Genomic DNA, 284,145 nt, shown 5'->3' with positions numbered 1-284,145 from the left:
CCGTCCTGGGTGTGTCCCCTCCGGCCTTAAGCCCTGAGTTGCCGGGTTGGCTCTGGTTCCCCGCGACCCCGTATGGGACAAGCGGTTCTGAAAATGTGTGTGTGTTTATACTGATTTACCCACTGATACAGCAAGGTAATTTTTACTACCTCAATTCAGGATTAGTACCTTTCTTCAGGTTCCTACAACTGGTATGAAGGTCAGACATTTTTTAGTTATGCTATGCGGCATAGCAAAGTTATTTTTTACCTGCCTATGTTTTTTCATTTAAGACTACTTTTAAGATTTTTTTCTTTATTATTTATTCATTCATCGACACTTGTACTATTATGGATAAACACTAAACTGCCTATAGCGATTTACCCAGTTATACAGCAGGGCAGATGAATCAAGGGCGCAACAGCAGGAAGTGGAGTTCAAACCTAAGTCTGCCAAAGACAAGGTAATAATTTCAACCACTATGTCACTTGCTGCCTCATAAACCATCCACCACATCCTTGGCCCAGATGGGACTTGACCCCACAATCCCCAGCTCTGAAACTAATCTTTTATCCATTAGGCCACTGGGTCATGACACAGGTCTTCCTGGGGGAGCTGAAAAGGCAGAGCAGGGATGTCACACATTATTAGCTATTCCCTAAACAATAGCAATCGATGAGTGCCAAGAACCAGTAGGCACCCCTGGATGGCCTCTAGTCACCTGATGACACACATCCTCATCTGCCACATGACCCCTAGGTTTGACACCACACACACGTGGCCTACCTCTCCGCTGCAGACATGATAGGGTGCTCGCACCTGGGGTCTGCAGCTAGCAATCAGGCCCAATGGAACTAACAGGGTGCTGGTGAGCCACACAGCCAGCTGTGCCCCCTGCAGACATGATATTTGGGGTCCCTCTGTGCTCTAGGCTCATCTCCAGCCACCGTGGTGCGGGCAGCTTGGGACTTCTCCTTTCTGCAAATACGTGGTTGTGGTGCGGTCACCATCACCTCAAAGGTGAGTTATCTTTGTAAAACGGCGACACTGCACACAATGGCACTGCACACGACGGTCGGTGAATGTCAGGAAACTAAGGAAATCGTTTTCAAATGAAGGAATTCCATAAATAAATTGTGACGGAGAACTTTCGCCCTCAACCTTGACTGATACGGCGGTCTAGAACGAGCAGCGTTATCTGTCACATAAAAAATATTTTCGGAATAACATCCTCTTCTTTTGGACGAAAACAGAACTTCCAAGGACAAACTTCACAATAAAGTATGACAGGAAGAGAAAGCAAAAATGTGGCTGCTCCTTTTGAAGCTCTTCTTCTCACCGTATTGTTGTACTGCAGAGGAACATTTGAGAAGCACAGCCCTCCTCAAAACAGTCATAAGTCACTGATTTTACAGCCTGATGTTTGTTTTCACTTTCAGGGGTTTAAACCAGTACATTTAAAAGCGTGTAGTGAATGTCAGACACATAAACTGTTCAATAACTAATGTCTAAATTGCTTGCACGCTCGCAGACAGAGGGTGGGGCTCTTAAGACTTAACGTAAGGAGCTATTATGGAAAATATTCAAATATTAACCCGACAATTGAACATCGAAAGTAAATACGACGTCACGGTCGTGGAGAAACTTGGAAACGGAGATCATTTCGTTCATATTCTTTAATAATTCATCAGGGAATTCTATAAAAGACTGACCGACGTGTGTGAGTCGAGTTCGGCTATTTTTCTACAGTTTCTATGGGGCACATCGCGTGGTAGTCGATCTGTTCATCGATCGATCGGCCGATGGGCTTCTGAACGATTGTGGGGGGGGGCGAACGGAGGCCGGTTGTCATGGTTACTGCAGGGGGCGTGGCCGGCTTCCCCCTCTTCCGCCGCCTCTACTGTATATATTCCTCCGTACGGCGCCGGGATGAGGAAACGCGGATGGAGGGGGCGCGTCTGCGCGCACGAGCCGAAGCCGTCCGCTCACGTTCGCGTGGGAACTCGCGCGCGTGTGGCATGCGCTCCGCGCGCGCCGCGCTCTGCGTCGCGGCTGCGCTCGCAGCCCTCGCGCAGCCGGTGCTCGCCGCCGGGCCGGTCGTGCGCTGCGGGCCGTGCGACGCGGGCGCTCTGGAGTTGTGCGCGCCGCTGCCCGAGGGCTGCGCCGAGCGCGTGCGCGAGCCGGGTTGCGGCTGCTGCGTGACTTGCGCGCTGCTCGAGGGCGAGCCCTGCGGGGTGTACACGCGACGCTGCGGCGCGGGACTGAAGTGCGGCATGCGCCCGGGGGAGACGAAGCCCCTGCGCGCCCTGTTGGAGGGACGGGGGGTGTGCACCGGCACCGGCACCGGCGCCGGGGCTCTCGGGACACCGTCGCCGGGTGAGCGAGGTGGGCACGTGCGCAGCGCCGGCAAAACCTCGCCGACACCGTTACGATCGATCATGTATGTTCGTGTGTAAAGAAACGAGTTTCCCTCTCTGTCTGGCCGCCGGGCATCATCACTCGCAGGACGAGTAAGACTGTAGCGGAGGGCTGCGTGCACTTTTTGCGGACTCTTTGTTTGTTGCGCTTCCTTCGTGGTAACGCCGGTAACTAAGTGTTTGGGCCGACAGGCGGCGTGGTGGTTGGCGCGGCTGTCACCTTGCTTGCGGTGTGGTGGCTGATTGAGTCCAGTCACCAGTGCCGCTGAACATACAGCAGAAATGACCTTGCTGTAGGCTACTGTAAAGTTTATCTTTGTAATATAGTAAGTTAACTTAGAGGACAGAGTCAGATCATAAAAGACAGTTATTGTGTTGTTGTTGTTGTTGTTGTTGTTGTTGTTATCAATAATGGTAGTAGTTGTATGTAACCTCAAAAGCAATACTACTACACACTGATGATATCCTACTTGGACTGACCTGCTGCCCGCTTTGATAGGTTTCACTCAGCGCCAATGACCATTTCCCTCTAATGGCCTGGTTGCCAGAAATCTTATTTTACAGCATCTTGGGAAATTCTGTTGCTTTAAATCTTTTTAAAGAATTAAGATCCTATACTGCACAGACCATTTCTGTTTCATGCAGTGCTGTCAAGGATATGCAAAGAGGAGAAGAACATGTATAGTATTAACAAATTCTTTTGAGAAGCTTGTTTTAAGACAAAGTCTTGTGAAAGAGCACAATTAAGCAATAACAATAATTACGTAGCATTGGTGGTTTGAGGAGATGTCGTGCGGTAAAGGCATAATTACATACCTTTTGCCTTTGAGTTCTTCCTGCAGTGAGTCTTTTTAATGAAATCACATACACACATTGAGTATTTTTTGATTCCTTTATTAAAGCAACAAACAAATCAATCAGCCCACCTGAGGAATGACACATTACTGGAGATGTGCACCACCTGTATACATCCATGGTGTATGTGTGTGTGTGTGTGTGTGTGTATAAGAGTAGAATAGGGTGGAGATGCGATATGGGGGCATTTCTCACCCCACCCTCTATGTTTCCCGGAAGCCATAATTTGCTCTGTGAGCTGTTTCACTCCAGTTCTCATATGGCAGCTGAATTATCAACTGTGTAAGACCAAAAACATAGGGCAGGCGGCCAAAAATGAACTTTTCCTGATGACAGAATGACACGTGCAGGCAACCTGGGTGGAGCGGTAAATATCTCCACTTGTGTTTGGGCCTTGTGCGTGACATCGGGAAACCTGATGGCAAGGCGTGTCTTTGTTTAAGTGGACGTTCGGCTTCGAGGAGCTCTGCCTGTAGTCGGAGGAAACGGCGAGCAGATAGACTCATGTTTACATTGTGAATAAATATTGATGTTACGCAAGTTTCCAAAAATGTTTTTGCTTGTATGTCCGATATTTTTAAGTAAAATCAACAGTTATTTTGAGCGACTTTTGGAGGTCTCTTGACCTCAGGGGCGCTGGTGGCTAATTGACCCAGCGTGGTGGTGGTCTTGGAGGTACTGGGCCAGGGGTGGAGCTGTTTCGGCTGTGTCGTGTGTTTCCTCACGCTCCACACGGTCCCTTTCATGCCAGCACTGCTGTGTGGCCTCCTTGGCTGCTGCCCTCACTGCACATCTGGCTCAGGCAACAGAAAAAAAATTTTGCATTCTTGGTTAATATATCGGGACTATATGTGTCATCTGCTGACTAAGACCAGCAGAGACTTTTCTCCAATCTGGTGCCCCATACGGTATAGTTTCATTGACCTGTCAGGCTCCTTTGTGTCACTGGTTGCCGGGATACCTGGTGTGTGGCCACTGTCATCGGTACCCTGGTCTTCTGTGCAGCGCAATTATAAGTGATAAATGGGCTGGGGCAGCATGGTTTTGTGGTTTGATTTATCTGCTGCAATGGTAGGATCTGGGTTTAAATCCCACCACTCGCTGGTGTACTCTTGGTGAAGGTACTTACCGACATCTGGTACAGTATAAAGGACCCAGCTGAGTACGTTCATACGTTCATAGGTAAATTTTAAGTAGCTTAATATACAGACCTCATCTTGGCATAAAGTGTCAGCTAAATGAATAATTATAATAATCTGACAGAACTGGAGATGGCTAATATGAGGGTTAAAAAGAAGAAGTAAAAATAAGTTCTTGTGGCTTGAGTTTAAAACTTTTTTGGGGGGGAGACTTCCCCTTAATTATAACTCAGCATCTGCTAGGAAGCAATAGTCATGGTATGAATAATAAGGGCAATAGCAACATGGTTGGGTATGTTTACTGTTTTGAGCTAGGTTTCCAGAACTCATTTATGCAAGCTATTTTTTCCCCCTTGTTCTTAAAGTGAAACATTTGTGTTTGGAGCCCGCACTCATCCGTAAACATGCATTTATGTCTTTCTGAGAACCCGCGTCAGGCCCAGTCGATTCATTCACCTTGACATGAAATCGGTACTTTGTAATCTGCCCTTGTGAATGACGTTTTAAGTTTGACCACCATGGCCCGATTGAAGGCTTCGGTACGCAAACAGAGCCAAGGGTTCGGCCGTCTCCTATATTTGGCCGCTGTGTTTTTCGCTGTGTTTGCTCGTCCCCGATCGTGCAGCCCATTCCCTGTCTTTAACAATTTGTCAGCAGTCACTGCCACGGGTCTTCAAATACAGTGAGTCTCCCTGTTCCTCTCAGAGCACTTGGACGGGCGCCTGCTGGATGGGCTGGGTTGTTGACGTTGAGCAGCTAGTCGATGTTGGTTAAACTGGCTTGGTGACACCGAGTGTTCTGCCCCCCTCGGTTGCGGTGGGCGCTCCCAGCGGCACTGTAGGCCTTGCACACCTCTGGATGGGGGTCCGCTGCTCTCGGGAACTCTAGGAGATTGGGCCACATGTACGCGGCTATCCCGTGGTCCTTGGTAACGGCGCTTCTCTTCCTTCTCTTATAAAGGGAATACGGAGACCACCACAGACGTGGTGGAGGAGGCGAGCGCCAGCAGCACGGGCACCGGGGAGCTGAGGGTCACACCAGGAGCGCAGGAGCCGTGGATGGCCCCTCCGCATGCCAAAGCGGAGGTCATCAGGAAGGAGCAGATCCGCCAAACCCAGAGCTTCAAAGTGGAGCAGCTGCCTGGGAGCGCTCGCACAGAAGGGCATGGACAGGGCGTCCCATCAATGACACAACCCGAGTATGTAAGTGCTGCCCCCCCGTACCCCTGGCTGCCGGGGGCCACCCACCTTTGTTATTCACTCCTGAATTCCTTTGCATTTGGTCTCTGGGAGATGGAGAACTGAGGGCGAATATTGATGATGCCAGCATGAGCTGCCCGGAATTCCCGTCATATTTCAGCTGTGGCGCCGTTGTTCACCGGTGGTTGTCTGCAGAGGGGGCCCACCCGTGTCAATGTTTTTTTTTTTTTTTTTTAAATTTTTAATTTTTTTTTTTTTAAGACAGATTTCCTCACCCTCACTTTTTTCTGTTTTGGTTTTTTATTTAGTTAAAGCTCGTGGGACGAGGTTTGCTTGTTGGGGTTCACGTGGCTTATACTCTTATATCTCGGAACGACGTATTTCTTTGCATTATTAATCTTTATTTTACGAGTTTCTCCGAGGTGACTTGCAGCGTGAGGTTTGTACAAGAGCACGATACTTATACTGGTTTACCCATCTATGCAGCCAACTAACATTTACTGTATCAATTCAGGGTGAGTACCTTGGTCGAGGGCGCTGCGGCAGGAGGGCTGCGAAAGTCCCTGCATCAGTTACAGGTGGTCCCCGACTTACGATGAGGTTACGTTCCGCGAAACCCATCGTAAGTCGAAAATGCCTTTAATACACGTGACCTATTGAACATTGTAGCCTAGCTTCATGCTGGGTAATCATCTTGAGTTTCTCCGTAGGAGTAATTGTCCTCCTCTTTTTCTTCCCACCAGTAGGAGGAGACACAGATGGGTGTTTCTGTCACATTATGGATGCACAAAACACGACGTGGATACAGGGGGGTATCTGTATAGCCACCGCATGGCGGACCGGGAGATGCGGATTCGACTTTACGATCGTAAAGTCGAAAAATCATAAGTCGAGCATCTGTAATCTTAGAGAAGCGTACAACTTATGTTGTTTGGACACTAGATGGCAGATCTTGGACTCAGACTGTTGTCTAGGATTTGGCTGTTCCTCTGCGGTCGGAATGAACGTCAGGTTAAGCTCTTCAGCAGCCCAAAAAACCAAGGTCTCCATCTACTTTGAACACCAGCAGAGCATCACCGTGCCTCCACGGAACGGCAACAAATGATATTGTTATTGAACGACTACATTAGCAAAGCTGGGTCGTCCTCCTCATCAGATAAGCCTGCTAGTATATGATAGAGGTATTATAATTATGTGGCATTTAGTGATGGATTTCATTTAACACGGTTGACAAGTGTCAGCTTCGGACCGAAGGTTTATATAGGGTTTATAGCCATGGATAATTGCCTGTTACCATCTGAAGCATTCTGGGAAGTAGCGTGGGGTGTAACCTCAAGCTTTGTGCTGTCAGGTGGAAAACCAAAGAAGTACAGCGCCGGACAATTGTTTCCGTGTGTCCTTGAACACTCCGGCCTGTTGCATTCGCTCCATGTTCGTCGTAACGTTCCTTCGGGGGGGACAAAGCTGTTTGTCTTGTGCACGCAGATCGCTCTCAACGTGGTTTCATGTCTCTGCGCTTCCAGTCTTGCTAATGAGATCCACGTCTGTCCTCCGAGTAAACAGGGCTTTTTTGGGGGTGTTCAGGGCTGCAAGGCTGGAACAGAGTTATGGAAACCGCGGCGTTTTCGGGTTCGCTCTAATGAGCCCGACATATGCCCTTTTAGTACCAAATAAAGCTCCGCTTGGATCATTCTGAGTCTCCCCTCCTGGTGGGCGTGCAATTGCTGATGGGCTGTTGAACCGTATGGGGTTTCAATACTACATTAGTATGGGTAATTTAAGCGCAGAGCATAGTTTTGCTCTGAGGTCCGTGTTATAGGGTTGTCGCCCAGCAGGCAGGACAAAAACCAGAGAAGGCAGCAGAGAAGCATAGCGGGAGCACCAGGTGGCGTAGGGATCAGGGCCGTCGCCTTGCGGCCTGAACGTTTTAGGTTCGAATCACCTTGCTCCAGCTGAAGTACCCTTCATCAAGGTACTAACCCCGAACTGACACTGAAAAAAAACTGGTAAACTGCATCTCATATATCATGCGGCATAAATGGACAAATCGCTTTATGTTGACTAACACTGTAAGTTACCTTGATCTACTTATGTATCTGATCGTTTTCTGCAACGGTTCAGCTACGTGGTTATTTACCCATTTAATAGCAGGGTAACTTTTACTGTATCAAATCAGATCAAGTACCTTGATCAAAGGTACCGCAACAGGACTTGGGACTCAAACCGGGTCCGTTCAAGGACAAGACAACAGCTCTAAGCGCTGCACTACCTGGTGGTTAATAACGATAACTTGAGATCAAACGGCGAATTCCTGATGTTGAATCGATTCGATTTGTGTTTCAGACAGAACGGCGCCGGTGTCTTCCTTCCCATTCCACGTCTCACTGTGACTTCTTCCTCCCCTGCAGGGTCCGTGTCGGAGGGAGATGGACAGCATAATGAACAACCTGAAAGGTAGCAACACGCTGAACCCCAAAAGTTTCCGCATTCCCAACTGTGACAAAAGGGGCTTCTACAAGAAAAAACAGGTAAGGGGACACTCAAACAGGTCTCCCAGTACGCGCACAATCATTCTAGCGTGTCATTTGAGCTAGTAATTTAGTACTAGAACTGGATTTTGGGCCCCTCCCCTTAGATTGATGGGTTGCTGTGTGGTCTTTCTCATGTATGACCCAGTCCATATTTCACTATTGAAATTAAGGGGGTAACTGAGCACACAACTGGCCAGCCAGATAACTGACATGTCCCCTAATCGCTCCTTTGATTGAAACTGGGGCTGTGGCCAAACCCACAGTCCAACTCACACAGAGCCACCAGGTACAATATCGGGTGATCTCGGTCCGGCTGATGAAAGCAGGGCTTATTCACTATTAGAGAGGTGAGGATTAGGATGTCAAGCAGGAATAAATTGGTTTTACAGGAGTTGTTGCCTCTGAAATGGCTGGCCAAAGCGAAACACTAACGGGTTATGTGATGGGCTGCAAAAGGCTTCTCAACAGAGCACCGAACAGCCGTTTCGTCGGCATCTCTGGTCATGCCTGCGCCCTTGGCATCGCTGTAGCTCACGTGGCTGGCTCGGTTGTATGTTTGTGAGCTGACGGGTCGTTCTGGCATATGGGGGTTGAGTTCAGAGCCCCTGAACTGTCCAGAGTGCTGAATGCATTGCAGCAGTGGCTCACTTTGCCCACCGTCCCCTGCTGAACTAAAGCTCGCTGCCGTCATTTTGATACGTTACATCATCGTGCAAAGCCAAAACAGAATCGGGCAACATGTTATAGGAGCTGCGTTACCGATCCCTGGATTGGAAGAGGTACATTGTGCTCGTTCACTTGGAGGCATTTCGTGTTTTAGCTGCATTACTCTTTCCAAAGCATTAAGGTAGTGGACAGAACTATTTAAGGATCAAATCACGAGGCGAATATAACATTTCCATAAAGGCCGTTCCATCTTGGTATAACGCTACAATTTATTGCTCAGTCCAAAGAGAAAGTTTACCTCCAGACATTCACGTTTATTCAGTTTTTGCTGAAGCTGGTCCACATCGCTAACCTTCCTTTCATATAAATACAACACACATCCTTACGTCTAATCCAAAACCATGACTTGCTTTGCAAATCTGTGTAGTAATGATGGGTTTGCTTAAGCACTGGGAGAGATGTTACATGGGGGTGCTACAGAAGCTGCAATTAAATTTTATGTATATGCTAAAAAGGCAGCCCATCTTCTTTCTTGATGAACCTCCTACTTAATATAATTCTCTCTCATATATATTATATATATAATATCCCAAAAAATCTAACATTTTCCAAAATTTGGGCATTGCTTAGTTACAAAAATAAGCTAGAGGATCCACTCCAGTAAAGCGACAGCTCAGCTGTCATCTGTCAGCAGAGGAGGAGTGAGAGGCACTGTTGGACTGAGAGACGGGACCCTGGGGCCTGATCATTGGGGGCTGGAAGGCGAACGCTAAGGTGGCCACCAACTCTGCAGCGCTCCACCCATAATTGCCTCACTCTTTTGAAAATGCGGTATGAAAATAAACCCCAGGGCATTTGGAGATCGCGTGTAGCCCGCAACTGGTTTATAATAAATGACTATCCCAAAAAGCAGTCATATGGATACAGTTACTTTTGTGAGCCATCAAATTACCAAAGTAATATTTATATTACCCTTGTGCGTGGTGTTTAATGTATATTTTCTCTTTTACTGTTTTCTCAATCATTTTAAACCATGGCAAGGAGAGTCCTCATATCTATTTTAAGTCATTTTTAGAAAGTCAATATCCCCATAATTAAGAATAACGGCTCGTATAGGTCAATTTAAGAACTAGTATTTACTTTGGAGTTCATTTATTTTTTTAAGCCAGGCACTCTTATTTTATTAACTCTATGGAAAAGTTATATCTTTATATGAAAATCAGATTTATATGGCAGGATGTTAACGTTTGATCACAATGAGGTAAATGTTTCATTTCTAAACAGAAGTGTTTTAACATGAGTGGTGCATTGCATCAAAAATATCAATTTTTTGACACGTGTTTGTAGACAGATAGACGTCATCATACACACAAATGAACACATTCGTGGTCCAATCAAAGATTCTTCTCTCCCTTAGCCAAAAGCAGAAATGAAAATGCAAGCCTAGAACTTAAGCAGAAATAATGAAAGTGGAGGAGAAAACTACAGTTTCTGTGGCAAAATATCTGGATGTACAAGGCTCATTTTACTTTAAATTTTTTTTTTCCCCCCCCCCTACACCATTCCTGCATCCTCAACATTTTGCCCTGTGTACCACATTCTCAGATGGTGCGTCCCACACTCTTCAGGTCTCGTGCAGTTTAGATTTGTAATACTTGTACCCGTGTCTATTTTGTCTGCTTTAAAGGGTATTCTGAGAAACTATTATTTATTCTCATTTACAAAAGAAAGAAAAAAACAAAATGGCATCTCTCAGTAACCCTGTAAATCATTTGCTCTGCCCATAATTTTGAGCTATACAGTAAAATCAGCAATAGATTATTTTTACTGTCAGACAGAACATTAAAATAGATCCCTGGGCAAATATTTTATTTACTTTTACTCTTTCATAAAAATAAATTACTCTGCAAGGGACATGACTTTGGATGGAAAAAAAGCAAACTGGGAGCTCATGTTGGAACTAACTCGACCTCTGTCGTTCACCTAGAGAAACCCAAAACTGGGATGATGGGTCAAACGTGAGATTTTGCTGACGTGAAGGAGAAAAATGCAGTTGCATTAATTTATCAGACTCTTCTCCAAAGCAACTTACAACTCAAAGTAAATAGTAGTGCATCAGCAACAGACAAAGACCTTTAGATGCAGAACTACTGAACTCCGGCTTGTCTGCCCGATACCACCACATTGCTGGTTCACATCCCTCAGGTAGCTGCCTACAGAAGGCAATCAGAGCCTAAGTTTCTGTCCGGAATGGGAGGTCTTGATGAAAGGATTTGAAAGGAAACGCTCAATTTCACAGCCTCTCTGAACCATACTTCAAAAGTAATTTGGAGACAGCACGTTTCCATATGTTCGTAGAAGCACGTGGAAGGACAAATGCCAGTAATGGTATTTCCAGTGTTTTCCCCTCCACAAGAATTGAAGAATCTTATTTGTTGCACAACAGTTTTATAATACTGGATACAATGAACTAATACAGTCATTTTGTTCCATAAACATCCAGTTTGCTCAATTTTTACTGGCAGTTAGAATGATTCAGTTGGTGAACGTGTTGCTGACCCTCATTCCACAAGGTTTTCTGCCTTGTGATATAAAGGGTGTACCTACACTGGTAAATGCAGCTTTGTCAGAAGACAGAAGCAAGAAGGTTGAGTGTTTGAGTACCTTGTGCAACACTGTCTCCATGCAGCATTACTGGAGGCTTGATTGTGTGCTTTCCCCTCTCCAGTGCCGCCCATCGAAAGGCCGGAGGCGAGGCATCTGCTGGTGCGTTGACAAGTACGGCCAGCCGATTCCAGGCTTCGTCAGGTGGGAGAAGGGGGTGACCCAGTGCCCTGGCCTTGATAACAAGTGAGCACCAGCCTTAGGTGACACAGGATTATGGACAAAGACTTTGAAGGCCGATCAACCACGCCTCTCCTGCCATTACACCCAGCAGTGTAGGGAGGTGATATACAGAATGCTTGGGAACAGGACCAGAGCTTCCCGTTTTTTTTTTTTTTTTTTGAGCAAGCCGTCCAATCTTCACAGCTTTCTGTGCTGCACACGCTGGAACCTTGGGCTCACAGAAGGTACAAGCAGGAGTCATGGTGAAAGCGATCTGTCCTTTGGACAGAAATGATGATTGACTTTGGTTAGGAAAGGAGGTGGATCACTCACTCACTTTATCTGAAATTGCATGATGGTGCCAGCAGAGACACAAGACTTTTGACACTGACCTTCATATAGGGCTTGGAAAAGTGCACGCCCTTGGAGTCTGATGGATTTACATGTATGCCTGTGCACGCTTTTGCGTCTATGTACAATTTTGCCTGTATAAAAGGTTTATGGCCTACACTTGTCACAGAATGAAGATTTGCTTGAGGGTTTTGTTGTGTTGTCAGGAGACCAGAGGAGGTCTGGAACCTGCGTCGTCTTTGCACATGAGCCACAGGGCTAGGTGGCTTCTGTAAGGGATTTGGCACCCTGCCCCCTCTACCAAGCCATCTCCACTACCATCTACACTGTGGTCATATGTTTTGCTTTTTGAAGAAATTACAGTTCTGATTGATAGCCAGTGATCCAGAGGAATGGAATGAATGGAAAAAATGCTCTTGGGAGGCATATCAGTACACTTTTTTTTTTTATGGGTTTCAAATTTTTTTTTCCCCACCTTCCCATTAGCCTACAGTGGTGCTGTGCTGCAAAGACCCACTAGGCCTGTGCTTGTATAAATTTATGCTGAGATGGCACAAGAACATGCTGAATCACATGGACTTTTTGAAGACGAGGTTTGTTCCAGTTGTCCTCCTCTACAGCCCCTGGGATGACTAATAGGGGGAACATCAGGACACATGTTCCTTCCAGGGCAGCAACACACAGCCATCTATGAACTTTGTGTAGATATCTACCATTTGAATTTGCCCTTGGTGCAACAGAGTTGGGGAAAGTCTCACCTCTCTAGCTCCACTTTACATTGTGGTCCCCTATGCTGTTGTTCCTGGCCAACTGTCATTGCAGGTATACAATACACACTAGTTAAATCATATTTATATTAAAAGCAGTTATTAATGCTGCATAGCTGTAAATTACCAGCATCATGCAATGACAACATTGGGGGAATGAAAGCACCTGCCCCGATCAGCTTCTTGCAGGGAGAAGCTGTGTTCATACTTCTGTATGCCTGCTCAAGCTCTCTTTTCCACTGTATATGAAGTTCAGATCTATGCACCTGTTTGAGCTACTGTTGCTTTTGTTTCATTTTAATAAAACTTGAGACAATTACTTTGCCCTATTTCAGCTACCTCAAAAGGATAGAGCTGGCTGGGTGAGACGCATCTTACGACAATGGAAAGAATGTTTAGAAGCACTCCATAAGACTCGGCATGTCATTTTCCCTTACATAGGGATTTAAGGCTTTTTGTTCACAAGGTGTGTGTGTTCACAAGGCAAGGACAAGATTGAGGTTAAAATGTTCATTTTAATAGAGTATCACAGTGGCAAGAATGAACAACTGACTTGCCATTTAGGCAAAAATAGCAGCAACTGAACAATCCTGAAGTTTTAGCTTTGAACTAAAGAGGTCCTCGCTAAGTAGCTAGGTTCATACAGGCATTTAACCCATGAAAGAAGTCAGCTGAAACGCTGGTCAGAGGTAGATAAAAGGTCATACCTGTTTGACAAAGTCAGAGTGAGGTATGTTATATGGCAACATTTCCCCAGCAACACTGCTAGCATGGATTGACAATAAACGCCAGTGAGGTCATCTGTGACCTGTGTGTGGTCAAGGGCCAGGCCCTATGGTGGAGTTGCTTGGTCAGAACAGACACCAAGTTACAATAAGCTATAATACATTTCACCAACATTTAAAATATGGAACTGTGAAAGTGTGCATTGTAAATAAATAAAAACCATATGATTAGCTTACATTTCAGAAAAAGTCCACATTAAGAAATCAACTTGTGCACTGATTTAAGAGTTAAATAAATAAAACTGAAGCCCTGGGCGTGGGTACGAGTGCATGTGTTCACATCAATTTGGCCTCAGGACAGATCCAGCTGGCAGTCGGTGTCCTCCAGCAGGTCTTTGGTCCCTGCAATCCTCTGGCCATTCCAGGAGGACACGCACCAGCACCGTGCTTCCCGGCCCTCCAGGGAGGACTCGCACTGAGAGACAGGAGGATGGTGTAAGACAAGGGAGACCACTGGATCAGCAGAACCATCATGGTGGGGGTGACATGCAGGTACCTGTTTTGCCTTGTAGAAGCCATGCTTATCGCAGTTGGGAAGGTAGAAGGTAGCGAACTCCTCGCCTAGTTTGTTCTGGGAAGCAGCAATTGTGTCCAGCGCCTGGTGCAGCGCCTTGTGGCAAGGACCCTATGGCAAGAAAATGCTTTTAGGTGCATCAAAACCCTGGTGTGGCATAGTGGAGCACCCTAGGCCGATTTTCACCTAGTTCCCAAAGCCATTAGTACAATCTACTCCAGTAGTGTTCTCAGCAACTAAAAGGCAACTTACACACACAACCAGCTTGTTCTGGATGGCATTGATCTTGGCCCTAATGCTCTCCTGGCCATCTGCCGTGTCCTTCGGATCCCCAGGTTTGTTCTGTTGCAGCATGTAGAGAACGGAGCCCTGGTCTGGAGTAGTTTCCAGATCACCTGGAAAAGAGGTTGTGAGGAAGTGATGCAGCAACAGTGGAGCAGATTCATTACAATGCAGATAACACAGGTTTGTATATGAAGCAAAAGCCTTTGTTCCAATTGACTTACCATGTTAGGCAATTTACAGCATCACTTCTGGGTAAGTACTTTGCTCAAGGAAATTATAGCAAGAGGTCAAATTTCAACCAGATTTTTTAAATGCAAAGTGAAGGCTCATTTATGGCAAACATGATGATTTTCAGGAAAAAAAAAAAAAAAAAAACTCTATGGAAGTATATAGGGCTTTGAGTGTCAGCCCCCCCCCCCCCTTTTTTTTTTTTTTTTTTTTTTTTTTTTTTTTTAAAGCGTTTCCTTAGTCAAGCTTTCACCCGCATAGACGGCTGCTCCTACCGGGCCTCTGGGAAGCCGCTGGACCGCTCGACTCCGTGCATATGGCCTGTCCGTGGATGAGCGTGTGGATAGGCCGCGGGTCGTTGGGCTCCGGGGTGCAGCGTAGCCCGATCCCGCAGTGCGCCGTGTACACGCCGCAGCGCTCGCCTTTGCTTAGCGCGCACACGCTGCAGCAGCCGCAGCCCGGCTCGCGCTGCACGTCCGCACACTCGGGAGCCACCGGCGGGCACTCGCGCAGCCTCTCGGGCGTGCAGGGCGCGCAGCGGATCGGCTTTGGCGCCAAGTCGGACGAGGCGCGCACCACTCGCGCTAACGGGCCGCTCGCGAGGAGGGCCGCGAATAGGCAGTAGCTTAGGCGCGCGAAGCCGCTCATTGTTCCTCAGGAAGGGGGGAAAACAAGTTCGAAGACAAACTATGTAAGTGACTAAAATCCGCCTGGTAACCACTTCTTTTCACGGGAAAAATTAACTGAATTTCGCTGGAGCCGTCGACGTATTTATACAGAGCCGTGACCTCCGACGACGTTAATGTTTGATTGTCAAGTGACTTTAATTTTCCTGTTGAGGAGGAGGCCTGAGATTCGATTGGGTGCCCTGTGCTGTGGCGGCTTTTTTTGCGTACATCCCCTCAGCAGATTATTTGGATTTATCGTCAATATTTACCGTGGAACAGTTGATAGTGGTTCGACTTGGAAAACAACCTTCTGATTGCTTTGTTCAGGTGTTCAACGACGGTGGACAACAGTTTGGCCCCGTTTTCTTTCACAGTTACCTCAAAAAGTCAGTTTCAGTCGTAAATAGCTTGGGTGATTCTGCTGTTCGTGACTCACATTGGGTACAAAGATCCTTAGGCCTTATTTTTAAGCACAGCTATTGAAGCAAATACTGTGGTGCTGCTCTGTTTTTTTGAAACTCCAGTTTGGTGTTTTGGAATCTTCCACACTGATAACCAGGTTTTCCCGGAAGTTATAATTTCCCCATCTCCTGGTGTAGTAATAGTTTATCTAGTGTAAACAGTTGACTTAATAAATCCTTAGTCTTCATTGTGCAGTTTCCTCCTCCACAGTGATAGTAAGTATGGTAATTAGGCCAATTCTGAGGCTTTGGTCAACCCAAAAGACATGATTTGGTGCCTAGTTTCCTTGTTTGCAGTTGTCTTTTGCTAGAGTTTAACTGGTGTGTCTGTTTTAAATTGTGTCCTGTGACTTTGACAATAAATGCAAAACAGGGGGGGGACCTGAACATTTCACCGCTTTTTTATTTTTTTGACCTGAAGTGAAAATACATTCAGCAACATGTCATTCATTTGAACTGCCCTCTGGGCTTCACAAACAGTGTTCTTCTGTATTACACAGCAATGTATTCTGCTGGCAGTCATTTTATTCTCATTATGTCACACTTACAGCTGTGTGTGCTACAGAGATGTAGCTTAATATTGAAGTCTTGCTTTTCTTCTGTGCCACCTTATTTTGTAAGGTATAAGTGAATTATTAACATTAAACATCACACCACCACGTGCTAATGGGTTAAGTTGTGCAAGATGACAGAAAAATAGTTTTTCAAGGTCAGGTTATTTCAAAAACAAGGGGCCCTTCCAAAGTAAGGGGGGTTAGCCAACAGTGCCAGTCAACTCCCATCTGCCACTGGATTGCCTGCATTTACACAAAGAGCCTATCTCCTAACAAACTGAAAAAAAACTAACTTTGAAAAAGGTCAGTGCCCAAAAGCTTGCTTGTTCCTGCAGAGAAGGGAGATGTCTGAGATGTAGCAGGTGTTAGATAACCTTATTCGATGACCAGTTCATGTTTTGTTGCCTCTTCTATGTTCTTCATAAGGTTAACCAACCACAGTGGTACAAGACATTGCTGAAAAAGTTTAAAAAGAAAAAACATCTGTCATCTGTTTTGTTCATCTTAGTATTGTAACAATTATAGTATTTTGCAGGTAATTCTAATCCCTGGCACTTCTCCTGGAGTGATACAGAGTATATTTTACCTTTGTGGATTGACTTGGATGTCTCTTCATCCTTTTCTTTTTCCGAGATACAGGTGGTTGGACAATATCTGGAGAAATTTTCAAAGACTTTCTGCTCTTTTTATTCCCTGTGAACTTCATGTGAGAAAGTGTTATTGAGTCAATCATAAACAAATCACAAGCATTCTGCCAAGTACACCTGCCATTTTTTTTTTTTAAAACCTTGAAAGACATGAAGCAGCTTCCTTATTGGGGACATTTTTGCAGTCTTAAGTTGAAATGTGTACCTCTGTCTGACAGTCAGCTGGCTTCTCCAGGACACTATGTTGTGTTTGTGGGGGACTGATGCATGGAGGTGAGTCACCTTCAGCCAATGTCGCAGTGCGGTGCACTAGTGTCCTGTCTTCTCTGTCGTTGCTGTCTTTTGATTCTAATGGAAGGAGCTTTGGAGAATCAAAAGGAGAAGATCCACGGTGGTTACTTGTAGAATTGCCTATCTTTTCCAGAGAGGGCAGCTGCTCACAGGTCTCCTGTCCAAGAGATGTCCACTTTGACCTGAAAGGTTGTGAGAAGTCGCTGGAGACAGTGAAGTGTGACTCATCTGGCACAGCAGGTGTACTTTGTTTCACCAGAGAATGAGAACTCCTGTGTGGCCGGCGCACCACAAGGAGAAAAGACTCATCTTCTAGCTCCTCACACTCCTCAATGGTATCCAGGTACTCCATTTTTTTGTTGCGTCAGGACTTGTTTCTGGGGAAAGAAAAAAAGAGCATGCTGGCATGGGATGACTGCTTAGACACAGCGCTTAAGGTCACTGCACAGCAATTTCTCTCGGATTTGTTCATTCAGAATTAGAAGTTATATGTTTATAGAAGATTACTTAATTTAGAATATTGCTTATATTTCTGTCCTCCAGGGCCATAGCATGTGTTTTGTTAAACAAGTGTTCAATGGTCTACTTGAAAAAGGCACTCAGTAACTGTCAACACATGACCTCTAAGGTAGAAATACTAAGATGTGGCCTTCATGGATTGCAATTCCTCCTCTTCTGCTATTGCTGTCCAGGCTAGGCTCTTTCTATAATTGTGATTGGCTGTGTCTATAATCTAGTAATTGTACCAGATTTTGAGCACTAAAGTTTATGCAGGTTTTCATTCAACTATAGGATTGATTCATTAATGGAATTAGTTGTAACTTTACATTTTCTTTTATTTAGCTAGAGTGAGGAAAAAAATAACCAAAACATTGCAAATGTACTGATCAACTAACTTTGCTTTTGTGGAAAAACACACCTTTTACTATAGTTAACAGATTATTACTATAGTATAATACAGTTTAGGATTAAACCTTTACTTGAGAACAGACAAGGTGTGAAAATCTATTTTTGGTAATGCATGATTACTGCAGTAGTTTGCATTACTAGAGAGGCCAGTTTAACATCCACCTGAAACTACTTTGGTTAATGTCATATTCTTACCACTAATTTGGATTTTTGCTTGCAACATGTGTTGACCCTGCAATTACTGTTTTACAGCATGTTTCTATAATGCCAGTAATTAGTCAGGCAGCATATTGGGTGGTGCTTCTAAAAGTGCAACATTTTTTCCTTTGATTTATAGAGAGCTCAATTTAGGAATATTACAACAGCTGAGTGGGGATTATTACCATAACCAAATTTTAAGGGCTCTCTGTGCATTTATGAAAAAAAAAAAAAAAAAACTTGGTAAACCAGTTACAGCTGATGACATCTTGCCCATTCCTTGTGTTACTACAGCACAGGAATTGTCAATTGCTTTGCTCAGATCTTCTTTCACCAAAAAAACTCAATTCAGTCAACTCATAATTTTCACATCATAAACAAGTTTTAAACATCATAAACCAGTAAGAAGTTTCATTACATTTGGTCAACAAACTGAACAGGAGAATAAAAGGAAAGCATCTCTGGGAACTGCTGGAGAAAAGCTGGGAGACATGTTGACTGATTTTCTGCTTAAATGTGTTAACAAAATGCTGACTGTGAAGAAAAACTATTTTGCAGCAAGTGTACTCACTTTTCACAGGTACTGTAGTACAAATTTCCCTTTGAGTTTATTAGATATACATCTGTTTGTTTAGGTTGTTTGCCTCAGTTGGAATGTTTGAAATGTCTGAATATATGATGTTTTGGCAAATTTTTTTTAAAGAAAACATATTTAGCTTAAAGCCGTACACTTCACCCATAATATATTGAGATATTTTACTGACCTGATAAAGCTGACTTTGAGATTTGTGTTGCTGAAATACTGTGGAAAAAGGAGCTTTGAAGTTTTTTGTTCTTTACATAGTAATGTTGGCAATTACATGGCTAAATTAACCCACAGCTAATTGGCTTGAGGCTGTATAGCATTTGTCAGTAATTGCAGACTTTGTCTTTCTGTTGAGGAATGACATCCTCGCCTGTATCCAGTCATTCTTGATCAGATTACAATGCGTTTCATGCTTGACTGGGCAACACTGCCATTTGTTTATCATGCTGCTGTGCAGGGAAACTCACAAGTAGATGTTTTAAAAACTTTGGCTTCCTTCCAAAGGAATTGGCAAATTCCTGCATTGTGTTTACAATTTACACAAAAGCAGAGTGATAAGGTTTTTTTTTTTTTTTGCTTTCTCTTCCAACAACTGTTCTGGAATTAGATTTGGGGAAAACAGCCACAAAGTTGTGTCTAAAAATGCACAGTGTTCACAGGACTGACCGGCTTCATTCTGTAACTGTCATTCCAGGACTGAGTTCTGGTACAAATTACTTGTACTGCTAGAGCTTAAACATTTTAAAGCTTTTATACAGAGTCAGTGGAGGTGCAGTAGGTTGAACCAGGTCCTGCTCTCTGGTGGGTCTGGGTTTCGAGTCCCGCTTGGGGTGCCTTGCGATGGAGTGGTGTCCCGTCCTGGGTGTGTCCCCTCCAGCCTTGCGCCCTGTGTTGCCGGGTTAAGGCTGTGGCTCACCGCGACCCCGTATGGGACAAGCAGTTCAGACAGTGTACAGAGTCAGTGAGTTTGTCGACAGATTGAAGCTTTGTTGTTTTATAAGGGACTCATTCTACCCTGCACCTTTCTCTGAAGGGTACACACATCTTCAGAGTTGGTGATGTTATTTGTGGGAAATAACACTGTACTCTTTTATCATTTTTTCAGTTGAAGTATGATTTTCTCCTGATGCAGGGGGGTTTTAAATGTGAATTTCTTTGCAGGGTTTAGAATTTTTTTTTTTTTTAAGGGAATGCACACAAATGGTTTGTATGATGGTCTAAAAGATCCCAAAACCAGACAAAGTTACTGATCTACCTGTATTATTAAATTAGTCTTGCATTTTACATTAGCACATGATCACTCAGCACACCTTTGTGATAGATAAGAGATTTATTGATTGAGTATAACAATAACAAATACAAAAAGTTTATGTACAGGAATGCAGTTTTTCCTCTCTGGGGATGTGGTTCTAAACTTTTTATATATCTTATCTTACTATATCTTTTGGCTGCTTTGCTGGGACTTTGTAGTGCAGTACATTTTGTAATGGATCCTGATATGGAACTTATGGAAAGTAAGCTACGTTCCCCTTTACTAACCAATATACTTTTTTAGGAATTACATATCCAGCTTTAACTTTGGCAGCGATGTCATCCTTGTAGCTAAACATCTGTGTTGTTTACTAAAGGCCTGTACCCAGAGACCTGAGCAGCCCGTAACAAGTCCTATGAAGGTTTTGCTCTGTTAACGGCCTTGTTGTAACTAGTTTTTCCAAATTTGAAAACAGTGCAGGTTGTTTTAAGACTGACTGAAAATAGCAGGAGCAGTGCTACACTGCTGTGTTAACTGCACTGTTGCACAGTCACCAACTGAAATTAGTTCAGGGTGTAGTGGAGGTGACTGAGGTGAGCGGATTAACTTAAACTGAAATGAGCAATAGTAGACCTCTCTGGCACAAAAACACAGACAGGAGGTTTTTGCATGCCATAATGTTATAAAGAATTTATTATGATATTTCTTACAGGACAATATAACATTAGCTCATGTGTCAGTAACCCAATGCCCTACTATCGCACCAGGTACAGTTCTTCTAGATAGCTTATTGCTACTCATTTTAAACAAAGGAAATACCTCTGACTGTGAGTTGTATTGTGTTGGCAACATTTTATTATACTTCTAAAATTTTATCTAAAAACAAAATATAAACATTAAAAGGCAGTTAAATGACTATGGCTATTTTGAATGTTAATTCAATTTAAATTCCTGTATAAATGATCAGATCTAACAAGGATCCATTATTAATAATTTTTCAGCAATGATGTCATATTTTAATTCCTGAACATAACAGATAAAAAAATCATTCGGTATCAAGGCCTTAGAGCTGCAAAAACTGGGTGAATCAAACCATATCTGTATATATTTACTGTTTTACAACAATAATATATTGATTACAAAACCTTGTATTACTTTAATCAACTTCATCTTTACAATTTAAATAATCCATCATATATAGCTTAATGTATTTACAAAATTAATTCTGCATAATAAAATGATATCTAAAAGGCAATTTTTTAAATCACTTTACATTTAAAATAAGGCAATATATACTGTACTTAATTCCTTATCTATACAGATTGTTTCAAAATGATGTAATTCATTATCAGAGCAATTAAATAAGCCAGGCAACAAGTGGGGGAACACTTTGTCTGACAAACCAGATTTTACTTACTATCTGAAGGACTGCTACACTTATAAGCAGATCTGTCGGGTCACTTAGTGTCATAATGAGAGGTTCTAGCCACTAGATGAGTACGGTTTACTGTGGATATCCTCGAGTATTGGCGGATGTTTGACTATTGGCCTGCCAATGAATTCTCCTCCCTCTTCAGCGTTCACATGTCTAGTAAACAGGACTGGTAAAGATCACGGAAGCAAGCAGCATGCACCAAGCACACATTGCATCATAAGAAAATAACATACGAAACAAAAAACACAGCCCGGACCACCTTACCCCTTAGACATAGCAGATGTGGTCAGTTACTTCATGTGTTATGTTTATATAGTTTTGTAACAGTGCATGGTTGAGCATTAATCAGGGTCCTCATAAAGCCCATCTGACCTATTGAGGGCATCGTGCTTTAGGTTAACAAATGTTCCCTTTCTGTTGTGCCTACTTTTTTGCTTCTTCCAACCCCCTTTTGGTCTGACCTTCACTTCAAAGCCCTGGCTGCAGACCATGGTGTTTCTGTCAGCATGGCCGCCCACACACAGCCATCCTCTATGTGGAAGGGGGTGGAAAACAACAGAACATTTCCAGGATCTGACTGCCTTCAAGGTCATGGGTTCAACACTTATGAGATTTGATTACTGTCTTGCCTATAACCTGTGTGCAACGTCCACATTATGCAGCAAAGCAACTGTGTTAAAATATTAGATGATTAGGTTTAAAGGTCAGAAAAAAACATCTTAAACTTCTAAGAAAAATATTGAGCTAAAGAATAAGAAACACCAGCTTCTATATGTCACCTAATAAGATGATTCCCCTCCTTAAGATAAACATGTCTTGTTGGCATACTGCCTGTATATCTGCTGTAACTTAAATTTTCTCAGATCTAAAGCAAGTACAAGTAAAGCTTTGCAGGAAAATTTGTTGCTACAATGAGCAGTTTCCTTTTTTTAGCTGTTACATTATGCAAATTTTAGTTTGCCTGGTAATGATTTATCAGTTTACAAATATTATGACAAGCAAGTAAATTCATTCCTTTTATTTGTGATGATGTGATACTTTCTCAAGAGTATATTCTAAGGCATGACTGTGGGTTAAGTGCTGTTAAGCTGACTTTTGACCCTTAAATGCCTAAGACATACCGTTGCAATGGGTCCAAAGCAGGGACAGTATTAAACATTTCTCTCCTCATAGCATTCAAGTTTTCCACACCCCTCTTCATAAGAGCAGAGAACCAGTAAGGTCAAAGCCAATTTAACCACCCAAAGGACTATGTGCTACCAAAGACAGTTGTGCTATTACATTATAATTCAGCATTAAACATGCACACACTTGTACAAAAAAGATATCTGACACAACCATAATATCTTCATCTGTATCAAAAACACTTTGTAGACCTGAAAATATAAAGTCTTGGCATAAATGGGAAAAGATTAAAAAGCAAAACCACTGGAATGGGATGACTGATGAATATTAATAGCGTATTTACTTGTAAAGAATTTTGCATTTTCTTTGAAGCATTGTGAGATTGATTACTCTCTTCCGAAGAAAAAATATAACCAAATTCATGAAATATGTTCCATAAGTCGACCAAAACATTTGACCAAACTTAAAAACTTGCAAAATGCAGCATAGAGCTTTCATATAGAATTTCAACATTTTGGGTCATATCAAAAATGCAAGATCTGTTGAACATCATTGCTTAAACGGAAGACATGTTTCTACCTTCGGCAGTGAAAGTTATGTCAACGGCATTGCTTAGTTCTGTAAATATAATGTTTCATTCCCTGGACGAAGCGTTAATATGCATGCTGGCTGTCGACACAGATATTCAAAAAAGTGCGTCTTTGCCATCCAGTATTGTTGTGTCAAAGTGGAAGATGTTTACAAAAATGCTTTTCCCTTTTCTGTTAGGGCAGTCTTCCAGCCAAAGGCTGTAAGCCCTTGTAACCCCTTTCACGTGTAGCAGTTTTGTATTACATTAATAAAAGAACCCAACATTCTCTTTGGTTGGAGTGTAGGGATCCTTGGTTGTGCGGTAGCCTAAGACCTTCTGGTGAGTTTACAGGCAGAGTTGGAGATGCCATTCCTCTTACTGGGCTCAGTCCTTGTCAGCAGTTGGCCTTGCAGCGGAGGGAAGGTAGAGCCCCGGGGTGGTGCTGTTTACTGGGCCGGTCTGTATGGTCCCAATGCCGGCTCGCACTGTGAAGCTGGCTACAGATGACACAGAAGGGCAGCTGGCCCCCAGTCGAGCCTGTGCATTGGCCCGGCCACAGGGGTGAAGACTGTGGCTCAGGCTGGCCGACCGTCCAAGCGTGTCAGAGCCCTGTGACTTCCCCTCCAGGAAGTATGTCAGCATCTCACCTTTGCCCTTAACGCTGACCTTGCCCCGGCACACCAGGTCGTAGCTGACCTTGAGTGTGCGGTACACATCCTCTGTGACCTGTAGGAGACACAAAGAAAAATGAATATTTCAAACAACCTTTCTGTTACCCTCATATGTTTGTTGTTCTACAGTCCCTTGAACCACCATGTGACTAATGAAGGTGCATATCACTTAAATGAGCTCCACTTCATTTGGAGCTCAGAAAATTAAAGCTGCGGCTGTAAGGACAGCAATTTTGAGGAAGTAAAGGTTAAATTAAAGACTGGTTTTAAATTTTTTCACATTCTCTAAATTCTCCCACCATAAATGTCCGTGCCACAGATGACTGTTGTAGGATTGTAACCTTGGCCACTAATGAACCACTGGTTATATCCCTTTGTATATCAGCTTTTTAAATTTTCATGTAGTAATAGTTCTTCCTTTTAACTACTAACATTCTAAATAATTATAAATTTGTCAGCTAAATGAATACATGTAAATGGAAATGCAGGCATTCCTTGATTTACAAACACTTTGTCCTAAGTTTCAGATAAACGACTCTTGGCTTTTGCTTTGTAGTTGATATGTCTGCAGCAAGATCTCTGTGTTGGTGTGTTAGGAATGTGAGTGTTGCTTTGAGTTGAGCATTATGGGAAATGTATGAAATTCCACTGTTGGTCATATTGGATGTGTTACGTAATTGAATGATTGCAGAGCAATTAGTAAAAAAGGTTTAGCTGACAGTTTTTCAGGTTGTGTATACACATTTTTGCAGCGCTGTGCAGTTTCATAAAGTTGTTCACAATAAATGTAACATGTTTAGTGGATCCCTGCTTGGTATATTGCTTGTCCTGCAGAGAACTGATCAGTTAAAAAGAAAAGTGGAAATTACTCTGGAGCAGCAAGTGTTTAAATGTAGGTGTTTTTTATTGTGCTGAAATCATGGGTTGATAGTTATACAGGTGTTTTTACAGTGTTCCACTGATGTTTGGGGTTTTTGTATGGGCTGGGAAAATATTATTTTGCCTCGTTCAAAATAATGGGACATTTTCCTTGAGTGTCTGAAATTTTAATATCTGCAGCATTTTCATGAACAGATTAATTTCTTTAAATTGAGGGATGCCTGTAATGTAGTAATGATGGGAAACATGCTGGAGCTTATAGCACTGATTTCTTTGTGGTATAACAGTAAACTTAAAAATAAATCCGGGTGTTACTTTCTGATGTTCAGGGTATACCGATGAAGCAATGCTGAAGCTGCCATATTTCATAGTCAAAACTCTCAAAGCTTTTGTCAGGAATACATGTCTGACATAATAAAGACCTGTATTTTCCCTGGTACGCCTGTGCTGTCCATCCGGCTGGCTACGTTGACTGTGTTTCCCCAGATGTCATACTGGGGCCTCCGGGCTCCAATGACACCTGCCACCACTGGACCGACATTAATGCCTGTAAGAGAAGCAAAACTATAGATTCTGATTTGATGTAAGGGAGGTTGGATGTGATTTGTTTTTTGTCAGGAAAACTGCTTTTTGAATTCAGTAAAGAATTGGCATGCAGCTGAAATTGTAAATATGGTACTGAGACATGTCACCTCTAGATATAAATTTACATATCAACAGCTTCTCTAATTACAGTACTGGAAATGGAATGGAAGAGATCACAGCTTGCAACAAGGCACTGAAAGCTAGATATGTTATAAAGACTATTTATTATATAAAACTGAAAAAACTGCAAAGCATATTATGATGTATGTCTCTTTCAGCTGCAAGCAGGTGATTGGATAGAAGGCACATGGCACTGGCTGGCAAGACAAACACTTACCCACTCTCAAGACAAAGTCATTGTATGACTGGTAGTTAATTTCATCCAGGACATCAAACATCTCAATGGCAAAATCAGCCACTGTGCTTAAGTGAGACGAAATAGACTTTTTGGTCTGAAATTTTTTTAAAGGAAAGAGAAGAAAAAATTTACAGTTTAAAAGACGTGACTATAAACAATAAGAGTTAGTTTGTGCGGAATGTCTTATCTGATGCTAGAAATAGCTTTGGTTGTGGATACTAATTAGAGATATGCAGAATTAACATACTGCATTCACTAACTGTAGTAACCACTAGCCCAAGACTGGTTTGCAGCAGTCTAGAGAATTATCAGGGTCCTAGGAAAAATGGGGAGAACATGCAGACTACACCCAGACTGAACAGGCATCAAACCTTCTCTTGATTGCACAGCCCATGTGCTCTGAGGCACCAGCACTACCCAATGCACCATCCGTTAATATGATAATGAAAATGATAAAAACTCAAGACACTTCTGGGGCTGGATAAATATTAGCTTCATATAGGGGCAGATATTTTTGCCATGCCTGCTGGTCTTTTACTTTATGCTTTTTAAGAGAAAAAATGCCATACACCACTGCATGCCAGCATTTTGGCACACACACGAAAAATGTGTTTTTCCCTGGAACCCACCTTCTTTCCAATGGTGGGCACCAGACCCACAGCTGCCATGTAGGTGCTCCCAATCGTCTTTATCTTCTCAATGTCCTTGTAACATTCTTTGTCCATGAGCTGAAGGAGTTAAAAAAACACCGTTTATCACAATCTAATGTCTTGTGGCAGAAGTGCAGCCCACACACTACAAAGTTCACTAGAGTGGATTGGACTGGAGCATGTTTCAACTTGAGGGCAGTATCTTGTCTCCAAAAATAGCTGAGACATGACAATACCGTAGTCTTACTCTAACATTTGTAACACATTTTTTTACAGATTTGATATAAGTGCTCGGTGATCAGGCAGACAAACCAGTGAATGAACAGGAAGACCCTGTGCTAAACCAACTTTTCCACTTTTTCCTGAAAACCACAAGCTGTGCTTTTACAAACCTTTGAGCAAATAAAAAATTTGTATTCCTTATAAACCTCTTATTCACATGCATTTATACAGAAATCACAGCTTGCAGACATTGTATAATTTGAATTATAACTGTAATTTTGTTGCTTCTGCATCAGCTTCTTCTGATATGTGAAGAGCTCACCTCATCAAAGTCTGCAATGATCTCATTCAGAAGACGGAGGCACTCCACACCCATGTTGTTGCCATCCAGCTCAATGTAAAAGTCATTGAAATTTGGAATGGAGGCAAAAAGCACCCCCACTTGAGCATATGACTGGTAGTACAGGTCCTGGAAAAGAAGAAGTCACATTTTATAGTTTCACCTGATGAGGTTTGACAATTTGATATGTGGAGCAAAAGAAAGCTGGAAGCTGCAGCTGAATATAGTCACAGGACAGGGCCTTTAAGGGTGAAGGCACAGTGCTGGTTGTTACACACAATATTACTTATTCTAAGCATTATGAAGAATGCTTCTCTGATTCTGTAGCCATATAGCGGGTTTTACTGAATATGTGTCAGTATGAACTCAACCAAAGTGTTGTATTGACACTTCAGAGCTGTCTGTTTTTTGTTTGCAAGCTCTAGTTTACTAACATCAGAAGCAAGTTTCATAAAGCTGTCACAGCTTATTCGGACATCCAAAATGTCCTATGGGCTTTAAAAATTTTTTTATATATATATATATATAATTCATTCATTCCCATTCCCAGGGTGAGCATTTCCCATTAAGTGATTCAGTGTGGCACAAGCCCAAAGACATTGTGGAACGCTTGTTAAATGTCAGTTCCCTTGCCATACAGAAATGGAGAACAGTTGTCACTGAAGTCCAGGTCCAAACAGTCAGTGTCACCAAGCCACAACTGTGGATAAACCCTGGGGTCATGTTAACACCATCATTTCAAAACAAGGTAAAGCTGAAACAACTGTCTAGGATCACACTCTTGCTGGCCTCACCATATTCCTGGGGTTGGACAGAAGAAAGTGCTGTGCAACGTGAGCGGGCAAGAGGTTAAACAGGATTCTTTTATTATCAAGTTTAACTTTTTCCATGCCGTCTCTCTCTTCTTCTGCCTGGAAAAAAAAAAAAAAATCAGTGCATTTTATTGAGAAGTTATCACTTGGGAAGCATTTGGTTTAACCTGCAAATACAAGAAAGAGGAACTGTTGCTACTATGTGAAAGTCTAGATTATGTGTTCCTCCCTGCATCTTGTCAGGGGTGCAAACCTCATTAAGAAACATTGATAATAACTATTCTGTTGCATAGAGTTGGAAGCACATTTTAATAAGTTTATTTTTACAATGTGAGGTGAATACACTGAATCTAAGCATCCTGCAGTGTGCCCAGATGATGTTCAAAACCGTCACATATTGCCCAGTTTTGGTAAATGCTTTCAGAGGTTCTCATAAGTTTTTTCCATAACCATTCTTTTGGGGCACTCACTGGAATTCCCTGAAATATACTCAGGAAAATATAAACAAGTCAAAAGGCTTTAAATTGTGTGTGTGTGTGTGTGTGTGTGTGTGTGTGTGTGTGTGTGTGTGTTGGGGGGGGTACACTGAGATGCACATGGGAATTGCAGTTGCAGTTTTGAGCTTTAGGGGCTTAACTTTCAACTCCATAATATAACTAGGACTGATAGGCAATTTCAAACTTGTGAAGTTTGAAAACCACAAACAAAAGAAAAAAAAAGTGACATTCTAGTGTCTTTTCTTTGTTACCACCAGATGGCAGTAAAATAGAAGGGGATATTGTATATAGGGGGCACGGTCCTGCTCTCTGGTGGGTCTGGGGTTCGAGTCCCGCTTGGGGTGCCTTGCGACGGACTGGCGTCCCGTCCTGGGTGTGTCCCCTCCCCCTCCGGCCTTACGCCCTGTATGGGACAAGCGGTTCTGAAAATGTGTGTGTGTGTGATATTGTATATGGGAGTAGATTTGAGAAACTCACACACACTTTCTGAACCGTTTGTCCCATACGGGGTCGCGGGGAACCGGAGCCTAACCCGGCAACTCAGGGCGTAAGGCTGGAGGGGACACACCCAGGACGGGACGCCAGTCTGTCGCCAGGCACCCCAAGCGGGACTCGAACCCCAGACCCACCGGAGAGCAGGACCCGGTCCAACCCACTGCACCACCACGCCCCCATTTGAGAAATTTATTTTGAATTTCATTTCTGAATACTATAGTATGGTTAAAATTAAGGCTTCACAAAAACATGACAGTTTGTGCATCAAGAAATATAGTGCATGGGAATTTTTAAACCTCTTTTGACTAAATGCTTAGAAAGTTGTTTTAGGCCAGTGTGAAAAGGATTGTATAATGTACTCAGGATGATCTCTGACACCTTTCAGGAAATGTCAACAACAGAAAAAAGTTATCTCTGGTCCAGGTTTTCTAGTGAGACTCCTCGGGGAAGGTGCATTTCAGCAGTCACGGAGCTGACTGTTTTGGCAGCTCTTTCATACACCCTGAGAAGGCCGGACTTCCACTCTCGAAGCAGGCTTTCATCTTCACAGGCCTTTCGTGGCACTCTGCCACCTTTGGTGTGGGGCAGACTGTGACACCTTGTAATCAGGAGGAACATGCAAACATCTCCACTTCGCCTCTGTGCAGTACTTTGAAAAATCTTCAGTGCAGTAAGAGAGTTACAGTGGAGACTCCCCAAGATAAACCAAAGGCAAACACATCCTAGCAAGGATACTTTTAAACTTTTGGGTGTAATTGTCATATTAAAAATTTTCTGGGATAGATATTGTATGGGAATTACCTATTTTAAAAAAATGTGGGCCCAAAAAGCATTTTTTTCTGAAAGTAGAGATTATGCACCCTCACCCACATTCCCCCTTATGTTAAGCCCCTCTTAGAGCCAATGATCTTCCTGCCAGCAAAAGTGTATAAAAGAGGTAAAAAGGGCATGCAGCATTCACAGCCTAACGTTTGATGTAACAGGGTCACACAGAAACATAACAAACCCCCTATAAAGTCAATACAGACTGCAGGGGAACATCAAAAGAGTTACTCCATTGCACAACTACAATATACTGTACTGTCTACTTCCTGGAACCTTGGGATCAAGGTTCGCTAGTTGCTAACTGGACAAAGTGAGAAATTTCCATGGCTGTTAGAGTCCAATGCCTGTGACTTCACAGCTCTCCAAATATAGAAGTGGCACAGTTGCAGAGGGAGCAGGGTGGCTGCCGCAGCTGGATTCGGCATGCTCCTCATCACAATGATTGCTTCGAACAGCAGTGCAACCCACAAGTAACAACTTTGACCAACAGCAGTTGGGATTACTAAATAGGGATTTAACTCAAAACTAAAGTTAATGTTCACCACAGATGCCAAAGGATAACCCAGTACATTACTTTATTCCCAGACTGCTGGCTTAATATTTTGAAGCAGCAGCTCATGCTACCAGTGCCTAACATACTCGTTCTATACATGTATAAATGTCCTTACACAGGCAATAGGAGTTGATATGTTGGCTGATGGTGTATGATTAATCCAGAATTCTCACCTGTGCAGCCCAGAGGTAGTCCAGCCGCAGCTTCAGGTCCAGCTGGCGGGAGTGGAGTGCCAAGGCGCTGACAAACAGCAGGATGGCCAAGATGGGCTCGTATCCGCGGATATAGAATGTACCGCCCCTGTAAGCAGACGGACACTCCTGCACACCAGGTCTGTGAAAGCTCTTTGCTCACATATTTCGTTTGCACCTGTGCTGACACCCCAGACTTCGGTCAAATTCTCACGAAATTCGGAAGCTGAACATTACAGTCTAAATTTACTTATAAACAAATCGCTTTGGCTTTTAAGAACATATATATTATGTATTGTTTGTATTTCAAGAAAACCGGGCCTTTGTCCAGTGAAAAGCCTTTGCTGTTGCATATGAGTTTCAGTTGTATTTACTATGGGGGGCAGCAGGTAGCGTAGTGGTTAGAGCCTTCACCTTGCAGACGGAAGGTCCCAGGTTTCAATCTCCCTGTCGATGTAGTAGTATTCTTGATCAAGGTACTTACCCTGAATTGATACAGTAAATACCCTAATATTACATATAAACACACCCTGAACTGATACAATAAAAATTATCCTGCTGTCTAAGTGGGCAAATAATTTTGAGTACAAACCTCACATTGTAAGTAGCCTCAGTGAATGACACCAGATGAATAAAGAATAACAATATTATGAAAGTACTTTGAAACTGAGTGCTTAAAGAAATGTTTCAGGCAGTTTTACCCCACTGATTTCCGGAAGCCACTGATCTCAAAAATCGTGATGTACAAGACACAGAGGATGAGGAGCAGGAGGATTTTTGGCAACCAAGAGACCCGCAGGAAAAGGGCAACAGTGAGTGTGCCCACCACACAAAAGAGGAAGGCATAGTGAGCACTTTCGCACGGCAACTCCTCCATGGTCCTGTTGACCCCGTCTGAGTCGATGATGAGGATGGAGCTGGAGAATCTCCCACCCCACAGCCCTGGCATACAGCCCACCTGTGCGTGAGGGGGAAATGCAAATGCGCTGTCAACATGAATAGGTGCTCACAGACATATGCACGCTGGAGAGTCATTTCATTTTCACAATGATTTTTCATACAGCTGAACATGAACATTGAAGCAACCAAAATTTTAAAGAAGAAAACTGCATTCATGTAGTTTGAAGTAATAAACTAACAGAGTAGTATATCACAAAATAAGCACGTGATAGTTTTTGTATTTTATCCTAAAAGAATAAAAGCAATAAGCACACACAAGCTTTACAAGTTTGCATGTGGACTCTAAGGGGTTTGCTCATACATTATTATTATTGTTTTGCTTCAACAAATTTGATCCTAGGTGCAAATCTAAGCTGAGGTTTTTAAAACCTGTGAAAGTTGCCTAACCATATGTAAACTTCAGGTCTTCTGAAGAAACTGCCGCTGCAGATTTATCGGTGTACTGCTTGCTCAAATGTTTTCTGGAGTCTCAAGTTGCATGTGTTTTTGGGATGTTACTGTACGTTCAGACTTAGCATACACTCTAAACATTTTATACATGAGGAATTGGCAGGTCAGGCTGTACTGAAGAATAATTTGGTTAACGGGCATGAGTGCAGCATTGACACAGCCATAAAAGAAATGGCAAAATATTGATCTCAGTGTAGGCGTTGTATGTGGTATATTTGCCTTGGCTACAGCTTGCCTTTTTGATTATAAATTACTTAAACCTGACACATGTATATATTTTTAAACTTCCTTTTGCACATTTTGGAGCTGCAGCAAGAGGCTTGTGTCATGTGAGGGGTGGACTTACCACGCATGCCTGGGCCACGGAGTAGATTAAGAGCACTATGAACACGCACAGAGCAGTTCTGATCTGAATGGTGAGGCATCCTGGGAAACACTGTGGGAGAGTGGATGGGGACAGAAGATATCGAAGTTGTTTGTTATTGTAGTAATTTAATGTATAGCCACTTATTGGTATTATGCCTCTAATCCTTTGTTCAGAACTCTGTGTGATTGTGTTAGAAGAGCGCTCTATGAAAATGAATTGAATTAAAAGCAGAAGGAAAATTCAAGCCTTTCAGGCAAAGAAAAAGTGAACATAATTGGCGAAACCACCACTTGGTCAGAATAAACCCATGAATGTGTAAAATACACTAAAGTATGAGCAATACTTTATATGTTGCTTTGGCAAACAAGCAGTAGTCATTGTCTTTTGAGTCATGTGCCGCTTTGTTTAGCTGCATAACACTGGAACGATGAAAAACATGACACAGAAGTAGAAGTACAAAGGCTCTGTACACCCTGGTGGTCTGAAAAGTGTCTTAAAGCTCATTAGGCTATTATCGTTTACATCAGCAAATCAACAGATTACTTGTGGAAAGTGTTAGTTGGGAAGCCGGCAAAGGAATGTAATGAAGATGAGAGAGAGACAGACATTACCTGTGCTCTAGTGATGTGCAGGTACATGACAGAAGCAGCAAGAAAGCAAATGCAGAACACCAGGAGGACCAGTACTACAGTGCCCCTGAGGAGAAGCAGAGAGGGTCAGGGTTAGTGGGGGCCACAGACAATGCAGTGCTCTGAGCATCGCCATGAGAAAGAAACAGAGAGGGCTGTACGCACTGTGGAATCATCAGAAGGTATACCAGTCCAAATAGAGCAGCGAGGACCAGCGAGAGGACCACAGCACCGGTGAAATACTCGTCGTGAACCTGATGATACTGCAAAAGGTGGAATGGGAGTTGGGAGTGACATTGGAGAGAATCAGTTAGGATACCACTGCAAATTAAGCAAAGCAGCACTCACCCCCTCGAAGAATGAACCAGGATGAGGCCTGGCATCACTACAGTGGGTAATTGCTGCAGGGAAACTTAAGATGATATAATTGATTAATGTGTGCTAAAGTGACCTCGTAGGCACATAGTCTACCCAGGCCCAGATGGGGCAGAAAAGTTTAAACGAGATCAAGTGACTCATCTCGGAGGTCCTTACTCTCTGCTCTCTCTCAGCCTGCTTGTACATCAGCGTGAGGAAGTACAGGTCAGCCATCTCCGACTCGGTCTGGCGTGCTTCAATGAGGCGGCCGATGTAGCGGTTGACACGTGTGCCAGGCGTACTTTGGGTGAGGTTAGCAGAGAAGGAAGTGCGATTTCGCAGTTTCTCTGGAGCGGTGCGGAGCGCTCTTCTCTGTAGGGAGAAGGCAGCACTAAGTAAGGCATCACCCAGCAGAGGGAACTTGACCAGATCAGCGAACAATGCTTCACAAGCTCATAAATGGAATGGGTCATTTACAATGAAAACATTTAAACTGCCAGTTTTATTTATTTTTTTCTTTTTTGAAAACTGAAAAGGGTTTTCGGCTTTCTTCAGGATTGGTTTTCTGGCAGTAACTTGCAGAGAATGAGACTAATGACTTTCTTGGAAGTGAGACTTCAGACTGTTGTGCCATAGTTCAGAAGCTGAAAAAGCACAAGGTTTCCCGTGTATTGGGCAGGCGTTCCTGGAAAAGCTCTTCATTGAAAGGAGCATGTTGTGCAGTGAATCCCACCAACAAAGCAAAGTGATGAAAGGGGGGATGACATGGACAGGCCTTTACTGCTGTAATAGAACAGCGGTGTGAATCACCAACTTCTAAAGAACAAGCAACAGCAGACTAAATTACGCTGACATCCCACAAATATATTTTACCCCACAACCCCCAGCTTGAGAAATGAAGTGACAAATAAGTAGTCAGTGGCAATTTCTAGCGCTTTTTCCTTATTGAACTCCTGAATTTTTCACTGAGGAGGGAAATGGGTACAAAAGTACAAATAAACTCAGATTTAATCCTGGAGGGATGCAAGTGTTTTTTAAACCGCAGCAAACCTGTCAGTTATTCTTAAATTAATATAGCCTTTTCCAGATTACAAGATGTTTACGGAGAATTATAAAAGTAGCACATCAACCAGTCTGTCGGGATTTTGCATTTGCACCTTATTTCTGAAGGATCACGTAGGGGTTGCTCAAAATAGAAAGAGAGCTTGTACTTCTTCAACAGACCAGCGAGCCATTTGCCTTATAGCAGTGCTCAGTGGACTGACAGAAAACTCATACATACAGGGCACTGTAAGTGTCTCTCATGGCACATTTCTGGCCACTTTGACGCTGCTCGCTCCTCAGTTTTTCTATCTCACAGTTCAAGTTTTGTGTAGCTGCAAAGCTGTGAACCATCAGTTTTAACGGGGTTTTGTTTGCCCTACTTCCCTGCCAGAAACAGCTTCAGAAATAATTTGAGTATTGGAAACTAAGCTTCATTAACATTATTTATCATTTATCTGTCACTTTTCTCCAAAGAGACTTACAATGTTAAGTTACCTACAATTATTCACTAATTTATAAAGCTAGTTTTTTATTATTGGAGTAGTTTTGGGGAAATATCTTGTAATATTCAGCAATGACATATTCAGCTCATTTTGCTGAATTATTTCAACCTAAAAATGAAGTCATAATACATACACATCAGTATTTTAACACCTGTAGAGATGCTTACAGTAAATTGAGCTAATTTAAAATTGATTTTTTTTTTTTTTTTTCTTTTTTGGCTCATCACCACTCTGACACCTCTTGGTGTACAGTGATTTACATTGTTTTGTTGTCCTTTTGACTAAGCTTGAAGAAGACAGCAGCTGGCTGATGATATCACTTCTCCTCCTTCCAGCCTGCTGACAGCAAAGTTCTTACAAGGCTGCCAGCGATGAGAAGGAGGGGTCAGATTTAAATCTACAAGTGAAATTAGGCCATTTCAAGTCATTGCTTATATGATTATTCCTATTGTGCATGCTTATTCAAAAGAGGTCAGGATGTATGATAAAACGTACATTCTGCAAGTTTATGACAGCAGCACCCCCTGTAGATGGGCAGCTTACCTTATCACCGTCCTCACAGGTCATGACGTTGGAGAAGGGGATCTCTGCTTTGAACATCTTCCGGCAGTGCATGAGCTGCACCAGTAAGTAGCACACGGTTTTGAATTTCATTTTTTTGGCAGGTTTGATATCAGAGAGTATTAATCCTGGAAATATCTGTCAATGACAAAACAACAACAGAAATATTAAAAACAAAATGTGCCTCATGGGGTGACCAGATTATTTTCTGCAAATAACGTGGAGAAATAGGCACTGGGTACATATGATACCAAACTCTTAGAATTAAGCGTGCTGCTGCTTGGAGCCTGGCTATACTGAAAAATAATTGCAATTATTATTATTATTATTATTATTATTATTATTATGCATTTGTTTCTTAACTTAGATTTTTATGCAAACCATCTTAAAGATTTTGACCCATTCATACAGCTGAAGCAATTTAAGGTGAGTACTTCTTTCAAGGGAATTATAACAGGAGCTGGCAGTCAGGACTGAACTGCCGACTGGCTGCAAATCCATGATCCTGCTGACCCCTAAGGAACTGACCATGTGACCATTTGCCAGTTAAGGCCCCAGGTTCTAAACTGCTTAACAGCTGTTGTACTATGGATAAATACATTTGAGTTGGATCTATTAAATACACACACACACACACACACACACACACACACATTTTCAGAACCGCTTGTCCCATACGGGGTCGCGGGGAACCGGAGCCTACCCGGTAACACAGGGCGTAAGGCCGGAGGGGGAGGGGACACACCCAGGACAGGACGCCAGTCCGTCGCAAGGCACCCCAAGCGGGACTCAAACCCCAGACCCACCGGAGAGCAGGACTGTGGTCCAACCCACTGCACCCCCCATATCTATTAAATACACACACACACACACACACATTTTCAGAACCGCTTGTCCCATACGGGGTCACGGGGAACCGGAGCCTACCCGGGAACACAGGGGCGTAAGGCCAGAGGGGGAGGGGACACACCCAGGACAGGACGCCAGTCCGTCGCAAGGCACCCCAAGCGGGACTTGAACCCCAGACCCACTGGACAGCAGGACTGTGGTCCAACCCACTGCGCCACCGCACCCCCTATCTATTAAATATTCTGTTATAAATAGGTGAAATGTTTGGGTTAAAGGTACTTCTAACAGAAATGGTAAAAATGCCTTCATTTGAGTGTTTTTTTTTTATAAAGCTGATGATACTACAGCCTTGGAGCACACTTGTAACGCCCACAGTGCAGATTGGAAGCTTTTCGCCAGGAAGTGGGGGGGTGCATCAGAGGAACATTCACACCTCAGCCGTCTCAAACAACACCTCCTCCCCATCTCCAAACTCTGAGACACAGGGGGAGTCTGTAACTTCAGCTCTACTGAAAAACATGCTTACTATAGTCACGTGGAAAGCATGATTAAAAGGCTTGTCATAGTTTCTCACTTATGGCTCCAGTTTTCCAACTTTCACATTTTTCTTAACCACTAAAAGCCGCACTGAATTTTATCAGCTCAATTTACAAAGTTTTAAAAACAATGGAAGAGTAAAATGTGTCATTTTGTATAAATCACCTCTTAAAATATCACTCAGTTTAATGTCCTTATGAGCATTATAAAAAGTAAAGGAAGAGAGCAGTGTCACTGTGTGAATAACATAAGCTATTAACAGCCTTTTGCTGTTCCTTTCCTGTGAACACGTAAGGGGTTAGATGTGTTATCTCACTTGATTGGTATACCTGATGAAATTTATAGCCAAGAACTGAATATGGTGGAATTAAAATAGCCTTCAGATGAAAAAATTGTGTAATTTTCGCATATTACATTTTATTAAGATATGTTAGTATCTGAACATAAAATAAATGGTCTTCTCTGCAACCAGATGTATCAGTGATGTGGGAGCTACGGCTGTGATAAATTGGCAGGGACATGTTCTTCCGCTGCTTCCTCTAATGCATTCACATAAGCTGTAGTGCAACAGAAGGCAAAAGGCCCTCTGATCTTTGAAAGCTGCTACCTGTTTAATGTACAAGCAAGACCCATATAAAACGGTCACAAAGGACGACATTCCACTCTTTCTCTCTCACCTCATAGATACCATATGCTAGAATAATCTCTGGCCATACTTACTTACTCTCCACACCACACAAACTGTCTCACCTTCCGTCGGTGGGATGGCACAATGAAGAATGTTTCAATGTCGTGCTTCTGCAGGAAGGCATTTCTTTCATGGCCGTAGCCTGGTTCTACCTCGTAATCTCCGTTCAGGCACTCCAGAGTGGCTCGGGTAATGTGTACTTTCCTGCAGGGCAGAGACATGAAGAGATGTATGTCTACTGTTAATAGCTGCCAGCTGCGTAAGCATCCTTTGGGGTGCGTGAATACCAAAATGCATAAGCTGGTCATAAGACACGTTTCAGTAGAACATGGCAAGGATGTCAATTCACAAAGCTAGGAATTGATCCTTCTATGGAAGGTGAGGAACTTGGATGGCTGAGACACAGGCTTACCCGGGTAGTCCCCCGGCTTCCATCACATTGGCCAGCGTCACATCATTGGACCAGACATCGTACTGCCACTTGCGAAGACCGAGAACCCCACAGAGGACCCGGCCCGTGTGCAGGCCCACCCGCATGTTGAGATCCACCTCCGTAGCCTCCGCTACAGACCTGGAGCAGACAAACCTCTTATGGCGAGGAAGCCGCCTACAAACCACCTGTAGGAACCACACTGTGCTTGTGTCGCTCTGCAGAAAAGTTCTTGCCAATTCAAGGAATAAACACATCTCTGTAATGGTGGTGTGTATGTCAGAATTCCCTGCTTGTATGAAATCTATACATGACCTTCTTTGAGCTCTCTTCAGTCCATCTCCTCAAAATCAGTCCTTAGTTAAAATTGTCATAGGAGTTCACAACTTTTACTTTGCATTTGAATTTTATTAATTTAGCTAAGGGGAGCGTGGTGGCGCAGAGGGTTTGACTGGGTCCCACTCTCTGGTGGGTCTCGAGTTTGAGTCCTGCTTGGGGTGCTTTGTGATGGACTGGTGTCCCATCCTAGATGTGTCCCCTCCCCCTCCAGCCTTGTGCCCTGTGTTGCTGGGTCGGGCTCCAGCTTGCTGCGACCCAACTTGGGACAAGCAGTTTCTGTGTGTGTGTGTGTGTGTGTGTGTGTGTGTGTGTGTGTGTGTGTGTGTGTCATTCAGCTGATTCTTTTATTCAAAACAGAAAGCTTGGTCAGCAAGTTTTTTTGAAACAATTCACTGGCTTTAATGAGGAGAAGAGGAACAGAGTTGGTGATGTATGGGACTTAAAAGATTTCACTGTGGACTGCCTTTCACTTTCTATATGCAAATTTGTGAGCAAAAGGCAGGCTGTGGTGAAAAAAGTAAGGGATTTTTCTAATAACCCTGTAAAAAAGGATTTTTCCTAGGCAGAGATAAGCGCAGTTTGTACTTAATAACCAGCAGCAGTGATTAGAGGTCAAAAAGTCAACCTACCATCATGAAAAATAAATATAAAAGTAATTATTTTAAAATACAGTCAGATTTCTGCTACGTTTCTGCTGCATTTTCCACGTTGCAGTTTTTTAGTTTATGCAGTTTTCATATTTTATTTTATGCAGTCTTTATATTTTCATAGTAACGATTTGGTGTCCGAATTGCACAGGACTCACCTTCTGCACTCAAACAAGTCATGTTGGACTGTATTCAACAGTGAAGCAGATTAAATGATCCCCAGAGCTTTGCTCTTTATGCCTGCCAAACACTCTGCTCATTTTTCCTTACTCTGATGTTTCGGTTTACTTTCAGGTACTGTCTTGAAAATGTCAACTCAGACTTCACACAGAGGAGTCTAAGGGAGGTGTTTGATTCCGTTCGGCTGCTATCTTAATATAGAGTGATGTTTAGTGGCGTCTAATTCGAGAGAAAGCGAAATGCCCAACGATATGGACATTTTTTAACATTTCCAGCAGCCAAATCATGGGTGGTTTAACAAGACGAACATTTCGTCTGTAAAAATTGTATTTCATGTCATGTTTTCACTACACGCTTTGCATGACAGTCACATATTTTAAGCAAGTTCTGTAGGACTCAAGGTAGTTGACAGGACCAAGGTGAGCAAGGCTACATACGTCAGAGGGCTGGCAGGACATCGACTGCTCCTATGTGCTCCTGAGTCAGTGACACACTTAGGGCTAGTTTTCTGAATGCTGAAAGGATTTTGGATGGAAATTCCCTGTTGAGAGGGCGTTGTAGTTCAACCTTAGTCTGTGCCTTGAAGAGCAGCCTTCTAAAGAAGGCAGTATTTGTCAGAATGCCACAATACTTTTCTTTTGCTCTGTTTACAAATACAAGCAAAAAATTCACAATTATTGATGTTAGTTGTTATCTTGCTGCTTAAGTGAAAACATCCGTCATTCCAGCCTGGTGTAAACTTCCATTTCTGTTGAGTGATTACAACCTCACATAGCTCTTACAGTGAAACTGCAAATATTGCACATGATCAGTCAGCCTGTTATGCATTTATCTACTATAAATAAGTGTACTTATAGGTGCCTGTGGGATAACTATATTGATAATGAGAGCGCTGCACATGTAGCAGACTGTGTGCTAGAACTAAGGACGAATGCCTGCCTTCTGTAGGCTATTTATTTTTGTCATCTCTCTCTTTTGAGGTTTTTTGATTCTTGGTTGTTGTTCATACATCTCCTTGAGACACATTGTCCTTTGCTCAAATACAAATAGGGAATTCTTCCATTGCTTTTACCTTGCCAAATTGGACAAATTCTTACTGATGACTAAGTTGTGTTTTCATAATTAACCTTTTTAGTGTTCCCGAACAAATGTGCTGGATCTGTTGCAATTTGTCAAGCTTGGACACTGTAATAGAAATACAGAAAAAGAAAAATAGCAAGACACTACGTGACAGAGATGGGCAGGCTCCCTCTTCTCCCTCTTTGCTTTGCCACAACAATATTTACACTGTGGGTCTGGATACTGGGAGACTGCAAGAAGAATATTGTTCGGACTCATTCCTTTCTGCTCTGATAGGATCAGTGTAGCAAAATCATGCTTTCAGAGGTCCTACATCTGGCTCTGTCATTGATGGAAATCTAGGTACTGCTCTTTGGAGAAGAGAATGTGTTGACACCTGGATGATAGGCAGCAACATCTGTCCAGTACTTTGTGTTTTTTCTGTAGGATAGGGGCCAGAAGCTCACTCGCCTCATCAGTCCTGCTTTCTGTCACAAACTGAAATCGAGTGGACAATGATACAGGACAACTAACTCTGGCACGCGTTTTGTGCAGTGGCAGCTGAGCCATCAGTATGGTGTCTCGAGACAGTATTATTAAAGGTTATTTAACTCTTTTCTGCAAGGTGACTTCCAATGTTAAGTTTGTATGCTAAGCTACTTATAATGATTTGCTCGTTCATGCAGCAGAGTAATTTTTACTGTATCACTTCAGGTTAAGTACGTAGATTGCTGGCACTCACGTGATGGTGTCAATCATGTCGAGGCCCATCTCTACACAGCAGTGGGCGTGGTCTGTCTTGGGCTGCGTCAGGCCCGACACGCAGTAGTAACAGTCCCCCAGGATCTTGATGCGTCTGCAGTGATTCTCCTGTCAGACAAAAATGTTCCTGAGAATGAACCTCTTGACTCCAATTTGGCAGGTTTTTCTTCTGTGCATTTTCAGTAAATGGGTGAAACGGATTATTCTGATGGGGAGGATTTTACTACAAGATAGTAAGATTCCTAACTCACTGAGTCATTTTATACACACACACACACACACATTTTCAGAACCGCTTGTCCCATACGGGGTCACGGGGAACCGGAGCCTACCCGGCAACACAGGGCGTAAGGCCGGAGGGGGAAGGGAACATACCCAGGACGGGACGCCAGTCCGCCGCAAGGCACCCCAAGCGGGACTTGAACCCCAGACCCACTGGAGAGCAGGACTGTGGGCCAACCCACTGCGCCACCGCACCCCCCGAGTCATTTTATAGTCTTATAATTTTGTACCGCATTTCAATATGTTTACCAACACAAATGTATTTTGTGCATGTTTAGGTATAACCACGTACAATTCAGTGCAGCACCAGGAGCAGCAGTTCAGTACAAGTAAGGTGCGCGATAAAAAAGAATAACAACAGTTTTCAGGTTCCTTGAAAGGTTCTAATGAGTCGAGAGCACTTCAGAAAACAGTTTTTCTGCTTTTCTTCAACTCTCATTCTGTTGGCATTGTCTTAGCCACCCATGCTAGAAGAGCAGGTCAATGTTTCATCGTCTCTCCAACCATCTATTTTAAACAATCGATTTAAATGGCAAAAATTTGTATCCTTCCTAAAGTGTAGAACATCGAGACACCTCTGGACTCAATAGATTACAAGCATACTAGCTAGAGATAGACCTAAATGTTGACGTCTTAAGGTTCAGTACCAGGCCTCCTAAGGAAATGATGATTTACAGATTTAGGTCCACAGCAGCTCCAAAAGTAGCACTTCACATGCTGGCTGTGTTCATGCAAACTCAGGCAACTTCTAGGCAGCCTTCTGACGTCAGTTGTTACTTGAGGGTGCTAAAGATGGTCAGGCTTTGACTGTCTTAACCTGATGTTGTGCGTCCTCCCTATTGGTCAGTGACTGCTCCTTACCTTATTTAATCTAAATAGGGTTAATCTCTCAGGTCACTCAGCTTCCATTCTTACAGGTCCCATTCCAGATCAGGTACTGCATGGACTGTTTCTATATCACGGCAAACATGACTAGCTGATAATTTACCCGCAATGTATTATCCAAACTACGTAACCTTATAGTGTGAGCGAAATGTGCTTTCCTACAAAAACTGACTATTTTTCTAATCACAAGAATTATCATTGATTATTTTTTATCTAACTTAACTTTGCCCAAGGTGACTTACAGTGTGTGGTTTGTATACTAATCTACTAAGTGATTTATCAGTTTATACAGCTGGGTAATTTTTAATGTACCAATTCAGAGTACATTAGTACATTAGTACAAAGTACCTTCCTCAAGGGTACTACAGCAGGAAGTTCATTTGGACCTGGGATCTTTAAGTGGCAGGTAACAGCTCTAACCATTTTGTCACCTGCTGTCTCAAGTTGACTCAACTATGGCTATCATAATTTGTGGTTGTTCTTACATTGTTTTTGCATGTATGCTCCAGATCTTTACCTTATTCTCCTCTATCCACCTATAGCTGTTGCACATATCAGCAATGCTCAGCACTCTTCCTGTTTGTTCAATACCTTTCTGTATAGCGTGCATATTCTTCTGTCATGTTTTGGACTGCATTCTCTTTGTCTCTCCATGCTATGCACGAGTCCAGAGCTGCACTAGGGTCCCTTTGTGCCCTTGACCCTATGGTCCCTCACTCCAGGGAAGGATGGTATTGCCACATGTCTCGACCTTCCCCCTTTCTATGTTGTTGCTGCTGGTTCAGCTTCTAGTCTGCCTGCCCCTCCTTACCCTAGTCCTGTAGAAACCTAAGCACTTATTCCGAAACCTGACGCCTCTTTGTTTGGCTGAGCTAAAGTCACCATCTATGCTGCCAACAGTGAGTCTTTCACTGCTTTCTGAAGGCACACATTGTTGAATGGTTACCAGGAAGATAATATCACTTGGGAACTTTTCTACTTAGCTGAGATTGTATCGGCTGTTTCCTCCATAACTTTCTATTTAGTAGCTTCTGTGAGCACTTAAAGCAGTTTCATCATTCTGCAAAATTGGATTGTGTTGGCAATGTAATAACAACTACTATTTCTTGAATTCTCAGTCTTCAATTTCCTTTTATAATTGTTATATCTCCTCATGGGCCATAATTCAAACTCAGTTAAAAGGGACTGTGATGATAGAAATATTTGTTGATTTGTCACAAAAGCATTGTAGCAAATATAGTTGCACAATTTGTTATTTTTTCCATGAAAATTGGTTTTTGTAGCAAACTATTGCTAATCTGATACTTATCAAGCCCACATTTGGAATAACAATTTATTTTTTTAATTAAATACAGAATTATATGAGCATAGTGGGTGCGGTGGCATGGCAGGCTTGGTTGGATCCCGCTCTATAGTGGGTCTGGAGTTTGAGTCCTGTTTGGGGTGCCCTGCAATGGACTAGCGTCCCATCCTGGGTGTGTTCCCACCCCCTCCAGCCTTGCGCCCTGTGTTGTCGGGTTAAGCTCTGGTTCACTGCGACCCCACTTGGGACAAGTGGTTTCAGACTGTGTGTGTGTGTGTGTGTGTGTGTGTGTGTGTGTGTGTGTGTGTGTGTGTGTGTGTGATTATATGAGCAGCACTCATGGTATATAATTATGAAGCCATGAAAGCTGCCCTTTGTCATGTTACAAAGACCTGGAGCAACATCTAGATATGTTTTACATCAATGAATGAATGACAAGGCATGTTACTAGTCCAGTTCATAGTCACAGTGTATTTCTCTAAATAAAAAGAAGAGTATTTGTCGTAGGAGATACGTAACAGCCACATGGAGAGAAGATGGATTGCAGTGTTTTCAGTGCGGCACACACACTCTTTCAACTCTTTCCATGTGATTAACTAGGAGACACATTTTTTTCACTGCTTTATTTCCATTATTGTTTCAGTTTGGTGCATACTGTGTGATAAATCCACTCCAGAGATAAGCATCAGAAAATGTATTGCTGAAGTGTCTGATTAGCATGGAGATTATAAGTGACGTTGACGTGGTGAGTGCAAGAGTGATATGGAGCATCACACAAAAAGACACATGTCACAGTGGAAATTAAATCGCTTCAACCTGCCACTGTGCTCCTGTTCGCCTAAATGAATTTCTTTTGATGGCTCAAGCTGTTCCAGTGTGACTAACAAACATGACAAGGCATAAATCTCAATTAGACGGTGCTAAATTCCTCTGTTTATGTGGCGGTACTTAGCCGACAGTCACATACTGCTGGAAAAGAGCAGAAAAGCAGGAAGATATCACGATGATGAGAGCACCGTCTGCTGGTTAGGGTATCGATACAGATGTCTGTTGCTTTATTGACATGTTCTCAGACAAATCAACAGTAAGAAAAATGCATTTGTTCTTTTCTCTTGGTGTCTTTTGTCTCCATTTTTCTGTTTTCTCAGGGGCTTCTTCTCACGGGCACAAAGAGGACTTTTCTACCACCAAGGTTTTTCAGAGACTAGACCTTGGTGTGTGCCTTTGAACGTCATAAATTTTCATTTTCCTCATGAAATCACATTTAGAATTAATACATGAGGGCACCGGAAGAAGTAAACACAGCAGGGCTCTCTGTGGCACTCTGTGTGTATATGTTGCCTCGTCTTGCTTTCCCACCACAGAGATCTGGACAGTGTTCCACTCCAGCTGTCCTAAAGACACAAAGCCACATTCTCTTTACAGCCTCTGAGTGCTGGAGCAGCCAAAACCCATTCACTCCAAACCCCCATCTTCAGAAGCCTGTCAGAGTGAGGGGTGAGGGAAGAGAGCACATTCTGCTTCACCATAGTACATTGGCCACTACTCATGTGTCAACTACACTGCAACATGGGCTAATATTCATAACTCCTATGTGTATAATATGAAGCAAAACACAGCTTCTTCAAGTCTCCCTCAGATGCAGAGATGAAGCAGGGCGATAATCAATAATTAAAACGCTGTTCTGCTTGGAAAGCTTGGAAGGAGGAAATGCATAGTCCGTGCTCTTTGTTATGTGGGATCCCTAGTCATAGCATTGTCCCAAAAGGAATTACACTGTGTGGTGTTCTTTCGGACCTTTGCTCACAGGTCTTGGGTTGGATTTAGCATAAAGTAGATTATGAGAGCTTTGCTACTATGTGGCAAGCTTACATAGATGTGTGCACAAACACAAAAACGACAAGATGCAAACATACTGTACTTAAAACAGCCATACAGAAAGCATGGCAGGTGGAAGGAGGGTTTTTTTAATGATTTAACTAAGTGCTGATGCATGACTCCGCTGCAGTTCAATCCAAAAACTTGTTAGGGTCTTTCAGTTATTTTATATATTACTCTAGTAATAATCAGTGAGGAAAACACACACTGTCTGAAATTGCTCCTGAGCAGGGTCACGGTGAACTGGAGCCTAACCTGGCAACACAGGGCATAAGGTTGAAGGGGGAGGGGACACACCCAGGACAGGACACCAGACCGTCGTAAGGCACCCCAAGCAGGGCTCGAACCCCAGACCCACCGGAGAACCAAAACTAGCCAAACCCGCTGCGCCACCGCACCCCTAGCAAGGAAAACACTCCTCTGAAAAGTTTATGTGCAAATACAAATAGGTGAGCAGACCAAGAATGTCTTCCTGTCTCAGTCTCACTTTATCGCATGCACGGAAGACGATAAAAGGATTACTGTGCTTCCTCAGGGTCATCCTGTGTCTAATGTCCTGGATACATGTACACAGAAAGGCTGAAACCACTTGCCCCAAGCAGGGTCGTGGCGAGCTGGAACCTAACCCAGGCAACACAGGGTGCAAGGCTGGAGGGGACACACCCAGGACAGGACGCCAGTCCGTTGCAAGGCACCCCAAGCAGGACTTGAACCCCAGACCCACTAGAGACCAGGCCCTGGCCAAACCTGCCACGCTACCGCACCATCGCACCACCGCAACCCCTTTACCGCCTCCACAACAAGGCCTATCTACCAACTACTTTGGAAGCAGGAGATGAATATTTTTAGTGGAAGTAACTAACAGGGCAGGATGAGAGGTCTAAAAAGCTCACAGAAAATAAAAACAGCTCAATGAGGAGGTGAACATGGCAAACAGTGGCAGGTTAGAAATCAAATACACAAGAGTGTAAGATGTCAGAAAGCAGACCACACTCCACCGCAGAAAGGAGTGAGAAAACAAGCAATGTGTTAGTAGACAAGAGCAGCTCTGAACTAAGGAAGGAAACAAGAGTTCTATTTTTAGTCTTGATAATGGATCAATTTGATATCTGCCAGGCTTTAAGAGCTTTTTCATGAGAACAACACTGAATAAATATGAACATATGCAGTATGGAATCCTTTCCATTGCAAGCTGGAGTCTATTGTGGCCTATATTATTCAAATGTATTCTAAACAGATATGAAAGAATCATTTCTGTGTATGACAGTTTGAGCCAAGAGTTTCCACATTCCTGGGAAAAATCAATACAAATATGTGGTTTTCAAAGATATTGGAGACCAGGCTGTCCATAGAACTGTAACCACAGAGCACTCAGAAGTGGCGCTAAGTTAATAAAGGTAAAAGGGTTAGGAATAAACTGGAGACATTTGGGGTGAGAAGGCCTGAGATACAACAACCTGTTAAAAATATCGGAGAGCCATTTTGATGGATGGCCTTGTCTTATTGAGGATGTGCACACCCAAACAAATACTTTCTGTAGCCATTTAGTGCTCTGAGAGAGAGGCGGCCTCGTGGACGCTGTGGAGCGGTCACAAGAAGGCCGTTGTGAATGGCTGATTGGGAGACGGGGCAAAATGGCGCCTGTGCTAAGGGATGAGGCACAGACACGGAGATGACAGGAGGCAGAGACATTGTGTTCTTGATGCTCTCCTAAACTGTGCCAGCTGGCTGAGTGACATGAAGGACTAATGGTAAGAATGGCAGGGTCCCCCTACAGCCACGGCATTACATCACAAACAGGTGCCCAGTCCACTGCACACTTCCAGAACCAGGGGCAGGAGACCTTCCCTCATGAAAAGCTCTCCCTAAACTATGTCCGCTAATTACATTTTTGCTTTTCTCCAAAGTGACATTAAGGTACCAATAATAATACATTTACTCAGCTGGCTAATTTTTACTGGAACATTTTTGGGGTAAGAACCTTGCTCCAGAGTACTGCAGCAGGAGGTGGGATTTAAACCTGTAACCTTGTGAGCCAAAGACAGCAGCACTCACTGCCACACCATCAGTTACCCCAGTCTAGTGACTGGCAGTCAGTGTGAGCAAAGTCTGTTTAAGACTCAGTGGCTCTGGAAAAAATGAGTCTGTCTAAGTTCTCCGATTGTGGATGAAGAGACTGTAATCACTCTCAGAAAAAGTAATGAAGTAAGAGCAACAATCTAACCAACATAACTAAAATACAAATGCCACACAAACCAAAAAAGGCCTGTATATACACACTCCTCCCTTTTCCTCCGTTTTCATTTTCTGTGAGCTGACCTTGATTGGTAATGAAACGTCTGCACCAAAAATTTTCATGTGAGTTTCCTCCAGGAGCTCTGGTTTCTTGCCACAGTCTAAAGTGAAACTCAGTTGCCTTAGTGCCTGAGTGAATGAGTCCGTGTGATTGCCTTGTGGTTGACATGTGTCCTGTCCACAATGCACCCAGCATCATAACATATACTTTCTGGGACCGGCTCCTTTTGACCACAACCCTGAACTAGGGATTTACTAGGCATTTACTGAAAATGGATGTATGGATGTAAGTAGCAAATGAGTAGTCAATAAGTGAAATATAAAGAGCTGATAAGTGAAACTGAAAGTTAGCGACTGCTCCAGGAAACGGAACAGCCAATTGCAGCGTGAAACACTGAAATCATCAGAGAAAAAATGTACTCTGGCTTGTGCTGTTGGTGCGAAAGTGATGAGCAACAATTTATTTCAAGTGAACGTTAGTGCGTCAGAGGGTAATGGAGGCTATAATGGAGTACATTTTTGTCAAGGAAACATCCTCTAGAGGAGGTCGTCTTTTGCATAGTGGGGGACCTCCCTGGAATTTTTTTTTTTCACCAGCTCACCAGCTGGCAGCTTTATGTAGGTTAGTATTAATGCTAAAAATCACATGACCCCATCCTTCTTCCTGCTATGAATCAGTCGGTGACTCTGTGGTCTTTGAATGCTGGAATTGGCCCACTTCATATATCATTTCACACCCTGACTTATAGATCTCCTGAACTTTCACTGACCGGTTTCACTGAAGCACTAATAATCATTCTCTTGATTCCACTGGGAGAGGGTCAAGTTACTGGATTTTTACAAAGTATCTTGGATCCATTTGGATTTTTTCAACTGTCTCCACAATCCTGCCATCGGTTGTCCGTCTCTCACAAAGTCAATAATTGTGTCTGGAGAATGAATGATATGAAGACATAAGAGATATGTACATAATGATGGCTGTAGCTCCAGAGCACTGTTCCAGAGCACTGTAGCACTGTTCTGACCATCTACAAGCAATGAGGCAGTGTAATGGGTCCAGGAACAGGCCAAAAACCTGAGCTGGAAATCCCACCCAGATGAGACACAGTAATCGTATCCCCCACACACTTGAGCAGCAGGCAAAACCAAAAAGCCCCAGCCTGTCAGTGCCGGTGTAATAAACTCACTCCTGGGTTCAAGGCACAACACGAAAGGAGCAAAGCGGTGACTCACCGTGGCAAGCTCGTCGAATTTCCCGAAGAGTTCGTTTAGCAGCTTGACGAGCTCCTGAGCGGTGCACTGTGATGCCAGGCTCGTGAATCCCACGATGTCCGCAAACAAGATGCTGCAAAGGGAAATGCAGTATTTTTAAAATCGCCAACATTATTTCATTCAAACACAAATATTTGCCGGATATCTTGACGTGTTGCTGCATTCGACATTTTTGGGAACGGTTCCGGCATTCGAAAGTGGAAAAATTACGTCCCTGATGTTTGGATCCGACAGACTTGGGGAAGGATGCGCTAAATGCCATTTTGTCATATCACAGATGTCAAACTAATTAGGTGTCATAAATTCAATTTACTGTGAAGAATTTAATTGAAAGCCATCTGTAACCAGAAAATACTTTATAACTTTTTGCATTATAACTTTTTTCCTGTGTATGTGTGCAGCGTATGAACATTGTGTGCAAAGATGCCTTCCAAGAGATGAAACTACCCAAAAGAGTTTTTTTTTTCTGGGATGTTGGGAGATTAAGCAGTTGAGCGTGAAATCATCTTGACACCTTCCTCATCGGTTCCCATGGAATCAAAGGTATCAACAAATGTGTGACAAAGTGCAATTCACAAGATTTTTCAGGTAGACACGTGATAATTTGACTTGTCTCTGTCTGTGGTCCCCCACATGTCATAAGCAAACGTCCCAGAGAAAGACCTGTTTGTCCATTTGTGATGCTATCTTGCTATTCCTAATTAATTATGGCCTTCATGTTCCATATGTGTTTATCACCACGGTGTCATTATTATTTATGCAGTTGACTTTTTCCCCCAAAGTGACTTGCACTGTTTGGTTTGCCTACTAAGCTATGTACTCTGATTTACCTGTTTATACATCTGAATAATTTGTCCTAAGCAATTCAGGATAAGAGCCTTGATTATGGGTACTGCAGTAGGAGCAGGAATTTAAACCTAGGTCTTTTGAGTGAAAGGTGACAACTAACTAATGCATTGACCACTGGCCAGCATAAGAGATACACTCTTACCATTTACCCTGACCCTTACCATTTGTACTTTTGCTGTCTCTTTACCTCCAGTTGTGTATTATCTACTTAATTTTATCTTTTGAGAATTGTATAAAAATGTCCAGAAAATCCATCACTGCCTGCCATAGGAGTCATTTTGCTGGGAGTTAACCAGCACTGTTTCATTGTTTTCTGTGTAACAGGTCTTCTAAATTTGACCCTGTCACTCACACACCCAGCACTGAGCAACACTGCAGTGGTATCCAGGGGGACTTCATTGCTAATTATGCTTTTAAATATTCTCATTCCAGAACAGGTACTTTCCAGTGAGTATCACTGGAAGAGTAAAGTATACAGCACCGTCTGTCTGTGCCTGAACTTACTGGGTATCAGCACAAGGCAATTACTGTACACTTTTAAAGAGCTGGTCTGACAGGTCCGCATCTACACCGCTTGAAATGACATTTGGAACAACATGATAATTGCTCATTAAAGTGCAGCGGCTCTGATTAAACGAACACTGGAATCATCGTTCCTGAATTTGGGGGAATAATTGCCCTCCGTGCAATTACCAGAATAGTCATTACAATCAAACACAGTGCACAGGGCCTGGGTACGGCAGAAGAGAGCTGGTATCCGAAGGTCGACATGCAGCAGTCGATGGCCATGAGCAGTTTGCTCTTCCACACATGTGCAGTGACCTCCAAAAACCCACAGGCTACTTTCTGATGGGGTTTTATCCACATGGCCCTTTAAGAGCACATTTTACAACTGCTGTCATAAAAATATAATATACAGCTCTATTCATGGGTAAATAATTGTAAGTAGGTTAACATTGTAAGTCACTTTGGAGAAAAGTGTTAGCTAAATGAATGTGTCAATGTAAATTGTGACACCTGGGCCTCCGGCCTCCTATTCCCATGTTAGCCCCTAGTTGGAACACTTAAGGAAAGGGGCCAACCCCAGGTGTATGATGGGTGGGAGAGCCAGTTTATTGATGGGCCTTCTGTTAGATACTTGTTTATGTTGGGAGCAATGTCAAATATCTGGGATGACATTATAAATATGATTCTTGTGCGTTGCTGTAAGGGCATCGATGTAAGATGCGTGGGGCAAAGGTCTGCTCCTGAAGGAATGGTTTTATTTTACTTCTTGAGACGACATCTGTACAAATTTAATTCACAGGAGTTTCCCTAAATTAATCCTAATCCATAACTAATCCTTTGCCTAGGTTCAGATGACTGCCACAGTGGCCTGTCTGAGTACAGAGTGCTGTGAATGGCATCTGTAGTGTGGTAAAACACAGTTACTTGAGAGAACCCAGAGTTAGATGCATACTCTGCAAATGGTTTGACAGGAAACAGGCCAGTTATTGTTGACCTTGAGACCACCGGCATTTACATTTATTTATTTAGCAGACACTTTCCTCCAAAGCGACTTCCAGTGAACTCTATGTTGTGTCATCAGCCTACACACCTTATTCACCGTGGTGACTTACACTGCTAGGTACACTACTTACAATGGGTCACTCATCCATACATCAGTGAAACACACTCTCTCTGTCACTCACACACTATAGGTGAACCTGAACAGCATGTCTTTGGACTGTGGGAGGAAACCGGAGCACCCAGAGGAAACCCACGCGGACACGGAGAGAACATGCAAACTCCACAGAGACTGAGCGGGGACCAAACCCACGACCTCTCGTATCACCCAGGTGCTGTGAGCCAGCAACGCTACTCACTGTGCCACCATGCTGCCCACAATAACTGCCACGACAAGGCGCACAGCAACACGGACATCGCGGACATATCATATGGTCAAACGCACAGTGACACAGCTAAATTGTGCAGGTGCAATGGCAGGCGGCGATGTCCCCTTTACGCTGTCGATGCCACCAGCAGGCAGAGATATATCAGTCTCCCTAATAAACTCTCCTCTAAGTTCCACTGAAATTCACAAGGGTTGTGTGCAAACAACACATGTCAGCAGATGCAGGACCCTGACACCAGATGGGGTAACTTGTTGACCTTTGGGTCCTAGGTCCTGCCTTAAAAACCTGCAGCTCAGCTTCCAAAGCTCAGTAGAGCCCATGTGTTTAATCATCCTGTGCATTGGGAGCCTGCTTGAATATCTTTACAAACGTGACACATCTCTGTATATGTTTTACAGATGTTAATACATGTAGTTATGCAGAGGAGTCTGATGTGGCTTGAAATGATTTGATGGTGGGCATTTTAATGAAGCCTGCATTTTAATCAGTGCTTCAAAAAGAAAAACTCTACAACTGCCCCTTAAAAAGAGCAAATCCATTCATGAGTAAATGAAGGGAAGCAAACATGTGGGAGAGCGTTGAGAACTTCAAACGGCCTCACCGCATTGTCCTACCTCACGTTGTCATGCCTCTGTATGTAGATCTTGTGGAAGATCCTCTCTGGAGGTTTCAGGAAATCCTCCTTCATCTCCATGGCCACGTTCCTGGGGAGCAGGCTCATCAAGAGGCGTTCCTGAGTGAAAAAATACGGGACAGGCAAATCTGTGCTTTTCGTTCCCTCCCTCTCAGCCTTCACACTCAGGTTTTTAGTTGTCAGACGATCTAAGAAGCTGTGTGTGTGTGTGTGTGTGTGTGTGTGTGTTCCTAACCTTGTGAGAAAATGTCAGCATGTGCTATAATGATAAGAGCTGTTCTGTTGCAACCAGTGAACCCGGTTTGAATCTCCCTCTTGTTGTAGTGCTCTTGATCAGGGCACTCACTCTGAATTGAATAGAGTAAAAATGACCCAGGTGTATAATAGGCAAATCAGTGTAAGTAGCTTACTGTGAAAACCTCACATTGTAAGTCACCTTGAAGAAAAGTGTCATCTAAATAATTAGTATTACTCTCAAAAGCAGTGAATTGCTCATGTCACCAAAAAGTAACATTTTATTCTGGAAGTTAGTCTGCTTTATTAAAGAAACTAAAAGTATGAAAATGTAACTATTATGTGTCTAGGGTTTACAGTAGTGTCATTGGAAATATTAACTGAATAAAGGCGCAAATCACTGTAAAGCATGGGCATGCATGTGTATACAAACGTGTGTCACACCTGCTTCTCATTCTCATCCTCCATGCGCAGCCTTTCCTCGATGCAGTTGCGGGCCTGTAGGAAAGCCTTTCTCTGCGCCCTCTCGGTCAGAATCCGAACAAACAGGCCAGACAGGTTAACGCTCGTGAAGAGAACAACGTTGGCCACCAGCTGCAAAAAGAAATATCCTCCTGTCAGCTGTGTCAGGGGAAATCTATATTAAATTGTAATATAAATTATAATTAAATTAAAATAAATCAATATTAAAACAAATATAATGACATTTTCTATATGAGAAGCTCTAGTTCAACTATAGATGTCTGGCTTTACGGCCTATGATAATAGACTGAAAGTCAGGGAAGATCCTGATGTTCTGTGGAAACATAATTATGTTCCCCTACTTGCACAAGTTAACCAAGTGTTTATTCCTACCTCTGGTTGAGGTAAATGCAGAAAAGTAGCATAAAGCAGCTGTAAAAGGCACTGTTTTACCATTAGATGTGCATGGTAGAGGGTCATGATTTAAGAACAAGACATAAAATAGGCAGAAAAAAATTGCCAATCCTTGTTTGCCTATAGATTGACCTGTTGCACAGCTCAGATAATACACATTAATTGTAAGGAAGAAAACATCAATGAAACAGTAAATGGAAAACATGTATTTTTTCACTTGTTCATGATTTATGGATAAACAAGCTGCTCAGCTGCAAAATGATTTTTCTTTCAAACAGATCTGATGATGTACTGAAACATCACTGACAAATATTCAAAGAAATCTTCTGGGTTTCACATATTGATTCATCAGTATTGTTATGTAGTAATTTGTGTGGAAGTTTTTTCCAAGATTACTTGCAATGTTAGCTTTGTACACTAACCAGCTTGTAATGATTTACCCATTTATACAGCTGTGCAATTTTTACAATATCAGTTCTGGGTAAGTAACAGGACCAAAGATTCAAACTCATGAGCTTCAGTTGCAAGGTGATGCCTCTAACCACTATGCCATCTGCTGCTGAGTGGATAATTTTTGTGAGATTATAGTTGGTTGATGTTCAGCTCTGCTGCTAGTCCAGAAACTCTAGGAGAGTTTACTGTTCTATATTCCAAAGGTTCATTAAGTTCATGAACAATAAATTTCTTCTGTGTTTTTACACTAAAGGATACCTAAAGTATTTTTGAAAAACTGTGTGTGGATTTTTTTTTCCAGCACCTCCCTTGAGTTTATCAAATTAGAGTTCTTTGAAGAAACAGAGCAGTGTCCCATCCTGCAACCTAATTCAAGCAGTTTCCAGCATCACATAGGTTGGCAGGTCATTTTCTTGTAGTTTGTCTCATGCGGTACAGGGATGAGGCCTCTGTGTTGGACCAGGTGGAGTGGAGAGTTCATCAGATGTTGGTCTCCAGGTCTTCACTCCTGGTCCTGGGATTTGCTGTGTCTCTCTAGGTTTTCATTGTTATTGAGCCCGGTCATTGAGTGTTATTTCCCTAATTGAGCTTATTTATCAATAGATAAATTCAAAGGTGTTAAAGAGGTGAAAAATGTGGATTCTGTCTGAGCCCTCTGTGGCAGTGACTTTTCTGAAAGGAACAGATCTCAGATGAGCACCATTATCATTCTCCTCTAGGATATGGGGCAGAAGGTGGCATGGAGGTTAGTGGTTGGCGATCAAAGGATCCAGGTTCGAATACCACTGTTCTTCAGTGTAACTTACAACGTGAGGTTTGTACATTAGTGTGCAAACCTCACGTTGTAAGTTACACTGAAGAACAGTGTCAGATAAATGAATAAAAAATAGTATGTTAGACATGCTGAGCATTATACAGCGAATGCTCAGTGAAAACTAGATGTTGGGTAGTTATGTCCCAATGCCGTTGAGCTGAAAGGCCAGACTTCCTTCTTCACATCACTATACAAAGACACCACCGCTCTCCCGAAAAGGCATCTCTCCAGCTGTACTAATAAGATACTCAGGGTCAAATTGCACCAGTGAATGGTCATCTAACCTCATTAGGTCTGAAGATGGTGGATTTTAGGTCACCATGAGTCCGTTGAGCTTGAAGGCTCAGTGATGATCCAGTTAATAGGTTCCCTGACACTGATTTAATCAAACCGCAATCTGCTTTTCCTTAAACTTTAATGAATTTATTTATTCAGAGTCACAGTGCGTTTTGAAAGAATTAAGCACTAAATGTTACATTTACTATTGCTTTATACATATTTCTGCATAGTTTCATGTAAACAATAAAAACATTAAAAATAGTACTATTAGTATAATAATATTTATACTACTACTGAAATATTGGAAGATGGCATACATTTTAAATACACACACACATTTCCTGAACCGCTTGTCCCAGACGGGGTCGCGGGGAACCGGAGCCTACCCGGCAACACAGGGCGTAAGGCCGGAGGGGGAGGGGACACACCCAGGACGGGACGCCAGTCCGTCGCAAGGCACCCCAAGCGGTACTCGAACCCCAGACCCACCAGAGAGCAAGACCCGGTCCAACCCACTGCGCCACTGCACCCCCCTCACATTTTAAATATCACTTTAAATTATGTACTTTCTTAAACAGAACAAACAGAATGCCCCAGGGTTTAAGTGAAAGTATTGAATCGCATTTAATGTGTGAAAAAGAAAGGGATGTGGGTATGTCCAGTGCCGCTAACACCATACTCTTCTCTTTGAGCCCCCAGCCATTGCAGGGGGGCTTTGCTCTCAGAACGTGGGGGAAAACACGGGCACTGTCCTACTGCCCCACTAGTCACACTCTTTACTTACATCACTACACCCTTTTTACACACACTTCTCGGTTTCCAGCGTAGCATTACTGTTATTGCTGGTATCTCGACTTTAGCCACGTACCTATCATGACTCTATTTTACTCACATTTACTTATTGCTAATTATATATAATGTAACTGAAATATTTTAATGACATTATATGAATTTCAGGCTTTGTTTTAGTAACGTGTGTTCAGGTTTTAAATAAAGTTCTATATAATAATATTTGTTTAATTATCAATAACTGATCACAACTCAAGGGAATGGTTCTGTCGCTTCTCTAATAGGCTGATGACAATTTGGATCAGCAAGATTATTAATTCATCCAAATAAAAAGAAAAAATTAAATCGAGTCTTCTGTATGTGATGTAACATATGAATCGTTATTTAATGTTGTGTTGTTTCACAAAGCGAGAGTTTTCCGGGACGCCTAGGAGCTCTCCACGGGGCTGTGGTGCTGAAACAAGGGGCGTGCTCTTCTCGTCACACACACACACACACACACACACACAGAGCTTGTCCCAAGCAGGGTCGCAGGAAGCTGGAGCATAACCCAGCACCACAAGGCATAGAGCTGGATGGGGAGAGACACACTCAAGACGGGACGCCAGTCTATTGCAAGGCACCACAAGTAGGACTCGAACCCCAGACCCACCACATAGAAGAACACGGCCAAACTCGCTGCGCCACCGTGCTTCCCACCTTGATTATTACATTTACATTTACATATATTTAACAGACGCTTTTCTCAAACGCGACTTCCAGTGAAGTGTATGTAAGTGTTATGAGCCCACACACCTTATTCACCAAGGTGACTTACACTGCTAGATACACTACTTACACTGGGTCACTGAACCATACATCAGTGGAACACACTCTTTCTGTCACTCACACACTATGGGTGAACCTGAACAGCATGTCTTTGGACTCTTCTGCATCTGTTTTATTATTATTATTGTTGTTGTTGTTGTTGTTGTTTACGCTGAAGGAAGGGACACAGTGGAGTGCGAAAGTACAAACGCACACGCGCGTACACTCACCGCCCTCCAGAGTCGGGGTCTCCTGGCCGTGCCCGACGCGGCCGTCACGATGAGGTGCGACACAGCCACCATGAGGCCGAAGAGCACGGCCAGCAGTGTCCGCACCGGCAGCAGCGCGTACGCGACGAAGGTGACCAGCATCACCTGCCACACGCCGCGGTCCGGCGTTGCGGGCGCGTCCGTGCCGCGCGCGCTCGCCGAGAACGGGCAGCAGAGCAGCGCGAAGGTGAAGCTGAAGAGCAGTCCGAGGTGCACGATCTGCTGCAGCTGCGTCGCCTGCAGGTACTTCACGTTGGTCACGATGAAGAGCGACGCGAAGAGCACGCAGTGCACCGGGTGCGAGCCCTTGGCCACCGTGAGGCTCGGACCCGACGCCAGCTCGAGCACCGCGAGCGTGGACGCCGCGAGGATGAGCACGCCGAGCGCCTTCAGGGTGGCCGTCTGCTCCAGCTTCAGGTTGTAGCTCTGGAAGAGCGCCTCCAGCTCCTTGCAGTCGAACTCGTCCTCGCACGCGATCGCGCTCACTGGGGCTCCGCCGGGGCAGCGGCCCTTCCTCCGCCGGGTCCGCACCTTCTGGAACGGAACTTCCTCCATGTCAGGGCCATCCACGAAGCGATGTCGGCGCACGTCCGCTCCACTCTGCCGCGCGCGTGTGCGTGTGCGTGTGCGCGTCTGTCTGTGCGCGTCTGTGCTCCTCTAGCGCCTCTGCCTCCTTTTCTGGCGAGAATCCGCCCGCGCGTCGGTGGCTGAGGGTCCGGCGCGTTCCCGCGGCTGCGGGGCGCGCGCACCAGCCACAGGTTGGACGTGCCTCGCGAGGCGAGCCTCCCCTTCCCTCTCCCCAACACAAACGAGTAGAGCTAGATCGCGGTGACGCGGCGGGCGCGCGGAGCGCAGATTCTCGCTCTCTCGGCTCGCTCGCTCGGCTCGGTCCGTGCGAGTGCGGGGTCCGTGGACACGGACGCGGACGCGGACACGGACCGCCGACCTACCGGACGTCCAGAGGCGTTTCGTGGACTCAGAGCGGATCACGCGTGCGCGATGAGAGCTCCGTGCAGCAGGCACGCCTTACAGCAGCTCGCGCGGAACGCACTGAGAACACTGGGGGACACACTGACTGGACATACTGGCCGGGTATGCTGGACACATCGGGGACTGCTAGAACCGCTAAGTGAGCTTGAGCACATTTGGACACGCTGGACAGCAGAAGCACAGCCATGTCCTCGGTGCGCTCAGTACAACAGGCCAGGGCTCGTCGTTTTCATTCATTCATTCATTCATTCATTCATCTTTTGCCACTTATGTTACTAGATATAACTTGTCATCACTGCACTTCATACAATGGGCACATCATTTCTTTATACATTTACATTTATTTTTTTACCAGATGCTTTTCTCCAACGCGACTTCCAATGAACTCTGTGTAGTGTTACCAGCCCACACACCTTATTCACCACGGTGACTTACACTGCTAGATACACTACTTACACTGGGTCACTCATCCATACATCAGTGGAACACACTCTTTCTATCACTCACACACTATGATTAAAATTATTTTATATGTTCCTATATTGCACAACACGTATGTTCCTAGTAACTGGGGCTGAAAAAGTGAAGCCACCTACAATCGGGCACAATCTCCAGCACAAACTAATAGGAAAGGTCATTAATGCGGACCGAGCGTCGCCGATTCCCGCAGTGTCATTGTTATCAATGGGTACTGAAAGATCATAAATATTTAAAAGGCAATACCGCAGTTATTTCAAATACACTGTAATTGTTTACAATAAAACGAATTGATTAATAGTTTTTCAAATCATTATTATATCTGGCTATATTTTTACATTTGACTATAACATATACACCCATTCCTGAACACTGAAGTGGTGAACTGTCCATCGAAATGTCTAGACTATGAATCATATACACGATTTCCATTAATTTCTGTAAAAAAATTTTTTGTAAGTAGCTTTGTCTTGCCCAACCACCCCACCCTGATACACTTTTCTTTATCACTGAAGAGGAAGTCCAACAGGCCAAGGAGAACATACTAAGATATCCCTTTGATGCTTCATAATTCAAACATATATTACACAAATAGGTAGAAATTCATAACTGACAAATAATCAACCAAACAAAACGGTAGGAAAAACAAATGGATTACGGAAATTCTGTAATGTACCTGGGGTCTGATTACCACGTTCAATAAAAATTACTCATACGCAAGTAGAGAATGTTCGGTTGGGCCTGTAATTAACAGGTTGGTGTGTCGTGTATTTGCATATCCGGCTTCATTATTTGCATAAGACTATTTAATGCCATTTAGTCTGCAGCTCAATTGCTGCTATAAATAACAGGGCTGCCGTTCAGCAGGGCTATTTGGGTCTCTCTTCTCCAGGTTCAGTGCTTGCAAGTGACTCCAGATCCTCTGCAGGTGAGCAATGGTGTGAGTGACCAGAGCATAGTAATAAAACAATCCGTTTGTGGGGAAACGTGAGCATTTTCTGAAGGATCACTTTTTATTAACACAAAGCAAAGCAAACACAAGCGAAGCCTTTTCACAGAACCTCATCTGAATGGTGGGATGTCTTCAAAACAAAAATGTGAATTTTCTGACGACCGCAAAAATGATCACCATGGTAAACTAAACCCCTTTTATTCTTCCTTTTTTCTATTAAAAGGAGGAAAGAATTATCTTGTATTAGAATATACTGATATAGACTGATATACATAACTGTGGCAAGTTGCTTATAACGTTAAAAAGTCGCTTTCATTTATTTCCTGTGAAGAGTGCAGTTATGTTTGGGTATTTTCTTGTGTTTGGGAATGTCTTACTCTCTTGTACTGAGAACCACGTACTGAAACTTGTGTAATTTCCTTTGGGAAAAAGGAATGGCACAAGTTTCTATCCATCTATCTATCTATCTATCTGTCTGTCTGTCTGTCTGTCTAAAGTGATACAGTCCACTGTATACAATAACTCTGAGTTGCACAAAGTAAAAATAAATAATAATAAATAGAGATACAGTGAGTCCACCATTGTTTCTGGAGAGTAAGATGTCCTTTATCAGACCGTAGTTCTGTGAAAACTGATTACGTTTTGAACAGATTAAAGAACAGGAACCAAGTGTAACTGTAACCTCAGGACCCTTTCCGAAGGGCTGTGTACCCCGTTTCAAGTGCGTCTTTAGTGGGATTGGGAAGGTTTACTTCCAGCATGATTTGGGTCATTTTGTTTCCCACGGAACGACGCTGAATTCTGCAAGAAAGACATGGACTTTGGGCTGTGAAGGTGGACATGAAACGATAAGAAAACAATCTTGAAGTGCGATGTGCTGGAACGGGTAAATTGAGGTGTGATTCGGAACGTTACACTTCCGTCGTGTGTATTTCTGCTGGCAAGCCTGGGTTGTGTTCATTGTGTAGTGGGAAACACACCTGGAGGAAGTACTTCTCACAGGAAAAGAATCAGTTATGAAATAAGGCCTATGGAATGCGTGGACTTCTTACTGCCCACTCGCCGGGGCTCTAAGTGACCGTCCGTCGATTCGTGGATCAGCTGGTCTTTCTCACTGTGTGGATTTCTTTTGGAAACCTAACACCGCAGTGCACATCTGACTAAGGCAGCTTTGCTCAGGTGTTCAGATATCTGAGGCAGGAGTGCAAACGTGATCTCGACGCTTTTACTACTTGGGTGACTGCTCTGGACAGCTCCTGGGGCGTAAGGACAAAAGGAGGAAACGCAGCACAAAGTTCATAAGGCAGAGTTTTGTGTTAATGGTGTGAAGCAGTGCGTTGCACCTTTTTTCCACCAAATTCATGACAGCTGTTGTGTCTGCGGGCTTGGCTTATACGCTTCGTTTTCGGGCTGCCGCTTTATTAGCATGTGAACTTTGCTGTGAATAACCCACATGACAGCTCTTGTTCCCGATCCCCGGCTGCTTCGGAGATGCACGGCGGATCGCGTTTCTATAGTAACGGGTACAGGAGGCCCACAGCCAGAGCCATCGTGGAGGGATGATCTGTCATATCCGAGATTTGAGATTGGTGGGTTTCCTTAGGCTGGACCCAACCCCCTCCCAGACCTCCGCACAGTAACTGACATGTTTGCTAGATGGATCTCCAGTCAGTCACAGCTTCTTCAGAATGAGAGCAACAATAGATAATACGACCATTTCGTTTAGACAATTTTTGGGCGGCCAAGAAGGTAGCACTGGTGCCTCACAGCTCTTCGGCTGTGGTTTCAGAAGTAGATCTGAATCCTGCTCAGCCTGTGTGGAGTTTACATGTTCTCCCCATGTTCATGAGGGTTTTAGCCAGGTGCTCTGGTTTCCTCCCACAGCACAAAGACATGCGTTTCAGGTGAATCGATGACTCTAAATCGACCATAGTGTCCGCGTTGATTGACTGGCATCCCTTCAGGGTTCAGGGTGTACCCTGCTTTGCGCTCTATGCTTTGAGAATAGGCTCTGAGTCATCCTGCACTAAATAAGTGTTTATTGACAATGGATGACTGAGTGTTTATTGTTTGTTGTGCTAAAAATGTTTCAGGTGTCTGGTATATCCAGTCTGAGAATGGCACTGTGGGAAAAGATGAATTTGGGTGACTTCTCTCTCAAGAGCCATTCCAAGTTGCCAAACAAGTGGGTGATACAATGATGTTATAAAAGATATGAATTGCCCTGGAGGAGGGCAGATGTCAGGCACATGTGAGACAATCATACCAGCTGGTCATGTGCTCCATGTGCTCCATGTGCTCCATGTGCTCTCCCTGCACCAGAAGCATCACTGCCTGCTGCTGTAGAGTCACGAAATAACTGTGCGCCGGCTCCATGTCGCGCAGTGCATAGATGTGCGAAAGGAGGGCTAATCGCACCTCCTTCCTCCAGTCGCCCCCTCAGAGCCCTTAACCACCTTCAGAGCTGAGTACATTGTTCTGAATGCTCTGAAGATCACCACTTTATCTCCTTACCGCTGAAGGAGCAACTGGAGTTAATTGCCACATCTTTTTGCTGCATTGGCGTTTTCGTTCAGCGGTGTTGGTTTCCCTTTGCTTTTTTACCGGAGATGAGCATGAAATGAGTACAGAATGAGAGACAGCGTTCAGACCCAACGGGGGGAATGAGAGGGAACCTGGTTCTTGTCCACACAGGGAAAGGCGTCAGGGTTCCGGTGAGGTATCTCTCTCTCTCTCTCTCTCTCTCTCTCTCTCTCTCTCTGTCTGTGGAAATGTGTCATCCTTCAGGATATGAAGTGATATGTCCCTCCCCCAGCAGCGGGGACAGCAAGGAATCACTCAGTGTGTGTGACACATTAAGCCGGAGTGAATTCAGAACACTCGCTGACGGTGTCTCAACTGTTATTGCTGCTATGCAGGAAAGCATGGGTTTGCTAATGGTGTTTGTTTACTAGCGCTGTAAATCCGTCTGTAGTCAGGTTCAGATCAGAGTGCGAGAGAGCGAGTGAGAGAGAGAGAGAGAGAGAGAGAGCGAGCGAGAGAGCAGACGGGAATGAAGCGAGGAGCAGTGTGAGCTCGGCGTGCCCCGCTTGTGCCACCTGCACCTCTGTGTTTTCTGAAGTGACCTCCTCGCCCAGTGAAATTCATGAGAAAAGACCAGTCCGCTCCGTGATACAGCTCCGTTCTCCGCCCCTGCCGAAGTGCATACGCTGTGTTCCGTAACCCCCGCTCCCTCCCGGCCTCCGTGGCTTCGCTGGGAGACAGCGCACACACCAGCCCCAGCAGAATATATATCTTTTCAGATTATTTTTCTGCATTTTTCAGTTTGCGCTGCTGGCATTGCTCGCTCTGCATGTGTATAAAGAGAAAGTTTTCTTTGTGGACTAATAGGACTTTATTGTGTACTTTTTTGCAGGTAAGGCTCTGCACTTAAAATAGCCCTAAGAAAAAAGGCTCATCTCACAGTGTCAAGCAATATCTTTCCCCTTTGATTGCTTCATGTCCCAGCGAGTGTAAACACTCAACCTGTGCTCATCTCCGTGGTACAAAGCAACACGACGGAAATGGATCTGCACTGGACTACGCTTCAAGGGAACGTGGCAGGCAAAGAGCATCCCGTTTTCATCCGCACCTCCCCCCCGGCAACTGTTGACTCCATCCCAAGGACCAGTTTCTCTCTCAAAACCTTGGTCACTTTAACTGTCACACATACCACACATAATATAAGTCTATATGCATACGTACATACTTGCTCACCACCCGGAGATCTACGTTATGGTGACCTTCTGCTGTACCCTTGAATAGATTTTTGGATCAAACCTCATGCTGAGAAACTGTAAGCAGATAATACAGTATATACAGCACAAGGTCACTGGGAATGCTACCGCTGTGCTTGTCCTTAAATTGCTTTGCTGAAATAATTACTATATGAACCTTCTTATTCAGGTGCCCATGACGCATTTGCATTCTTGGAGAGCCCATACTTTATATACATTATACATAGTGAACATAGATGTGGACACTGTTACATGTTGACAGTGGGGGGCAATAACCAGTGTGACACAGGTCACAAGCGAGATGCAAATGGAAGTGTTTTTGAAATGCTCACCAGCACCAACTTCAGTGAATAAGAAGTCACTGTTATAGAATAATGAAACATTATTAAGGATGGGAGGAGTTCCGCCATTTGCCAGTCGATGTGATTAAGAGTTCTGTGCCAACCATCCCTGCGGAGATGGTGAGGGAGAAGCAAAGGCTGTCGGCGTTCTATTTTGCCGCTGGCACTTGTGACTAGAGGAAAGGCTGATGGGTTATTATTATTATTTCTTTTTTAGCTAGAATCTCTCATTTGCACGTATGAAACTGGTGGAAGGTTGAGTAAGTAATTTTTCGGACGTCGTAGAAGGCCGTGGTCCGTCTTTGACCGAGGCTCTCCAGAATACCTGTTTGTCCTGGTTTCTTCTCATGGACACAGCTGATGGTCTCCTGACATTGAGCCCCAGATCTGCAGATCTTGGGGGTTCAGGGACACTCTTAGTAGCGGCACAACAATTTTAGTGAATGTTAGCTTCTACCTGGACCTGGGGCCCAAAGCCACCGTTTGATCTTCTCTCAGTCTGAGGGGCCCATATCCATCACAGATGGCTATGAGTTCAAAGGCAGAGTGGAGACGGATGCCTCTTTGAGAACATTTCAGTCCTCATCCAAACCCTCATGATGTATATGTGTCTCTTTGCTTATTTCCATATGTTTGCATCTCACAGAAACCGATGTGAAACATTTAACCAAATTTACAAGAATAATGTCTGTAATGCGAGTGTCTTACACGTGTCCAACGTACATTCAATGTGTACGGCAGTGAAAAACGCCCCAAATTCATGGAGAAAAATTTCTACCGTCGAGCTGTTTATTTTCTTTTCAAGAATTTAAAGAAGTACTGCCGGCTTCCTGCACGCTTGTTTAGACGAACTCGTCTTCGACGTGGGCGGCCATCCGTGTGATGCGGTGTTTGGAAAATTGAAGCACATCTTCATCCTTCAGCCACACAGGAACACATTTCTGGACCCATCAGACACACCAAGCACTGCCAAGGTTTTTTGTGGCTACTTGCAACTGGAGAAGGAGTTGTAAGGGTAAGCAAATGGTTTGGGTCGTCAGACTCTCTTGCATCTTAAAGGTTCCCTGCATGACATGACGGTCTCACAGCAGGGGATGCAGTGAGACCTCATGCACGATCAGCCATCGCTCGCAGCTGTCAAATCCATCTTCAGAAAGCATCGTACGCTCGTGCAATTCTGAACACGTAAGGTCTAAGCTCAACACCGTAGCACTGTAATTTCGCTCAGAACTACGTGGTGTCCAGGAGTGCATGTTGCACTGTTGCACGGAGAGCAGCTCTGTTGGAGGGATTGTGGTACTGGAAGTTACGGTGAAGAACAGGCTTAATCTAAGGAATTATAGGATTGGAGAGTGGACTCTGGCCAATCTGCTGTGAGAGGGGAAGTCAAAGACAGAAGTAAAAGTGGAAAATAAAAAAAAAAAAATCCCCTTGAACAACACAAAGGCAATGCACAGGAAACCCTGAAAGATGACGGACCACCCGCCCGCTTCTGCGTTTCCGCTCCTCGACTCAGAAACACGCCAAACCATCTTGGTACTGGCACAGTAGCCTCTTCTGCCCTGATATTCCTCAACTTCCTATTTACAGTATAATGAGCACAGAATCCCAAAACTGGTAGCGTTCATTTTACTGCAGGTAGTTCTCTTCTTAAAAAAAACTTGTATGATTTTTTAATAGACCGCTTTTGATATGCGAGCGGCAACCATACACTTTTGAAGAGATTTACAGTTTGGCACGGACTATAGGTTCCATCAGCATGGTCGCTATTTTTTTTGTTAATCTTTTAGGCCAGACAATGTATATGAGAACGTGTAGTCGTTGTAAACGCTGTACCGTACAGCCTGATTGTCTAATAATAGTTTTAGTCTTTTCGCGTGTCCTGCTCTGCAGCGTGTAAAGGAAAGTCAGCCCTTGCGAACGCGTCTTTGTTGAGCTCCTCTTATTGAGGATGGTCTCAGCAATGTGATTTAGCTCTTAATCCTGAAATGATGACCGCAGTGGATGCAAGGAGGACAGAGAGCAACACATTACCCAGCAGGTTAAAAAAGAAAAAAAGAGCTTCGCTGAGCTGTGCCGTATGTTTGCAGTCTGCTCAATGTCAGCTATTATCAGCATATGATACGCGGCAATTTATATAATAGATATCCAGAAAAAACACCCCTACCCGTGCACAAACACAAGCAACAATGGGCGTAGATGTGTGCAGACAGATTCTATCTACAGCAGCTCATTGAGAGCAGGAAGTGTGACTCTGGGCAGCTGCTGGGATGAAGGAGCATTTGATACCCTGAACACTGAGCACGTCTCTGTTACTCCTTGTTTTTGGGTCCTTTCTAGAGTCTGGTCCTTCTGCTCTCTTCCACATGGTGCTATGCGGATGGGTAGGTGTCACGGTCAGCAGAGGTTCTGAGCTTGCTGATGTTCCGGTAAACCAGCTGGTGGCGTCCCATTTCCGAGTGGTTATTCTTCGCTTGGGAAACAGCTGCGTAATTGTTCGGACATCCGATTCCGAGGCTGAAACACTGCCTCGTCTGGACCCTTCGTCAAGCATCCGAGTGTTTGCGCGCTGCGGAGCGATGTGAAGCTCTAACAATGTTTTCATCCCTCGTGCAGAATCCTCGTTTTTATTCTTCGTGTGGTTCTTTGTTGGGTCAGTTTAAAACCACGCCAAAGAAGCCATTAAATAATAAGGAAAACAGATAATGAAACACTGTGATTCAGAGAAAGCCCCTGAGATGCTTCCATCGCTCGGTACGAGAGAGACCCTGGGCGAGCGCTGGGAGAATAACATAAGGGTGTCGGTGACAAAGTGGCGTGCCTTGTGAGCGCGGACCGCCGCGCGACACGTCCGCTGAGCCGGGCGATGCGAGCCGTCCTTCTGTCCGCAGCGTCTCCCGAGCGGTGCGGAGGAATGATGTAAACATTTGACGGGCGTCTGGAGACTGCACGATGCTCACACCTCCCACCGTTTTTTGGAGATGTTGTTCGGGACAATGAAGGGGGCGGATGTGGCGGAAACCTCCCCGTGCTCAACAATCGAGCTACATTATCATTATCACATGTTCTGCCAAGACCGGGCTGAAGATGGCTTATGCAAGAGGCTGCGGGCGACATTCCTAAATATGCCGACTTGGCCCACGTGTTTCACCGAATGACTTCAAGTGCTCTCAGAAATGTTCTTCCACTCATTATATTAATCCAGAAACTGGCATCTTTTTTCCTAAGGTGACGAAAGGGGTTTATAAAAATGTATCGATTTGCCTTAGCGCTGATGTCGAGATTCGCGATAAAGACAGTGGTGGTGATTTTAGAGGTCAGATGCTTGATGGCTAAAGTGAAGGTCAAAAAGACACACACACACACACACACACACACACACACACACACACACACACACACACTGTCTGAAACTGCTTGTCCCAAGCGGGATCACGGCGAGCCGGGGCCTAACCCGGCAACACAGGGCGCAAGGCTGGAGGTGGAGTGGACGCACCCAGGACAGGACGCCAGTCCATCACAAGGCATCCCAAGCGGGACTCAAACCGCAGACCCCCCAGAGAGCAGGCACAGGCTAAACCCAATGAGTCACCACGCCCCCCTCTGGTCAAAAAGAGATTCATTTTATTAACCACTATTTATATGTCTTTGTCCAGAATGACTTACAGTGTTTGATTTTGGATGCTAATGAAAATCACAACGATTTCACTAACTATACATATAAATGTACAGCAGGGCAATTTTTATTCTACCATTTCAGGATAAATACCTTCATCATGGGTATTACAGCAAGAGCAGGCATTTAAACCCAGGTGGCGACTGAATCCCGGTGAAGGTGAGTCTGTACTGACTTCCTTCTTAGTGCAGTATTGTTATTCGGGGTTTTATGTCACTAACACTGGAAGAGATTCTAGTTTTGGGACATTTTGTGGGTTGAACAAAACCTGACAGAATGTGCGTCCCTGTTATGCCTGTTAGAGCTTATCTGGGGCAGACCTGTTGCCGCCTTTTCTCCATTGACAGCGCAGGAAGAAAAGACAAATTGCCCTCGGCGAGTTTCTCTTTTTTTTCCTCGCAGAGTCCGAGCGGTGGCCGCAAAGCCTGCGAGAGCAGCGGAGCTTTAATTGCTTTTAAATCGTCCACATTCATCTCCGGCAGTCAGAAGCTGGTGAGGAGCGGGAGAAGGACGCGTGGGATTTGCACCGTCGGGCACGGCTTCGGCCTTTGCCGTCACGTCTTAATAAACACGCGGGGTATTTAGCGTACGCCTTAGTAATCGCTGCTGCCGGGTCACCTGTCACGCCGTCGTCCGACCGGCCTGCGGATCGGTGGAGAAGCGTTGATCCCGGTCATAGCGTTGGGCCCCGTGGGGGTTACGTAAACGCCGAGCTGCACATTCCCCTGCCCAAGGTGTATGCGTTACTTTACGTTAAGCAGCTGGGAGGAATGATGAGCAGCTCATAAAGCATCTATAATTGACCCGTCAATACCGTGTTTCGGAGCTGCCTTAGCCGTTACGTTTCCGCTCGTGATACAATGTCAAAATTGGAGGTTCTCAGCCCCCCCACTTTGACCTTCGGCCGTAATTCCTTCACCTTCTTCAAAGCAGCTGTGAATATTCTCAAGCTGAGAGTTACTGACCTGGCGCAGCAATTAATGGCATTTGCTTGAGGTTCGCCGCATCTGTCCGGATGGCCGGAAAACGATGTACGATCGCCCATTTTCACACAGCATGCTCTCGAACCGCTACAACTCGGCTTCCATTAAATACCGCAACGCTTCCGCTTTGATGAGGCCGCTAGTGGGGCCCTTGGAGCCTGAAGGCGAGATAAGAGTAAACGTCGCGCAGAGAAGCGCCGCGGAAAGAGACCCGCGGCACAAATCATCTTTGCGACAAAGATGCGATTCCCGGCCACCTGCGATACGTCTGCGGCGTTTCCGCTCCTCCGCAGCCCGCTGAAAACGGAGGAGTCGGAACGTGCGAAGTGAATGAATTGAGGTCTAGACTCAAACCCACGTCCCAGGCAGCGCTAGGCACCAGCTCTACCTGCTGTGTCGGCATGCCCGGCGCAGGCGAGCCTCTTTCGTGACGTACCGCCGCTCCTTTCGTTCCCTTGATTTTAACCTCGTTTCCAGTCAGCTGCGATATACTTGGACAAAACTTAAATTCGAACCTTTTCATCAAACATGCGACGTTTGGCGTCGGTTTGCGCAAACACCAGATTTGAAATCTTATGTGAGCAGTGTAATATTTCTTTCCAGGAGCTATCGGGGGGGCGTGGTGGCACAGCAGGTTTGACCGGGTCCCGTTCTCCAGTGGGTCTGGGGTTCGAGTCCTGCTGGGGGTGCCTTGCGACGGACCGGCGTCCCGACCGGGGCGTCTCCCCTCTGCCTCCTTCTCTAACCCTGTGTTGCCAGGCCAGGCTCTGGCTTACCGTGACCCTGCTTGGGACAAGTGGTTTCAAGCAATGTGTGTGTGGCAGTTGTCAGCGACCAACCCTGCTGTTTTGGAAGATCAAGACCTTTTCTAAATATATATAGCATGAGAGATCTTTCTTGTAGAAGACGCGGCGTAACAGCGGATGAAACTGGCTTTCCTAAATTCCAGCGAGCAGCAGTTTTGTGGCAGGAGAACCCAGGTGTTCTCATTAGCGACTGCACAATATCTCTGGGAAATAACAAACGCTTTTTGTGTGTTACAAGGAGCGCTAAAGTTAGCTTATTTTAATTGAACATGTAATGTCAGTGAAGAAATGAAACAAGCACTTCTTTTCTTCACTTGCGGTGGCTAATTGTCCTCTGAAATTGCTGCAGGAGGGTGGAGAGGGAAAATGGTTTAAATATTTCCACTCGGGGGCGTGGTGGCACGGTGGGTTGGACCGGGTCCTGCTCTTCCGTGGGTCTGCGGTTCGAGTCCCGCTTGGGGTGCCTTGCGACGGACTGGCGTCCCGTCCTGGGTGTGTCCCCTTCCCCCTCCGGCCTTACACCCTGTGTTACCGGGTAGGCTCCGGTTCCCCATGACCCCGTATGGGACAAGCGGTTCTGAAAATGTGTGTGTGTGTGTGTATTTCCACTCATTGTCATTCAGAGCTATACATTTCCTTTTGCATAATGTCCCAACTTATGAAATGATATATGCGAAAATATAAAGCGTGTCCGCGTGAAATCCGCACGAAAACGACCCGTAAAATATTAATTTTCGCCCCGCGTTTGCACGTATGGCAAAAGAAGCACGGGACTGTGGGGGCACTAAGGTGGAAATTTAGAGGATTTACAGAGACGGCACCGTTTCCAGATTCGCGGAAGGGACTTCGAGCGCTCGCGTATCGGCTGCGGCTGTGAGCCTTCAGCAGGATGTCCGCCGCTGATGGAGCGCCTCGCTCGCCGGACGTTGACTTTTGCGGCGACATATGCAAAGGCCTCCGGGCCTCGTGCTTATTTGAGTTTCACGGAGCCCTCCTCAGTGGGTGACCTATCCTGCTTTAACAAATTCAATATTTATACTGCCTCCAGTGGCACGTTAAAAGATTTATCCCCAAGCCATTTATTTCACAATAAAGCCGAATTACATTATTGCGCTGTTTGAATGAACAAAACAACAGTACGATTCGTACCGCATAATAGCAATGATAATTTAATGGGGCATTTTATGATGCAAAGTATTCATCTCCTCTCGGACTTAACACAGGTATAAAAATACAAATCCGGTCCACGAAGGAGATTGCTCCTTATAACACGCTGGGAAAAAAGGACAAGCGACGTTCAGCTTGGCTGCAGTACGATGTAAAGCTATTGATTTATCTGTTATTTATGTGAATGGTATCCCCCGAAGGAGGTGGGTGGCGGGTGTTCGTTTCTCTTCCTATGGCTCGGCGACGATTTCCTTCAGGGAAAAATACATCAGCCGGGTGAGCTGAGCCGCCGGAGACCCCCCCCCCGCACCCCACCTCAAACTCGCAGCGTGAGCCGGAGCCTCGCTCGCCAGCGAAGCGTTCCAAGAGGCGGCCGCTTGTGAATTTTGACCCTGTTCTGAGGACACTCCCCTTTGGATCGCATCTATTTTCACTCACGCGCTCTCTCTTCCCAAGTGCACACTAGGAGATATACTCAAGGAACCGCTTTATAACACTGCTGTTTGTTATTATTATCAGTCTTTATTAACATTATGATAAAAATATTATTTTCACCGGTTCATTTTTACCCTGCAGTTGAAATTAATACTTTCATCCCCTCTCAGCCGCATTTTCTGCTGGACACTTCACTTGTCATTAAAAACGGAGAAACTACGGCAGATGCTGAAACTGCTCTTTATAGCACGTTATAACCCGTTTCTTACAGTACAACGTAACAGCAACTCCACAGTGGATTTAATGAAGGGGCAGCTGCTAACGTAGCGGTTAAACCTACTGCCTTTAGACCCAAAGGTTGCAGGTTCGATTCCTTCCTCTGGCTGTAACAGGCCAGTAGTGCTGCTGTTTCACAGAGCCTGGGTGGTGCGGGAGGATGTGAGGTTGATCCCTGCTCAGTCTGTCTGGAGTTTGTATGTTCTCTCCATGTTTGTGTGGGTTTCCTCCGGGTGCTCTGGTTTCCGCCCACAGTCCAAAGACGTGCTGTTCAGGTTCACCCATAGTGTGTGAGTGACAGAGACAGAGAGTGTGTTCCACTGATGTATGGATGAGTGACCCAGTGTAAGTAGTGTATCTAGCAGTGTAAGTCACCACAGTGAGTAAGGTGTGTGTGCTGATAACACTATGTAGAGCTCATTGGATGCTGCTTTGGAGAAAAGCATCTGCTAAATAAATGTAAATGTAGTACCCTTGAGAAAGGTACTTACCCTACAATTAGTCCAGTAAAAGTTACCCAACTGCATAAATGGGTAAATAATTGTAACCTACATTACAAGTCACTGGAGAAAAGCATCAGCTAAATGAATAAATATAAATGATCCTTCAATTACTTGACTTGGCATGAAAAATTAAATTTCACTGTGTTTTTTTTTTTTTTTTTTTGCCAGGTACTCATAATTTTAAGTCACTTGCACTTCTGTGCATTTATTTCGGTGAATATTACATTTCGTATGTATTCATATTAACATGCTCCTAGGTACGAGAGTAGCGCCCCATCTGGGAGTCAAGCAGCAAACTTCAAGTTTCTCGTTTGCATCTTTTGTTAACTTTCTAAAAACCGTACGTTATTTTTATAATATACCTTCCTGCCTCTGTTGCCACCATTCATTTTTGCAGATTTATAGAAGGTATAATTCACAAACTGCGTACATGACCTGAAAGAGAGGTACATCCTTTGAATAAATATCCCACGGTTTTTAATGTCACTTATCATAATGACAAAGACACGCGAGCCGAAGGCGAATCCACGTGTGAAATTCATTTAATGTTACTCAAGTTCAGTCGTCACGATGAGAAGGATGCTCGGATGAACGGAGGAGGAACTTCTCGGACAATCAATCACAACAGGAGCGGATCTTGAGGACTTTACTGGCTCTAGGCGAACAAACGCGACTGAGCATTAGGCTGCACCCGCCAGCTTGCTTTTCAAGGTAAGCCTCGTTGTACGAAGGTGGCCGGGTTTGCAAGGAGGCAATCGGCGCTCTGGAGCCGGGGGGTATCTCAGGAGGCTTCCCAGAGTGCGCGATACCGATTTCCCCACGCTCGCCCATTGGTATTCGAGGGGGCCACCCGCACCCTCGATCTAACCTCCAGCTCGAAACATTTCCCTGCTAGAATTTCAGTCGTTTAAAAACAGGAAAGCAAGTCATCCTTAGTTGTTTCTTAGAGAATTAAAGTTGTTTTAGCGATGAATCCTTTGCAGTTTCGTTTTTAGAGCGTTGCGGTTTGCATTTGTTATTTCTGTTGAACGCTGAAGCGTGTGACTTGATTGCGGCTGTAGATCATATGGCCGCAGGTAGTGTTGAATGTTTATGAAAATCACAGTTGGCTAACCGGTATCGTGAGTTTTAACGTTTTGAGGTTTAATGTTGCCAAGTGGTTGTAGTTCGTGTTTCGGAGTTGTTTTAAAAGTGTTCTGTGTTTCGTTGATTCATGCGAGAGGACTGTTTGTAATGCGGAGAATTTTAGAGTTTTTTTAATGATTTGGTTTATGTGGCTTGACACTTTTTTTTTTTTGGTGTTGAGCTGATGATCGTTGTGATTTGCATATATACATATGCTAATCATTTGTTGCTCCAGCCATCCACTGTAACCGCGGAACTGTCTGGTAGACACGGATTTATTCTCGTCAGTTTCTGCTGGTGTTTCCCTCACTAGTTGAGAGGAGAACTGATAGTAAGGGAGTTGCCGTTATTTTTTGTTTCGTGGGGGGTTATCTGGATGTAAACAGTGACACTCTAAAGAGCTTAGGTGGCCTAAAAATAGAAAGAGCTTTGCTTCCGACATAAAAATTTCTCCAGACAAGCCAGGGATTAGTGCTTCCCTGGAGGACTGTCAATCCAAAGGCCCAATCTGTGTGACTGGGCTCCCAACCAACTGGAGCCCTTTTAATTCAGCGTTTCAAATTCGACCCAACAAATCTGTGGTGCGGAGGGAGGGTCTTCGTCACATAGACACGCGCGGAGGCACGGTGGCGTTCGCTCTTCCTTACGGTCGCATATTTTTATTAACATGGCCCGGTTACGTTTTTGCTGAGCCATGAAATTCTTTAACCTATTTTTTTTTTTTTTTTCCTACCAGGCGTATTTTGGGAGAGCACATTCTGCTTCTGAACACTATTTAGCTGATGTTTCAGAATCCACATTCCTGCAGCACTGTAGAGCTGGGACAGGTGTTAAATATGGTGGGGAAAGAAAAAAAAAAAAAAAAAAAAGGGGGGAAAAGCGATGCCCGTTCCTCCAGTGACACGCTTGCCCTCGGCCCAAGGCAATTAAGCGGGCCTCATTCTGGGCTCAAGCGCGGTCCAGAATCCTCTTATTGTACATACGCTCTTTAATCTGGTGAGTCACAAGAGCTGAGGTGGCAGTGGGCTGCCTTGAGCCACCTTCACGCAGCTTTTCTTTCTCAGCACCCCTCGGGGCCTGGGGGTTGCGGAGCACGGGGACAGCAGGGCCGGGCTCACCCGTGGAAATCCCACCGCAACCCACTCCTGCCTAAAAATAACTGGGCCTTTCCATGAAGAGAGGCAGAGAGGATCGGTGGCCTTCGGACCTCCTTTCTTAGTTGCCACTCAGCACTAAGCGTTGTTGGGCTTTTTCTAGATATTAACTAAATGAAAGGGGTCGGACGTGTTGGCGCGGCGGGGCGGCAGCTTTGGGCGGCGCACGCTGCTTGGTGGGTCTACGGTTCGAGCCCTGCTCGGGGTGCCTTGCGATGGACCGGCGTCCCGCTCTGGGTGTGTCCCCTCCCCCTTCGGCCTTGCGCCCCGTGTTGCCGGCTAGTCTCCGGCTTGCCGCGACCCTGCCTGGGACAAGTGGTTGTTGACAGCGGTTGGTTGGCTGTAACTAAATTAACTCAATGATAACTTTTCACCTGAGCTCAGCGATCCATATCCGGCACCCAATGGGGCCGAAGGGGACCCGGCGCGCATGCGTTCACCTGTTCGGGCCTTCTGCTTACACCTGGGGCACGGGGAGATTTCAGGGAAACTCCAACGTAATCAGTGCAGGATGTTATAAAACTAAAACTAATAAAGTTATCATGATGCTTATAAATGCATTTCTTGGTTTTTTTTTTTTTTTTTTTTAATTCCCAGTGGGGAATCTGTAGCAATATGCTTTGCACGCAACAATAGGATCGTGCGTTCGATGATGTGGCAAATAACTATGAGGTAAATTCATGCCAGTGGGGGTCATTCGTGGCACACTCCTTGTACTGACTCTGCTTGGCCAAGTCTGCTCGTTGCTCTCTGTGCTGCGCCAGTGATCCTCTCTGCCAACTCTTTTTAGTTCAAAATCCGAACAACCTTCAGATCTTCGTACCCAGGAGCCGCCCGGGTTCGCTGGGTAAAGGCCGTTGCGTCGTCTGCGTTTTCCCTGACAATTTCCTGTTTATTTGAGGTAGAAAAATGTCACAGAATCCAATTTGGTTAAGAGCTGGTCCATTGAACCTGAGAAGAAAATGTCAAGAGCGGCGCGGTGTGTTTCGTCGTGCCCTCATCAGTTCTCAACGTGAAACGTCCAGTTTTAGCGTCTCCTTAATTCCCATCTGAAACCAATGAATTTTTCCAGTGTAAAATGTACTGTCAGCTCCAAACCTACTTTCTAACAGCTAATAGGCATTTCTGAAATATGTCATTTGTGAATATTCTTTCTTTCTGCTTTAAGTATTTCCTCTCTCAGCCAAGATGAGTTCAGAAATATTTACATTTACATTTATTTATCAGACACTTTTCTCCAAAGCGACTTCCAATGAACTCTATGTAGTGTTACCAGCCCACACACCTTATTCACCGTGGTGACTTACACTGCTAGGTACACTACTTACAATGGGTCACTCATCCAAACATCGGTGGAACACACACACACACACACACACACACTATGGGTGAACCTGAACAGCATGTCTTTGGACTGTGGGAGGAAACCGGAGCACCCGGAGGAAACCCACACGGACATGGGGAGAACGTGCAAGCTCCACGCAGACTGAGCGGGGACGGAGCCCACGTCCTCTCGCACCACCCAGGCGCCGTGCCACTGCGTTGCCCCAAATATGCTTGTTTTTTTCACCATGTTTCCAGATGTGCAAATCTATTCCAACTCAGCTAAGGAGAGCAAAACGCACCGAGAGGAACAGCAGCAACAGACGGAAGTGTGGACCAGCAGAGAAAAGGGAGCAGCAGGAGGTAAAGCCTACCGGTGACCGCTGCTGCACGGGAGCGTTGAAGCCGTGAAACAGTTAAAGGAATATAGAGCAGGGGCACATGGGGTATTTCTGGCAGCGATTCAGCTTTTCAGATGCCGCTTCCTCGATGACCAGAGCCCACATATGGCACAGTCGATGATCAGCCCGAGGGCCAAGGGGCACACGTTGGACACCAGGTCATTTTCCCAGCAGCAACTCCATAAAAGGATTAGTAGCGCGTCTTTTTCCCTCAAGAGGTGCATAATTGATGGATTTAAAAATATTACTCTAAACATCAGATTTTAAAGTGACAGCTGTAAGCTAATATTAGTGTGAACATTTTAAATATTTGCTCAGACCAAACTGATCACGATTGAATCATTTTAATTGCTTGTGAAATGTCATCGCTGCATCCCTTGAGGTATATTTTCTCAAGCCGGACAACAGCGTCTCTGAGCTCTAAATTATGTTATTGACCATAAACTTACGTGAACCCTTAAGACTGGTTAAACTAATAGTGTTAACACAGGCTATGTTTATAGTATACCTTGTTAATGGTTGTCAGACTGCATAGGACTTAACTCCGTATAAGTGGACAGGTAAACAAAACTGAAATAAATATTTCAAAATATGCATCCAATATGGTTGCATTGCTCATATTTAGATGTTAAATATTGTGATTACATTCTAATCTCAGTATCCAGCGGTACAACGAGAAAATTCAATCATCCTTTCTCTTGTTAGACTGATTTGTCTGTAATGGCTTTCCTGCATTGCAACATATTTGTTTGTGTCGATTTGGCAGGAGGAGAGCACTGTTTAGTTAAAAACACAGGAAGAGGCTGCCGTTGTGGATTAGACAAATGACGGCCGTTTACATTTCATTCATTCGTTCGTCAGACACTTTCCTCTAAAGCGACCTAGGACGCTGCGTGAACACAAGTGCACTTCACAACAAAGAGTTTCAGACACAGATGCATGATTGTCAAGGTACAGTCAGTCTGTCCGATTCTTGAATACTGGGAAGGATTCGGTAGTTCCGAGGGAAAGGGGGAGCTCGTTCCACCACCTCGGGGCCAAAACTGTGAACAAACAGCCTATTGATTGTGAAGCGGGACCTTGTGAGTGGGACCACCAAGCAGCCAGAAAATGGAGGAGCACAGCTCTGTTGCTGGGCTGTAGGTAGTGATCAGGCCCCGCAGGTATCAGAGTGCAGATCTGTCTTGTTGGCCATTACCAGTGTTGAACTTCATACAGGCAGCTATGGGAAGCCAGCAGATAGGCAAGGAAGGGAGATACATGGGAGCGCATTGGTAGGTCAAACACAGCTCATACCACTGTTTTCTGGATCAGCTGGAGGCTTGATTGTGGAAAGTATAAGACCAGGCACGAGGGAGTTGCAGACATTCGGGTGGGATACCACAATGGACTGGACCAGGAGCCGTGTAAAGCATGGCGTGAAATAAGGGCGGATCCTGCAGATGTTTTACAGGAGACATCTGCAGGTCTGAGCTGTAGCTTCAGTTTACCGGGAGAAGTACAGACTTAGCTTGAATGTTACGCACAGGCTCTTGAGTGGGGATGAGAAGAGTGAATTGCCCAGTTTTGGCGGTGGCGAACCTGCTGGGAGATGTAAGTCTTAGAAAGGTTGAGTTGTAGATGCTGACTAGGCATCCAAGAGGAGATACCGGAGAGACATGCTGCAATGCATGAAGATACACCGTCTCTGCGTTGACTGGGATTACGGACTGCACGAATGAGGAGAGCACTGTTTAGCGAAAGGATAAGATGAGGTTGGGATTATAGACTGGACAGATGCCAAGATACAAGATGAGACAACGTCAAAGCTATAAATAGCTTTGGAAAGACGTTGTCGACATGAGGCGATCGCCCGGCCCAGACTGCGAAAGGAACAATGGAGGGCGGAGCTACAGGTGAAGAGGTGGAGTCCAGCGGTGGTGAGGATGCAACTGGATAAACCCATGACCGACATTCTGTCCCTTCACAGGAGGGCAAGTCGTGCTGGAAACATTTGAGGGTGCAAAAAACTCACAATATTATGATTATTGTAGGAGTGTCAACACATTGACCAAATTACTACCCGAGACACAGTATTTAATATTACATTCAATAAGAGCATAATTGGCTGGTTACAACTTACATCTTTCTCGCTAAGCTGCAATACACTCCGAGTCCACGCACAAACACACCGGGGCAACCGAAATAAACACCTGTTCTTTGCCTTCCGAGCAGGCAGGGGGCGCTGTCTAGCCAGCAGCACACTCTCAGCCTCCCCAGGTAGACAGCTCTGCCGCCAGGAGACTCTGGCTCAGACAAGGTCGCAGGTTCGATTCCCACCTCCGGCTGTAGTACCCTCGAGCAGGGTATTTATCCTAAATTGCTCTAGTAAAAATGACCCAGCTTCATAAACGGGTAAATAATTGTAAATACCTTAACGCTGTAAGTCGCTTTGGAGAAAAGCATCAGCTACATGAATAAATGTAAATGTACAAGGGCACGACAGCCACCCACACACTGGACATCGCCTTTACGGATCTCCCTCGCATCTCACCAGTCCCTTCATCCATCCATTGCACGATCACTCAGTTCATCGTCCTGCATCTGCAGGACTTTTTCCCACCCTTCAGTCATTTGGAAAGTTTGCGAGCCATGGGCCAAACTACGTACATATTTCATGCTCTGCTTTCGGCGAGCCAGATGTTGCGCCCTGCGCCTCTTCAACAGGACCACCCAAGGTCTAATGAGTCGGAGCCACAGATGTTGCAGTTTCAGTTCACCCTGCAAAGTGCTAATTAATTTTCCAGCAGCATATTGCTCCACGGCAGATTCAATAAAAGTTATTGCAGACCATGCGGCTCGGCCACTCCGCGCCACTGTGGTACACCATGCATTTTCATATCGGAAATCCATTAAACCTTCTCTGTTATGAACCAATGTAAAGATTGGTCAGTACGCTTTGTGACTCTGTGTGTGCGCACTCAGGAAAAGACAGCAGAGCGGGAGAATGATCTAGCTATTTTTGTACCGGCTCGAACGAACAGGGGTCTCACACTCCATAAAGCTTCAATTCAGGAAACAGACACTTTTAAATTTAGCAACAAATTTTAAAATAACCTGATTTCCCCCCCCCCCCCCCCCAATTACAGCAGAACTGTGGATCAAAAGAGCACTTGTAGGAAATGACAAATTAGTTTCCTTCCTCCTGTGAACCGCAGCTTTTTAATCACTTTCACTCCTAATTATTATGTTCCTAAAAGAAAGAGGTGAAAAGCATAACATGGAGCTGCTGGAGCCTGGAACTTTCTAGAAGGGTGCTGTGTATGATCTCCGTTTCAGGCAGTCAAGGTGACTGGCAGACGATGATCATGTGGGCGACCGTGGGCTGGAGTCCCTGGCACCATCCCCAGCAGTCTAATCAGACGCGAAACAGGAGATTTCTGGACACAAACGTGCGGGGAAGAAGCAGTCGGAGAGCGAGAGATGCACCTTTGAGTGCTATGAACCGCTGGTTTGTCCAAGTGACCGTGCCAGGCTGATTTTCTATGCCATATTAGGCTCAGACATGGAGATGTCCATGGGCATCCCCTCAGCTGGGAATAGGTTCGAATGCAGCTCAAAATGTTCGCAATGGAAAAGACACACATAGAAGCATGTATTGTTAAACCGGTTCTGTACTCTCTCTTACCCTGGAAACCATGCAAGTAGATTCTGAGTGGAATTTGACCTGATGGCACTCACCCTACTCGTACCTCACGTTGACCCCTAGCACCGCTCCCCTGGCTGCTCTCACCTCTACAGAACCCAACACCAACGGCAGTTTGCTTTCCTTCATCCATATTCATGGTAACAGTAGTGCACACGTGGATACGGAGGTGGTGCTCATGCTGGGAGATGCGGGACTCCAGGTGTGCGACTAGAAGCAACGTCACACCTCCCACTCCGGTTTTGAGGGGGGGAAAAAAAAAACAGCAAACAGACTTAAGCAAAGACACAGTGCCCCCATCCAGCAAGCGAGAGGCTGGGAATCTATACAACAGCACCAGGACGGCTCTTACAGTTTGATACACACAGTGATGGGGCCTGTCTGGTTTAAAGCTTCAGCTTACAGTGTTCAAGCTGCAACAGGGGCAGGGTGTGCAGTTGTACAGAAATACTGCCATCTAATGGGGGAGGCCAATGCACAGCCTCACATATGTTCTTATTGCAGTAGAATTCCAACAGATATGATACAACAAAAAATAAAACTAAGTCAGAACCTCAGGCAATACTGAAAAAAATTCTGTCAGTCCAGTTATCAATTGCCGTTTACCAGAACTCTCAACTATTTCAGCAAAATCACTGTTGGCAAGAATTTGGAGACATGTATGAAAAGGACATGGCTTCTCCATATGCATTTCTTTTTTATTCTATAATCACAGCAGAAGAAACCTGGGACCAGGTGCTTCTGGAAATGGAGTAGAGCCACAGCACCTGATCCAACCCTCAACCTGCAAAGGACAAGCAGAAGCTCAGGTGAGATGAGTTTCTGCAGCTGTGAAGTGTAACATTTCTGAAATATCTTTCCGGTGGTGGAAAGACCAGCTCTGGTCTGCTGGTGCATGAAGCTCCCAGCCACTCGGTGCAGTTTGGTCCCATCATTTCACTCTAAACTTTATTCCGCATTCAAGGTTTGGCACTTATGTGAAATATTTGTGCAACACTTTATTTTACGACAAAACACTGTGAAACTTTGTAACTTTGCTCCAAAGCATCAGAGTTACACTTTAAGCTCTAGAAAAATTTTAAAGCAACAGTTTGACAAAACTCTTTCTAATGCTACATATAAGAAATAAGCACTACGTGTTACTCCCGCAAACAGCCAGCAAATGATACCAGAAAAAATATAGAATTGTGTCCAAATTGCAGATCTCTGCATGTTTGGTCACTTTAGCTCACTTTCATGCTGAGCATATTTCTAAATGAGTCTTGTTCCCTAGTGCCTGAGACCACCAGCTGAGCATTAAACTTGGCACTAAAGTGTACAGATGAGCCTCAGCGGAGAACTGTGAAAGTCCCAAACTCAGGGTGGGCTCCCACATGCGTTTTCTTCTCCTGTCTCCAGCTGCAGTTGGAAATGTTGGTTAAGACATGATTTGGATCTTCGAAAAAGGGATTTGTCAGATGACTTCAGATTCATGGCGTTCCAGGGCGAGAGGCAGGGTGGTCCCGCAACGACCCGAGAAGTGGAACCTGGGACGTAGAAAATGCTAATCTTGTAACAGACAGCAGAACCAATGCGAGAAGCTCAGAAGCACTAGCGTGTCTCTGGGCTCAACACCATATTCGCGAGGACGTGACACTTTTTCAGTATGGATAACATCTAGAGCACCAGTGATAAGTGTGAGTCCACTGAGACAACACCTGTATGGAAGGAACTGGAAAGAAGTACTGCAGCAAAGCAATACACGGGCATCCTATATCTGTGAAAATGGCTGCAGAGGAGCTAGGAAAACATGGTTTCCCCCCTCATCAGAGTATACTTAACCAAATGCTTTTTTTTTTTTTTTGGTGGGGGGGGGGGGGGGGGACTTTTCCTGTAAGCAGACCCGCACTTTCCACCGGTACTGTATCAGCACCACTCTGCGGCGACATAAACGAGAAAACTCCTGCACTTTGTGCACCCTGGTGCATACAGACTCACCTGAAGCGGCCGGTAGCAGGCGTGGTTCGCAGGTTGAACTCGGCCACCGGGATGCCCCTGGTGGCCACCTGAGGAGCAAACATAGCGGCTGGGTACACTATGGAGGAGGTGCCAACCTGCAGAAGGCAAAGACAGCAGCATCCATGTGTCAAACCATTAGATCTGAGGAATACACTGTTACAGGGGTGTGGCTGCTAACAGCAAGCAGATCAGTCCATATAAGTCTTGCCCTCCAAAGCTTTTATTTGGCAGCAATAAAGGCTGTGTGTAAAAGAGCTTGTTTTTTCAAATATGCATATTAATATGGACAAACTAAATTTACTGTCATCACTAATTGATCATTTTACTGTGGCCTCTGCTTAAGAAAGAAGCAATTTTTACTTCATTATAAAACTATGTCATTTGCTCCTGAGAACCAAGTTCAAGTTTAGTTTGTCATAGGTACAAGTATCATGAAATTCTTACTGAATGCTTCTCCACAGACTATGGACAAAGACAATAGAAATACTGCACAAACAAAACAATGACAATGACAGTGAGTAGTGCAACAGCAATAGCAATAAATAATGGTAACAGTAATAACAATAATACCAGTTGACAGCCAGAGAACTCAGAATGAGAAAATGAGAATGCTTAAAGTGGCAGTGTAATTTACCAATGTGCTTGGGAGGAGCAGTCCAACTCTTAATTACTAAAGGTGGCACACTAGTTAGTGTTGTATACATCACACACCATCTGAAACTGCTTGTCCCATACGGGGGTCGCGGCAAACTGGAGCCTAACCCGGCAACACAGGGCGAAAGGCTGGAGGGGGACTCGAACCCTAGACCCACCGGAGAGCAGGACCCGGTCCAACCCACTGCACCACTGCGTCCCCCCCTCCTGAGAACCATGTGTGATAAATACAAATCCATGTAATGAGAGGCAAGGAAATTAAACTGCATATTTTAAAAGCAGCAAGTGAGAAAAAAATTCCATTTTTGCCCCACTGTTCAAAAACATTTCTTGGGAAGAGGAGGAGACTCACCACCAGACACAGGTCGCAGATGTCCAGCTCTTTCTCCACCTGGGTCAGGATGTCAGAGTTCAGGGTCTCTCCAAACCAGACGACGCTGGGCCGCAGAAGTCCATTGCAGGTGCTCTTCTCACACCTGTGAGCAAACAGGCACACGGCATCGGTCAGGGCATGAAGACAAAATCCACACCTGCATCCTGAACACAATTTACCTTTCACCTGAATGCTGCAAAGTTCCCTCATCGCTTTACAATTTTGCGAAGCAATGACCATAAGCCTAATCTGAGAACTGTATTTAACACATCCGATGCAAACTACAACAGTATCAAAAGTAAAAGGAAAAAAAAAAAAAAAAAAAAATTCTTTGAATACCCTTTGCTGGTTAAAAATCCTGTTTCAGCTCTGCTGTTATTCTGTCCCCACCTTGTGGAACAAATTGCAAACACATCCACATGGTAATAACCATAGTAGAGTGGACATGGGTATGAAAAATCCATAATTTCTGAAATTTCTCATTCATTTTCGGCAATTCCTTGTCCAGTACTGGCTTGCAGTGGAGGGACACAAGGCAATCACACTTGCACACAAAGGGCAATTTAGTCACCTATTCAAGTGAAACATTATGTCTTTGGTCTATAGGAGGAAACAAGAGCACCTAGAGAAAGCCCACACAAAAATGGAAAGAACCTGTAGACTTTACAAAGACTTAGGTGGATTCCAACCTAAATCCAAAAAACAGGAACTGTGAGGCACCACCTCTGCTCCACCACTGTGTCTCCATCATATTGAGTTTCATTTCTTTTTAAATTTTCAAATGAAAAGATTTTAAGGCCACCCACCTAGGGAGAAGTTCGACTGGAATATTTGCATCCTCTGCATTTGGATCTGGAGATCTTGGACAAAGAAAGTCAGAGCTCAGATTAGATACTGCCAGATCTACTTATGAACATAAAGAAGAGACCTTGTGGAAAGCTGAACCAGGAGCTTTCGGATGGATACAGATCACCTCGAGAGGAAAGCCCTACCCCTTCCCTTCCAAGGCGGCACATATGGGACTCTTTTGATTCACAACCACGTCCCCGCAGCTGATGCATCTGGTTTTGAAGAGACTTCCTACGGATGGACACAAAGAAAAAGGGGCGACACGGTGATGCAGCCGGCATTGATAATGAGGACAGCACGCTGAGAACACAGGTGCTCGGAACTTGGGAAAACACTAGAACATGTTTTTGTTACTTGAAACGCGAGCGCACTGAACCGTGTCACTCACCCTCCACACAATCGGCGGCAGCGCTAGATGGCCCTCACCGTGTATCTCCAGCACGTGCTGGGAGCCGGCCCGGCAGTGTAGCTCGTCGATGCTCTGACTGATGACAACGAGGGAGCGTCCCTGCCGGCTGAGGCGCGTCTCGCATTCAGCAAGGGCCACATGCGCTGCGTTTGGGCTCTTGGTAAGCATCAGCTCCCGCCGGTAGTGATAATACTCCCAGACGCGTGAAGGGTTCCGGAAAAAGGCTTCAGGGGTGGCCAGATCCTGAGGCGAAGGACGCAGGGAGAGAGTGAGTTCCGCTGAGGAGTGACTAGGGAGTAATTCATTCCATACATCTCGCTTTTCCTCATCATTCACATCCAGCAGCATTCCCCTACACACAACGACCAGCGATCTGCCCGATCGTGACCTCTATCATCGTATTTATCTCATCTCCCTAAGCCAAGACTACATCACACAGGTAAGTCTGGAACGTATTTGATTATTTGAAAGCGAGTCACTTTGGAGCTGTTCCTTCTGTAAGCTGAGACTTGTTTTGAGTCTATTTGTGGATCGCAGCTGTGGTTATGCAAGTTGTCTTTTTTCACTCCGTTTTGCTGCTGTTGAGAAATCTTTATTTAAAAAAAAAAAGTTGCGTAAAAAGACCCCCCGACCCAAGTCTTAACTCCATACAAATCTGTTCTAAAAACAAAAACAAGTCTTTATATAGCATTGGGAGAAGTGTGAGCTGGATGGCAGAATGCCTGTTTGAGCCGTTTGTCGCAGGTCAAGATTCAAACGCTTGGCCGAGGCCTGGGGGGAGGGTTACCTGGGCCTGCCACTTCCTCCAGTAGCCCGCCGCTCCCCTGAAGGTAGGGACCCCGCTCTCTGCGCTCACACCGGCCCCTGCGATGACCACTATGTGTTTGGCTTTGGAAAAGACCTTTCGAAACTCAGCCATATCTGCACAAGAAAACAAAGCCTTCAGAGTGAATGAGTGCGTGAAAACCAGACAGAAGAACTCGCTAAAAGCCAGCGAGGTCTGAAATACGGCTGCATCGCGTTTTCAAATCAAATCAAGCTTTGTCACATTATCGTCAACATAACATGTAGAGAAGAGTGAAAATCTTTAGTGCAGCTCCAGAAAATGCGGTATTGAGAGTATGATGTCAACAGTATATATACAAATTGTAGTCGCAAAATATAGAACAGAATCATAAATAAATAATAAACTATCTATATGCATGTAGAAAGAATAGAGAAATAAAACAGCGGATTTGTTTTTGGTCTCACTCCTGAAATGTTTAACAGTCTAATGGCCCGAGGAAAGAAACTGTCCCTCATCCGACTTGCGCAGGACCGGATGCTCCGGTACCGTCTACCTGAGGGGAGTAGGTAGAACAACCCGTGACTAGGGTGGCTGGGGTCGTGAATGATCTCACGTGCCTTCCTCACACACCGCCTTTCTGCAATGTTTCCGAGGGGGGAACGGAGCGCGGTGCCGAGCAGGCGGCTACTTGACGCATTATTCAACTCAGGAACATTCGGCTCCGTTTCTCGTGTGTCCCGTGTCGAGATACTTCCGAGCACCGAGTCCACAGTTTCCACGGGCCACCGCCACACCCGCTGCTGCGACAGGAAGAAGGGAGGAAATCCATCCGACGGCGCGAAGCTACCTGAACCGGACCGCGCCATTCCCACGCAGGGCCCGCGCTCGGCCCACTTGGCCCATCTTGCACCGCAGCGGCGAGAGACGAGCCTCCACGAGACGAACGGTCGGAGAACCATCGCGGTTATATTCCACGGCTGCGTGAGGGGAAAACAAAGACGTTAATCTCAGGCAGGCAGGCAGGGACAGATGCACGTGGGAAGGATGCATCCTTCAGCTTTTCAGTCTGTCTCCTGTCCTCCTCAGCTGCCCCTTTCTTCCCCATTTACACTTATTCATTTAACAGGCACTTTTCTCCAAAGCCACCTACATCTCACAGAAAATACAACGGGTACACAAAAAAGAGAGACCAGATGCACGATTCTTAAGTGCAGCTAGTTTGTTGCTTTCCACCATAAGCCCTGGAAGGGGGGAAAACTCTCTAAGCAGCTTAGTGTACAAACCTCACAGCGTAAGTTGCTTTGGAGAGAGGAGTGTGTGATAAATTAATAAATAAATAACACATTACGTCATCATGCAAGTGTCAACTTCCTTATTATCGTTCATTTTGCAGCCAGGAAAAAGCCAAGTTATAGAGCACCAAATAAGTAATGAAGACACACTCTGTCTTCCTAGTTTCTGGCCTGGACAGCAGGCTGGTGGTGGTGTGCGCCTGAGGCAACACTTTTTTGCTGCAGAGCTCTATAAAACTGACACATATGATATTCGTATGAACTCGCAGTAAACTTTAGGATTCAATCAAGCCATTTATGAGTGACCAACTTTACTCCAAAGTCTGCACCCTGACAACTAGCACAGCTCGCGTCTGCCGTGTAGGGCGGAAGAAAAGGCGACCAGATCGCTTCACTCCTTCAAGCTTTATTGCCACCAAACTCCGTCTTACCAGCTCGCCCAGCGCTGCTGCCACTTCCCCTGCTGAGAGGAAGGGAGGGAACGTGCCGCAAAAAAGGCAGCGAGTGTCGTAAAGATGACGTAAAGGTCACACCCAATGTCGTAAAATTCGCGCTGGGCCGATTGCGCTGAAGGCAGACCGAGGATTCGTGCTTTTACTGTAAAATGTCAGCTTTCCGTCGCTATTTCGATGTGGCCATGTCACCCGTCAGCATTTTATCCTCACATTTTTGGCCGAATGCACTTTTAAAGCTTTTTAAATGTGCCGTTACTAGGCTATAGTATAGCCTTCTAAAAATCGTTCTTCTCGTCACTCATCATTGATTATTTCAGCAGTATCATCATGTATGTCGATAAAAATACATGTTTTTAACTTTTTAATTCTGCATTTGTTGCAGAATTTCCAAAAGCGCATTCATAAAAGATGAAGAATTGCTATCCCTGACGTTTGAAGCGTTATTGGGTTCATATTTATTATTATTATTATTATTATTATTATTATTATTATGTGATGATGATGATGATAATAATGACAATTAGTAGTACTTGTTCAACAAGTACTTTTTACCACTACCAGTATAATATAAGTCTTTCACAATGAAGACACCTAGTTTTACTGTTCCCTGCTGAAGTTATATTTATTATTCATTTTGCTGCGGCTTTTCAGTTTTCTCCAAAGCGACTTAAAATGTTACTGTAAGCCACTTAGACTTATTTACCCTTTTATACAGCTGGATCATTTTACTGGAGTAATTTAGGGTAACCACCTTGCTCACGCGCACTACAGTCGAAGGCGAGATTCGAACGTGCGCCCTTTGGGTCCAGGTACCGTAAAAGATGAATTATTTGAAACTGGGGAATAATTTTGGGTTTTTCTTGATAACCCATGTACTTTATCTAATCGTTAATTCCGATCGCGTCATGTTAAAATAATCATGTCTGTGCCGCATCTGTTGAACAAACGCAATACAAAGTTCACTTCAAAGCACGGATTCATTATTGGGGTCATTTGTTATCATCGTATTTGTTTTCTGGATCATAAACATGACCGGCAGAAGCTCAGAGGTACGTGGCTCTGTAATAAGAGAGGGCTCGAAAAACGGCAAATAGACGTTTCCAATGGAGATTTCAAGTAGAAAATGCGGTAAAACACATTTCGTACCTTCTGTTCATTTTTCTTGCAGTGTTTCTGCGGGTCACTTGTGAAACACAGTTCCTTCAGCGACGACGGGTGATCTTCAGAAGTGTTGCATATTATAATAATAATAATAATAATAATAATAATAATGTAACACAATTACTCGCAAGTGGCAAGCAGTGTCCCGTGTGTGTGTGTGTGTGTGTGTGTGTGTGTGTGTGATCATCAGTGATGTGATCTGTGATGATCAGCGATGCGGAGCCGACCGACAGGAGGGGGCGGGGCCGGACCCCCCATCACCCTCACCCCCACCCCCCCCCCCACCCCTCCCTCTCCGGCGCACTCCCGGTCCCTCTCTCCCGGCTCCTCACTCCTCGTTCCCGTGGATCTCGGTTGGACCGCCGTGCACCGCCGTAGCCCTGCGCGCCCCCGCACCGCCGCTGCTCACATTCATGGCGGCTCCTCCGCAGGGGGACGTGGTCGTGGACGCCGACGTGGACGTGGACCGCAGACCCATCCGGAGAGTCCGGTCCAAGAGTGACACGCCGTACCTCGCCGAGGCGAGGATCTCCCTCAACCTGGAGACAGGTGCGAGCGCGCGCGTAACATCATCATGCAACGCGCACGGGAGCGCGCCGCTCCGGCGCAGCGGGATTTCTTGAGGTTCGCGGACGATAAGGTGCGGCAGTCGCGTGCGTGTCCATATGGATGGAGGAGGGATGGAGCACATGGATGGACGCTTTGCACGGGTGGGTCACCGTGGAGTGTGAGTCAGCAGGACGCGCGTTCGTGGGCAGCCGCGCACGTATCGGTGCGCTTGTCATGTTGTGTTCATACGTGATGAGATGCGCTCCCCTTTGCCGCTTTGCTTCTGCCGGGTCTGGGGTCCTATTGATTTCTAAATGACATACCGTTACATGAAATCACTGTTTCGGTCTCCTCGTAATGCCGCAACATACGGCTACAGTACCGCGAATCATGTACAGCAGCAGGCAGCTGGAGGTGTGCGTTCGTAGGATGAGCTTGCAACTCTGCGGTGTAAAAATGAATGTCAGAGAAAGTGGTCAAATGGACCATAGCTCTGGGTTATGCAATCGGACTGTGTTAGAGATGAGGATGATGAATGTGAGGAAGACCCCCCGCAGAGCGTTTTCGTTTTGGGGAGAAGACCATTCTGCCAGTGTAGGTGGTATTAAAATTAAAACAAAAATGAACCCTGCCCGATTGGAATGTGCGTGTGAATAACAATGTAAAATATTTGCAAACAGCCTGGGGTCTGGGAGCCCTTTAGCCATGGGCAACCTAAGTCCCAGATGTGTTGCATCCCTTGTTGCCATGGTGACCCGGCATCATTTTGTTTTATGTGCATTATCACATGTCCTGTTTTTCCTTATGTGTCAGTAGTAGGTGTAGCTCCATTATACGGCCCTGTGGGACATCCAGCCAGGCAAATTAAAATATTAACTGTGATCTTGCAGACATATATATGTGTGTGTGTGTGTGTGTGTGTGTGTGTGTGTATACAAAGCTGCCATATATGCACATGATGAAAAAGTTCATGGGCCAACATGATAGGTGCGGCAGAAGCAGCTGTCTCTGGTTAACCACCCGGGTACTTGGCGCGGGTTCGACTCGGACGGCACTCTCCAGCGGCCCTCGGTGCCGAAACGGTTACAGGCCACCTTACTTCGATGCCTACGTGTCATGACTTAGAATAGCACGAGTGAAAGAGTGCTTCATTTAAGATGCTTCTTTTCTTCTTTTCAACAAAGTTTAGTGCACGTAAAACGGGTCACTCTGTTATACGCAGTGGAAGCGCAATTGTCAGTCCTGAGCAGGGTCGCATTGAATGGCTCTTGCTCCAGAATACATACCGTTCTTACGATCATATTTTTTTCTATTCTAAGTGCTTTCCACGTTTGACGTTGTACCTTTGTACCCAGTAGTTTGGTGCTGCCAATGATTTGAGAAGGCATGCCGACTGCTGCATTGCATTATCTCCCAGGTCCCACTGACATCACACAAACAGTGACTGTCTTCTGTCTGCTGTACTTTTCAATTTAGAAATGGAATTAGGAATAAAGACATGGTCATGTGCAAACAAAGCCACCGTTCTGGAGATGCAGAGCTAGAGAGACATCGATATTCTGTTTCTCGGTACTCGCTATACATCTTCGAGCAAATCTTCCAAATACTGCAGTCAGGAGGTAAAATGTTCAAAAAAGTGATTAAATTTACTTCAAATTCCAGTTAAATTATGTAATTAGAATTTAATTTTTGATCAAACTCTTGGGAAAGGAAACGAGCCTCGCGGAGAAGACCAAAGGAGACACACACACACACACACACACACACACACACACGTTTAGGGATTTGGTCCTTGTTTGCTTTTCAGTGGCTTTCTTCACATCACCTCCGCTTGACATATGCGCCTCTGAGATATAGCCGTTTGGTAAAGAGGGCCGGCGACTGAGTTCAACGGGGGGCTGCAGAGAGCGCCTTTCTGCCGGGAAACAAAGCTGTAGGTTCATTTGTTCGGGCGGAATGAGCCGCCGCGTGTATCCGGACAACGCAGCAGCTTCGCTTAATGAGAAACCTTTGACAGAGAAGATGCGAGTGCAGAGAAGGCCGAGGAAACGGCTCCATTTTGTACCGTGGCTGCATGCAGGCGGAGCCGCCGGTGCAGGTCGCTCGACGCCCATCGCAACGCGGTAACGTCGCGGTGCTCGTTCAGATGATTTATACAACGGTGAACACTTCATCATGTGCGCCACAGATTCATTCTTCGTTGGCTGTCGTCAAATATGGCAGAACTCGTATGTGACGGATAATCTCGCTGTCCGGGTCTTTCGGAAATTTCGCACGGGCACGTTGACGTGCGTTTATAAGCACGGAAGCATTACCATGGCACCGTTAAGCAGATCACAGTAAGTGATTGATTTTATTGACGACTCCAGTTTACATTTGGTGCAATAGCTGAATATCATCAACCAGCAGTGACTCCTGCTTCATGTCCAGTGCCTTTGGATCCTTCATATTAACTCCAGGACTGAGAGCTGAAACCTTAGTTCTTGAGTGGAGATCCTTGGTTACATTTACTCGTTTAGCTGACGCTTTTCTCCAAAGCGACTTAGAATGTTAAGGTCACAATTATTACACGCTTAGTCATTTACCCATTTATACAGCTGGGTAATTGTACTGGAGCAATTTAGAGTAAGTACCTTGCTCAAGGGTACTACAGGCAGAGGTGGGGATCGAACCTGTGACCTTTGGGTCCAAAGGCAGTAGCTCTAACCACTAAGTGGTCTACCTTTTCTCTACCTCTTCTGCACTGTACATCTTGATGCAAGTTTTACACACTAATCCAACAGGGCCATGTTAGAAACCAAGGTTCAGAGTTGTTCTTAAGTGTCATTAAGTCAGCGTCAGCTCTTGTTGATCACATACATGAGGTTTTTCTGGAACGTTCAGTCCCACACGTGTGTCTTTAGACCTGAAGGTTGCTGCTCGTCCTCTTGTTTTCCTTACAACTTCTCCCATCGCCGCTGTCTTTCCAGGAGAATCTGATCTTCTCACGACAGGTGCAAAGTGTCATCATTTGTACTTCCGGTCAGAGCTCCGGTTTTATTTGATACAACATCCATCTAGTGTCCAGGGTGTCCTTAAAAAGTCTCCTCCGGCACCACAGTTCAAAGATGTCCATCTTTTTCCTGTCTGTCTTCCTCGGCGTCTACCTTTCACAACCATGCAGTATCATTGACGGTACCGCTGGCTGAATGATTTCGATCGTCCTTCTTGTGGATACGTCGACACATATTTGGGTTCAGCGCTCCGTCCCTACGTCCCATTAGCTGAAGAGCCTTACGTGATGATCACTTTTCTGTTATCTCAGAAGATTTGGTTGTCAGCGTGTCTCCTCGGTAGGGTGTTGCGGATTCTCCCGGCGTAGAGGGTGAACCTCAGCAGCTCCATGACAGTGTGAACATGTGGCCTGGTGCTTTCTGTGAGGAACGTGCCACACGCGGTAAACCGCGTAATATTACACAACTGTTTTATGATCTTATTATGGCTGGTATTCGGAGGAGATTGACTTCTCACGAAAGTCGAGCGCCCGGAAGCGATGCCCATCTGAACAGGACCGGAGGTGATGCTGTTTGCTAAACAAACAAAGTGCTTCTTGTACCGCAGCGCCCAGCTGCAGCCCTGCACTCGATTAATATTTACCACTTCGGCAAATGATTCAGCCCAGAGATACGATTCAGGCCGGTTCAGCTGAACCTCCTTAATTTTTGAGATCGCCGACTACGTTATGGGCTTCTGGGCGTTCGGCGAAAAACCACCCATCTCAGCAAGGTTAATGGGCGAGCTGTTGGGCCCCGGCTGTTGCCGTCGAGCTCAACTGGACAAGAGGTTAATCTAATTTACATGTTCGCGGGTCTGCAGAAGAAGAACTCTATCGTCCGCTTATAACAATAGCCGGAGCACCTCAGAAAGGTCGGAAGCATAATTCCGCTCGACACGGTGTTTTAAATGTTGCGTGTGGTTTGACGTCAACCTTTACTGCCGCCTCTCTCTGATTCTGTTTGTAAGTGCCATTTCAGTGGTGCGCATGTGACAGACAATGTCAGGAAGTCACGTGTTTCATCTTCAGAAGTGGGTGCACTCTCCCGCAGATGCTGTCTGCGTGTCGGCCGTCCATCACGACTCCTGCTGCCGGGGGACGGCGGCAGCGGCGCAGGCAGCTCTGCTCTACTCTGCTGTGAACCGTGTGGTTTGCGGTTGCCAGGCGATCACCCTGTCCTGCTGCGACTCCAGCAACTCAGCCATGTCGCTAAGGGGTATGTCAGGGAGGTGCCATGGGGGGTGTGGCTGCAGGGCGGACAGGGCTACGCAGCAGATATGGAACAGTCCGGAAAGGAGGTTTTGTTGCTTTCAGAGGAGGGACTCAAAGACCATCCACCTCACTGGTTTTTCTCATTCCTACTCCGGTCCATCAACACACACACACACATGGTCCGAACCGCTTGTCCCATACAGGGTCGTGGGGAGCCGGAGCCTAACCCAGCAACTCAGGGCATAGGGCCGGAGGGGGAGGGGACACACCCGGGATGGGACGCCAGTCCATCGCAAGGCACCCCAAGCAGGACTTGAACCCCAGACCCACCGGAGAGCAGGACCTGGTCCAACCCACTGCGCCACCGCACCCCCCCCCCGCTGGTCCATCAAGGCATTTTTAATTTTTTCACTCGGATTACAAAGTCTGTCTTGCTGGACCAAAGATGAAAATTTCTCATATAAGCATAAAAAAAAATCATTTAAATTCTGCACATTTCAATCCAAAAAAAATGTACTTGTTCAAACAAGGAGATACTTTTTGCAAGCAGTGACCATCGTGATCTGTATACCACTGAGCTGAGTGCCCTTCTCTGGCGCCGGGTACCGCTGGGTCCATTTGTACCACTGTTTGACTTCTAGGCCAACCGATACATTCCAGCAAAGGGCCTAACTACACAATTTCCCATGATTCCTCGGTGGGACACAAGTGCGTCTGTGAGATCAGCCGGTAATGTGGACATTGACAGGAACTGGGCAGGGTGCAGAGGACAGTGTTGGTTGGGAGTTTGCGCCACTGGACCCATTAAGTGAAAGCGAACCGGGGCTGTTTGGGACCACCAGGTGCAGCTGGGCTCGAAGTGTGTCCCTTCTGTTTGTGTCGCCATGACAACCAGCCAGGGTTGCAGATTTAGGCTGGATATTAAGAGCAAGTAAAGAGGTGTCCTTGTGCCTGGAGACTGCTCTCACGGTGAGAATATATCCACGTCTGTGACCTTTAAAATGTACAATTTCGTACAGGTAATATGTGGGCATAGTCTATACAAACCCCACTGCGTTGGGTTTCTTTAGCACAGCCCTATATTTGAAAAATGAATTTAATATTGTATTCAGTAAGCAAAACAGAATTATATAATGAGAGTTAATGAGTTCTGGGAGATCCATTCAGAGGAGCAGGACCAGAGCCAGTAACGGTACACTGTAATAGGGAGGGCAGCACTATGGTATGTCTCACTTTGCCTACAGCAGGAGAGAGCAAAACCCACACGAGGTGACTTATCCCTAGGAGGAAGCATGCACATAATTACAGAGGCTTTAATAAGTTAATCATTAACATACGTGAAATTATCCCACATTAGCGACCGCTTGTGCCCTCGGGTACCTAGATTCAGACGTTTTTTTTTATCTGCTATGTCGACCCTGGAGTGCAGGATCATCGGTTACTGCGGTTTGACTCTTCTCAGAGGTGGTGTTTATGTGTAATTAGAGTAGTTAAGGACATTCTCCTACCGCTATACATCGAGGGGATTATTAATACTAACTTTTATTATACCCCAAACCTTTTTTCTTCATTCATTCATTTATTTATTTATTTATTTATTTTTTTTTTCTGACACCTTTGTCCAAGCCAACTTGCAATGTGCGGTTTGTACTCTACTTACAGTGATCTCTTCCTTTGTACCGCTGGGTCCCATGTATGAGCTCAGAGTAAGTAGAGTCCCAATTATTTTGTCTTCGATTATCCGGGCTTTTCCTTGTTCTCTGGCCACTGGTGTATTTTTGTCTTTCCTATTCCAGGAATTTGGCGTTGACTGAGTACCCGTCCGGTTTAGAACTCTGTGTCGCATCAAGCAGCGACGTTCTCTTTTCTCCAAACGCCTTATTCCACATGGAGACTTGTGTCCTGAGGTTTTGTCTCTTTTACCTTCCTTAGCTGTGCAGTAAATTTCAGCAGCGTACCAGAATAAGCTGAGTTAAGTTAAACTCCGTAGTTTAATTTCGTTTCAGTTTAGGTTTTAATTTATTGAAATAATGATTACTGCTGAGCAATGAAAGTTAATAAAGGCTTTAATCACTTCTTAATTCAATGCTGAGCCCGCCAGTTTCCAAATGCAGCTAATATCATATATTGTCCTGTATTATCTGATTTTTTTTTTCCTTTGTTATCGGCCCCATTATCCGTTTCGGTTGGATAATTGAGACTCTACCGTACCCTGATCAAGGGAACTACAGCAGGAATGGGATTCAAACCCAGGCCTTTTGATTACAGGCTTACAGCTACAACCACTATGCCACCTGCTACCCTGAAAAGTTAGTGTTTTAGTGAGCGTTTGTCATTTTTTGTTGTCAGTGCACTTTAAAATTGCAAGGTTTCCTTTCATAGGGCTGACTGGACTCTACAGATTTTTACTGTAAAACATTATGAGTTTATGGTAAAAAAAGAGGAGAGACTGGCATGAAGATTAAGGACAAGAACAATCGAAAACCAACACAAGCTTTAAAAGTTGGAGCAGCAGGTGGTGTAGTGGTGAGGACAACATGAAGGACTCAGGTACAAATCCCTGCAGTTCACTTGATCGAGGTACTTTCCCTGAATTGATATAGTAAAAAGAACCTGAAGAATGAAAACTCAGGGGCTGGGCAGCTGGTAGTGTAGTGGTTAGAGCTACTTCCGTTGGACCCGAGGGTTGCAGGTTCGATCCCCACCTCTGGCTCCAGTACCCTTGAGCAAAGCACTAACCCTAAAATTGCTCCAGTAGAATTACCCAGATATATAAATAAGTAAATATCAACTTAACGCTATAAGTTGCTTCGGAAGAAAGTTTCCGCTTTACGCGTAAAAGTAAATTTTAAGTCACCTCGGCCATCAGCGGTAACAATTAATTGATCAGAAGGCCGGGATGGCTTTTTAACATCTTACTTACCAGATTTTTGCAGAATGTGTCTAAAATAACGTCATTATTTCCCCTCCTCTCCCTCACAGCCTCTCGCTCAAAGTGTTTGACACACGGTGTCTCATTATCCTGTAGAGATTTTTGGCTGTTTACAACACAGTGCAGTTTCTGACAGCCGTATTGCCATTTCCAAGGTAACGCTGCGATCTCGCTCGCAATTTATGCAGAGCCGGCTTTGCCACGCGCCGGCGCAGCATGTGTTCGAGGCACCGCTTGTTTTCCACCCGCGTAGCTGTGGGAAAAGACTCTCCGCTCCAAGTGCGGCGCTCGCGGAGAGGAACCGCTCCCCATCTCCACCAGCCGCCGGCCGCACGCCGCAGCGATTACCCTCTGCTGGGCCCTCTGTTCTTCACGCTTCCAACGCACCTGACGTGACTTCTGCAGACGGTGGAACTTTGTGCCTTTTAATATTTTTTGGAGGGGTGGCAATGACGTTTCTCTTCCCATAAGTCTGAGTTCTGCGTCTGGTTTGTTACACTCCCTAAGTGCTCACATGGACCTGTGGTTCTCACAAACGCTCCGAAACGCCACTCCGTCACAGAGCATTGACATGGCCTGTCATTTAATATTGCGCCGATTTTGTTTCATGAACCGGACGCTCCGCTTTTGTGATGTGATACGAGGTGAACGGCAGCCTGACGGGGGCATCGCAGGGTTGGGAGCAGGAGGCGGCCGTGTCACATGGTGTCTGTGGCGAGGCCAAGCAAACCGGTGGCAGTTTCGCTATTCGGAATGCCGTGGGTGTCGTGGGGTGATGGTTGCTGGAGGGTCAACTGAGGTCGTGGAGAGATCAACATAGGGATTTCTCGTAAATGAGCTTCTCTGTAAATAAACAGCGTTGAGAAGACATGTTTTGGTATTTGAGTGCATGAACGATCCCCTATGAGTTTATTGCGTGGTGCCGATTTCATGCCTAATGTGTAGCAAAAGCAATAATGGGATAATTAGCCAAAGTCACCCCTTTTGTCAAAATCATCATCAATAACTGTAGTAATGTTACATATTTGGTTGCCGATGTCCAGAGAGAGCAGTGGTATGAACCTGCAGTGTGGGGTACTGACATCGCTGCCCTGGCTGGAGATGCGAGGGACCTGCACACCGGGGAGACCTCAGCTTCTCACACAAGCGAGGTGGACATCGCACGCCTACCCTGAGAGGCATTGTCCGATTTGTCTGGCCTGAAAGCGCTAGGCAGACAATTACCAGCAGTGGCCCCGGGTGGGTGGCAGGCAGAGAATGTGCTAGAATAGGCTTGAACTGAGGCACGAAGCTTCAGATTGGCACCACACCCTACAGCTCTCTCAGGGTTGAGAACATCACAGCAGTTTGCACAATGAGTGTGTCGTATAATGGAAACCAGTCCCATATCACCTTCTTCGCATTTACCTACATTCACATTTATCAATTAATCAGAAGTACAACAGCAACATTTGAAGAGTTTTAGACACAGGATTATCGATGCACAGTCTGTCTGAATCCACCAAGAAACTGGTTCACATCCCTCTAGTAGCTGCCTGTAGAAATGACATTGCAACAGCACTGAATAGAACTGAAGAGGTCCTCTGTCTTACAGTAAACTACTAAATTCATCTCATCCGCCGTGTTTCTCTTTGCGGTGCAAGGCAGTCATCTGTAGTTTTTAATGAAATATTCTTCAAGATATGTAGTAGAATAGATGTTTCTTTGATTGTTTTGTTCTCCATCAGCGGCAGTGTGCTAAAAAAGCGGTTCTAAGAGGTGCTTCGGCTGAATGAAGCTGTGCGCGATTGAGGAGATGAATCTGAACGCCTGCTTTATGGTCTTATCTTTGTGTTTACAGTTATGAACACAGGTGCTGAAAACCCTCTTGCGGCCACCTCCTTGGTTCTTGCTCTGTGATTATATTTTTGTAACGACCCTATTTTCCAGTCGCTGGTGGAAAACGAGCATTCTCGCTGTTTCGCATCTGTTGTCCCGTGAGGTCGGCAGGAGTCCGGAGCTAGAATTCCTTCCAATGGGGAGCTGGAGAAGGAGGAGGCTGTTGTACCTCCTGGGGTTGTGTGGGCACCCCTCTGCTGCCCTTCATCATTTGCTCGAGCGTCAACGAGGATAGCCTTGCTGTCGGCCCCATGTTGGGGTGGAATTGCACAGGAAGCGCCGCTGTGACATCGTGCCTGTATGGTTCCCACTGTCCAGCACGGAGGTGGCAGCATCATGCTCTGGGGCTGCTTTGCTGGGGACAGAATTGGTGAGCTTTATCAAGTCCATAGCAATCTCAACCAGCCGGACTGTCACAGTGTGGTTTGTGTGGAGGTCAAGCCTCTGGCTCACTTCTTTCCATGCACCACTTTTCACCTTAGTCTGTCCAAAGTGTTTGCTTTCCTGTCACTTAGTAGAAAGGAGACCGGGCGTGACACACTGGGATTCGGGGAAACCGGGGAACCTACACTTTACTGAGGGAGTCCATCAAGACTGCCACGTGTTCCAAGAATTTCCATCACTCCCTTCTGCACATTCACATTCTACACCACGTCACTTTGCCCATCGCGCTGAAGTCAGTCCTCTTTTGTGCCGCTAAATGTCTGTCCCTATCAGCGCTCAGTTGGGTTCTAGCATGTGTTTAAAACTGTGCTGTTGCGTGGTACACGAGTTTCGCTGATGTAGATGGGAACGGCAGGTGGCGTAGTGATTAGAGCCGTTGCCTTGCAATCAAAAACCCAGGTTTGAATCCCACCTCCTCCTGTACCACCCTTGATCAAGATACTTAGCCTGAATTGATAGAGGAAAAATTACCCGGCTTTCTAAATGGATGAAACAGCGTGAGTAGCTTGACATTTTAAGTCCGCTGAGAGAAAAGCGTGAGCTGAATGAATAAACATAAATGTTAATAACCAAGACTAGTGACCAGTGTCGCAGCTCTCACGCGGATGTGCATCCTGCTGCTGTTCTTGCTCCGGGGGTGGGCGTTGACTCGATTCCTTCGCACGCTCTCGGAAAGCGAGGTGCTCGTTCCGCAGTTCTTTCCACAGCCGCGCTATCCGATGGCCCCGTCAGCGCGAGCGCCAAGCGGCGTCTTACATCTAACGCTAATGCCGTGCTGCCATTAATAATGAATGAAGCGACACCCTGGAACAGTTCTGAGAGCAGCTACTCGCTGTCCGTGTGAATCATTTCATTCTGGCAGGCTGTGCTATTAAACCGTAGACCGTGTGTGTCTAAATACACGCTAATTAATATCAACACGCATGGCCGTGTTTTGCCACTAGAGATCCTCTGTCATCTTGGCGCGCGCAGATGTCGCTGGCACTTTCTTCTCGAGCTCTGCGAGTTGCGATATTCTACACGGTACAGATTGGCCGCTTCTACGTGCACTTTAAGGCTCCACTGCAGCTTCCGTATTTGCCTCGAAAAAATCCAGCAGCCGCAGTCCTGTTCAGGTGTGAAAAAAACTCCTTCTGTCTGAGATTTTTTAATTTATATATTTAATTAATTAATTAATTTTATTTATTTATTTAGCCGGCGTACCAAGTAAAAAAAAAAAATTTTGCCAGGAGAGCGCAGGTTCGAATCCGGGGTCATGCCCTTACTGTTGTACCCTTGAGAAAGTACCTCGCCGTCATCGGCTTTCGAAAAGTCCGCGCTGCTTCGGCCGAAAGCGCCTCCTGGTTTGTCCCTCGGTAACGACAGGACGACGTGACTTGCAGATTGCGCTGCTGGGGAGAAAGGCCCAGAATTACCTGCAATTTTTATTCATCAAAGAAGACGCTTTCCTGCCTTGCCAGGGGGTTGCAGGATTTTCGTCTTTTTCCCTAAGACAGACGGCGCCGATTACTGTGCGAGTTCAGCTATTTTACATATTTAGCTGTTGCGGGTACCTGAATGTCGAAGGATGGCTTTAAAGATGAAAATCACCGCGGAGCAGAAAGAGTCAATGCCGCTGAAGGGAATATTTCTGGAACTCGGGGAAGAGCGTCGTTCTGGAAGCCGAGCGCAGGAACGCGTTGTAACGCGTGCGAGCAGAAACCAGCGGGTGCGATTCTGAGGTCTGGACCCTCCTTGCGCCGATGGTCCGAGACGATCGGGTCCCCGTGAGGGGCGGCGGGACCTCTGCCGAAGAGCCCTGTTGGTCAGCAGTACAAGGTGGGGAGATGAAGCACCTGGACACGACGACTGACTTGCATTTTAAACGTCCAGCTCTGCTGTGATTGGGCCCGTCTCTCTTAAAATCGTCCACCTCTTCCCATTTTGTGCAACGAAAGCACAGACTAATATCATACTCGGTTGCTAATGACGCCCAGGCGATCTTTTATCCTTCATGGTTGTTCGGTAATGATGTGAGACAATTACAGTATGTGTGCATGTAGAGGTAAGGGGCCTACCCAGTATACAGCATTGATATATATATACAGAGAGTGCACTGTACTGTGAAACAAATATCATTATTATTATTATTATTCTTATATAAGGTGGGACTACTTCTCATAGGAAAAGCTATAGAAGGATAAGTAGAAGGTTGAAGATTGGTTCCCAAAATGCATAAATATTTTTTAAGTTACTTTAAAACATTTCAGATGATTTACGCTGTGAAAAATATATTCAAGATGCTGTAAGTACATTATTGCAGCGCAGTGATTGAAAGGCAATGACCAGAGGAGGTAACAGTAGACAGGTCTTTGCTGTGCTGTGTCACCGTCTCTCTTTCTCACACACACACAGAGCACTGCAGGTGTGAAACGTGTGAACTAACGGCACACCAGCTGTCTCTTTGTTAGGTAAATGCTGTATATTTTCAGGGTTATTTTTCCTTTTAAAGGTATACGGTCAGTACCCAGGTGGCACGGTGGAGCAGAAGGTGGCACTGGTGCCTCATAGCTCCTGAGCTATGGGTTCGAATTGACCTGCGTGCAGCTTATGTTTTCACTTAAGTTTCTTCCCAGAATTTAAAGACATGTGATTCACATGGACTAGTGACTTCATAGTGCCGTGGGGGGGGGTGGGGGGACAGCTGGTAGTGTAGTGGTTAGAGTTGCTGCCTTTGGAGCCAAAGGTTGCAGGTAACAACCCAACCTCCTGCTATAGTACCCTTGAGCAAGGTACTCACTCTAAACTCCTCCAGTAACATTACCCAGCTGTGCAGATGATAAATAATTGTAACCTTAACACTGTAAGCTGCTTTGGAGGAAAGCATCAGCTAAATGAATAAATGTAATGTAAACGTTTCACGTCGCTCTGCTGTGTAAATGGCCGCAGGGAATTTAGCGCAGTGCGTCTAACGCGACCGGTCGCCTTGCACGAGGTGCCAGCTAAATAGCGGTTACTGAATAGAGTCACTTTTCTAGAGAAGCGTCTGCGGAACGCATTAAGTTAAATGTAAGCGTGATGGGAGCTGCGTGATGATGGGGGTCGCGAAGTGACGCGTTCGCTCTCGTGAAGCAGGACAGCCGGAGCGCTCGGCTCTGATGGACGTTAAGCGCTCTCTGCAAGGCCATCGACCCCGTAGCCGCGGCGCCTGCACGGGCCGTTCCTGCACACGCCCGGAAAACGCGCGAGTGAACGAGCAACTGCGCACACAGCACTAACAGGCAGCAGGTGGCGTTGTGGTTAAAGATACCACTTCACGGGACCTGGGTCATATCTACACCGGCTCTAGTGTCCTCAGTTAAGGTGCTTACCCTGAATTTCAGAACCGCTCATCCCACACGGGGTCACGGGGGAACCGGAGCCTACCCGGTAACACAGGGCGTAAGGCCAGAGGGGCAGGGGACACACCCAGGACGGGACGCCAGTCCGTCGCAAGGCACCCCAAGCGGGACTCGAACTCCAGACCCACCGGAGAGCAGGACTGCGGTCTAACCCACTGCGCCACCGCACCCCCTTACCCTGAATTGATAGAGGAAAAATTACCCCTCTGTATAAAGGAGCAAATCACTGTGAATAGATTAACATTGTAAGTCACCTTGGGGAAAAGTGTCAGATAAATAAACAAATGTACATTTATACATGTAGCTGACGATTTTCTCCAAAGCAGCTTGCAATGTTAAGAAACTCACTGCCTGCAGCCTCTAGTGATGCTGCTGAAGCATCTCGCTGCCAAGTACCACCCGGGTGCGACTGCAGTGGGGATTTGCTGCAGCCTTGCAGCAGCCTTGCAGCACACCGTCGCTTTTGCATTTATTTATCCGACACTTTTCCCCAAAACAGCGCCGATTCACCGTTTTTTGCAGCAAGGTAATTTTTTCTGCCATTTCCAGGTGTGCACCTAGATTAATCATACTACAGCAATAAGGGGATTCAAACCCAACTCCTCTGGGTACAAGGCAGCAGCTCTAACCACTACGCCACCTGTTGGCTCCTTGTGACCGGATTTACATTTACATTTATTCACTTAGCAGATGCTTTTCTCCAAAGCAACCTCCAGTGAACTCTGTGTAGTGTTATCAGCCCACACACTTTATTCACCGCGGTGACTTACACTGCTAGATACACTGCTTACACTGGGTCACTCATCCATACATCAGTGGAACACACACACTCTCTCTGTCACTCACACACTGTGGGTGAACCTGAGCAGCATGTCTTTGGAGTGTGGGAGGAAACCAGAGCACCCAGAGGAAACCCACACAGACACGGGGAAAACATGCAAACTCCACACAGACTGAGCGGAGATCGAACCCACGTTCTCTCGCACCGCCCAGGCGAATTAGCCATACCTCCCACCAGCACTGTCCGCTGCCATGTTAACATGAGGCCGTGACCCTCTTGTTATCATTCTTGTCCCATTGGTTTTGATTGCACGTGGTCGTCACCTCGGTTACCCTCCTCAGCACCGCCCTCCCCCCAGGGCTCCACTGTAATCCTGCATTTACCTTCCTTCCTGAACTGTATGCTTTCTCAGCCCCAGTGCCGGCAGAGTCTCCCCACCACCATATCGCCGATCATTTTTCATATTTATAGTCGCTGTGGCGGAGCAGCAGAGTCCAAGCGAGGGAGGCACTGCAGCGGCGGACAGTGGCGATACGCCAGAGGGAGATGATCACAGAGTGCCGACAGCAGCATTTGCCTTCCATCGTGCGCATCGTTATTTTCCTCCCGAATGGTCTCCCGTTTTCTCTCATCTAGGCAGTGCCGGGCGCCGAACCCACGCGCACACGTCTCCGCACACCACGCATCCCGATGAACGAGCGTTTCGGACAGAGCGGGCTGAAGGGGGCGGAGGGATAATGTGGAGATGCTGCAGGAAAGCTGCACAGGAGGGTGTTTCTGGAAATCTCCTCCCACAGTGGCGTTGGGGGGGGGGGGGGGGGGCTAAATGGGGTCGTGCAGCTTAAGGACAGGTCAGGGCCGGGCAGTCGCACTCACCTGAGTGGGCGGGGCTCTGCGGGAGGGACCCGCTGACTGGTCCGTGCGGAGTTCGGCGGCACTCGGCCTGCCGGCACCAGGGGTCAGGGAGTCACTGCCAGGGAGCCCTCGCGCCGCGCGCCTCGACCGCCCTCCCGGTGCCTCTCGGGTTCATCCCGTCATCCGGCTACCGTTTCGACACGTTGGCCTCGCACCCGCACCTGCGCTGTAGGCGGGCTCGATTTACTCGATCGGACCTCCGAACGGTTATGTGACGCGTTTGATGCGACACCCCCGTTGAACCAAGTTCCGCCGTGACTCATTTGACACAGACAGTGGCGTATTTATAGGTTCGCTTCCCCAGGATCGGGGCCAGCTGTCACCGTGCATCATCCCGCGTGCCGATGGAGTAAAACTGTGGGCGTCATTATCTGCGAAATGTTCCCTGTGCGGCGATTCATCTGCATCGCCTGCAGCTGAGCTCAGGAGCTCCCAGCGAGAGGCGCCCTAGGTCGCTCCCGAGTCGCTGGTGACGCCGGTTCGGCTTCGGGGGGGGGGGGGGGGGGGCGTGCGGTCGTGACATTAGCGGCCGTTTGCCGACAGGAGGGGGGTATTGGAATCGACAGGAGAAACGGCTGTGGTTTCCGTCCCTTGACTTCCTGCAAGTTTCATCCGCATAAAAAAGACATTTAAAACCAGTTCATCGCTGTTCCAAATGAAGAAGGACGGAGAAACAATCGTCACAGAGAATCTGTTCTTTCTGCTTATCGAAACACATTTGTCCTCGGCGAACTGGGACCGGATGGCACTCGGTCCTCCAACCCGCTCCTCCTAGTGTCGGCCACATGGGCTCTTTACTACAGAGGGAGGGTTACATGAGGTAAGTGTACATCAACCCGGGGGGCCGCATCACGGTACTTACCGCTGAATGCAGTAAATGCCCAAGGTGTAAAGTTGCTTGGGTATCAGTGTGAGTCACCGTAGAGACAGGACTCAGGCAGATAAAGGTGAACAGTCCAGGTGGGGTGGACCTCTCCCTTCAGAACTGTGTGTCCTTCTGTGTGTCCTTCCATTTCCCATAAGGCCTTTTCTGCAGCAGCTCTGGATTGGAGGACATTCAGTGAACAGTGATGCCCCCAGTGGACACTCAGTGAACAGCAATACCTCCCAATAGACACTCGGTGAACGGCGATGCCCCCTAGTGGACATTGAGTGAACGGCGAGGCCCCCCAGTTTGAATGCTCCTTGGTGGGATGCTGGTGCTCCCAGACTCTGTACCTGCGTTGTTGTTGTTGTTGTTGTCCTCGTTGTTGTTGTTCTTTCCCTTCTGCTGCAAAGCGTGTCCTCCTGGAAGACACATGTGCAGCACATCTAGAAACCAACGTTAGCATGTGCGGTGCCCCGAGAACCAGGGGCAGGGCCGTGCCTAGCGGGGAGTTGCCGTCAGAGCGCAGCGTTTTCCTGTTTCGCCTGAGATGTTTTTGGCTGCCGCTTCCGTGCGGGATCCGGTCAACAGGGAGCGGACCACACTCCTCCAGGGACATTCAAATATGCAAACGGTAGCGATGAGGAGCTGCTGTCACTCGCCCGACGACCCCCTCCTCCGTACAGTGAAATAAGAGGGTCGGCAGAATCCCGCCCCCCCTCCCCCGTAACAATCTTTGGTGGCGAATGCAATACTTAAAGAGCCAAGCTTGCTCCCTGTCGATGCGGCGCCTCCTAGAGACGGCCGAGCAGAGCGACGTAGGGAAGTACAGATCTGAGGACCGAGGATCTAAGAGCCGCAGTAAAAACACACAGAAGTAGAGTAAGAGCACACTGATGGGACCAGGTTTTACTGTGTTTACACAAATGTGGAACTGTGGCTAATTCTGTCTTTCTTTTTTTTTTTTTTTGCATAGGACAGCTTATTAGGTGAGCAAATTTGAATCAGCATCTTGAGAATCTGTTATTTTGGCCCCTGGCTTATCCACAGTCCTCCTTTAGGGGGGAGAATGATCCACTTACTCGAGGCCGTGAAAAGGACAGAGATATTCAGGACAGAGTATCTGCACACTAATATTCCCACTCTCTAATAATAATAATAATAATGGGTGGCACAGCAAGTAGCACTGCTGTCTCACAGCGCCTGGATGGTGCGAGAGAACTTGGGTTCAGTCCCCGCTCAGTCTGTGTAGAGTTTGCATGTTCTCCCTGTGTCTGTGTGGGTTTCCTCTGGGTGCTCTGGTTTCCTCCCACAGTCCAAAGACATTCTATTCAGGTTCCCTATAGTGTGTGAGTGACAGAAAGAGTGTGTTCCACTGATGTATGGATGAGTGACCCAGTGTAAGTAGTGTATCTAGCAGTGTAAATCACCATGGTGAATAAGATGTGTGGGCTCAGACCACTACATAGAGTTCATTCTAAGTTGCTTTGGAGAAAAGCGTCTGCTAAGCGAATAAATGTAATGTTATTGTTGTGCAGAATGAGACCAGGCAGATGGAACAATTATTTACTCAGTGGTTGAACACTGACATATTCACTATATCTCTGCGCTAAATGGACAGCTGATAACGCCAAAGACGTTTTGTTATAGTTTTCCGTTCCACGTACAAATTACCTGGAGCTGAAGACAGAATGGCACAACATCCCAGTCCTATGAAGGTGCTACGGGGGGGGGCAACGTCAAAGTGTGAGTCAGTCTCGTGGGTGGAGAGAAAGTGCAGGATGAGCGTGGCCCCCCCAAGACAACACTATTATTACCGCTCCTGAATTTTTTAGTTATCCAAAGCAAACGTGTTACCATTGAACTTCATCTCACACTTTTCTCCAAAGTGACTTACACTGATTTACTGTATACACGTAGAGAGCAGGGTAATTCTTACTGTATCAGTTCAGAGTAAGTACTATGACAGAAGGGCGATTCAAACCCAGGTCATTTGGGTGTGAGGCGGTGGATCTAACCACTATGCCACCGCTTTTGGCTGCTGTTTCCCAGTTCCAGCATCGGTACGACATGATGACGGTCAGCTCGGGCCCCGAACGCGTAACCGCAGCGGTTTCCCATGAAGCCCACAACTCCACGAACCCGTTTCTTCACGTCTCGCGCACAACTCGGACACGGCGTGTGAAATGAGGGCACGCGCAGTGGCGCCTCTGACACGGGCTGCTCATTAGTCTTGGATGAGACCCGGATGCTTTATTGATCGATGCTTTATTAAGATACGCTGTTAATTAGCCACGCTTGACACCTGGTGGCTTGACTTGTTGACGTGTTCCCGTGCCTTCGAGCAACTGGATGTAGCAGCTGCCCCTGGGGAGAACAGCTGGCGTACGCTGGAGTTCCTCTCCCCTTCAGCAGTGCGGGGGAACTGGGTGCGGCGGAGAGGCCCCGCAGTGTCTTTGATACGACCGGCGCTGTGGGATTCAAACCCAGAGCCTCCTGTTTGTCCTGCTGACAGCGAGCCGCGGGGCCGTGTCACATTTGTTGAGGGGACGCCTGGTTGTGTAGCGGCACCAATGTTCTCAATCCAAAGACAGTGGTGGAAAAAAGGCCGCGGTAAATCAGTGCCGCTTTCTCCCTTACCTTGGACACTGGAGGGGCCGCTAAGAGTTGAATTCGACTCGGCAGCGTTCGCCCTCGACCGCGCGTGAGATTATACAGCGACTCCTCAGCGTTCACGTTCAAAATGACTCGCGGTGAAATACTGTGTGTCCACGAGCTCCTATTTCATGCTGAACGGTGCCTGAGGACTGGCTTACGTTGAACCCGCTGAAGTCGAGGAGCCGCTGCCGTTTCACAGAGATCTTGGTAAATACCTGCAGTAACCAGTAGATGGAAGCACAGGAGCGGCAGATCCGTCACAGTCACTGAATGCCTGCGTGTCCCCTGAAGATCCTCTGAAGTCAAAATTCACTCATACACACACACGTTGTCTGAAACCGCTTGTCCCGAGTAGGGTTGCAGCAAGCCAGAGCCTATCCCAGCAACACAGGGCGCAAGCCTGCAGGGGGGAGGGGACGCACCCAGGACGGGACGCCAGTCCATCACAAGGCACTCTATATGTCGACAAGATTCCAATTTGAGTTTTTAAGAGTATGCAGGGTAAAAAGTATACAGTATACTATCATTGTAGTTTTGTACAAGTCAAGTGCCTCTTTCTCAGCATATCGAAGCCACAACCTGATTCTCTATCAATCTGGGTAATTCACTCATTTCACCTGCCTCATCAGCTAAGAATCTGGGAGAAACAGTTGACTCAAGTCTGTCTTTCTCACTCGAAGCCATAACCTGGTTATATAGATACATCTTGCATGACCTCTGCAGGATCTACCCTTATCTCACAACAAACTCTACACAACTCCTGGTCCAGGCCATAGTGGTATCCCACCTGGACTACTGCATTTCTCTCCTGTCTGGTATTCAGGCCTCTGCTATCAAACCTCTCCAGTTGGTACAGAATGCCGCTATACCGTATGTGTTGCGTTTGAGCTGACGAAGCGTTCCCATGTATCCCCCTCCTCGTCTCTCTGCATGGGCTTCCTATAGCTGCTCACATCAAGTTCAACGCTCCGGTTACGACCTACAGGACCGTCAACGGATCTGCTCCCCTACATCTACAAGACCCGATCACTCGTTGCACCCCAACGAGACTTCTAGGCTCTCCCACCTCTGGCCTCTTGGTGGTCCCATGTGCAGAAGGTCCAAAATCAAAAGCTGAAAGGATTCAGTTCTGGTTCCAATGTGGTGGAATGACCTCCCTCCCTCACTCAGAACTGCTGAATCTCTCTCAACATTCATTGTTGATGTAATGCACTCTTGTACAAACAGACTGTTCATCAACACCTTACATAACTTGAAATTTCCTTAGCTGTTCCTTTCACGTGCTCCTTTATATGTGCAGCATCCTTCACTATCCCATTCATAGTCGAAGCAGCTCAACCTGCTTCTCGTGGTATAGATGATAATCTTTGTCCACCTTCATACTTTCTTATTATGTTTAATTTCATCTCCAAATCGATTGCTGTACGCTTGCAAGACGGTCCTCCTATTTCTTCAAGCGCACGTTTACCACCAGGCATCGTGAATAATGAAATGGGTAAAAAAAAAATGTGCGACAAAAGCACTGCACTAGCAAGAGGAGATGCGTTCATGACTCAAAACACGCGAGAAGTGGGAAGATGCAGCTTCCGGCCTAGTCTTATTATGCCGACTTGTGCGTAACGTATTTCAGATGCTTTACGTAAAATGAAAGCGTTATTTGTAAATAATGTGTATGCTGGGATTTTTTACGTAAATCGAATTTACGTAAGTGGAGGGGTCTCTGTATTGTTCTCTCAGATGTACGTTGCTTCGGAAAGAAATGTGTGCTAAATGAACAAATGTAAAGATAATTTAAATGTGGAGGGGGTGTGGTGGTGCAGTGGGTTGGACCGGGTCCTGCTCTCCGGTGGGTCTGGGGTTCGAGTCCGGCTTGGGGTGCCTGGCGACGGACTGGTGTCCCGTCCTGGGCGTGTCCCCTCCCCCTCCACCCTTGTGCCCCGCGTTGCCGGGTTAGGCTCCGGTTCGCCGTGACCCTGTTCGGGACAAGTGGTTGTAGGCATCACGTGCGTAATTTAAACGTACAAGCCGACATTAGCCTAAAAATAACCTCTTGTCCGAGTTACATGTATTTTGGAACCTTTGTTTGCTGACAAACTATTGATACGGAGGAGGTTTGCTGGGATCCAACACCTCGGACCGCGTGCTAATTAAATTATGGTCTCGTGCTGGGATCTCCTCCCCGGGCGCCTTTCCCGGCACAACACGCCAATTACAGAGCTATTCTTAGGCCCCTCCATGTCAGTTATAGCCTCTGTAAAGAACTTGGGGAAGGAGGAATGCTCTGGAACAGCTGAATGTGGAGTATTTCAGCAGCGCTCGGCCTGATCGTGCCATCATTGATCTCGGCCTCTTCATTAAACCTTCCGCTCACTCAGCGCTACCGATCGCGCTTCCTTTAAGGCATCACCCGGAATTTTCCATTTTACACCCGACAGGATCGGCTGTCTTTATGCTGCGTTTCTAACTGCGGTAAAACTGAGGTTACGGCACAAAGGCTGCAAGGCTGCAAGGCATGCCGCAAAGAAGAGGTGCTCCTCTCGTGGCTGTTGCGACCTCGTGGCAGGAGGCAGACGTTACATCACTAGGCTGCGCGTATACAGCGTGACCCAGGAACGGGGCGACTCGGCCGCAAGGGTGACGCAGGCGCCTGACGGCAAAGGGGAATTCTGGGACGTGTCCACGTTATCTCGTCGGTCTCCGTTGCCCTCCGCCGCTCCTGAGGAACGGCGGTTTGATGGGACGGACGCACGCTCCCACACACTCACCGAGGGGATATAAGATCCAGGATGCCAGCGTAGCCTGCGGTCACATCCCGGCAGTACTGGGTCCAGAAGTGGAAAGAAGAGGCCCAGCGTTGCAGAGGGAGCGATGGAGCAGCACTGAGAGAGTGTGTGTGCCAGCACTCCCCACAGGAGGAAAACTTGCCAGCAGGCAGTGGCCCAGATCTCTGTGACAGCAGGGTGGGGATTAGAACCTGCACTCTGCACTCAGCTTTTTGGACAGTTTTTCAAGAGAGGCGGGCATCAGCACTCCCTGTTGAGCGTCCATCCACGGGGCGGTGACATGGCAGAAGCTCTCAGTGCTATTAAGGCACCAGAATATCACCCTTTAAAGGTGAGAGTCGCCCGTGGTTTCATTCTTCTGTTTCCCCATCGCAGGTTTCGCTCCACCGACCCACCGGCTCACAGACGTTTATGCACACGGAAAGTCATGGCAGATGATGGTGGACTCATTTATGGAGCCGTCAGGAAAGAAACGGCTGTGAAAGAGACTGGCTTGAGAGCCTTCCTGAATGCTGGGAGGGATTCAGCAGCTCTGAGGGACACGGGGGGGGGGTTGTTCCATCACCTCAGGGCCTGAAGTGAAGAAGTATTTTTGTTCGGCGTAAAAGACGCGTGTTCAGCGCATCACTCTTGCTTTGTTATTCGTCTCGAATACGACTCGTCTGCAGTCCCCTTTCCCTGGTTTTGAGCTCTTACTCTTTTAGCTCCAAAGTGTAAAGTTTACTGACGGCAAAGTCTCTCAGGAAAGACTCGCTCTAAGTGATTTTTTTTCCTTCCTGCTCGAAAAGTCGGAACGCGACGGCCGAGCGGGAAACAAGAGTGAGTCAAAGAAGCTAAAACGCATCCTGTTTTCCCCGCGAACGAACGAAAGCAATGCGCATGGCTTGAGAACAGCCCCGTGTGCTGTGATGGAGTTACGTAACGTTGTATTCGTGAGTCACGTGACTTCATGTGTCACATTCAGCACAGGGAACAGAGACCGAAATATTGCGCACGAACATGAAAATTAATAACGGGCCGTATGCGTGCAGAGAGTCGGCCTCCGTCGTGATCGTTACCTATAATCTGTGCTCCATGAACTTCCGGTGCTGGTGGACATGGTTTCTGTCACACGTCCGTTTCTCCTTTGTCTCTCTGGACAGGAAGGATGGCGCTCATTTTATTCGATTCGTTCTATACGTAGGATGCATAAATCTCAGTATGAGCGCGGGACTGAAATGCTGTTCATGCCCTGCGTCTCCGTTATTTCATCAGGGTGGGACTGGACCGCAACCCATAACTAGACGACCAGTTCCTGCGTAGTTTAATCCGCTGCATTCACGCGCGTTTGCTTTGTCCTTTGTTATTCGGCAGACAAGTTGAGAGAGATGAATCATTAGAAGATTCATCCCCCAGTGCGTCTTAATCGAGAATTCCACTCGTTTTCCTGCATAATTTGTCGTATTAATTCACTCCTCACGTCACACCAGTTCAGGGAATCGCGTTGCATTAAATCGCTTATAGTGCCTCTGTCATATGGTGCATTTTTTATTTCGGGAGAATTTGCCGGAAGTCGGGAGTTCACGTGGCCGGAACGATCGCCCGTCCTCTGCCGCGCAAACGCCCACGTCGTCGGCCGCCGGCGCCGCTCCGCTTTCATCTCCCTGCGTCTCCAGGGCCTTTCGGTGCGCATGAACTGCCGGCGAAGGAGAAGGGATTCTTCCACTGCTGATGCTTTCAGCTCTCTCTCTCTCTCTCTCTCTCTCTCTCTCTCTCTCTCTCTCTCTCTCTCTCTCTCTCTCTCTCTCACACACACACACACACACCAATTCAGACACACGCATACAGGCACATATTATGTATGCGGATACACACATGCGCACGCAAACACACACACACACACACACACACATCTTCAGAGCCGCTTGTCCCATACGGGGTCGCGGGGAACCGGAGCCTACCCGGCAACACAGGGCATAAGGCCGGAGGGGGAGGGGACACACCCAGGACAGGACGCCAGTCCATCGCAAGGCACCCCAAGCGGGACTCGAACCCCAGACCCACCGGACAGCAGGACTGTGGTCCAACCCACTGCACCACCGCACCCCCGCCGCACGCAAACAATCACGGACATATATGTATACTCTTGGCACTCCCGGCACACACGCACTTTGGTTGTTTTTGCGGGAATTTCTTTTCACGTTGACTTCCGCTTCAATGCGGAAAGACCCCAGATCGCAACAAAACCAAACATAAATGCATCCGAAAGTATTGTATTAGGAGCGTGCGGAAATACATATTCTCCCAGTACGCACAACGTGACGTACGTGCACGCGCGCTCGGCATTTGCGTACAGACGTATTAACCTTGATCTGACTCCTTCGTCCAAAATTATTTGCAATGTCAAATTTCTTTAGTTGTCGTTAGTTTGCCCATTTATTCGGCGCATCAGGAGGTGGGATTTGAACACTTCGCTCCAAGTCAGGGCTCGGGAAGGTCAGAGCCACGCAGAGTTTCGGCTCCCGCTCTTCCAGCGATGCGCGTTTCATCCCGAAACGGAGCGAAAAAAGCCCAACTCTTGGGTGTCTCGTGTTAAACTCTGAGGGGTGGATCACTCCTCGCCAGTGATGGTTAACTGATGACAAAGTAATGTAAAAAACACACACACACTATCTGAACCGCTTGTCCCATACGGGGTCGCGGGGAGCCAGAGCTTAACCCGGCAACTCAGGGCGTAAGGCTGGAGGCGGGGGGGACACACCCAGGACGGGACGCCAGTCCGTCGCTAGGCACCCCAAGCGGGACTCAAACCCCAGACCCACCGGAGAGTAGGACCCGGTCCAACCCACTGCACCATCGCGCCCCCCAATGTAAAATAAAGTAACATAAACGTATAATTGACTATATAATTTACTAATGAAAGTTACAGCATTGTGTCTGTGCCGCGGTGTAACTGTATGAGCGCAGGACCGTTGTTACGATAACTAATGACGTCGGTGGCGAGGCTCCGCCGGTTCGCCGCCGCAGGTCAGTTCGTCTCGCTCGCGGCCCACTTGGGCCACAGGTCCTGCGGGATTTCGTTCCTCTCGTGCTCGGCACCACCGTGACGTTTGCTCTCCGTCTCCGTTTAGCGAGGGGCTCTTGGGTAAAAAAAAAAAAAAAATCAGTGACATTCTGCTGGCTTCCACCAAATATATCGTATGCGATGATACCGAGTGACGCTCTTAGCGCTAATAGACAACGCTCACCTTGCAGCGCGAGCGAAGGACTCCTAGCTGCAAGTGTCATAAGGAGAAAATAAGGAGCAGCACTGAAAAACAGGAAAATAGTACCTATACAGAGTAAATGTGCAGTCCTTAGAATCGCTGAGAAAACTGTGTATGTTTTCCAGTGTCCTTGTTTATTTAGCGCTCAATGTTATTCACGTTCCCACAGTATTTTTGTACAATTTCCGTTCGGAGCGAAGCACATGCAGCCTGCGTTGACCCACTGAGCAGATGGATGGCAGTAAAGAGCACCGGAGCAGAGCAGGCGTGAGGAACCGCCTCGATTCAACTCAATTCCACAGCGTCTACACTTCACACCTGGTTTCCCTGAGCGCCTCCGAGTAGTAACAGGATGAAAAACGCCGCACGCGTTCATGGGACAAATCGGTCAACGGTCAGCGCCGAACAAGAGTTTGTGGAGACTCTTCGTTTTCAATTATTTTAAATTAGCTTTCATTTTAATATAGCTCAGAGTTAAACTCCTAAAATAGACAGCCTTGTATCTGAGATTTTAACGGAACCTGACCAGCGAGTAAATCAGGGGAAGTTTGTACAATCTGGCTTTCGTTGGTTGTGATTTCGGAGTACGAGTGACTTTGGAGCTCCAAACGACCCTAGTATCCCAACTCCCGACTGTGTTTGGAAGTTGAGTGGCCAGCGTGAAGGTCTGAGGCTGCTTCTCAAGGCGTCGTCGCGTTGTCCTTCAGGGTCCATGAGGGAATGACGTTCGTGCGGCTTCTAATCCCTGTTTCCTCTCGCAGTGGCAACTGACCACTTAAGCGCCATGAAAGGTATGTTCTGGAGAACATTGTGCCGTTTCAGGTGTGTCTAGAAGCGTTCTACATTCTAGAAAAATGGTGGACCTGGCAACAGGCGTCGACCGCTCACTGCGTGTTCCATCGCAAGGCTGGGAATGGCACAAAACAAGGGGCGTGAGAAGGATCAGAATGCGCTCTTTCGTTCGGTGTCCACTTGTCCTTAGCTGGACCTTTTTGCGTTCGATCGTCCCGAACTGGACTGTTGGTGTCTGATGAGGACGCTTCCCGGTATCCTGAGAAGAACAGACACAGGTGATCTGAGGGAGCTGTGGATTCGGACGTAAAGAAAGGGACTGCGTTGCTGTACTCGGGGAAGGCCGTCTCTGATGGACACACGGGTGGTCCCGCGCAGGTGCCTTTTCGCCTCTGGCCGTAACGAAGCACATTACAAGGCTTTGGATCCAGTGCTTTGCGACGTTATAATACCCACTCTCCTTTACTCCCTAATACAGGACTTGAGTCTTGCTCGGTTCCACACGTAAATAAGACGAAACACCAGAAGAAACCTCATAATAACAGGATTATTATACCAGCAGCTCCATATAAAAGCCCATAAAGCCTCATGTGGGGAATCCGTCTGCCTCCGTCATTTGTACAGGGCAGGTTTTGGGCACATTTCTGTTTTGAGACGATAATAATTTGCTTGTCGTGTTTGTGGAAGCAACCAGAAGGGCACCTTTTACAGCGCAGCCTGAAAAAGATCCATTTGATCCAAAGATCCATTTTTTTTCACCCACCGCTGACTGGATGTGAAAAGCCATGAAATGGCTTTGCTGTTTAAAATGAAGAAATATTTCATTTACAAATGTTATTTATGCACGTGTTGTGACTTTTTTTTTTTTTTTTTTTGCATTATATTAATGTGCGGCGTTGACCTTGAAAAATAACCAACAGCTAATAAGAAACAGGAGAAGACGGGTGCCATTCAGACAACTTTTGCATGAATCTTGCTGTTCGGAGTCATTATGGTGCATTTTTACTTGGGTCTTAATTCCATTTCTGTCGCACACTAAATCATTTTATTGGTGTAAAAAGGCAATAACTTCATGTAGCCAGTTAGTTTAACGTTTACATAGTTTTTTGGCCAAACATCCTAGCAGTTTTGCTCTATCATAAAATGAATTGAAATTGGGGGGTGGGGAAAAAAAAAAAAGGCTCCACACATTTAAGAAAATCAAAAAGCCAGAGACAAAATCATTTACACCCTTCTGAAGGATTCATATTTCATTCAGAGAAAATGATTTCCCGCATACTGTACCTCCCCTCCGCTCACCTGTGCGAGTTACCTCAAAATGAACGTACAAGTACAGTACAAAAGCAGATGTTTCCCCTGAAATGCAGGAGAACGGTTGGTCCATCTCTGCTGTGCCCTAAAAAACATGATCATTGCTAATCCTGGAAATTTAAAACCCTGCAAAATGGAACGTGGAAACAAATAAAATATTTACGGATTTTAAGTAAGAAAAAAAGAATCGGAAAGCAATCAAGACTTCCAGCCGTTGTCAGTGTGCATGTGGTTACACTCCCTTTTGCTGTTACACATGTTTCAGTTACAAATTTTTAGAGGTACAAACATTCTCTGGTTTTTTTTAATTTTTATTTTTAACTGAATTGTCTTCACTTATCCGGTTCATAAAATTTATGATTGGAAGGAAGTAAACACCAGCTGCTTTTCACGCACCAAGAGACGGTAGTTAAAAACAAGCAGAAAAGATCAGGAGTGTGGAGCCGCCTTGATTCAACTCAGTTCCACAGTGTTTACACTCTGGCTACTGTCTGTAATCATTAATATGATATTACATTTTGCACATTTTGGAGATGACTTAGTCAAAAACAGTGTATTTTTCAGGCGTTTTAAATTAGCTTTAAATTTAATGTAGCCCAGAGTTGGAAAAAAAAGCCTTAAAAGTATTTTATTTACGGTGGTTATATATGGGATTTTTGCAGAACCTAAGCAGCGAATAAATTGAGGAGGTCTGTATTGTTTTTTTTTTTTTATTGATTGTGATTTAGAACTGATTTTAGAGTCTGGAGTGAAACAAATGAGGTTAAGAATAGACTCAGTTGTTTACTCTGCCGTGTTACTGTTCCCTGTAACTGTTCGCAGTTGCTGCTGTGGAGAGGAAGTGCCGTGTGAATATTTGTCATCTGGTCTGTAAATTCCTTTGTTGGTGTCCCCGTGTGACATCGGTGATGCTGACTGCGCTGTGTGTGTGTGTGTGTGTGTGTGTGTGTGTGTGTGTGTGTGTGTGTGTGTGTGTGTGTGTGTGCGGGAAGGGGGGCACCTTGTGCTTCAGCAGGTTTTTACTGACTTATTGACCGTGACCTCAGACAACTTTGAAAATCTGTGCTTTTAAACTCATTAAAATGTCAATATTTCAAAAATCAGCGATAAGTGGATCCACATTATAACTCGGCACAGCGAGAAAATAAAATGCTCCGTTGGGGGCTGCGAGGGCCCTTTGATGTCTGCGGCCTGGGCTAAAACCCATCTCGAAAAGCCATCAGGGGAAGGGATCCCTTCACAATGGCCTCAAACAGGATTATAGCGCAGGGTCACGCATATCCAGGAAATAGGGATGTATGTATCTTCGCAGGACGTGGGAGGACACTGCGGGCACGAGAGCAACGTTTTTGTTAGATATTATTGCGAAGTTAACATTTTTCGTATATCTGTCCGGGTAACTACTGGGACGTTAATGAATAGATACGTATAATTGATCATTTATTGATTGACTGGCTGGCTGGTTGGTTGGTCAACAGGTCGTTACTTTGCCGGTTGAGTAATTGATCGACCGAGACGCTGGCAGGGATGTACTGGTATGTACAGGTGTACCTTACCTGCAGCTGAGTCCAGGTCGCATTGGAAATGGCCTTGAAACTGCCTGACATTAGTCTACTGCACTGCACTGCAGTTCTGAGAGTTTCTATACTCGGGGTGACTGTGATGATGATTTGATGAAGGTTGTGGTGATCACCACTGGTGGTGGTGGTGGTGATGATGATGATGTGATGAAGACAGATTATGAAAGCTGCTGTGATGACTGACTGTCGTGGTGATGTGATCACCGCCTCCCTGCTCTCTCCCGCCGCGGATCCCAGTTCTGCCTGGTGGGAGGGGGCGGAACCTCATTCGCTCCTCCACGGGAGGGGGGAGGGAGTGATGCGCGTGGAAACGGGGCGACACGGAACACCGTTGTTGGAGACTCGACTGTAGAGCCTCGTCGTCTCCTCGCGCCGCTCGGAGCCGGGGCTCGAGGTCGGGCGCGAACACAGCGGTGTCGGACGGGTGCGCGTGCACGGAGTCGGAGGACGCGGAGCGGAGGAGGGAGAGCTGGGAGAGTTGCGCGAGCGCGAAGCCAAGGCATCGACGACGGCGCCCAGCCTCGGACCGTCTCCCCTTCCTCCGCGCGCGCCTGCAGGCATGCTGAAGGCTCCCTGTTACCCCGCGGCGGACCCTGCGCGCGCCGTCATGCGCGGCACCTGGTTCGGCACGAGCTGCGGGGACGGCGTTGCGGGGATGAAGGCGGAGATGGTGAAGCAACAGCAACAGCAGCAACAACAGCAGAAGAAAAAGAAGAGCGCCTTCTACCTGGTAAAGATGAAGACGTTCGGCAGCAAGAAGCCGCCCTCCTCCAGCGGGACCAACGGCGGCAGCGGCAGCAGCAGCAGCGTGCCCTTCATCATCCACTGCCACATCGGCAAGGAGATCAAACACATCTGCAGCAACTGCAGCCGCGGAACCGCGCCGCGAGACGGTGAGCGAGCTCGCGGCGGTCGCCCTGCCGCTGCTTCGTCCTTCGTTCGGCGCGCGGCGCTCGCGCCGCCACTGGCAGAGTGGCGCGCTGGCCGCCGCGAGTCTATGTGCTGCTCGCGGGGGCTCCGAGCGCGAGCGCCGCGGCGCAGAGAAACGGAGATGCAGATGGACGGAGAGATTGAGGGAGTTATTATTATAATATATTGACGGAGTTGCGTTACGGAGGTATGGAGTGAGGCTTCCGGGGGCTGGAGGGGACGAACGGGTAGGGTGTGTGTTTCTGTTTGAGTGCCTGTGTGTCTGTGGTTTCCACCGCGGTCTCTCTGAGGAGAGAGTTTTGGGTGCAGGGAGTCCGTGTCACCTCTGTCAGCGTTACCAAGGGTGTGTGTGGTCGGGGGGGGGAGGCAACAGCGATGGATCGGTTTGAGTTTTTATTCACACACTCAGTGAGCAGTCTTTCTCTCCGGCGCCGTGTCTCATTCTGATTTTCCTCCTCACACACATACACAAATCAGATGCCTGCTTACTCTGAAGGACAATAACTTGAAGTAGCACAGTGACTCCACCCCCCCTCCCCCCCATATGCAAATGAGATATTTGGCGAGTACATGTATTGATTTAACCTAAATCCGTCCGGACACGTCACGTCTTTATGGTTCATCGGACCTCTAGTCAGCAGGTGTCAAATAGGGCTGGAGGTCAGAGTCAGTGGAAAGTCCACGTCCCGCCTTTCGCTTCGGTCCTCTCGTCTCACTCACTGTGTTCAAGGGATCCGTGTGGAAATCGCTGCGGGACAGTCAGTGTAACACCGCTCAGTGTAACACACAATCCCCAGTGTGTACTCACTCTGGCCAGTGTTAATGACATGTGGATGTGCTGCGGCTGTTAGTATGGAGTTTCTGTATTCGCGTGCGTTTCTCTCGCAATAATAAAGTAAATGTTTCAGGTGAACTGGTCACTCTAGGTTGGACATCCCCCACAGTGCAGGGGTTTTCAAGCAGGGTCTCCGCATGGCCTTTGTGGGGGGGGGGGGGTCTAACATTTTCTGAAAGAAATATAATGGAAATATTGCTGTACTGTCTAGGATGTAATTCTTTGTGAACCTAATCAATTTCCGGTGCAGTATTTTGTTTGAAATTTATTCAGGGCCATTTTTCTAGGAGGGGCCCCTTGGCTTTCATCGGGGTCTTAAAGGGATTCATGACCTGGACGAAATTAGGAACTTCTGCCTTGTGCGTGTGTTGCTTTGTAGGGTATGTAGGTAGGTAGCTTAGTGTATCTAACATTGTCAGTCACGTTGCACAATGGTGTTAGTCTAATACAAATTGATCATAACTCTCTGCATCCTGTACGATCCCAAAGTGCTTTTACCTGGGACACATTTCCCGCACTCGTTTTTCACGCAGAATGTGGATCCCGGACCCGGCACTTCCCGCTCTCTTATTAGTATCTCCCCTCATCTCTGTATGCAAAATATATCGTAGCTGGATATTCACTGCAGTTTCTATTACGTTATGAATGAAGAACTGCTCAAACTCATGTTTTCCTGCTGGATTTTGTTACAGTTCATGCTTTAGCAAAATTTCTTGTGATTTTTAAATAATGACGCCTGATTATCTGTTGTTAAATATGTTGTTTTTGAAGGCTGGCTTTTGATTTTTTAAGATTCGGGGGAAGGTTGGGTTTATGGTAGAGATGGTATGAACCATGCCCAGCATTTGCACTGCAGATGTTTGCACTCAGCAGATACAAACCAACAACATACCACTTTGTGCGCAGACATGAAGTCCAGATATTTCAGAATCTCACTTCATTTCCCGCAGTTACTGTTTTGCTGTGTGTTCTTGTAAAGTATGTGCCAAAATAGTCTACCATTCTGTTTCAGTCCCATGAAGCTCCAAGTAAGCTATGCAAAATGCCATATTAATGCCAGTTGCTCCATCATGCAGTCCCTATGTGATTTATTTATTTTAATGTGTGTTTATGTTGTTTATACCAGTTGGCCTTTCTACGAGGCTGTTAAATCATTGTTTGGACATGTTCCATACCAAGGCATCTAATGTTGGATTTAAATTTTTTTCAATATCAGCTTAAAGTTATACATTTGAGGTGAGTGTATTGTTGTGGCAGCAGGAGGGGGTATTTTTAGCATCTTCTTGAAGTTTTCTGTCCTTGTAACATGGACATTATTATTGTTCTGTCTTTTTTTTTTTTTTTTTTAAAAAAAAAATGAAAAAACCACTCTCACTTCTAGGCTGTGCTACCTTTGTGCTAGAGACATAAGAAATTTTCCCGATTGTGTTGGCAGAGGTGCAGGGAGCTCCAAACGCATTGGGGTGCTCACGTTTCCTCTGTGTCCCCCCTCTGCAATGCAGTGTGTCAGTTAGCTGAAGGGAAAACGACTCATTGTCCCCGGCATCGGCTTTGCACGAGATCGGATCTCTTCATGGGACTAATCCCCGCTCGGCCTGTCCACAGGGAGAATGCGCACTCCGCTCCAGCCCAATCAGGATTCAGCTGGTAGTCCTTCTCCATTGCTAATCTTGCCCATTAATGGAGAGAGGCATGTAGGGTGGGGGTGCTCTGCCGAAGGTGGCCTTCCACCGTTCAAATTTATAGCTGTATGGTGTGCCAAGTGGGCCTGAGAAAAAATTATCCCAGAGGTCATAGAAGCACTTTGGGATCTGCGTCAAGAGCATGTCTTGTCTGGCACCTGTCCTATTTACTACCTCTAATCGCATTGTTTGATTTGTACACGTTGCTACTGCCTCAATATGTTGGTGGCTTTTAAAACTCAATAAGGGCAGCGCTGGTGAATCATTATGTGGCTTGGAGGAAGTGCTACTGTAGTGGAGAAGGTATTTTAGGTTGGCAGTGAAACATTTAGATCAAATTAACTAATACTTGCTTCGGTAAGTTTTAAAAAAAACTTTGATATTTCCCAAAGGAAATTGCATGAGGTTTCAAGTGTTTATACAACTTCACAGTACATACAAGTACATAAATTGAACACCTGGTACTGTAGTGGTTAGAGTTGTGGTCTTTGGAAGGTTGCAGGTTCAAATGCCACCTCCCGTTGTACTACTCTTTAACAAGTTTTTTTATGCTAACTTGCTCCAGTAGAATTATGCAGCTGTATAAATGAGTCAGTAATAAGTAGCTTAACATTGTAAGTCACTTAGTATAAAAGCATCTGTTAAATGAGTAAATATAGTAACAGAAGGCCTTGGAATAACTTTGAAAAAAATAAATGGTGCCAAAATAGACAGGGAATAGTACAAAAATAGACAGTGAATGCTAATCAGTTAAAAAAAAAAAAAAAAAAAAAAAACTAGCAGCTCAGTACCACAGTGATATCCTGAGGACTCATTATAGAGACTAATGACTGCTGGTAGAAATGACCTGAGGTAGCTCATTGTAACAGCTGAAGGTATTTACCCAGGGTGTTATGCAGAGGGTGAGAGTCATTGTCCATGATGGATAAGAATTTGAGTCATTCTGTGTGTCACTTCATGCAGTATTTCTGGGCTTACCCAAAATTCTGTTTTCAACTGAGGGGAAATTGGGGGTCCAGTAGTCTAATGTATTCATTAAATTTTTACTTATTAATTTCTGACGTGATCGGATTCTATACTAAGATACCTAAACTTTACCCATTTATACAGAGGGGTCACTTCAATTGTATCAATTCTGGTAAGCACCTTGATCAAGGGTAGTAGAGTAGGCGGGGGATTGAAGCCCAGGACCTTTTGGGGGCATTGAAAGCTAGGACACAGCTCTAAACACTATGCCATCTGCTGCTCAAGTCCCTCCTTTTGATTTGTTCTCAGAGACGCATTTAGGTCCTGGCTAACGTAAGGCTGAACATGCAGGGGCTGTGCACGAGTACATCCTTTTTATAAAGGTGCTTGCCAAGGGACGAGCTTGTTAGTCATGATCAGTCATTGTCATATTTTAATATTTAAGCATTTTAAATTTGGACCTGCTTCTTGTCATCATGCTGAAGGCGCTGCAGTCTCAGGTTAATCATTGACGTGATCTTTATATGCCATTCGTCTGAAATCTCCCCCAAGTGTAAAACCTGCGCATGAGTTTCTCGCCTACAAGATTGCATGTGTGATGTGATTTTTCACTGAAGTGATTTTACTGTTTAGTATTGTTCAGTTACTCTACGTGTCACATCAGGCCCCCTTGACCATTCCACTGGCTGTGGCAAGACCTAAACCATTGTGCCACCTTCACACCATCCTGTCCAACACATCCTTGTGTTCAGATCCAGCAACTATTTGGGTATTTTGTTGTGCGACTGTTTCCATGTGGACGGGCAAATGGTGCACCACATGGGTGCAGTTCACCAGATCGAGTCCACTGACATCCCATACCCTGATGTGTCCTTTGTTAGCTAGACCTACTGTTTTCACCAAAACCAAACCACACAGTACACCTTCCAGGGCCTATTGCTTTTCGGTGTCCTTGTTTACTTCAGTAGTGTTGCCTTGGTTTCCCTTTGACCCATCAATGAGGATCAGTGATGATCATTATTTAATATATTCTGTAATTTTATTGAATGTACTAAAATCTGTGGTTCTGTGCTGATGTCTTCATCCTCTCTCTTTTCCTGTTCACCTTGCCCTCTCCAGCAGAGGAAGTCGAAAGGCTGGCTGCAATGCGCTCCGACTCCCTCGTACCTGGGACCCACACACCACCTATCCGACGAAGGAGCAAATTCGCCACCTTGGGCCGCCTTCTCAAACCCTGGAAGTGGCGGAAGAAGAAGAGTGAGAAGTTTAAGCAGACCTCAGCTGGTGAGTGCGCCACCCTACATCTGATACCTTGTAGGCCAGGTCGCTTTTCTTCTCTGTTGGTCTCTGATGCCTTCCATGGGAATCTGGAAACTGAGAAAATTCTTCCAATTTTTGCTGTACAGGAAACCCCAAGGAAAACAGAACAGTGAATTAGCACGAAAGGTTCTTGCCTTTCCAACAGAGCCGTGACAGCTAGCAGTTTGGGTCGTCGTAGCCACCCGTCAGATTCAATTGTGATTTTACACATTTTTCAATCTGTTTTTTCCTCTAGGGGCATTTTGTTAAGCAGCTCTGATTAAACATTTTTTCGTTAGTCATCATTTGCATGAGTTAATTTATCTATTTTATATGTAAAAATGTTAATAGTATTCAGTTAGAAAGCATATATTATCTCTTTAAAGCAACTTTCATCTGAGCGCTTTGGGGGAGTTGCAAATAAGGTCTCTAAACTTGCGGGTGGGGTGTAAAGACTGGCTAGTTCCTCCATTTCTTGCATTATACGTAAAGAATCTGAGTAGGTGGAGGGGCTACTTCATTCTCTGCCATTGGACTGAGTGTCGGAGTTCTTCTGTCATGCTTTTACATTTTACATGTATTCATTAGCATTTGCTTTTCTATAAAGCAATGTACATCTGGGAAAAATACATGCATTATATCAACAGAAGGAGAGATTTTGGATGCAGACACGTGATTTTAGAGTACAGTTATCTTGTCACAATGCACCATATTAATCGGTATACATCATACGAGGAGCCGCATAAAGATGCATAATAAATTGGAGCATGTTTTTACCCAAGGCATCAAAGGGGAAGAACTGGATTTTGGAAGTGAACAGAGGAGAGTAAAGATATCTGAGCTCATTTGATATACAGGGATGGGTGGATGCGCTACCCCGGGAGAGAGAACCTTCCTGGAGATGCTGATGGAGGAATAGATTGGCCTTTGGGCATGGTTATACACACTTGCTTAGTGCTTTTCATAAAATTGGTGGTTTGCTCACGAATCTGAGACCTTTTAGGAGCTCATCTTCATTTTGAGACGGTTTCAAAGATGGGCTTTATTTTTGTTTGAGTATGAGGTACATGCTGGTCACCGCACGCACGCATTCTCATGTGTTGCCATAACCTTCCTGTTTTTCACAAAAGTGAAAATCCGTCTCTGCACACATGTCTGGTTTTTAATTAAACGCTCCAAGCAAGGCTTGATTGCGTCATAAATGGATGAACCAGATGCAGGAGGGAGATAGAGGCAACAGAGGAGCCAGCGTCTTTGAATGCCGTCTGTTGGCAGTTGTTTCTTTTTCAAATGGACAGATATACAGCTCAGGTCCTCTTCTTCCTATTTGAAGCAATTCCGTCTGAAGGCTGCTCAAGGGTTGCGACAGCTCGGTCTTATGCTACAGTCTGTAAATTAATTCACCCTTTGCTCAAGCCCTGTGTTTGTGGAAGCCAAATTTGAGCCCCCTCGGAGCGCTTCTCATTTGTAGTCCTCCTGCTGCTCTCCATGTGAGCTGTGAGTCAGCTCAGCCTTGCCTGCCTACACCCAGGCCACTGCACTGGAATCGGTGATTAGCTCTGCGCGAGACCCGTTCAGAGATGGTCGATCGATGCAAACCAGAATCGCGGACCCCCCATTAACGATGTAGCCTGTGTGCTATATTTGGCTGACTGTTTACACGTCTGGGGGTTGTGCCCCATTTTCTTCCCTCTTCTTTGAAACAGCAGTTGGGTTTTTTTCTAGCAGTAGAATTGTAGCACACGCCCTTCTGTTTGTTCATTTGTACATTTTTTTTTCCTTCTTTTTGTACAGTGAACAATGTCAGATGTTGCCTTTGTCTTCCATGTCTGATAGCTGTAGTGATGTAGTGTTGAACATCTTTGTGCTGCTGGTTCAAATCCAGCTCCCAGAAGAGTGTCTTTTTTGCAGTAGGTAGAATAGTGGTTAGAGCCATCACCTTGACATTGAAAGACCCAAGTTCAAACCCATGCTCCTGCTGTAGTACACTTGATCAAGGTATTTGCTCTAAATTGATACTGTAAAAATGACCAGGGTGTATAACTGGGTAAATCTTCTATCTTCACTGTGTAAGTTGCTTTGGATAAAGTTCTTAGATTAATTGGTTAATAATAGTGAATTTTGTCCTTGTGCTGCCTTATGGTGCAGAAGGTAGTGCTGGTGTCTCACAGCTCCTGGACTGTGGGTTTGAATCTGTTTTAGCCTGTGTGTGAGTTTGCATGTCTCCATGTTTTTGTGAGTTTCCTGCTACAATCTAAAGACCTGTGTTTCAGGTTGTGACTCTAAATTGCTTGTTGTGTGTAGAATGAGTGTATATGATTGCCCGGTAACAGATTGGCATCTTGTGCATGGTGTATCCTGCCTCACACCCTGTGCTTCCAGGTTAGACTCAAGACCATTGTGATCCTACACTGGACAAACAGTTATTGATAATGGATGTATGTATGGGTAGAGGGGGGGCTAAGAGGGGGGTAAGAGTGCTCAGGGTGTCCATTTTTGCCTGGCTCCAGTCCTGAGGAATACTTTCATCTCAGATTTTAAGATACCCCTTGACTGGTGGCCGTTGGGTTCAGAGCCAGGGGTTAGGATGTCACACAGATCAGGTCAAGTGCCCTGGCCAAACTGTAAATGCCAGTGCAGTCAGTGGGGGGTTACAAACAAGACTGCGGTCTGAATGATTTTTAAGAAGCTTTTCAAGCTTGGCCCATGTTTGGACTTAATTACTGCCCTTTCTAAGTCCCACCAGTCTCCTCTCCATTAACACAGACATAATGATGAGCTGCGTTTCATTTCCTGTTTACACAGTGACCTTGTGCCATGTTTTTCTTTCTGTTCAGCACCTGCTGACTTTGCAACCTCTCAAGACTTCATGGCACTTCCTTCACATTTATCTTGCTTTTTTGTTCCTCCTTTACATCCGTGGGTATTATAGTGCATTGTGTTTTATGATAAGGGAATACCTCTAGTTAACACCTGTCACTGAATTAATAAAGATCTCATTGGTCATAACACATATCAGTGTACAGGTTTCCCCAGTTATTTGGGACTAATTGGTTCTCTTCCATGGCAGCATGTGGAGTAGCGGTAAGAGCTGCTGCTGCCTTCCAGTTGAAGGACAGGTTTGATTCTCACCTCCCACTTGTAGTAAACTTGATCAGGGTTGTTACCTTGAATTGAATTCTATGTAGTACAACAACCCTACTTTATAAATGGGTAAATCATTGTAAACAGCTTAATATTGTAATATGTATTGTACAATCAGCAGTGTTTTGAATAAAAGGGTCAGTTAAATATGTGTTAATGTAAATGTGCTGAATGCAGAAGAAAATACTCCCCCTGAGCAGCAGTGACACTTTGCATGGATGGGCCACTGAGAGGAGAGGGCTGTGTCCAGGCAGAGTGTCTACACATGACACATCTAAATAGCTCAGCCAGTGTGGGAGCCTTTAGTCTGTGGTAATCCTCCTTTTGGGTGTCTGGGGAAAAAAGTTAAAAATGATCTTGAAAGAACATGTACTTTACAAGTTCTTCTCTTTATTTTTTTAAATGACAACAGAACAGTACTGCGTAACGGCAACATAGACAGAGTCAAGGGTCTGGAAGGATTTCTGGTTTTACGTGACAGTTGGTAGCGTAGTGGTCAGAGCAGCTGCCTTTGCACCCGAAGGTCACAGGTTTGAATCCTACCTCCAGCTGTTGTACCTAAAATTTCTTCAGTAAAATTAGGCAGCTGTATAAATGAGTAAATAATTCTAAGTATTTTAATATTGTTAGTCGCTTTGGATAAAAACATGACCTAAATTAATAAATGTAAAGGAAATGAAAATTGGTAAACAGAAAAAATACAAATACAGGTGAATATAACCCAAGACTGCCCTGTAACAATTAACCACGTAGCACTGTGAAATGAGTTCCACGACGAGACCATCTTCATCAGTTGATTATGATTATGATAATTTTTCTAGCTGAAGAAATTTAGCCACGTGAGTCAACCACATATTTGTAGGGAGATTCTAGTGTGAAGGATATTGATAAAAATACGTTTCCCTTTGCAAATATGTAAGAATAATTAACCTACATTCCATAACTTCACTAAATTTGAGCTGTGAATTAACAGCAGTACCGAAAGCGACAAATCAAACTTGAAAAATTTTTCACTAGTTGAGTGAATGCTGTTCCTCTTTCTTCTTTTAAAATGAGCTCTGAGGCTCTGATAACCCCCAACTCTGAAACGGGAACCTTCTGACTGCAGAGCGATAGCAGCGTTTGAAAATGTTTTTTGCTACCATTCCTGTGGGATCCTCAGCACAGAGGGTGGAGGGAGCAGTAAATCTGTCATCCTCATTTTCTTTTTTTGCCAGTGTAAAAACAGCTTGTATGTGGTAATTGAGCACAAGAAAAGAATTAATTGGAAAATTTGTTTGAAGAATGTGTTTGTTTGAAGAATGCTTTGTTCAAAGCAAATCCACATTTAACACGTCTAAAGCGTTTACCTACGTATTGTACGGTAACTGAAGACCGTCGGTCATTTGTTAGCCTGCTGATTGGCTGACGGGCATGTTGGAGCAGAATTCTGAGTGACTCCGGTGCCAAACTGGGCGCAGCCGGGAGGTCTCCCTCATTGGATCTGCCGGTTTGTGAAGGGAACGTTGTTTCACACCAGTGCTGCTTCTAAGGGGTTTCTTGTCGTATTTGACACAGAAATTAGCATGATAATGAGAACATGTCACAGTTATGTAAATATCTTATTTCCCCACTTTTGTGTAGACGGCATCAGGGCTAGTTAGCAGCAGCTGGGGAAACGTGATGCTCTGCTGTAGGTCCTTTTAAACACCAACACATTCATCTCATGTAAACTTTCTGATTTTATAATGGCCTACTTTTATGTACCCAGCATACAATATCTACAGCAGATATATGGTTAACCAAGGTACAGTTTACAAGACTACAGTCTAGATTAGGCAGCCTCTCCTGTTCTGTAACAGCCTCACTTACAGTTATGTCACAAACCTGTGCAGTAAGTACTTTTTCACTTTGATCAGATTGACATTAATCTGTTTTAAGGGTGGATGTTTATGTAATCCAGGCCTATCTGGACCATCAGGAGGTGGCTTTTCCCATAAACCTCTTTCTGTTCATGATTTTTTTTTCCCCCCCCCTCTCTTTTAAGTCCTTGAAGTAAGAGGCTTTGTTCTGAAGGGCAGAGGATCCATTAATATGATTATGATCATAAATAACTCATTTCGGTGAAAAAAATGCTTTGTTTTCCACCTGGCATTCATTTATATCCAATTAAAATGCAGCCTTCATTGAAGGTACTCAATATGTAGATGAAGAAATAATTTTATTGAAATGGAAACTGGCAGAAACTTCCACTGGGGAAACTGCCCAATGGTGTAAATGGGTGCAAAAGTTAATGTGTGGTTCTGGGCAGTGCATGTGAAAATACCTTTGTTAATGTGCAATTTCCTTTGGAATTAAGTTTTTTCTGTTTCGTTATGTATTTGTCTTTCATAGGTATTTGGACTGTCTGGCACAGGATGGTTATGTGATGGAAAGGGCATGGCCAGAACTGAATTGGGTATGACCAAAATAGAGGAGTAGGGGTGGCTGGATGTGGTCTCGTTCCTAGGCCTGCCTTTTCAGGCTTACAGTAAAGCTGCCTGCAGAAGGCAAGAGTTGTCCTTCTAGAGGGCATGTTAAAAAGAAGTCAGAGTTTTGCAGATTGGACACTCTGAGGCTCCTGAGATCCGTGCTCAAGGGCCTTTGATGAGCTCCCGATTTGTATCTTAGGCATGCTGAATCATGGATTTTTGTAGTGTCTCACATGGATGATAGGATATGACAACCACTCTCTGCTCCACAGTACCCAAATTTTCACAAATATTAATCAGTTCTTATGCTGTTAGAACACCCTCTGGATTTATTTTTTTTTTAATTTGAGGTTAATCTGTTTGTGATGTAATGTACATTTGCAGTATTGTTTTTAACCCTTTTCAGCATCGTGTGGCTAAGTGAGGGTCACAATCGACGGGAGAAGCGGAAAGTTCTCGTATAGGTGTGGTGAATGCTGACAGGCCTAAAACAGCTGGTTCCTGTGCCTTCATGGGGTTTGAGAGTAAGGTTAACAAGGAATTGGGTTAATTGAGGCTGGTGGCCATATATCTATCCTGCAAAGGTTATATACCAGCAAAACAATGTAGGGGTCCTCCTGTTGGGCTTGTGTGTCCTGTGTGGTGCTGTGAGGACAGTTCAGGGGAATGCATTCAAGTTCAAGTTGTTTTTATTGTCATTCCTCTATATAGCTTGTATACAGTGGAACAGAATTTCATTTCTTCAGAGGCCATGGTGCAACACAGAACAGGAGCAGAAGACAAATACACAGGACAAAAAAATGGGCTGTAAACTGAAGGCAGTTTGTAGTGTATGGAGTCATGCTGGGGTGCTTGTGGGGAGATGAGGACAGCTGAGTCTCACCAACATGGGGTGAAAAATGAAGGGGAAACTGACATTTTAATAGCCAATTTTCTGCAAAGGACCATAGTAAAATCCTTTTATGTGCAGCTGCAGCTTAAAGCCCTGGTATGGAGGGCTCACAGCAGCTTGCACTCTCTCTCTCTCTCTCACACACACTCACATACACAGACACACACACAAGATCTTTTCAGCAGGAATGAGTGCAACTCATCGGACCTGTGGGGAATCGGGCCCTTTTTGTGTCCGATTTTTCTGCTGCACACTTGTCTCAGAATTTTAATTGGCTCTGTTGCGTGGGTCGGTCCTTTTTTGTTTCAGATTGCCTTCCTGACGTTGCTGCTGCAATGAAACGCTAAGTCCCTGTTGGATGGAGCATTATTAATAGAGAGGGTCAAGGAGGTGGGTTGGCTGTGTTGTAACGTGGGGTGGCAGCTGGAAGTTTTTTTTTTTTTTTTTTTTTTTTTGGGGACAAGGTACTGGTGCTGGAGGATTTCAGCATTTGAACAGCACCATGTGTCAACATGCTTACATAACTCAGGAGGGGAAACTACACCATTCAGATGTCCTTGTCCACAATGACTAGCAACATAAGAATTTCTTTTCCATTTTAAAAATTCAGTAACTCCTTTTGTGCTGCAAAATTTCTGCTTGGGGTTTTTTAATGTCATGAATAATATTATTAGCCAATATTTGTATAACATTTTTCTCTAAGGTGACATAAAATATGAATTTTGTCTACTAATCTACTTAAAAAGATTTAACCATTCATAAGGCAGGGCAACTTTTACTGTATCAGTTCAGGGTAAATACTTTGATCAACGACACTATAGTAGGAGGAGGATTCAAACATAGGCCCTGTGGTTATAAAGTGCCAGCATTAAGTGCTACATTACCTTCTGCTCTAGGTCTACCCTTTTAAGATTTATTTCAATGCTTAAGCAGTTTTTGGTTTTGGTTTGGTCCATATGTCTTCTGATGAGACTCAGGAAAATGGTAGCAGCCTGTTGACCAGCCCTGACCTAAGAGGTGGTAAGGCTTTTGGTTCAAAGACAAAACCTTTACTATTAGGCTGCCTGCTGCCCTTCATATATTATGTGGGACACCATTTACATTTATTCACTAGGCAAACACTCTTTTTCAAACACAACTGACAGTATGTAGTGTTATCAGTCCTCACATCTTATCCACCAAGGTGACTTACAATAAGTCACTCATCCATACATCAGTGAAATACTCTCTCTGTGTCTCACACCTGTGGGAAAACCCAAACAGCATGTCTTTGGGAGGAAACCCACTCACACGTGGGGAGAACATGCAAACGCCACGCAGACCGAGCGAGGAATCGAACCCACATTCTCTCGCATCAGGCAGGTACTGTGAGACAGCAGCACTACTCGCTGTGCTACCATGCCTCCCAAGACTATGAACTGTTAAAAGTGTTACCTGGCATTCAGAGAAACCCAGTTCAGATCCTTGCTGCTGTTGTAATACCCTTGATCAAGGTACCTGCATTTGCATTTATTCATTCAGCAGATACTTTTCTCCAAACTGATGCATACCTTGCCCTGAATTGATAAAGTAAAAATTACCCTGCTGTATGAATTCCTATATTCATGTAAGGTTGACAGTCTTACAGTGGACAAAGCTGTGAGAAAAATGGAAAACAATTGTCTGGGATACAGTATCGCCATTGTAGAGAACCTCAGATGATCAGACAGATCTAAGAGATAAAAAAACACACATAAAAGGCACACTTTAGCAGAATTAACTCCGCATGAGTCTTCGGAGTGACTGGGAACAGAAGCTCATTTACTGGGCTCTGCTGATGTTCTCTATTGGCCTCTAGAAAATCAGAATACCGTCTGTTCCCGCACACTTGTTCCTTCACAAATGTGATTGTGGCCCTCACCTGCATCAATGTGTGAACTGGATCTGGGAGTTGAGGACTGGAGATAGACTGGACTGTTCCTGAATGACTGACAGCCCAACCCCTCATGTCCTCAATGTGTTTGCAGCTGCCAGTGCAACAATGTGTGTGTGTGTGTTTTTTTTTTTTTAAATTTTTTATAATGAGCCTGTTAACTGTTTTGTGATGCTAACTCACTCAAGTTTGAGGTGGATGTGGGATGCTTGGTCAGCGCTAACATCCACTCTCCTGTCTCCTCAGCCCTGGAGCGCAAGATGTCCATGAGGCAGAGCAGGGAGGAGCTGATTAAGCGAGGTGTGCTGAAGGAAATCTTTGAGAAAGGTAAGCTCTAGGGGGGATGAAATCTCCAGCATTGTGCTCCAGAGGTCTCGCTGCCCACGTCTGAGCCCATTCTTTAATTCGTTTACGTAGGTGATCGCATGTTGTAGATGGGCCAGGATTTTGCTGTTGTCCAGTTCTTAGTGTTTGGTTTTCGTTTGCATATTTATCCTACATTTTGAACTGAAAACAGTTGTTCACATGCATTTGTAGCTGTAGATTTTTAGAAAGGGAAGCTCATGGAAGGAGCCTTCGGAAAGATTTTGCCAAAAGCTCAGAGGCGGAGGTTTGAGGGCATTTGCTGTAGCAGTACCACGTCATCAATGAACTGACAGCTTCCTTTCCAAACATAAGAATCAGAATCAGAATGAGCTTTATTGCCAAGTATGTTTACACATACAAGGAATTTGTTTTGGTGACAAAAACTTCCACAGCACAGACAGAATGACAGTGACAAGACACAAATACTAAAAAAAGAATGTGAATAAAAGATATATAAAATATAAAGTACACCATATACAAAATAGATGCTAGACATTATATGTATGTACAGGTATGTTATATACAAATGCAAGGGAATGTAAATAAAATATATGATGTGATAAATATAAGTATAAATAGCATTGTGTATTGCACCAGTTTACTCTCTAGGAGGCATTTAGCTGTTCATGAGGTAGATGGCCTGAGGAAAGAAACTTCTTGCGCCTAGCTGTCCTGGTGCTCAGTGCTCTGTAGCACCGTCCAGATGGCAAAAGTTCAAAGAGGAAGTGGCCTGGATGTGGTCTGCTGGTGTTAATGTTTGCATGATTTTGACTTTGCTGGTGGCCTGGGTTTCCTGTGAGTGCCATCAGTTGGTTCAACTAAACAAATGTTTAGAATTGGTTTTTGGCAAGATTTGGAGCAAATCAGATGCTAGGATGAGGTAACACAATGGAGAGATGACATAGAAGTTACTCCTTTGCCTTGAAGCTGGCTCCTCTTGCAAAAATTTGGGACTGGAAGTTTGTTCACAGCTCAGTTCAGTTTTTTTTTATCTCCAAAGTGATATTTATGTCTAACTCATAATAATACAAACATATGTCCCTTCATTTATTTGCAGGGTAGGTTCTGTAAAAATGTAGGAAGTAGTTATAGTAAATGTTTTTTTTGTTAAATACATAAACTGCTTGCTACCGTCAGCCTAAACTCATTTGCAAAAATAACATTGTCTCTGGAAACCCATGTTCAATGTCGTATATTCACTGATTTGTCCCATAAACATGCGGTATTTGTCATCTTGGTGCGGACCACCAGACATAAGCTGCAAACCCTGAAAGTGTTGAATTCAGGTGATCTCACACTCCTGTTTGTCTTTTTGTGTGCTGTTTACCACCATCTCTAGGATGGGTATGTAAACAGGTTGGTTTTGCTCTGCAAGAAGCAAAAATTTCAGAAAATAAATAAGCAAAGAAAATTCAGTTAATAAACGCACAGGAAGAGGTTTACATTCTAAAAATTGTAGCTCATACGTTCGTAATATGACAAGCCAGCGTATATGAGCCATGGCTGGTTGAGATGTGAGAGTAAGAACATTGAAGCAATCATGCAGAAGTCGGTCTACTTGCTGGACACTGTGCTGGTGAGAATTTTGATTTGTGATATTTCATGCATTTGCGTTTTGGGTTCAGCACACTGTATATCTCTGATACAGTAAAGACTGTGTATGGAATCCGGCGAACATTGCTTCTGAACAGAGGTCTGCCTGTTCCTAGTGTGCGGTGCAGGAGAGAGAATTCCAGAACACGGAGCTCAGTAATCTTGCCCGACGTTGTTCTTGAGTTGGATGAGCTTCAGCATCTTCTGCTGTCCCCAGCTCCTCCAAGCCCAAGACCAACCCAGCAGCCCTATTCCTGGGTGCTGGTGAACATGCTGCCAGTTTTGTGACCTCTCCTCTTTCTCTGTTACATCAGACGGGGTGCTCGCTGTAACAAATGAAGATGGGAAGTTAGAAAACGGGCAGTCACCGGGCTCCCTTGCCAACACGTTAGCGTGTGACACAACGGATCATACCTGTCAGGCGCTGTCCAGCCCCGAGTTGATTGACGGGACAGGTAAGTTCACACCCCACCCCTGACAGTCCTTTGACAAGCCTTCGTGCGCATACCTGCCCCCTGTACCATCAGCTCAGACTGCAGTGTAATTGCACTCAGATTTTCATTGATGAAAATGGGCATATGCAAATGCTGTTAACAATGGTTTTTTGACTACACCTCTGTCGTGTTACTTTCAGGACAAATGTTTTTGTAAATACTGGCTTCTCAACTTATAAGAATTACGACTGGAAATCTATTTCCAATATTTGTTTGGTACTCCAAAGTCGCTTTTACCACCAAGTCTATAATTTAAAAAGATCTTTGAATGGAAACAAGTTCATTTAAAATGACGGATGATAAAAATGTCTCTCCAAGCTCCCGTTCGTTGCGTATTGTTGACCAATTCATTACATTTATTTATCAGACGCTTTTTTCCAAAGTGACTTCCAGTGAACTCTGTCGTGTTATCAGCCGACGCACCTTATTCACCAAGGTGACTTATGCTGCTGGATACACTACTTACAATGGGTCACTCATCCATACATCAGTGGAACACACTCTCTCTGTCACTCACGCGCTATGGGGGAACATAACCAGCGTGTCTCTGGACTGTGGGAGGAAACCGAAGCACCTGGAGGAAACGCAGACACGGGGAGAACATGCAAACTCCAGACAGATTGAGCTGGCATCGAGCCCACCTCCTCTCACACCACCCAGGCCTTGCAAGACAGTAGCTCTACTTGCTGTGCCACTGCACCACCCGTACAGAAACGTGCACATAAACATGTGCAGCGTTCCTCGTCTTGTTACTGGTCAGAGACACTCAGGAAAACCAGATATGAGCTGTAAACACTGTGGAGTTGAGTTGAATTAAGGTAGCTTCACAGCCTTATTTTGTTTGGTTGCTCTATATTGCTATTTGTTGTCTTCATGGATAAATACATGTCACATTTGCTCTGCTACAGACAAACTTTTTAGAAAACAGGTCTGGAAAATGTTTTTAATTCCTGACACGGCCATTTGCAGTATGAGTGAGTGTATATTCTCTATATCATTGTATTTTCTATATATACACCTATAGCCTGTGTATACCAGTATCCCATAGTGTTTTCATGAAAGACTGAACAAAAAGCATCCTTTTTAAATCGAGAATACAATTTCTACAGCTGTTTATGCCACTGAAATAAGTGAGCAGTGCAGCTACCGGTGTTGGATGTTTTTGGATGGTCCAATCGAGTGAAGAGGCTATAACCTTTTGTATGTCCACCATCATGCAGAGACATGGATATATGCGCTTGGACAGTCCAGTGCTGCACACTGCCATTTTCCCACTGATCACAGGGCTTTGACTTCATTGAATTCTTCTCATCACTCAGCTAACTTCATCAGCCAGTACTTGGTGCCAAGCTTTTGCCGCACGTCCTCAGGGGATGTTGGCAGAGCTGCACAATGGCTCATCACTTACATTGTTTTCCTTTGCAGTATTGTCAGATTTGATGTGTGGGGAGTTTGGGAGTCGGACTGAAGAAGGCTGTGTTTAAGCGTCTTGTGCTCACAAAGAACTGAGGCTTCAGCACTTCTACTTCAAGGCCTCTTTCCATTGAGTTGTAGAGCATTGTGCGTTGTTCCCTCCTAACGGGCCTAATATGGAATCACCCTGTTAGGTGGCAGACGTTACATGGGGGTCAGGTCACCATTCTTTCTTATGGGGCTAAAAATGATGCATTCACGGACCCACAGAGTTGCACCAAAATAAAGGCATAACAAATAATACATTTATCAAGACTAAATATGTTGTTATATTTGTGACAGTAATTATGATGTTAACCAGTTACAGTGCTGACTCCGTTTCAGAAAGTGGTCTTGAGGCAAGTCGTGCAAATGCATCCTAAAACGATGTTGTGTTGAACTGGACCTTCAAAATGATCTCTGTTCCAAATGAAGCATTTTACTTTACATGAAATAAAGCATGTATACAGAAATAATCCGTTACATATTTAGTGGTTTTGTTGTAAAGCACTTATCAAATACGTAATCTGAAGTTGGAAGTGTTGGGGGACACGGCTTTTTTGCAGTTAAAGTAAAGCCATTGTTTAAACCATAGCATTTAATGGGCCTGCACTGTGTTTTACATTTTTTGTGTGTTACCCTGTAAACCAAATTTGGTAAATCTGTAAATGTTTGCCATTTAAGAGGCTGAAACCCTGCTCTCAAGCCAAAGGTCTGTTATGTGAGCAAGAGGCTTCATCTTTTCATTTATTGTTATATAAAATTATGTGGGACTCTGTTCTGCAGGGAATAGGTGTGTACAGTTGGAAATAGTGCTGTGCACAAAGTTTTATACATAGCTGTAAGACAGGAAATTGAGCTGTTAGTGTGTTGCAGTGTGGAACGGCTGCTCATTATGAGCAAGGTTAACAAGTCTCCCACAATCGGTAACGGGATGCTTCAGATGCTCTGTGTTTCTGGTGAGAATGGTGCTTCAAGAAATACATTTATAGTTACCTGCAGTTAGATCTAAATTTTGTTGCTTTTATTTGTTGTGTCTTCACAGTCCAACTATTAAAAACTCTTATCATATCTTGTTTGTGTGAAGGACAAAATGAAACACAGAGTCTGTTTCCTCCTGCGTTGTCATTTATGCTGAACGTATACCAGGCTGATGTTCTGCAGAGGTGGCTCCGTGTTATTTCTGATGCTCTTGTGTCTTCTGTCTGCCTGTCTCTCTAATTTGCTCCCCTTTACTAAAATGTCTAGAGATGAATAGGTTTTAAGACATAAATTGGGTTCTTCATGAAATGGCCTCCTTCTGGAACTCATTTCCCCTACAGATGCTGTTTTGGATGGTAGGAATCTTTCTCTTGCTCCACGGTGTCACTCCGTCACTCTACTTTCCTATTATTCCCCCCCCCCCCCCCCCCCCTTGTGTGCAGCCTCTGTGGAGTTCCGCTCATCTGTGGAGGGCGGAGTCTGTTCCCAAGACCCCTCTACAAAATCCGCAGTGCCGCTGCCTGCTAAAAAAATGGTTGCCTTCTCTGGTGACAGCCAGGACACACCCGCCAAGCCACCGCTATTTCACAAACAGCCGCCAGCGCTACCACCAAAGCCCTTTTCTCGAATCCCGAACCACATTACAGGTAAGTGCTGGGGCCTGTAGATCCCTTATCCACACCCACCACCCTAAGGGGGATTGAGTCTCCCAGAATGGATGTTCAAATAAATGGCTTTTGGAGCAGAGTTACTGACTCTTATTTCAGTGATGTTCGTTTTTGGTTTGGTTGTCAACAGATTCTGAACCAAACCCAAACAGGAAACTCTAAAGTATAATGATCAAGATGATGACATAGATGATGATGTACATGACTATGACTTAGCTGAAGATGAAAATATCAGTGATGTAGTTAATGATGTAGGTGATAGTGTAGATGATATCAATGATAAATGATGTCAGATGTGTAAATGTGAGGGGTTCTCTATCTTACCCCTGTCTGAAAAGCAGGCCGAACATCCCTATGATTCCATAAAGAGGAGTTTCAGAAGTAAATGTCCCCCCCCCCCCCCCCCCCCCCCCCCCTTTGTCCGTCAACATGTATCCCCCCCGTCCACCCTAATGATCCAGATTGGATGCAGTAAATGTCCATTTGATTTGTATGATCTCTGTTTGGCTGGTTTCCACTGCTGTGTAAGATTGTTATACAACAGATTTATTATTATAGGTAATATTTCCTCATTTATTATTATTATAGGTAATATTGCCTGCTGCCTGAAAAATAAACTCACACTGTCAGGATTACATTTCCACTCATGGATGATAAAAGGCACTGAATGGAAATGAACTCTTCTGTGGATTTTATAAGACTGAGTTTTACATCACTTAAAACTTCAACTTATGAATTATGTAAACCATGTTAGGTGCAGAACCCATCAGCACTTTGCGCTTGTGCTCTCTCCACAGTTGTGGGCTGGTTTGTATGTGCTATGGTAACTGCTCCATCACCTTCCTCCTTCTCATTCTCCTCCTGCAGACATGGGCCAACCCATCAAGCTGCCCTGCATGGTGAGCAAGATGTCGCCCCCTCTGCCACCCAAGAAGGTGATGATCTGTGTGCCTGCTGGGGGCCTGGAGCCCTCGCTTTCCACCTTCTCCCAGAGAGTAGCCCCGCAGCCGCTCTCAATGCATCATGGCACCCTACTGCCCACGCCGCTGCCACTCCCACTGGGCTATGGCACCCTGCCTGTGTCTATGCGCCCGTCGAGCCGCGTCATCGAGGAACTCAACAAGACACTGGCGCTCACCATGCAGCGCCTGGAGAGGTGGGTTCTGCTTCCCTACCTGTCCAAAAATCCAGGTCCCATGATCTCTCTGCATTGTTGTGGGTTCTTATGGACCTGCAATATTTGCTACTTCAGCGTAGATTAGATCAGGACCAGTAGGTGGCTTAGTGGTTAGAGCCAAAGATATTCAGTCTTGAAAACCTGGATCTAACCTGCTGTATAAATGGGTAAATCATAAAGCCGATTATGGAACATTGTAAGTCTCCTTGGACAAAGGAGTCATAAAAGTAAAGATTAAAAAAATCAACAACTAAAGTGCAGTTATCGGTGAAGCTGCTGGATTTGTACCGCAGACATACAAAACTCAGCAGAAATGGAACATCCAGCTGTGTAAGATGAGTAACAGCTCACAGCTGTTTTCTGCTCCAGCTTACAGTGTCTGTTAAGCAACCAAGCGATGTGATGGAAATGGCAGATGCTGTATACTGTGTTTTCACCTCACAATCACACTCCTGAGAGAAGTATGCCAATCCTGCCTATTAATAGGGGCCCATTTGCCAACGGGATGACACCCGGAGCGTCCCAGTTGGTGCACGGAGCGTGGGCAGCATGGTGCGCTGAGAATCGGCCTGCGAGTGCCTCTCTCCTCCTGAAACACCTCATTTCAATTCTGTTGCCATGTGAGATGGCTTTCAAGTTCAAGTAAAGATAACATTATACTGGGAATACAATAATTAACTAGGATGCTCAAAATGATGATTATTGTATATGGAATTAAAACCAAGTTGAATAGTATATGCACGCTGTATATGTTTGTATTTTACTTTACACCTCTTTATTTATCAAACACTTTTGTACACTCAGCTACATACATTGATTTACCCATTCATACAGCTGGTTAATTTTGGCTATCAATTCAGGGCAATTTTTTTTTTTTTTTTTTATTTTTTTATTTTTTATAAAGGCTACTATGGCACAAGGTGGGATTCAAGTCCTGGTTTGTCTGATTGCAAGATGACTGCTCTATGCTGCTTTCTTCTGCTTTTGTAGCTTTATGATTACATTTACATTTATTTATTTAGCAGACGCTTTTCTCCAAAGTGGCTTCCAGTGAACTCTATGTAGTGTTTTCAGCTCACACACCTTATTCACCAAGGTGACTTACACTGTTAGATACACTACAATGGGTCACTCATCCATACATCAGTTGAACGCACTCTGTCACTCACACGCACTATAAAAATAAAGTGGCTCTTCTTTTCTTTAAACCCTTTTTCTGAGTTATTTTGTTTTTTATATCTTAACATGGGCTGGCAAGAAGTATGTGTTTTATTGTTGTGCATAGAGATGTTGGTCCTGATTGGTTTTGTGAGTTTCCAGCCTGCCTGGTTGTTGTCAGTGATGATCGATGACTTCTGCTGTTCTTACTCTCTGAACAGTCAAACTGAAACATGAGCATGATATTTTTCTTGCCCTTTGACCCCATCCCATTAATTGATATTGGCGCAATATCCATAGCCGGCTTAATGGACACCTTTGGTTTGACAAAGAAAGCCCCCTTGTGAGGCAGTCAGGACAATAACATGTGACTAGAAGTGCTGCATGGACTTTGGGTCAGAGGTCAGGAGTTGGCAAAGGCCTGCAGTGCATGGTCTTCCTGTCCTTTGTGGGTTCCCTGCTCCATTGAAATATTCGCCAGCACCATCTGCTGACCCCAGACAAAACAAACACTGAAAACAGAATCTTGCAGTCCTTTCTGAGCCACATGTAACACATTGCGTAACACCACTACCTGACGAAAGATGTGACTTTGGCATTTAAATAAATATAGGTATTTTCAGGATGGACAGACCATATCATTTATGCATGGGGTACATCATGTAGCTGTCTTTACTGCTCTCACTGATGAATGGGAATCTTGGCACAGCACTCATGCTGGAGGTTATATAACAACCAGGTTTTCTTCATATGTTAACTTATGTCATTGATTCACAAATAGATTTCAGTTTTGGCATTTATACTGAACAGTCTCCTTGCAGTTTCAGTCAGGTTCTAATCTCCTTTCTGGTGCAGTATTTTTGATAAATGTACACTGAATCCTCAGCTTGCAAACACAACTGGGGCCAACAGTCTGTTAGTAACTTTATTTGTTCATATGATCTTTTATTCTGTGTAGGGTCGCTGTGATGTGAAGTCTGACCTGAAAACATAGGGCTTGTAGCAGGGAACATAGTGGATCATCAATCACAGGATTTCTTTTATTTTTTTTTTTTTAAATCTTTTATTAACTACAAACATGTACAACATTTGCCACCGTTTGGCCATTTTGACTTTGCTTCATTATCTAAATAATCAAACACATAATGAGAGATGTACTTCAGTTAATTTGCTTGGCAGGTGCTGTAAAAGTCTTGGGTATAGTTGTAATACAAATAGACTGTAAGACTTAATTTTTATGAACTTTGACCTACATTGAAATCAAGACAAATTTAAAATAATGTTGTCTCCAAAAATTGATGTTTAGTGTCAATTGTTGAGTGATTAATTTCATAAATGTGTAACATCCCTCATCTTGTTCTTGATCACTGACACTCGGGAACACCAGACATGGTCTGTAAACACTGTTGAAGTCTAGTTCCTATTCTGTGTAGGTGCTCTTAACTTGCTGCAGCTCAGCTTAGGGCTCTCGGGGGGGGAACTTGAGGACATCTCGTTGAAAGCCAGTCAGAGGCAGATTTCTACTGCCTCAACCTAATTAAAGAGATCTATGCGGGTCCTGATATCGCAAAAGTATGTGGGGCACTGCATTGCCTCTCCACTTAATCGACTTTGGGCCCCAATCGTTAATTGCATTGTCTGATGTGGATTCCCGTGGTGGAAATGATTGGGAGGGTGGTGATGAGGGAGACACATGGATCAGTGATACTGCTTGTAAGAGGGGGAGACAGCTTTGCGTTTACATATCCCAAAATGTTAGCTGTTACTACTGATGTTTAAACCTACCTCTTTTTATGTCCACTTTTGTGGCTCACTGGTGTAATTTTTGAAATAAGACATGCAGTATGAAAGATGACTCCCAGAGGATTTTCCTACATTTACATTAGTCATTTACCAGACCATTTTCTCCTAAGCAACTTTCAACTCAGTATAAACAAAAGTGCATCAACAAAGAGCTTCAGACACAGACATGGGATATTGACAGACAGCTTGTCTTATACCCCCATGTGGCTGTTTCACATTTATCAAGTAATTGCGTATAGAAGTGACATTCATATAGAAAATGCATAGATAATCGTAGCAGGTGGTGTTGGATAAATTTATGGAACTGTCAGGAGAGAAATGGCTCTAAAAGAGAGGGGTTTGAGACCCTTCTTGACAATGTGAGCTCATTTCACCATATTAGAGACAAAACTAAGAACATTGGGTTTTGGATCCCTGTGGGTAGAACTACGAGAGGTGCAGGAGCTCAGCACTCTTAATACGGAGTGATTCGGTTCCTGTGGGTATTTTCCTAAGTAGCTCATTTGACTGAAATAATTGAACATTTGTAAGTGCTTCTGCTGATCTGTAGCACTGTGACTACTGGTGGCAGTTGTGACACAACTTTGGTGTCAGACACAGCATTATGTGTCCAGAAGAGGAGTAGCAAGTTTTGCACTTGTCACCCTGTGTACGAGCTTTCCTGTAGTTTGCAATGCCCTCTGTCACCTTGTGCTGTTGTTCTGCCAGCTCGGCGATGCATGGGGGCCAGTGTTCACTGCTGGACACCAGACCGCTGCCTGCCATGCTGGTGGAGTGTGAGGACGACAAGGAGAATGTGCCCAATGAGTCTGATTATGAGGACCTGCCCAGCATGTACAAAGATGAAGAAGAGGAGGAGGAGGAAGACGACGAGGATGATGACGAGTCATTGTTCACAAGTAAGGCCTCGCTGATGCTGCGTAAGTCTGATCTGCTGGATTGTTTGGACGTTAGATGAAATCGGTGGGAAATGGACAGTGACACCGATTTCTACAGCCTTTATGTCTTTGGCAAACATGAACAAGCTCCTCAAGGGCCTTGCTGCGTCTTCAGAAGTTGATTCCACTCTCGTGTCTCGTTCCTGTTTTATCCCTTCATCCCTGCATTAATCACAACTCTCCTGCATAGATTCCTGTTCCATATTCAATAACCCGTCTGGCAGGATACTAGGCAGTCTAGGAGGGAGAGGTTGTCAACCCTCAGTATAAATAGTTGTTACATAACCCGTGTGCTAATGTACTGGTCGTTTTTTTTTTTTTTTCTTTCTACAATATAGGTGTAGCATAAACTGGAGCAGCAGGTGGCACAGTTGCTAAAGTCATTGCCTTGGAGTCAGACGACTCAGGTTCAAGTATCAGAAAGAGATTTGCATCTGAGACCTTCAGTTGCAGGGTTGCTATGCCACATGTTGCTTCCTAACTGCGTTTTTTGGTTTTGAGGACAGGAGGTGACATAGATTAGGGCTTAGATGTAAATGTCAAGCTTCATATTCTGTACTACTACATACCTTGCAGATATTATCAATGAATAAATAGTGTCATGGGGGGGGTCTGTTGTTCCTCAGTGAGTCCCAGTTGCTGTTAGTTGCGTACTTCAGGGTTATGGAAAAAATGCTTCTGGAAATCAACTGAAAAGAAGTTAGAAAACCTTTTTTTGTATTTTAAGGTACATTCAGTGTGAAGCATTAATGTACTAAAAATAGTTTTTCATTTCTGTTTTTCCCCTTAAGAAATGCCTTTGAACTTTTTATGCAGTTTTTTTTCTATCCTGTCTTTAATTTTATTTACCCCCCTTCCTCCTCAGAGTTAAACTCAGTGATGTACTCATATATTCCCCTCTGGGTGACTGTAAGGAGCAAAGAAGCTTGCCGAAATGTATATTATAATTAACAAATGTTGTGTGCGACATTTTTATTAATTTCTCTGCTTTTCTCCCCTAGCACTCCTGTTATTATCAGAATAATCTTTCAGTACTCCCGTCCTTGGTTGTCCAAATCTAATTCATTAGTGAATTAGGTTTAGGGGCAGCTAGGAACGTAGTGGTTAGCGCTGTTGTCTCTGGACTCAAAGGTCATAGGTTCAAGTCCCACCTCCAGCTGTAGTATCCTTGAGGGGAGGTACTTACCCTAAATTGCTGTAGTAAAATTACCTAACTGTATAAATGGTAGATAACTGTACGTAGCTTAACATTGTAAGCTGAGCTGGAGAAAAGCATCAGCTCAATGAATAAATATAAAATCCATCTGTAAGGGGGTTCAGATACCACAGATGATATTCCTATTTCTTTCAAGAAATAATAGGAATATCGTTATAATACATGACTGCACCCACACAAGCTCACTTAGAAATCATACAAATCATATACAACTATTAATAACATAATAAGCCTCAACTTTGATAAAAAGGATGTGCACAGGAGGACAAATTGCTGACTTTCATGTAAACATGAACTGAGATCTTGCGTCTTTTCAGAGCATCCTCGGCCTAACGACAGCAGTTTGTGTGTTCACACAGAGCATGATGATCCATATGAAATTGTGCCATTTCTTACTTTTAAACCTGTTTAAGCTGAGACCACATGGGAGCACTCCCAGGTGGATGAATAGTCAGTTCTTCATCCCTCTTCCAGGTACGCTAGCTCTGAAAGTCCTGAGAAAGGACTCGCTGGCCATCAAGCTGAGTAACCGGCCATCGCAGCGTGAGCTCGAGGAGAAGAATATCCTGCCCTTGCAAACAGACGAGGAGCGGCTGGAAGCCCGGCAGCAGATCGGCACCAAGCTCACGCGGTACGGAGCCAGGTTAAGCTTAGAGTAGGAGGACTGCTCCTGAGTCTGCAGGAACTACTGGTTTGGTTCCGATCCCATGTCCATAACCAGTGCACCACCACATGGCTATTGAAACACTGGGGAGTGTAGCTGGATCTGGGGAAGCAGAGATTATGATATGGCTCAGCTTTTCCTGAGGTCAGACAAACCAGCTCATTTCGCTGTAAGGGAGTTTCTCGCAGCTCCTAGCTGCATGAACATGTCAAGTGGGCTGCACAGCTCACGTAGGATATGCTGCTGATCAGAAAGGTCGCAACTGATCAGTGCTGATTTGCTGAGGCGGAAAGGCGTCCGTAAGGGTAACATTTCAGACGGTTCACAGAAAGGTGATCCTATATTAGACTCTTAAAAAAATATAACCTCCTTCAGCCTACTTCTTCTACATCTCCAAAAACGGAGGTAGGGGGCGTTGATGCGCATTCTCACAGAGCACTGACTCACCCAAAATCCCATTTGAATGGGTGCTAAAAGGGAGGGGGGGAGTGCAGCAGAAATGTTGAGCTGCATATTTTCTGTAAGAAAGCTGTTATTATTTCAGAGTCCTAAGGAGGGGAGCTCCTACTCTCTCTTTAAGAGCGAGACTTGCTGAAAATGAAGCTGACCCAATTCTAGCGACTCAGCGTGGGCTCACAGCGCAGCTTGCTGCTTCATCGATCGCTGCACTGGGGGTGGGGTGGGTGGGTAGGTGGTTCAGGGGTGCTGTCAAAGGCCCTGGGCTGAAATTCCTGCTGCTGCCATAGTACCCTTAATCAAGGTACTTACCCTGAATTGATACAGTAAAAATTATTGTAGTGTAGCTTAGTGTACTAATCTAATCCTGGAAGTTGTCTTAGAAAGAGGTGTCAAATAGCAGTTCATAATTATGTGTATGAAACTCATCCTTCTACCAGGGTGATTTTGTTTTAGACATTTTTAGAAAAGACCCAATATCTAAGTGTGAAGCGATCCTGACATCGGTCACTTCGCAGGACAGGGGTCCACACCCACTGTGAGCAGTGCTCTGAGAATCTCTGCAGTCTCAGTGGGATGGATGAACCACAAGAAATGTGGAGTTTAAACACAGAAGACCAATCAAATAAGTTAAATGTTCTCCGCTTTGCAGAAGGTGGCGCCAGTGTGGAATTTCTGGTTCTCGGTTCCCCTCTTTGTGAGAGGATGGCGACCTTGTCCTCCGTTGCCCTGTCCACATCCTGTGTGTTGATGGGCTTCTGCTGGCAGAAATATTGCGCAGTCATGAAGTTGCAGACGGCATGGAGAAGCTGCGCACGCTGCGGGCTGATTAACCTGGACAGGTGCGGTCAAGCGGAAGGGATGCTACCCCGAGTGCCACATTCACTCCAGATTATTTTTGGGAGCTGGATGCTAAAGGGGGAGAACTTTGTTCTTGCTGCCCAGGAAATAACCATCTGGAGCACTTTGTAGATGCTTGAAGTGTGCCAGCTTTTACTGCAGTGTCCCACATTTCATAGATGTATTTGTCATTTTAAATGCATTTGTGTAAAATTCTTCACATATTCAAAGTGAGACAGTTCACTAATGCGGCAGGCATTATAGGAACTGTGTCAGCACCAGAAGATAACTGGATTTTTGTGTCAGGGCAAATTGGCCAAAAGCTAATCTAGAACCTTCCAGCTGTGCCTGTGCACACACCCCCCCACCCTCTCTTCTGCCACTCATCACCCAGCTACAGCAGGCGCTTGGTGTCAGTTCATGTGCCTCGGCTGTGCAGTTTTCTTCGTGAACGGACAGCATAGAGGCACCATACTGCGATGTTCTGAGATGCAGAGCAGCTATGGATAAAACTACATCTGCCATCCTGAACATGCCCCCTCACCCTGGGCCAGTGGGACACACCTGCCTTGCAGTGTGACTTGAAGGGTGGGAGTCTTGAAGTGACAGACTTTCATCCGAATGAGTGAATGAGGTGCACCTTTCACAGACGGACCCTTCCTTGGCCATGTATTCTTTCTTCTGGACCTTTCCTACAAGGACTCAGAATAATTTTAGTTTAACCTTTTGTGGGGAGTTATGTGGTGTCCTCCCCTGATTTCCTGTGGGAGTGTTTTGACGGTCCGATACAGAAATTTGATGTTAAATAAATAACCAGAGTGAGCGATTGAAGGATTTTTGCTTGTATCAGGAACTGTACAGCCGTGTTGGTGGGTGGTGGCAGATGGAGGACTGTGTGTGTGTATGTGTGCGTGCGTGTGCCCTTCTAAGAAACAGCGTCTGCTCTTCCTCTCTGCTGCAGGCGGTTGAGTCAACGGCCCACGGCAGAGGAACTGGAACAGAGAAACATCCTCAAACGTGAGTACAAGTACACTTTGTCATTGGTCCGTGGGCCCAATTGAAGGCTCTGATTGGTTGAACCTCATATAAGACAGACAATGCAAAACTGATAACTGTGTAACTTTATTAAAGTGTCTTGTCTTCCTGGAGGTATAACAGTTAGAAAATTAGGTTATATAAGACTGAATTTAAGCTCAAGGAGCAGTGGGTCAGCACACTGATCCACGGGATGTCCCAGGTCTGACAGTGCGCAGCAGTCTTCATACTGCTCTCAATTTAACCTTCGCTGGTCAGTTCCTCTTTCAAACCGGAGACATGCTTTGCTGATAATTAAATTGAAACATGCCCAAGAGACCCCCCCTCCCCTTGGAGCTTCTGAAGTGAAACATTGTAGTGTCCACTACCTTGATCGTAGGCAGGCATCCAATCTGTCTCAAGTCTACAGCTGGCTTTAACAATATTGAATGTAAACTGCTGCATACTGAAAGACACCTTCTGAAAGAGCCCACTGTGTTTTGGTGAATGTTTTTAGGGCCGTAAAGTGTGTGATCACCTGTTGTCTTGCTTGTTTTGTCAGCACGGAACGAGCAGGAGGAGCTGGAGGAGAAGAGGGAGATCAAGAGGAAGCTGACGAGAAAGGTGAGGGAGTGAGAAAAGCTGCCGCATAGCATCTTTAGCAGCGTATCTCACGGTTGATTTCAGAGCTGAGAGACATTCATAGTAGACTGAGTATTTGTATTTTTTTGTGCCATTGTGGCACCCATGTAAAGCAGGGCAATATTTCTCGATTCCCAATAATTTTCTAAAGTGAGGACCTGCACTGCATTTGCAAACAATAATGAGCCTTAAATGACCTTCCAGCCACCTTTCAAGAGTGTGCATTTCTGTATCTTAGACAGTAATTGTCACCTGTTACTCTGTGCTATAAGCATCTTCCGTATTGTTTAGCCTGATTGATGATAACCCGAGGATGCAGTCGCTTTCTCTCAAAGTAATAATTCTGATGTCTGGCTGCATGTGCTGTTCATCCACAAGAACGGCAGCATGTGGCTTTCAGGGTCCGAGACCCACGTTTTCATGTGCGAACACGAGCATTGCTGCACATGTGCTCCAAGACTCGTTGCCATAGAAACATGAATCATTTACCACTGGCTGCCTTTGAGCTGCTTAAGTATGATCAGATTAACATTCTCTAACTGCTACAGAAGATGCAGAAGTTTGCTATGCAAATGAATGATTGTCAACAAAACTGCTGGTGAATATATAATATGGGGATTTCATTTTATTTTACCATTAGTAAAATGGTAAAAGTAGTTCAGCACGTTTTGTTGCGCAGCTTTGGGGAATGTCCTTTTCTATTTCATTCTATACACCATCAGTTGCGAAAAGTGGAACTTCTGTTTCATAACAGTGGAACAGCATGTAGCACAGTGGTTAAGAAACTGGAGTTTTCACCAAATAATTGCAGGCTCAAGTCACAGTCATTGCACGTGACTTGAATTTCTTTGAAGAAGTATCCATCTGAAAAGTGCATACTTTTAAGAGCTGCTGGCTAAATGTCAATAGGGCAATGAAGATGAGATGGTTGGACCTGATAAATGGCCTCTGGTTGAACATGGCAGCATTTCAGTCTTAGATACATATCTAGTAAAAGAGAAAGGGAAAAGACATCATGTTCACTGACAAGTTTTGTTGTTTGTGTTTAAATTCAGTCCTAAGTGTCTTACAATGTGAGGCTTGTGCACTGAGCTACTTGCTCTGATTTACTAATTTACTGTATACTGCTGGGTAAGCTTTACTGTATCAAGGGTACAACAGCAGTATGGATTCGGACTCGAGTCTATTGTAACGTTACGCATCTGACCACTATGTCATCTGCTGCCACATTCTGCACGATGTTTTTTTTTTTTTTTTTGCAAAAATATAGGTTTATTATAAATTTTATTAATATAAGAATGCACTTAATATAACATTAATATGTGCATTGAATTGTAAATGATGTAATGGTGATCTTTTAGACCGTGACAGCGGTATGTGGAGTGTGTTTTTGCGATTTAACCTGTTTTTGGTACAAGAATGGAACTTTTACATGTTACTCTTATCTTAGATTAGTTTGATCTAAGGGGCACTAGCTCCAGCCCTTTGCTTCTCGCAGTGTGTGGAGACACTGGTCTCATATATGCATATATGCATTGCCAAGGCCTTAGTCGGCAGGAGTCTTTCCAGGTCCCTCTCCTACTCCTCTGGACTCTTTTTGACCAGTTAACAAGCATGTTGCTATTTTTGCATGTGTTTGGTTGTTTTCAGCAAAAGAGATGATGAGATGTTTCATGTTTGCATGACAAGGAGATGGAAAAGTGGCTGTGTGCATCTTCCCACATCTCCCTGAGCATGCTGAGCTCCAGCTCTTCCCACTCTGTGGCTGTCAACATGTCTGACTTGCACTGAGATTTTAATCCTGCTTTGGATGCTCTTGGCCTTCTGCTCAGTCTGAGGTGGTCTGGGTCGCTTGTTGTACCCAGGTCCATTAGAAAGCCTGTATGAAGCAGTTGTTGAAAGACAATGCTTCATGCTGATCTAGACCACATAAAATATACAAAAGCTTAAATTTCAGAGCCAGTTATAGTATAATGTACAGTTTATAATCTGGTATAATTATGCTCCTCCCATCATTCCTATTTGTAACTTCTACTCCCCTGATGTAGACTTCTACATGCATTAAATATAAATATTCAGTCCTTTGATCATATACTTGTGCTGGGTAACAGCTTAGCTTATCTCCACCACATGTGTTTTTAACTTGCACCTATCCCTGCTCACTTGTCTGTCGCAGCTGAGCCAAAGACCCACCGTCCAGGAGCTGAGGCAGGCTAAGATTCTGATCCGCTTCAGCGACTATGTGGAGGTGGCTGAGGCACAGGACTACGACCGACGTGCTGACAAGCCCTGGACACGCCTCACGGCTGCAGACAAGGTGAACGGTGGCAGGAAGGTGGAATTGGTCTGAGGATGAATTTTTTTTTTTTTTTTTTTTTATATATACTGCTGATTAATTTACTTTTTTGCCTTTTCATTTTCCCACACACAAAATATAATGCAGTAATCAGTATTTGCTGAATAAAAAGCAAATAGCCAAAATGAAGAAAAAGCTGCAATCTAGGTGGCGTGATGTTGCTCTTGCTGCTGTTAAAGTTCCTGTTGAGTTGATGTTGACTCTTGTTGACTCAGTAGAGTCCTTCCAGAATGTTCAGTGCTCCACTTATTTCCTTAGTGTTAAAGAGCTGTGTCCACTCTCTGTGATTGAGTCTATCCATCTGGTTGTTGCTCTTCCTCCTTCTCTTTTTCTAAAACTTTTCCATAATCCCCATCTTTTTGAGAGAATCTAATCTTCTCATGATAGATCCAAAGTATGAAAACCTCAGTGTCTCATTTTTGTTTCCACTGAGTGTTCTGGTTTGTAAAGTTCTGCTAAATACTTTTTCAGAACAGTGAAGTCATTAATAAAGGAGGGTGCTGGAAAGATGTGTCGTTTGGAGGAAAGACCGGTAATTTCTACTCAAAACTCAGAATTTGAGGAAATTCATGGGGATATAAACGCAATAGATGTTCAACATTAGGATGTATAATGTTTATGAATTATGCAGAAATATGGCCACAGCAGAGTGTACTGATGTACTGTAATACGGGACCCATATTTCTGGCTTTAAGTTTAACCTGTAACCCAAAGGGGCCACCGTTTTTCACTAAGCATCGACTGCGTCCCTCACAGGTACTATCTGCCTTCTGTTAATTAGCACAGGAATATGGGATCATCAAGTTGTTTTAGGCCCCTTTCACGGGCCCAGTTAGGGTGTGTGTCTTGTAGGGTCAGCCTCAGTCATCTGCTGGGCTTGATATAGGTGAATCTGGATGCGAGCAGCACGTCGGCATCCTGCTTTAATCCTCTGCCTGCACACTTTGTGTGGTCCATCAAACGGTTTTAGCCTCAGTGCTCCAGCAGTACCTGAAGCAGCGGCCTCGGCTCACTTTGCCAGTACTATCCATCCAAAACCTTATCTCGCAGTCTGCAGCTGGAAGAAATTGTTCATTAGGTTGGCTATTTTTTTCTCTCTCTCTCTCTCTCTCTCTCTCTCTCTCTCTCTCTCTCTCTCTCTCTCTCTCTCTCTCTCTCTCTCTCTCTGCCTTTATCTGTTCCTTCCTTTTGGCTTTTCGAAATCTTCTTTCCAGCTGTTTGCGGTAACCTTGTAAACATTCAAAGCTGTCTCAGCCCAGCCTGCCACCCGTCCCTCACCCACCTCTGCCTGTGCATCGTAGTTTTGATCTGTGGCCCCCTTAGTGAGTGGAACTGCTCGTTGCTGCTCCTGGTGGCCAACTGCACTCAGTACACCGTGCCAGAGTGACGGCAGATGTACCTGAGTGGGACGCAGCGAAACGGGGCCTCTGCTCTGTGTTGCGTAACAGGTCGTTATGTAAAATGCACAGATGATGCTCCGGGTCCCAGACTCCATCCAGCTACCCCCTTACAAACCACTTCCCCCTAGGTTATAGCTCAAATTAATTTCCCGACTTCAGAGACGGCATTCTTGGATTGAGCTCAGCTTTCCCTCTGGAGAGAATGAGCGAGCTATTTCTGAACTCTGCACCGAATAGATGGTCAACGACGCAGGGCATCCGTGACCCATGTGTGCTCGTGGAGAGGATATTGATGGTCCTTAGTGGAAAATATCATAGAGGTCATGTGTCAAACACAAAACAAAGAGAAATATAAATACCAGGGGACTTATTTTATAATAAGCTTGAAATAAGTGCATCATTTGATCATTTTTAGGGCATTACAGTTACTAGAAGTTTAGGTAGTGCTAATACTACTTTGTCTCTACTTTTTTTGATTTCAGCTTTTAGCTGGGTAACACCTTTGAATTAGTTTGAATAATACTTTTCTTACCTTCTTACAGCTAAATATTTCATTTTTTCCATTGAATTTTTTTCAAGAAAATCATTTCAGTAAGATATCAAGTAAGGAACTGTAACAATATCTCTTTGAAATTGTTTGTAATGTATTTGGAAGTTGGGATCATTATCAGGTTAGTTACTACGTGACAGCTTGGAGTGATGAGTAATAAATTCAAACATTGCAAAAACTGGAGCAAAGTCATCTCAGTGAGTCATCATACAGTCAACTTGCACAAAGGCAATGGCTTCATCTGGCACAGAATATTGGATGTCGGACCTTTGCGACCTCCCCACGAAGCATTAGAATCTGGAGTTGAGGCCTGCTAAGGGAAAGAGGCATAAATGATGTATCAGGGTTTTACTAAAAGGAAGCTGAGGCAGTGTGAAGCACTTTCTTTCAAGCTCATCTCCTGCTCTTGTTTTTTCAGGCAGCCATACGGAAGGAACTCAACGAATTCAAGAGCACGGAAATGGAGGTGCATGAGTCCAGCCGCCATCTAACCAGGTGAGGTACCATTTTCTCACTTGCCTCTGCTTAAACATGCACACTGACTCCTTCTGTTACAAACAGCTAAGTTTGGAATTTTCAAATATAGGCACCCCTCAACTTACGCAAATTGACTGTTCTTCAACCCCTTATTTACGTATGTCGCATTCCCCCTCCGTTACAGAGCCAAGCCTTCTCATTTCCTTCGCATTTGTTGCGAACACAGGTATAAAATATTACACAATATAATTCTCTAGTAAATATCAGACATATTAAATGCTGTAATAAGACATAGACCTAGTAAATGAAATAAATTTTACATTTCTATAATGCATAAATCTAATTAAAAAATAGACTACTGCATATAGTATGCTTACGGTATTGTACTATGTGCTTATCTTATATCTAGTAATATGCTGGCACACAAGAGGGTGCTGTTGCATAATTTATAACTTTTCCATATCAGTTATTGAATCTTGACGTTTCTTTGTTATTATTGTCGTTTTCACGCTAGCTGTTCCTTTCACGTGCTCCTTTATATGTGCAGCATCCTTCACTATCCCATTCATAGTCGAAGCAGCTCAACCTGGTTCTCGTGGTATAGATGATAATCTTTGTCCACCTTCATACTTTCTTATTATGTTTAATTTCATCTCCAAATCGATTGCTGTACGCTTGCAAGACGGTCCTCCTATTTCTTCAAGCGCACGTTTACCACCAGGCATCGTGAATAATGAAATGGGTAAAAAAAAAAAATGTGCGACAAAAGCACTACACTAGCAAGAGGAGATGCGTTCATGACTCAAAACACGCGAGAAGTGGGAAGATGCAGCTTCCGGCCTAGTCTTATTATGCCGACTTGTGCGTAACGTATTTCAGATGCTTTACGTAAAATGAAAGCGTTATTTGTAAATAATGTGTATGCTGGGATTTTTTTACGTAAATCGAATTTACGTAAGTAGAGGTTTGTCTGTATATATTCTCCAACTCTAATTAGTTTTTAATTTCCAAGTAGCTCAATGTTGCTGTAAATATTTAGTCTTAAACAGCATGTTTTGTAAATTTTCTGCCTATTGTGTAATAAAAGCAACCTAAATTTGCAGAGCCAGCAGATGAATGGCAGTCCAGACCGAGTGAACGGATGGATGAGAGTTGAATGAACGCCACAAAACGTGTTGATTTCTTGCTGAACATGTTTCGTTTTCCCCCTTTCAGGTTTCATCGGCCATAGACCCCCCTTCAAATGGGCAGGTTTTTTTTTTCTCCTCCTTTTCGCAAAGAATCGAAAGTGCTGGATCTTACAAGGTGCCCGTGTCTACGGCAAGGCCACATCTCTTCTCCATCTGAGTCCTTGCAGAGGCCAGGAGATAGTTGCCGATGCCGTCAGGAGCCCACGGACATCTGGACGCTCCTCATACAACCCTTCCCCGCTCACACTAGGCCGGCTGGGAACTAGAGGCCACAGTAGTGGTCCTTCCTCTCCACTGGGGAGGCTCCATCCAGCCTGCCACCTTCCTTTGCTCGGCTCAGCGGCTCCACTTACCATGCTCCCGTCCCCCATCTGCCATGGCTTGTCAGAGCGAGAAACCCAGAAGTAGGGGTGGGTCTCTCAGCTCAGTGTGGAAGGGTTCAGGGGCCCACTCCACTTCTCCCCTCTCAGGAGACAGGTGGCAAGTGAAATGATTTTAGACCCACTGGGGTTCCTGTGCAATATTCCTCTCGTCTTGGTATGGCGCCCCCTAGAGTCCACTGTGCCATTCATTCGCAGCTCATCACTGAGGCCAGGAGTGTGACGGCAGCAGGAGCCAACCGACAGCGTGTTTTCACTGCTAACTACGAAGACTGTGATGTCTGCATTTTATAATGTACATATTCTGTTTATACCCGAATATCCAAAACAATATTTAACGTACTGTGGTGCTGCAGCACTGGTTCATAGTGGGACGTCAGAAGGTCAACTGTAAATACCGAGGCAAATATTGGTTAAAGGTTCATGTAAAGGTCTCAGATTTCAAATGAACCACTTTTTTACAATTTTTTTAAAGTTATTATTTTTTGATTCATTGCACTTTTTTTAGCTATTGCCAGAGAGAGTTAAAATGGGCACAGCTGCCTGTGGTGGTACGTAAGAATCTGTTTCATGTGGGTGGGACTTTTGAAAAAGTAATTTTATTTTCTGTCGTCTGTTGTGCTTTAACTGTGAGATCGAGAGCCATTGGATGCAGAAGTGACCACTTTGTGTGCCATCTTCATGGTTCCTCAGAGCAATATTCTGAAGCAATTTGTTCATCCAAAGGTTTTTCATGTCTTCATTGTATTTATGGTCACTTTTTTTGTGTGCACCTGCCATGCTCTGTCATTATTGATGTGTAGTGATTGATGTGTTTTTAATTCCTTCCTCTGGAGATAAGACTGTGTCAAGGTCTTATTTCATTGGCTAAGTCCCCTCCCCAATTTCATACTGAATACTGTGGATTGGTGTCCCATCCAGAGTTACTTTCCTAGCCTAGCGCCCCGTGTTTCTGGCATAGGCTCCAGATCTTGGTGACTCTCCACTGAATAAGAGAACAAGAGATGATACTGAAAACCTGCCTTCAGCCCTTTGGACAATTGCAGTTTCCTCCAGAGACCCAGCTATTCATTTTTAAACACTGTACAGGGTATAGTTTTTTATTTTAAAGTCCATCTCCCAGACTGTACATGCTACAATGCTGAGTCCTGATGAACCTAGTAGACCTTTTACATTTTAAAGTGATACCAAGTGTTTGACCTGGGGTTTGGACAACTTCCTACAAATATTCCCAGAACCCTGTTTTGCTGGCTCCTGGGAGGATGTAAAAATGTTAACTAGCCTATTCACTTAAACTAAAGAAGGTTATAGAAGGATTTCCAATTTTAGATGAATAAATACCAAGTGGAAGCTGCTCTGTGTTCATCAGCATTCCCCACTGGCACCTTCCATGAGAGCTTCTGCACTGGAACCAAATTTTTAAAATTAGTCACGTTTTTCTTCCCCCCAAATGTCACATAACTTTGGGGCAAATTTTTTCAGGTCTCTGTCTGTTTCAGCAACAAGTCTTTCATCCTTGAAGTTCCCAGTTCTCAGTGTGGTAGAAGAAAGCTTGGAAAAAGAGGATAGTCTTTACATGTGACATCCTTAACGTATTTAAACGTTATAATGGAGTTCAGTTTCAGAAAATCAGGCACAGTAAAAGTAGAACAAAAGCTGCATTTTATTGTTTTGGAGAAATCCATAAAATTATCATTTAATCTCATCCTTCAGTTTTAATTCAACTATATTTCTTATTCCTTAAAAATGATAGAGCAGTAAAGAACTTATGACGTTTGAAACATCATCATATGGATTTATTCCTCAGGTTCTGTGTGAGCAGCAGGACCATTGAGAGGTACTCATCCCGTGTATGAAAAGGTCCACTGGATTAACATGCATTTGTCATTTTGTCGGACGGCAGAGGTGTTTTCAGCAATAACTAATTTTGATTCCTTTTTCATGTGTACATTTCATGATGAAGGCTTGGGAATGAGTGGAGATGTTCCTGTCGAAGTACTGAGCTGCCAATCACTGTCACATCCACATTACACGTTCTGGTCGTCTGTACAATTGTTCTGTTGTTAGAGTGCGTGGGGGGGGTACAGTGGAAGAGAGCTCTCTGTCTGCCCAGCATACGGTTTTCCATCCTTGTTCCTCAGTGTTGTGTGTCAGCTGTGGTGAAACCTGGGGCCTGATGTCCATCTGTCGTCATCCTCTCCTTTACTTGATGTCGGGAGTGTTCAGTGTGGTTCTTCTTCAGATTTACACGTTCATGTGGAAAAGGGTTATGTTTGTGGGTCACAATTAATAGATTAACACTGTACTGGTTTTCGGGTGTAGTTCAGTAGGTAGCACTGGTATCCCGCTGCTCTTGGGCTGTGGGTTCGAATCCAGTTCAGCGTATGTGGAGAATGTGATGTACTGGCGTCCTGTTCAGGGTGTATCCTGCCTCATGCCCTGTGCTTCCAGGATAGGCTCTGGGCCACCACCACCCTTTCCTGGACTAGTGGTTATTAATACTAGCTGGATCTCAAAGCTCACTATAAATTTCTCTTGTCTCCAGGGCATTATGCTGAGAAAAACCCTATTATAAATGTTGTGTGGAGAAACACACTCTGATATGTACACTTTTCTATATTGTATGTTTTATAATTGAACACACTAATATGTGCTGAGGCCACTTTTATACAGTTTGGAAAACATGCTAAAATTATTTCAACAGATGGGTTCAGCGATGACACCTTAGACAGCTTGGTCATGCAGACACTTGGGAGCATCTTAAATATGAACTTGGAGCAATATTTGTCTGAAGGAGGGTGCTGTCCCTTCATCGTATTTAACGCTCTGCTGGATGTCACGTCCATCAATTTGCAGTGCTCTCGAACCTCCAGCCAGAGCTTAATTTTAATGCTACATCACCTTTTCCAGAATTCCAGAACAAAATAACCATTCAGGATGTAGTTAATACCCCCTTTTCTCCTGGAACATGTTGTTGGTTCATCTACACTTGTGCAAAACCTGAAAATGTGACATTTTTCTATTGGATGAAGACAAGTTTCCTAAAGCACAGTTTTTACTCAAATTCATCTCTTTTTGATATCACCAATTTATCCTGCAATAACTCTGCTCTCGTGGTCTGGAATTTGGACTCTGTAGGTCCAATGGGATTGTACAGGTCAGATTAATCATGAGCTTTTTGTACGCAAGCATTTCAGTTTCACTTTGTCTCTGTATGAACACTTTTTCTCCATGGCTCAGTGTCGTCTGCTGCTCTGATCCTTCGCTGTTGTCACTTGCGTGTATGAAATCTGTAAATAATACGAACTTAAACTGTGTCCGAGTATGTTTACCCCCCCCCCTTTTTTTTTTTTTTTCCTTTTTTTCTTTTTTTTTTGTACAGATGAGAAACCGCATGTAACCATAAAACTTTGTTGTGCTGTTTGGAGATTCTTATGGAAAGACCTTATTAAAAATCAGATTCTTTTCCACATTTACATGTTTTTTTTGTCCTGATAATCGCTGTATCATTAATGTGAGATGGAGACTTACTGAACAGAGCATCTCCAGCTGCCTGGAACTGAGCTTTGAGAGAGAAACACAAAGATTGCACTGAAGGAGAGGAGGCACCGTTGAGTTCATTACAGAAATGACCTACAGCTGAGGTCTGGGTGCCCAACAGATGGCATAGTGGTTAGAGCCTCACCTTGCAATCAGAAGGTCCTGGGTTCCAATCCCTGTTCCCGCTGCAGAACCCTTGATTAAGGTTCTTACCCTGAACAGCTACAATGAAAATTACCCTGCTGCATTGATTGATAAATCAGAATAAGTAGCTGAAAAACATAAATATCATACTGTAAATCACTTTTGAAGGCGTCAGATACATTTAATGTGATGGAGAGATAGCTGTGATGCTACAGGAGAGAAAATATTGACCAATTATGATATGATCAACATCTTGCCCTCTTCTAATTATCCATACAATCAATTTGTAATTAGCCAATTAATGCTGCAAGTCTGACACATGTATATATGAGTGTGTATAACATATACAACCACATCTATATACTGTATATATGTACACACACACACACGGTTACTGGCGGAAAAAAAAAAACCCTGTGCCATTATATTTATCGCACATAGAGTCCTTGTGCTGTAACTGACATTCATGTAATCTCAATCTCCAGCACCTTTGGGGAAGTGCTGAAAGTGCATGATAATGAAATAAATGCACTTTATTCCCTATTTATGCAAGCATCTGCATTAACTTTCAGGCATTTAATTAAACTGTACATCATGAGATAAAAGAAAAACTAGAATGACTGCAGACTGTCTTCACATATTTCAGAAATACAGTGCTGTTCACGTGTGCAAAAGGACAGTTTTTTGTATAATATCTAACATTTACAGTTATCCATTTAGCAGATACTTTTCTGCAAAGCAACGTACATCTCGGAGAAAAATACAGTGAGTGCGTCACATCAACAGAAGGAGAGATTTGGATCCAGGACATGTGATTCAAAATCACAGTTAATTTGTCGCATTCCGTTACATTATCTTGTTTTAACATTCTTCACTCATATGTGATCTAGGGAAGGGTTGCAGGTTCGAGTCCCAGGGCAGCTAATATAACCTAATTAGTGTTCAAATTGGGCAGGAAAGATGAGCTTGGATTTGTCTCACTTTACCTCCAGCCTCCAGCTCTCCTCCAGTTCCTGCGGGAGAGTAACCTACGCACCGGAGCATCAGTTTTGTGGGGGCCTTGACTGTGGTCGCCGACCGAGGCGTGAATCCACTGGGTTCCGTCACTCCGAGACACCAGCAATCGCTCTGTGTTTTGTGTGCAGAAAACCTGCTTGTGACGAATGACGCATGGAGCGGCACCGTCCGTTGCACAAACGCGCCGGCTGCACACTCGTACCGCAGGCGAACCCTAAATTGTGAAGTCAGCGCTCTGCTCGGCCTCTGGGGTCATTTGTCAACTCAGATTGTTATTGTTTAAAGAAGAACATGTCTTACATCATCTCGCAGCTCAGATAAAGCATCCGGAGAAACGCCGGCAAATCTAAAGTATGTTTTTGGACAGTTAATATTTTAGGCCGAAAGTATAGACACAGGTTGAAACCCGCTTGTCCCAAACAGGGTCGCAGCAAATCGAAGCCCGACCCGACAGCACAGGGTGCGAGGTGGGGGACGCCAGTCTGTTACAAGGCACCCCAAGCAGGACTCGAACCCCAAGCCCACCCGAGAGCAGGACCTGGCCAAACCTGCTGTGCCACCACACCCTCCTAGGCTGAAAGTCTGAAGCTGCTTGTCCCATACAGGGTGGCGGGGAGCCGGAGCCTAACCTGGAAAGACAGGCCGTAAGGCTGGAGGGGGAGGGGACGCACCCAGGACGGCACACCGGTCTGTTGCGAGGCACCCCAAGCAGGACTTGAATGCCAGCCCCACCAGAGAGCAGGACACAGTCCAACCCACTGCACCACCACACCACTGTGCCGCCACCCCATTGCACCCCTCTAGGCTGAAAGTGAGTATGGGAATTCTGTAACTAAATGAACAAAAAACATTTTTAGACATTATGGCGCAATTTCATGGTAAAGAGTTCATATTGAGGGGGGGCGTGGTGGCACAGTGGGTTGGACTGAGTCCTGCTCTCCGGTGGGTCTGGGATTCGAGTCCCACTTGGGGTGCCTTGCAATGGACTGGCGTCCTGTCCTGGGTGTGTCCCCTCCCCCTCCGGCCTTACACCCTGTGTTACCGGGCAGGCTCCGGTTTCCCGCGACCCCGTATGGGACAAGCGGTTCAGAAAATGCGCGTGCGCGCGTGTGTGTGCGTGCGAGAGAGAGAGTTCATATTGTGGCGCGTAGCGCTCTGGGTTCGGATGTGTAACAATAGGAACTATTGTTAAATATGCTGTTGCAGCAGGTGCCAGTTTTAGGGTGAGCACCGGAAAAAAAAAAAAAAAGGAAGCGCGGGCAGCGCGAGTGTGTAAGTGTAGTGTTCCAAGTTTATTCAACAGTTACTTAGAACTGGGATTGTCCGTCTTTATTGAGAATAAGACACAGAATAAAACTGGACGGGGTGAAGACGGACACAGAGGCAGCGGTCATAACGAACGTTTTATTGAACACGGGCACACGGGGAAATAATGCTCTCGGTCCGAGGACCCCGTTTCCTGCAGGACCTGCGCCTCGCGCCAGCCTTCCCAGCCTGCTTAGCGCCCCAGGCTCTCTCTCCATGGAAACACCGTCACCCCATTATTTTCCGCGTAACTCCCCCCAGTGGTTAAACACTGTAACTACATGTTACCCGGAATCAAATTATAAGCAGGGACGGCTGGTCGCGTAGTGGTTGGAGCTGCTGCCTTTGGACCCTAAGGTCACGGGTTCGAATCTCACCTCCAGCTGTAGTACCCTTGAGCAAGGTACTTAGTCTAAATTGCTCCAGTAAAAATTACAAATGGGTAAATAATTGTAAACTTGTGATAACTGTTAGCTTAACGTTATAAGCCCATCCGTGATTGTCAGCAAGCGCTTGTCCCGAGCGGGGTCGTAAGTCGCGTTGGAGAAAAGCGTCAGCTAAATGAATAAATGTAAAGCGAATTCAGGACCCTGGACTGTTGCCTTGTCTCTGTAATGTGTGCAGTCAGCCGGCGGAGGGCGCCACAGCATAGTTTTTTTTAAAAAAAAAAAAAAAAGTGCTCTGCGCTTTGACGGAACACGCGACGTATCAACTTATAAAAGCAGCTGGAACCGGAAGTCCCAGTTCGTCACTCGTTTTGTTCGTAAATCCAAAGTCCCTTTTACCTCTAAAACTGTGGTCGAGAAAAACTTATAAATGCAGGCATATTTCAGTTTATGTACGGTGTAGATTATGTAAGAACCTCACATACACCTTTATTAAAATAAAAATACTAAGGGCTGCACACAGAGCTCTAGACATAGGTTGGTGAGACTTGATTTGATTTTATTTTATTTTATTTTATTAACTGCCCGTCGTGGTATATATATATATATGACCACGTACATGGAGCGAGGGCTCGATGTTAAAAGGTTACAATGTGTCATGTGAAAGTGGAGTCTCTTCTGTATGTTTCTCATATGAACCCACTGCATGAACTGCATCAACAGGTTGATTTGGGTCTTACTGTAAAATCACATATTTATTGATCTGTGACAGTTATGGTGGATTTGGAGAGGAAATTGTGACATTTTATAGAGTCTGTGGAATTCCTACAAAAATATTTTGCCATGACTTTTAACAGTTTTAATTAGCGTCATTCTATTTACAGCTGAAGAATTCTTTTGCTAAGAAATATGTATTATAAATACAAATTAAGAGAGGGCATTATCATTACAATATTATATTCTAATAATAATGCACGTCCCTCTCTTCTGACAAAGCGAATGTAAAATTAATGGTTTTGCGGTTCTCCTTTTAATGACAGTCTGTCCAGTGCATTGAATTTGCCTCATCGTCGTCAGTCCGCACTCTTTCAGGAATTAGGACACTTTTATTCGCCAGAGGGACCATTTCGATCATCTCTGGGACGGGGGTTCTTGCCCCGGGGGGGTCTATAAACATTGATGGGGAAAAATGTTGTTTTCACTAACCTCTAACTGAAATGCAACATTTTTTTTTCCAATTATCAATGCAGGCAATACTGATATATTCTTTAACTGTATATCAATATAATCGGTTTCCTTCGTAATCCTATGTGTTTTATTTTATCCATCTAAATATATTATTCTGAAAAAGGCTGTACAGGGTTCAAACTACCAAAAGCGTCCACGGCATAGAAAGGGTTAAGAACCCTTGTTCTAATAGGACGTTTCCGGGGGTGTGTGCAACACGCCGCCTAATTCATTTAATCGGAAACAGTCGCCCAGGTTGCTGATGGGAAATGTAGTTCTCCGGTGGGTTACATGCCCAGTAAAACCATGAAGACATTTGCAGTTCATTAACCACATTACCCAGAACACCACACGTCCTGTAGGCATACACCCCTCCCGTGCCCCCTCATAAATATTCACGATTCGTGCTTTCGTAAGATGTCGGCCGACGTTCATCACCTTGGGGTCGTGCAAGATTTTATAATAATGAGGCGTGTCGACGGTGGATGCGGCGCCTCCTCGCGCTCCGCTCGCGCACGCTTTCCGTGATGGTGGTATTCGCCGCGCTGACGGAGTCCGACCGGGTAGGACCTCGAGTCCGAGGGCTGTAGGCGGTTCGTCGCGCAGGTGGGCAGCGGAGCGAGCCGTTTTCGCGCTGTTTTCATGTGCTTTTTACGTCCGTCGCGCGCCGCTCCCTCCACCGTGAAGCGCCCTGTGTGTGTTCGGCTGTGACTGGCGGGAAATGGAGAGCGCGCGCGGCTCTGTCACTCTGGCGGTGCGTGACGGCGGAGGCGTCGGACTGCGAGCGCCGATCCCGCGCGGAGCCCCGGCGGTTGCGAAGACGCCGGGCGGCTCCGGTTCGCTGTTGCGGCGCCGGCGACTCAGGCGGAACCTGTCGGCCGCGGCGCCTTCTTTGGCCCCCGCGGGCGCCCCGCCGCGCGGCAGGATGAGCTCGGCCGCCTCCTCGTCGTCGCTGAGCAGCCGGAGCCTCGACAGGAGGCCGCTGCTGAGGCAGAAAGCGGCCCCGCAGCTGCAGCCCGCCGACCGGGAGTGGGTGCGCGCGGACCTGCGCCGGGGTTGCGTGCACGTGCAAGAGCGGCTCTCTGGCTCCTGCCTGCGCCCTGTGCTCTGCACCGTGGACACCACGGCTGGGGAGGCGGCCCGTCGCCTGCGGCAGCTCGCGGGGAGAGGCGCCTCCGTGGTGCGGCTGTCCGGGAAAGCCGGGGGCTCCGGCTCCGGGTCCGAGCCGCCGGGCAGCAGCAGGACCGCCCCGACTGAAAACGGGGACGCGAACCCCTACGCCTCTGATCATGGACGGTCGAACGCACCGGCTTTAGATGCGAACTCAAACTCCGGCGAAGAATTAACTTGTTGTCATGCTGGACTGAACTCCGGCTCGGATGCCGAGAATAGCGGCTGCGAGGAGCTGAGGCCGAGCAGCTACCGGGATTCGCTCAGCGACGATGTGACTCTGGGCACGGACAGCTCCGCCGTTGTCCTGAGCCCGGCGTTCGACGACGGCACCGCGGACGGTCTGGACACCTGCGGCAGCTCGTCGGATGAGCTGGAGCTCGACTGCCCCGTAGCCGACTCGGCGGCGGAGCCAGAAGGCGGCCTGCAGCACCTCCAGCGTTGCGCAGATCCTACCGCCACCACCGTCGTCATCGCCTCCGACCGCGTCCGCGCGCAGAGCCCAGCCCGCGAGCCCGGCGCTCGACGCGAAACCGTGCACGTGACCGCTGTGGTCGCCCGCGTCCGTGACCGCAGAAGTACCGGCGATGGGGGCGACGACAGCGATGCCGGCGTCAGCGGGGTCCTCCCCCCGCCACAGGACAAAGTTGTGCCCTACAGCAGTAACTCCTCTTTGTCGAGGCCTTCGGTGACGGCGCAGGACCTCGGAGAGGCCGGCGCTCCGGACGCGGCTCCAGCCTGCGAGCGCAGTGACTCGCTTCCCACCCTTTACGTGCAGCTGCACGGCGACATGGCCCGCAGGCTGGAGCAGCACGAGAAGCCCCTCCAGGTTCAGAACGACTTCCTGTTCAAACTGGGATTTAAGGACCCGTGGAGGGTGCAGGAGGAAGGCATGAACACGGAAATGGGATCCCTGATCCGCTTTTATGCAGGTAACATCTACCTTGCGTTGTTTTCTTAAAATAAAAGCAGCAGGTGTGGAAGCTCTGAGTTGTCACATTGGAAAGGGCAGCAGGTGCACACGGCACAGGTAACGCTTCCAAACGGCCACAGGCCCCCAGCTGTCACTAGCGGCACAGTGAGTCACTGAGTGACCCCCGTCCCGGAAAGGGCCGCTAGGCCCGATCACCTTGTACCGGCATTACCTGGCTGATGCTTCTCGGGCCCAAAGTGGTCCAGTTTTCTCTTGAGGTGCCAGTTTGTGCTGAGGTCCAGTCCCCCCGAAGGCCTGTTCCTGGTATCGGGTGTGTTCGTGAAACACTCCTTGAACGTGGCTCTTCCATCTGGATACAGAGCCTGTAATTGTACTTTCTTCTGTATGTTTAATTGTTACATAATGTATTTTATAGTCCTTTTACGTTTGTTTTGCTTATGTTTTTGGGAAATGTCTGATTAATGCAAGTGTGTAATTGATAGTGTGGCTCAAAAGAAGGTCACTGCCGTGTCCTGCTCATGTTTCCATCCCAAACTTTTGAAAGTTTGCTCTGTTGGCATTAAAGTACTTGCTGTTTTTGTATGGGGGGGGGAGGTTGTTCCTCTGTGAGGGAGTGGTGTACCCTGCCTCCCATCGTACACTTCTGGGATAGGCTCCAAACCTCAGTGACCCTGTCCTGAACAAGCACTAATTGATAACGGGTAGGTGGGTGGATGTATGAATGAATGTCTGGTCAAGTGAAGAACGTGGTGTCCCGCGTGCCCCGGAAGATAGTCAAACCACCATTTCGCTCCACTGGTTCTCATCTCGGTCTGTAACCTGTTCCAAGTCTGAGCCGCTTTTTCCCGTGTCACTTGTGATACATCCTTCGTGTAGGCGTCACTCATCGTAGCTCACAGTACAAGGTAACGTGCGTCCACCTGTGTGTTGCTTGCTCCATTTTTGTGTGTGTGTGTGTGTGTGTGTGTGTGTGTGTGTGTGTGTGTAACGGGGAGGCTTCTGATCGCTTGCGGTTTTTAAACTGAGGCAGATTTCAATACAGCACTTTTATTTTTACTGTAGAGCGTGAGCCACGTGGACCAGGGCCTGTTTGCACGCTGCGGAGTCGAGTCGGAGCAGGTGCACGGGTCCCTCACCTGTTATCGCACGTACAGTGCTCGCTGCGAGCCGAGGGCAAGTCTGTTTTTGCCCCGTCACATACATGATTTAATGTCCCTGATTTGTTGTACTCAGCTTACTTAGTTTTTTTTTCATATCACATTTTGGACAAGTCTGTCTCGGCGCCTTAACTCTGACAGACGTTTGCGCCGAACCTTAGTTTGTGTGTGTGTTTCTCCCCCCCTTTCTGGGGCTGAGCTGCTGGAGGGGTTGAGAGGCAAGGGGGTGAGAAGCCATGGGTGTTGGATGGAGTTGCGGAGGGAATTGGTGGGGGTGGTGAGCAGCATGCCTTGGACAGAGCATCTTGAGGTCGTCATGGAGACAGCCCGTTCCACAGGCCCCGAGTTGCAGCATCCAGTTTGCGGCATGTACGGGTCAGTGCTTGACGATAGTCCTTAGAGGAACCTCCCCCCTCTCTTGCTTCATAGCATATATGGCTTTGGATAGCAGCCACCTCGGGGTACAAGGAGGTACAGCGAAGTAGCACCAGAAGGAGCAGAGCGGTTATCACACTATATCTCTTCCCGCTAAGCACTGTAAGGTGCTACAGAGTCCTCCGTTCTGTGGGTTTACAGTCCACGACTGTATGTTGATTGCAGCGTTTCCCTTGGACACTGATGAGCTGGAGAAGGTAGATGGACACGGTTAAAGGTCATACTCTGAGAGGTAACATCAATGAGGGGATGTGCCACAGAGCCTCCATGGACCCCTGCACACAGGACACTGAGAGTGGGGTACTAAGGGCTTCCTGACAGCCCGCTGGGGTCTTTAGGACCCATAATCTAGAGGATGCACTGAGAGCAGGTGGTCGCATGACAGCCCCGTTCACCTCCATTGCTTACAGGAAGTATTCTCTTCTTGGTGCGGCAGGTTGTGGGGTCTGCGGGGTCTCCAGCAGGGCAGGAGAACTGGGGACCGCTCACAGACCTCTGTTAGATAGTGATTAGACGGGACATGAGCCAATAAACATTACGGCCAAGTGTCCTGTGGGGCCTTCCACTTGTGCGCTTGAGAGAGGTACTAAACCTTTGGTAACCACATTTGTAAAAAATGTGGTAAAGGATGCATATAAATTCAAACTGCTTTGGGTGAAGGTTTGAGCGTAGTAGTTGAATAAGCATTCCTCGAACCGCACCTCGGCGCAGAAACCATGCAGACTCGACCTGCTGTCAGTCTGTGCTCCGCGTAGCATGTTCAATTGAACCTTCCCAGTCCATCCATCAGACACATACGGTGTGTACAGGGGAGTAAAGTGAGTGCGTTTTTACTTTTAGTGGGGAGTGACAGGTCTGCCCTTTGGTAGTGCACCACTGGCAACGGTCTCTAGGGTTCAGGCTGAGTTGTTTGGACCATGCGCAACCCTGGGAATTTGGGGCTTTTTCTCCCAGCTATGTCAACTGCTGCAGTGCCTCTCGCTGGGCATTCTGTGTGAAGGCATCACTTCCAAGTAAATCTGACAGCTGCTGGCAAAGCACCACGATTTACATATTGGCTGTTCGGGAGGAATGTTCGCAAATTGTTTATTCAAACTGCATAGGAGTCATCACTTATTTTTAACCAAAGTTTGTTTATTTGGTAACTTCTGACACTTTTTGTCCAGGCCATCTTTTTTTTTTTTAAAAAAGTTTGTACACTATTGCACTTAGAATGGTTTCTCTAGTTATTCAGCAGGGTAACTTTTACTGTATCAGTTGAGGACAAGTACCTAGATCAAGTGTACCAGAGAGGGAGTAAGATTTGAACTCGGCTCCCTTGATTTCAGGATGACGGATCTAATTTCTGCGATGCTTCCTGCTACCTACTTTTGGATGATTCCTTCAAGGCTACAACAGAAGGGCCCATTCTATGAATATGCTCCTTTCTGGACCTTTTCTTCTGCTGTAAGCATGCTGTACCCTGAGTTCAGGGTTCTCTGGGTCATGGCGTTCTATTGCGGCGGCTGCTGGAAGCTCAGCTGATCAGGCCCACAAGTGCAGGTGTTGCAAGAGAAGCGATGGCAATGCCAAGGTTCACCTTGGAGGTGTGGTTGGGCTGCCTGTACGTCTCCCTGATTACATCTACCTCACCTTTATGGAATTATCAGTGTGTTAGTTCGCCAGTCCAGAGGTGGCGTAGGCATGGTCTTCGCTGGATGTGTCAGTTCAGCTTCGAATGAGGAGGCTGCTGGGGGTATGCTATGTGCTGTCATTTCTCCTTTAACGCTTGCATTTTCAGTTTTTAAACACATGCAGTGTTTAATGGCTAGTTTCACTTAGTACATGAATTGTTGGATTATTGTATAGTTTGTCTCACGGTTAAGGTTCAGAATCACCCTGAGCAAAACGGGTCAATCCTACTTTAGTAGTCATGAGCAGGATGGGCAACGGCTGAATAATTCCATCCTTTGGCCCTGGCTGTTGGACTTTTTAGCGCTTCATGTTTAAAGGTCCCTGAAGAGTTGTAATTCTCACTTTTCAGTTTAATTCCATGTGAATCAAATGATCTATAGCTACTGCAGCTGTTGCCAGCAAATAATCAGCACTCTGTTTTGTTACTTAGCTATTGGCTTCACCCAAAAGCAACTTAACTTGGTGGAATGACCTCACCCACTTTCTCAGAACTGCTGAATCTTTGTCCACGTTTTAAAAGGGTCTTAACTCATCCCTTCTGGACTCACTTCGCCCGTGATGTTTTAAATTTATATATGGTGTAAATGTTCACGATCCTGCTCGGATCAATCTTTTACAGAGCTAGTCCTGCAACATAACATATATATGTTTATATGCATCTCCAAAACTAACTGTACTTAAGTCACATCTGCAGCTGTGTCTTTCTCCTAATGTACATCTCATAGGAAATACAGTTTGTGCATCGCTTCGGAGAAAAGAGTCTGCTAAATTAATAAATGTAAGACAGTTTAGTTGCAGGTGTAACCAGGAATTATTGGAGTAATTTTTCAATAAGCACCCTGCTCAAAGGCACAGGAGCGGGATGTGAACATACAACCTTCAGATTGCCAGGGTATCGCCCCGACACTGTGATTACGTACTGCTCTAGTGGTGCTGTCACTCCTTTCGGATGTGAAGTGACATTTCATGTTCTTACACTTGATGTTATGTATTCCACTTTCTTTTTTTTTTTTTTTTTTTTTTTTTTTTTTTTTTAAACCTTAACTCCTTCAGTGGTTCTGCAAGTTTGACCTTCCTTGGTGTCTGCATGCAGGGTTGACATGACATGATTTGATTTGACTGTTTTCGTTACATTTTCTGGGTGCTTTCTTTTTTTGTGTCCAGTCGCTCCGTTTTGTGTTTTGCGAGGCTGTTTCGCCGCGGCGACCCAGATGGCGAATTGCGTTCACAAACGCGCACATTTCATCTTGCACAAAGAGCTCAGCGGCAGCGCATGCTTTGCTTGGCGTAACGCTTTGCCTTTCGGCCGTGTCCTAGCAACGCTCTTCAGGTTCAGGCTTTCCCCACGCAGTCGGGATGGGGGCGTACATTAACCTTTTTCCTGCAGCAGCAGGCATGAACCTTGGATTCTTAAATGACTCCACCCCCAGCAGGGGCATGGAGGGGCGGGGCATGCTGGTGGTGCACTGGGATTTGACCTATCTGAATGCGGGTGGATTCGGCAGGATGCCATGGACATTCGTGACCAAAGGGGGAAGGTAGAAGCTGGGCAGCTAGTGCCGAATCAGGTGCTCCTCTCCCGGGAGTTCAAACTAAATCCAAGTTACATTATGCCTTATTTTTAAAACATTAACTGTTGCACAACTTGAGATGCAGGATGTGACACTTGTTCCACAGGCACCAGTGACCTTCTGGGCTAAATGCCATTATCGTTTTTTGTTGCCAGCGGCTTAGTGAGAGCTGTCGTTCTTTAACGGGCACTTCATAATGGAATCTGCACGTGAAAATAACCGCGTGTGTGTGTGCGCGTGTGTGTGTGTGTGCGCTTGCTCGCCCGCCCGCCCGCTCAGCTCGCGGGAGGAGGGAGCGGGAGAAGAATGTGCTGTGTTGTCCACTTAGATGCAAGCTGTTACATAAGCAGGAGAGCAAGCAAGAGAGTGTGAGTTTTTTGTAAGACCTCTCTCTGACAAGTGGAATTTGTGTGTTGTCATCTGAAAGTGTGGAGAAAGGGAGTTGTGGGAATTTGGGGGGAGCTGTGTGAGCTCGGGCTCTGTCCTTCACCCTCTCTTTGCATTCTGTCTTCCTTCACCATCTTCACGCACCCTGCACCCCCCTGGCAGGACAGGCTTGAGGACATGTGACTGACCACTGACCGCCAGAGAGGGCGACGGATGTCGTTCGTTCCACAGCGATGATGGTGATGAGTCAGTTTGGCAGCCTCTCCATTTGATCGCAGAGCAACCAGACTGACTGTTGAATCGCGGCGCGAGTATGAGGGCGAGGCATGTCGAGAGCTGGCAGAACAGCCGAGAAGTGGTGAATTTCAGCCGCTTTCCGAGTGGTGGATTCACGTTCGGGTGAAATGGATGACGGGAAGGCAGTTAGAACCGATATGCGTCAGTGTGTGATCTGCAGCGCGGAACACAAGGCTGGTTAGCAAGTGACATTTTTGCTCCGCAGTCCAGTGTTGCATGAGATGGGCACTGCATCTGCTGTCATTCCAGTGCATACCCTCCATCCCCCCAGAGATGCTGAAATGTGAGGTTAGGTTAGCGTGGTGCAGTTTTCTATCAGTCGAAACACACACAAATTACAAGTAATTTAAAGTGCCCAATCCACCTGAAACAAGTCTGGACTATGGGAGGAAACCAGAGCAAACCAATGTGAAAACTTGGAGAACATGCAAACCGCACACAGACTGAGCCAAACTTGATTCCTCAGACCAAAAGCTGATAGGCACCAGCGCTATCCTGGAGTTGATGTTCTTCCATGTGGCATCATACCAGCTCCTGGCTGTCAAAGAGGAGCCGAGAGTGACGGTTGCGAAGCTCAGCATTCTGCAGGTCACACACTAATAAAACTCTGATGTGTTGTATTACAACACAGTAATACCTGAGTGGAACACAGATTCCAGCGAAGCGAGGGCCACCGTCTGTCGGATTTCTTTTTGCCTCCCTCTCCCACGTGTGATATGAGAAATAGCGCCGTAGTGCCAGCTGTCGCCGGTGGCAGCGAGCCAGTGTGCCGCTCCTGAGCGAGATGCGCGACGTGACAGTTTCAGCAGGGCGACATTTTATTGCTTTGATCAAATTGAAATGGCAAATTTCAATTAGGGAGATTCATTCCTTCTACAAAGGGAAATTTTTTTTTTTTTTTTTTTTTTTTTTTTTTTTTTTTTTACTCGCCCCCTTTTCTGTCACCCTCTTTGTTTCTCTTCTAAGATCAATCGGAAAGTGTGATGTCAGAAGCTTCACAGCTTACTGTTCTTACATGACAGCTTGTTGGTTTGCAGTGATTTGTGCCACATCACACTGTCAGATGCTTCCTTTGGACTCTTGGCTCGCTATAAAAAAAGTTCTTTTTGACCACGAGTTACTGGTAGACAAAATAATGCAGAGCAATTTTAAGCAGGTGATAAATGAGATGGATATGTTTGTCCTCATACTGGCCTGGTTGGTAGTGTCGTCATTACAGCAGTCACGTTTTATCTATAGGTCCTAGGTTTCAATCACCGCTCCTGAGGCAGTATAAGTTACTTACGCTGAAATGGTACAGTAAGAAATACAGAGCTGTGCAAATGGGTGAATTATCATACGTATCTTAGTGAACGAACCCAGCAGTGCCTTGGAGGAAAGTGTGTCAGATAAATTAGGGATGTACATTATGAAACATGGAATATCAAAGTCCTACTTTATGTTGTGCTGTGTCTGAACATGAAAACACACGGAGGTGAAGAACCTGTCAGGTTTCTGTCGTCGCAAAACCTGGATTGCTTCCTCCTGCTTCTCGAAGGCTGGGGATCGAGACAAGGAAAAAAAACGGCAAAACAAATTCGTATTAATGTTTCATCACAAATGTTTCCGTTCCCGGATGATCCGGTCGGATGACTCGGTTGGCCGATTCTCGGTCTGCGTTCTGCACGGTTAGCCGCCTGGTTGCCAGCTCCGCATTATGTAACATCTTTCCATGAATAATGGAGTGGCGTTAATGAGCAGCAGCTTGGAGCAAGGGGGGGGGTCCCTGCTGCCCTGCCGTCTGTCCCCTGCATTGTCCCTACAGCCAACATCTTGTCCTCGGGTTCTCTCTGCATCCCTGACCATGTCTTCTGGTGTGTATGGCCCTCTTTGACTCTGCACCCCTGGCAGCTATAAAACTCTTCTTTCTCCCTCTCTGGCCATGTGTCATCCACGTGGACCCCACACGTGACGCTGGTTCTTGCCAGCTCATGCTACCCTTCCAGTTCGTTGTTAAACTTTAAACGGAAAGCGAAAAAGGGAAGTGAGCAAAGCGGCGGGCGCGCACCGAAGCGCAGCACCTTGCCGTGCCTGCTCCAGTGTACTGCATCGCAAATGCCGCTTGCTGCTGCTCTTCGCACGTTCCTGTCCTGAGGAGTTTTTTGCTTCGGTCAGCGGTTGGGTGGCAGGTGATGCAGACAGTGAGGGTAGAATCACAGGTCAAACACACCCTGTCCCTCAGTCCTGCCTCTCCTAATCTCCAACCAGTCAATGATATTGATGACATTGCTTATAGATGATAGGCCAGCAGGAGGTGTAGTGGTTAGAGCTACTGCCTGTTAGTCAAAGCACCTGCTTTCAAATCCTATATCCTGTTCTGGTCCCCTTAATCAAGGTACTTAACCTTGAATTGACACAGTAAAAATTGCCCTGCTATGTAAATGTGTGAATCAGTGTATATAGTATACATACATCAATCTGTGTTTTGCCTTACACTTACATTTATTCGTTTAGCAGACACTTTTATCCAAAGCGACGTACATCTCAGCAAAAGTACAATTTATGCATTACATGAAGAGAAGGAGACATAGCTGCAGACATGAAAATCTCAAGCAAATCTAGTTCGTTACCTACCACTTGCTGCACCGAGGTTCATCTATCGAGTGGGTGCATAAAACACAGGATAGACAAATCCCGATACACTCCCATCAATTTTTTTTATTAAATATAAGGTACACAAATAAGCAAATACAATGGCAGAGTAGTGGCTGAATAAAGGTTGTATCTGGGGATGCTTATTGAATACAACGCGTGAACAGTTACACCGTAAATGAGCTGGAGAGATCTTGGGCGAAGTGGATCTGGAAAAGGTGAGTTTTCAGACCCTTCTTGACAGTAGACAGTTTCCGCAGTTTTGAGTGACGGGAAGGTCATTCCACCACACCGGGCCCAGAACCAAGAACCTCCGAGCTTTACCTTTTATGCGCGGGACCACCAAGCGAGCAGAAGTAGACGAGCGAAGGGGCCAGGCTTGGGTGTAGCGGTTGATCAAGTCTTGTAAATAGCTGGGAGCAGTTCTATTGATGCATTTGTACATAGTAACCAGGGTTTTGAATCTGATCCGGGCAGCTATAGGAAGCCAGTGCAGAGAAATGAGTAGAGGAGATACGTGGGAATGCTTTGGCAAATCAAACGCAACTCGTGCAGCAGTATTCTGTAGAAGCTGCAGAGGTTTGATGGCATTAGTAGGAAGGCCACACAGGAGAGAGTTGCCATGGCCTGGACAAGTAGTTGAGCGGAGTCAGTAGCGAGGTAAGGACGGATCCTACGAATATTATACAGGATGTATCTGCAGGGGGGGTGCGGTGGCGCAGTGGGTTGGACCACGGTCCTGCTTTCCGGTGGGTCTGGGGTTCGAGTCCCGCTTGGGGTGCCTTGTGACGGACTGGCGTCCCGTCCTGGGTGTGTCCCCTCCCCCTCCGGCCTTGCGCCCTGTGTTACCGGGTAGGCTCCGGATCCCCGTGACCCTGTATGGGACAAGCGGTTCTGAAAGTGTGTGTGTGTGTGTGTGTGTGTGTGTATCTGCAGGACCGGGTTGTGGCTTCGATATGTTGAGAGAATGACAGACTCGCATCAATCATTACTCCCAAACTCTTAGCAAAGGAGCTAGGTGAAATCAGTGAGTTGTCTAGTTTGATCAACAGGTTATGACAGCCTTGTACAAAGGTGTCGGATAAATTAATAAATCAAAAATGAGCAGTCATGGTTTTTATGCTTAATTGGTAGGTCACTGTGCATGTGCTCTCGACTCATGGCCTGGAAAGGCCTAAGCGAGACAGGCGACCTGCGTGGGTACACTGCTGAGTTGCTCTCCTTGATGTGGAAAATACGTGTTTCTCCGGGTAGATCTACGCACCCTTTGCTGTTACGGTGTGGCGCTTTGCAGCGGTCTCCCTCACACCCCGAGCTCCCTAGCTGAACGCACAGGTCCTGAATTTGAAGCTTCTGCTCCATTTGTGTCACCAAGAAACGTTATTAATGCTGAGGGGAGAAGCAGAAAGGCAGCCAGGCCAGCACAGTCCAGAAACTGTAAATCATAAGGAGCTGGTCTGGGTCACAGTCCTCAAGGGCAGAGTCCAGGCAAACATCTGCCTCCTGCCAACCATCAAAGGCTGCAATGTGAACCCTTGAACTCAAATCAGGTAGGCTGCTCTTAAGTGGATCTCCTGTTAGATCCACAGTAACACTTTTTTTGACAGGTGAAGAACTTTACTCATGAGGGGTGTTTCATGAAAGTCACATTCTGTTGTATCGGGGCTCTGTGTGACCTGCTGTCTTAAGGAGCACGTTTCCATTAGGTCTCCTGTCCCTCAACTCTTAAGCTTTCTTAATTGGACTTGTTTTAAAGCCTCATGTCTCAGTGCACAGGGGGTGTGTGGGTGAAGCACATGGCTGGCTCCTGGAAAAAGGTCTTGCAAAGCTGAAGCAAAAAGAAGTAAGCCCCTCACCTGAGATGCCTGTGGCCTGATCCTCCCCTCCTGCCTACTTCTGCAGCTCTAAAGCCTCCCGCAGCTACTTGTAATGGGCTTTGAGGCTCATCTCAGCCGAGCTGTTCTCCCTTGGGTGTGGAGCAGGCGAAAGTGCTGATTTCTCCTGCTCATGTGATCAGTTTGGGTGTATCGGGTATAGATGGTCATTTGTGTGCCAGTCTGCTGCTGAGAACCAAAGGTATTTTTAGTTCATTTAGGTATTGATTTCAGGTGGGAAGATTGATGTTCTCATGTCCGAGTGATAGACTCTGCACGTGTGAGAGAGAGCTGGCAGACTCACTGTCATGCAGTAGCTCTGCTGACCTCCATCTCTGAAAGCACTCGCATCCTCCTCGGAGCTATTTCTGCCCACTTGCCCTCACCGATTCTGCTCCCCGGTGCTGTCAGCTGCACCTACGCAACACGCTCCTCGTCAACACAGCCTGCTCCTAGCACATCGCTCTGTTACATCAGCGACAGCGGCTCAGCTCCACTGCTTAGCTGACTCGCCTCCCTGTGCTGGCCCAGCGATCCACCTTCCAGTCCTTCCCACCTCGCACACCGCCGTCTCTCCACATCCCATAGCGGAGTCCACAGATGGCAGCTGCTACCTCTCCATCTCTCAGATTTCAGCAACATTTGAGCCTGGTTCTTTGAGTCACGGTGGCTTTGCAGGTAGCAGTGGTGTCTCTCAGCTCATGGACTGGGGGTTCAAATACAGCTAAATCTGTGCAAAGTTTGCATATATTCCGGATGGCATAGGAATTAGAGTTGCTGACTTTGAACCCAAAGGTCACAAGTTAGAATCCCACCTCCAGCTGTAGTACTCTTCAGTAAGGTACTTCCTCTGTTCCAGTTAAAAAAAAAAAAAAAAAAAAAATTTTGTATTCCCAAATCACAGTTATGGCTATATATTATATGCCCATTTACCATCTGTGTTATGTGTTGCCAAATAGTCAGCTTCCATTTGTTGCTGGATAAATGAGGCCTGATGTGCTCTCAGGTCCACCTTTCCTTCCATAGGCTTGGTGTGACCCCGTGTCACTGCTATTAATAGATTTCTTATTAACAGGAAAGAAGCTGCATGTCTGCTTCTGGTTGCTTTAGAAAGTGTTCACTTCAGCATTCTGTTTTTCACGTTGAATTATATATTTTTCTGCTTCGCTTTCCTGAAGCAGGATGATTGGGTGTGCACCTGTGCGTGGTGCCATCAGTTGACCCCACGTGCTGGCGACATGTCTGTTGGCTCAGAGATCATCCTGTAGTTCTGCTTCAGCTGGAAATGGTACCAGGGTTTCTCTTCTGTGTTACCGCTTACTATTTTATGTAATTCTTAAATGCGTCTCATTTTTCTAACCCTCAGATCTGCACTGCACCTTGCTAGTGTCCCTCAGGTGTGGGCAACTCTGGCAGAATTGATCTAGGTTCATAATATTTTATTTTTTCATTTATATGACACATTTCTTCAAAGCATCTTGCAATGTTTGGTTTGTATGCTAAACTGTTTACACAGATTCACCCGTTTGTACATTACAGGGTAATTTTTTACTTCAGGCTAAGTACCTTGATCAAGAACACTACCATGTGTGGGGAACTGAACCCAGGTTCTTCAATTTCAAGGCAGTAGCTCTAATCACTGCACTCCTTGTTGCCCCTATTATAGTAAATGTCTAGCAAATGTAACAAGCTTCATTTTGATTTTCAAAATTAAAATCCTATAAGCACCTAACATTTCCTTTTTTGGTGCTGTTCACAGTAGATTGGATGAGCTGATGAAAGTGTGTTGTTACTCGACAGCTTTTTGAAAAGCATTATTCACGAGTGACAGCCTCTGGCTGCACGCCTTCCAGCGCCCCCATCTCCATCGAGGAATAGTTGGAACGGCTCCTACTCTGATGCTGTGTTAGCTGAGGGTACTTCATGGGCACTGTGGGGCTACCTGTGAGGTTGACACCATTAGTTCTGAGCTGCCCTAGAAGGTGTGGTGATGCAATGAGGAGTGGGATTGCCACAGAGCCTTTGCACATGACACTCAAGTGACTTTTCCAGGTCTTCCACTTAGAGAAGGTCTTGCTGGCCTCCTGAGGTTGCTCCAACTTGCGGTTATACAACGTGCCCCCACTCCTGTCAGCGGACGGGTGCAGAACTCGGTCAGTCCACCAGCACGTGCCTGCTGGAATGTGTGTCGGGGCTTCTGGGTATTCTGCCTCTGCACTCACATGGCACTTTCGCTGAGCTGAGACTGTGTGTGAGTGAATGAGCACGTCTTGCGTGTAGTGAGACAGGAAATTATCAGCCCTTCTTCTTCTGGTCAGTCTATCTCTTGTTCCAGGTCTGGACAGTAAACCCACATGGGATTTCTCATGCATACATCCCGTCGCAATATGCCTCCATTGCAAGGCCTGTCCCGTTGCCAGAGTGAACAGCTTTCTAAGGACTGGTGAAGCAGGGCTGAGGTTTAAACACAGGTCACTGGGTCATTTGGAGCCTGGTGCAAGGAGGCAGTGATGCTACAGGACACTGTCATGGCACAGACTCTGTAACCAAAGCCAAGGAAGATGTCGAGGACATTACGTCACTCATTTTTGTTAGCTATGCTCTCATATTAATAAATGAGTGAATGATATTTTAAAAGTGATTGTCTGCATTTAGAGCCACATTTTAATTATATTTAATCGTACGTTTAGCTGATACTTTTCTCTAAAGCAGTTCATGTTACCCTGCTAAATAAATGGCAGCTTAATTTTTACTATATCCACTCGGTCATTTCTTTCGCCAAGAGCGAGAGAAGCAAGGATTCAAATTCGGGGCTTTCAAGGCAGCAGCTCTATCAGCTGCACTGTCTACTGCTCATATTGGTGGTAGTTATAGTACTGCCATTGATTCCTCAAAACTATTTTGTAAATATACTAAAATGCCATATCTGTGAAGAGTTTATGATGACAACTTTATCACCAATGCCTTTCTGCTGAATAAATTGATGAATAATTGCGCACAGGTGTCAGTTGAATAGTAGAAAGCACCTGTTTGTCATTGGTGTTACCAGTGGGATCATTTTGGAGAAGTGGTGCAGACAGATGGACAAATTGCAGGCTGCTGATGACTCTCGCTGCCTGTGGCACCCCAGTCTGCTCAAGGGGTAATCCAGGGCTCAGGGTGCCGATTGGGGGCAGCATCCGCAGAGCCCTGGCCCACTCCCAGGTCTGTCACCCCCGCTGCGTAAAACTACAAATCGGCAATAAGAGGAGAAGAATCAGGCTTTTTCCACGTGCCAGATGTCCTGGTTGGATGACAGCGGTGTCATTGGAGGACAGCAGACCGGGGGGGTTGAATCTGGTGTGTGCGCGTGTGCGCACGCACGCACGCAACAGTGACCTTGTGTGTCTCTGCTAAAGCCATGAGCACTCTTTAGTGGTGCACACCTGGATAGCATTTCAGCAGCTGTGGCCTCAGAGTTCTGTATGAGAGAGAGGAGACCCAGGGGAGCTTGTGCTTTCTCCAGAGGCTACATTTACTTAGTTTGAAACCCTAATTATAAAATGGCCTCATTAGAGAAAATGATACAGACGTCCAAAGGCTGGCCTTCATGTGCAGCAGAGGTGAGTGAAACTGGGACCCTGGTACAGCAGGTACTTTGTGTCCCACCTTTTGCTTGCAGAGGATGTCTAGGTCATCGGGGGAGCAGGACAATGAGCGGCTGGGAAGCGAGTAGTCTTGCTGCAACCAGCTCTCTGCAGAGATGGAGTCTTCTGGAGTGGCTTAAAACAACTTGACAGTTTCAAAGTTCTACAGTTATGATGCAGATTTAAAGAAACTTGTTTCTGTGAGTGAAACTCAGTTCTGTGTGGTCACGTAAGAAAGGATAGCAGGTAGGTGCACAGAATGAAACTCACTTTTGTCGGTTGCGTACAGCTTCCTGCTAGTAGATGCTCGCCTTTCCCTTTGAGAGCTTAATGGCAGCTAGTGAGGAACGTACAGAGACATGTAAAATTATCAGTAGTTATACACAGTTCCCAATTGTGTAAGAAAAAGCTGAAATATATGGGAGGAGGAGACTGAAGAGAAACCTGTCGTGGTCCAAGGTGAACTTGCAGACCTCCCCTCCACCGAAAAGTAACGTTCCAGTTACAGAGCAGGGTGGCGGCTGCAGCACTCCACCTGCCAAGGGTCACACTAGGGGTTTGGAGGGAATGGGCAGTTGGCAGGAGTACAACACGTACGTGTGGTTATTACACATGGCAGCACAAACTGACATACTTTACGCTGGGGTCTCTGGATAAATACTGAGCTTTGCTTGGGAAGATAATTCTTCAATTTTTGGGTGGATTATCGTGTCCTACCCAAAATGTCATGTAGAGGATGGTGATGTGAGAACGGTGTCTGCGTCTGAAATTCATAATCAGTGTTGTTGTTTTAGAAATGTAGGTCTGGATATTGAGGTTCTGAAGGCTTTAGCAGTAAGGTGGGCTGTGGTCCAGCATCATACTCTGCAGGGGTCTCCACACGGGGATCGATGATCCTCAAAGGTGTATGGCACCCTGTTTGGACCGTGGGCCATGAGTGTGCCGCTGAGCCCGGTCTTTCCCTCGTCTCTCCGTCAAATGGGACATGTCCGTTGGCTTCGCTGCCGTCCCACCGAGGAGTCTTGACATGTTCCAACAGCTAATTAGTGGCACAGATTGGAGAGGAAATGGAGGAGAAAACAAGCGAGCCTCTCGTCTGTTTCCTGGAACACATCACCCAGAGCTGCGCTGAGGCTCGTTCGCTGGCCATCGCCGGGATGCTTTACCTTCAGCTCCTGACCTCTTGCCCTTTCTTGCAGGGGCAGAAAAAGAACCTCCTGAGAAGTCTGGCAAAGTGTTTTCTTCACTTGAAGTATGGAAACATCTGTGAATTTTCATGAGCTAATTAGAGCGCTAAAATGCTGCTGACAGAGGACTAAATTTTCATAAAGTTCATTTACTGTAGGAGTGTTGTGCCAGTGAATTCCCTGAGAAAGAAGGGCTGGCTTTTTCTGTATACTCTTGTTACCCTTTGCTAGGAAATATTCTAGCTCAATCACCTCATAGTCTAGTGCATCAGAATAAAAGCACCTGCTTCATCGAGGTTCTGATGGCAAATGAAAAGTGAGTGCTGGCCTATCATCTTATTGTTGCCTGTCAGTTGCTTCAGTTGTTGAGTTTCCTATATCTTTACCCTGGCAACAGTTCTCGTGGCCAGTAGCCAAAGGACCATTGCCAGAGTAACTGCCGATGCGTTCGGCAGTCCCGGTACCTGTACAGGTGGTGGTGTGTGACACAGGAGTCCTGCTTCAGCAAACGATGTACGCCGTGGGGTGAGTATAGAAGTGCCGTTGCCCAATTCAAAAGTACCGATATGCCAGTGATCTTTGCTTCGTTTTCCAGGATGTGGCCAGATGGGCAACGTAATGGTCATGTAATACCAAAACATGAGTACATTTAAGCATCTCTAGTGACAGCTTCCTTTGTGTTTAAGGGACCAGACTAGTGATAGTGGTCATTTATGTCCCAGCTGCGGGTTTGTGGCCGCTGGACACTTAAAGGCTCTGAATAACCTCAGTAGATACTGAAATGGCGAAGAACACCCAAACTATACACCTGAGCTGCTGAAAGGTGTCCCACAGAAGGGGTCGCCCCGGCACCATGCGAGGAGTCCCTGTGATCCTGTGGTTTCTGCTATGTGGAGGCTACCTCGGGGCCCGACAGCAAAACGCATTCCCCTCAGACCAGAGGGCTCCGTGGCAATTTGTAAAACGCACCACAGCAATCAGCCACTGAAGTGATGCAGAGACACAAAGTGTCCTGATCACAGGTGTTACACACCTCAGGATGTGTCAGCCAGTCAGAGGCTGCAGAGTTATGGGTATTTCTAGCTGTCAGTCAATCAGGGATTTACTGTGGACAGGCCAAGGCCTTGGGGTCCTATATCCTTCAAGCTCTGTCTCAGCACTCTGCTGGGGTGCTCTGCACACACTGAGGGTGTTGTGATTTGGAGTCTCCCTAAACAAACTGAGTGTTTCTGTGCAAGCAGAGGGTTACCAGGGGTCTTTAATATTCTTCTGTCTAGGGAGGGAGCCATAATATGGAGAGGTTCCAGCTGGCATCCCTAAGCTGCTTTAAATAGCTGCTCAAAACCACTTCTTTGTGTCGTCCGAAGAAAGAGATCTTGTTTTGTATCTTTGGGGTTGAGCACAAGAGATGAACTATTCAATAAAATGCTTGTACAGTGCAATGAATGTGAGTGGGTGTGTCAAGGCCCAGTCACGTGGTCAGCAAATGTGACAGGGTTACTGGTTGAACATTTCCCCTTCTGATTTTTATCTGTGTTTACATTTTATTCGTTTTCAGATTATTTCTGTAGCTTGAGAGAGAAGGGAAGGAGATGAGTCTTCAGGTCATAGGGCACAGATTTGGGGGTCCAGTCTGCACCATGATGACAGACAATGAATGGGAAAGGGCAGTTTAATACCATTTTGTGTGTGTGTGTTGGCATTCTGTCCCTACCAGCAGGTGTCAAGTGTCGTGCTGAATGCTTTGGCCTATTACGTGTTTAACAGGTTATGCTGTTTCGATACTCCAGCCTAAATTCTCTTTATGGTTGAAGACCAGATGCTCCCGAGTGATATGTCTCATTCTGCTGTGACAGGGCATCAGGTACGATGGAGGACATCCGTCATGGAATCGCCGTTAAAGGAAAGGCAGCTTTAACAAATTACTAGCCAGTTTCACAAGACAAATCCAGTAGTATTTCTTTCCACCCTCACTGATTCACAGCTGGATATCAGTTCAACAGCGAAGCCCTGAAGCTGCAAGCGGCCACTGTCTAAGGGACGTTTCTGCTCTCCAGCAGCAGTATTTTGGCAAAGCTGTTGTCGCTGCGTCCAATTTTCCCATTATTAAGGCAAGAATGAGGGAGGCCTTGGTTGATGCCACTTAATCACTGTCAGATTTATTGGGGGGGGGGGGTGTGTGTGTGTGTGTGTGTGTCCCTCCATGGTTATAAAGATAGCAGAGATCTAATTTGACATATTTAGGCTAAGAGGTTTTGAATAATTTGCTGACTTACCGTATTCTGAGCTGCCAGTTACTGCAATGTCAGAATGAGCTGTTCGGTGCAGCAAAAATACACCCCCCTTCCCAGCAGCCCACTGGGAGTTTAGACATTGCCCATCAACAGCTGAGAAGGTGATGCTGACATTTTGCACTTTGAGAAGACACCAAAGCCTGTTTCTTTAGTGCCTGTTTCACCCTGGATGTCATATAGAATGTGGTCAGATGCTAGTGACACACGTGGACCTTACTGTAAGGTTTGACCTGCCTCCTCCAGGTTTTTCAAGGTCTCTAGAACCTTGTGGGAGGGGCCTAGCATACTCTTGCAATGGTTTGAGTTTGTGCTGCAGCCATGAAAGAGGTTCCGCCTGAATAACTAAGCACTGTTAGTGTTCACCTCCACATCCCTCGGGGAGTTCTCTTACGGAGGTGAGTGGGGCTGGCCCTGCCCCTCGCTATTGCGTGCTGGGAAATGTGGAAACAACACAGACGGGGTGCCGTAAAGAGAGATTGACGGAGTGAGAAATGCAAGCAGACAGAATGAGGACGACAGAAATGAAAGGATGGACCGAGAGGGTCAGCACAGGAGAGCCAGCTGGCACCCACAGAATCTGCACTGTTGTGCCTACTTTATAGTAAATACAATATAAATGTAACCAATTGGTACAGCTCAGAAACAGGGGTGCGGTGGCGCAGTGGGTTGGACCTCCATCCTGCTCTCCGGTGGGTCTGGGGTTCGAGTCTCGCTTGGGGTGCCTTGCGGCGGGCGGACTGGAATCACATCCTGGGTGTGTCCCCTCCCCCTCTGGCCTTACGCCCTGTGTTACCGGGTAGGCTCCGGTTCCCCACAACCCCATATGGGACAAGCGGGGGTGTGTGTGTGTGTGTGTGTGTGTGTGTGTGTGTGTGTGTGTGTGTGTGGTATAGCTCGTGTACATGGCTCCTTGGGTTATGAACAGTTTGTGAATCTTTAAATATGCAGATGTTTGTTCACTTATCTGTTTTGTAAAACTTAAGTCTGTAGTAGAGCAAACAGTTCTGTTTGCACGCCGTCAGTAAATTGCAATACAGCCATCCCTTGATTTACGATATTAGTCTGTTTCAGATACTGAAAGCCTATTACCCTTTGTTTTAAATGGGGGAAAAATAAGTTTCCAGCCCACCCAAAATCCCTGAACAGTTTTTCTAAAAATACCTAGAACACTCTAAAACACCTATATAACTGAACCCATGATTTCAGTGCAATGTAAAATGCTCATATGTACACACATACTGCTCCAGAGTAACTTCCATTTTTTTAATTATTCATTTCTCAAGCAATAACGTAAGATAGGATCCACTATCTCACATTGTTTGTGAACAACTTCCTAAAACTCCGCAGTGTTGCTAAATGTTCATACATACCTGAGAAACAAATCAGCAAAACTTTTCCTGCTAATTGCTCTGCTGTCTCTGCAATCATTCAATCACATAACACACCCAGGGGCAGCTGGTAGCATATTGATTAGTGCTGCTGCCTTTGGACCCAAAGGTTGCAGGTTTGAACCCCACTGCCAGCTGTAGTACTCTTGAGCAAGATACCTTAACTAAAACCTTGATATAGTAAAAAAATTATCCAGCTGTATAAATGGGTAAGTAGTTGTAAGAAGCTTAACATTGTAAGTTTCTTTGGAGAGAAGCTGCAAATATAAATAAGACTGTAAACACACTGATGGAATTTCATATACTTTCGTAATGTCCCGCTCCGTTACATCAGCGCTCACATTCTTAACACACCAACATACGGCAAGATCTGGATGCAGACACATCAGTTACAATAAATTGCCCTTCTTCCTTTCTTACACATGTCCAAATTTCATACTTTGGAAAAATTTTGTTAGAAATTTCTGTTCCTTAAGTTGAAAATTACATTTGCTGAAATTTTTTTTTGTTGAAGGGAGTTTGTAAACCAAGGGATACTTTTATAAAGCACCCAGACAGTATGAATGTGTGGCTCCACCTTAATTGAACTCTGTTCCTCAGTGTTTACAGCTTGTGTCTGATGTTCCTCTGTCCAGTTATCAGCAGTGCAATGATGAACATTGCGCATGTTTATGGGTTTGGCGTTTGTCGAGAGCACACTTTTTCAACCATTTTAGTTTTAATGTAGCTTCGAAGTAGAAAATTGTAATTTTTAATTATTACAGTTATATTTGCGACCTAACCCTTCACTAAATTGACCTTTACCGATGCAAGCAAAAGGAGTTGCATGCAAATTTCAAGTCACACTTGTGTTTGTAAGATGAGGAGCCGATGCATTGCCCATATGTGCCCTACTTCTGCCGTGTTTTGGCCAAGTGTTCCGTTTGCTGGTACCAACTCCCTTATTAGGGACGGTCTTACTTGCTTAAGATCTGCTTAAACATTCAACAGCAGTTATTGAAGTTGTATTCTGTGTGGACTTGGCTCCATACGCAAGCCAGCAATGATCACATGCTCATTTTGTTTGTTCTAGTCTAAGTGCTGGGTCTCAACTTCACGTTGAATGTGTTAGGAATTAATGCACAACCTGTGCTGTGTGCAGAAAATAAACCCTTAGAAATGGTTTCAATTGGCATTTATCTCCTGTGTCTTAAAGGTGTTTGTGTGCACTCCTGTGGCCAACCAAACCGCCATGGAACAAAAATCATAATTTTTTTTGCTTTCCGTGTTCAGGTTTCCTTCACTGTACTTCTAGGGTTGGATGCTAATGCTAGCTTTCTGCTGATTCCAGGAAAGCCCCACAGCATCGAGAGTTCCGAGCGCGTCCAGCTGTCTGGGACCTACAACGTCCGCAAGGGGAAGATGCAACTGCCCGTGAATCGCTGGAGGCGACGGCGGGTCATCCTGTGTGGAACATGCCTCATCGTCTCATCCGTCAAGGACAGCCAGGCCGGCAAGATGCACGTTTTGCCTCTCATTGGGGGGAAGGTAAAGCCGCTTCACGTCTCCTAGAGCATCTGTTCAGTTTGTCCTCTGTCTGCTTTGATGGCTCCCAGATAACACGGATGCACAAAGGTCCGTTGTCTAACCGGAAGCTAGTCTCTTAATGATGCTTGGTGGAGTCGTGTCGGAGCACAGTCTTGGTCATGCCACCATACTACTCTGGAACAGTGAGCTTTCAGTGTATGTTACTTATTTTCACTCCATTGCCCACCATGCGGTCCACTTCAGCCCACTTCCCGTCAGAGAACATCCAGAATTTGCTGTATTCTGTCTGTCATTCCCGTCTGCTGGGATTCAACAGAACCTGAGGCCTTTTTACACCCTGCTTGTCCATCTTTCTAGAATCGTATGTGGCAGGTTCCACCCTCTGCCCCTCACGTTCCCAGAACAGGAGCTCTTCGGGGAAGGTGTTCTTGCTTGAAGAACTGTCACACCGTGTGTGTTGTTTGTCTGTGTATAGGCGGATGCAAAAACCCCAGCACTTGGGATTGTTACCATGGCAGCTGAGCGTTGGCTTCTCCATCAGCATCCACATTGTTTACAGGTTTCTCGCTTTTGTTGCTTTTTCATTAATTTATTTCTAACAGAATTGCTACTGGCTACAAATGGACGTCTTTCTTCCTCTCTGTGTGCAAGTATTCGACTGAAGAGAACGATGGAGGGCTCACATCGCTGTAGCCAGACCCAAGGAGTTATAAACTGGATAAATAACTAAATAATTACAGTAGTACTGGGCCTAAGATCTTCATTTTTATGGTTTTTATTATTTTTGCATGAGGTTTTTAAAAAAAAAAAAAAAAATTATTTTGAAAACAATGATCATTGTAGTCTGATTCCACAGCCCAGTGTCCCACAAACAAATTTTCTCACTCCATGTTTCATTGCTCAGCCAGGAGTGACAATAACAGGCTGTAAACACAGATCTGCCCCCACAGTATCTCTGGCTGCCATCAACTGACTGCTCTCACAATCTGTCACCAGGAGAAAAATGCTCCATTTGTCACTCACACAAAACAAACACACACAACTAGTGCGAGCAAAGCGTTTTATTGAGCTTCAGTAGAAAGCCAAAGTCCACTTCCTTATGGAAGTTATTCTGTGGTTTCACCTGTAAGTCTTGGGTCATCTGCTGGTCATGTAGAACACAGGAATGTAATGGGCTGTCAGCAATGTCCTCTGAGGCATGTGGGCTTTAATCCGAGCCTCCACTGAGTGCTGATAAGGAGCTCCTTTTGTTGAAATGCACGCCTGTGGCGACAGCAAACAGTTACGCTTCTGTCAGAAGAGCTTCGGTTCACGATTCTTGGCTGCAGCATCCAAGAGGTTGCTGCGGGGGGCTGCGACTCACAGTGGCAACAGTTATAACAATAATTCGTCTGCTTTACCGCTTTGGAAGTGCTTAAGATAATAAAAACTGAACACAGGGCAAAGGGTAAGGAAGGTTTGTGTGTGGTGGCATGGATGGTACCCATGTGCACACGCCATTTTCCTGCAACACGCTACTCATTCTTGTTGATAGGTGGTTATAGAGAACCGGGAGATCTGTGGGAACACCACGTCTGTCAGCAGGGAAAAGCGGTAAAGGAGTCCTCCAGGTCCTCAGTGTGTTTAAAGGACTTAGCTGATGGAACTGGACAGCAGTGTGAAAATGCTTAATGCGGTGCTCTGTGTGGATGGGTGGGTGGTGTGCTCTCCTGCTGGTGTTTATGGTGTGTGTGTGTGTGTGTGTGTGTGTGTGTGTGTGTGTGTGTGTTCAACAGGTGGAGGAGGTGAGGAAACACAGTCACTGCCTGGCCTTCAGCTCATCCGGCCCCCAGAGTCAGACATACTATGTGAGCTTCGAGAACTTCACAGAGCACCTGAGGTGGCAGCGCCAGGCTTCCAAGGTGGGTGGATCAGTGCACCTCAATGCGACTGATGAAACAGACAGACCGGTGCGTGACCACAGCTCCGAAGTTACTGCTATGTGCTATTAGATGTGCTCGTCCTCACTCAGTACAAACTATTTGTTCCACATTCTTAAACCCGAGGCCTACTTTATCTGTGCTTTTGTGAGCAGCTCCTCTCAGCAGCCCAAGTAGGCCAACTCAGCAAACCTATTTTCTAAAATTTTCCAGTGACAACCTTGTCACAGAGCCACATCGCCGCCCAGAGGAAATCTCAGAATAGCATCTTGAAGCTGGGCAGTAGAACTGAGTGTCGGTTGTTGTGGGCTGAGCTGTGCTTCCCGATTTTCTGTTCATTTGCACCCATGCACCAAGCATACTTGCTTACAAATGCTACAGGCAACTTAGTCACCAGTTCACTTGAAAGAGATGTCTTTGGACTGTGGGTGGGGGGGGAGACCAGAGGACCTGGAGGGAACCCGTGCAAAGATCCACACAGACTGAGATGGATATGAATCCACATTCAAATCCTTTACCTGCTGGAAATGCTAGCCCAGCTTATTTAATAGAAATGGCAGTGGAAGCTTTCTGGAACATCTCCAGTCTTTAGATTTTTTTTCAATGTTGTCCATTATGGAAGACAAACTTGAATATCGGCACGCAAGTTGTAGGGGCACTTGATTTATGAGCAAAGTGGGTCCTTCCCCCTGGTTTAACTCTGCCTCCCAACTCGCTTCTCTCTGTGTCAGATGGTGTCTCAGCGCATCAGCTCAGTGGACCTGTCCAACTGCAGCCTGGAGCAGCTACCCCCAAACCTCTTCTACAGCCAGGACCTGACGCACCTCAACCTGAAGCACAACTTCCTAGACGCCAGCCGCAGCCTGGTGGAGCTACAGAGGTATTGCTCCACCCCCCAGTTTCCCAGCTACCCCAGCTCTGCTTCCACTTCATTTTGTAGAATGACTGGGGCTGCAGAAATAGACCATTTTTAGTGTTGTTTTAGTGTTCTCTCTTTCATTCCCTCTCATCATTCCAGGTCACTGTATCTGTCTATACATGTGTGTAAGAGGCTGTGTACCTCTATCTGTGCGTGCGAGCCTCAAACGTGGCAAACCGGGCAGTGCTTTCCCGTACATGGTCTGGCCCTGGGGCACGTTTGCTTGTTTGATTCCTTCCCCTTCATCCTAACACCGTTTGCGGCTTTCAAACTCCTTTTCAACAAGGAGTGTGTCTCAAGGAGACGCAGGCAGACAGAGAAGGCCAAGCCAGTGGCTACAAGGCTCAGGAGCTCTGTGTGTGTTTCGGCCAGCCATGGGGTCCCATTTGATACTGGCGATGAAAGAGCAGGCTTTTGATGTGTGTGTCAGGGTGCTTCGTGTGCAAAGTGGGGCTTTGCAGCAGTGCCAGAGCATTGTTGTTGTATTGCAGAAAGGCGCCCCCTTGTGCATATGGCAGCATGGAGCGTCCACAGCTGGTTGGTTTCCAGAATGCAGGGGAACAGACCCCAAATGTAACTTGGGAGGCAGCAGGAGCCTTTGACACACTGATCATAGGTTAGCTCTGAGCATCTCCACTGCATGTGCCAGACTGTGGGATTGGTGGTGGGAGGGTCCTGTTCTGACTCTGCCCCTGACTCCTCCCAAAGGATCCTCCTAAGTCTGTATGTCAGGCAGTTAAAAAGCCCCAGCATGGAAGCCCCACCCCACGCCTGACTGCTTATGATCCTGTTCGAGACCTTGGCCCTGCAGAGCACTTTGTAAATGTGTGCTCTGTACTGTTTGTTCAAATCTTTTTTGTTTGTCTGAGTGGGTTTTTCTGTAATCAGTGGAAACATTTAAAGCGGCAAGCAGCCGTTTTCAGCCATAGCTGTGCTCTGCATTTTTGCTGCTTCCCAGTCCCAGGAGGGAAAGAGAGCTATTGTTTTGGTTTGAAGAGACCTCAGAAAGGTTCTTCAGATTCACGCTACTACACCACCAGCAACCCATCAGCTTTCACCTGTACCTCCTCTCTTCTGGAGCGAGACGATCTGTCGCCACCCTCAGGCCCCTCCCCACCCTGTCCGGAAGGATTATAGAAGGAGAAAAAAGCAGAGCGCATAAGATTAATCCCAAGGCCTAAGAGATGAAAATGATAGAGACGGCTTTTAAAAGAGAGTTTTTATAGATCTCAGCCTTCCGTGAATTCAGTCTGTGATGGCTTAGTCCTTCTGTGGCGCCGCTCTGCAGGAGGCACTCTGACACACTCCAGGGTGAACCGTCCTGGGGGTACTAGACCACGGTTTATGGAGGAGGGGCTGAACAAGCTTCTCAGGAGGTCCTGCATCTGGGGATTGTTCACTTACTCAAAACAGATGTTTTACTTTTTCCCCAAGTCATAGAGCTCACTGCACTGAACACAGTTGGGTTTACAGGTACATGGGGATTTTGCTATTATTATTAACCCCATCATACACTGCTAGGCATAATTGCATCAATTTACCTTTTTGGTAAACCACAGAAATTTTTGCTGTATCAATCCAAGGTAACTACCTTGATCAAGGGTACTGCTGCAGGGCCAAGGATTTAAATCCCCATTTTTTTTTTTCAGTTAGAGGTATCACCTTGAAACCACTACGCCACCTACTGCTGTGTCCTCTGTGAGGTGCGCTGAGTAAAATGGCAGGACCTTCTGAGACTCGTGTAAATATGCAAAGATTTGAAAACTGTGTCGTTCCTCAAAAGGCCGGTCCTGATGTTTCCGTTAAATTAGAATGTTGTATCTGAGGAGGGTTAGAGCTAGACTCTTGCTGTCAGTGACCATCGGTCCAAAGTCATAAGAGTGCACAGAGCATCTGAATCTCTCCACTGGTTCTGCATCCTGCCTCTCGGATCCATCTCCCATCATTTTCCCGCAAACAGCCATTGCTCACACTGTCTGAGATATGGTTTTAGCCTGTTTATTTTTTTCCTTCCTTCAGTAGGTTGGCACACAAGGAGTCCTTGCTGGGTCGCCTGTGCTCTGCCACTGATTCCCCCCCCCTTCTCTCCTCACTCCACTTGTTTTGTTCCCTGGGGACACAGCCATTTCAAGGTCCTTTACTGCACAGTTATACTGTCATGAACTTGAACACTAGACTCAAGGCTGCCTTTGAAGGAAAGCTCCTGGAAATTGCATCCTGGTTGATGGGAAGAATGTCTGCTCTTCCTGGGAGCTAAAAAGGAACATGGACACTGCAGTCGGTGCAGTTGCATTTCTGCTGGAGTTGGTGGCATGCTGGTCTCCCACAAGCTAAGTTTGCCTTGATCAAATGGGGGCAAAGATGGTTCACTTTGAGCCTTTTGTCTCTCCTCTATGCAATTGTGATTCATTTAGCTGGGCCAAAACTCAGCCCGATGACAAATATCCACACCTTGTCGAACTGCTGAGTCTACTTAGAGAAGGAGAGAAGAGGGAGAGCTCTGCGTGTTTGTCTGCGCGCGCATATGTGTGTTAAGCTTTCCCATGTCAGTTATGTGTTTGACGCCACAATGAAGGGTGACTATTATAGAGACAGTGTACTGTAAACCTCCAGGAGTTTCCATTCGGTGCGTGGCTCTGTTTTGATACTAGGTGTGTAAAACGAAAATCAGGTGGTCCAGAGTGACACTTCCGGAGCAGGAATTGGACACCATGGTGAATTTTTGATCCTGGTAACGCAGGTGCGGATGAACTGAGCGCTGAGGCCCTTCTTGCCCTATACAGACCTCTCTTTGCACTACACCCGTCTGATTGGGGGAGGCCGTCCCTGAGGGATTTCCCAGCAGCGCTGGTGTGAATACTTGCTTTGATTGATCGGCAGTGCCCAGCATGCCCTAATGTCCTGATTGATGAGACTCGAATGCAATAGGGAGAAAATCGGTCTGACACTGGAGTCCATTGGGAAATCAGCAGAGAAGGTATTCACATCCATCAGTCCTCCTATAACCAGAGCTGTTGTAGACAACCAATCTCGGTGACCTCTGGCCCCCAGGTAGTCTCTGACATCACTGGTGGATAGAGTTTAATTCTTTTACTTTGTTACATACATAAAGTCTTCTTTTAAAAACTGACAGTTACCCCATTATTACCCATATACAGCATGGTAAATGCCATGCTTTGACTTTATGTATTCCAGCAATACCTTGTGGAAAGACATACTGAAAATCTGTTGTCACAGCCATCAAGATAAACATTTAATTTCTGGCTAAGCATTTACCTCTTTTGCAAAGGAGCAAAACATGTTTGGCATGTTTGTGTTCCTTTGCTTTCCTGGTGCAACACGTTGTGGTGCAGCTGGTGTAGCCGCTGCACTGTTTTATGACCTCTACTGAAAAGGAAAGGGCAGCCACTCTGTGTCCTGCCTCTCCACTGCCACTTTGTCTCTCTCTCTCTCCCTCCCTTTTGCTCTCCTCCTCCATTTCTTGGTCCGAGAGTCTCACTGATCTAGCCTCAAGTTTCCTGCAGCGTTGCCAGTGATTTTAGTTTGTTGTTTGTGTATACTTTTTGCGTTGTGCATTAGTTCGCTTCCCACAGTGTTTAATCCCTTCCTCCGCGGCTCCTTTTCAGGCTTTCCCAGACGGAATTAATGTTAAGCCTTTCTAATCACAGAAATCCAGTGCTCATCTTTAATGTTTTTATGTCCTTGATAATTAATGACCAATTGAATGAATATTTTGAAACAGATACACTTTACCGTGCCTTGTATTCATTGAGGTTTGTACACACACTTCTTCGGGCTGTGTTTGTGTGTCACATTGCCAGGGTTTAATGTTGAGCGGTTGCTTTGTAATTTAAGTGCAAGGGCCTCCCCTTCGACTCTGCCTCCAGTCGGCAATGCTCTTGGTCTCTGTCTCACACCTTCAGGTTCTCCAAGCTGCGCAGCCTCAACCTGTCCAACAACCACCTGGGCCACTTTCCCCTGTCCATCTGCAGCATCGCCACCCTGACCGAAGTCAACCTGTCCTGCAACTGCCTGAGCTCCGTGCCTAGTGCTGTAGGGGATATGCGCAAGTGAGTCCATGGGATCAGAGGTCACCACCCTGGGCCTGTGCACACTTAGTCACTTGAGCATGAGGTGCAACGTCACTTGCAAGCACAGCACATGACTGACCCACATTTCCTCAGCATAAACTGCTTAACTGGACTTGAGTGTACAGCTCTTTTAATGGCTTTATTGTTAGAACGGGAAACACCTCCCTTTCGTGTATGCAGCTGGATATGTTCCGAGAGTATGTACATGTGCGGCATGCCTCCGAACTGCGAGCGCTGAAGGAACCATCTGGAATTCTGGTGGATTGTGCGGACACGTGCGGTGCTGTTGCTTCCAGTGCCCCCTACTGGGAGCAGCTCCATTTTCACTGTTCTCATTTTAATTGATTACATCCGCTATCATTTATTCATTTTTCTGACACTTTTCTCCCAGGCTACTCGGAGTGTGAGGTTTGTACTCTAATCACGTACACTCATTTACTGAACTGACCCTATTGCAGTAAGTAAAGTGTCAACAAGGGACATATGGTGATACCTGTGAAACAGTTAAAATAATTGGATCTTTTTCCTTTTAGAAGGTTGATATTGTGGGGAAACAAAAGGATTTGAGTTCCAGTTAGGGGTGAACTTGATGAGTCATTTTTCCTCATGCAGCCTGCAGACCTTCCTTTTGGATGGAAACCGGCTGTCAGACCTGCCGGACGAGCTGGGTGACCTTCCACAGCTCAGCTACCTGGGCCTCACCTTCAACGAATTCCGCCAGGTGCCCACAGTGCTGGAGCAACTGGGTGCCGTCGAGCGCCTCTGTATGGCGGGAAACGAGCTGGGTACCCTCACCCTGCAAGCCTTCCGCCTGCTCCGCATCAAGCACATTGACCTCCGGTACACCCATTTTGCACAAGACTCCTAAAATCAGTTTTTTTTTTTAAATTGTCCATTGGTCAGTTCACTGTGGTGCACTTAATTTATTCCTTTTTTTTTTTTTTACAGGCATTATGTCACAAAATGATACACAGGTAGTTTTGCACCTCTCAAAAAAAAAAAAAAAACGTTCTTATCTTTGTCGGGGGGACTGAAGATTTCCTGACCCCCTGTAAGACAGCAAAGTGGAGCTGCAGGAGATAAACTGTGTTGTACAGGCTGTTGTGGTGAAATGTGCTTCTTTTGAATTGGAGGTTAGGACCGGCCCATCAGAGTGCCGGTCCCAAAGACGGAGCTGTACTATGCAGCCGTGTTTTAGGGCAGAGCTAATGGCGAATGGTGTGCTGGAGCAGCCCAGGTTTTGCTCACTGCAGCATACGTCGTCCTGGGTGACAGGTGGACAGTGACGTGTAGCATGAGCAGCCATTGAGGGGTGTGAAGTCATAGTAGCATGGGGACAAGCTCTAGTCCTTCTGGACTGAAAAAGAAAGATGAGCGGTAAAATGCGAGACCATTTTGTATTCCCTGAAAGGGGATCGTGCTCTTTGACAGCGCAGCAACACCGTCCCGAGGGTAGACGGTGACGTGATAGCCTTCTGCTCTTTTGTGGATTTGTCAATCAGCTGTGGCTTGCAGATTTCAGGGCCAATGTCTGTGTGTCTTTCAGCACTTCAGGCTCGGGCACACTAAATGTGCATTTTGTTTTGTATACACGCATGGGTTAATAAATGAACGCAGTGACCTTACTAGGTACTCCTGGTGCAGTGGCGTGGTGCTGTCGCCGGGTAAGGTGAGACTGTCCGTGTGTAATGCTCCCTGGTGCTGAAGTGTTTCCTGTCTGGAGGAGCAACGTCTTGTCTTGGTTATTGAGCCCTTGAGCTGATATTCTGCCCTCAGTGAGGGTGTCGGACATTCTCTTTTCTTTTCAGCAAAAATATGTGTTTAAAACTGAATTTTTCATTAGTCCAGGCAGCCTAGCTCAGCGAGAATGGGCTGGTTAGTGGACAAAATAGGGCGTCCCCCCAAGTCCACAGCTGGCTGTCATTTTCTGGGCAGGTGGAGTGGGGGCTTCTCATTTTGAGACATCAGCCCCTCTGATTTTCCCTTCCCTCCCCACACAGGCTAAACCAGATCTCCCAGATGGTGCCCGATGAGCCTGACTTCCTGCGGCATGTGACTCACCTAGACCTGCGGGACAATCAGCTGTCAGAGCTGGATGCCTCGCTCTTCCCCAAGCTGGAGGTGTTACACTGCGAGAGGAACCACCTGGGCTCACTCAAGCTGAGGGGCACTTTTCTCAAGGGCCTCTATGCCTCCAGCAACGGTGGGTTCACACCTTACAGAGAACATGTTTGACTGCGTGCAAAGTACAGGGTCCTTTAAATGGGCATCCCTGTAGCTGGATCCTACAGCAGGTGGTTTCTTACGATGCAAAATTCCTGTCCCAGACCCCCAGGTTATTGTTCCATGTTGTTGTCATGTCACTGTCTACCAGCTAGACCTTGCAGAGCCACTCGTCCTCTCACTGCTGCGCGGTGATTGGGGGTATAATCACACATGACTTTACCGTGACTGGTGGGATAAACACACTTGGCCTGGCTGCCCAGTGCTTCTTCAGGAACTGGATGTGTTGAACCTCTTGGCCCTGTCTTGTTCTGCATGTCTTGATGCTGAACTGGTTTTTCCACAGAGATCTGTCAGTTGGAGATCTGTCCCATGCCCAGTAACCTGACATACATGGATGTATCCAGGTGAATCGATCATCCTGCCGTCCTGCCATCACTACTTTCTCTTTGCCATTTTATTCTACTTTATTATCCATGCTCACTAAACAACACTGCCATCCTCACACCACCTTATGAGGGTTTGCTCAGGCCTAATAATGAGGACTTATTTCACTCACAGCCCTGTCTTGTCCCATGTCCCAGCAGTAATGACTGTCCCTCTCCTGTAGGAACCGCTTGGAGAGCCTCCCTGAGTGGCTGTGTGACAGCAAGAAGCTGGAGGTGTTGGATGTCAACCATAACCAGCTCTCCCAGCTCCCTGAGCGGTGAGTGTTGAGAGCGGAACTCTTGCTCTTTGTCCACCATGCCCTACTTACCTCTCGTCTGAGCCCAAAATGCCACAACTGATGCCACTTCAGCCCCACCCTGCTTCACCTCCATGCGTGCTTAGTATGAGCCTCTTGATTCACCCAGCCCTGCAAACAGAGGCCTCAGGCCACTGGGCAGAAGGTCACCAAAGGGTATTGCCATGACAACAGGAACCCCTGAGAGCAGGAACCTAGATGATATCGAGCCATAATGAGCCTCCTGCAGGAGCGAAATGTGATCCACTTAAACCCCTCCATCCGACCCCATGTGCTGACTCCAAGGTCCAGTTTGTAATTAAAGGCCCAGCTGATTAAGCGTTCTGCTCCTCCTCCTTTGTCCATGATCTCGGCCCCTCCTGTCAGCCTGGCCTTCCACGCTGCTGCTGACAGCACATCCTCTTGTCCTGGTGTGTGTGTGTGTGTGTGTGTGTGTGTGTGTGTGTGTGTGTGTGTGTGTGTGTGTGTGAGAGAGAGAGAGCGAATCCTCACCCCAGCAGGACAGATCAGCACCCATTAGCATAAATGACTGTGTTAACGGAATGATGTTCTGGGATCTGCTGCCTGACAGCTCTTGGCTGACAGGCTCGCAGCACAGTAATTGCAAGTATGGGAACACAAATTCGTTCCCAATGGTACAATGAAGGTCTTAAGGAGCATTAATGTAGAGAAGATGAGCAGCGCTGTGGGTATCAGCTGTGAGCAACACTTGGTGCTCATCTGCATCTTGTCACACGCTGTCGATGGTCTGGTCCTGCTGTCAAAACAGAGCACAAAAAGTTCAAATTTTGCTTCTGTTTTAAGTGCAGCACTTATGAAATGCCAGTCAGTAAAACCAGGTTTTTAAAGTGAAGAAATAAAGATTCAGCATTCTCCAAACAGTGACGGCATTTGCTGCAATTTAATCATTTGATTTTGTTTTTTATAGTCACTGTCAGAAACATGCTTTATTTGCTCTCCTGCTTGGACTCTTTCTCCTTCCTGCCTTTTTGACCTTTTGATTCATCCCTCTTTCTCCTCTTCTGTTTGTTCTCTTACGTAGACTCCTGTGCAGCGGCAGTTTGCGGAAGCTGCTAGCAGGGTACAACCAACTGCAGAAGCTACCGGAGAAGCTGGAGGGCAGCCAGATGGAGGTGCTAGACATCCAACATAACCAGCTCTCGGAGCTGCCGGCCAGCCTCTTCTTGAAAGCTGACAGGTAGACCCTGTTGTCTCCCTCTTCCCCTCTGTAACAGCTCACTGTCATAGTCAGCATTTGCGGCACTTCTTTCCTCCACATCGTGTTTGCGACTAAAAGGAAGTCTCGAGTTCTGCTTTCAATCCGCTAGAGCTAGAGTTGCCCTTTGGTGCTGGAGTGGAAGAGCTCAACCCCCGACATGGAGAGTGCCACTCTGCTCAGGGTGGAGGGTCATTACTCTTCTTTCTTTGCACTCATCTGTAAATTGGTGACAAGACACAGTAATTATTCAGGAAACACTTCTGGGTTGTAGGAACACTGCAGTAACATTGGAGCTGTTCCTCAGGCCACAAGGTTTTCTGCTCAGGAGACATGACGCGTTCCGCTCTTTCGTCCCTGTCCTGCACACACTTCGTTAAGCCCAGCTACTTGGGAGGGAGGCGGCAGACAGAGGAACATAAAACATTCAGTCGTCTGCAATGTGGGGCACAGTAAAGTAGAGGTTAGAGCAGTTTGACACCTTTCTTTACGGTTTTCAGCAACGTGCTACACAACATATAAATGTGCTGTCGATACACAATATGAGTTTGTGGTGCATTAATATTTATATTTATCTGACAACTTAGTGCTAGGTCTGCACAGTAAGATGTTCAGCATTTAGCTCATGTAAACATGATTTTCTGAGTGTCAATTCAGGGCAAGTACCTTGATCAAGAGTTGAACTGCAGGAGCTGGGATTTGAACCCAGAATCTTCAGCTTGCAAGGCATTAATCACTGCTCCAGCGAATGACAAATTACTGCATTTAGTAGTGTAATGTTGATCAGATTTCCTGAGTAGTAAGACTAATGAGGCTGCCTTGTGTCCCACTGTCCCCACCTACGTCCTCCCAAGCTTACGCTGTCTGAACGCCTCGGCCAACCAGCTTGAGAGCATCCCCCCGTCGAGCCTGTCGGAGGAGAGTCGCAGCTCCCTGCAGGAACTCTACCTCACAAACAACCGGCTGACGGACAAGTGCGTTCCCATGCTGACGGGACACGGACACCTGCGCGTGCTGCACCTGGCCTACAATCAGCTGCAGAGCTTTCCGGCCAGGTGAGCCACCCACAAATATACTACTGTGTATGCGCGCAAACACGAAGCTGATGTTACACAGACTCCTCAACTTGCAAACACACGTGGGACAAGAGGTTTGATCGTAATTCGGTTGGTTTGTACCATCGGTCAGTTTTTCTACTAAGGCCAATTCATTAAAACTTTATCAAATACGCATGTCCCTCAGTTTATTTGTGTTAGGTTCTGTAAAAATTCTGCATATATGTATAAGTAACAACTTCAAAAATCAAAATGACTCATTTAAAATTACAGTAGTTCCCCCCTTATCCACAGGGGATATGTTCCAAGACCCCCGGTGGATGCCTGAAACCACAGATAGTGTATATATAGGGTTTGGTACTATGTTTTCCTATACATACATACCTAAGAAAGTTTTTAGTTTATAAATTAGGCACAATAAGAGGTTGTGGCGGGTAGCATATACAGCATGAATACGTTGGACAAAGAGATGACTTGCGTCCCGGGCAGGACAGCACGAGATTTCATCACACTACTCAGAATGGCGCGCAATTTAAAAACTTATGAATTGTTTATTTCTGAAATTTTCCATTTAATATTTTCGGACCGGGGGCGTGGTGGCACAGCGGACTTGGCCGGGTCCTGCTTTCTGGCAGGTCTGGGGGTTCGAGTCCCGCTTGGGTTGCCTTGTGACGGACTGGCACCCCATTCTAGGTGTATCCCCTTCCCCTTCCAGTCTTGTGCCCCGTGTTGCCGGGTCAGGTTCCGGCTCGGCACGACCCCGCTTGGGTAACTGAAATCGCGGAAAGCAAAACCGCAGATGAGAAGGGACTACTGTACTAAAAGTAAAAATGTCATTTCCACAAACTCCTGAATGCTAGTTGTTGATTGAATCATGAAATAAATGTGCAACTCACCAACACTAGGAAACACCATACACAAACTGTAGACACTTTACCTCGGCACAAGAAGAAAAGGTACGTTTGTTTTTATTCACTCTGCCGACGCATCAACTGTGGACGCTTGTGAAACGCCATCGGTAACATTCATGTTAACTGTTAATCTCCTAGAGAGCATACACCCGAGGGGCTAACAGTGTCTCTCCTGGGCAAGCGCCCTGAGCAGGAGGCAAACTGACCCTGAACTCTGAACTCTGACCACGTCCTCCATCTTCTCCCTCAGCAAAATGGCCAAACTGGAGGAACTGGAGGAGGTCGACCTGAGTGGGAACAGGCTGAAGGCTATCCCCACTACCATTCTCAACTGCAAGAGGATGCACACAGTGATTGCGCACTCCAACTGCATCGAGGTCTTCCCCGAGGTCATGCAGCTTTCTGATATGAAGGTCAGATGGTTTTGCACAGTCTGTTCTCCTATGGAACATTTCACAAGGTGCTGGCATGTTTCAGTGGTTTATTGCAGAATTAAACCCCCCCTCCCCACCAAAAAAAAAAAAAGTTGTTAGACTTACAAGCAAAACCGTTTTGCAGGGAAAAGCATCTTGTAGGTGTGAACCTGGTTACTGTGAGGGGGCATAAACCACCGACGCCTTGAAATACCCTCAACCCGCACTGAGCAGATTTGCTTTCCAACTGATGAATTTCCAGAGCAGTTTTATTTGGACTATGTAGGCCTCGCCTGTAACCTTCTAGAAATTTCTCAATTCTGCAGGGAGAATCTGAAGGGGAACGTGCTACTTGTGCAGCTTCCTCTATTTGTGGAGCGACAGCGCTGTAAATAGTTTCTGGGTCATTCAGGTCTTAATTGGCTGGGTTGCCATGGACTCCCATACGCAACACACAATGTCCCATTGCAGCTGTATGTCCAATGCTAAGGCCTGTGCTCTGAGTCCCAACTCATATACAATTATTTATCTCGCAGTCTTCACTGAAGTGAATTTCACTGATTTGCCTATTTATTCAGCTGGGTCATTCAGGGTTAGTACCTTGGTCAAGGGCACTGTAGCACAAGTTGGGATTCGAATCTCAGTCCTTAGAAGCAGCAGCTTGACCTGCTCTAACCATGTTTGCCTCTGAGCATGTGAATCCCAGCAGGACATGCTTATTGTTTTCATCTAAGCCTCAGCCAACTGAGACAAACCATCAGTGTGTGGGAGAGCACATGAAGTGATGCTTCTGGCAATGATTAATTTAAACTCCCCACGAGTGTGTATCTGTGTGCTTGTGGGTAGGAACACTTTTTTTTTTTTTTTTGTGTAAGAGATCGGGTGTGTGGGTGTGTGCACGCATGCTTACTGACCTCTGACCTGTGACCACTCTGCAGTGTGTGGATCTGAGCTGCAACGAACTGAGTGAGGTCACACTACCGGAGAACCTGCCCCCGAAGCTGCAGGAACTGGACCTGACAGGCAATCCCCGCCTGGCGCTCGACCACAAGACCCTGGAGCAACTCAAGTAAGCATTAACCAGAGAAGGCCCGGACCTCTTGTGGTGGACGGTGTCCCCGACCCTGGCAGGAAGCTGCTGCTTCTGTCCAAGATGTGATGAGAGTGGTGCAACTGCAGCGATCGGGGCGGGGGGGGGAATCCCTGCTTCATGATCTGTTTTATTTGCTGCGGCAAAAAACTAAACTGGTTGAGCTGGTGTGAGGCTCTGTGTGTTTGGCACAGAGATGCTGATGAGTGTGTCAGATGAATGGCACACTCTCCTGGAAGAGACAATTCCTCAAACTTCCTTTGTAGGCAGAAGAGAGGAGAAGTATAAGGGAGTACAACAGCGCTAATGCAATGTGGCTCTGGCCCCTGGAGCAGTGTGTCTTTACTGACACCTATTGGTGGATCATTGCAATCACATATGCCATGCTCACTTAAAATTGTCACCATTTTTAGAATCAGAATCAGAACGAGCTTTATTGCCAAGTATGTTCGCACATACAAGGAATTTGTCTTGGTGACAGGAACTACCACAGCACAGACAGAATGACAGTGACAAGACACAGATGAGAAGATAGAGTATGTGAGCAAGGGATAAAAAATATTTAAAAAATATAAAGTACCCAATATACAAAAAATAGTACAAAAATAGTCGCTAGATACAAATGCAAGGGAGTGTAAGAGAAATGTGATAAACAGTTATAAATATAAATAGCATTATGTATTGCACGGTTTACTCTCTAGGGGAGAGATTTAGGTGTTCATGAGGTAGATGGCCTGAGGAAAGAAACTTTTCTTATGCCTGGCTGTCCTGGTGCACAGTGCTCTGTAGCGCCGGCCAGATGGCAAGGGTTCGAAGAGGAAGTGGCCTGGATGTGAGGGGTCTAGAATGATTTTGCTCGCCCTTTTACTGACTCTGGACGAGTGCAGTTCTTGGAGAGCTGGGGGGGATGTGCCGATGATTCTTCCAGCAGTACGAACTATCCGCTGCAGTCTTCTGATGTCTGACTTCGTAGCTGAGCCGAACCAGACAGTTATAGAGGTGCAGAGGACGGACTCAATGACTGCAGAGTAGAATTGCAGCAGTAGCTCCTGTGGCAGGTTGAACTTCCTCAGCTGACGAAGGAAGTACAACCTCTGCTGGGCCTTCTTCACAATGGAGTCTATGTGGGGCTCCCACTTCAGGTCCTGTGAGATGGTGGTGCCCAGGAACCTGAATGACTCCACTGTTGCCACAGTGCTGTTCATGATGGTGAGTGGGGATAATGCTGAGGTGTTTCTCCTGAAGTCTACGATCATCTCCACTGTTTTGAGCGTGTTCAGCTCCAAGTTGTTATGACTGCACCAGACAGCCAGCTCTTGGACCTCCTGTCTATAGGCAGACTCGTCGCCATTCCGGATGAGGCCGATGAGTGTGGTGTCGTCTGCAAACTTCAGGAGTTTGACAGAGGGGTCCTTCGCGGTGCAGTCGTTGGTGTACAGGGAGAAGAGCAGTGGGGAGAGCACACATCCCTGGGGGGCTCCAGTACTGATTGTGCGAGTTTCGGATGAGAATTTTCCCAGCCTCACTATCTGCTGCCTGTCTGTCAGAAAGTTGGTGATCCACTGACAGATGGAGGTGGGCACGGAGAGTTGGGTTAATTTGGACAGGAGGAGGTGTGGGATGATGGTGTTGAAGGCTGAGCTGAAGTCCACGAACAGGATTCTCGCATAAGTCCCTGGTTTGTCCAGATGTTGCAGAATGTAGTGCAGTCCCATGTTGACTGCATCATCCACAGACCTGTTTGCTCGGTAAGCAAACTGCAGGGGGTCCAGCAAGGGTCCAGTGATGTCTTTCAGGTAGTCCAACACCAGTTTTTCAAGTGACTTCATGACCACAGATGTTAAGGCGACAGGTCTGTAGTCATTAAGTCCTGTGATTTTGGGTTTCTTTGGGATGGGGATGATGGTGGAGCGTTTGAAGCAGGAAGGAACTTCGCACATCTCCAGTGATCTGTTGAAGATCTTTGTGAAGATAGGGGCCAGCTGGTCAGCACAGGTTTTTAGGCAGGCCGGTGAGACACCGTCTGGGCCTGGTGCTTTCCTTGTCTTCTGTTTGATGAAGACCCGACGCACCTCCTCTTCGCAGATCAAAGGTACAGGAGGGGGGGAGGTGGGGGTTACTTGAGTTGTTAAGTGATTGGTGGAGAGAGGGTCTGAATGGGTGTAGGGTGTGAGACAGGGTTTATCAAACCTGCAATAAAACTCATTCAAATCGTCGGTTAGTTGTTGAGTTGACACGGTGCCGGGGGGTGGTGTCTTGTAATTTGTGATGTCTTTCATGCCTTTCCACACCGACGCAGGATCGTTGGCTGAAAACTGTTTCTTCAGCTTTTCAGAGTAGTTTCTCTTAGCCACTCTGATCTCCTTTGCCAGTGTATTTTTGGCCTGTTTATACAAGACTCTGTCCCCGTTCTTGTAGGCGTCTTCTTTGGCCTGACGAAGCTGTTTGAGCTTTGCAGTGAACCACGGTTTGTCATTGTTGTATGTTAAACGAGTCCTGGTAGGGATGCACATATCCTCACAGAAACTGACGTATGATGTTACAGAGTCTGTGAGCTCATCCAGATCGCTAGCAGCAGCCTCAAAAACACTCCAGTCAGTGCACTCGAAGCAGGCTTGTAAGTCCTGCTCTGCTTCCCCAGTCCATCTTTTAACAGTCCTTATTACAGGTTTAGCTGATTTCAGTTTCTGCCTGTAGGTCGGTATAAGATGAACCAGGCAGTGATCAGAGAGCCCCAAAGCTGCCCGTGGAACAGAGTGATATGCATCCTTTACTGTGGTGTAGCAGTGGTCCAAAATATTACTGTCTCTGGTGGGACATGTAATATGCTGTCTGTATTTTGGCAGTTCACGGGAGAGATTTGCTTTATTAAAGTCCCCGAGAATGATTATAACAGAGTCCGGGTGTTGTTGCTCTGTGTCAGTGATCTGGTCGCCCAGCTGTTGCAGCGCTGCGTTCACGCACGCTTGCGGTGGAATGTAAACACTTACGAGGATGAACGAGGAAAACTCCCGCGGCGAGTAGAAAGGCTTGCAGTTGATGAAGAGCGCTTCTAGGTCGGGACAGCACATCTTCTTCAACGCTGTCACATCTGTACACCACCTTTCGTTGATGTAGAAGCATGTCCCACCGCCACGTGATTTCCCCGCTGATTCCGCGTCGCGATCCGCTCTGAACAGCTGGAAGCCCGGCAGATGTAGCGCGCTGTCCGGAATGGCTTCATTCAGCCAGGTTTCCGTGAAGCACAGAGCAGCAGAGTTGAAAAAGTCCTTGTTTCTTTGGGACAGGAGGAAAAGTTCGTCCATTTTGTTGGGTAAGGAGCGGAGGTTCGCCAGATGGATACTAGGCAGCGCTGTTCTAAAGCCGCGCTTTCGGAGCTTTTACTTCATCCATCCAGTGTTATTACTGTTTATTCATTTCATCTGACACTTTTTCCAAAGTAACTTAAATGTGAGTTAAGTACACTAAAGTATTTACACTAATTTGCCCATTTATATGGCACGGTAATTTTTTACTGTAAATTATTCACGGTAAGTACTCCAATGAAGGATATTACAGGTACTACAGGAGGACCACAGATTTGGATCTGGGTATTCTGACTGCAAGGCATGTGCTCTAACTGGCTACGCCACCTGTTGCTCGTATCAGTAGTTTACATTCAGCATCCCACCCCCTGCATAGTTTTTCCATGTTTTACTTGCTCTGCAACTGGAAGGTAGAAAAGTTTTTCACACATCCCCCATTGCTGGACTCATTCTTAATGGAAGTAGAATTTGGCCCCAATGTCCATTTTCTCCCTCTCCGCTGCAGTAATATCCGGTGCTTCCGTATAGACCAGTCTCCGTCATCCTTCTCGGCAAACGAGGCCTCAGCAGCCCCGGCTGTGTGGAGCCATGGCTACACGGAGGCGTCTGGAGTCAAAAACAAGTGAGTGAGTCACGCGTGTCCCTTGTGTGAAAGCTCACAAGTGGTGGAGCCCCCTGTCGTGACTGGCGACTCCTTGCCTTGTAGGCTGTGCGTTGCCGCCCTGTCTGTGAACAACTTTGGGGAGAATCGTGAGGCGTTGTATGGCGTGTTCGACGGCGACCGTAATGTGGAGGTGCCCTACCTGCTGCAATGTACCATGGGAGATGTGCTGGCAGAGGAGCTGCACAAGAGCAAGAGCGAGGAGGATTACATGACCAGTACCTTCCTGGTCATGCAGAGGTATGCTTTGCACAGTTACATACGCAAACACTACAATACAATGCATAAAGGTGTGTGCGCTTGCAAGCTGGTGTGTGTGTGTCTGTGTTTGTGTGTGCACGCACGTAGGAAGCTGGGCACAGCGGGGCAGAAGCTGGGTGGCTCAGCAGTGCTCTGCCATATCCGCCACGACCCAACGGACCCGGGGGGCTGCTTCTCACTCACCACAGCCAACGTAGGCAAGTGCCAGGCCATCCTGTGCCGTGACGGCAAGCCTCTCCCCCTGTCAGTTCTGCACAACGTGGGAGTGGCTGAGGAGTACCAGAGGGTCCGGCAGCACAAGGCCATCGTCACAGAGGTATAGCAGCTCTGTACGTATGCACACAAGGGGGCAGGCTGGTTCTTCGTTCAGCCCTTTTGCTACAAACACTGCTCGGTTTCTCCCTCCTTCAGGACAACAAAGTGAACGGAGTGACCGACTCCACGAGGATCATGGGATACTCCTTCCTGTACCCGTCAGTGATCCCACAACCCCACGTGCAGACCGTGGTGCTCACACCCCAGGACGAGTTCTTCATCCTGGGCAGCCGGGGACTCTGGGACAGCGTGTCGCCGGCCGAGGCCGTGGAGGCCGTGCGTAATGTGCCCGACGCTCTGGCAGCCGCCAAGAAGCTGTGCACGCTGGCGCAGGGGTACGGCTGTGGCGAGAGCCTGAGTGCTGTTGTGGTGCAGCTCAGCGTCTCCGAGGACTGCTGCTGCTGCTGCTGCGAGCTAGGCGCCCCTCCCCCACCCAGCCCTGGTCTCTTCCCGCCACCCATCAATGTGGTTATCCGCGACGCGCTGCCCCCGCCCTCCTCCTGCAGCGAGATCAGCAGCGAGGTGTCCACCTCTGAGATGAGCAGCGAGGTGGGGTCCACAGCGTCCGATGAGCCGCCGCAGAGCGCGCTGCTACCAGAGGCCCACGCGGGGGTGTCCTTCCCTGCAGAGCAACGAGCTGTGGGCGGTGGGGGAGGGGCCGGAAGCTGCGCGCTGCACCCTGTCTGCTTGGCCGGCTCCTTCCAGCGCCAGCTCTCTAGCGCCACCTTCTCCAGCGCGCTGTCCGACAACGGCCTGGACAGCGAGGACGAGGAGCCCATTGCAGGCGTCTTCTCCAATGGGACCCGCGTGGAGGTGGAGGCCGACGTGCACTGCCTGCGCGCCCGAGAGCACCCCGTGTCCTCGCAGCCACCCGTGCCCGAGACCCCGGACAGGACCGAGAGCGAGGAGGCCGCAGATGAGCATGAGGGGGGAGGCATGGCTGAGGTGCCCAGGAAAGCGGAACCTGCGGGTGGGGCCGAGAGCGGTAGCACCAGGACCCTGGGTAAACGCAGAGGCAACGGCTCGGTGGCCCCCCAGGAGAGGAGCCACAACCTGATTGAGATTGCGACTGATGCCCCTACCAGGAAGCCCGGAGGCTACTTCACTGCCCCAGCCCAGCCGGACCCCGAAGACCAGTTTATTATCCCACCGGAGCTGGAGGAGGAGGTCAAGGAGATCATGAAGCAGCATCAGCAAGAACAGCAGCAGCAACAGAAGCCCCACCCCACGGACCAGGCAGCCGACACATACGACACACCGCTCTGAAAGGCACTGCCTCTGGGGACGTAGATCCCACCCTTTAAAGTTGCCTATAGACTCCTTTGTGACGCTGATGTGAGATTCCCTTGCGAAAGCTCCTCACTTACGGCACAAGAGACGACTGTAGCGGCCAGTCGCATTGGACCGACAGTAGCTCCTGCCCGCCTGCTTCGCACGATCCTTTCTGCCCCCACATCGTTTTGTACAATGACGACGGCGACGCTCAGAAGCACTTTAAGGAATATGTTTTATTTTAAATAAGACGTGTGTATGGTACGTACTGCTGACACCGTGGAGACTCCTCTAGGGAGTGCTCTCAGTGGCTTCCAGCCTGTGGACAAATAGAAATTTGTAGAAGTTGAAAGACTAACTCCTAGGAGTTGCTTACTCTTTAATGTGACTTAGTCACTGTACTAATGTTCTCTGAGAGAAAAAGTGATTTCCTGTCGCCCCTCCCCCAACACCCCCCACCCCCCGATGATTATAAATAGGACTGACGTTGTTTAAGGATGCTGGGTGCGAGTCGGTCACCGGACATCGGGCTGGAGAATCCAGGATGGTCAGTGCGCACATATTCCTGCCACTCACACACACGTATACAGTCACACAGACGTCGATGCTCACATACGCACAGATGGAAATAGACGCCTGCAAAGACCCATTCAAGGCACACAAACAGGTTCCCAAAAATAAATGGACACAGATGCACAAACATATACGTTCAACTCATACAAAATCATACATACATACGCACACTTAGACGTGTGCACACACATTCAAAATACATACAGATGCATCCGCACTGGCACATGCAAACACGAGCAGATGGGCACAAAGTCACACAATGAGCACACAACCAAAACTTGCAGGCGCTCTCTCTCTCACTCTCACACACGCACGCATGCACACACACTCAAACATGAACAGATGCGTTGGCACAGTAACACGTGCTTACGGATGCAAATGGACACACACATTCACAGGTGGCATCGCTGTCACACAGACAATCAGGCACACATACTCAGAGGCTGGTACACAGAAACACACACATAGCTGGGAACACTACGCATCTCCCCTTCCTCGTACCGTCATCACCAGCATGGCTGTGTCGAGTTCCCTGATGCAAATGTACAACTTACCTGCGAGCAACTGTATCCAAGCAGAGCACACACAACAAGTCCTGTTTTGTTATAATAAATCTAAAATTTGCAAATAACAACTGTGTCCATACTCCTTTTGCTCGGGAGGGGTGTGTGGCAGAAGCTCATGAAGTTGTGCGAGATGTACACACAGGTGAGTTATACCCCCCCCCCCCCCCCCCCCCCCATCCCCCCTGCTGGCTCCCTGCCAGATGATGATGTGTATTCTGTATTGTGTTATGGCATTTTCATAGCGCAGGGGACTGGGTACAGGCACAACTTGATCTGGACCAATGGGGTTTCATGGTTGTTCCAGTGCCTCTGCAGCCTGAGGTCCAAATTGCGTTACATTCTGGGATTTCTCACTTCGTTATTTAAAGGCACAGACAAGATCATTTGATTTTAAGTATTTATTCATTAATGTATGTGACCCTTCAAGGTGATTTGCTGTTTTTTGGTTTTTACACTGAGCTACTTACACTAATTTCCCTCTTTACACAGCAGGGTATCTTACTGTATCAGTTCAGGGCGAGTTCCTTGATCAAGGGTACTACAGCAGGAGGGGCATCGGAACCCGAGTGCCTGCTATAACCAACACGCTGCTTGAGTACTTATGAAGCTTGTTCACTGAAGAAGTACAGCAAACAAAGGTACAAAGAGGGACAGGTTTTACTTTATTTTTCATGGTTTGAAAATACACAGATGTGCATGTTCACTTCTTCAGCTCCATTCAGTGCTCAGGTGCATCACTCAAGCTGCTGCTCTCTGGAAGAAAGAAAACAGTTAACTGTGTATGTGGAAGGTAGGCGTCAGCAAAGATATGAGCAGTTTAATACTGACACTATAAAAATAGATTGATTAAAAGGGTTCACAGGTCTCTGACCTCTTGTTACCCCCCCCCCCCAATAAACCTTAAGTTTCATATTATGAATTTCAACAGTTTTCTCTCCAACCTGGCAACCCTCCGATCAGGTGCATTTGCACATATCAGTATGCTGTGTCTGCCAGACATATGACTTGTGTACTTTAACCACGTTCCTGTTAAGTATTAACTTGACAGCGTTTCAGGCTCGATCATACGCACGTTCTCCAGTACGACTCCGTCGTCCTGCTTCCTGAGCTGCTTCTTGTACTTCTTCCTGATGCATAGCACGCTCACGGTCGTCACCACTAGCATGGCCGCCAGGACAGACAAGGAGGCCGCTAATGCAGTGTTGGTTGCTTCCTGCGCTGAGCCTTTCCTCTGGCACCTGTCTCCCGTGTACCACCAGTCATTTCCCACAGCACACCTGGGGGGATAGGGAGTTGTGAGGGACAGGGAGCTAATGCCACAGTCCCATAATGCAGAGGTCCACTCCGTGTCAGTGAGTCACGGTTGGGTGCTGCTCTGGCTCAATCCCACAATTCCCAGCTTCGCTAACCGATGCAAATGAGCAGCAGGTTACATTTTTTTTTTTTTTTTTTTTTTTTTTGGCTGTGTCATGTTGGCAGGAAGCTGCCAATGAGGAAAACTGCCTGTGTCTTGTGAGCCACACGTGTGGAGCCAGCAGCCACAGGTTTCCCAGAGGACAGAAAGTTACCTGCAGACAGCGGCCCCTTCAGCGATGACGCAGACGCCGTCATTCTCGCACGTGACATCGGTACAGGGGTCATGAGGCGAGGTCGTGATTGTACCCTGGGTGGCGTTTGGCTGGGCGGTGGCATTCAAGGTTGGGGGGACCGGTTTGGTGGTCGGTGTTTCCTGTTTCTCCAGGAGATGAGAGACATCTAGGGTAAAGATGGACAAGAGGAATATCAAACCTGTGTTTGATATTTAATGTGAAATATATACACACGTGCTGTGTGGAGAGTCTTAAATTGTTTCGTGGCACCGACCCTCCATAGTGAGGAGGAAAATGGCATCTCCGCCCTTGATGAAGTCCCTGCTCCTGGCTCTGGACTGTGTCAGGAATGTGCTGGTGCCTTCTCCTGGTCCTCGGTAATACATGATTTCTCCCTCCGTGATTGGAGTACCCACTTTGCGCGGATCGTCCCACTGGAATACCGACTCTCCACTCTCTGTCGGTGAAAGGACCCGATTTCTTTTAGGGCTTAAAGTACGTTGGTTGCTCCCATTATGAATGGTGAATTTATGCTTTTTCAGATACAAAATGTTTCCGTTTATTTTATTGCATTTATTTAGCAGAACAAACGCCCTGTGTTTACCCTCCAGGCCAACAGATGGCAGTAAAGAGCACCCAAACCGAGTAGGAGTGAGACCACCTTAATTCAACTCAGTTCCACGGTGTTTACACCTTGTGTGTGGTGTCCCTGAGCGTTGGTGGTCAATAACAAGATAACTGCGACGGCAATATTTCCGTGCAACAATCAGCGTTTAATAGGGGTTTGTGGAGACCATGTATTTTTCATATTTAAATTGTTTAATTTCAATGTAGGTCAAAATTATTAAAATTGTATTTTAAGTGCTTCCAGCACTGATGTGTATGAGATTTTTACAGATTTTAACCTGTGAATAATTCTAGGAACAGGTTAGGATCTAATAAAAATATTAACTTTGCATTAATTCAGATTTAGTGGTTGCAGAGTTGTGAGCAGCTGTGTTGGTAAAGTCAAAGCCGCTCTGCTTATATTCGGTCCCTTCACGCAATACATCCCTCTACCTGTATGAACATTATAACTATGAAGAGCAAAAAATAAAAGATAATATGCAGCAAATGCAAAATAATGTTTAGTGTCGTTAGAATATGTGAGAATAAAGTGTGGATAAAGTTTGTGATATGGAGTAATGTGGCCCATAAGCTCGTTGTGCTCATTTCTGCCTTATGATGCCCTGTGAGCTGCTCTGTCCTGTGGCCACTGCTGTGTGGTGATGTGCACCGTGCTTCACCATGCTCAGCTGTGCTCCACTGACCGTCCATGACCATTTTGGTGGGGTCAGTGGTGACGCTTCTCTGGTTGGACATTCGCCGCCGGATGTCTGGGTTTTGGTCCATCAGCATCATGGTGGTCTGCTTCCACGGGCATGGCCACGCCAGCTTGTCGTCCTGGTCCCCAGAAACGAGGTGGAAGAAGGTGGCCAGCTGGCCAGGGCTGTTATCCGTGCCATTGGGGTACAGACACACCTGGAAGGTGTAGCCCTCCCTCGAGAGGAAGCGTGGACTGCAGACGTTCTCGCCGGCCGGCATCGTGTCCAGGAGGCCGGCAAAGTTGCTGACGCGCCACACGTGCTCGGGGCATTCCGTCTCCGAGAGGTTGATGTCATCGATGGAGAGACCGCCTGATGAAAGTCCATCTCCCTTCACTCCCTCGAAGACCACTCGGAACTTCTTGGAGACGTTCAGCGTGACGTGGTGGAGTTCCCACCGAGACGTTGGCTCTGCTGTGGACAAAGCAAAATGACTAGACAGTACATTGAGACCCCGAAGGATGGGACAGCACACACATCTTACTCTCCTCCACCCCCCTGGAGCAGGATGCCTGTCTGCCGCTTACCTTCGATGCGCCGGATGAAGCGCAGGGTGCCGTTGGGGTGCTCCTGGTCGTACTCTCGCACCCGGATGTTCAGCTGGTCCGTGGGGCTGCCGCTGTGGTACGAGAAGAACTGCAGGCACTGGTAGCTCCGGCGGGGGTGCAGCAGCCGGCTCTCCAGGACGCCCTTGTCCCCAGCAGCGCCGTGAGCCGTGCTGAAGTGCATGAAGAACCCAGAGCCTGCAGACGGGATGGGACATTCATTCTACACGTTCATGTTTCTTCATCGCTGCCTTCTGTGTATTTGTAATAATCGCTGTTCGTAAAGTGCTTTTCCATGCATTGCACAGCAAACTGCCCAATATGATCCATATTCCAGTGGCATATGTGTTACTACTCAATATCTTTCTGAAGCCTCCATCAAAAGCAACTCAAAGTTTTCACCTATTTGTACTCTTGTGTGTTTTCATAGATGCAGGTGAAGTACCTTGTTTAAGGACATTTTAGGACTTGAACCAGCATCATTCAGCACCTTAACCACTTGCTCCGGCTAACGCGACCTGATTTTTTTATTTTTTTTTCTCCCTTTTTTTAGTCTTACGTGACAGCGCATCATCGGCCATTCCCACCTGTGCACCTGCCCAGGTTTGAGAAGTCTGTGGGGGGTCCTGCGGCAACCATCATCTCGCGCGTCCACTCAGCGGTGGCTCCCGAGCTCTGGATCATCCCACAGATGTTCTCTAGCTCGAAGCTGCAGGTGTCCAGGAACGTGGATGATGATGCTGAAAGTGCAGAAGAATCAGCCCTGTGGCCCGAGATTGTTTGGACAGCGGTAAATGCAATAGGGGGGGGGGGGGCCGCTGTGGCCCTGTCTCAATGATCGTTGCTCACAGTAGCGGTCTCTGCCCTGCAGGCTGGAGTTTGGACCCTTGGTCTGAGTCCCAGTAAATTTCAGGGTGCAGCAGCAGTGAAACACACGGTATACACTGACGCCTTGGGTTAAGAATAGTTGTGCTACAAATTGCTGTAGGTACATCATCCAGTTATTGATTTTTAGCAACATTTTCTTGATTTGCACCTAATCTACAAATTGCAGCAAAATGAACTCAACCTTCGTTTATCTGAGCTGCCGAGAGACGACGGTAAAGAGCACCCAGACGCAGTAAGAGGGAGGGTCCTCCTTAATGCGACTTGTTTCCAGCTTGTAAATGATGGTGACCAATAACAAGATGAGGGACACGTTGCACGTTTAAAGGATCGATCAACCATCAGCCGGTGTTCTTTAGAGCACGGTTACGGTGGAGCGGCAGCGGCGTCGCGTGCGAAGTCGGCCGAGTCGCGCATCGGCGGCTCTTACCGCAGTTGTACAGTCGGTTGAGCTTCAGCAGGTCGCTGTCGCTGAACTCCATGCGCTGACCGATGACATCCATGAACGCCGGGATCTTGGTGATGATGGTGGGCTCCGAGCCATTCTGGAACGCGGTCTTGCTGTAATGCATCATGGACGTGTAGTCGTAGGGCACGTTGAGGTCGCTGGACACCGTGTCGTCGTACGTGTTGAAGTTGTGCTCCTTGCCTGCGGTCCCCCAACGAGAAGGGTTCGTAAGACCAGGTGTGAAAATGCGCGTAGGAAGGCGCGTTCAGCCGGACAGCGTTGGTCGAAAGGCGTCTGGCCTGCGGAGATGCGTCGTTGCGGCACCGTGCTTCGCGCAGTAACTTGCGCCGCGAGTCCTCCCTCGGATACCTGCGAACTGAGGTTTTAGGGTCCCGTCGTAACGCGCCGGGAGAGGAGCGCTAGCGCTGCCTGCATCCCATCTGTGTCCCCCTCTCGAGACGACCGGCTCCTCAGCTGATGAACACGATTAGAACCGGAGGCCTGTCTCTAACTCGGTTCGATTTGTGAATCCAGCGTCACAAATCGATAAACGTTTAATATCGGCATCCCGCAGTTTACTTCCAGGTGCCGTTACGTACGAATTTCATATAAGGCTGCAACGGCTTAAAGATTCACCGTAAGGCTTTTTTCACTTTCCAGCGACTGCTTGTCCGACGGAGGGTCGCTGTGGTCCAGGACCCAAATACAGGGTGCGAGGCAGGGAACGCGCGCAGCGTTCATCGCCATCTGTCCGTTTTCTCTTGGCTTTATTATTAAAAGTTTCACGACCGAGACATACCTTAGTTCATTCTTTCAGTAGGATTTGTAAAAAAAAATCTCAAATGCAGCTACAATAAATAAAAAATATAATTTTTGACACGTTCATTTAGGCTACATTGACTAATTTGAATAACTCGAAATAGATGTTATCTCGACAAATTCATATTTAATGCTGACTGACTGATTTATGAAAATGGACTTTTTGAAATAGCTAAGAAATGTTTGAAAATCAGTGACCTGGGCACTTATCGCACAGACCGTATGAAGCCGTGTCTCCGCCGAAGGACCGGCGGCGCTGCACCACCGCGAGACGTTAGCAAGGCTCCCCCCCGCGACCGAGTGTGTGTGACCTGCGCTGATGCGGTCCCATGCGATGGACACGTAGTCATCGCGGTCGGCCCGGGACTGCTCGTGCCAGAAGCCCAGCGCGTGCAGGAACTCGTGCTCGATGGTGGCGATGCGGTCGCAGTTGGCCCCGATGGAGAGCTGCTGCTTCCCCACGTGGCGGTTTCCCACCGACGAGAAGCACCTGCGGGTGGGTGGGAGGGGGGGTCGGGTCAGACGTACAGGTATAACAGCGCTGTTGTTGTTTCAGCTTCTTGTAAGTGATGGAACGCATGTCGGAACTCCATGGATCCCCACGGGTGCGTCTGCTTCGTTCGCATTCGTCCATCCATCCCACACGTCTACAAAGCTACTTGCAGCGATTTACTCATTTATATAGCGGGATGGAATTTTCACCGTATCATTTCAGGTCATGTACCTGGATCGAGGGTGCTACAGCAGGAAGTGGGGGGCTTTGATTGCAAGGCAGCGCCTCTAACCACCGTCCCCCCTGCTGGCCCTGCGTGTACCTGGAGCTGAACAGACGAGAAGCGCGGTCCTTGACTCACTGACCCGTTGCCCTTGAACACCGAGATGTAGTTGGCTTCTCCTTCCCAGGGCTTGAAGTCGATACAGCTTTTGAGGCGGTACTGTTCGAAAGCCTTCAGGATGACTCCTTTGGCGTTGATCTCTGCGGCGTTATGACAGGGGAGAAAAGCTGGCTTTAAACCCATTGTCAAAGTCGCTCCGGTCAGGGTACGAGGCCATCGAAATATGTTGTGAAATCAGGCGGCTGATATACGCCGAGACCTTTGGAACTATAACATCTGCGCCGCGGCAGGAGATGCTGATCATCTCACACCGAGCCCTCACCGACACTGTCCTCGAAGTAGTACGGGATGGTGGTGGGCCACCTGTACTCGTCCCCGATGATGGAGTTCCTCCCGTGTTCCTGCAACGTTCAGCGGGCGTCTGTTAGCTTGCGTTCAACTCGTCGTTGGGCGAATCGACCCTTTTCCGTTTTTTACGAGAGTTTCCCGCAGACTGCGCATCTTTCGGCCGCAGTCGGGAGCTTTGCGTGGAAATTTGTGCAAAATTAAGGACCGAAGTGACATTCGAAAGACTGAAGAAAGCGGAGGAGGACAGCAGAACTCGGCAGAACCGAGGGATCTATGGACACTGGATTGTTGGACGTTATCTTCATTGTAACAGTTTAGAAATGAGTCCAGACATACCGGGTCATTCACGATGTCGCCCTCAAACAGATCTAGGCCGGCATCTGTCAATACAGAAGTGAAGCCTACATTTTACAAACAAGTCATTTCCTGCCACACTATTGTCTCATGGTAATAAAAACACGACTAGGAATAATACAGTTACTCATTCAGCAGAACATACTGACAAGTGATTTGCCAGCAAACCTTCGTTGATGTCAAAAATGTCTCTGTCTTTCCCGCCGTCGACGTCAATTTCTGCAAAAACCCACCGAATTGGGATGAGCACAATGGGCCATAAATAAATCACAGACAACGTGCGTTGATTTATGAATTCAACGTGGCCCCTGTATAAAATGTCATAAAATTGCCTCTTTACAACATAGTACAGAGTTACCGAAAGGAAAGGGAACAGGACTCACCAATGACTCTGGATGTCGGCTGATTTAAAAAAAAAAAAAATAATTAATTCCGGAAGAGCATAAATTAGGACACTTTAATATATGCCCTGTGACTGTGGGGCGGAACTAAGCCCACATGGGGACCGCAAGTGTCTAAGGGGTCGATATCCCTGCGATGGACACGACCATCGCGGGTTCCGCCGAACGGGCTGCGCGAACGCGCTCTTACCAGGCTCACGATGAGGGGCCAAAGGAGGGCGGCGATGAGAGCGACTCTCTGCGCAGCCATCGTCTCCGGGAGACCCCCTGCCGTGACACCTGGAGAGAAGAGCGATCGCTACTTTATCTTATACTGCGCAAGTTGTGTAGGCAATGAGATAAGGAACATGTGATGACATGTGAATGATTGACACGGTCATAAAAGATTATTATTATTATTTACCTGACGCCTTTGTCCCAAGTGACTTGCTCTGTGGGCTTTGTAAACTGCGTCACTTACACTGATTTACCCGTTTTTATAGCAGGGTCACTTTTACCGGAGCGGTTAGGGTAACTTGATCAAGCAGAAGGTGGGACTTGAACCCGGGATGATTTAAGGGGTTTGCAGGGAACTCCGCAGCGAACAGTTACACTACTGGTGCGCAGTAAGCTGACTGAGGGGAAACTATATCTGAAACGCCATTTCTTTTAAAATGTCCAAAAGTGTCTCTGAAAAATATACGTCTCATGGGCCTGAACATTTCACGATTGTCTTTTGGAATAAGTGAATCGTTAATACAATCGGTATAACACGTTTGATCATTTATGCCTTTTTTATGAGAGGTTCAAGTGCCATAAGCTGCTGTTGGTGATGAAACAACAGATAAACACACACACGTCCCAAGCAGGCTTGCAGCAACCCAGAGCCTAGCCTGGCGGCACAGAGTGCAGGGGAGACGCTCTCTGGACAGGATGCCGGTCCACTGCAGGGTACCTGAAGCGGGACTCGAACCCCAGACCCGCCACAGAGCAGGCCACGGCCAAAACCCACTGCACCGCCGTGCCCCCTCCCCCCAGTTGATAAAACCATGGATAGAAATAGATCTCATTTGAAGGATTTATTTGCTCATACATGAAAAGTGCCTTTCGGTCGTATGCTGATGCCAGAAAATGGATGTAACAGTTATACAAATATGTGCAATTTATTGCTTTATTCCGCTGTGCTCAGGAATATGAAAGGAGTCGTCGGTACTTTATACGTGTATGTATGAGTCCGTGACGTTGTCCTAACAAGGTAATTTTTTCTGCAGTACGAGGCCCGACAAGCAGCACAGTGCAGCGTGGTGGCACAGCGAGTAGCGATGCTGTCTCACAGGGTCCGGAGGATGCGAGAGGACGTGGGTTTGATCCCTCCTCAGTCCGTGTAGAGTTTGTGAGTTTCCTGCAGGTGCTCTGGTTTCCTCCCACAGTCCAAAGACATGCTGTTGAGGTTCCCCCATAGTGTGTGAGTGACAGAGAGAGTGTGTTCCACTGATGGATGGATGAGTGACCCAGTGTAAGTAGTGTATCTAGCAGTATAAGTCTTTGGGTGCTCTGGTTTCCTCCCACAGTCCAGAGACATGCTGTTGAGGTTCCTCCATAGTGTGTGAGTGACACAGAGAGAGTGTGTTTCACTGATGTATGGATGAATGAGCCAGTGTAAGTAGTGTATCTAGCAGTGTAAGTCACCACGGTGAATAACGTGTGTAGGCTGATGACACTACATAGAGTTCATTGGAAGTCGCTTTGGAGAAAAGCATCTGCTAAATATGTAAATGTAAGCAGAGAGCTTAATACCCAGCACCACATAAGTGGCCCCCTTTTCCACCACTAGGCTACTGGATTTAACTGCAGACATCATTACCGGTAAGACACCCATTGCTGTAGCTTCCTTTCTGAACAAGCCCAAAAAAAAAAAAAATACCAGGAAGGAGACCAGAAACATGAAAAAAATAATTTCTTTTAATCTACAAATAATTTCTGACATGAATAATAATGTGCATGTTTCAGATCCCAGATAGTAGCCGGAAGATTCAGAAAACGATCACACATTCCTACGCGGTCACAATTTCGCAGGTACGATCACTTGTCCGGGTGGAAAATATACTAGTGAGAACAATCAGAGATGCACACACTTTAGGGAGGCACGTTACACTTATTTACCATGGACCGAGGTACTACCTGCATATGTTATTGCACATCATAAAACAAGCTTATGGAGAGAGAGGGACAGCTCAGTTATTATGGAAGGATGCTGTATGTATTATATGTTATGCACTATATAGAGGCATAACGGTACAAATGGCAAGCTTCTGTGCGAAAGGCATGTTTTCGGGAATATGATAGATCAGCGCTCGCACGCACGGAGAAGGAAAGCGGAGCCACGAGCTTCTTCTGCGGCCGGCCGCTGTCGTTCGGCGGGGGACGACCCTCAGCGAGCGTTTGCGAGGGACTCCCAGAGCGCCGCTTGTTCGTTCATTGCGTCGCTCTGCTGGACGTCCTGTAGTTGGGAAAACCCCGATCAGCTGCAGTTCTCTCTATTTCCTGCCTTTGAAGAGGCCGCGAAAAGCCGTGGTGCATTTAAAAAAAAAAAAAAAAAAAATGCTTGTCGGCTCGTGTGTCTGGTACCGTCGCGTTGCTGGTTCGCATCCCTTAAACAGCTGCCTATAGAAGTGACATTCAGATAGGAAATGCATAGAAAATCACAGCAGATGGTGGTGGACTCATTTATGTAGCTGTCAGGAGAGAAGTGGCTCTGGAAGAGATGCTGTGGCAGGCGGCCACACCGGGACCGCACTCCGACACCCCGACGCTGACACAATGCGCCACCTGGCAACCCGTCTTGGTTAAAACGGACGTAACCCACTGCGACCGAAAACGGCGCTGACGTGTCTGATATCACCGGTGATGATTTTTAACAGTATTTTACCACGACTCTCCTGCTTAAGCCCCTTCTGCCTCAAGTTAGTCAAAAGAAAACATCCGAGTCCACGTACTCTTGTCCCAACGAACCAGTACGGTTGTCAAAGGTGGGTTTGAGACCCTTCTTGAAATCTGGGAGGGACTCAGCAGCACTGAGGGACAGAGCACTATGACATTGTGGCATTCAGCAGCAGCAGGACCTAGAGGCAGCTGGAAGTGGGACAGCTGCTAGCAGAGTGGTTAGCACTACTGCCTTTGGTCCCAACGGTTGCAGGTTCGTATCCCACCTCTAGCTCTAATACTCTTGAGCAAAGCACATACATGCATGCACATTGTCTGAAACCGCTTGTCCCACAGGGGGTCGCGGGGAGCCGGAGCCTAACCCGGCAACACAGGGCGAAAGGCTGGAGAGGGAGGGGACGCACCCAGGACGGACGCACCCAGGACGGATGCACCCAGGACGGGACACCAGTCCATCGCAAGGCACCCCAAGCGGGACTTGAGCCCCAGACCCACCGGAGAGCGGGACCCGGTCCGACCCGCTGCGCCCCTCTCCTGAGCAAAGTACTTACCCTAAATTACTCCAGTAAAATTTGCCAGCAGTATAAATCTGTAAATAATTGCAAGTTGCTTGGATAAAAGTGTCACCTCGTGAATGCATGAGTACAAGCACGGCGTGAGCAGTGAGCGGAGATGCCGGTGTCTCACCATGAAGTCCTCCCTGTAGAAGCAGTGCCTCAGATTGAGGTGTCCGATGAAGTTCCTGCTACAGTAAGAAGGGTCTCCGTACGGAAGAGCGGCGCACACCGGACACACCTGGGGGCCGAAGCACTATTACCGGAGTGTGTCAGCACCGACTACACGCCACCCGTGTCTGTGCTTTTCAGGCTGTTCCTGCTTGTACGGTGAATACGGTAATAAATATGATGTTGTTCTTGTAGAAAAAACATCACGTCCAAATATGATCATATTTACCACAGGTCTCGGGTCATGCTGGTGGTGGTTGTTACAGTGGTCCAGCAAGTCCAGCTCGTCGAGACCCCCCCGCTGGCAGTACGGGCAGCTAAACGCCATGACGGAGGAGCTCTGGGAATTCTGTGAACTCTGAGAATCCTGGGGACTGGAGAAGCAGGAAAAGCTCAGAGAGGAGAGCTCACAGACAGCGATGGATCCCACCCCACACCGCCGTGGTCCAACGCAGTGTATGAGTGACGCTCTGGCTTTGTGGACCCAGGCGACGTTTCCCCCACAAACACACACACACACACACAGCACAGCACTCCCCAAACTGCGGCACTGAGGGACTGCGGCACGTACCCGTTCGCCGGACACTGCACCGCCTCCAGAATTTCGGACAGGTCTCTGTGAAAACACACATTGTCTCCATCACCTGAAACGCTTGTAATACTTTGCAACCGTGATGTACAAATGAACAGAACCTGTCGGTTAAGGTTCTACTGATAACGGTTCGGTCCATCGCGTTTATTGCCGTTGCTACGATCGTTCGATTTGACGCGCCGCGCTCGTGTCCCCTGGCTGTCCATCGCCGAACGGCCTTACTCTTCATCGGGGAAGGAGGGTGACGGTGGGATCGAGGGCTGTGAAAACACGGGTCCTGGAGGTGCAGCAGCAGGACCCCCCTGGGCTCCTAGGATGACCTGTCGGGCACCTGCAGGGGTGGCATTTGGCGGAACCCTAGAGGAGGAGGAGGAGATTGGACTCGTTGTGAGGTCCGGCCTTCCCGTCCCCTATTCAGACAAGCGCTGCGCTGCAAGTGCACGCAATCCTCCTTAGTTTCGTATGTCTTTTGTCGTCCGGAGGTGGAGCCTCCGGGTGGGCTGCTCACCTCTGGGCGCGGTACGGCTCCAGCAGACGTTGAATCGTTGGGTTACTTCTCAGAAAGGCCTCCGGGACGTCAGGTGTTCGCGCGCGGGATGCCGTCGTCCTGCCGAGAACCTGGAAGAGGCGAGCGCGGCCGTTCGGAAAGGAGTCGCAGCTTGGCCTGTTCGGCACAGGCCGAGCCCACCGCGTGCGGATGAGGGAGATTATATGTAAAGGAGCTCAGGCAGAGCTGCAGAGCACGTGTGCACGGATTCAAGGGACGCGCAAGTGAAACTTTGCAGCGTCATCTAGTGGTTTAATCAGTGATAGCAATGATTTGCCCTCTTCGTTATGGAGAAGCTCCGCCCCACGAAGCACTCTCGGCCAATCGCATTACTTCCTCCGAGGGCTCAGCGAGATTGGCAAGGGTGTCCCGTGCATATAAATTAAAGCAAGAAATCTGATTTTTAAAAATATCTGATTTTAAAATTATTTTGGGTGAGTAGAGGAGGGGGGGCGCAGTGGTGAAGGGGATTTGGCCTGTGTCTGCTCTCTGGTGGGTCTGGGGTTCGAGTCCCACTTGGGGTGCCTTGCGACGGACTGGCTTCCCGTCCTGGGTGTGTCCCCTCCCCCTCCGGCCTTATGCCCTGTGTTGCCGGGTTAGGCTCCGGTTCCCCGCGACCCCGTATGGGACAAGCTGCTTCAGACAATGTGTGTGTGTGTGTGAGTAAAAGAAATAAAGCTACGTTTATTTATTTACTTGATGTTTTCCTCCAAAGCAGCTTACACTGATTTACCTGTTTATCCAGCTGGGTAAGTTTTGCTGTAAGGACCTTGATCGAGGCTACTACAGCAGAATGCGGGATTCAACTCTAGGGCCTTTGACACGGTAGCCGTCACCACTACGCCCCCTGCTGCTCGATATAGAAACCGACACAAGCGGCACAGCTGACCTCGGGTACTCGGACTCGCATTTCTGTCCGAATTTTGCTCCGCATGAAACGCGTCCGTTCCGCCAGTCGCGCCGTCGTCCCTCTTTTTGTGACTGCAGTTGAAACAGCGGCTTGACAGAGACAAACCTGCCCTCCGGCGCCCGACGTGTTGCGGGCGGCGGGTATGACGTCCCCGTCGATGTCCCCCCGGCACACGGGGCAGTGGCGTCTGCTCTCGACTGACCGCATCAGGCAGAACCTGCAGAACCTGTAACCGGGACATAGTGAGCACCGCACCGCACCGCACCCGCACAGGACAGATGCGGTAAATCGCCTGGTTTGGCTTCTTTCTCAGCTGAGTTTTACACGAATCCTGGAAGAACAACGTTAACAGAGGAAAAGTGAAACTAAAAAAAGACCTGCAGTACACAAGGTTCTCAGACACCGCTGAAGGACCTTTGTCTCCTTTTGATTGTTTTTATTTATGATTTTTTATTTTTTGGTAGGGGTGCGCGGTGGTGCAGTGGGTTGGACAGGGTCCTGCTCTCCGGTGGGTCTAGGGTTCGAGTCCCGCTTGGGGTGCCTTGCGGCGGACTGGCGTCCCGTCCCAGGTGTGTCCCTTCCCCTTACGCCTTGAGTTGCTGGGTTAGGCTCTGGTTCCCCGCGACCCCGTATGGGACAAGCGGGTCAGAAAGTGTGTGTGTGTGTGTGTGTGTGTGTGTTTTCGTAATGTACCAGTACGCAGAACCAACAGTCAGACAAAACACACACACCCCCCCCCCCCCCCCGCAATACCTTCCCCCAACCTTAACCAATATTAAGCACATTTCCTGGGCCCTAGCCTTCTTTTGCAGTTAAACTTGTATCTCAGGAAGCAAAATGTTACCCGCAGCCATGGGTTAGCAATATACAGGTTCAGCTGTCTGCGAAAATCATTTTTGCTTTCACTTTTCATTTACATTAATTTACCACACTGTTTGAAAGTTGTACTCGCTTAGCTGAACTCTTCAGGCACGCTGTAAAATTTTTAAAGTATTTCTGCGGTTCGATGTACGTATAATAATGTCAGCGACCTGTAACCCCGGCTTCTCCGGAGCCACGGGTCAAGGTCAGCTGTCCCAGAGCGTGTCCCTCGCTCCATACCCCGTGTTTACCGCGCCTGCCTACGGCGTGAAGCCAGCGGCGCCCTTGTACTTACGTGTGCCGACAAGCTGGCAGCTGCACCGGCTCCTTTAACGCATCCATGCATATGGGACACTCGTGGTCGGGGTCCCTTTCTGCACCGTCTCCCTCCATCCCCGCGCTCCTCGCAGCCGCTTCCTCCTCTGCTCCGCTCCCTTGATTTATAGACGTGACCCGTACGCCTCTATATGCGTCTCAGCGGCAGAAGTCGAGTGACACGAGACACATGCGCGGGACTTTCTGTTGCTCTCAGTCCCTCCCTGCCCAGCTCTGTACCTCTGCCAGCTTCCTGTTCACCATATTTGTTTAAAGTAAAAACAGTCCGGATGGACAGCGAAGGAGCCGACAGCTCGGGGTTTGAGTGGCAAAGTGACCGTCAGTCACCCCTCTCGCTTTTATTCTCTTTGAAATGGAAAAAACCAGACAGAAATCGTTTACTCGAAATTGTTTATTCATGCAGGTGCTGTGTTTACACCCTTTAATATAATTGCATGTAATTCCATAATAATAAGATCATTATTTTTCTATCTGTTCAGCTGACTTTTTTGTACATGTCATCTTACGTTGTGGGGTTTGTACACTGAGCTGCGCTGGTTTACCATTTATACAGCAGTAGGGTAATGAGCTGTGTCAATTCAGGGTGAGTACCGCGATCAGGGACTCTGCAGCGGGAAGTGGGATTCGAACCTTCCTACCGCAAGGCGAAGGCTGTCACCTCTGATCTACCCACTGCTGCAAGACACTGGAATTTTTGAGTAAATGGCAACACTGAGACATGGAAATAGATGGTTTTATACAGATAATTATGGGGAAGGTGTTAATACAGCGACGTCAGGGCATCTGGACTCCTGGAGGGCACGGTTGACCTGGACGTCCTCGTCCTCATTCATGTCCTGGGGGGTTGAAGAAACAAATGTTAGAGTGGAGAAGCACAGAGTGAGTCCTGCGGTCAGGAGGAGCCGCCCCGCCTTCCTCCCTGTCTCCGGCCCTCGTGCTCTAAACACGCAAAAAGCATTCTGGGCAGGTTGGAGAGACGGCGATGCTGCTTGGCCCCGCTGCCCCCCGCCGGGACCACTCACCATGTAGTTGTTGTAGCTGAACCGATGCCTCAACCGCAGGTGCCCGATGAAGTTCCCGCTGCGGTAGCTCGCATCCCCCCAGGACGTGGCGGCGCAGATGGGACACACCTGCACGCGTGGAGCGACAGATACCGTGAGGGGCGCTGTCCGGTGACACCCGGCCACGGGGACCGTGCGACACGGAGTGTTTAGGGCTCACCGCCGGAGACCGTGCCGTGGGATGAGACCCCAGGCAGTGCTGCACCAAGGCCGTGTCGCGGAGACCCTGTAGGGGGCAGTAGGGGCAGCAGTACATCGAGAGAGGCCTGAAAGACAGGACAGGAAGCGGACGGGTTAGGGACAGGTATGTGGGACGTGGGGTTAATGAATTTTCCGGTACTGGACCTGAAACGCTGCCGTAAAAGCCCAGGTCCTGATCTCACATCTTACTGAAGTACCCAGATTACCCTGATCCCATGTACTAAAAATGACCCTGCTGTATAAATGGGTAAATCACTGTAAGAAATTTAATGCTGTAAGTTGCTTTAAAGAAAATACACACACACACACTTTCTATGCCGCTTGTCCCAGACGGGGTGGCGGGGAGCCGGAGTCTAACCCAGAAACTCGGGGCGTAAGGCCGGAGGGGGAGGGGACACACCCAGGACGGGGCGCCAGTCTGTCGCAAGGCACCCCAAGTGGGACTCGAACCCCACACCCACCCGAGAGCAGGACCCGGTCCAATCCACTGCACCATCACACCCCCCTTAAAGAAAATAGTCAGATGATGATAATAATAATAATCAATAATAATAATAAAAGTGTCATCATAAGAAACTGGACCACCAGAATGACTGAGTTATTCCCACACATACACACTCGTACCTGGGGACAGTTGCCAGTCTCTCCGGAGTCACCCCTTGAGCCACAGCCCTGCAGATGAAAGGAGCACAACCGGCTCTCGCTCTGTTCTCTACATCAGATGAGCGTAAAAATACACACATTTTTGCTGCACCCTTACGGCCAAAGTAAAACGACGTGCCCACGTAACTGTGACTTTTACCGCTGCCCTGGTTTTGCCATGCCCAACGGATAATTCGCTGTCATGGCAGTGTACTCTTCTCGCACAGAAATTTCGTGTCGATCTTTCAACGCGCTCGTATTTAGTTTAAAGACTCGTGACAATCCACGGAAGCGCGTATCGCCGCGCCGTCCGCTTGTCTCTTTACGCTGCACACCTTTAATAAGTAACTGGATAGCTTGTAGCACAGTGCTTAGCTTTACTGCCTTTACACCCAAAGGTCACTGGTTTAATTCCCACCTCCAGTTCTCGCACCCTTGTGCAAGGTACTTACCCTAAAATTGCTTCAGTAAAATGACTCGGCTATAAAAATGGGTAAATTGTTGTAAGTCGCTTTAGAGAAAAGCCTCGGGTAAATGTAATAAAAAATGGACAGAAATATTGATACATTTGACATTGTCCGTGGAGCTCTAAGAGGCCCTTTCACATGCGGATATCGCTTCTTCTTCTTATTATTATTCATAGCCTTTCAATCCAGGATTGATTTTTTTTTGTTACTAGGGTGATCAGCACAGCCAATCGGTGTGAAGTATACAAACCCCTCGATGGGCGAAGCCCCTGCGCCGTTAGGGTCGCCCGCCCGGGCTCCGGGCAGAGCGACGGCCGCAGGGGGTCCCCCGTACTCCTCGGCGTACTTCCTGCAGTACCTGTAGTGGGTCCTCATCCTGCTGAGGAAACACTGCGGATGGACGAGCAACACAGAGCATCATGTAGCGAACATCCAGCAGGCAGTCATTATTCTTTAATAATTCATTCATTACATCCTGACGCTTTCCTCCAGGGTGATTTACCATCTGAACGCTAAGATGCTCGCGCTGATGCACCCATTTGTACAGCAGCGGAATTCCTGCTGTGCCGGTTCTGGGTAAGTACCCTGATCAAGATACTACAGCGGGCGGTGGGGTCTGAACCGAGGTTCTTAGAATCCAGGGTGGCACCTCGAACCACCGCGCCGCCCGCTGCCCGTGAATCGTCCACATTTGCCAAATCGTGCTCTCGGGAACGTGTTCCCGTATTCCAGGGATTTCGCAGTAATCACGTGACCGGGCTGTGTCCTTGTGGTTGTTTGCGGCCCGGTCGGGGATTTCTACCGAAAGCTGAGGTATTTCCCAGAAGTCAGGTTTCAAAGGCTCCCCCTGCTGGTTGGGTGCCGCATGTGCACTTCACGCTATTTTACTGCCCTGTCTGCGTGAATGTTGCTCGTAACCGAACGGCGAGATATTGCATATGAAGCACGTGTGACTCAGTGGGGAAATGTTACCCTGAAAGAAGACACTCGTGTGCGTGTGTGTGTGTGTCTGTGAGATGTTTGCGAGGAGCTGGTGTGTTTACCAGCGCTCCGCACGCGCGGCAGCTCCCCTTTCGCTCCCTCATCTGCCTCTGGACGTCGGCAGCCCTCTTCTCGTCCTCGCACACTGGCCCCCGGCACAGGGGACAGCTGGGGCCCCGTGTTCGCACGGCCGCCACGAAGCAGCTCCTACAGAACCTGCGTAGAGAGACACGATGTTGCACCAGCTTCCCGCCGCACAGGACAACACGGTCACCTCCGTCTTTGACGCGGAGGGACGCAGAACGTTTCCAAAGCAATGCTACAGTATTTTACGCCGGTATGAATACAAAGAGTCACTGTGGGGAACAGCAAAGGGTTATTGGAACTCCCATGGCGAAACCCCTGCAGGGAAGCTGGACACGGGTTCGACACGTGGCTCTTACACGTGTCCGCAGCTCTTGGTCCTTATCGGTGTTCTGAAGACCTCCTGGCATATGGGACATTCGAATTCCTCCTGTGATTCCTGGTGCTCTCCGCAGGGGGCGCCACTGGGCCCATCCTCCTCCATCGCTGTGGCCTTCACCTCTACTTGGAGTAAGACACAGAGCAGCACAACGTTTCGGCAACTATCTCCCCAAATGCCAAGATCAACCGCTGCATGACCTTGGATAGGCTTACCTGGGTGCAGGTTGGGGGGGGGCTGTCCTGTCCTTCCCTGTCCTGTCCTTCCCTGTCCTGTCCTCTCAGTGGTGTCTCCTCTTCTCCAAGCCCTACAGAGCCTCTGAGCAGAGCTCACGCTGAGGCATGCGCAGACTCCCTCCGCTGCCTTGTTTTCATTTTCTTTTCTTCAAGAAGCAGGAAGTGCGGAAAACACCAAACGTTTGTACAGCTCGCATCCACTTAGCCCAGCTGCAGCAGTTCCAGGATGACCTGTGCCATTGGCATGGAGGAGAAGTGACACCCTTCACACAACACCTAATTATCTCAGTCAGTGGATAGGTTGGGGAAACCAGGTGGTGGAGTGGTTAGAGTCTCCCCACCCCCCCTTGCAACGAAAGGATCTGGGTTGGAATCCCATCTCCTGCTGCAGTACTCTGGATCATGGTAGTTAACCTGAACCGCACACACACACACACACACACACACACACACACACACACAGAGTCTGAAACTGCTTGTCCCGAGTGGGGTCGCGGGGAGCCGGAGCCTACCCGGCAACACAGGGCGCAGGGTTGGAGGGGGAGGGGACACGCCCAGGACGGGACGCCAGTCCGTCACAAGGCACCCCAAGCAGGACTCGAATCCCAGACCCTGAACTAACATAGTTAAAATTACTCAGCTGTATAAATAGGTAAATAAGTGAAAGCCACTTTGGAGAAAAATGATTGATGCTATATTATTGTATTATATTATATTAGAGGGTGCGGGGGAGCTTAGCTGGGTCCTGCTCTCTGGCGGGCCTGGGGTTCGAGTCCCACTTGGAGTGCCTTGTGATGGACTGGCGCCCTGTCCTGGGTGTGTCTCCTCCCCCTGCGGCCACATGGGGCGCTATGCTTCCACTTGTATAACACCGGTAAACGTTCCTGTTCTTCACTCTCACGTCTGTTCAACTATCGATCCACGTCACATTCACTGCTGCAATCGTTCTAATCTGTTAACATTTATTTCTCAGAGCCCCAAAACATGGGAAAATTCATTATTGTCAGTGTTCCGTGGTTCCACCACACTCACGGCAAACTAAACCTGGACTTATTTTCCATATGTGGCGCATGAATGTCAATGGTGGATCCCTGTAACTCAGTGAATCCCCTGTGGACTAAATGACTCTAAACCAAAAGATGAGGTTAGAGCTGCTGCTTTCTGCCAAAGGATCTGGGTTCGAATCTCTCGATCAAAATACTTATCACGAACTGAATAAGCATTACCCAAGTGCGTAAGTGGGCTAATAATTGTAAGTAGCATAGTATAGAAACCTGGAAAAAAGTGTAATTTCAATAATAATAAAATTGTATAGATTCAGTTCTGCACATGGCTCTTCATTTGAATCACAAAGGTGACAAACTGATCTGTTCCCTCTGAGCGATTTTGAGCTGGGAATTTTTTGTGCTATATAATGTAAACAATGTATTATACAAATTATTATTTTTGATGGTCATATATGTGTATATGTGATATATTTACTCCATTATTATTTTCATGGCAGGTCTTGGTTTGTGGAATCTATGCAGCTCTTCAGGTTGAGCAAGAGAGCAGATGAGATGTGTATCTAAAAAATGAAAAAACTCCCTTCTGTCTGCATGACACCACCCTGGGGCCTTCAGTGCACAACATATTTTGCATGCTGGGTAGATACAGACATACTAATAATAGGTAGCATGCTGGCACAGCATGTAGTTCTGCTGCCTCACTGCACCTGAGCGCTGCAAGAGGACATGGGTTTGATTCCCACTGTGTCTCTGTGGAGTTTGCATGTTCTTCCGTGTCTGTGACAGTTTCCTCTGGGTGCTCTGGTTTCCTCCCAAAGACCTGCAGTTCAGGTAGATTAGCAACACTAAATTGCCCATATTGTTCGAATGGGTATGTAAGTGTGTTCATGTGTGGCACACAACCTGCTTTTCCAAGTTCAGCATTAACTATGACATTAAGTGAGCAGTGATCACATGGGCTCATGTTCGATAACCCCTCCGCCGTCCAGCAAACGTCAATGTCCTTCAAACACACCTGCAACCACCCAGTTCCCCATAATATCTGGGTCCAAAAAGGACTCGGCAAAAAACATTATACTGCACCAATAAGTATCTGCATTTTTGAAACTGCATATACTTCTGTATATATTGAACGTTCATATTAGATACATATAATGCATGGATGGAAGTTACATATCCACAGCACTCAAACACATCACCATATATGGATTTCTGCTTCTAATCATAAATTTTAAATCAGCAAGATGAAAACACTCCATCCCATAATCCTTCAGTGCGTGAGTGTTGCCATGGTGAGCGATAATCATATGCCATTGTGCTGAAAAATTCAGCAACAATGGACATGTGACTGGTGGTTTGGGCCAGTCATAGTTTATCATTTTGATAATCTCTCCTCTCTGCTTCCCCGCATATTGTGCCTTTGGGTTCTTGTGCCCACGACTGACTTTCATAGAAGCAAATGTATCAGTTAAACATCTTTGTTAGCAACTGTTGAGTTGAGCTGCAGTTCTTTTTATTGACAATGGTTTTCAGTGACCTCGTTCTTACCCTTAACGTGACACACCCTTTTTTCTTTCCTTAAAGTTTACTATTTCCTTGCCTGTTATTGCTCTTAATGCCAGGGGAATGACAGATACTGTTAAATGTAAAGCGCTTTCTGTTTTTGCCAAAAAATACCAATTTTTGCTTCTTCCCAGAGTCCCACTCAGCTGTGAAATGCACAAATTTCTTGACGACCCAGCGTGGCGATATCGCATGTACGACCCCCGCGCGTGGGTGTTGTGTGTGTCAGAGTGATCCGCAGGTGTTATTACATTTAAAAACAAATTTTGCAGGGAATGTTTTGCATTATTACTGTGACCCCAATGGTAATTTTATTTTAATGCTAATACAAATACACTGCTGAGTGTACTATCACTTTTCAGGTAAATATTTACAGGTAAAACACTTCACAGGTCAATAACACTCCATTTGCCACAGAGGAAAGTTTTGTTTTGGCTTGATAAATATCAAACACACCCTGTGCTTCTTTTAGAAGGGAACCTTAACATGGGTACAAACAAGTTATGGATGGATATCGCCAATAAGAGTCCCACTTATGGATTCAAAGTGTAGGATGTTGAGTGTAAGACGGAGAATTTTTAAACTGATGATATGTGGAGACAAAATTCCCAAGCGACAGAAGCTACACTTAGAGTAACAGCGATTTTTCCACACAAACAAAAACTGACTTTTTGCTTGTGTCCAAAAACACGGATATAGATCGCATTTCTGTTAACATTCTTCCTATATTACTAGACATTCCTCGAAGTATAGGGGTGTTCCAAGACCCTCTTACTGGAAATTGAACGACTCAATACTGAGGTCTGAGGCCGTTAAAGGGGAGACACTCATCTTTTTACTTTCTGAAGAAAACTCATGCTACAAACTGGGAAAAATGTTTAAATCTGAAACACCCAAGTACATAAGGAGCTATAGCTGATATCCAGGTACAGGAAGAGGGCAGAATTATAGCAGGTATGACATCCCTGAGACCTCTCTTCGAAGAGTTTTACTTCCAAAGGCAGAGCACATCACGACATAAACATGTGCTTCTTCATCTCTCTACCTTGAGAACCAAGCTAGTAAGATAATACTGTATATAGATGCTCTTTGATTTCATTTGGAAGAACAGAATACATTACATCAGGAAAGCCGCTTTTAATAGATAAAGGAAAAGGCAGCATTCATTTCTTGCGTTATACTATGTTTAATAATACAGTAGTTTAAGATTAACTGAGTAAAGTATACCTGAAATGCCTACCCTCTGTCTGTAACTTTATACCCCACTATATATTTTAACAATTTAGTGATCTTAACTGATCCCATTTGCATTATCAGCTTTGCACAAACAGGTATTTCTGTCCCGGTCACTAACTGACAAACACAGCTTTTCCCCGCAGGCCTTTCTCCAGTAAAATGCCATCATTCGATCCAACAAAGTCACCAACTGGCACCATTTGCTTTGCTCTAACTTCAAAAACGGTACGAGAGGGCCATTGGTGGTTTATTTCGGTCAGACGTAACGCCTGTAAGTACCCTTCATCGTCTCACACTGGAATTCCTGAACGCGTAGCAGGCCTGCGTTCTGGAGGAAACTATGGTTGCTACCACAGAGGTATCTGCCTGCTCTCCGGTAGGTCTGGGGTTCGAGTCCCGCTTGGGGTGCCTTGTGATGGACTGGCGTCCCGTCCTGGGTGTGTCCCCTCCCCCTCCGGCCTTACGCCCTGAGTTGCGGGGTTAGGTTCCGGTTCCCCGCGACCCCGTATGGGATAAGCGGTTTGGAAAATGTGTGTGTGTGTATTGCTCAGGGTGGGGGTGCGGGGGCGCAGCGGGTTTGGTCGGGGCCTGCTCTCTGGTGGGCCTGGGTTTCGAGTCCTGCTTGGGGTGCCTCGTGACGGACTGGCGTCCCGTCCTGGGTGTGTCCCCTCCCCTCGGCCTTGTGCCACTAGATTGGGCTCCGGTTCGCCGCGACCCCGCTCGGGACAAGGGACTGTAGACGTTGTGTGTGTGTGTGTTGCTCAAGCTGATTCACAGAATTTACCACACGAGTCATTGCCTTCAGAAATTCAAGAAATATATGAGTGAAAACTACATATTCTGTGAATTGACACTCAAACTGTTCTGCGCTTGCCGCGATAATGCTCATACACTGTAATATTGTGCCAAAAAGAGCTAAATTTAATGAGGGTGAATATTCATGTTCATTCTAACAAACCATTGTCCCCGGTGTGGACGATGCTCGTTGCTGCAAGGGCCACCACAGATTTATTTCTTATTATTAGCCAAATATCATGTTTACATATTTAAATCCACTAAGAAACCCGACTTAACAGCTTTCTCAAATTAAATCAGGCAGTACATTATTACTGTCTAGGAATTTACTTTTTTTTTAAAAAAAGAAATTAAAACTGTTACACTTCGTAAATCCCTCAAGATCTTCTGCTAAATTGTAATCTGTATGTATTGCCTTGTATTTTTGTCTTTATTTTACGTCATTTATACAGTTGTTTTTCATCACGCGTCTGCATCTAAGTCTCTCTTTTCTGCTACTGTAAATACACACGCTGTATGTAAATGTTTTGAGCGTTAAAAAAAAAAATTAGGACAGGAAAAAAAACAGGGCGTTTCCTTTTCACTTCCCACAATGCTCCGCTTTGTGGTAGTTACTATGGCAGCGCGTACAGTAATTTCTCAGCGGAAACTATTCTTCAAATACGACTGGGGGAAATTAGCCGACAACAACCTAGTTTTACTTCCGAACACTTGGCTTTACGGTCAGTCGCAATTTAAATCTGGCGCCTCGTGCGCGGCTCGCGCACTTCGCACGCCAAGAGGCCAGCCGCCTAACACGCGCGCGGGTGCCACTTCGAGGTCGCCCCGCAGTCGGTGTAGCCCACTTCCTCTTTCCGACTTCCGGCTTCCTGGCTCTGGATTCCCCCTCCTCCTCGGTCTGGAAATTTCCTGGCCGGGATGGCGCGGTGTTCGTGACCGCAGCACTTTGCCCAGTCGTCGTGCAGCCCCGGGGCTCCGCGATGCGGACCTCCCGTCCGCTCTGATCCTCCGCGGAACGCTCTTCACAGCGCTCCTCGGTCTTTTTGTCATTCTTGTCCGTAACACCGTCTTGACGGTCTTCATCCGCGCGCGCGATGTATAGCTGGAGGCGCCGCCTGCCGCGGATGTCCACGCGCTCCTTCGTGGCCTTCGTGTTCTTCTTCTCCCTGTCCAGTTCCTGCCTCTACTTCATCTATGTGGCTCCAGGCATCGGTGAGTGTCTGTGTGCGTGTGCGCGTGTGTGTGTGTGTGTGAGAGGGACGGACGGACGGACGGTTTTGCTTATCCTGTCTACTCACGTGAATTGATTTGATGTTTCTAAGAAAATTAAAAAAAGAAAACGGAGAAGGGTTAGGAAGGTGAAGTTTCCGATTCCATATCCTGAGGCTCATCCAATCAGAAAACGTCGGTCGGCATGGACAGGTGTGTCTGTCGTGTGTACCGCAGAGACTCAGTCAGTGACTGTGTGTGTGTGCGCTTAGTTACAGTGAGGTACTGCGGGGGAGGGGGGCGGCAGTTTTCAGAGGTTCGCGCGACGGCGACAGGGACTCGGCGGGAGAACCGGGCGCGAGACGGGAATCGGGGGAGGGAGGTGTGTTGGGCGGCACTGACTCGTCGTGCTTGCGGGACGCGTCTGGAGACCGGTTCGCGAGCTTCATGGCCGCAGAAACAGCCTGATTGCGACACCTTGCAACACGCGCGTTCATTGGTTGATTAACATAGAAAAAACGAAGTGATTGGTTGATTCGTAATCAGCTGAAGAACCTGTCTTATCTGGAAGTTTAGGGCTGTTTTGACGTTTTTACTATTGGGACAAAGTCCTGTGAGACAGAGAGACCTTTGAAACCTTTGACAAGAGCACTGTGTTGCCATGACAGTTTACTAACTCTAAATGACTATGTGCAAGTTAGGGTCACAGCTGTCCGGAGCCTATCCCAGACTCGTAGGGCGCCACTCCGTCATTAGGATGGCCACATGCAGGCATATCCTAAGGGCAGCTTGTAGCCACCAATCTACCTGAAACACATGTCTTTGGACTGTGTGAGGAAACCAGAGCACCTACAGGAAACCCACTGGAACACAGGGACAACATAGAAACTCCACACAGACTGAGCTGGATTCGAACCTCTGGCCGAAGAGCCCTGCCGCAGTGATGCGGCAGCACTGCCCTTTGCGCCACTTAGTGCTCGCATGCCAGTTTAATACTGATTTTAGCGAGAAAACGAGTTCCTCTGAACACTTTGAGACACAGCAGATGGTTCTTGTTACTGGAGATTTTTTGTTTGAATTTGTATTTATAATCTATATTTGAACTTTGGAATAAAGCACTGGAACAGTTTTTTATAAATGTCCTCACAGACACACTGAGGAAAGTTAGGCATAGTCAGTAATAGCATTTTTTCTTAAGGGGGGAAAAAAAAGGAAAAATAAGCAATGCCCTTAAATTATTAATAACGCGAGTTCAGCTTCTTCACGTATGGCTCCCTTTCCGACGAGAAGCACGTTTGAAGACGACCGGCTTTTTTGGCCTCGTGAAAATGAGACTAGTGGGAGGTTAGAAATAAAACACGAAGTTGTGAGATTTGGTCCCTGTGAGGGTGGCGATGATCTGGCTCGGAAAAGACCCGCACAGGTTCGCACGTCCTGAGGCTGTCAACTCCCAGTTGTCTCTTGAAACCAGCGACCGCCAGGACCGACTGTATCCGAGTTCACTGGTACTGGTTCCAGAGGCTTTGAGATGGGATTCCACCATCTGAGACTGAACATGTAGCATGTGAGGAGCAGCAGGTGGCGCAGTGGTTAAGAGAGCTGTCACCTTCCTCTGGAACGACCCATGACCCTCCTGTATAAATGGGTAAATCATTGTAAGCAGCTTAGTGCACAAACCTGAAACTGTAAGTCTTTTATTCCGCATTTGAACATCATACAATGGAAACAAACACATCGGTAATATAGTATTACTTCTTTCATTGCAGCTCAGTGCTTCTTCGCAGGTGAACTCTACGATGAAGACTTTCTGCACCAAGGGCTCGTGTCAGATGACTCGTATTTTGCCGTTGTACAAACGGTGGTGTGTCGTCTGCTGATCTGGTCACTCAAATACTAAGCGTGGCACTTCCGCCTCGTTTCTTTAATGGCTGGCTGAACCCTGTGCCCCTTTCCCGCGTCCTGTGCGCACGTGTGTTTGCTGACTCGGGCCTCTTTTGAAATGCAAATCCAGACGGCACTGAATTTCATGTGTGTGTCTGCCTGAGAGGTAGCCTGCACCTGTGTGTGTGTGTGTGTGTGTGTGTGTGTGTGTGTGTGTGTGTGTGTGTGTGTGTGTGTGTGTGTGTGTTGGGAAAGCTCTTTGTTGGTGTTGTAGATGTTCTTTCCCCCACTTCTGTCCAGTTTCTGAGCTGAGTGGGTTTCCAGCGTGTACACACACACACACCCCGACTGTATGTGTAATTGATGCCGAGTGTTACGGACCACCGTTTTAGCAGGACTTGACAACATATTCCTGTTGGCCTGCATGTGGGACTTCATGTCCTTCTGGGAACGAGTGTGTAGTGAATGATCCTTGTAATGGAGACAAAAAAAAAGTAAATATCGAACTGTACACAGAATATTGGCAGTTTAATCAACATTTATTCTTTCTTACTGTAACTGTAAGACAACGGATTTACTTTTTTGTGCTGATATTTCAGAATGGAACCCAAACCCAGGGTTTCAATAGCATTCATTTGTAAAGCTATTCCTGTAAGTCACCTTGGACAAAGATATCAGTTGAATGAAGGACAATGATAATATAATAATCCATGTATTTGGGTAAGGCAGAGCTGTGCATCTTCAGTGGTTTGATCGTGTGTCGCAGGTCTCTACATGATGCTAATTCCTGCTCGCAGTTCAGAGTAGAGGTGTGTGACCCGTTCTGTGAATTCACTGTGCATGTGTGCCCTCCTGTATTTATAGAACAGGGTAATTTTTACTGTATCGCTTCAGGGTGATCACCTTGCTCAGGGGTACTACCGCAGGAGTGGGGCTTCATACTTGGTGCGTGGTTTCAGTCTGAACCACTGTGCCACTTCATGCCCCCCAAAAAATTCAGACATTCTGTGGAATTGCAATAACAAAATGGTATGTTTACTGTGTGTCTTATTTTTTTCCCCAGTTGTAAATGAAAATTGAATGCCAAAGTTTACCTGAAGCCTTGCATTTGACCCGTGTTACACTTTTTTCATTCATTTATTCACTGATGCTTTTCTCTGGTGCAACTTAGTGTTAAGGTTCCCACAGTTATTTACCCATTTATACAACAGGATAATTTTGTTGGAGCAATTTTAGGCTAAGTACCTTGCTCAAAGGTACTACCGCAATAGATGAGATTTGAACCAGAACCTCGGATCTAAAGACAGCAGCTCAAACCACTACACCATAAGCTGATTTGATTTGAGTGTATTTCGTGCTGTAGAAAGACGAACTGGCCTTCGCGTGCGTGCGTGCAACAGCATGGTGGAGGGATTGGAGGGCTTGGTGGCCAAACTGAGCAGGACTCCTTTCTTACAGCCAACACGTACCTGTTCATGGTACAGGCCCAGGGGATGATGCTGCGGGACAACGTGCGCACCATCAGACACATGATCAGGCTCTACACCAACAAGAACAGCACGGTCAATGGCACGGGTACGACACGCCTCACGCTCCATCTGCACTCGTGTCCTCCTTTACCTGCTTAGCTTGTGCACTTCATTTTTTATGTTACACCTCTTAATGTACATGTTAGTCTACAGGACCATTGTGGAGTGAAGCAAAAAGGTGCATTTATTCATTTAACTGGAGAACAGGAAACCTGTGTGCGTCTGCTGGATTCTGCCTTGTGTGTCTGAATGTCATTTGTATCCCAAATTGTGTTATCAAATAGTCTGACCTAGTTTCTGTGGCAAACGCATGTAATTTGTTTTGTTTGTGTCGCCACTCCACCCCGTCCCCGGAAGATTATCCCGACGGCAGCAACTCGAGCGAGTACGTCGCACAGCCGACTGCGTTCCTTCCGGAAAATTTCACCTACGCCGTGAACCTCCCGTGCCCTGAAAAGTTACCTTCTATGAGTAAGTGACCACACCCCAAACAAACACTCTCACGCGCTCGCAGACATTTTGCACTTTGATTTGGTCACGGAGAAGCCATGCAGCGGAGCGGTGCAGCAGTTGCCGCATTTATTTTCATTTTTCTGCGCGGTACTTCTGCGGTTACCGTTCAGCCCTTCCAAGCAAGCCACTTCCTCCAAAGCCAGGTGCGACCGCCCCGTGTCGATGCGTTTCCGCCCTAGAGGCGTTAACCGGCAGTTGCCAACCTTGCCCGCTTCTCAGCAGCCTCATGCTAGGAATCTGTCTACCGTGTTTTCTATAAGCGAATTATTTCGATACGCACACGCTGCAACTCCTCGGACGCCGTTCCCTCTGTGTGGACCGGGCTTTCGTGTTTTGGCATGTTACAGTCCTTTTGTGTGAAGAGCTGGACCGTGCTGTGGAAAATGAGGTGCGGTCTTTAAGTTCAATGTTCTGGTCACTTTAATACCCTCCCGAGACTCAGCAAAAAGGCCTTTTGGATGCATTTCTTGGAAGCTGCTGAAGCCCCACCCCAAACGTATGTTATCATTTAAAAGCGTAGTGTGTTCTCTGTGAGGTGCGTCATGAGTCTGCGTCACAGAATGTGCAGTTTGTGGGATGCGCTTAAAATGCGTCATGACTCTAGAACGGACAGAAATGAATGACTGTCTCTCAGAAGGGTATTGCTCATCCTTTGAGGGGGATGTGTGATTGTAAAGAACTACCTGAGTGGCAAAGTGCACCTTTTAGTCTCTGTAATATATAGTATTAGTGTTATGGGACGGTCTCCTCGGAGAGCCGGTTGAGGGCTTTCTGCCCCCTGTGCCGGAGAGTGAAAGTACTGTAGGTCAGAGGTCAACCTGTGTCCCGACAAGTGACATTTGCTCAGGGAAGTCGAAAGAAATACCAGAAGTTAGGAGTCAGTCTTCTTGGTGACCAGACAGTCTTTCGGTTGTGGTGCTGCCCTCTTTGCACCAGATCAGCTCTATTATTTATTTGTGTATAGATTTATCCATCCATCTTCCTCCGCTATCTGGGGCCGGGTCGCGGGGGCAGCAGTCCGAGCAGAGTCCTCCAGACTTCCCTCTCCCCGCACACCTCCTCCAGTTTCCCTGGGGAAACCCCAAGGCGTTCCCAGGCCAGCCGGGAGACATAGTCTCTCCAACGTGTCCTGGGTCTGCCCCGAGGCCTCCTCCCAGTGGGACATGCCCGGAACACCTCACCAGGAAGGCGTCCAGGAGGCATCCGGAACAGATGCCCGAGCCACCTCAACTGGCTCCTCTCGATGCGGAGGAGCAGCGGCTCTACTCCAAGCTCCTCCCGGGTGACTGAGCTCTTCACCCTGTCCCTAAGGGTGCGCCCAGCCACTCTGCGGAGGAAACTAATTTCTGCCGCTTGTGTCCGCGATCTCATTCTTTCGGTCATGATCCAGAGCTCTTGACCATAGGTGAGGGTAGGAACGTAGATCGACCGGTACATTGAGAGCTTCGCCTTACGACTCAGCTCCTTCTTCACCACAACAGACCGGTACAACGACCGCATTACTGCGGACGCCGCACCAATCCGTCCGTCAACCTGCCGCTCCATTTTTCCCTCACTCGTGAACAAGACCCCGAGATACTTAAACTTCTCCACTTGAGGGAGCAACTCCCCCCTAACCCGGAGGGGGCAATCCACCTTTTTCCGACTGAGAACCATGGCCTCGGATTTGGAGGTGCTGATTCTCATCCCCGCCGCTTCGCACTCGGCTGCAAACCTCCCCAGTGCACGCTGCAAGTCTTGACTTGATGAAGCCAACAGGACCACATCGTCCGCAAAAAGCAGAGACGAGATCCTGCGGCCACCAAAACAGACACCCTCCGTTCCCTGGCTGCGCCTAGAAATTCTGTCCATGAAGATAATGAACAGAATCGGTGACAAAGGGCAGCCCTGGCGGAGTCCAACATGCACCGGGAACAGGTCTGACTTACTGCCGGCAATGCGAACCAAGCTCCTGCTCTGTTCATACAGGGAACGAACAGCTCGTAGCAGCGAGCCCCGAACCCCATAATCCCGAAGTACCTCCCACAGGATGCCACGAGGGACACGGTCGAATGCCTTCTCCAGGTCCACAAAACACATATGGACTGGTTGGGCAAACTCCCACGAACCCTCCAGCACCCTAGTGAGGGTATAGAGCTGGTCCAGTGTTCCACGGCCAGGGCGAAAACCGCATTGCTCCTCCTGAATCTGAGGTTCGACTATCGGTCGGATTCTCCTTTCCAGTACCCTGGCATAGACTTTCCCAGGGAGGCTAAGGAGTGTGATCCCTCTATAGTTGGAACTCAATCTCCGGTCCCCCTTCTTAAAAAGAGGGACCACCACCTCGGTCTTCCAGTCCAGAGGCACCGTTCCCGAACTCCACGCGATGCTGCAGAGGCGTGTCAGCCAAGACAGCCCCACAACATCCAGAGACTTGAGAAACTCGGGGCGGATCTCATCCACCCCCGGAGCCTTGCCACTGAGGAGTTTTTTGACTACCTCAGCAACTTCAGCCAGAGTAATGGATGAGTCCCCCTTCAAGTCCCCAGCCTCAGCTTCCTCTACGGAAGGCATGTCGGAGGGATTAAGGAGATCCTCAAAGTACTCCTTCCACCGCCCGAGAACATCCTCAGCTGAGGTCAGCAACGCACCACTTCCGTTGTAAACAGTGTTTGTGGAACACCGCTTCCCCCCTCTGAGTCGCTGGACGGTTTGCCAGAATCTCTTTGAGGCCAACCGAAAGTCTTCTTCCATGGCCTCACCGAACTCCTCCCAAGCCCGGGTTTTTGCCGCGGCGACTGCCAGAGTCGCGTTCCGTTTGGCCCGTCGGTACCCGTCAGCTGCTTCAGGGGTCCCATGAGCTTTGAGGAGCTAAGCAAGCTTGGAAGGCTGGCTAGACACACAGGCCCTGGCGTTTGAGAGCTTGTGTATAGATTTATTTGATGCTTAAGTAATCTTATTCTCCAAAGTGATTTACCCATTTGTATGACTGTGTTTTTCAGGAATAGGTACAATTGAGAACCTGTTTTGGAGGTTTCAGATAGGTGTCTTTATCCACTGAACTACTTCTGTAAGGAAGAAAATCACAGCATGAAATACACTGATCAGCCACAACATTAAAACCACCTGCCTAATATTGTGTAGGTCCCCCTCGTGTCACAAAAAACAGCTCTGACCCATTGAGGCATGGACTTCACAAGACCGCTGAAGGTGTTCTGTGGTATATGGTACCAAGACGTTAGCAGCAGATCCTGTAAGTTGCGAGGTGGGGCCCTCATGGATCGGACTTGTTTTTCTAACGCATCCCACGGATGCTTGATCAGATTGAGATCTGGGGAATTTGAAGGCCACATCAACACCTTGAACTTTGTCCCATTACTCAAACATGACAAACATTCCTGAACAGTTTTTTGCAGTGTGGCAGGGCCGCTGCCATCAGGGAATACTGTTGCCATGCAGGGGTGTACGTGGTCTGCAGCAATCTTTAGGTAGGTGGTACGTGTCAGAATAATATCGACATGAATAGCAGGACCCAAGGTTTCCCAGCAGAACGTTGGCCAGAGCATCACGCTGCATCCACCGGCTTGCTTTCTTCCCATAGTGCATCCTGCTGCCATCTCTTCCCCAGGTAAACGAGGCACATGCACCCGGCCATCCACATGATCTAAAAGAAAACGTGATCCATCAAACCAGGCCAACTTCTTCCATTGCTCCATGGTCCAATTCTGATGCTTATGTGCCCATTGTAGACGCTTTCGGCGGAGGACAGGGGTCAGCATGGGCACTCTGACCAGTCTGCAGCTACGCAGCCCCATACACAGCAAGCTGTGATGCACTGTGTGTTCTGACACTTTTCTATCATGGCCAGCATTAAGGTTTTCAGGAATTTGTGCTACAGTAGCTCTTCTCTGGGATCAGACCAGGTGGGCTAGTCTTTGCTCATGTGCATCAGTGAGCCTTGGGCATATGTGACCCTGTCACCAGTTCACTGGTTGTCCTTCCTTGGACCACTTTTGATAGGTACTAACCTCTGCATACTGGGAACACCCCATAAGACCTGCCATTTTGGAGATGCTCTGAGCCAGTCGTCTAGCCATCACAGTTTGGCCCTTGTCAAAGTCGCTCAGATCCCTACACCTTCCCATTTTTTCTCTTTTCAAAACACCAAATTCAAGAACTGACTGTTCACTTGCTGCCTAATGTATCCCATCGCTTGACAGGTGCCATTGTAATGTGATAAATCAATGTTATTCACTAGACCTGTCAGTGGTTTTAATGTTGTGCCTAATCGGTGTATGTGTAATTTTCTGCTGCTTTTACCGTGATTTTTTTTTTTTTTTTTTTTTTTTCTTCTTCTTCTCTATGAATTGAAGAAATGTTTCTGCTTTTTCCTCCAGAGGGTTGGAATCATGTCAACATGACTGAAATATTTATGGAGGATATCATGCTACAGTTTTCCAAACACACAGACATCGAGGAAGCTGGCCACTGGAAGCCCAAGGACTGCAAGGCGCGCTGGAAGGTGAGCGCAGAGACCCCTTTGACAGCACCAGCTTTCACGTGCAGCACATTGTGTTCAGTGCCTTCTGAACACTGATGTGTGGACATGTGGAATGAATGGGATCAGCAAGAATGTTTTTGTGTAAGCCACAGGTGCCTGATATGCCTGGTACGCATCAGTGACAGAAAATATGAAACATTTTGACTTGAGTATAAAGAAACTCGTGTTTCAGGAAAGCATTTTGCACATGGTTAAAATAGATGCTGTAAATAAAGATGGCAACATTACAGAGGTGCCATGGGATGCCTTCAGTTCTGCCTTCACTAAGCCAGACTCATGTAGGTCATATGGAGTGGCAGGACGGCGGGTCTGAGAGTGGAGCTCTGAGCCGAAGGCGCCGTGATGGCAGGCCTGCGGGCTTCACTTTGTAGCACGCATCGCTAGCACCCTTTTCATTGGAAGAACCAAGAAACATTTGCAAGGACTGATTTGCTCGCACCCCGTGTCACCAGGCAGTGGAGAAGAGGCGATTTCTATTAGATGTGGTTAGCGTAGACCTGTTCTTATTAGTGACGTGTCTTCCGTTACCTGCCACAGTGTAGAATGAAAATAAGCTTGAAACATTGTAAAAATGTATTTTTGTTTTAATCTTTAAAGTCAGCTTTTGTTTGCCTATAGCTGCAAATGATTTTCCTGCTCTCAGAAATAGCGTCGCTATTAAAAATGGTGCAAATTCTCCTGCTGATTACTTTTCCATGTCTTGTTTTGTTGTTCTGTTCTTCCTGAACTCAGTTCATGTGTCATTTGCTCCATTTCTTTCTGTTAGGAATTTTACTGATACTTGAGGTACTGGAAGCTCCTGTTTCTGTAACTCTTGGGGTCCTGATGTTTAGAAAAAGTGACCTCTTCTGCTTAAATGTTTCTTGAAAAGTGTTCTCGGTATTAGGTGTGTGGAATGGTTATTAACGGAAGTGGCGGCAATACCCTCTGCTCTTCTTCAGGTGGCCATCCTTATCCCGTTCCGGAACCGGCATGAACACCTGCCCATTCTGCTGCACCACCTCATCCCCATGCTCCAGAGGCAGCGCTTGCAGTTTGCCTTCTATGTCGTAGAACAGGTATTAAAGATCGATTCCTCCGTAAATTTTCAGAGTTTCCATGTAAAGATCTACAATAAATACTAATTTCTTCTGCAAAATATTATAATATGCGGGTGGGGCTAACTTTCTTTCTTTGTATCTGGTTGGCCAGACTGGCACACATCCCTTCAACCGTGCAATGCTTTTCAACGTGGGCTTCAAGGAGGCCATGAAGGACTTGGACTGGGACTGCTTTGTTTTCCATGATGTAGACCACATCCCTGAGAACGATCGCAATTACTACGGTTGCGGGCAGATGCCGCGCCACTTCGCTGCCAAGCTGGACAAGTACATGTACATGTGAGTGGCTCCGCTGCCCAGCTTCCTTCTCAGTCACCTTTACATGCTCTATATATGCACACTGACTGAACTCCAAGTCTGGTTTCCTGTTCGAGTCTATCTCTCACACACACACACAGAAGTTGAGACCATTATTAACCAACTAGTAAGTGGGAGTGAAACTTTAGTGAGAAATTGATTTTAATCCCTTTTTTGGATGATTCTGCAGCTGTGTTGTGAGGGCTGGTAAGTTGACCCAGAATGGTAGTGGTGAATCCAGTTCTCGGGAGTCTGGAGGTTCCTGCCCAGTTGGCAATTGATTTGAGACCTCAATACCCAGGAGGTAATAATAATTCTTGTTGAAAATAAAACCTAAGCATTAGTGATTTTAGCACAAAACCCGAATGCCCTACAGCTGCTGAGGACTGGAGTTGGCCACTCTGACCTAGAAATGGTGTTAAGGCCTAGTTTCATCAGTTCCGGTAAGGATATAGTATCTGTTTGTAATACCTGTTAAAAGTGTGTTTTGTGACTTGTTAGAAAGGTTCCTGCCACTTGTGATTTAAATTTTAAATGATTGTGACTTTTTTTTAATGTTTAGTCCTTGTACGGTGTTATTTCCTCAACACTGTCTTGTGAAATCTGGTTTTGTAGCTGTGTGTAACTGGGCCTCTACTGGAGTAAGATTTGGATGTCTTGTGGGGACACCAGTAATCTCTTCCACATGGATTCCTCCTAGTTTCTCTCTCACAGACACACACAAATGTTGCCCCTATAAATGTCTCCGTCATTTTATGTTACATGGGATATATCCAGATGCAGTGGTGGTGGCCAGCTGAAAAAGCTGTACTGGCCTGTGATGTGATGGCTAAACTTGAGACGTTTTACAGAGACTAGAGGTGATTTTTTTTTTTTACGTTTCAGTTTGAGGTGGGATCGCTTTCTGTCAGGTGTGAGCAATATACCTGGTCAGCATTATGGACATTGTAAAAACTCCCACTCATAATATTAGTAAGACATGCAGATGGGGGGAAAAAAATCCCCAACTCGCCGAGCGGAAACTAGACATATCCTGGAAAGCAACATCTTCTGTTGAACCCTCAGCTCATCTGAGAGGGTGACTACAGATTGCAGATTTGATGGCAGTTGGTGTTTGTGTGTGTGTGTAGAAAAAGAACCTTTTCGTACACCCCTGTAGAATCTGAAGATGTCATTCAGTAACCGTTTTTTGTTTAACTATAAAGTCAGTACTTGTTCTTTGTTGTGTAGTGCTTTCAGTGAAACACTATGGTAAGGATTTCTATTTTTGTCTTCCTACTGTCCTGCAGTGTTCTTTGTGGTACTAAACCATGTAGTATATTTCACTTCATGTCCAGGCCTGCTACCTCCTGTTTGACCTTTGAACTTTGACCTCTAGCCTGCCCTACAATGAGTTCTTCGGCGGTGTGAGCGGGCTGACGGCGGAGCAGTTCCAGAAGATTAATGGATTTCCCAATGCATTCTGGGGATGGGGTGGCGAGGACGACGATCTCTGGAACAGGTCATTGTCTGCGCCGTACACTGAGGGAGGGGTTTGGGTTGAACAGTGATGTAGCCTTCGAAAGGCCGCCATGCTTGAGCCAAGTGGCCAGCTCTCTGCGAGCACTCAGTAGCCTTGTAAACCACACCTTACGCTTCTTAAATGTCTGGTCTTATAAACACAAACTCAGCATATCAGCAAAGATGTTGTCACATAATAGTGATGTGAAAGGGAAGTTGACTAGCTCATTATCGGACAGAGGCTGAAGAAACGTTTCAGCAAAACTGTTTGCTGATCAAAATGGATTCTTCTGAACGCACTTTGCTTGTTCGCATACAGAGTGCACTATGCGGGCTTCAATGTGACCAGGCCCGAGGGTGAAATTGGCAAGTACAAGTCGATCCCGCACCACCATCGTGGAGAAGTGCAGTTCCTAGGGAGGTGAGTGCTACATCTCCACACGGAAAGCTTCTCTCCTCACTGGACAGGTAGTTCACAAAACATCAGGTCATATTCGTGGAACTAAGTTCCAGAGGAGATCTGCTTTAAATGACTATGTAGCGAGGAACCTGTGGTGTGGGGGAGTGTGTGCGTGAGCGGCTCCGAAACTTTGCCCAACTGGTCCTTATCCAACAGCTCGGGAGAAGGAACTTTAACCTAAAGATCATTTTCAAGGTCTGTTTACGCAGAGACGACGACTCTATATGTGCCGCATAATCTCCCTTCTGATCTAGAGGATTGAAATATTTATGCACCTTTCGCTTTTATTTCATAGGGTAACTGCATCAGATTGAATCTACTTATCGCTGAAAACTCCTTTTCCGAACCTGTCAGTACCCAGAAATGGTGTATTAATTATGGTGAAACGTAGTTATTGATCCTGTACAATTAACCTCACTTGGCTCATCCCTCCAGTATGTGTAAATAAGTTAATATGATTTAACGTAAAAATTTCATAATCATTTGCAAAGTTCACGATTATTATTTTCCTTCCCAGATACAAGTTGCTGAGGTACTCCAAGGAGAGGCAGTATCTCGACGGTCTGAACAACCTGCACTACACGCCTGAGATCACTTTAACCAGACTGTACAAGAACATATCAGTTAATCTTTCTCCAGAGTTGGCTCCTGTCACGGACTACTGACCTGTGGTCCGTGTTGGGTGGGTGTGTGTATGTGTGCGCGCGCACGTGAACGAAGCCCACAAACCAGTGTGTGTCAACTGTTGCCGAAGCCTGTCAGCACCGAGAGGGGTGGTTTAACGTGGCCAATTTATCTGGATTTGGGGCCTGTGTAACTGGACTATTGATTGTGTGTGTGTGTGTGTGTGTGTGTGTGTGTGTGTGTGTGTGTGTGTGTTTACTGTTGCATGTGGAGGCCCTGCTGGCTTTCAGCAGCTCAGCCCATATTTGGAAGGAAAGGGGAGCCGGTGTCAACCACTACAATGTTTACTGCATAGCCTTAAATTCGCACCGGTTCTGCGTCACCTGCTTTCGTCTGCACGCGACGCCATTTGCGCGATGCGCAAAGGAGGGCCTGGGCCACAGGGGCCGCGCTCAACCCGTAGGGAACACCACGTACTTTTACGCACCTTGCAGAGGTTCAGTGGGAAGCTTTGTGTCAAACCCCCAAGACTACATCTCGTACTCCCCCTAATGGCGTGGCCAGTCAATTCCAGGACAAACTGATCACCAAACAAACAAATTGGTGTATGAAGTACAGAATGACTGTCTAAAGAAGCCATCACTGTCTTTTGAGGAAGAAGCTGTGTGCGGTTTAATTTTATTAGTTTCGTTTGCCAAATAAAGGAGCTTTCACAGATCCAGGAAGGCTGTGCGATAACAGGGAGGAGGCTGTCTGTGTTCTAGCCATAGATTCGCGTCGGCAGGAGCGCTGAACCCGGCTCCAGAGGTCATACGGCGGCGCAAGTCTTGCTCTGACGCAGTAGGTTGTAGGCAACGTGTGACGTGAAAAGTTCACTCTTCTGCCCAAACTTCTCTCCGTGAACATAACCCTGGAACCCAGTCATAGGAGGAGGCTTATGTGGTGTTTATATGTTTCATCCACTCCGTGATTTTATTGCTTCTAATGAAAGTATTTATATACGATGTAAAATTACAGCTTGTTTTTGTATTTTCTTTCTCTTAGTACTCGAGTTTGTATGATGTTTTCCATTCCTCTGACTATACATTGTAGGTACTGTAAAGCATTTGTAAATACAGGCAGTTACAATATCTAGCATAGTAGGGATATTAGGCATATTTCAATGTACCTTTTGTTTTGGCAGCTATGACATTTGTGAGGTGTTAGACGGTGTGTTTGTGTGACTGAGCCCTTCGTGCGACATTTTACCTCACCCTGCTCCTCGGTGTACCTCGAGTTTACCCACGTGTAGATTTTGACTCCAGGAAAAGAAAGTTTTAGTTTAACTTTATTTTCTGCATGCCTTAAACTATTTCTTTATTACTTAGTTTTTGTAGCAGTGTATATGCACTGAGTACAGATGGCCCATGGCACGCTGGATCATGAGAAAGCCGGGAGCCGGTTCTCCACAGGACTGTGCCAGTGCTGCTACGTGCCTGAATGTCTGACGAGATCCTCCAATGTCTGATTGTAGGTCGTTGCGTCCGATTTCGTGCTGTATTTATTTTCGGGTTGTCGACACTGTAGAATAAGCCGGAATGTAAGGGCGACGCGGTCATCGCCCTTGAACGGCACACAGAAGAGATGTGGGAGGTGACAACTTAGAACATGTTCTAGTTTTCAATGCTGCGCTTCATATTTTCTCAGATTGTTGTAAGTTATTTGTGTCCGATTTCCCCCTTTGAGGGTTTTTCTCTTATTGTTGCTGTGTGCAGCGACTGAGATTCTCTGTGGATTTCAGGTGCTGCGCACAGCAGTAGCGCTTCGCTGCTCTGACACGGCGGCCGTGCAGAGGAGCATGGCGGTTCTCACTTGCTGGTTCATCCAATGCCACTCCAGGCTAAAAATGAACCTAGTTCTGTTTCTGCAAGGCAGTGTCTGGGACTGCAAATGGTGCTGTTGTACATTAACAACCTGTAATGTATACACGTGTAGTAACGACATTCTAGAGGCACAGTCAAGTCGTAATCTGATCCATTTTTAATTTGTGCCCCGGTTTGCACTGTGTAGCCGCAAGTCTGCAAAGATTCCTCTACCTTTTTTTTTTTTTAACCCACTAGTTCCATTAAAGTGGTATTAAATCACTTTAGCTCCCAAAATGTTTGTTTCAAAAGACACAGGTATCAGTATGTTGATTTAAAAAAAAAAAAAAAAAATGGTTTTTGGGGAAGTAGTTGCACACCCACTATTTTCTACATAAAAATCCAGCACCTGTAGAACCTCAGGGCATCACTTCAGGTGGGTTACTGTAAAAATACAGGTTTAACAAATCATTACTTCTGCAACAGGTTACCATTTATCGTTGCTGGCAATGCAGTTTTGGAGAAGTATGTTCATTGAGCCGGACAATGTCCACGTATTGATGTAACAAATCCATAAGTACAGCTACACAAGACCCTGTCAAGCAGGTGTTTGCATCATTGTTATTCAAAGCCCGTTTCTCAAGGTTCCACTTTGAGGTATGAATTTGGTAGCTGGGCCACATGTGTTGCTGAGGTGCACCAGGTGACTAAGTAGCGCCTGAGAAACTGATCCTCCATCTAAATATGTAAATGAAATGTGATCACTTAACTGATGTATCGGTGACAAATCATATGTTTTATAAGTTACATATCCTGGCAAAAGGGTGGAGTCTTTTTCCTCAAAACCTTGAATATTTTGGGAGGAGTATATACAACTTGTCGCCACACGACTCTGGCTGAGCCTATTATCCCGCAGGATCATTGGGCATCTGCTACCCCCAGTGTATCTGTATATCAAGACTATAGTGTTTATTTTTAAACAATGTTAAGTATTACATATTGCAGTATTCATGTAAATGTGCCTTCAGATTTTTCCATCATTTGTTTGACTTAAATGTTTGTTTTAGAGATTTATTTTATGTTTTTGGCTGTGAAAATAAGCTTGGGTTAATTGAAATGAGTGCACTTTTTTTATTATTTATAATAGTTCTACATGGACATGTGAAAAATATTTGGGGACAGAATATAAAATTTTTTAAAGATGTTTCTCCAGGGACATTCAAAGTAAAATATTTTGACAGACAAAAAAAGATATTACTTTACAGTGATTTGTACAATCATCAATTTTAAAGTCTGTGCAAAATGTTCTGTTCTGACAGTTCAAAACTATATGTTGGACTTTTTTTTCCTGCAAAGGAAGTTGTTTAAATGTTCATGCAACCTGCTTTAGCATATTTTTCTTCCAAATAAAGAAATTCACTATCACTTGATTTACTGAACATTCATTACATTTTTGAGGACAGATACAGCGGAGGCTCGTCGGTGTTCAATTTGTAATATATATTTGAATCAAACATTACTTTTCACATACATTCAGTACTTGGTATAGATCAAACTATTATGAAAATGTTAAATACTAAAAGTACACATAGTATGTACTTAACTGATGGGAGACAATGTTTGCTGCTTTAGTTAAAACTGAGGCCTTCATTAAAGTATTTAAAACATTTGACAATTTTTAAAAAGAATGATTTTACACATTGAAAAATCACTTTAAATCAATCCTCCAATCAATCAAGACCTACGTTCATTTATTGGTTGTTTGTAGGTGGAAAAAGTTATTTCAACATTTCTTTATTATTCAAAGAACTTGTTCTTTGCAATGTTGAGTCAATGGGACAAGGCTCAAATGAAGCCCAATTTGCTGTTTGGCAGAGTGCAGGAAACTGACCCGTGGTTATGAAACATTTCCCCTTCACCTCAGCTTCTGGACCGCCTACCTTACTTTTACGTTACTGTGCGTCGAGCGTCCGTCGTTCACCGTGCCTAGCTACGTGGCGGACGAGGCCGTTACTCGTGAGCGCCGTTGACCACGGCTGTGGTCGTGTAAGAGAAGGGGCTGAGGAGCAGCGCCAGTGTGTAGTGTTGGTGACCTTGTTCGTGGGCCTTGAACGTCACCTGCAAACACAGTGGCGTAGCAGGTAAATGCGGTTAAAACACTGCAGCCTGACTTTGACCCGCTGTGGGCCTAGAGGTGTCAGAGTTCGCTTCAGCTTGCATCTGCTCACTACTGCCTAACCCATACGAGCCTTATAAACCAAGTTCTTTCCACTAATTAATTAAATGAAGCTAACTTATCACCTACATCCAACTTAACAGCAGTTCTAGAACTATTTCTAATTTACCCTAAAAATATTACATAATTAAGGAATATGGGACAGATATTGTGATGTGTATTTTAACCATCTTAACATGTCGCTTCAAGGATACATGTTAATTTTTAAAATGGGCACTAATTTACATTACTTCCTTCTAAAGAGATGCGTTTAAACCAGGCCACGACATCACTGCGTGGTTAGAGAGCTCGTCTTTACCTCGGCTGCCTCATGAAACGACGTCCGTCCTGCTGCCGTCCAGTAGGCCTGTGTGTCAAAGGTCGCTTTGTAGACACCCGACGTGAAGTCCTTCTCTTCGATGAGGTTGTGGACCTCCCCAGCCGTGTCGGTCACCCTGTGAGTGAGAGCTTGTGTGTTATGTGAGCTGAGCTGAGCAGAACGCTCCCAGCAGGAAGGTGGGTGGGTGGAATCTCAGCTGTGTCTGTCCTCATTCAGGAGGGTGACTGAATTGCATGAAAAAGGAGCATAACACACACACACACACACACACTTTCAGAACTGCTTGTCCCATACAGGGTTGCGGGGAACCGGAGCCTACCCGGTAACACAGGGCGTAAGGCCGGAGGGGGAGGGACACACCAAGGATGGGACGCCAGTCCGTCGCAAGGCACCCCAAGCGGGACTCGAACCCCAGACCCACTGGAGAGCAGGACCAGGTCCAACCCGCTGCACCACTGCACCCCCTCAGGAGCATAACATTACTTTTCTATTAATGCCATGCAGTGACATTTTTAAATAGCAGAGTTGGAGAAGCAGGCAGTCCGGCACAGGTGTGAGCAGCTCACGCATTACCCTGCTGCGACTTCGGTCCAGGAGCCATCCTCCGTCTTCCGCGATACCTTGAGCTGGACAGCTGTAGCCGGTGCCCCACGCACGGCGTCCAGGACCTTCACCGCCAAGGGGCACTTGGTGTCGGAACCCCCCTGCTGCTTGTTGTCCTGGAAACGACAAACGGAAGGCAGCCGTAGAAATCTCACCACATGATGTGTGATTAAATGTTATTTCTGACACGGAACACATCGTAGGACAGCCACTGGGAGTTAAACAATAACATTTACATTCATTCATTTAGTTGACATCTTTCTCCAAAGCAGTGCACAGAAAAGTGCATTACAGGATAATAAAAAAATATGTAAATATTAGAAATATAAATAAATGAATACATCAAAAATACTGATATGTAGACATTAAATTAACATAGCTAACAGGATCAGAAAAAGAGAAGCTGTGAAACTTACACGAGTGAGTGTCAACCATCAGAGCCACATATATTAACTATCATAATTAAACTTGATGTCCCATGTGTAAAAAATAATTAGTGAATAGTAAACTAACAGAGTATCAGTATTTACTGGTGACTGTAGGACAAAATGTGTGCAAAAAGGTTCATTACTGCCTTCTTTATAGAAATGCTATGTATCATTCTCGGTTCATGTCCGTACAAGAGAAACAAAGTGTTTCTAAATATTTTTTTTTTTTTTTTTTTGTTATACAAAACATATCCACACAACTGGTAGAAATAGAAGAAGCAAGCGTAAGGGCACCTACCAGTGGCGCTGCCCCAGAGAGGACGATGGCGAAGGCCACGAATGCGAGAACGGCTGGACGGGACATGCTGTCGGCCAACCTTCGATCCCGTGCGCCGCTCTCACTCTCTGGATTTTATACCCACTGGGTCTGACCTCGACCGCCTCTCACCGTGACCCGGGACTCAGCACTGCTGACGCTCGTCTCCGGCTGCACCGCAGAGGGACAAACAAGCAGGTCAAAACCGCTTAGCGGGAGGCTCACAAAAAGGAGATTTGGGCAAATGTAGGACTGGATCCGCGCTGGTAATCCTCAGTAGTCTGACCCGGCACCGTGACACGCACTCGTTCCGACCGGTGACGATGGGAAAGAGCGTACTGGAGCCACAGGGAAAAAAAATCCACAAGGGATCATCTGCTTCTTTATGCACTCCTGGCTAAAAAAGTTCAATTCATTAAGCTTAAATAGTCAATAAATGGCATCTCTTGTTGGGATTACAAATATCATTACCACCAAAGTAAGTATTACCAACAAATAAGTGTTACACAGCATTCTTTGGATTTTTTTTTTTTTTTTTTTTTACTAATAATGAGGATAAGCAGGAGACTGAAAAATTATAGTCTGAGTTTGTGTTCAGGTCAGCCTATTTCATCATTCAATTTATATTAAAAAAAAAAATCTGATTTTGAATTCTTGACTTTTTAAAAATCATTTCTAATGCTGACTGTTGTTGTACTTAACCCCTCCCCCCCAGTTTTTGGGTTTACGTGACACATAAAAATGACTTCGCATATTATAAGACATACTGTATATATTGTATATCCCAGTCAATACAGAGCAGAAAGACCCACCACAAGTCTATGAAACTTCATTCCCTGTTCTTTGGATGACATGACACTGGCTGCAAAAACCAGCCTAACTATTGTGCTAGATCCACATACAGCAGGACTACTTATTCACAGTAAACCACTTTATTTACAGAAATACAAGATTAACTGATATGATATTACAAATTTACACAGATCTACCCAAATCTCATTAAACAGGTCAGTGCACAAGCTGAGTAAAACAATACACAACACTCATCTGTGCTTCATACAGAGGAAAGCTGTAAAAATATATTGGCTTACTTTTCCTGGTTAAATAATGTGTGTACACATTAGTTTTTCATTGTAAAAATGTTATTTTCATACCCATTATTTTCCCACAACCCCCTCTGTGGAAGAGAAATGAGAACCCCATAAGCGTTACAACAGTACTGATTTTTTTTTAAAGTTTTTTGAAGAAATTGCTTTTTCCCCCCCAAGGTACAAGTAAAAATGATAATTAGAAGACTGTACTTCATAAACAAAAAGTGCTAAACTTAAAACAATTTAAAAAGTTCAGGCTAAATTACTGTAAACAAACACCTTAATTCCAGTACAACTCTGCGCCCAAAATACTTCTCCAGCTGCAGACTTTAGGAATATGTGAAAATGCGTGTTTCAGGGTGTTGATCTGATTGGCAGATCTTAATGTACATTCATTAATAAAAAGGTACATTTGAAAACAGAACAAAAAAGAAAAAAAATATTAAAACGGACTTGCCACTCATCCTCCTGCACTGTAGCTGATAACTAGTACTTAGTTAACAGACAATATGTACAGTTATGGACTGAATGTTTTTTATTCAATATTTACTTGTCAAAGCAGAGCGAGTTTCCCAGGAGCACCAGGGCTGTACAATGATACAGAGTTCATTGACTTTCAACGAAGCAACGACAGGTACCACACCAAACACACACACTTCCCCCGCTCACACACATACACGCACAAGCTACTGTCTCCAATTTCACAACCCCAAGACACCAACCTGCCACAGGTCAAATGTGGCAAGAGAGCAGCAATGATACTAAAATTCACTTTAAATTAAATATTACATTTAATTAAAAAAAAAAAAAAAAAAAAAAAAAAAACTGGAAAACCCTTCAGCTCCTTCTCACCATGTACCCAAATTACTTACACATTCTCTGAAGCCACTTGTCCTGAGCAGGGTCACAGCAAACCGGAGCCCAACCCGGCTGGAGGAAGGGGAGGGGCGCATCCAGGACGCGACACCAGTTCGTCGAAAGGCACCCCAAGCAGGACTCGAACCCCAGACCCACCAGAGACCGGGACCCAGCCAAACCCGTCGCACCACCGCAACCCAGCTGTACCCAAAATTATAGAGGCATTAAAAATAACAAATCTGAGTTCTACCATTAGCTGCTTTTTATTCGACTGCCTTAGATTACAGCTGTTTTGAGTTAATTTTCGTCTGGCAAATAAATCAATGTTCCCTGAAATGGAGTCCAGTTATTTCAAGTCCAATAATTTTTGCCTCCTGTTTAGGAAGTGATATTTTCAGAAGTCACTGATACCAATATGCAAATGTAGGAAAATTATATAAGTTCCTGACCAGTGGTAAGGAACATAAAGAATAAAGCTGCAGGAAGTTAAGACTTAACATCCATACACGTGTTCAGTTCATAAGTTCACATTTGTACAGTACATGTGGAAGTTATTCAATTTGGTTTCCCCACTGTGGTCATGGACACAATCAGCAGCATTTCACTGCATGAAGAGGACAACGTATGGGAGGTGACTTTATCCAGTTGCATTTCCTTGGAGGCTCCTCTCCATGATGGACACTTTCTTCTCCTGCATGAGCACTTTGCGAGCGCCAGACAAAACGCTGTCATGCAGGGGGCTGCTGTTCAACCCCAGCCCCTCTGAACTGGAGCCGGACACCACTCTCCCCATGCTTTGCGACTGGGCTGACTGGGCTTCGTGCAGGACCCTCTGGTGCTCCTCCAGCATGAGGCTTGGAGACCCAGAGAGACCCACCTCCTGCTGGGCCCCAGAGACACCCACCACCTTCTGGGTCTCCATTTTCTTTAAGAAGCTTCTGTTTATTGGCACCGCAGGGCCAACCTGCCTCTCCATCAGCAAAAAGTTCTGGGATGCAGAAACACCTCTGTCCTGTAGGAGACCGTGGTCAGATTCAGCCGCCATCTTCTCCACCAGCAGCACCTTCTCGCCATGGCTCAGGGTGCCATGTGCAAGTGGGGCTGGTGTGTCGCTCAACACATACACGCTGGGCACCTGTGAGAGCATCACAGTGGGGTGCACCTGTGGCTCCACTACCAACACAGACTGAGGCTGGAGAATGTAGGTCTGCTTGGAGACGTCCACCGGGTGGCGCACTGCAGCAGGATGCACCACACCCGAGTCACAGATCTGCTCCACCAGGGTGGTGGTAACTGAGTGAGTTGTGCCAGACATTCCTGCGTGCGATGCCTCAAACCCAGAGATCTCAGCCTGTGTTAGTGAGGGGGCAGGGCTGGGCTGGCTGGCAGGCCTCAGGGTTGCGCCTGGCAGCATGGATGAAGAGGACACCTCCAGCACTGTGCCACTACAAATCTCTGCCAGAGTCTTGAATTTGAGCCCCAGGTCATTGAGGAACTCCAGGTCATTGTCCCCCTCGATCAAACTGCAGCATCCCAGCGAGCCCACGGGGGAGTCGCTGCCTTCCTCTTGAAAATGAAGACTGGCATCTATCGCTTGACTCATCTCTGCTGTGCAGTTGGCTTTCTGGAACAAATACATCGTCCAAGTTCAGAACATGCACTTCTCACATGAATGTTTGGTGGCACCATCTGTCACCATGTTAGGCTGCGATGTCAACATCTGGTCTTTGCAGTTTGACAGAACACAGAACATTCCCAGTCATTGGTAAGGAAATGTGCTAGGTTTCAAGGTCAAACCAACAAAAGGACCAATGTTCATTCATTCATTCACTAATAACTACTTGTTCAGTGCAGGGGCATAGAGGTCCAGAGCCTATCCTGGAAGCATAAAGCATGAAGCAGGGTACACCTGGACAGGACACCACTCTATCTGATGGCAAAATTCACTAATACATGCGAAATGCATTTTTTTGTCTGTGGGAGGAAACCCACACAAACACAGGGAGATATTCAATCTCATCATAAACTGAACGGGATTCAAAATCATGTCCAAACACAGAACTCAGGAGGTCTGAGGTACCAGTGTTACCTGCTGTTGTACTTTACCACTCAAAAATAGGCACATGAGAACAATAGAACAAATATAAAATAAGATAAATCAGCAAGAAAGGCCATTGAAAAAGGGAGCAGGTAAATATGTTGCACAAGTAATTTTGAACATGAAGGTATTAAGCCTGCATGTAAATGTGTCCAGAACAGTGCTGATATTCTGGACCTGGGGATTTTCTCTGTTTACATTTACATTTATTCATTTAGCAGACACTTTCTCCAAAGCAACATACATCTCATAGTAAATACAATGTGTACATTACATTAGGAGAAAGAGACATAGCTGCAAATGCTGACTCTAGTTTCCTTCACCACATGCACCAACATTCATCACACAAGTATAAAACTTTACCAGAATATTGCAGATTCCTAATTATATTCCAAGTAGTTTTTTTTTGGATATGCATATAAACATTTACATTACATTGCAGGAGTGACTCTGTAAAGGATTGTTCTGAGCATGACCATGAACAATTATACCTTACTTAAAAGGCAAGGCAGCAACTTGATACATTTGGTGAAAGAATGTGTAAACCAGTTGAGACTCAAAAGCATTATTTTTTCTCATTTAAATCAACAATTAAAAGTGCATTTTACAGCGTCACCAGCTCTGTTCAAAGTCCCTTCATTTCAATAAATTAGTAAAACAAATACCAAATTATCTGTAATTTATAGCAAAATAATGCCTGAGGGAGGGAAAGTGGTAGATGTTATTCAAGACAAAGAGCAGGACTTCAGGGGACTCACCCTGGAGTAGTAATCTTCCAGGAAGGTGTCCGAGAGCGCCATTCCAGAGAAGATATCCTCTCGGGTGACTCTGTACTTGTTTGAAATGGTAATCTGTTCATTTCCCATATTTCCTGCGACTCCCTGATACCTCCATTTTGAGTACCCTGCCCCGCTGCCCACCCCGTACCACTGCTCTTGACCCACCCCGTACCCTGCCCCGCTGCCCACCCCGTACACCCCGTACCCTGCCCCGCTGCCCACCCCATACCCTGCCCCGCTGCCTACCCCGTACCCTGCCCCGCTGCCTACCCCGTACCCTGCCCCACTAATAACTTGACCATCCAGCTCCACAGGGGCACTCAGCAATGGGACATTCTGCAAAGACAACACAGAAATGAAAATAAGAGCCAAGAGTGAGTCAAAAGCTCCCTGCAGCTTGATGAACATACAGATTTACTGCATACAGACCAGCGTAAAACAATATTTACTAAACAAAGCAGACACAAGGAATGAATGGAGCTCCTACTGAGAGAAGAGGGAAGAGGTGAGCAAATGAACCAACACAATAAAAGTTTTAAATTAAAAACAAAAGAAAAATTAAGAGCTGTAACTATCAGTAGTCTATATTCTTTTTTCTATTCTTATATACTTGGCTATACATGATTTTCCACTGCAGTGTGATTCCAGTATCTATACTGCTGTATTTATACTGTTTGTCTCATGCAATTTCTTTCAGGAATAATAAAATAACTAACAATTCTCCTCTGCCTGTCTTTTTCAGAAATGGGCAGTTTAAGGTTTCTACCATAAACAGACCCCATGAATTGAGTATACTGTGATGCAAATTACTGCAAACAATTCATTACTGTATATTTACAATATATTTACTGGACCTGTGGTCACATGAACAATAAAATAGGGTTTTATATATTCATGTCACTAAATACAACATCATACTAAAATGTGCACCACTTACTTTATCTTCCCCCTTTTCTTCAGTATTTCCTGAGCTCAAGGGTGGGACAGGATCGAAAGGTATGTCGACAAACCCACTCACTCCATGGTTCCAACAGGCACAGAAGAGCAGCAGGAGAGGGACCACTGAGAACACAGTGACACAGAGTTCGGTTACACACGTACACATGCTTGTACATCTACTATTGTTATTCTGTTTCATAGTCTGGGAGTAATACCCATATATTATATTAAAAGATATTTTGCACCAAGCCTTAAGACTTCACACTTCTTTGAAATAAAGGACTGGCACTTTATACTGGATAGTACAGGCTTCCCTCATAAAACACTTACTCAAGAATAAACTCTTTCCAAGAATTTGAATTCAAGAGCCAATATAATTTTATCCACATTTTTGCATACAAATTATCAACCCAAACCTTGTTTCACCCCATAGTTCAGGACCTGTGAGACACCTGCTGTACCACTGTGTTGTCTCGAGTAGCAGAATAAAAGGATAAAATAAATGAGTAGAAAAGGGGATATTAAAAAGGAAAAGACAAATGTACACAACACATTTGTGTACAAGTGATTCTGAACATGTTGGTTTTAAGCCTGGATTTAAATATATTGACAGCAGTTCTGACATCCTGGACTTGGACTTCAGTTAAGATTTCCCCATCCTTAAAGGACTATACAGCAATGTTGCATGCTTGGAGAAAAAAAGGTGAGCTTTTGGCAACTCAGGAACACAATTTCCTCCATTTAGATTTATGGTAATTAAGTGTCTGTTTTACGAGAAGTCACTCTGAACAAATTCTCAGGAACCAATTAAAAATTATTTGAAGGAAGTCAGTACAGCGGATAGAGCTGTTGCCTTGGAATCTGAAGGTCCTTGGTCCGAATCACTCCTCCACCTGTAGTAGCCTTCACCAAGGTACTTACCCTGAACAGGCAGAGAAAAATTACTCAGCTCTATAAATAGGTAAAGCTGAATAATTCAGCTTTTTTGATATCACTGAAAGTTCTGCCTGTAGCTGAACACTGCGACCAATGGAAGGCATCTCACTCACAAAGGAGCAGCAGCAGTCCCAGTAGGAGAAAGCTGACCCCTGGTGCCCCAAACACGGCTTTGGGCTTCCCCTGCCAGGAACAGGTGCCGTCCTCTTTGCATGTGCACACGTGGAAGTTCACTGGCTGGCTGTGTTCACAGCTCTTCCCCTGCTGATCGCGCACATTAACTGCCAGCTGGTAGGACCCTGGCCACAGTGGCTTGTGGGCCCTGAGGAGAGCTGTGGTGTCTTCCGAAAGAAACAGAACAAAACGCATTGACACAATCTGCGCAGCTAACACTCACACACACACTGAAGTCACTCATCTGAAAGACAAATCAACTATCATTGTTCACAGAGCCACAATTGTAGTAATAAGGGATAAAAGTGCAGTATTATGGCACTATTAACAAAGCTCATTTCATGCCAAGGCCATCAAATTACAAATAGATGAAGTGGTAACCTGGATGCTGGTAGTGATATGGAGCTTACCATTGATGTGTTCCACTCCCCATGCAGCACTGTCATCTGCAGAAACCACAGTGAACTCGAACGGAGGGCCGTTGGGTTCTGGATCTGCATCGTGAGCTGTGATGTAAAGGATGCTCTTGTCCGTGCACACGGACTGAAGTGTCTGCACCAGTTCTGGACAGTGGTCATTGGTGTCCTCAACCATAATGGCAACGGTCCCTGTGGCCGTCTGCGAGGGAACATCTGAAAGAGCAAGAAGCAACCTTCTTAAGGACATAGAGCAGAAACCCTTTAGTTCAACCACAAGCCTTCTCAAGTTCTCCAATCACTGTGTTGCCTTCTAAAACATAGTCCTAATTTAACATTGCCATTTACAACAATATGTTTTATTTAGACACTTGCCAGCAGTCATACAGATTATTTCTGCATAATAGGTTCCATTTTTCAAGTGCTTGGACTCTCGGTCTGGGAGTTTATTCAGTGTAATTTCTGCAGTTTTTTCATTAATTTTCAGCCAGTTGTCTGGGTCCCGCCCTTTGACATACCTGAATTAACAAGACAAAAAACAAACAGATAAAACCATGTACAATATAAGCAGGGCATATTAAAATTGTAGCTTCACATAGATAAGACAAAAAAAAATAAAAATGTAGATAACATGAACAGAACAGCAAAAACATAGCATTGTGAACAGTTGTCATAAACATGTCCAAAGGTCAAGTAAAAAGCGTATCACCTCAACAGAAAGTTATAAAGGATTTGACAATTTACAAGTAAAAGCCCGATGGTGATACGAACCGAACGTTCTTTACTGTCTCAAAGGTGTCTCCATCAACGGCAGGATATGTTGCTATCACAGTGTGGATGAGCGTTTTGATGCCCTCCGTGATATTGACAGCTTTCACACGGGGCCTAAACATGGGCCCTTCTGGCTGGTTCTTCACTTTGATCTTAACAGTGTAGGTCTTCTGCTGGACCTCAGTGGTTGAGATGTGGTATTCTGCTTTGTTGGACACCAACACCTTAAGGTGCAGCTCTTTCACCTCTTCGTAGTCAAGGGGCTTCAAGAACAGAGATGAAGCTAAGTCAGCGAGCTACAAACTTCACACGAGAATGCAGTATGGAAGAATCCACATTCCCTGCGCTGTAGCGTTACCTTGTTCAGCAGCAGAATGCCCTCGTTGGTTTTTGGGTCAGTGGTGATGCTGAAGTAGCCCGCTTCATTGCCTGCCTCAATGGTGAAAACCGCCAGCCAGTTGTCAGAACCAACCAAGTCTTGGTCCAGCGCCTTAATTCTCATCACGACCACATTGGCACGGTTTTCCTCTACGCTACCTTCATACTGAAATAAGACAAATGAGAAACAGAGGTATTTGATTTTGAAAGGTTTGTGAATATTATTTGACATTTCTCTTCAAACTGACTTGCAATGTTAATTCACCCTGTTGCATAGCAAAGTAATTTTTATTGGAGTAAAAATTGTGGGGTAGACCAAGGGTACTACAGTACAAGTTGGGATCTGAACCAAGACCTTTGATTGCAAGCCAATGACCAAGCACTGCACCATCTGCTGGCTCCATCACAACATCACACCAACAGAAGGGTGCAGCAGGAGGGCTGTTTTACCGAACTGTTCTCCAGCTGTGGGATGTTATCATTGATGTCAAGGACGTTGAAGGTGACCGTTGCTGTGACCGCATTGCCTTTCTGATCCCCGTCTAGGTCTCTGGCTTCCACTATCAGTGTATATTTGTCCTGTACCTGCAGAAGGGCAGCAGTGGAAGTAAGAAAGGTGAGGAAACTGCTAACCTTCACATGCTCATTTCTACTTGGCCATCATGCCTCCCGTGGCTATCAATGCTGCTGATGGGACTTGCATCTAGATTTCTGAATTCAAAACAAAAATCAAACCAGTTTTGAAAAGGAAAGATATCTGAAGTGCAGCCAAAGTGGAAACAAATCATTAATCCTAAAGTGCAGCTGCTTACACACACAGACACACACCTCTCTGTCGAGCGTCGGCAGGTTGACATAAATTGCTCCGGTTTCCCAGTTGATGTGGAACATGAGATTCCCGCCTGGTTGTTGTTCAATGATTTTGTATGCAATTTTGGCATTCTGAGTTTTTGGGTCATCGTCGTCTGTTGCATTTACCATTATTACGAAGGTACCTTGAATTTTTTTTAAAAAAAGAAAAAAGTTTTAGAAATAATACAAAAACAAACTAACATGCATTAATATTCTGTAAAATTTCTCTGAATGTTTGCTTAGCTAGAAAAAAATTCTTAATTATGTTAAGGAAATTCTAAGTATATTGGCACTATGTGTTTGAAACAACAAAAGAAAACAGAAAAATTGCTCTGTCTTCATGACAAAGACAACATGAATACATTAACACAACGCACCTGATGGACTTGACTCGTTGACAAATCCAACAGGGATTATGACAAACTGCGGTCTACAGTCATTCTCGTCGTCAACAAAAATGCGTAAATCTATGTCTTTCTCGGCTTTTGTGCCGTTTTCAAATTCTGCAATTCCTTTAAGCTGAAATGGGGGGAAAAAAAAAATAAATTCTCAAAATGCCATTCATAAACACATGCAAACTAAGTGCTGAAATGTGAGGCTAGATATGGATCCCTTACTGAGTAAAAGGACTTCTTCTCTCGGTCCAGTTTTCTTGTAACTCGTACAAAGCCTTTTTTTGCGTCGACGACAAACAAGCCCTCGCTGACGCCTTCGCCTGTCAGGGAGTATCGGATCGAGGATCTTGTCTCTTCATCGGAACGGATCTGAAGAAATCATCACACCCATTTAGCAGACATGTGGGCAACGCCCCAGAAAGCAAGCCCACACTCAACCAAAATAATGACCATGAATGATATGCCTGTTCTTTGACCATAAATAAATAAATAAATAAATGAAATCCAAACCAACAAATTGCAAAGTCAACATCTTAAGAATATTAAGATTTTAACATCTTTGACCTCACAGAAAAAGACCCTTGACATTATGTATATTACAGGGGATTAATTAAATATTAAAAGATTACAGAAAGAATTGATATACAATGCAAATACAGGTAAAATGATGGCGGGTGCTGGTTAACGACACAGCTTCCTAACTTGACGGATGTCACATCGAGTGTGGAAATGGGTCAGTTGTAGTGCCTGTGAGAACGGTAATTTACCTGGCATATGAAACTTATCTGTGTGAACGTGGTAAAACAGCAAGTCATTCTGGCTGAAGGCATCAGCAAAGCACGATTAAAATACTACTACTACTAATACGAACAATAATAATCCAAACAATCACCCACGTAAAAAAAGTTTTGATCAGTTATCTTTAAGGAAATGAAACAAGCATTGGGAATGCCTGGTATATAATATTCACCAGCAAATAAAAAGCACATAGATAAGGTGTAAAATTCTGAGCTCAGACTGAGAGCAGTTCACCCAGACCTCTTAGTCACCAGGGAGTACCTGATGAGGAGGACTTTGGATGGTGCTTTAAAAAGAGCTCCCTCATGTATGACAATATGTGGGTGATGCACTAAGTCTTAGTCTAAGAAGGTCATTATATAATCGCTATTACTTTGTGTTTCGATTTTTTTTTTTAAACCTGAAGTGACTCACACTTTCTTTATTTAGCTGTCTTAGAGCGCTGCAGCGCTCTATCAAATGGTCTCCGTGTCACCCTGCATCCCAACGGTTACCAGGGGTCACATGTGCGGCCAAGTTCACTACTACACACGGAGCTCATATGCAAGAGGGACATCTGATGTGAGGGTGAGAAATAATTCCAACCTTAGCAATTATGGTATCCTTATAGTCATAGTTCTCCTTCAGGTGCTTCGGAGGAATGATCCATTCTCTCTTCTGCCTCCTCAGTTTCCGAAGTCCAACAGCTTCAGCCTCAGCTTCTTTAAAGACCTTTGAGAGAGCAAAGAAACAGAGAAAGCGCTGAGACGCAAGTGTCAAATGACAGTTATTACAATCCTCAATATGACTGCCTTACTGCCGAGAGAAGAATAGTTCTCCATCACTTGTACAAGAGTGGAGGTATTAAAATACTGCTGTGATCACCAGGAGTCAGAGGGCCCTCGGGGGTCGCTATTATTCACAGATTATTAATGTTCCATCACATCTAATTTCTTTTCCCTTTTGAAAAAGGTACCCAGTACGATTTTTTTTTCCCCCACTTTACATGTGTAGAAGGCGGCGTACATCGCAACGGCAGCCTCCCGCCACACTCACGCGCTGCCACCTTCCCGCCTCAATCAGCGCCCAATAACGAGGCCGACAGAGGACGCGCGCGCGTGCACGAGCCACCCGTTTTCCGCGCGTTCCCTCCCGCCCGGCGCGAGACACCAAGACTCGAGTCGTTAACAGTCAGTAATGTGTTTTTTAAAAAAAAAAAAAAAAAAAAAAAAACTGGGGGGGAAAACCGTATAAGGGACGATTTCTGGTTTTAATGAGAAACGCGTCCGTAGGAGGAGCTCGCGGTTTTTGGAGCGCTAATTAAACATTAAAAAGTGATTAAACATTAATTTAAAGGGAACAGGGTGGTAAACTGGGTAATACGGCAATCTCCTTCGTAAGACAGTGACAGTGGTGATATTATCATTATAGTATTAAGACAGCGATAGTAGGGTAAGCAGTCTTTTTCAGGAGAAACTAACAAAAAAGAAAGTCGTGATAAACAAAAAAAAAAAAAATCAAGAGTGAAAGACTAGCAAAGTAGAAGTAATATAAATAACAATATGTCTGAAAAGGGCAACTCAGAGTGAAGACCGAAGCGGCTGATTTAAAGAGTAAAAGTCATGACATGTCCGGAAAACACACACACAGCAGAGGTAGTTAATCAACGGTATTTATCTCAGGTAAACTTGGGCGGTCAAGCGTGTACTCACAGCTACTAATAGCGCCATCAGCAGCAGGAGAAGCGCAGCGGGGCCCAAAGCCATGGTCAAGTTCAAGGGAGTCCCGGCTTCACCGCAGTGACGAGTGTCTTACTGTCGCAAACGAAGTGCGTGGGCCTCCAACTCAAAGTGCCGCTGAGACGAGCTCTGAACTCAGGGACACAAGAACGCGCTGTAAAAGAGCCGCATGGCGCTCCCACCCTCAACCCACAGCCTGCTGGGGGGAGGAGATGGACAGAGCTCCCAGGGCGTGGGCGGGGTTTACTGGATGTGGGTGGAGTTTACTGGCCGCGGATGGGTGTGCGCAGGCTACGGGCTACGGGCTGCAACTGCATCAGCCTCTTACGAAACGAATGGCATCGTCAAGTTGTTTTTGGCATCACCGCCTACCACCAAAGTTGTTTTTTTCTTCTTTTCTTACACAAATGCGGCGGGACGGAGCTCCTCCGAGTCAATGTTGGGGACAGCTGGCAGTGCGGTGGTTAGAGTTACTGATTGTGAAGGTCGCAGGGTCGGTCCCCACCTCTGGCTGTAGTACCCTTAACCAAGGTACTTATCACTAAAAAAAATTGCTCCAGTAAATATAGATTTACCCGGCTGTATAAATGGGTGAATAATTGCGACCTTAACACCGCAAGTTGCTTTGGAGAAAAGAATCAGCTAAAATCTGTAAATTCTGAGCTCCATGGCAGCAGTGGGCAACTCAGCCTCAGGTTGGGGCTCAGATGTTGTGCCCACAGTCCTCACCCTGTGCCTGTGTCCTCCAAAATATGCAGCTCCGTGAAAACGGAGGACACGATGCCATCTGTGTATTAATGAAGGAGCAGCACATGCTTTGTTTAAAAATGAATAGACATAGGGAGTTTGGAGTCATGCTGTCTAATATTCCGGTTGCCCGATTAACTATTAAAAATAGTTTAATGCCTTTTGCATCCCTAGTGTTTGTAGTTCAAACAGAAGGCATCCAAACTCTCTCACACACACACCTCTCTTCTGAACTGCTTGTCCCATACAGGGGTCACAGGGAACCAGAGCCTAACCCAGCAACTCAGGGCATAAGGCTGGAGGGGGAGGGGACACACCCAGGACAGGATGCCAGTCCATCACAAGGCACCTCAAGTGGGACTCGAACCCCAGACCTATCGGAAAGCAGGACCCGGTCCAACCCACTGTACCACCACAGCCCCTACACATCCAAACTCTTCCTAAAGTATTTAATTTTGTATTTGTTTTTTAAACTTGAAAATCTTCTAAAATTTTTTCTAAAAAGTTTTTGTTGTGCAGACAGCTGAGCTTTTTAACTGGAGCTGAAAACACAAAACACACACCACATACAGCAACGACGCAATTTATTCTACGCTCTGTCCCGAAGACTGGCGGAGGGCACATTCGCAAGGCAAGCGATACATGACAGACCACCGCATATGACACATATCTACAAAAGACAAGAAATAGCACAAAGCAAGAAGTGCACCTAGAATGAGGTAAGAGAAAAGTAAACAAAGAGATAAACGAAGAAGTAACAAATATGAGAAACAGAGTCGGGAACAGTGTAATGTATGATGACGAAGTGATGATGTAGCAGTGACCATTTTGGGCCCACGGGTCACCCATGTGCCAAAGTTGGCGGGGAGCAGTGAAATGTGCACAGTCTGGAAGCTGGAAGCCAAGAAGAGCAACTCCAGGTTGGGGCCACGTGCCTCTGTTGAAGCTGACATGAAATGCACACGTTGCTTCCTGCTGGTTTATCGCCCAGACTTTAGGATTACACCTTGACGCTAGGTCAGTGATGTCTCAGGATTGACTGTGAAAATTAATGCTCGCTTATTGTGCTTCTGTCAAACATTGTAAATGTATGAAACGTTGAGAAAAAATATCTATCCCTCTGCTAAGGTATAGATCAGGGTGTGGTGACAGGCTGCAGACCCTCCTGTTTCTTTTTTTTTTTGGAACCTTCATAGCGGAAAGCCAAAGTGAAAGTGTGTACCCCTTTTATTAATTTATTTTCGAAAATTGCTTGTCTCAGCGGGGTTATGATGCTCCAGAGTCAGCCTTGAGAAACATGCTGAAACATGGTGCGCACCATGAACACCATTGCTAAACACACACATATACAACTAAGAGGAATGCAGTCATCAGTGCACCTGGAACCATGGGAGGAAACCCATAGGAACACATGCAAACTGCACATGGAAAGTGCCAGAACCTGTGACTTACACTCTGAGTTTGTACATTAATCTACTTAGAGTGATTTATCTATCAATGGAGCAGAGTAATTTTTACTGTAACAGCTTAGGGTAAGTACCATGTTCAAGGGTAGCACAGCAGGGGCTAGGATCCACACCTGAGTCCTTCAAGTCCAAAGGTAACAGCTTTAACCACCGCACCACCTGCTACGCTACACATGGAGCTAAAAGGTGCCCACACTATGTTTGCACCTTCTGTACCTTAGTTATTTCAACACTCCACAGGAGAGAGTGTGTGTCAATGTACAGCAGAAGACGTCAACCTGTCAACACAGGTAAAGTGAAGTTGTAACAGAAAAAGTTAATTTACAGTCCAGGGATCTGGATCGGGGGCAGAAGGTCACAGTTTAAAAATTCCAAGGAAGTTGCTGTGGACCTCTGGCACTAAGGTATTGGTTTACCACGCAGTAAAGCCTGAGCACCAGATCTGGTGAGAACGGTCTCATTTTCTTGGAAAGCTGTGTGTTGGATAGGGTGTGGAGTTTCACCTCTCATATTCACACTTACTAATGAAAAAGCATCCTGTAAATGAAAATATTACACATGCACCAGAGGGCCTTTTCCTATGTGACGTGTGTGTTCCACTGTGTGATTGAACCCAACACACCCTTCTTTGCATGTAGTGCTGCCAGTGCCCAAGGGCGTTCAGTTGCTCACCGTATATGAAATTAATGATTAGCCCGGTGCCTTTATCAGTGTCAGGAGACGAAGAGAGAGTGGATTTGCAGCCAGTATGGGAATGAATAACACCCCAGTTTTCAAGCTGTAAAAACACAGAAGATAAATTAAGCCAGAGCAAATAAGCAAAGTACAGCAAAGGACTGCTGAGAGAGAGGAGGATCGTCACAGCACACACCTGCGGGCTCCGTCAAGCCCATCTGACCGCCCAGGTCACACAGTGGTTTACTGGTTCTCATACATCATCTAAGTACATTTTGTAAGGAAATGCAGAAGGTGGGGTGGTTGAAGCTGTTGTCTTGTAACCTGAAGGTTGGGGGTTCAAATCCCACTCGTACCATAGTACCCATGAGTGAGTTGTTTATTCTGAACAGATACAGTAAAAAATTATTCTGCTGTATAAAGGGTTAAACCAGTACAATTGCCTTTCACTTTATAAGTAACTTTTGGAAAAAGTCAGGTATATAAATGTAAGAACAAAGCTGCATACAAAAATTATGCATCTGTGATTAACATGCCAACATTAATGAAATAAGGGACTAGGAACACATAATAAATTTCTTTAGACATCTTTTAACTTGTTAAACATTTTAGATCATTTAAAAACATCATATTGCTGTATAAAAATGTATTTGCTGTATAAATGGGTAATTCATTGTAAAGCTGATTATCTGGACTGGTAAGTTGCACTGAACAAAGTTCTCAGATAAATTTTACAGTAATAATAAGAAAAACTGCACAAATATACATTGTGAAGACCACATTAAACCGGGACTCATGATGCAGAAAGCAGCAGAGGCTACACAACAATCTCTATTGTGCTGTTGTGCTGGTTCCTGGCAACACACTGACCTCCGCCGTCACGCTCCGTTTGTGGCAAACTGGTTCCTCTGCCAGAAGATCGTGTGGCTTTAAAAGACCAACATAATTTTTCACAAATGGAAAGCAAACTCTGTGAGAATAAAATAAAAAAATAAGTATAGACAAGCTGTGCTGTGGAAGCTGGTCAGAACACACATTCAACAAGCATTTCATTTTAAAAAGACATCAGAAACATGTTCTGTGCTCCACACCTCAGCACCAACACCGAACACTGGTGAGAATGCTGGGCAGAAACCAAAGACACCCTGTACTTGTATGGGTTTCAACCCAACTTACACTGGAAGACAAATGTTTTATTTGCCCATATACTGAGTCACTGGTTGATGTTATGAGTAGAGCTATTACCTTGCATTCAACCATGGGTTCGAAGCCCACCTCCTGCTGTAGTGCCCTTGATCAAGGATTTACCCTCAGTTGATACAGTAAAATTTACCCTGCTGTATCAATGGGTAAATCAATGTAAGCAGCTCGATGTACAAACCCAGCACTACAAGTTGTCTTGGAGAAAAGTATCTGACAAATTCTGATGAAGAAAAATGAAAAGAAATCACTTATCTTCACTGCAGGCTGCATGTAGTGTATTGTACATCTGACTGAATCTTTAAAAAGGAGGCAATAAAATGGAATAAAAGAACGGAATAAAAGAGCCCCACTGTTGCTCTTTGGACTTTTACTAATGTCTGTGTTTTGTTTTAGGTGTCTTTGTGCTCAAAAGAAAGCTTCACCACCCTGTGTTCCGCATGATGCAAATCATTTCCACGCACTGCTTTGTTGCACGAAAGCCACCGTCTCAGCCAAGTTCACTTCACGCTTCTGCGGAACAGGTGATCCTCTGCTGAGACTCACCATCCAAACACAGGGTGAATATGCATGACTCCCTCTTCTTTCGTAACACGCTAAAATAGTGAGAAATGTTTGTTTTAGTAGGCTGGTTTGTGGCACAGCGGTAAGTGCTACTGCCTTGTAGTCAAAGGAACTAGGTTTGAATCCCACCTCCTGCTGTAGTACCCTTGATCAAGGTTCTTACCCTGAACTGATACAATAAAAATGACCTGTGCATTAAAGGGGTAAATCACTGTAAGGTGCTCATTGTACAAATGTCACAAGGTAAGTGACTTTAGAGTAAAGTGTGAGATAAATAATAACAACCAATAATTGCTGCTAGTGTAGAGGTTAGAGCTGCTGCCTTGGGATCTAATGCTTGTAGGTTTGATCCCCACCTCTGGTGATTCATTTAGCAGACTCTTTTGTCCAAAGCGACATACAGCTCAGCAAAAGTACAATTTATGCATTACATTAAGAGAAAGAGACACAGCTGCAGACACGTGACTCAAGTAAAGCAATTTAAGGTAAGTACCTGGGTCCTTAAATTGCTCCAGTAAAATTACCAAGCTGTATATGTGGATGAATTATTGTAAGCTTGTGATAATTGTAAACTTAACATTGCTTGTTGCTTTGGAGAAAAGCATCAGCTAAATGAATAAATACAATAAATAAAGGGGTGCGTCCATTTTCACTGTGACTGAGTCCATCCATCTAGTTTGGATGAGCTTTGGAGAAAAGTGTCAGCTAAATGAATAATAACAGTTTTCTAAGTCAAAAAAAAGCGAGTTATTTTAAAGTGCCGTGTTAGCAGAGTCTCCTTGTTGCTGAGCAGTTGTCCTCGGGTGTCTTCTGGTTGCCCTGGTCACTGGTTTATGTCCGCTAGGCCTCTGTCAAGGCAGTGCCACATTCCAGACACAGCTCTCGCCTCGCCTCCCCTCCCCTCCCCTCCCCTCCCGTCCTGAGGACCAAAAGCACTCTTGTCCACCCTGGTCCCCACGGACATCTGCGTCCAGAACACAAAGGTACCAGTAGTTTTACTGTGGTGAATGCGCCTGGGTATTAGAGAATTACACTACCAGGTCCTGGTTTACACCCATAACAAGTTTTCGGAGATCAAAATAGTTCATAATAATAATATTGACTGTTTTACTTGTGGGGCCTTTTGTGGGTCCTGCTGCAGGAGCTGCAGGGGTGCTGGGGTGGGGGCGGCTCTCGGACCCGTGAGACCGCTGAAACTCCCGAGGAATGTGAGCTTATCAGGGTTAGGAGTGATAACAGACTCGTTGCCCTAAATCCCGCGTGGCCTTCTAGAGGTTTCCTCCACCCTCCCACACACTCACATACATTCTTCTGACCTGACTTCACCTCTCCTGTTCTTCGCCCACCACACACTGCAGGATTTTGAGGGAACTGGCTGCTGCCCTTTTGATGCAAGGTCTCATCAGTGTTTTGTGTGCACGGTTATTATGATTATAAGTCAGAGTTCTGATGAACGATTGCATTGCATGTAATCTGTTCCAAGAAAACCAAACAATTTCCTGGCGAGTTGTCTGACGGATGGGTGTGGTGCTCACATACCTCAGGTTACAGTGCTGGATTCCGATCGGTACACCTGCACTCCGAAGGCCATCATTATTCACCCCCCACACACACAAACACACATTTTTGGAACTGCTTGTCCCATACGGGGTCACGGGGAACCGGAGCCTACCCGGCAACGCAGGGCGTACGGCCGGAGGGGGAGGGGACACACCCAGAACGGGACGCCAGTCCGTTGCAAGGCACCCCAAGCGGGACTCAAACCTCAGACCCACCGGAGAGCAGGAGTGTGGTTCAACCCACTGCGCCACCGCACCCCCTTATTCACCCCATTATCGGATTAATTAAAGTGGCTCATTGAGTAAAACACCTTCAGCAGAGGACCCCCACAGACTCGTCTAACTACATATGAGCATTTTTGTCATCTGAATATGGATACATTGGAACATTTAATTTATTTATTTTTATAGAGCGCTTTAACATAGGCGTAAGGCAAGGAAAACAAACACATCAGATAAACATAGAAGACGAGTACCGTCAGGAAAGAGGCTTCTTAATTTTTAAATTATTGGTAACTGAATAATATATTTGGATTGTTAATACTCTTTAATTACATCAGCCAGTGAACGATTTATTAATGCAGAATTCAGCAGGATGACTATCTTAAGTGATCAATTAAGATAAGACTGCATTTAATCTGTTTCATTTCATATGTGGCTCAATAAACGGAACTGAATTTGTTGGCATATGTGAAGCGTCAGGCGTGGGGGTGTGGTGACGCAATGGGTTGGACCACAGTCCTGCTCTCCGGTGGGTCTGGGGTTTGAGTCCCGCTTGGGGTGCCTTGCAACGGACTGGCGTCCCGTTCTGGGTGTGTCCCCTCCCCCTCCGGCCTTACGCCCTGTGTTACCGGGTTGGCTCCGGTTCCCCGTGACCCCGTATGGGACGAGCGGTTCTGAAAATGTGTGTGTGTGTGTGTGTGAAGCGTCAGTTTCCAGTTTTGGTAGGTTTTCCTTCATAAAGAGCTATAAATTAATTTGCGTAGCACTAGGCAGGACCTCTAAATTAAAATTATTAACAAGAGACCTGATGAAAGAGGACAGACAAAGTTAAAGTCCTAACACAAATTTGGTCGATTTATGACGACTCGCCGCTGTAATGATTCGGGTGTTACGTCGTCACTAGGGTTTTGTGTCAGGAGCCACTTTGTGGAACATGCTAGCCCATTTTCCCGCTGTTGGACTGCATCCATTCAGTGACCGACAGCGCTACGCCTTCTCTCCCCGAGCCTGGGTGCGGCTGGGTGCAGGCCCAAGGAGTCGCCGTGGTGGGGAGGTGCTGGAGATGCGGAGGGATGCGGGAGGGCGCCCCTGGGAATGCTCCCTCCCATGCTGTGTGACACAATATTAGGGTGACAGTCTGTCAAGCATAAGATCATATCCAGAAGAGAGCAGTGAGAACCCGCATCCGGTAAAGCGCAAGGGCGGCAGCACCTGTCACCTGTACGACACCTGTTCGAAAAGCTCTGTGTGTGTTATTGCTAGTGTGTAACTGTGCGTCATTAACTGGGTTCACTACACGCCTCATAAATTGTGCGCCTTAATAACTCACATGATTACGATGATTACTAACCGCATCTGCATTACTGAGTGTGTGTTTTAATCTGCACTGATTGTGTGTATTCGCCGTGTGCCTTAACTAACTGTGCATTATCGACTGCGGGAATTAATTACAGAGACATTTAGTCACCGCATCAACTCAAGCTGTTGCGCTCACCAACTCCCCTCTAGTTCTTTCACCAAGTGCGCGCAGCTCTCCGGCCACGAGGGCAGTGTTGCGCGTTCCCGCGGCCGCCGTGCACGCGATGGACCGGGGCTCGCTCGTGCTCCTGCTCTGCGCCTTTTCTCTGGTCAGTTATTATTATTATTATTATTATTATTAATAATAATTTTATTCAAGGTGTGTATCGTGATTGCATGTCCCAGCAGGTCTGCACGTGAGTGATAGCTGAGTTGTGCTCGTGACATTTTTGTTACTGTTACTCTGTCTGTAATGATAATGTCATTTTTTTCCATGCGTTTCATTCATTTGATTTTGCCGCAGTTATTGAATTCACGGGTGTTTGTTCGTGCGAGAAAGGAGAAAGTTATATAATTTACTGAGCTAAGAAGAAAAAAATGTCTATATATATCTACCATCGGATGTATCAGTAAATGACGATCAGATTCAAAATGAGGATTTCATTTCACTGGAAAACAAAACGGGGAAACGAGGAAATCTTTTCTTTTAAAGCCGTGAAGGTGTAAGTGGCGCTAAAAGGAGGTAAAAAAGTTGACCGGCAGCTGTCTGAAGTGAAGATCAGCTACTTTGTAACTTACTTTCTACCAGCTCTTTTCTACCTGCAAGTTACATAACATTATTACAGGGCAAACACACCAAGTTTTAGCCTAAAATATATTTTTAGTACATTACATTTATTCATTTAGCAGATGCTTTTCTCCAGTAACATACATCTCATAGAGAATACAATGAATGAGGCAGACGGACGCGTGATTCTACTACTAGTACAGTTAGTTTGTTACTTTCCACTATGAATCAGTGTTCATCACTCGAGTAGTAGCTGCATGAAGGTTTATCTAAATAATCGATAATTCCTAATCACATTCCCAGCTGTTATTATTTTTTTAAATTAAACATTTACGTTACACGAGTATGTGGGGGCGCGGTGGCGCAGTGGGTTGGACCGCAGTCCTGCTCTCCGGTGGGTCTGGGGTTCAAGTCCCGCTTGGGGTGCCTTGCGACGGACTGGCGTCCCGTCCTGGGTGTGTCCCCTACCTCTCTCCAGCCTTACGCCCTGTGTTGCCGGGTAGGCTCCGGTTCCCCGTGACCCCGTATAGGACAAGCGGTTCTGAAAATGTGTGTGTGTGTGTGTGTGTTACACGAGTAGCTGCGTGAAAGTTTATCCGTTATTCATTCAACAGGTATGACCTCAAAGTGCATGAACATTTACTTACACACTACATAAACTTAAAGATCATGGGAGAAGTGAGGGCAGAAGAGGTGAGTTTTAAGACCCTTCTCAAATGTAGACAGGGATTCAGCAGTTCTGAGTGAGAGGGGGGAGGTCATTCCAGCACACCGGAGCCAGAACCGAGAACCTCCCTGCTTTTGCTTGTGGACCTTTTGTGTGTGGAACCACCAAGCAGGCAGAGGTGGAGGAGGTAGCAGTCTGTTTGGGGTGTAGTGGATGATCAGGTCTTGTAGATATACAAATTATGTTTAACTAGTAAATTATCATTTTGTCTTGAAGTAAACTACGTTAATTCGTGAAAATATTTAACATTGAATTACTGCTTTATTATTATTATTATTATTATTAGTAGTAGTATTAAAAAAACTATACAGATTAGTAATACAAATTATGTAGACATAATAAAGTATTTCTTTCTTTCTAGTAAAAAAACTATGAAACCCACTGTGTACAGGACTCTGGTTGTTATAGGGAGTCTCCACCAATGTGCATAAAATGAAAAATCTAGTGTATTGTCACAGCAAAGATGAGAAGTTACTTTAAACATAATTAATACAATGCCAGCAGAAATATTTTGAGAGCTGATCGCACTGGGTCAACAAATGACATGCATTTGGGAAATTCTTGTATGGTTTACGTTGAAATGTAACCACAGTGAGAATTCCATTTGTCCTGGATAAATATCTAACGGTCCAAGGTCAGTCTAGCTGTGGAACCGCTGGCTAAACGTCATCAAGGCTGGCTAAAACGTGTTTAATTGTTTTGAAGGTACTTTCAAAATGTGCAGAATCCTGCCTCCCACGTTCCATCCAGGCAGCTGTACCCCAGAAGATCATGTCTGGAGACATTGTTTACAAAGGTAACACCGTCTTGCCGAAAACAGGGCGTGAAGCTTCAGTTAGACTTCTGGGAAGAATATGAATGGGTTAGGGTTGTTTACGAGTATCCTGTATGGGCCAAAGTGTATCTGGGTTTTGGTGCTCAAACATTTTAAAAGATGGGTGAGTCATGGGGTGCCTCAGGTCTGCGGTGTCATACTCGGTCCCTTGAGATTTGTTTTTACTGGTTTCAGCTTCAACCACAGTAGTCATTTAATAACGTCTTCAGTGTTTCAGCATGATCTCCAGTCTGATTTTGTGTTAAGCTGAAAGAAACAACACTTTAGGAGGAAAGGTTTTGGAAATGTACCTTCAGAAAAATTATATTTAGTCCACACTATTGAACTAAATGGGGGCATGGTGGCGCAGTGGGATTGGCTGGGTCCCGCTCTCTGGCAGGGCTGGGGTTCAAGTCCTGCTTGGGGTGCCTTGTGGCAGACTGGCATCCCATCCCGGGTGTGTCCCCTCCCCCTCTGTCTTGTGTCCTGTGTTGCCGGGTTAGGCTCTGGTTCACCGCGACCCCTGCTTGGGACAAGCGGTTTCAGACAGTGTGTGTGTGTGTGTGCATGTGTGTATCGAACTAAATAGATCATTAAACTGAGTGAAGTGTTTGGAGAAAAAAAAAAACTGCCCTCTGTGAAGCCCATCCCCCTTTTGTCTGAATGGTCCATTGTCACCATGTTTCTGCTGAATGGCTGTGTGCAGCTGTGCGTTTGGTGTGAAGCGTTTGTGGTTCAAACCTCAGACCTCCATGTCTCTTGCATGAGGGTATGGTACCCACAGTCCCAGCACAAGAAGCCAGCAGGAATCGCTTATTGTTCCAAATGCCACTATAACACAGAGCCCTCTTGATAACCATCTCATTCTGTTGATCTCAGTGGATTTGACCAGGTGTGGAACCCAAGTGCTGCCAGTGAAAACCAGCGACCCTGACTTTGACATGCAGAGCGACGGCACCATAAACACCCTCCGAGTCACCACCATACCCGTCAGCGGGAGGATGTTCTCCGTGTGGCTCCAGGACCCGGCTGGGCACAGCGAGAAACTCAATGTCAGGCTCTCCCCGGAGATCCCTGGGGTAGGATTGCCCTTGTGTACTGTGGCACCGAATGGTTGTGGTTTCAGATCCAAGGATTTGGGACAAACTTCAGCTTGGCTCGAATGTGTCCTGAATAACGCTGAGCTCTGAGAAATGGTCACACTGAAAATTTGAAAGTTTAACAGCTCTCTGTGGAAACGGTGGCAAATGAGTAACTGCACACTAATCTCACTGTAGTGATTTACACTTGTACTTGCAGCAGTCCCAGTTCCCAGTGCCAAGCAGCGGGGCCCGAAAACGTTATAAAAGGCGCTGGAGTCCCCTCCCCTTCCAAATCACTGAAAACGACAGTCCGCCATTTCCAAAGGAAATTGAAATGGTACAAAAAAATTACAAAAATAGTTAAAAAAAAAATTCTTAAAATTGAAAGGCATCCCTTCTGAATGTCAGGAAGTGGTCATTAATGGATATATTTAACATACATTGGAATACACGTATACATGAGCAAATGATTGTAAAGCTGATTTTGTCTTTTTGAACATAATATTAATAATTTTAAACAAAACCACAGATTGGATCAGACTCGTCAGTGAACCATTCGGTGTACTACATCATCAGCGGCCCCGGTGTCACCCAAGAGCCACTGGGCCTGTTCAGCCTGGACACGAATACAGCTTTGCTGAGGGTCCACAGGCCTGTGGACAGGGAGCAGATCTCACAGTTCAAAGTAAGCCAGCCTGATGGAGCACACGCCTTGCTAAAAATGAAATAATACTATATATAATTAACAGAACCTCAGCAATGCTGGATGGAAGACGGACAGCGGGTAGTGTAGTGGTTAGAGCTATTGTCTTCGAACCGGAAGATTGCAGGTTTCATCCTCACCTCCAGCTGTAGTACCCTTGAGCAAGGTACTTACCCTAGATTGCTCCAGTGGGGAGAAAAAAAAAGCAGCTGAATAAATGGGTAAATAATTGTAACCTTAATGCTCTAAGTTACTTTGGAGAAAAGCATCAGCTCAATGAATAAATGTAAATATCAGATCAGAATGTGGGGGGTGTGGTGGATCTGGGGTTCGAGCCCTGATTGGGGTGTCTTGCGATGGACTGGTGTCCTATCCCGGGTGTGTGCCCCTCCCCCTGTGTTGCCGGGGAAAGGCTCCGGCTCACCTTGACCCCCGTTGGGGACGAGCGGGTGTTGACAATGGATTATAAAAATCACTGGAAAAATTGTTCCAGGTTTTGACATGAAGTTATTTTTTCTAATCCCTGTGGGTTTCAGCCAAGTGTTACAGTGAAGCTGCTTCCTATGTTCTTACCCAGAACAGTCGATTGATACGCTTATATAATGCAAAGGCTCATATCACATATCATTCATTCCTTCGTCTTCTATTGCGGAATTCTACCTGCGATTTTATTCTCCTCAGCTTCTGGTCAAGGTGTTTGACAAAGACACCGAAGAGGAGACGGACCTGCCCCTCACTGTCACCGTGAACGTGAAGGACGTCAACGACAACGCACCTGAGTTCAGCGGTCCCCTCCAGTTCTCTGTGCTGGAGCAGAGCCGACCAGGTGGGGGCACATGCAATGGGATTCTCTACAGATGGTTGCTGGTTTGAGTCCCATGAGGGGGATCCTGCGGTTACCCTTGCACTCACACACACACACACACACACACACACGCTGTCCACGACCGCTTGTTCCGAGCGGGGTCTCGGCGAGCCGGAGCCTAACCCGGCAGCACGGGGCGCAAGGGCGATGGGGGAGGGGACACGCCCGGGATGGGTACCCTTGTACTGTATCGCTTCAATAAAGAGAGCTGGCTATAAAATCTGAAGCCCTTTGAAACGTTTCGCATGGAAATTTTTGCTAAGCGGAGGAGTTTAATTAAACAAGCGCACGTTATCCGCACATCCTGTCTTGTTATATTAATATGGCACCTGGGGAAATGGTATTGGCAGCGGCTACGGCGGTAGCTAAATTATACTAGAAATTATATACTATCTAGTCCAATGCCATCAGCCTCAGCATCTTATGGGAGCGTTTAGCATGCTGTGAACATGTACTGTTTGTAGAAATTAAACTAGAATAGCTTTAGGCCTCAAGCTAACAACAAAGAAGCAATAAAGAAAAAGTGGTGCTTCGTACATTTTTATGTCGCCGTCATACTTCGGTAAGTTAAGTGCTGGTGAAAGAAGAGTGTGTTTTTCTCACTGGACGAGTACTGGACTGCAGGAACCGTGGTGGGGAAAGTAAACGCCACGGACAGGGACGACCCGCAGACGCTACACGCCAAGATCGCGTACTCGCTGCTGTCTGGAGGCGACGCGTTCGTCATCGATCCCGGGACGGGCGTCATCGCGACGAGGACAGGCACCCTCGACAGGGAGGTCCGTCACGCCTCTTTCTTACTTTTATTCTTATAATGTCTCTCTTATTGAGCAGTCAGGCGCAACAGTGGGGAGCGCTGGCGCCTCTCAGCTCCGGGGCCGTGGGAGGGATCTCGTCCGGCCCGTGCGGAGTTTGGACGTTCGCCTTCCCGTGGGTTTCCAGCAGCTGTTCTGCTTTCCTCCCGCAGTTCTAAGACATGTGTTTCGGGTGGATTTGAACTGACAACGGCGATGACTCTAATCTGTCCTTAGTGTGTCTGTGTGAGTGATTACATCCTGTCCAGGGTGTACCGTGCCGCATACCCTATGACTCCAGTATAGGCTCTGGACCACCGTTCGCCTGCACCGGACAACTGGTTATTGATAATGAATGGATTTCTAATATCTGTGCAGATTATTATCTGTTTTTTTTTTACGCTAATGCCTGAAAATCATTTATGGTTAATTTAGAAACTGTCAGTGGAACAGGTGGCGTTATTGAAAATATGATCAAATGACTAATTTAAATGGAGCACGGGTTATATTTTAAACCAACATTAAACACCTGAGTACTATTAAACTTAATTTGTTTTATAATGTCTATCATATAATGGGTAATAGATTAAAGAATGGCCTATAGATAGAGGAGCATATGCAAAATAAATGTGCACAGGTATTAATTTTGCCCACGTCGGCTCAGGGCTGCGTTTGTCGCGTGAAACGCTTGATGACGAATGCTCCGTGTTACAGGTGAAGGACACACACCTGCTCGTTGTCCAGATCAAGGATATGAACGGTGCCTGGAATGGGCGCTCCAACACGGCCACGGCCACCGTCACGCTGCAGGACATCAACGACAACCCGCCCGCCTTCGCCAGGCCGTCCGTAAGTGCGGGACGCGTGCAAAATCCCAAGCGGTTCGGTATCCGTGTGTTTCACCCCGGGGCTGTGGTTCAGAACTCAGGATCACATCGCTTGTTTTGGCGCAGTTCAGGGCGAGGGTTGAGGAGAACCAACCGGATGGACTGATCCTACGTATCCCCGTGGAGGACAGAGACCTGGCGGGAACTCCGAGCTGGAGGGCCCTGTTTTTCATCACGAGGGGTAACGAAGATGGAAATTTCCGGATCGAAAGGGACGCTAAAACGAATGAAGGGCTCCTGCTTGTGACCAAGGCGAGGGGCACCGTACAGCTTTGTGCTCACATCATTTCAGTCTTAAAAGTTTGTCAATATTTAACCAATGAAGAGATGTGGGAAGAAATGCATGATTGGATAATAATAATAATAATAATAATAATAATAATAATAATAATAATAATAATAATAATGGGGCAGCAGCAGATTAGTGGTTAGAGCTACCCCTTCCACTCTATGGACCCAGGTTCAAATCCCACCTCCTGCTATAGTACCCCGAATATACCCCGAATTGATACAGTAAAAATGGCCTAGTTGTGTATATATAGGCAAATCAGTGTAAATAGCTTAGTTTATTAGGCTTAGGTTGATAGCATCAGCAAAATCATAATAATAATAATAATAATGCCCTTTGTTGCACTGCTATCCTGCTGTTGCCCAGGCTTTGGACTATGAAAAGACCAGTAAGGTAAGCCTGATGGTTCAGGCCCAGAATGAGGTGGACTTGAAGGGCACCACAGCCTCCTGGCTCTCAGTCCCGGTGGACGTAGAGGTCCTGGACGTTGACGAAGGTCCAGAGTTTTTGGTGCAGAACCTGTACTTGACCATCGAAGAGAACACAGCCGCTGGGACGGTCATCGGGACCTACACAGCAACGGACCCAGAGACCAGGAGTTCTAGAGGCATCCGGTGAGACTTGACCTATACGCTCTCATGTTCAAGTAAGCCACTTACCCATGACTACGGGCTATTAGTATTTTCATTGTTCTGCTGCTTTCCTCCAAAGTGACTTTCATTATCAAACAACCTACTCTGATTTCCCTATATATACAGCAGGGTCATTTTTATTAGAGTAATTTGGGGTAACTACCTTGATTAAGGGGACTATAGCTGGAGGTGGGATCCAAACCCAGGTCATTCCAGTGGAAGGAAACAGCTCTAATCACTGCACCACCTGCTGGTCGCGGAAGGGAGTAGGAAGGAGCATAACCAACCATCAAAACTACTTTTACGTTACTTCATTCAGCAGACTTTCCATGAACACTATGTAGCAATATCAGTCCACACCTCATTCTCCCGAGGGAGCTTACAACACCAGGTATACTACTTACAATGAGTCACTCATCCATATACCACTGAAACACAATTTCTCCCTCTCACTAACACATACCGTGAGTGATTCTAGAGTCATCGATTCACCTGAACGGCACGTCTTTGACCTGTGACAGGAAACCCACAAAGACATGGGGTGGAAATTCAAACTCCGCAGAGACTGAGTGGGGGGGGGGGGGGGGGTCGAACCCACGTCCTCTCATACCACCCAGGTGCCGTGAGACAGAAACACTAGACAGAAAACTGAGAATTTTCATGCGCCTTTGACCTGTTTTACACTGAAATGGAAGAGAAAGAATTAATGCAATAAATTAATGGCGATATTTAGGCATCCTCCTCTTGAACTGCTCTTCCCGTTCAGGTACCACAAGCTGTCGGACCCGGCCTTATGGATCGACGTGTCCGAGGTCACGGGGGAGCTGAGGGTCGCCGGCGCCGTGGACAGGGAGTCGCCGTTTGTAGAGCGCGACCTCTACAACATCACCGTGAGAGCGGTTGATTCAAGTAAGGAGCCCGACGTTTTTCCAGTGACCGTGTAGAGCGGCGGGGCCGCAGTCGACCACATATACACAGCGTCTGCAGAAAAGAAGTGCATGATGGGACTTGTCATGGTCCTGGCATGTAACACATTTGCGCAACATTTCCCCCCATCACGGGTGCCAGTGTTCGGTCTGGGATGGTTGCCAGAGACTTTTTTTTTAAGAACCAAAATTATCAGAGTGGAGGTCATGTGACCTGGAGCACGAGCGAGGATTCGCACCCCTGTGCAACAAACTCCGGAGCACACGCATTATGAGCTTGATTATTTTTTCATGTTGTGCTGATTTTGAAAAAAGGGGCAGCAGGTGACGTCTTTGTTAGAGCTGGTGCCCTGCAATAGAAAGCCCCGGGTTTGAATCCCACCTCCTGCTGTAGTACCCTTGACCAGGGGCCTTACCCTGAACTGATACAGTAAAAATTACCCTGCTTTATAAGCAGGTAAAACAGTTTGAGTAGCGTAGTGTATGAACCTCACATTATGTCACCTTGGAGAAAAGTGCAAGACGAATGAATAATAGATAAAAATAATACCAGAGCCGGAAACGTCGTGTTAAATAGGAAGCAAACAAAGAGAGGTTCTGCTCTTTGGATCACTTACTGATGTTTGTGTTTTATTGCTGGCAGAGAAAATTACTGCGGTCAGGATGCTCTCCTTTCCACATCGTTTCCTCCAAACCGGCTCTGCAGCTTCGTCTTTGCTGTAATTGTGATGCTACTTCTCAGAAAAAAAGATATGTATAACTTATTATAATATAAATATTTTCAAGGCTCAAAGTCGGCCACGGGGACAGTTGTGATCCACATCGAAGACAAGAATGACAACACGCCTCATATTCCCCAGAAGAGCCTGACGCTGTGCAAGACGGATGGAGGGCTGGGGTCCGTCGTGGTGACGGCCGAAGACAAAGATGACTTTCCCTTTGCAGAGCCCTTTACCTTCGAGCTCGCAGATCGCCATGACGACAGCTGGACCATAATAAGGCTGAATGGTAGAATCTTCTTTAGCCTATTACACATTTTATGTTTATACGATAAAGGCCATTGTCATGACGTCAGTGACCAAGCTCACGGATGATGTCACCGTTGATCTTGTCACTCGTCTGTTTGAATGTCAATCAGAACGCCCCGTTCTCAGCGTTCAGCTGAAAACAGTTTGTATTGTTGTGATTGATATTGTACATGTGGGGCCAGCAGGTGGCGTAATGGTTAGAGCTGCCACCTTTAACCCAAAAGACCCAAGTTTGAATGCCACCCCGTTCTGTAGTACCCTCTAGCATTTATCTTCACATACCATCCATCCATCCATCCATCCATCCATCTTCCTCCGCTTTATCCGGGGCCGGGTCGCGGGGGCAGCAGTCCGAGCAGAGTCCTCCAGACTTCCCTCTCCCCGTACACCTCCTCCAGTTCCTCTGGGGGAACCCCAAGGCGTTCCCAGGCCAGCCGGGAGACATAGTCTCTCCAACGTGTCCTGGGTCTGCCCCGAGGCCTCCTCCCAGTGGGACAAGCCCGGAACACCTCCCCAGGGAGGCGTCCAGGAGGCATCCGGAACAGATGCCCGAGCCACCTCAACTGGCTCCTCTCGATGCGGAGGAGCAGCGGCTCTACTCCGAGCTCCTCCCGGGTGACTGAGCTCCTCACCCTATCCCTAAGGGTGCGCCCAGCCACTCTGCGGAGGAAACTCATTTCTGCCGCTTGTGTCCGCGATCTCATTCTTTCGGTCATGATCCAGAGTTCATGACCATAGGTGAGGGTAGGAACGTAGATCGACCGGTAAATTGAGAGCTTCGCCTTACGACTCAGCTCCCTCTTCACCACAACAGACCGGTACAATGACCGCATTACTGCGGACGCCGCACCGATCCGTCTGTCGACCTGCCGCTCCATTTTTCCCTCACTCGTGAACAAGACCCCGAGATACTTAAACTCCTCCACTTGAGGGAGCAACTCCCCCCTAACCCGGAGGGGGCAATCCACCTTTTTCCGACTGAGAACCATGGCCTCGGATTTGGAGGTGCTGATTCTCATCCCCGCCGCTTCGCACTCGGCTGCAAACCTCCCCAGTGCACGCTGCAAGTCTTGACTTGATGAAGCCAACAGGACCACATCGTCCGCAAAAAGCAGAGACGAGATCTCGCGGCCACCAAAACAGACACCCTCCGTTCCCTGACTGCGCCTAGAAATTCTGTCCATAAAGATAATGAACAGAATCGGTGACAAAGGGCAGCCCTGGCGGAGTCCAACATGCACCGGGAACAGGTCTGACTTACTGCCGGCAATGCGAACCAAGCTCCTGCTCTGTTCATACAGGGAACGAACAGCCCGTAGCAACGAGCCCCGAACCCCATAATCCCGAAGTACCCCCCACAGGATGCCACGAGGGACATGGTCGAATGCCTTCTCCAGGTCCACAAAACACATATGGACTGGTTGGGCAAACTCCCATGAACCCTCCAACACCCTAGTGAGGGTATAGAGCTGGTCCAGTGTTCCACGGCCAGGGCGAAAACCGCATTGCTCCTCCTGAATCCGAGGTTCGACTATCGGTCGGATTCTCCTTTCCAGTACCCTGGCATAGACTTTCCCAGGGAGGCTAAGGAGTGTGATCCCCCTGTAGTTGGAACACAATCTCCGGTCCCCCTTCTTAAAAAGAGGGACCACCACCCCGGTCTGCCAGTCCAGAGGCACCGTTCCCGAACTCCACGCGATGCTGCAGAGGCGTGTCAGCCAAGACAGCCCCACAACATCCAGAGACTTGAGAAACTCGGGGCGGATCTCATCCACCCCCGGAGCCTTGCCACCGAGGAGTTTTTTGACTACCTCGGCAACTTCAGCCAGGGTAATGGACGAGTCCCCCTCCGAGTCCCCAGCCTCAGCTTCCTCTACGGAAGGCGTGTCGGAGGGATTGAGGAGATCCTCAAAGTACTCCTTCCACCGCCCGAGAACATCCTCAGCTGAGGTCAGCAGCGCACCACTTCCACTGTAAACAGTGTTCGTGGAACACCGCTTCCCCCCCTCTGAGTCGCCGGACGGTTTGCCAGAATCTCTTTGAGGCCGACCGAAAGTCTTCCTCCATGGCCTCACCGAACTCCTCCCAAGCCCGAGTTTTTGCCGCGGCGGCTGCCAGAGCCGCGCTCCGTTTGGCCCGTCGGTACCTGTCAGCTGCTTCAGGAGTCCCATGAGCCAGCCAGGCCCGATAGAACTCCTTCTTCAGCTTGACGGCATCCCTTACTTCCGGTGTCCACCACCGTGTTCGGGGATTGCCGCCGCGACAGGCGCCGGAGACCTTATGGCCGCAGCTCCGAACCGCCGCCCCGACAATGGAGGAGCGGAACATAGTCCATTCAGACTCAATGTCCCCCACCTCCCTCGGGACCTGGTTGAAGCTCTGTCGGAGGTGGGAGTTGAAGACCTCTCTGACAGGGGCCTCCGCCAAACGTTCCCAACAGACCCTCACTATGCGTTTGGGCCTGCCAGGTCCAGCTTTTTCCCCTGCCATCGAATCCAACTCACCACCAGGTGGTGATCAGTTGACAGCTCAGCCCCTCTCTTCACCCGAGTGTCCAAGACATATGGCCGAAGGTCAGAAGAAACGACTACAAAGTCGATCATCGACCTCCGACCTAGGGTGTCCTGGTGCCAAGTGCACTGATGGACACCCTTATGCATGAACATGGTGTTCGTTATGGATAAACCGTGACTAGCACAGAAATCCAATAACAACTCACCGCTCGGGTTCAGATCAGGGAGGCCGTTCCTCCCAATCACGCCCCTCCAGGTATCACTGTCGCTGCCCACGTGGGCGTTAAAGTCCCCCAGTAGAACGACAGAGTCCCCAGTGGGAGCGCTTTCCAGCACGCCCCCCAAGGACTCTAAAAAGGCCGGGTACTCTACACTGCCGCTAGGCGCATAAGCACAAACGACAGTGAGAGACCGTTCCCTGACCCGAAGGCGTAGGGAGATGACCCTCTCATTCACCGGGGTAGACTCCAACACATGGCGGCTGAACTGGGGGGCTATTAATAAGCCCACACCAGCCCGCCGCCTCTCACCTTGGGCAACGCCAGAATAGTGGAGAGTCCACCCTCGATCGAGTAGAGTGGTTCCAGAACCCAAGCTGTGAGTGGAAGTGAGCCCGACTATATCTAGACGGTATCTCTCAACTTCCCGCACCAGCTCAGGCTCCTTCCCCGCCAGTGAGGTGACATTCCAAGTCCCAAAAACCAGAGTTGGCGCCCGAGGTTTGGGTCGGCCGGGCACTCGGCCCCGACCACCGCCCAAATCACAATGCACCGGCCCCTTACGGTTTCTCCGGCAGGTGGTGAGCCCACAGTATCTTCACATACCATTTATGCAATATTTTTCTCTGAAGTGATTTGCAGCCTTAATCTACTCACTCTAATTTACCTATTTCTAAAGCTGGGTGATTTTTACTGCATCAGTTCAGAGTAAGCACCATAACCTTTCGATCCCTTGTACTACAGCAGGGGGCGGAATTTGAACCTGAGTACTTTGAGTGCTGGACAAGAGCTCTAACCGCTACCCCACTTCTTTCCCCCAGTATGAATTTACATTTATATTTATTTTTTTACCAGATGCTTTTCTCTAACACAACTTCTAATGAACTCTCTGTAGTGTCATCAGCCCACGCACCTTATTCACCGTGGTGACTTACACTGCTAGATACACTACTTATAATGGGTCACTCATCCATACATCAGTGGAACACACACACACACTCTCTGTGACTCACACACTAGGGGTGAAGCTGAATAGCATGTCTTTGGACTGTGGGAGGAAACCAGAGCACCGGGAGGAAACCCACACAGACTGAGCAGAGATCGAACCCATGTCCTCGTGCGAGAGGACATGGGTTCGATCTGTACCCTGAACTGATGCAGTAAAAATAGTGTAGTAAACTGCCTTTACTCGACAATGATAGAACCCTAAGGTCAGCAGACGGAGTTTGAAGAGGTGCAAAGTAGTGGCAGTTGCAATATGGTGAGGCTCTGTAGAGACGCAAGCAGGCACTGCTTCGTTTCTAAGGTGATCGGTGGCTGTTTATACTCTGCCCCTCAGGTACGGCCGCCCTGCTACAGGAAGCCAAGGAACTGCCCGTGGGGAACTACACTGTGCCTCTGTTTGTTCGGGACCAGCAGAGCCTGGGGGCGGAGCAGATGGTGACCGTGAGGGTGTGTCACTGTGCGGACGGGGAGTGTCTCCCGCCGCGGCGCTCCGTTGCTCTCGGCCTCTGGGGCCTCCTGGCTGCGCTGCTGGGCCTCGTCCTGCTCGTGCTCTTTTGTGAGTGCCACTCGCCCGCTTGTCCATTTGCTTGCTCACCCGGGGTGGGGGAGGAGCGCCTCATCCCAGCCGAGGCCGTCTTTCAACTCCACCTGACCCGCGTGCTTGTGTTGCGGCGCCCCCGTCCTCCTTTCCATATTCGAACCCGCGTCCGACCCGTAGATCGACCGGGGCTCCAAGCGTATCTGCGTGGCAATGGAGTTTAAAAAATAGCACCGAAAAATTTTTATACACGAGCAACAAACTGTGGTGAGAAGCAGACGAATGTGCCCGCTTGTTATGGACGGATTCGGGGAAGGAGCTCTGATAGCATGCGGGCGTTTCCATGGCAACGGGATCTGACTCACAGCCGCGCGGATTCCCTCAACGATAACAGGCTCCAATCTGTCTCATTGTTTCAAAATGTTGGTTTTGCATTAGTGTGCAGAGTTTGTGTCTTCCAGTAAACGCCTTTCTCCTTGTTTTTCCAGGTGTGTGTTTTAGTCTTGTGTGTGTGACAAAGCCAGAAAAGGCGTTTATCAAGGACAGCCAGGACGGTGCCGGGATCTTACTGCAGTCCAATACAGAGGGACCAGGTGAAGCGGTGGTAAGATCAATATCCCTAACTGGTTGAATTAAATTCATCAATTTAAATCAGTTATCTAAACTGAATTATAATTAATGCCCATAGAAGAAAAAGTCAAGTATTACATTAAAGTGTACTTGTAGAATATACATCATATACATGCAATGATATACAGGTGGTCCCCGATTTACGATGGGGTTACGATCCCCGAAACCCATCATAAGTCGAAAATATCGTGAGTTGAAAATGCATTTTATACAACTAATACACACCTCTGCGTATCAGACTGGGAGATGTGGGTCGTTGCCGCTGCCCAGCATTGTGAGAAAGTATCGCACCGCATAACTCTTTCCCGGGAAAAAAATCTAAATTCAAAATTCGAAGTACGGTTTCTGGTGAATGTCTATTGCCAGCTCACCATCGTAAAGTCGAAAAAGTCGCAGGTCGACCCATCATAAATCGGGGACCACCTGTATAGGTTATACATTAGTGCATGGTAAGGACTGTAACATTTATACATCCATCAGTAACTGCTTGTCCAGTGCAGGGTCCTGGTGGTCCAGAGTCTATCCTGGAAGCATAGGTTGTGAGGCAGGGTACACCCTGGACCGGACACCAGTCCATCACAAGACAATCACACACACACACACACACACACACACACACACACACACACACACACACACAGACACACAATAGGCAATTTATAATCACCAATCCAATTGAAACACATGTCTTTGGACTGTGGGAGGAAACCAGAGCACCTAGTAGAAGCCCATGCAAACATAGAATGAATGTACAAACTCCACACGGCCCAGGAGCTGCGAGGCACCGGCGCGGCCCCTAGCCCCCGACTGTTTACTGATTACAGGATGCCGGCATATTTATATCCTGACCCTTCGATTCAGGATGCTGCAGTTCTGGTGTCCCCAGCGGCTCCGGAGCAGTCGGCCAAGGGTTCTGTGAGCGATGGCAGGGGACAACACATCTTGGGCGCGAGGGCGGAGCAGAGCATGCAGCAGCACGCTGATGGCTTGGCGCTGGGCGACTCCCTTGGGCAACGGACGGTGGCTCACTATGGCAGCGGTTTGAGGGCCCTCGATGAACGCCGCTTCAGATTCATCGACCGGTCGTTGAACGCCATCTGGGAAACGAACGGCCTGTACATAAACAAGGTAAACACTGTAGACGTCTGACAAACGCTGCTTGCAAACAAAGCGCTTCCTTTTTTACCGTTTAAACTACACTCTATGACGGAATTGCTCTTATTTCAGATCCATGTTGAGCATGGTATATAAATAAATAAATTGCACCGCTGAGAGACTCTACATGTAAAATCCTTTTCATTATTATCATCAGAACCATTGTCTTCCAGCCAAAGGTCCTAGGCTCAAATCCCATCTTCTTCTCTAGTACCCTTGAGCAAAATGATTACGCTGAACTTATAGGGTAGGGGGGGCAGTGGTGCAGCGAGTTTGGCCTGGTCCGCTCTCTGGCGGGTCTGGGGTTTGAGTCCCGCTTGAGGTACCTTGCGATGGACTGGTGTCCCGTCCTGGGGGTGTCCCCTCCCCCTCCAGCCTTGCGCCCTGCACTGCTGGGTTAGGCTCCGGCTTGCTGCGATGGACTGGTGTCCCGTCCTTGTGATGGACTGGCGTCCCATCCCGGGTGTGTCCCCTCCCCCTCCAGCTTTGCACCCTGTGTTTCCGGGATAGGCTCCGGTTCGCCGCGACCCTGCTTGGGACAATTGGTTTCCGACAGCGCGTGGGTATGTGTGTGTGAACTTACAGGGTACAAATTACCGTTGTGCGAGGAACTTAGTGTAGAAACCTCATTCTGTGAGATGCCTTGAAGGAAAATGTCAGATAAATGATGAGTAATAATATTGATAAGCACATGTCTGTGAGTGGGTGGTCTATATGTGCTACACTCTCCCACACAAAAGCACAGGTTGCACTGTTTCATTCATAAATGGCACATTCATTGCCATACCACTTTAATACGTCCCACTTCATAGTGATAATGTTTTGCTGCTACAAGTTTCTCACACACTCCACTTGTCCTAAGCAAGGATGCAGCAAGCTGGAGCCTAACCCAGCAGTGCAGGGCGCAAGGCTGGAGGGGGAGGGGACACACCCAGGACGGGACGCCAGTCCATCGCAAGGCACCCCAAACAGGACTCGAACCCCAGACCCACCAGAGAGCAGGACCCATCCAAACCCGCCGCACCACCGCACCACCATGCCACCCACACAAGTATCGCTGCAGTGGTTTTTACATATTTACACATGAGGGTGTTACTGATGCATAAGAAATGACATCACGCCATTTCAACCATTGAACGCCGGTGGATGTAACGTTTATTGGCGAGTTACCAAGTCAGTGACATTTACATATAATACCGAGAAGTGGAAACGGGCAGTGTCTCTATTATGGCTGTTGTTGAGAAACGCGTATGTCTACGTGTCCTTGACTGCGCTCCGTTTCTACAGCACGCTCACACTTTCACGCAGACGCGCCTACTCCTACGCACGGGCATATCTGGCGTGTGTGTAATGAGACGCCGCACCTCGTGCGGTGTTATCCGAGTTCCGCGATGGTGAATGCGGAGAAGCTCTGCGCTGTCGTGTCAGCGTGAAGGGCCTGTTGGAGAGGAGGAGTGAGTCCCTCTCCTTATTTCTCGGGAACTTTGTCTCTTACACTGTAATTACTCACACACACACACACACACACACACACACACACACACACACACACAGAGCCAGTCCAGCGTGTCCTTCACGCCCTTTCTCTGCAGCTTCCGTTCAGCTAAAGTCATTACTCCTCTCTCCTCCCGCGTTTTTCCGCAGAAGCTCAGCGACTTTACGGCGGAGGGCGACGGCCACTTGGCCGATGACGTTCTGCACTCGTACGGGTTCGAGGGCCGGGGCTCGCCGGCCGGCTCCGTGGGCTGCTGCAGCGACTTCGGCGATGACCGCGGCCTGGATTTCGCGGACACCCTCGGAGACAAGTTCAAAGCGCTGGCCGAAGTTTGCGCCCCCAAGTAACGAGGACCGGAACTGATGCGCGCCCCCTTTTCGTACGACAAAAAAAAAAAGAAGACAAAACATATGACCCATATTTAGAGATGCTCCACATGTAGGATAATGCATGAGGTTCATATTTAAATCTCAGCTTGTTTTTCTGCCACCGACAGATTTACTGTGACCTTTCCGAGGGGTACTGGAATGCGCTCGTGGAGTCGCGGTACTTTCCGGAAGTACGCCCTCTCCTGGTTTACCATGTTCTCTCACACTGAGCGCCCTGCTTCAAGTCGCATTTTTGATATTGTTATTTTTATTGTTATTGTTACCGTTCTGTATGAAAGCAGTGAGGTTGGAGAAAGCGCCGGGTTGTTGCTCTTTACCTTGTTGTGTGTTCCTGACATTTTTCTTTCATGTTAATATTTATGGTAGGCGCAACCGTATGCCCTGGTACATCAATACGGATGTGTCCAGAATGAACTTTGAGAAGTCGTAAAAATGTTTGCTGACATGTTATTTTTAAACAAGCGACGAAAGCTGTTCCCCCGCTGTGATGTAGCACGCTTACCCCCCGTGTTGCCGAGTGTGTAACTACTGTATCCAGCAGCTGTCTCTCAAAATCCTGCTGTGGTTTCAGTGGGTCCACCCTATGTGTGTGTGTGTGCGCGTGTGAGAGAGAAAGAGAAGCTCACACACATACACATCAGCTGAAACCACTTGTCCCATACGGGGTCACGGGGAGCCGGAGCCTAACCCGGCAACACAGGGTGCAAGACTGGAGAGGGAGGGGACACACCCAGGACGGGACGCCAGTCCATTGCAAGGCACCCCAAGCGGGACTTGAGCCCCTGACCCACCGGAGAGCAGGACCCGATCCAACCCAGTGCGCCAGTGCGCCACCGCCCCCAATACATTTTTTTTTCTCTCTCATACACAACTACTTGAAACGTGAAGTGGCGTGTTCGTCTAAGCACATCTGTACAAAAGCCGCTGGAAGCGTGGGTGTGTGTTCCAGTCCAGAGCGTTTTGCACGTGCCCTGTTCTGGACCCGAACCCTGGTGATCATGGGATTGCCGAAGGATGATTTGCCGCGGCGGGACAGGATTCGCGTTACGGCCTCCGAAAGAGCCCACGTCCGCTGGCCAAAGCAAAGTGGATTAAAATTACTGTTACTTAACATTTTGAATATGCTGATGTCACTCGAATTTTAACGTCATTTAGCCAACTGCAGTCGGTACCATTTTCTAATCACCCTCGATTTCATTTCCAGTATTATCTTAAACGTCCTTCTTTGGTTTTATTTATATAGTCTTACTTTTTAACGTTTTAATGTCTCTCGTAGTTTCCGTATTGTTGTCTCCGAAAGCCAATCATCACGAAGAAAACCGAATAATAATGACGACGACGATAATGATAATTTGGCAATGAGAACTTTTTGCCTTTCCAGTTTTACGAACATTTCACGCCACCTCTTGCTGTTGTGCTTTCAGAGCGGCGGTGTTGATTTGTGACGTACAGGAGATGTTGCCACTGCTGATTTATTTTAGCATCAGGTGCTAATATGGAATTAATGTGCTGGACTAGGGGGCCAAAGCAGAGTGCCACATTTTGTGTTAAACTAATAAAGCTGCATCTTGCACTCCACCAAAACATGTCGGATGTCTTCGCGTTGCCGCCGTGACCCCGTGACCCCTCTCCTCCGTTCTCAGTCGCTGCCTGTGTTCCCACGCTAAAATTCAATTTAAATCATAAAATGCTACAGACATTTTTTCAGCCATGCCTGTTAGCATCGACGTACAAGAATCGCTCACGTTACGGTATAAAACCACACAGAGATGTGTGACGATACCAAAATCCCCTCCGCGTTTTAGAACGTTTAATTTTTACTTTAGATTTTCCTCATTTGCTAACGTTCTTATGACACTCGAAGAGAAGCTGCCTTTGTCTTTTATATATTTAATAACGGCAACTTGAGTTGATGCATATAAACAGAGCATAATTGACATTCAACGCACTTGCGATTTTAATTTGCTCCTTCAAATAATATTCCTTGTCGCAATAATCGTTAATTTAATGGAGGAAAATCCAACGGAAGCACCTTGGCTGGAAAAGGAGGAGGAGCAGATTTCATCTGACAG

General features: G+C 46.4%; 13 protein-coding genes across 18 annotated transcripts; 5 read left to right on the top strand and 8 right to left on the bottom strand.

Annotated features, from left to right (window-relative positions):
- The first annotated feature begins 1,926 nt into the window (after positions 1-1,926).
- Positions 1,927-13,149, top strand: LOC108937708 (insulin-like growth factor-binding protein 3). 2 transcript variants are annotated; one of them, XM_018757795.2, is made up of 4 exons: positions 1,927-2,355; positions 5,351-5,592; positions 7,998-8,117; positions 11,515-13,149. In XM_018757795.2, the coding sequence occupies exons 1-4, from the start codon at positions 1,998-2,000 to the stop codon at positions 11,638-11,640; spliced, it is 846 nt and encodes a 281-aa protein (XP_018613311.2). In that variant the 5' UTR covers positions 1,927-1,997; the 3' UTR covers positions 11,641-13,149. The 2 variants fall into 2 exon arrangements, with proteins under 2 accessions (XP_018613311.2, XP_029109133.1); XM_029253300.1 differs by having other exon boundaries at positions 1,927-2,364.
- Positions 13,150-13,225: 76 nt separating this feature from the next.
- Positions 13,226-15,290, bottom strand: LOC108937597 (insulin-like growth factor-binding protein 1). The gene is made up of 4 exons (XM_018757615.2): positions 14,818-15,290; positions 14,282-14,424; positions 14,012-14,140; positions 13,226-13,930 (listed from the first exon to the last, which is right to left on the bottom strand). Exons 1-4 carry the CDS (start codon positions 15,188-15,190, stop codon positions 13,808-13,810), a joined length of 768 nt encoding a protein of 255 aa, XP_018613131.2. The 5' UTR covers positions 15,191-15,290; the 3' UTR covers positions 13,226-13,807.
- A 7,902-nt stretch (positions 15,291-23,192) lies between these two features.
- LOC108937596 (adenylate cyclase type 1-like) lies at positions 23,193-57,144 on the bottom strand. Its single transcript, XM_029253299.1, has 20 exons — positions 56,455-57,144; positions 52,651-52,800; positions 51,953-52,071; positions 48,556-48,667; positions 40,660-40,787; positions 37,675-37,833; positions 37,325-37,466; positions 35,171-35,326; positions 33,258-33,452; positions 32,889-32,986; positions 32,706-32,790; positions 32,074-32,163; positions 31,019-31,275; positions 30,300-30,426; positions 27,739-27,855; positions 26,927-27,073; positions 26,362-26,460; positions 25,712-25,826; positions 25,212-25,336; positions 23,193-23,965 (listed from the first exon to the last, which is right to left on the bottom strand). Exons 1-20 carry the CDS (start codon positions 57,046-57,048, stop codon positions 23,624-23,626), a joined length of 3,357 nt encoding a protein of 1,118 aa, XP_029109132.1. The 5' UTR covers positions 57,049-57,144; the 3' UTR covers positions 23,193-23,623.
- Positions 57,145-79,321: 22,177 nt separating this feature from the next.
- On the bottom strand, positions 79,322-86,635 carry LOC108937771 (NAD-dependent protein deacylase sirtuin-5, mitochondrial-like). Of its 2 annotated transcripts, none has more exons than XM_018757920.2 (9): positions 86,527-86,635; positions 84,481-84,610; positions 83,634-83,767; positions 82,864-83,089; positions 82,581-82,668; positions 82,395-82,448; positions 81,568-81,691; positions 80,541-80,656; positions 79,322-80,089 (listed from the first exon to the last, which is right to left on the bottom strand). In XM_018757920.2, the coding sequence occupies exons 2-9, from the start codon at positions 84,590-84,592 to the stop codon at positions 80,017-80,019; spliced, it is 927 nt and encodes a 308-aa protein (XP_018613436.1). In that variant the 5' UTR covers positions 84,593-84,610; positions 86,527-86,635; the 3' UTR covers positions 79,322-80,016. The 2 variants fall into 2 exon arrangements, with proteins under 2 accessions (XP_018613436.1, XP_018613435.1); XM_018757919.1 differs by lacking the exon at positions 86,527-86,635 and adding an exon at positions 85,357-85,402.
- Positions 86,636-86,903: 268 nt separating this feature from the next.
- LOC108937770 (phosphatase and actin regulator 1-like) lies at positions 86,904-154,158 on the top strand. 3 transcript variants are annotated; one of them, XM_018757917.2, is made up of 13 exons: positions 86,904-87,090; positions 120,433-120,597; positions 129,257-129,337; positions 131,284-131,424; positions 134,340-134,543; positions 135,432-135,720; positions 139,411-139,601; positions 141,331-141,487; positions 143,778-143,833; positions 144,393-144,454; positions 146,649-146,789; positions 149,197-149,273; positions 150,471-154,158. In XM_018757917.2, the coding sequence occupies exons 1-13, from the start codon at positions 86,955-86,957 to the stop codon at positions 150,484-150,486; spliced, it is 1,716 nt and encodes a 571-aa protein (XP_018613433.1). In that variant the 5' UTR covers positions 86,904-86,954; the 3' UTR covers positions 150,487-154,158. The 3 variants fall into 3 exon arrangements, with proteins under 3 accessions (XP_018613433.1, XP_029109538.1, XP_029109539.1); XM_029253705.1 differs by lacking the exon at positions 86,904-87,090 and adding an exon at positions 115,357-115,793; XM_029253706.1 differs by lacking the exons at positions 86,904-87,090; positions 131,284-131,424 and adding an exon at positions 115,357-115,793.
- A 4,555-nt stretch (positions 154,159-158,713) lies between these two features.
- Positions 158,714-202,196, top strand: phlpp1 (PH domain and leucine rich repeat protein phosphatase 1). The gene is made up of 17 exons (XM_029253503.1): positions 158,714-160,546; positions 180,400-180,596; positions 182,372-182,497; positions 183,247-183,395; positions 187,358-187,504; positions 188,138-188,365; positions 189,526-189,728; positions 190,095-190,155; positions 190,359-190,454; positions 191,536-191,691; positions 192,564-192,764; positions 193,926-194,088; positions 195,027-195,157; positions 198,989-199,105; positions 199,190-199,384; positions 199,493-199,721; positions 199,817-202,196. The coding sequence occupies exons 1-17, from the start codon at positions 159,166-159,168 to the stop codon at positions 200,984-200,986; spliced, it is 4,950 nt and encodes a 1,649-aa protein (XP_029109336.1). The 5' UTR covers positions 158,714-159,165; the 3' UTR covers positions 200,987-202,196.
- Positions 202,197-202,790: 594 nt separating this feature from the next.
- LOC108937645 (meprin A subunit beta-like) lies at positions 202,791-209,973 on the bottom strand. Its single transcript, XM_029253821.1, has 15 exons — positions 209,911-209,973; positions 209,703-209,721; positions 209,488-209,538; positions 209,302-209,345; positions 208,940-209,018; positions 208,640-208,757; positions 208,093-208,271; positions 206,945-207,163; positions 206,217-206,369; positions 205,612-205,827; positions 205,031-205,498; positions 203,995-204,177; positions 203,700-203,886; positions 203,204-203,408; positions 202,791-202,884 (listed from the first exon to the last, which is right to left on the bottom strand). The coding sequence occupies exons 1-15, from the start codon at positions 209,968-209,970 to the stop codon at positions 202,870-202,872; spliced, it is 2,196 nt and encodes a 731-aa protein (XP_029109654.1). The 5' UTR covers positions 209,971-209,973; the 3' UTR covers positions 202,791-202,869.
- Positions 209,974-211,729: 1,756 nt separating this feature from the next.
- LOC108937594 (uncharacterized) lies at positions 211,730-220,584 on the bottom strand. Its single transcript, XM_018757612.2, has 14 exons — positions 220,409-220,584; positions 220,028-220,181; positions 219,235-219,374; positions 217,835-217,940; positions 217,636-217,743; positions 217,395-217,449; positions 216,573-216,750; positions 215,396-215,642; positions 214,468-214,577; positions 214,182-214,316; positions 213,939-213,983; positions 213,597-213,741; positions 213,330-213,437; positions 211,730-212,199 (listed from the first exon to the last, which is right to left on the bottom strand). Exons 1-14 carry the CDS (start codon positions 220,531-220,533, stop codon positions 212,131-212,133), a joined length of 1,725 nt encoding a protein of 574 aa, XP_018613128.2. The 5' UTR covers positions 220,534-220,584; the 3' UTR covers positions 211,730-212,130.
- LOC108937520 (E3 ubiquitin-protein ligase RNF114-like) lies at positions 217,035-218,934 on the bottom strand. Of its 2 annotated transcripts, none has more exons than XM_018757529.2 (4): positions 218,494-218,934; positions 217,835-217,940; positions 217,636-217,743; positions 217,035-217,449 (listed from the first exon to the last, which is right to left on the bottom strand). In XM_018757529.2, exons 1-4 carry the CDS (start codon positions 218,616-218,618, stop codon positions 217,360-217,362), a joined length of 429 nt encoding a protein of 142 aa, XP_018613045.1. In that variant the 5' UTR covers positions 218,619-218,934; the 3' UTR covers positions 217,035-217,359. The 2 variants fall into 2 exon arrangements, with proteins under 2 accessions (XP_018613045.1, XP_018613046.1); XM_018757530.2 differs by having other exon boundaries at positions 218,500-218,934.
- Positions 220,585-225,815: 5,231 nt separating the features above from the next.
- LOC108937701 (beta-1,4-galactosyltransferase 6-like) lies at positions 225,816-239,133 on the top strand. Its single transcript, XM_018757768.2, has 9 exons — positions 225,816-226,477; positions 229,814-229,930; positions 230,242-230,355; positions 234,774-234,898; positions 235,879-235,995; positions 236,129-236,316; positions 237,713-237,835; positions 238,154-238,255; positions 238,812-239,133. The coding sequence occupies exons 1-9, from the start codon at positions 226,360-226,362 to the stop codon at positions 238,957-238,959; spliced, it is 1,152 nt and encodes a 383-aa protein (XP_018613284.1). The 5' UTR covers positions 225,816-226,359; the 3' UTR covers positions 238,960-239,133.
- A 1,965-nt stretch (positions 239,134-241,098) lies between these two features.
- ttr (transthyretin (prealbumin, amyloidosis type I)) lies at positions 241,099-244,750 on the bottom strand. The gene is made up of 4 exons (XM_018757769.2): positions 244,644-244,750; positions 243,888-244,033; positions 243,294-243,429; positions 241,099-242,877 (listed from the first exon to the last, which is right to left on the bottom strand). Exons 1-4 carry the CDS (start codon positions 244,707-244,709, stop codon positions 242,770-242,772), a joined length of 456 nt encoding a protein of 151 aa, XP_018613285.1. The 5' UTR covers positions 244,710-244,750; the 3' UTR covers positions 241,099-242,769.
- A 1,134-nt stretch (positions 244,751-245,884) lies between these two features.
- LOC108937593 (desmoglein-2-like) lies at positions 245,885-257,047 on the bottom strand. Its single transcript, XM_018757611.2, has 14 exons — positions 256,838-257,047; positions 255,732-255,857; positions 254,571-254,717; positions 254,331-254,472; positions 253,930-254,096; positions 253,552-253,686; positions 253,082-253,267; positions 252,724-252,986; positions 252,328-252,470; positions 251,947-252,168; positions 251,476-251,703; positions 250,425-250,549; positions 249,467-249,823; positions 245,885-248,234 (listed from the first exon to the last, which is right to left on the bottom strand). Exons 1-14 carry the CDS (start codon positions 256,889-256,891, stop codon positions 247,248-247,250), a joined length of 3,282 nt encoding a protein of 1,093 aa, XP_018613127.2. The 5' UTR covers positions 256,892-257,047; the 3' UTR covers positions 245,885-247,247.
- Positions 257,048-264,460: 7,413 nt separating this feature from the next.
- Positions 264,461-282,671, top strand: LOC108937527 (desmocollin-3-like). Its single transcript, XM_018757539.2, has 17 exons — positions 264,461-264,518; positions 264,807-264,925; positions 266,816-266,906; positions 267,804-268,003; positions 268,224-268,343; positions 268,536-268,691; positions 269,391-269,535; positions 270,199-270,353; positions 271,083-271,217; positions 271,322-271,507; positions 271,911-272,158; positions 272,943-273,085; positions 273,889-274,110; positions 278,201-278,422; positions 278,893-279,008; positions 279,896-280,162; positions 281,834-282,671. Exons 2-17 carry the CDS (start codon positions 264,881-264,883, stop codon positions 282,029-282,031), a joined length of 2,649 nt encoding a protein of 882 aa, XP_018613055.2. The 5' UTR covers positions 264,461-264,518; positions 264,807-264,880; the 3' UTR covers positions 282,032-282,671.
- Positions 282,672-284,145: the final 1,474 nt, after the last annotated feature.

Source organism: Scleropages formosus, chromosome 7 (assembly GCF_900964775.1).
Source record: "Scleropages formosus chromosome 7, fSclFor1.1, whole genome shotgun sequence".
NCBI classification, from domain to species: domain Eukaryota; kingdom Metazoa; phylum Chordata; class Actinopteri; order Osteoglossiformes; family Osteoglossidae; genus Scleropages; species Scleropages formosus.
The sequence above is the reverse complement of the archived record's forward strand: the minus strand, read 5'-3'. Positions and strand labels throughout refer to the sequence as shown.

Excerpts from the sequence above, each read along its gene's own strand:
- LOC108937708 (XM_029253300.1), top strand. The coding sequence starts at position 1,998 with ATGCGCTCCGCGCGCGCCGCGCTCTGCGTCGCGGCTGCGCTCGCAGCC. Across the intron at positions 2,365-5,350 it reads ACCGTCGCCGGGTGAGCGAG|GGAATACGGAGACCACCACA; the intron begins GTGGGCACGTGC and ends TCTCTTATAAAG. Across the intron at positions 5,593-7,997 it reads CAATGACACAACCCGAGTAT|GGTCCGTGTCGGAGGGAGAT; the intron begins GTAAGTGCTGCC and ends CCTCCCCTGCAG.
- LOC108937597 (XM_018757615.2), bottom strand. The coding sequence starts at position 15,190 with ATGAGCGGCTTCGCGCGCCTAAGCTACTGCCTATTCGCGGCCCTCCTC. Across the intron at positions 14,425-14,817 it reads AGCGGCTTCCCAGAGGCCCG|GTGATCTGGAAACTACTCCA; the intron begins GTAGGAGCAGCC and ends CCTCTTTTCCAG. Across the intron at positions 14,141-14,281 it reads AGAACAAGCTGGTTGTGTGT|GGTCCTTGCCACAAGGCGCT; the intron begins GTAAGTTGCCTT and ends TTCTTGCCATAG.
- LOC108937596 (XM_029253299.1), bottom strand. The coding sequence starts at position 57,048 with ATGGAGGAAGTTCCGTTCCAGAAGGTGCGGACCCGGCGGAGGAAGGGC. Across the intron at positions 52,801-56,454 it reads GACCCCGACTCTGGAGGGCG|CTGGTGGCCAACGTTGTTCT; the intron begins GTGAGTGTACGC and ends TTCTTTTTGCAG. Across the intron at positions 37,467-37,674 it reads GAAGCCGGGGGACTACCCGG|GAAAGTACACATTACCCGAG; the intron begins GTAAGCCTGTGT and ends TCTGCCCTGCAG.
- LOC108937771 (XM_018757920.2), bottom strand. The coding sequence starts at position 84,592 with ATGGTTCTCCGACCGTTCGTCTCGTGGAGGCTCGTCTCTCGCCGCTGC. Across the intron at positions 82,449-82,580 it reads GCCGCCTTGGAAGGGAAGGG|ATCTCCAGATCCAAATGCAG; the intron begins GTAGGGCTTTCC and ends TCTTTGTCCAAG. Across the intron at positions 80,090-80,540 it reads CCTGCTACCGGCCGCTTCAG|GTTCCACTTCTCGGGTCGTT; the intron begins GTGAGTCTGTAT and ends TCTACGTCCCAG.
- LOC108937770 (XM_029253705.1), top strand. The coding sequence starts at position 115,460 with ATGCTGAAGGCTCCCTGTTACCCCGCGGCGGACCCTGCGCGCGCCGTC. Across the intron at positions 134,544-135,431 it reads AATCCCGAACCACATTACAG|ACATGGGCCAACCCATCAAG; the intron begins GTAAGTGCTGGG and ends CTCCTCCTGCAG. Across the intron at positions 144,455-146,648 it reads AGAGGAAGCTGACGAGAAAG|CTGAGCCAAAGACCCACCGT; the intron begins GTGAGGGAGTGA and ends TGTCTGTCGCAG.
- phlpp1 (XM_029253503.1), top strand. The coding sequence starts at position 159,166 with ATGGAGAGCGCGCGCGGCTCTGTCACTCTGGCGGTGCGTGACGGCGGA. Across the intron at positions 188,366-189,525 it reads ATCAAGCACATTGACCTCCG|GCTAAACCAGATCTCCCAGA; the intron begins GTACACCCATTT and ends CTCCCCACACAG. Across the intron at positions 189,729-190,094 it reads CCTCTATGCCTCCAGCAACG|AGATCTGTCAGTTGGAGATC; the intron begins GTGGGTTCACAC and ends GTTTTTCCACAG.
- LOC108937645 (XM_029253821.1), bottom strand. The coding sequence starts at position 209,970 with ATGGCTGCGCAGAGAGTCGCTCTCATCGCCGCCCTCCTTTGGCCCCTC. Across the intron at positions 206,370-206,944 it reads CAACCGACTGTACAACTGCG|CATCATCATCCACGTTCCTG; the intron begins GTAAGAGCCGCC and ends CTGCACTTTCAG. Across the intron at positions 205,499-205,611 it reads CTTCATCCGGCGCATCGAAG|CAGAGCCAACGTCTCGGTGG; the intron begins GTAAGCGGCAGA and ends CTTTGTCCACAG.
- LOC108937520 (XM_018757529.2), bottom strand. The coding sequence starts at position 218,618 with ATGTGTGTATTTTTACGCTCATCTGATGTAGAGAACAGAGCGAGAGCC. Across the intron at positions 217,941-218,493 it reads GCAACTGTCCCCAGGTACGA|GCCTCTCTCGATGTACTGCT; the intron begins GTGTGTATGTGT and ends CCTGTCTTTCAG. Across the intron at positions 217,744-217,834 it reads CCACGGCACGGTCTCCGGCG|GTGTGTCCCATCTGCGCCGC; the intron begins GTGAGCCCTAAA and ends CCACGCGTGCAG.
- LOC108937594 (XM_018757612.2), bottom strand. The coding sequence starts at position 220,533 with ATGGAGGAGGATGGGCCCAGTGGCGCCCCCTGCGGAGAGCACCAGGAA. Across the intron at positions 219,375-220,027 it reads GCCGCGCGTGCGGAGCGCTG|TGTTTCCTCAGCAGGATGAG; the intron begins GTAAACACACCA and ends GTCCATCCGCAG. Across the intron at positions 215,643-216,572 it reads CTGCCAGCTTGTCGGCACAC|GTTCTGCAGGTTCTGCCTGA; the intron begins GTAAGTACAAGG and ends TCCCGGTTACAG.
- LOC108937701 (XM_018757768.2), top strand. The coding sequence starts at position 226,360 with ATGTATAGCTGGAGGCGCCGCCTGCCGCGGATGTCCACGCGCTCCTTC. Across the intron at positions 226,478-229,813 it reads CTATGTGGCTCCAGGCATCG|CCAACACGTACCTGTTCATG; the intron begins GTGAGTGTCTGT and ends CCTTTCTTACAG. Across the intron at positions 236,317-237,712 it reads CTGGACAAGTACATGTACAT|CCTGCCCTACAATGAGTTCT; the intron begins GTGAGTGGCTCC and ends TTTGACCTCTAG.
- ttr (XM_018757769.2), bottom strand. The coding sequence starts at position 244,709 with ATGTCCCGTCCAGCCGTTCTCGCATTCGTGGCCTTCGCCATCGTCCTC. Across the intron at positions 244,034-244,643 it reads TCTCTGGGGCAGCGCCACTG|GACAACAAGCAGCAGGGGGG; the intron begins GTAGGTGCCCTT and ends TGTCGTTTCCAG. Across the intron at positions 243,430-243,887 it reads TGGACCGAAGTCGCAGCAGG|GGTGACCGACACGGCTGGGG; the intron begins GTAATGCGTGAG and ends TCTCACTCACAG.
- LOC108937593 (XM_018757611.2), bottom strand. The coding sequence starts at position 256,891 with ATGGCTTTGGGCCCCGCTGCGCTTCTCCTGCTGCTGATGGCGCTATTA. Across the intron at positions 254,718-255,731 it reads AGGATACCATAATTGCTAAG|ATCCGTTCCGATGAAGAGAC; the intron begins GTTGGAATTATT and ends TGATTTCTTCAG. Across the intron at positions 253,687-253,929 it reads TGCCGACGCTCGACAGAGAG|GTACAGGACAAATATACACT; the intron begins GTGTGTGTCTGT and ends GCCCTTCTGCAG.
- LOC108937527 (XM_018757539.2), top strand. The coding sequence starts at position 264,881 with ATGGACCGGGGCTCGCTCGTGCTCCTGCTCTGCGCCTTTTCTCTG. Across the intron at positions 268,344-268,535 it reads TTCCAAAGGAAATTGAAATG|ATTGGATCAGACTCGTCAGT; the intron begins GTACAAAAAAAT and ends ACAAAACCACAG. Across the intron at positions 271,508-271,910 it reads GGCTCCTGCTTGTGACCAAG|GCTTTGGACTATGAAAAGAC; the intron begins GCGAGGGGCACC and ends GCTGTTGCCCAG.